Source organism: Ochotona princeps, chromosome 1 (assembly GCF_030435755.1).
Source record: "Ochotona princeps isolate mOchPri1 chromosome 1, mOchPri1.hap1, whole genome shotgun sequence".
In the NCBI taxonomy this organism is placed as follows: Eukaryota; Metazoa; Chordata; class Mammalia; order Lagomorpha; family Ochotonidae; genus Ochotona; species Ochotona princeps.
This window is the reverse complement of record NC_080832.1, coordinates 7,509,509-7,787,567: the sequence shown is the minus strand read 5'-3', so window position 1 is coordinate 7,787,567 and position 278,059 is coordinate 7,509,509. Positions and strand designations below refer to the sequence as shown.

The 278,059-nt window shown below is 47.3% G+C and overlaps 1 protein-coding gene and 1 pseudogene across 1 annotated transcript; both read left to right on the top strand.

The window, feature by feature from the left end:
* The first annotated feature begins 70,435 nt into the window (after window positions 1-70,435).
* On the top strand, window positions 70,436-71,103 carry LOC101529565 (small ribosomal subunit protein uS7-like; annotated as a pseudogene).
* A 15,997-nt stretch (window positions 71,104-87,100) lies between these two features.
* On the top strand, window positions 87,101-240,889 carry TULP4 (TUB like protein 4). Its single transcript, XM_004595454.2, has 14 exons — window positions 87,101-88,428; window positions 165,243-165,371; window positions 177,361-177,522; window positions 197,919-198,099; window positions 200,236-200,370; window positions 202,632-202,798; window positions 222,237-222,461; window positions 223,365-223,599; window positions 228,617-228,761; window positions 231,462-231,606; window positions 232,606-232,699; window positions 234,460-234,603; window positions 236,590-239,075; window positions 240,365-240,889. Exons 1-14 carry the CDS (start codon window positions 88,177-88,179, stop codon window positions 240,479-240,481), a joined length of 4,617 nt encoding a protein of 1,538 aa, XP_004595511.2. The 5' UTR covers window positions 87,101-88,176; the 3' UTR covers window positions 240,482-240,889.
* The last annotated feature ends 37,170 nt before the right edge of the window (window positions 240,890-278,059 follow it).

The window sequence follows — 278,059 nt, the reverse complement described above, 5'->3', positions numbered from 1 at the left end:
AAGGGTTCTGCCCAGGTGGATATGATAGTTCTGAAATGCTGTTGATCTCACCATCTATAGATGAGGAAACCTTTCCAATGTCCATTGGCTGACACAGTCAACCTTAGAGTCTCCATTCTTGAAGATGTTTGCTATTATCTTTGGACTGGAGTATTTGTCCATATGTTCTGTTCTCCATTCTCTGCTGTGGTACCAGATGTCCTCTGCATGCCCCAGTGGGCTACCATGTCCCCTGTGTGCACCATGGTTTGCCTTCCAGCACTCTACCCTGAGAAGGACCAGTTCTCGTAGGTGGGCATATGGACCCGGGTCAGGTGACCTGGGCCAAGCCAGACTCCCAACCCTGGGGCTCACAGACACTGCACCCTCCCACAGGTGGGTGCAAGAACCCAGGCCAGGTGACTTGAGCTCTACCGGACCCCTATCCCTGGGGCTCTCAGAACCAGGACCCACCATGGGCAGGCCCAAGGACCTGGGCCAGTGACTCAGGCTCCTCCAGATTGTCGCCACCCAGCAGCGACACTAAAAAGATGAGGCACGCTCTTGAGGGTCTGGGAAAAGCCGGAACCACAGCCGGCCCCCTCACTGCCAAAAGCGGCTGCGTTTAAATCCTTCTCTCCGCTGCTCCTGTCCCCCTTGGTCTTAGCTTTCCTCTGCCGCTTCTCCAGCCCTCTTTCCGCCACCCTTCTTCCCACATTTCTTCCCGTACTTTGTGCTGCATTTCTCTGTTCTTGTCCCCGTCTCTCCGTACTGCTTTCACTGCTTCTGTCTGTAGCCCTCTTCTCCAGCCCTGTTTCCGCCACCCTTCTTCCCGCCCGACTTCTTCTCCCTTGTCCCGTGTCTGTCTGTCGTCCGTCTGTCTGTCGTCCCCGCCTAGTTTTTACTGGCTACATTTATATCGTTCTCCACCAATCACTTCTCCCCATGGACCACTTGGCGCTACGTGATAGGCCAATAATCACAGCGAGGGCATTAGCCTATCCCTGTGACTACCTGCTGGCAAGACCAACTCCGCCTCCTGGCCCTAGGCCGGCCGCCATCTTGCGATGGCCCCTCTCAATCCCAGAGCAGCTTTAGCACCCCGCTCCCCACACCAGACCCTCCTGCTCAGGCAGTCACAAGGACTTGGGCCAGACAGCCTGAGCTCTGCTGGACCCCCACCCCTAGAGCTCACAGACCTGGTATCTACCATGCAGGCAGGCCCAGTGACCTGCACCAGGAGACCCAGGCCCTTCCAGACCCCCCATCCCTGGGGCTCACAGATCCAGGACCCATCACTCAGGTGGACACAAGGACTCATGCCAGATGACCTGGGCCTCGCTGGACCCCCAGCCCCTGGGGCTCATGGACCTGACATCCACCACGCATGTGGGCTCTAGGACCTGGACCAGGTGAACCAAGCTCCACCAGACCCCCCACCCCTGGGGCTAATGAATCCAGCACCCACCTTGCTGGTGGGCCCAAAGGCCCCTCTGTCCCTGGGGCTCACAGACCTGACATCCACCCCCCCGAGACTGGCATGGCTCATCTCACCTCAGGATCCACCAGCAGGTGCTTCAGCCTAGTTCGATCCAACCTGCCCCCAGTTCCAGCTTAAGCTGGTTGGTGCTGCAGCCTAGCCTTGTCCAGTCAGTGCCCCATCCCAGCTCCAGTGTGAACTGACTGGTGTTACAGCCCAACCCAGCCCCTCCTACACTCCGTGCTGGTTCTTGGATATGCCAGTTGGATGTTAGGAACTGGCCTGGCCTGGCTCACCCTCAGACCTGACCCACATGTATGCCAGCAGGTACTATAATCTGACCTGGTTTGGGCTGCTCCATGCCTTGGTTCTTGCACTTACCTGCAGGGACTGCAACCTGACCCAGGAGCTCACCAAGCTCCTCTATCTGGTCTCCCAGTGGCAGGTCTTGTGCACACCAGTGGGTCCTTGGCCCAGGTTGACTTTGTCCACCTCTTGTCCTGGCAGGAACAGTGTCCTGCCCGTTCAGACTATACCCTTTCCAGTTACTGTTGAGTGTCACAACCCAGCAACACCTGGTCTGTGCCCAAACACAGCTTTCACATGGTTCAGCAGGAGCCAAGATCTAGCCCAGCCTGTTCAACACCCACCCACCCTGACTCTCACGAGTACCAGTTGGTGTTGGCGTCTAACCCAGTCTGGCACTCCCCAGGCTCAGCCAACACCTGTGCCAAAAGAGATTGCAGCCATGTGCAGCCCAGCCCAATGCCCCAATTCTGGCTCTCGTACTCACCAGTGGGAATTCCAGCCTAGCTGGAGTGTCCTCTTAGTTCCCCAACAAGCCCTGTTTCCAGCCACAGATCTTGCATGTGCCAACAGAGATGGCTGTTCCACAGGGGTGAGACCACTTGCTCCCCACATATTCTACCCCCAGACATGATTCACACATGTGTTTGTTGGCTTCATAACCCAGCCTCACATTACCCATTCACTTTTCTGACACTCACTGGTGGATTCCATGTTCCAGCCCTTCAAGTAGAGTGGGCTTGTCCGTGGAAGTTCCAGAAAAGTCATTTCTCACCTGGATATGAACCCTAAGTTCCCAGCTCATCCCTACCTGTGCCATCTCCCAGACTCCCTGTAACCCCACACCACCAGGTTCCCTGAGGACACTGCTGGACAGCCAAGTCCGAGTTCCCCCGGCTGCAGTCACACAGCCGGGGAGCAAAGCACCCAAGCCTCCAGCCCAGACTTAAGATCCACTCATCAGGTTTTATCTTTCTTCTTCATGTGTCCACAGAGGGGGAATGGGGAGGGGCCCACTCCTTGCTGTCAGACTGCATCAGCACCCAAGGATGAGGAACAGACATTTGATGATGCTTTAACAAGCTCAGTATGGGGAAGAGTGTTCCAAGGGTGTTACTTGAGTTGGGCTCATAGTTCAGAGACATCATCAGCTTCATGGGCTGAGAAAATCCAAGGTGCGTGGGCTGACCAGGTCCACCTTAATGCATCCACACACCCAGATACTTGCTGCAAAACTTGGCCAGGAGAGCGGTCCAGCCTTCTCTACTTTCCATCTTTTGATGAGGCACTCTGTATGCTCTGCTGGCCTAGATGAACTGGCTGTCATGTCTATTTTTATTTTTGATGATTTTTACATAGTTGACTGAAATGATAAGGGTCAAGGGCTATAGGAAGGTGGGTGAGATCCCCATTTCCACATTCTCTTCTTTCCTTCCTGCATCCAGGGAAAGGATGGAGATAAGGGGAGAAGCCCCACCCAGCCTCCCAACCACCCTAGGGTTCCCGATGTGGGGCATGCTCTAAGGATCCTGCTCAAGAGATTTCACTAGTTCAACAGTTCTGAATTACTCTCAATCTTGCTACTCCAAACACGATGAAATCTCTCCAGAATCCACTGGTTGACATAGTCCACCTTAGAGTCTCCATTTGCCCAGATATTCACTGTCAACATGTGGCTGGGGTAGTTGATTGATTTGTTCTGTTCTCCATCCTCTGTTGTGGTACCAGGTGTCCTCTGCAGATTCCAATGTGCTGCCATATCCTCCATGTGCACCTGGATATGCTGTCCACTGCTTCATCTAAACTGCTGAGGAGGTTCAGCTCTGACACATGCACTCTACAATCAGACCATGGAACCTGCAACTCTCTTCATAGGTGGGGTTCTGAGTCCAGCAGTTCAGTTGCGGAGATCCAAAGAAACTTCATCTGAGATGGTCCCGGACCTGATTGTTGTGTGTGGTTGCCAATACGGGGTCCAGCATAGTCTGTCACCTCAGTCAGCTTCTGCACATGCTGGTGGTTGCAATTGCTGGGTCAGTTCTTCCCCCAGCCCTATATTCTACGCAAACCAATAGCTGTTGCAGCCCAACCCAATCTTGCACACCACACACTTGGCCTTCATGTACACCAGTGGGAACTGCCACCTAGTCAGAGCACCCCACAATAACCCCCACCAGGCCCACCTCCTGCCCTGGTTCCCATATTTGCCAGTATGTACAGCAGGCTGATCCAGTCTGTCCCACATCTCATTCAGCTCTCATACATGTCAATGGGCATTGGAGCCCAGTTCAACCCAACCAGCCCCACTATCTAGCCCACGCATGTGCCGGTGGGTGCCACTCTCTGTCTAGCCATGCCTGCCCCAGTCCTGGTTCTCATGCTCACTAGTCGGAGTGGCAACCCAACAGAGAGGTGCCCACTGTTTCCCTAATGGACGCCCTCCCACTCCTGGATCCTTCACTCTGCAGGTGATTCTGCAGTTTAACTTGACAGAATTTGCCCTCCGTGCCAGCATCTGCCAGTTGATGCTGTGACAAAGCCCAACTAACCCACACCCACTATGGCTTGTGCACCCACCAGTAGGAACAGTCAACCCAGCCTGGCTTGTCACTGATCCAGCTCAAATGAGGCCAACATGTTGTCATAGTCCCAACCCTGCCCAGCCTGATCTGCCCCAATCCCAATTTTCACACTCACCAGTGGGAGTGGTGGTCCAGTGGGGAGCCCCATGCAGCTCCCCCTACCGGCTTCATCCCCTTCCCATCTGGGTCTTCCGTGTGCTGGTTGGGTGCTGCGGCCTAGTGTGGAATGGCCTCCTGCCCTCGGCATTTGCCAGTGGATGCTGTAGCCTGGCCTTACCTGGCCCACCCCCAATTCCACCTCATGCTCATGGGGGTTACAGCCTAACCCATCCCAGCTAACCCTCAGTCCTGGCCCTCATGTGAACTGGCTTGTGTTGCAACCCGATCTGACCCAACCCACACTCCATTCTGGCACTTGGATTCACCAGTGGATGATGTGAACTGGCCCTGCCTGGTTTGCCTTCGGCTTGTGCCAAATGTACACCCATGGGTACTATTCCCTGGCCTGGTCTGGGCTGCTCCCTACCGTAGTTCTTGCGCTCACCTGCAGGGACTGTGTCCTGACAGAGTTCCCCAAGCTCCTCCATCAGAATCTGTCCCAAATGCCAGATCTCATGCACACAGGTGGGTCCATGGGCCAGCCCTACTTAGTCCACCTCCTGTCCTAGCAGGAACAGTGGTCTTTCCTGACTGGCCTTCAACCCATTCTGGTTTTTACTGTTGGCTGTTACAGCCCAGCCAAGCCTGGTCCGCACCCAGACAAAGCTCACACATAGCTCAGCAGGGGCAGAGACCTGGTCTAGTGCATCCTACACCTACCCCAGTTTCCATGAACACCAGTGGGTGCAGGAGTCTAGCCCAGTCTGGCACACCCCAGACCCCGTCCATACTTATGCCGAGGGACACTGCAGCCATGTCCAGACCAGACAGCAGCCCCACTCTGGCCTTCGCACTCACCAGTGGAACCACAACCCAGCCAGGGCATCCCCTTAGCTCCCCAACCAGGCCTGTTCCCAGCCGTAGATCTTGCACGTGCCAGTGGTTGCTCTGACCCAGCTTGGCATAGTCCTTCATCGTGTTGGCCTTTGCCTTTGGCCTGGCCTGGCCTGCCCCCAGTCCCAACTCTCACAAGTGGGTGCTGGAACCTGGCCCTGCTCAGTCTGCTCCCATCCCTGGCTCATGCAGACTGGTAGGTGTGACAGCCTAGCCTGGCATGACCTGCGCTGAAAGGGTCAATTGTAAAGGTGACTATACTCCTGCAAGTCTGGAATCTCCAAAGAGACACCTGCATCCTGTTACGAGAAAAAGCTCCTGCTTCCTGGAATACCAGGAGGCAGACAGGAGATAAGGAGAATCTTGGAGTGTTTAGATTTACAGGAAAGACACTACCTTCGAAGCATGCTGTTTTATTACCGTCTGCATTGAAGCGATATGATCAGGACCCCAAGCCTATATGTTGTAAATTCCTGTCTCATGCTTTCCATTTTGTGTCACTGTAAGCCCCTAATCATGTGCTTGCTCACTGTCACATAGCTTTTGATTTCTGGTAGATACTAAAAAAAAACTCCACACTTATTTCGTTTGGGGTACTTCCTGCTTATGGCAAGAGGTCGCCCCTGGACTAGAAATTAAAATCATTTCACTTGCCTTGGAGTCTTGCTCAGATTCATTGAACCCCAACACTGCTCTCCAGCCTGGTCTCTACACTTGCTGGTGAGCTAAGGTTTGCTCGACTCTGCCTGGTCTGCCCCCTTCCAAAACCAACCCACACATTTGCCAACAGATGGTGCTGCGTTGCCCAGCTTGCCTGACCCCCATGCCTGGATCATGTGCTCACCAGCAGGAGCTATGACCCACTAGGGGAGTTTCCCATGTTCCCCCACTTGGCCTACTCCCAGACCAAGATCTCATGCATGCTAGCGGGTGCTAAGCCCTTGCCTGGCATAGCCTATCCCTCCATCTTGGCCTGGTATGAGCTGGTGAACATTGCAGCCCAGCCCACCCCCCACCCTGTTTTAGGATGCACATGCAGGTGTTGCTGCCTTGACCTGCTCAGACTGTTCTCGGTCCCTGTACCCGTGAGTGTTGGCAGGTTCCATGGTCACACCTCACTCATCCCATCCCCACCCCAACTCTTAAGCTAACCAGCAGAACTTGTATTTTGGTAGGGTTTGGCCACAGAATCTACCCCTGGACCTGGTTCTCTCATGTGCTGGTTAGTGTCATGGCCATGCCTAATGTGACCCATCCCCCTGCTCCGACATTCAGTCAGGTAACTGGAATCTAGCCCTTCTAGCAGGTCCCCAGCCCTAGCTTTCACATGGACTGGCTGGCGTGTGGTGATTAGCAATGTTCCATGCTAACAAGCCCTACTCAGGACTCCCATGTGGGCTGGTGTATCATTCTGACCCATATGGAACTTCTGGTTTCTTCTCTCCAAACCACCAGGTCTCAGTCCCCTCACTTATCTACAAGTACAGTGGCCATGTCACTGGGAGACCCTCAGGATTCATTCCTCACCGACATGTACAGTGGCCTTATCCATGGAATTCCCTAGGCAGTAATTCCACACCCCCAAGATTCCATAGCTCACCACTGGGTGGCCAGTGAGCAAAGCCCGACACTATTGGCACTCTGCCCACTGGCAGGCCCAGGTTTTTTTTTTTTTTTTTTTAAAGATTTATTCATTTTATTACAGCCAGATATACAGAGAGGAGGAGAGACAGAGAGGAAGATCTTCCGTCCGATGATTCACTCCCCAAGTGAGCTGCAATGGGCCGGTGCGTGCCAATCTGATGCCGGGAACCTGGAACCTCTTCCGGGTCTCCCACACGGGTGCAGGGTCCCAAGGCTTTGGGCCGTCCTCCACTGCTTTCCCAGGCCATAAGCAGGGAGCTGGATGGGAAGTGGAGCTGCTGGGATTAGAACCGGCGCCCATATGGGATCCCAGGGAGTTCAAGATGAGGACTTTAGCCGCTAGGCCACGCCGCCACAGGCCCAGGTTTTGCTCACCACTTGGCAACAGTGTCTGGGGCTAGGGCCCCAAGCATTGAATATGATCTAACTCAGGTACCCACTGCAGCTGCCATGCTGTGGGGAGCTCCAGCCACCCATGGCCTGAGGTCGAACTCACCTTGGCCCCCTCCCCACAAGAAACTCCTATTTCGGTGTCTGAAGATGGGAGTTAGGGGATAAAGGACTTGGACCATCCTCTGCTGCCTTCCCAGGCACACAAGCAGAACACCGGGTTAGAACCAGAGCAGCCGGGACTCCAACCTGCACTCCATTGTAGTGGCAGCTCAACCTACTGAGTAGCGCATCAGGAGCCTAACATGTTTCAGTGACTGAGCACCATAACATCCATTTTGGTCCCAATTTTGCCACATTTTGGAGGGCCAGTGACTAAATTTTCTATTTCTTGGCTCATCTGTGAAATATAATTAACAATCATAATGTCCACCAACTAGGGCTGTTGTACAGGATTAAACAAAATAAAACACAAACACACATTGTTACGGTGCGTAGGCAAAACCACAACAACTTTGATAGTTACTTGCACGTTAGATTAGACTCTCTTAGTTGTAATGGACAAAAAGATGCTTCAGTTGAATTAAGCAAAAATGGAGTTCATGGAGTGGGCATTGTGGCTGCAGTTTAAGCCGCTACTGGAGACACCACATCACATATCAGAACATGTAGAATTCACTCTTCCGTAGCTGCTTCTGATCCGGCTTCCTGCTGACACGCCTCGGAGGCAGCACAGGATGGCTCAAGTGCCTGGGTCACTGTCCCCCACAGCCAGATCCAGTCCTCGCTTTTGCGGGCCTTGGAAGAGTGGGCCGACAGGGAAGCTCTCACTGTCTTACTCTCTGTCACTTTGTCTTTCTAATAAATTAATAAACCATTAAGGAAAGAAAAGCAACTGATGTGTCAGATTATGCATTTAGTACAGATGGGCCTCAACTTGCTGAGGGGTTATGCCCTGATAAAACCTTTGTAAGCTGGGCCTGGCACAGTAGTCTAGTAGCTAAAGTCCTCGCTTTGTATGCACCAGGAGCTCATATGGGAACCGGTTCGTGTCCCGGCAGCTCTGCTTCCCATCCCTCTCCCTGCTTGTGGCCTGGGAAAGCAGTCAAGAACGGCCCAAGTCCTTCGGACCCTGCACCCGCGCGGGAGACCCACAGGAGATTCCTGGCTTTGGACTGGCTTAGCTCCAGCCGTTTTGGACACTTGGCGAGTGAATCAGAGGATGGAAGAGCTTCCTCGCTGACTCTCCTCTCTGTATACCTGACTTTCCAATAAAATAATAATAATAATAAAATCTTTAAAAAATTGCAAACTGAGTGAAGTGCCAGCACTGGTCTGCTCATGTGTTCAGTGATCGGACCCTGCATGCCGCCGGGACAAGGCCCATTCCCCAGCCGAGCCCCACCCCTCCGTCTGCTGTGCATCGTTGTGTGAAGTCATGGAAACTGTGCGTCAGTGAAGCCATCGTCAGTTGGGAATTGCCTACACTGGAAATTCTAAATTAAGGATAAAAGATGCACAGATGCCCAAAAGAAACTTTATTCAATTATAATGAAAGCAGTATAGCTAAAGATACATTAACATGGCAAGAGAAGCTGGCATAGGATTCTATCTGAAATTTATGTTTTTTGTACATTGTGTCTTTAGATGGGATTAACACTCAGGATACCATGAAGAAGGAGTAATATTTTAAAAAGCTTGATTCTTTTGTAATAGATCTTTAATGATTTTTCTCAAAACTGACATTAGGCCCAATTAGGTACTTAAACCGAAGTTTATAGGAGGGCATTCTGTTGGGCGATTCTTTATCTCTCCACTCCACAACAATATAGTGTGTTATTTGCTTGTAAATGCTTCTATTTGTGAAGAATAAATCGAGTTGAACGCATTACCTCTTCACAAAAGTTTCTTAAAAATCTTAGTTTTAGACACACTGTGGTATAACAGGTTAAGCTCCCACCTGTAGCACCGGCATCTTATATGGGCACAGAGTCCTGGCTCCACTTCTGCTCCAGCTCCCTGCTTATGGCCTGGGAAAACAGCGGGGTGGGGGGTGGCCCCAGTGCTTGGGCCCCTACACCCCCGTGGGAGCCTGGAAGAAGCTCCTGGCTCCCAGCCTCCCATCAGCCCTGCGTCGACCACTGTGGTTGTTTGGAGAATGAACCAGCAGATAGAAGCTCTCTCTCCCTCTGTAACTGTCTTTCACAAAAATAAACCTCTAAAATACAAAGCAAAAACACGAGCCACTGCCCCCACAGCTCAATTGGGGAACGGGGTGCTCATCCCTGAACCCCGAAACTCAGTGATCTTGCGCTAATGTGTTCCTGCTTCGAGAGGTAGTGCTCTCTGTGTGAGAGGCGCCTCTTCCCCCAGCAACCCGCCGGGGAGCCCCCACGTCCTGTCTACCTCTGCCATGGGGGTCTGGAGGCCCCAGAGCCCTCATAAGGCATGGTGGCGCCCAGCCCAGCAGCCACACGCCTTCATTCCAAAGACCCCGGGTCAGAACCTGCCCTGAAGGGAGCCGCCTAGACCAGTGTCTACGTGCTCACTTACTTTTTTAAAGACCTCCTTTTTTACTTGAAAGGCAGAGAGAGAGAGAGAGATATTGATTCCATCTGCTGGTTTACTCCCCAGCTGGCCACAACAGTCAGGGCTGGGCCAGGCCGAAGCCTGGAGTCAGCAGCCTCATTCGGGCCCCACGGGGGCTGCAGGGCTTGAATCACTCGGGCTGCCTTCCGCCGCGGCTCTCCCAGGTGCATCAGCAGGGAGCTGGAGCACAAGCAGCGCAGCTGGGACTCGAACCAGTGCTTGGGTTCTGGCGTCACAGGTGGCAACTTAACCCTGTGTGCCACTCACGGTGCCAACCCCACTGCCAGATGAGTCTTACGCACTTCAGTGTTGGAGAAGAACTGCCCTGAAGGAGGTCAGGGCAAGGGAGAGGCTTTGCAAGCTGGCACGAGGAACCGCAGGAATGGCAAATCCAGGGGCCAACAAAGGGGTCACCCCATCTGGCTGTTAAATAACCTAGTGCCTTCCAAACATGTAAACTGAAACCCATACTGCCACCCCAATTCTGGGGGTGAAACCCAGAGATGAAAAGCAAGTGCTAAGGGCATGAGGTCAACGAAGAAGCTTTATACCATCACCCTGTCCAGAGAGAGGACGGACGCCTTCCCCCAAGGAAGCCAGTCATTCACCTATGAGCAACAGCACCCCTGTTGTGCTAGCCAAAGAAATAAATCTCAAGGTTTACCAAAGTGTGTTGGGGGTTGGTACTGTGGTATAGTAGAATAAGCCTCTACCTGTGACACCAGCAAGATGCCAGTTCAAGTCCTGGATGCTCCACTTCCAACATAACTCCCTGCTTAAGTGCCTGGGAAAGCAGCAGTGGATGGCTCAAGTCCTTGGGCCCCTGCACCCACATGGGAGACCTGGAAGAAGCTCCTGGCTCCTGGCTTCTGATCAGCCTAGCTCTGGATGTTATGGTCATTTGGGTGCAAGCTCTCTCAGGTTCTCTCTCTGTATAAAAATAAGGGTCCAGCGCGGTGGCCTAGCGGCTAAAGTCATCGCCTTGAACGTGCCAGGATCCCATATGGGCACCGGTTCTAATCCCAGTGGCCCCACTTCCCATCCAACTCCCTGCTTGTGGCCTGGGAAAGCAGTCAAGGATGGCCCAAAGCCTTGGGACCCTGCATGCATGTGGGAGACCTGGAAGAGGATCTGGGCTCCTGGCTTCTGATCGGCTCAGCACGGGCCGTTGTAGTCACTTGGGGAGTGAATCATCGGACAGAAGATACTTCTCTGTCTCTCCCCATCTCTGTATATATCTTACTACGCAATAAAAATAAACAAATCTTTAAAAATAATTGATAAACTAAGCACAAAACTGCCAGTTGGTTCACTCAATAGATACACTGTGAAAAGATCAGTAAACAAGTCACAGAATTGGAGAACATATATGCAAATATGCTTATTTGAGAAGGTAATGAATCACCTTCACAGATGAACAACAAAGAAAACCCAAATTTTAAAATGCTGCAGCAGAAAACAGAGGCAGTAGTTGAAATGGGACAGGTGCATCCCCCAGAGAGCAGTTTCCTACTCCGAGAGGGAGGCGGTGATAGCGCCAGCGCCATCAGGTGGTTGAAGTGAAGATTAACATACTCTTGGGCTGCCACAGGGTACAGCAGCAGGAACCTCCCCCGGGGAAGCTCACATCCCAGGTCACACTGTCTGGGCTGAATCCAGGCTCTGCTTCTGGTCCGGCCTCCTGCTATTGTGCACTGCTGGGAGACAGTGGTGGTGGCTCGAGTACTTGGGCTTTTACCTGCTCAGAAAGCGTTCTCAGCTCCTGGCTTCGTCCTGGCCTAGCTCTGGGTATTGTGATCATTTGGGGTGTGAACGAGAAGTTGGAAAAACTTCTCTCTCTCCCTCTGCCTTTCAAATAGACAATGAAAATATATAAATAAAAATTCAAAAATAAATACTTAACACAGTTCAAGGCAGGTCAATGATGAGACAATTTTTTTTAAAATCGCTTAATGTGACAATTTTTTTCTCTGCAACCAAAAAAAAAAAAAAGAAGAAGAAGAAGAAATCTAGTTCATTGAATATGCAACACATGCGTTAAAATTCTGGCTCCTGATTGTCACTGTGACGTGGTACTTCGCATTTTGTTCCAGCAGGGGGAGCTCTGACCAAGGGTTTGAAAAGTACAGCCACACCCTAAGGTGCCTGCTTGGAGCATCCAGACTTTTTATATCCTTGTCTGTCCTCTGCTGCCTATGTCATGGTCAGGAGTTTTTTTTGAAGGTATGATTTATTTCTTTATTTTTAAAAGATTTATTTATTTTTATTGCCAAGTCAGATATACAGAGAGGAGGAGAGACAGAGAGGAAAAGTTCTTCCGTCCGAAGATTCATTCCCCAAGTGAGCGCAACAGCTGAAGCCGAGCCGATCTAAAGCCAGGAACCCGGAGCCTCTTCTGGGTCTCCCGCATAGGGCGCAGGGTCCCAAGGCTTTGGGCCGTCCCTGACTGCTTTCCCAAGCCACAAGCAGGGAGCTGGATGGGAAGTGGAGCCGGCGGGATTAGAACTGGTGCCCATATGGGATCCTGGTACGTTCAAGGTGAGGACTTCACCCACTAGGCCACCATGCCGTGTTAAATTCAGCCAACATCGGGGTGCAGTGGGTTAAGCTGCTACCGGTCATGCCAGCATCCCACACAGGCACTGGTATGTATCCTGGTTGCTCCACTTTGGATCCAGCTCTCTGCTCAGGTGCCTGGGAAAGCAGAAGATGGCCCCTGTTCCTTTCCCAGGTGGGATAGCAGGAAGCATTCTAAAGTCAAATGAATACAGGTGTTCTCTGCCTAGACAGGAATGCGTTCTGAGACACACACCGTTAGGCAAGCGCAACATCACAGTGTGTCAGTCTTTTGTAGTAACTTTTCGCTGGAAACACAACCACGTTGCACAGCTTCCTCTAGATCCTTGTCTCATAAACCTTTTCTGTAGAAGTTTTTGTTAAATAACAGATACAAACACAACCCAGACTCCAGCTTGGTCCCCGCGCGACTGGTGTGGTCTCCTATCCGCACAGAGCGCCATTTCAGGACACCCCCAGAGGGCTTGCCTGAGGCTGTTCCGCAGTTCACTGTGCTTTCTTGGTTTGTACATTAAGATGAGAAACTCTGAATTAATGATGGCTCACGTAGGATGGCCAGCCCTGGCCCAGTAGCACCTTGTGATGGCAACGACCTCATGAGGCAGCACAAAATGCTCCGGCCAGGTGGGATCTTACGGAACCGCGGTGGAATAGATGGTCTGACATTGACCGACTCGTCCCTAAGCGGCACGGGACTAGATTTTCCAACTCACCACGTCCCGGCAGGTGAAGCACATACGTCGCTCTGCTCCACGCCAAATCTGTCATTTCTCTCACCATTGCCCTTGAAAAGGCTGATTTAAAATCAAGTCCATGAAAGCGGACGCATCTCACTAATTTCAGGTTGCTAAGCAACCCATCACCTCCACTGCCTCTCCCCTGTTGCTTGAGGGATGGGGGAAGCTGAGGGGGAAAGGGCGTACCTTTTCAGTCAGATACCTCGACATTTCTGTAGAACAGAATAAGGGTTGGAGAACTGTTAGCCCGTCGGTGGACTTCATGTGGACTTTTTTTCTCCAGACCAACCTCCTAGTGCAGCTTTTCAGTTTTATTTCTATAAATAAACTAGTTAGAATTTCAAAGAATGCCAGTGGATGTCCCTTTCCAATGGAAATGTCTCCTGTAAGAGTTAAGGTTTTCTTCACAGTAGCATCAAAGGCCTGCTCCTCTCAGAGATGTTGGCATGCGTTCCTGCCGTGGTGGCAAGGCCCCGGCTGTGGTCCTTTGCCCGTGCTGCCATGTGCTCCAATCACAGTGGCTGCTGCAGAAAGCATATTGAGAGATGCAGTATTCATCTCAGATTTCTACTATTAAGATGATAATTGAAAAGAAGAGATATTACACTGATTAAAGCAGCCAAAGGTGGGATCGTTAACTAAGAGAGCGAATCTCTCTTCCAGTGATGAAAGGCCAGCAAAGCTGACCTGATGCAGCTGCTGCCAGAGGCATGACCTGTGCCGCCTCACCGTCCTGCCGGGCAGCACGCCTGGTCTGTTCTCACACCTCTAAAAACCTCTCTGCCTCTCGAGGCAACTTTCCTAGCTCTTTTCTTTACTTAAAATAAGCAGGAATAAAGCCCGACACGATGGCTCAGTGGCTACATCTCCAGTGGCTAAATCTTGCATCGCGCCAGGATCTTATGGGTGCCAGTTCCTGTCCCAGCTGCTCCGCTTCCCATCCAGCTCCCTGCTTGTGGCCTGGAAAGGCAGCTGAGGACGGCCCAAAGCCTTGGGACCCTGTACCGGTGTGGGAGCTCTGGAAGAAGCTCCTGGCTTCAGATGGGCTCAGTTCTGGCTGTTGTGGATACTTGGGGAGTGAACTAGCTGATGGAATATCTTTCACTCTTTCTCTCCTCTCTGTAAATATGATCTGCCTTTCCGATAAAAATAAGTAAATGTAAGAAAAAGTGCAGAAGTAATTCAGTCCTGGGTACTCTATAGAACCCTTCCCACAAACGCTCAGTTTCTGTCCTGTGTGATCATAGACGTCAGAAGCACTCAGTCTCTCCCTCCATCCACCCACCCATTCCTGATTTGTGGACTCATCTTTGCAAGAATTCATCCATCTATTTAATATACTACACACTGCAGATGGGGTGACTGGGTGAATCAGAGATTTGCTGATCTTTTTCCTAAGTCAAACACTTTTTTCTATTCTTAAAAAGGTGTGTGTGTGTTTGTGTTTGTGTGTGTTCAAAGATTTATTTATTTTTATTGCAAAGTTAGATATACAGAGAGGAAGAGAGACATAGAGGAAGATCTTCCTTTCGATGATTCACTCCCAAAGTGACCACAACGGTCGGAGTTGAGCCGATCTAAAGCTAGGAGCCAGGAACTTCCTCCAGATCTCCCACATGGGTGTAGGATTCCAAGGCTTTGGGCCGTCCTTGACTGCTGTCCCAGGCCACAGGCAGGGAGCTGAAATGGAAGAGAGGTTGCCAGGATTAGAACTGGCACCCATATGGGATCCTGGCGCTTTCAAGGTGAGAACTTTAGCCGCTAGGCCACTGCGCTGGGCCCAAAAAGGTGTATTTATTTATTTGAAAGGTAGAATGACAGAGAAACACGGAAAGAGAGGGCGATATCCTTCATCCACTGGTTCATTCTTCAAATGTCTGCTACAGTTAGGGCTGGGCCAGGCTGAAGCCAGGAGCACCAGAAATGCCAGCTGGGCCTCTCCCATGGGTGTCTTGGACCCAAGCACTTGGGTCTTCATCCGCTGCTTTCGTAAGTGCATTAGCAGGGAGCTAGATCTGAAGCAGAGGGGTGAGGACTCGAACTGACACTCCAACAAGGGGCAGCTCCACCATGCAGGCCCCTCAACACTCTTCCTGGTGCCTGCTTGCATCTTCGGCACTTCGGATCAGCTTGCTCAGCATCGGTGTTAACATCAGTGGCAGTTTTCAAGGTCTCAACAAAGTCAAATCCATTTTGTGTTATGGTCACCGTCCCTGGGAGAGGCTTCCCAGCTGTGAGCTGTCCACCTCCTGTGGTTCAGGAGGCCAGGCTCTTGCTGGCTGGTAGCTTTTCTTCCTTGGGCCTTAAGGTCTGTGCATGACATAGGTTACTGACACAGAACAGGGTACCAGCGTTTCCTTACGCCCTGGCCAGGTTGGGTCAGCTCCCTTGCTCCTGCATCCCCGGCAGACATCGGTTGATTCTGTCCAGGAGGAGTGCTGGGAAACAGATATCCTTGTTACAACCCCATGGTGTGGGAGGGCTCCTGGGGGCCAGCGGGCCAGCTCTGCTCCAACAGCCAAGACTGAGGCATGATTTTCTGCTGTAAGGTTACCTCGGTGTAGGTAAATCATTGGTGGGATTGCTCACCTCTGATGTCTGGAAAGTAAATTGCACTAAAACACTGAAGACTTCCAGAGGTTCGCTTCCCATCTCGCTTTATTCTAGAACAAAAATTGCTTATAGCATGTCAACCCAGAAGCTATGCTTAATAAGCTGAGTATGACTTCATATTTACAACAATTAGTCCCCATTAGCAAACATCCCTTTCTGAAATAAAGCTTACAATTCCAAACCCAGGCTTTTGACTGAGTGAAACTGAAAATGGTTAGTATCTATACAGATAGGAACAATTTTATGCATTCGACATTGTAATGGTTTGAGTATAGCCTTAATCAGAAGGCTTATTTTCCTAAGTGTCTGTGAGATGGAACGCATTTTTACTGTTTTGTCTGTTCTCAACATCTGCTTTTCAGAGCTTGCTACTGATCTTTGTTAACTCCAGCAACGACACCTTTTCAAATGAAAACTGCTTCATTTGAAAGGCTGAGAGAGGGAGAGAGAGAGAGAGAGAAAGAGTATCTTCCAGGTGCCATCTCTCTCTCCGAACGCCTGCAACAGCCAGCGCTGGGTCAGGCCAAGGCCAGAGGGTCTCCCACATGTGGGGCAGGTGTCCTAGGGTTGCAGTATCGCCCGCTGCCTCCCAGGTGGCACCAGAAAGTGGAGCCGAGATTCCAACCCAGGCACTCTTGGCATGTTGGCATCCTCAGCAGCAATGATGTCTTAACTGCTGTGTCAAATGCCCGCTTCTCTATGTTTTTTTTTTTTTTAAATTATGCATGTTTTTATTTTATTTGGGAGACAGAAAAAGGCGACATGGCAGGCTGACAGAGCTCCCAGCTGCTGGTTTGCTTCCTAAATGCCCACTGTAGCCATGGCTGGCCCAGGTGAAGACAAGAGGCACAAACTACATCCTGATACAGCGCTGTTGCAGCCGCTTGGAGTGAACCAGTGGTCGGAAGCTCTTTCTGTCTCTCCTGTTCTCTGTCAATCTGCCTTTCCAATAAAAGTAAATAAACATTAAAAAAAAATGCCTTTCCATAGGCCGAGGCAGAGCTAGTTACCAGAGTTAATGATGGACAGTGAGAGGCGTGGCTTCTAAAGGAATGGCTCTTCAGCAGTTACAGTGGATTGGTTTCGATTTCTCTAAGTGTGTTGCTTAAATCTCTACGACTTAGAGCAAGGAAATGAGAAATCACTGGGCCAGGAGGATTTCAAAGGCCAGGGCAAGAGAAGTCCCTAGGGCCAAATCTTCCCAATGGCCTCAGATTTCTACAGAGGAGGAGACTCCTTCCATTTCTTAATTAGAATCTCAAAAGGAATTCATGAGGGCAGGCGAGTAGCCTAGTGGTTAAGCTACCTAGATAAGGCACTGGTGTTGTGGTGCAGTCAGTTAAGACCTCCCACCCCCTCCAAGATGCCAGCAACCCATTTGAGTGCATGTTTCAGTCTTGGCTACATCACTTTCAATCCAGCTGCCTGCTAATGCGCCTGGGAAAACATCCCAAGACGTCAAGTATTTGGTCCCCTGCCAGCCCCTGTCATAGACTCAGATGGAGTGCCAAGCTCCTGGGGTTGGCCAAGGGCCAACCGTTGTAGCCATTTGGAGACTGAATCAGCGAACAGAACATTTCTCTCTAACTCTGCCTTTCAAATAAATAAATATTAAAAAACAAACAACTTCCATCTGCCTGTTGACTCCCCAACAGCTGTAACAGCCAGGACTGGACCAGGTCAAAGCCAGGGGTTTCTCCATGATCTCCCGGCTTGGTGGCAGGGGCCCAGGCACATGGGCCATCCTCTGCTGCTCTCCCAGGTGCATTAGCAGGGCTGGATCAGAAGCGGAGCAGCTGGGCCGTTGCCATCACAGGTAGTGGCTTAAGTGACTACACCACAATGTCAGCCTTTCAAATAAATAAATCTTAAAACAAAAAAAAAAAAAAAAAAAAAAGGAAAGGCCGGGTCTGGCACGGTAGCCTAGTAGCTAAAGTCCTCGCCTTGGAAGCATTGAGATCCTATATGGGCACTGGTTCGTGTCCTAGATTCCCGGCTTCCCATCCAGCTCCCTGCTTGTGGCCTGGGAAAGCAGTCGAGGACGGCCCAAAGACCCTGCACCTGTGTGGGAGATCCAGAAGAAGCTCCTGACTCCTGGCTTTGCATCAGCTGAGCTCCAGCTGTTGCAGCCACTTGGGGAGTGAATCAGTGGAGAGAAAATCTTTTCCTCTGACTCTCCTACTTGTAAATCTGACTTTCCAATTTATTATTCCAGTGCAGTTTATTAACATTATATATCTTTTTTCTGATAAAATTTACAGAAGTAGGAATTCATAAACATGGAATTGAGTTGAAAACTCTGGCCAACTAGACAACAGTGCTGGTGGCTGCAGGTGGGACGGGGGTGGGGGAGCAGGGCGGTGCGCCCCCAACTGACAGGGTGAAGGACTCCAGAGTGAGTGCGTCCAACATACAGAGCCGGATTACACCGACCCTCCTCCCCTAAGGAGGAGCCAGGTTCTGGGCACTGGGCCCCAGGAAAAGTGGAAACCAATTTGCAAGAAGTTAAACTGTGCCTATGGAATTGCCCTAGGCTCCAACCTGCTTATTGTAGCTTCTGCACCCTTGCTTGTGTGTCAGCCCACAGGCCACCAGTGGTGTGTGTGGGTGTGTGTGTGTGGGTGTGTGTGTGTGTTCCCTTTAAAAGCTCACCGCCCCACAGCTCGGAGCTGTCTCCTTCAGTCTTGTTCTGAGTGGCGGAAGGTGCCAGCTGGCTAATAAAGACTCCCCAGTTCTAAACTGGCTTCAGTGGTCTTTTATACGGTGCGCCCCGCAACACAATCCAGCAAACAGTGCTGAGGTGGCCTGGAACAAATCGCTCAAACACGACACGGATGCTGAAGAGTCACAGAAGCAACAATGCAATTTCTTTGCACAGGAGTGGGGCGGCCACCGAAGGAGACAAGCAAGAAAGTTTCTGTGGCAATGCTGGGCATCAGTTTAACCCGGGCCACGTAAGGACTGCGGGTGAGTTGCAACGAGGCGGGGTGTGTGTGTGTGTGTGAGATCCTTTCTCGGTGAGGCCTCCCCATAAAGGGATCCTCTTCCCCCAAAGAGAAGGCCACTAGCGAGTGTCAGCACCACAGCGGGGCCCCCGGTTCAAGTCCAGGGCCGGACCCCCAGGAGGCTGGTCCCGGGTGGCGCCGTCGCCGTGCGCGCGGAGCGGGACGCACACCCGGGCTGCGGGGGCGCGCCGCCAGCCCGGGCCCCGAGGGCTTCGAGGAGGCCGAGGGGCGCCGGGCAGCGCCTGACGGACGGGCGGCCAGCGCCCAGGGCCCGGCGCGCGCGGCCCGGGCGGCCTGGCCGGGGAGGCGCTCTGGGCGCGCCGCGGTCACGTGGCGCGGTCACGTGGCGCGCGGCCCGGCCGGCGGCGGCGGCGGCTGAGGGGAGGCGGAGACTCGGCCGAGACGTGTGTGTGAGGGGGGCGGGAGGCGGCGGCGGCGGCGGCGGCGCGGGGCTGCTGGAGGCGGAGGCGGAGAGGCGCGGGGGAGCGGCGGGGGCCGCCGCCACGGCCGCCCGCGAGGTGAGGCGCGCCGGGGGCCGCGGCGGCGGAGTGGCCGGCGCGCCGGCCCGCGGCGCCCTCCGAGCGGCGCCGGGCATGGTGGGCGCGGCGGGGCGGCTGGGCCGCGGCGGGGGGCTTCGGAGCTGAGGCCGCGTCCGATCTGGGGTTCCGGGCGGCTCCCTCAGCCTTTGTTTCGGCGTGGGAGAAGAGGGGGCGAAAGAGGAGTCTGTGTGCGCGCGCGCGCGTGTGTGTGTGGAAATCAAGGAGGCGTCTGGCTTGAAGCCATTTTTTCCCTTAATTGTAGAGACAGATCCCACCCCCCGCACCCCCAGCACGGGTTCCCCAGGGAGACGGGCGTGCTCCTCCTCTTCCTCCGCGCCGTCTGGGCACTGGGCTGCCCTCCCCGCTGCCCACCTCGCGGGCCTCGTTCCCCGGCCGCCTGTCTGTGCGGGGTGGCCCGGTCACCTGTCGTGGCAGCTGCCTGCAAATGCCGGCGCCTCGGCCGCTCCGGAGCCTGCCGCGGACACTTGGCCTCCTGACCAGCGCTGGCCCCCTTGGCCCTCCCTGCGCAGTCCGGCCGGGCGGGATGCAAAGTTGGACTCGCTTGCGACCCTTGGGCTCCCGTCACGCTGCCCCTTCCCGGTGGGAGGAAGTGGGGCTGATGTCACCCGGGGACCTGTTCGCTGCGGCCCAGGTGATGGGAAAAGTCTTGGGAGACTTGTCGCCTGGAGGGGTGGGGGTGCTGAGGGGCGTCGGCTCCCTCGGCCAGGGCACTGAACCCCGGACTTGGCTGTTGGGGGGCCCTCTTGATGTTTGCAACAGTTCATTACCGGGTGGGTATATGCATGATGCCCATGGCAGATTACCGCTAAGGGTTGAAAGGAGGAGAATGGAAACCGTCGCTGTGTTCTCTTTGTGCCTCTCCCGCCTGTGTCCGGCGTCTCAGCTTCCTCTCCGCTTCCTCTGGGCCAGAGTTTGGTTTTGGGGGGCGAGGATCGAGGGTGCCTGCTGGGAATGGTGTGGGGCTGCCGGCTGGGCCATTTGAAGCCCGTTGCAAAAGTGATAGCCAAATTTAGAATGGGACAGCCCCACGTGTCCTCCCCTCCCTCGTGATCACCGTTCACTGTCGTGGAAACGATCCTGTGAAGAAGTTATGAATAGCCAAGCCTGGTGTGGAGCTTCCCAAATGTAGGGAATAGTGTTCGTCTGTAGGAGAGAGCGAAACGGGCATTTCTGGCTTTCCTTTTAAGAATTTAAGCGCTCTATTTTAGTAAGGGCTAGGAAAGAAGGTGGCATTTTTTTCCCCCTGTGTGATTGGAAGGGATTGGCCTCTAGACTTGGAAGTAGGTAGGAATGAGGTGGTGGAAGAAGAAATGGTTTTTATCCAGGATTTTTGAGCAAGCTGATGGTTCCTCCAGTGCCTGGGAAATAGTACCATCCCGTGTTTACTGCTGTGTAGCCTAAGGGAAGGTCCTTGCCATTGGCAGAGGATGCGTGTGTCAGGTTAAACTTGCTTGCTTTCATGTGGAACTGTGAGAGTGACTGCTGGGTGGTTCACACTGTTCCCCTTAGGAACACTGTATAGGACTTTTCATTTTAACCCACGAAAGGTGGTGGCGGAAGCCTGTTTAGCTGGGCCATTGGCGCTGATGCTGCGACCCCACATCGCACGTGCTGGAGCACACCTTTGCTTCAGGCCACAGGTCACCGCTGTGACCGGCTGGTTGGCAGGCTTGCTGCTGGTTCTTGAAGTATCTGAATTCTGGAAGTTTCATTACAGTCTCGCTGGTGTTTTGGGAGTAGATTCAAGTGGCCCTACCACAGCCATGATTTCATTGCTGCCTAGGATCCTGATTGGGATTCTGTGTTTTCAGTGTTACCAAAGCCTTACGAAAACTGCACATTTGGCCTAGGCTATAGGGACTGTGTTGTGGAAATATTAGAGTTCATTTAGGTTATGAGAGTGTTAATTTGGCTACTAAAATTGAGCATAGTAAACATACTTTTTTTTTTTTTTGGTTGTAAAACATACATGACATAAAGTTACCAATTTAGCCTTTGTATAAAGCAGTTGGTTTGTAAGACAGGGGGAAACGCCGAGGGAGGCTGCAGGTGGCACTCAGGTACTTGCCTGCCACCTCTGTGGCAGATGTGGTTTGAATTCCTGCCTCCTGGTTCTGGCTGGCCAGCCCTGGCTCTCGTGGGTATTTGGGAAGTAAACCAGTGGATGGGGGATTGTTCTCTGTCCGTCTCTGGGTCTGTCAAATAAATAATTACAAATTGAAATACAATGATCTTACCTTAAAACAAAAATTTTTAGTAGTATTACGAACCCCATAAATATGTTGCATAACAAATAGGGTTTTAAAGATGGAGAGCCTGGCGAAATGGCTCAGTGGCTAAATCCTCAGCTTGCACGTGCCAGGATCCCATATGGGTACTGGTTTGGGTCCCAGCTCCTCCACTTTCCATCCAGCTCCCTGCTTGGGGCCTGGGAAAGCGGTAGAGAATGACAGCCCAAAGCCTTGGGACCCTGCGCCCTCAAGGGAGACCTGGAAGAAGCTCCTGGTTCCTGACTTCGGATCCGCTCAGCTCCAGCTATTGCTGTCGCTTGGGGAGTGAACCAGTGACCGGAAGATCTTTCTGTGTTTCCTTCTCTCTGTAAATCTGCCTTTCCAATAATAAATAAATCTTTTTTAAAAAAGTACATTGAAAATAGGTGTTACTGTGGAACTGTGTGGATTTCAAGTTTTTTTTTTTTGGTAGCAAAGTACATTTACCTTTAGAAAAAAGTTTTTAAAAACTTTTTGCTGATTTGAAATGCAGAGAGATGCCAGCAGACGTCTCTCATCAGCTTGTTCCTGCTCCTGATGTCCCCCTCAGGCGGGAGTTGGCTGGAGGCAGGGGCTGGGCCTGTGTCTCCCCTGGGTGCCGGGAGCCCCGCCTCCTGATGCATCAGCCAGGGTGCCCAGCAGTGAGAAGCTGGAATCCAGGCGTGCTGCAGGCTGGCGGTATAAGCCTCCCTCGAAGTGCTGCACCAAGGCCTTGCCCCTAAGCTCTTTGAATTCCTTTTTCCTAGATTTCCTGAAATTGCTGTCTTTTTGTGAGTTAAGGGTAGGAGCAGATCAAAAAAACCTTTAAATTTCAACTTTCTAGCCTGGAATCATATATACAAGTTGTTGTAGATGTCTGACTTTGTTGATTGAATGACTGAAGTATTAAGCACTTTTATTTCCTGTTTCCTATACATTGTTTGCTTGATCTAGAATCAGAATGGAGACCTGTGTGTGTGTGTGTATGTGTGTGCGCGCACACAGCATTGTTTCTGTTGGGTGCTTCTAGCTCTTTTTGTGATGTATTGGCAACAATTCTCGACTGTCCCAGGGGTTACCAAGTGGTTTCATTCGAGTTGCCTTCTTCTCCAGTTACCTGAAGAAATACTTAGTGGAAACCAGCCTTTATCAGTGGTTTGCTTACCTTGATTGAGGTGGACGCTGCAGGAAGGATGTGGGAAGTGCCTGCTTGTGTCTGTGCTTTGTCAGTTATTATTGTCCTGGGGTCTCTCCTCCATTGGTGTGTGGGTGAGGGACTTCCCCCATGATCGGTGTGTGGGTGAGGGTCTCCACCCCCATTGATGTGTGGGTAAGAGTCTCCCCCCGCCATCAGTGTGTGGGTAAGGGTCTCCATCCCTATCAGTGAGTGACTAAGGGTCTCCACCCCCATTGGTGTGTGCGTGAGGGTCTGCTTCCCTTTGATGTGTGGGTAAGGGTCTCTCCCCCCATCGGTGTGTGACTGAGGGTCTCTCCCCCGCCATCAGTGTGTGGGTAAGGGTCTCTATCCCTATCATGAGTGACTAAGGGTCTCCACCCCCATTGGTGTGTGAGTGAGGGTATCCACCCCCATTGGTGTGTGGGAGGGGTCTCCCCCTCATTGGTGTGTGAGTGAGGGTTTCCATCCTCATCGGTGTGTGGGTGAGGGAATCCCCCCCCATTGCTGTGTGGGTGAATTCTGGTTTAGTACTTAGGCTAGGTTTTGGTCCTTGAAGTTTCTTTTTTTTTCCTGATTTTTTATTTTTTTATTTGAAAGGTGGAGAGAGGGAGGGTTGAGAGAGAGACAGAGAGAGATGGATTCAGAGATTGCTCACTGCTGATTTGCTCGCCAGATGCAACAAACGCTGAAGCCAGAACCTGCTCTCCCACCTGGGGACGGGCCCAGCCACTTGAGCCGTCACCTGTTCTCTCCCACGGTGCATCTTGGTAGGCAGCTGGTCCTGGGTACAAACCCAGGCACTCTGATACAGGGTCCTGGTCCTGTGGTCCTTCTGGGGTGCCAGTTGTTCTCTCTGGAAGAGGAGGCTCCTTCCGGGCAGCCCCTGAACCCGGACAGGCCCCAAGGACTCCCATAGCTTCCTTGCTTTGGGACAGCAGTGTTCCAGACTCACCCTTTGCACTTGGTGTTTCAAGCCTTGAAGGCAGAGCAGAGCTTTTTTAAAAGGAAAAATAATTAACTAGTAAACATTAAAATATTTAATGTACCAGTCAGTAAAGAAATGAACTTAAAAGCAAAGAACAAGGGGAGCAGAAAAAAAAGCAAAAAATAAGAAATCATTCATGTGGGCTGAATGTTTACGTGTCTCCCGTAGGCTGATGGCTAATCCTCAGGTGTGGTGGTGTGTGGAGCTGGGCCTGGGGAGGTGATGAGGTCATGCTTGAGGACAGCCTGGGGTGGAAGGTACCTCCGTAGCCCTTGACCTTAGGCTTCTAGCCTCTAGGGCTGGGAGACTTTTCTGTTGTTGATTTCTGTTTTATTGTATCTGTGGTACAGGCAGCTGTTCAGTATCTGCAGGTTCCACATGTATGGAGTGAACAAAGTGTGAAGTGAACTTATGTGAAGGGCTAGTGCCGTGGCTCAACAAGCTGACTCTCTGCCTGCAGTGCCGACATCCTGTGTAGATGCCAGTTCGTGTCCTGGCTCCTGGCTTTGGATCAGCTCAGCTCCAGCTGTTGTGGTAATTTGGGGAGTGAACCAGTGGAAGGAGGATCTCTCTGTCTCTCCTTCTCTCTGTGAATAAAATAAAAATAAATAAATCTTAAAAAAATAGGGTTGGAATGTATGATTGTGGAACATCACAGAGTGTAGAGCGCAGGCTTTACAGTGTGGAGAGTTATTCTGTAGATGTTCTCTAGGTGTGAAGAGGTGGCATACGAATCAGACACTTATATTTAAATATCTCACTGTGATTTTTTTTAATCCAAAAGCACAACTAGGGTTAAGTTGGATATGAAAAATAGGTAACGCAAAGTTAGATGCTAACTTTTAACTTTTTAAAAATTTTTTTTTATTTTTTTAGATATTTACATAATTGAGAGGGATGCATGTCCGTAGGGTGGGGAGGATCAAGCGTGGAGGAAGGGAGGAAGGTGGGTGGGGCATGTTTTATTTATTTATCTATTTCTCCTGTGTCTGCAGGGAAGAGGGGAAGAGACTGCTGCTTGTCAAACTGTATCAGTACCTGGGGGTGGGGGACAATCATTTGATAACGTCTTAGGGAAGAGTGTTGGCGAGGGTGTTACTTGATAGTTCTGAGATGATGTCAATTTTGTTGCTCCAGGGTTGAAAAAGTCCTTCCAAGGTCTGCTGGTTGACAAGTCCACCTTAGTGTTTCACAGATCCAGGAACTTGTTGCAGAGCTCGGCCAGGAGAATTGTCCAGCCTGATCTGCTTTCCTTCCTCTGATGAGGCTGTGACGTCCCCTGCTGGCCTGGATGAGCTGGCCATCATGTCCTTCCTATTAAGAACCACATTCTGTCAAGCATTATGTGGTCAGTTATTTCTACTGCTCCTTCTTTCAATACATATGTATCTTAAGAATGATTTCTTTATTTGAAAGGCAGAGTTACAGAGAAAGGGAGAAACAGATCTGTCACCCTCTGGTTCATTCCAAATGGCCACAACAAGCAGAGCTATGGCCGGCCCACAGCCAGGAACATCTTCCCTGTCTCCCGCAGGGGTGCAGGGGCCCAAACGCTTGAGCCTTCCCCCACTGCTTTCCCAAGCACATTGACAAGGAGCTGGATTGAAAGTGGAGCAGCTGGGACACAAACTAGTACCCATATGGAATGTTGGCACTGCAGGCAGCAGCTTCACCCACACATGACTGCCCCTCTTTGATATTCTTTAAAAAAATATGTAATTTTATTTTTATTTGGAAGAATTACAGAGAGAAAAAGAAACAGAGGGAAGTATTCATTCATTGGTTTAAAATAGCTGCAGTTGAGCTGACCTGAAGCCAGGGGCCTCCTCTGGTCTCTGTGGGTGCAGGGGTCCAAGGACTTGAGCCGTCCTCTGCTGTTTTTTCAGGCAGTAAGCAGGGAGCTGGCTCAGAAGTGGAACAGTCAGGGCTTGAACTAGCAGCTGTTTTGGCTACAAACACCAAAGGCAGAAGCTTAGCCTGATATGCCACAGCGCTGTGGATGGTCTTCATATGTGCTAGGATATCTTCTCCTACTTTGAAGTTTTTGTGGTTACCGGATATGTTAATAGGTGGTTAAGGCTGAGAATATGGTCTTTTTAGTGAATAATTTTATGAAAGGTGTAGCCTTTATTTTTAATCTATTAATCCATGTAGTTATGAGTTGGAACGCTGGGTTCGGAAAACTTCTGTGTCTGCTTTCAGAGTCTGTGGCTCAGTGCTTCCCAGTTCCTTTTAAATGTTATGGACATATGGCGCTGGGCTCCACATTTTTTCACCCTCCTGGAATATTTCTTTCGCCAATTTGTTGCCAATAGCAGAAATTAAACTTCCTGAGGCAGTGATTACTCCTCTGATTTTTGTGTGTATGATTTTCACTCCTCTTTATGGAGATCAAGTCTTGTGCAGAAAACCCTTTAGGTGCCATATTTTTCCTCCCTGCTACTCTACCTTTGTGCCATGTTTGGCTGTTGAAAATGCATGTTGTGACCCTGGGGAACTAGAGCGTTGTTACCATGGTTAGAATAGCGTCAGTGCTCCAGGACAGAAAGGGCTGAGCTGAGTGCTGGGAAGGGTGTAACACCAGTGAAAGGTGCCATATGCCGAAGATCATCTTCACACCTAATCAGTTTCTTTAGCTGAGACAAGCCTCCTGGTCATGGAACCAGATGGACCAATTCAGCTCCAGCGGTTAGAATAGCAAAACCTGCCTCATAGAAGTTAGGCTTACACTGTGTATGGAAAACTCTGGTCAGCCAAAGCCGACATTTTTGGCAGCCAGAGTTAATGTTTAGAATTGTTAAATAACCAGAAAGTTTAACTGTGTGTTAACATTGTCAGGTTGGAGAATCTGCGTATGCAAGTGCTGCCTGGCTCTTATTTGGCTGAGAGAGCCGATTACGGAGGCTGGGGCCTGCCGCAGCCCAGGGATGAGTGAACTTGGCATTCAGGGCACATCTTTCAGCCTTTGCAAGTAATTTGAACCTTTGCTATTTTTGTTCTTGTCATCTTTTCCCGTGAAATGAGAAACCAGCCTAGTGTTTCATAGGTAGGAGAATTTTCTTCTCTGAATTAATTTTTCTGATATTGGGATAATGGAATAAATCGTGTAATATTTGAAAGGTTCAGAGTAAAACACAGCCACTCCTAATAAAAGATAGAAAGCCACAGTTTGCTTATCTTATTCCATGGGTGATAACTTTGTATATTGTGACAGAAGTGAGAATGAAAATGGCATGACGAGTGTTGTGTCTCCTCCGCCAGCTTTGATTCTGAGACTGGAGAATGCAGTAAGTAGCATGGGGTTGGGGCGCTACCCAGGATCTCCGCCAAAGCTCACTTGAGCATCATCTCTCAGCCCTTTTGAATTTATGGTTCCTGTTTGTTTGATTCCACACCTTTCTTCTCACAACTTCTTTAACAGCTGCAACAGCCAGGTTTGGGTTATCAGTGATGAGCCGAGTGCTGATGTCAGAAGTCCACAAGTTAACACCATCATTCAGTTTCATTTAATTACATCAACCTTTAATTTTAATCAATGACTCTCGGACTTTTTCTGAACCATTAGTAAGCTTTATGATTGTTATTATATGGACTGTATGTAACATTGTTTACTTAAAATTAATGTTTTAAAACATTTTGTGGGGGCCCGGCGGCGTGGCCTAGCGGCTAAAGTCCTCGCCTTGAAAGCCCTGGGATCCCATATGGGCGCTGGTTCTAATCCCGGCAGCTCCACTTCCCATCCAGCTCCCTGCCTGTGGCCTGGGAAAGCAGTCGAGGACGGCCCAAAGCTTTGGGACCCTGCACCCGCGTGGGAGACCCGGAAGAGGTTCCTGGTTCCCGGCATTGGATCGGCACGTACCGGCCCTTTGCGGCTCACTTGGGGAGTGATTCATCGGATGGAAGATCTTCCTCTCTGTCTCTCCTCCTCTCTGTATATCCGGCTTTCCAATAATAATAAAAATCTTTAAAAAAAAAAAAAAAACATTTTGTGGGACCCGGCACACTAGCATAGTGGTTAAGGTTCTTGCTTTGGACACGCCGGGATCCCATATGGGCAGCGGTTCTAATCCCGGCAGCTCCACTTCCCATCCAGCTCCCTGCTTGTGGTCTGGGAAAACAGTTGAGGACGGCCCAAAGCGTTGGGACGCTGCACCCACGTGGGAGACTCAGAAAGAAGTTCCTGGCTCCTGGCTTTGGATCAGCACAGCACCGGTTGTTGCGGCCACTTGGGGAGTGAATCATCGGATGGAAGATCTTCCTCTCTGTCTCTCCTCCTCTCTGTACATCTGCCTTTCCAATAAAATAAATAAATCTTTAAAAAACATTTTGTGGTGTTGGATTAAACGTAATCAGTCATAATGAAATTTGTGTCTTATGTGGATTTGTGTACAAGGAATATGATACAGAAATATGTAGCTACCTCCTGAACTCCAAGTGCTTGTCTTTACAGAAGTATACAAATGACAGTTTTATGAGGTGCTTTGAAATCAACTTTTGGAAATCTGATACAGTAGGTGTGTTGAAATAGAAACAGAAATCACAGTGAGCCATATTGGTGTGTTGTTTTCAATTCGGAGACCCTTGAGCTAGCCTGTGTTTTCTCCTTTGGTGGCTGTCTGAGTGTGTCCGCTGCATGTGACCTCGGTGGCTGGCCGATGGGACGTGCCGATGACTGCTCTTCGTCTGGGTTCAGTGGGTGAGGTTCTTTGACTTTTACCCAACACAGGAAGGGGACACGTGCTTGCCTTACAGGGGGACAGATCCATTTCTCTGGCGTGCACAGAATGGCTAAGATTTATGGGAAGTAAGCAGGCACTGTCAGGTGAGTAGTACCAGTAATTTCTGGAGGTCTCTGTAAGCCAGTTTGTCTGATATAAAACCTTTGGTTGGGTTGATAATGACTGGTAAAGTTGTGCTGGACTTCCCTTGGAGCCGACAAACCGTGAAGTGGACTTCAAGGCGAGAGATCTGAAGACAAAACTTTGCTGGATTAGGTTAGGAAGGCGCTTCTACAAGTTAGGTTTTGGTTTATTTCCTTTTTTCTCATTTTATGTTACCTTGTCCTTTTTGTTTTTAATTTATTTTTATTTGAAAGGCTGATTTCCAGAGAAAGAAAGGACAGAGAGAACTGCTTCATTCACTGGTTAAGTTCCCAAATGGCTGCAACAATGGGGCAGGATCTGTCTGCAAGCCAGGAGCCTGAGGCGTTTTCTGGTCTCCCATGTGGCCACATGGACATTAGGACTTGGGCCATCTTCTGCTTTCTTGGAACATTAGCAGGGAGCTGGACTGGAAGTGGAGCAGTTGGGACTTGAACCGGCACTACAAGCTCAGATCCAACTCACTGCTCCTTGGTTCTGGTCTTGTCTTCTCCTTAAACACTGTCCGTTGCCACTTACGTTTATTTTGAGATACGAGCTGGTATGTTATCACGCTTTAAAAAAATGTTATTTTTGGTGATGTTTACATTGCTGATCAGGGTAGGAAGGGTCAAGGATTAAGGGAAAGTGGGGGAGACCATTTATTTATTTGTTCATGATTTTTTTTGATTGTTGGAAAGGCAGATACACACAGAGGAGGAGAGACAGCAAAGACGATCTTCCGTCTGTTGATTTACTCCCCAAATAGCTTCAGTTGCCAGAGCTGTGTCGATCTGAAGCCAGGAGTCCGGAGCTTCTTCTGAGTCTCCCATGTGGGTGCAGGGTCCTAAGGCTGTCCTGGACTGCTTTCCCAGGCCACAAGCAGGGAGCTGGTTGGGAAGTGGGGCTGCTGGGATTAGAACTGACACCCATATGGGATCCAAGGAGAGGACTTTAACTGCTGGGCTACCATGCCGGGCCCAAGGGTCAGACCATTATTTCCAACCTTTTTCTTCCTGTATGGTTGGAAGGAAGGATTCAAGGGGAGAAGCCACACCCAGCCTCCCAATTGCCCCAGCACCCAGGGATGGGAAACAGCCACCCGATGTCATCCCAGGGTACCGAATGTTGAGCTTGTTCTGAGGGTTCTGTGAGTGTTTCGATAGTTCTGAAATGTTGTCGATCTTGCAGATCAAGGATTAGACAATCCTTCTAAGGTCCATTGGCTGACATAGTCTAACCTAGAGCCTCCATTTGCCTAGAAATTTGCTGTCAAGCTTCGCTGGGGTAGTTGACCAACTTGTTCTGTCCTCCTTCCTTTCCTATGGCATCAAATATTGTTATCAGGCTTTTGTTTAATGTTACTGGAACAATGTAATCAATTGGTATAAAAATATTCAGATACTGAATTTTAGTTTATGTGTTAATCATGGTCACACTATGTGAAAAATATTTTGTTACTTGAAATTATTTTGTCTGTTGAACTAGTGTTACATGAAATGTACAATCTTCTTAATTCTTAACGTGAATAGGGGTAGTATTCTCTTTTAAAGAAATTTATTTATTTAGAAAGGCAGAGTTACAAAGAGGAAGAGAGAGAAAGGTTCCATTCTCTGGTTCACTCCCAAAGCAGGAAGTAAATGCCGAATCCAGAAGCCAGGAGCTGTGTCTAGGCTTCCCACGTGGGTGTCAGAGGTTCAAGCACTTGAGCTGTCTTTGCTGCTTTCCCAAGTGCATTAGCACGGAGGTGGGTGTGGGACTGGAATAGATACTCTGGCCTCACAGGTAGCAGGACTAGTATTGTTAATGTAATTCTCTGATTTAAGGTAAATTGTATATGAGGATGTCTCGAAAAAAGCTAATTTTCCTAATTTTCTGCTCCTCTTCTAAGGTAGTTCTAACTAGCCAAAACTTACCAAGATAGTTGACTATAATATAAATGCATGTGAATTAGGAGGTAGCACTTTTTATTTTGTTGAATGTATGAGTCTTATTGGAAATACAAATAAATGAAGCTCTAGAGAGGAAGCAGCTGCTTTTCTGGAAGTTTCCCTTTTTATCCTAGTTGATTGGCCCGGTGCTGAGATTTGAGTCTAGTTTTTATAGTGTGGGTCTTCAAAGCTGTTAGTCATTGCCCATTTATGGTGTGACCAAATTACTGTTAAAGGCACCACATAGTGGGTCTTGATGTATTGTGGGCTCCAGGAAGAAAAGCTGTGGATTCTAGAGGGAGACTTGTGTGAGGAATGACCCAAAAGAACAGTTATTGGGCAGTGATGCAGCATTGAAGCTCTGTGTTCTGTAGCAGAACTTGTGGGCTGTGGGGAAATCTGAATGCTGGGTGGGCTGGAGAGAAAGGTGTGGCTAGAGGATGCGGGCTGTGAGTGTGGATGTATCTTGATTTAAAATCTGTAAAAACGGTTGAAGCACAACTCCTGGCTATATGTTTTTTTCCTTAAATAAGTGCTATATTACTGCATTAACCTCTCTTTTTTATGTGTTTATTATAAATGTTTTTCATAGAAATGTGTACCTTTCAACTCTGTGTCCTTGACAATTAATTTTTAAAGTTTTATTTTGAAAGGTAGCGTTACAGGAGAGAGAGTCTGCTCCATGCATGGGTTTAGTCCCCTGGTGGCTGCAATGGCTGAATTGGAGCTAGGCCAAAGCCAGCAGCTGGCATGTTCTTCCAGGTCTTCCATGTTGGTGCAGAGGCCCAAGCACATGGGTTATTCTCTGCTACTTCACAGGTGCATCAGCAGGGAGCTGGATATGGAAGTGGAGCAACCGGGACACGAACTGGTGCCCATATGGGATCCCAGTGAATGCAAGGTGAGGTTTAGGCACCGAGCCATTGTTCTGGGCTCATACCTAATGATTTATCAGAAACTCTTCTCATGGAGAATTTTTCTTTTTTCCCTTTGGGCAGATCTCATTGCTTTACATTTTTTAAAACTGGATTTTTGTTTTAAAATGGTTTTGAATTTATATTCTGTGAAGATTAGCATTGCACAATGCCCGTATACCCTTCTCTTGGCTTCTTCTATAGATGACATCTTACATAATCATAGACTTTTTGTCAAAATTAAGAAATTAGCAATATACTGTTATGAACTAAACTTTAGTCTTTTTTTTAAAAGATTTATTTATTTATGTATTTATTTTTTATTGCAAAGTCGGATATACAGAGAAGAAGAGAGACAGAGAGGAAAATCTTCCATCCGATGTTTCACTCTCCAAGTGACCGCAATGGCTGGTGCTGTGCCGATCTGAAGACAGGAGCCTGAAACTTTTTCTCCAGGTCTCCCACACAGGTGCAGGGTCCCAAGGCTTTTGGGCCGTCCTCAACTGCTTCCCAGGCCACAAGCAGGGAGCTGGATGGGAAGCGGGGCTGCCGGGATTAGAACCGGCACCCATGTGGGATTCTGGCGTGTTCAAGGTGAGGACTTTAGCCACTAGGCCATGGTGCCAGGCCCTAAACTTTAGTTTTAATTCAGATTTCACCAGTTTTTCCACTAATGTCCTTTTCCAGGGTACCACATTACATTTAGGTGGTAGATGTGATAAATTTTATTTATTTTTATATTCATTTATATATTTCAAAGATTTATTTTTATTGAAAAGACAGAGAAAGCTCTCCCATCTGCTGGCTCACTCCCCAAGTGGCTGCAACAGCTGGAGCTGAGCTGATCCAAAGCCAGGAGCCAAGCCCTTCTTCCAGGTCTCTTATGAACCGGTGCCCAAGTGGGATATTGGGTTTGCAAGGCAAAGATTTAGCCACTAGGGCACCGTGCTGGGCCTGTTTAATATCTTTTAAGACACATAAAAAGAAAATTTGTGGCAAAAATGAGGTGGAAAGATGTTTATTTTGGTGCATACGTTTTGGACTCCATGCCTGTTTTTTGAGTCCCTTGATGTCTGTGACTGGCTGGAGCATCAGCCCTTGGTCTGTTGACTCCCTGTGTCTGTGAGGTACACGCCCTGCGCCTGGTCTAGGTGGGGCCGCAGGAACTTGGGTGTAGACAAGCCTTGCAGGTGCTGTGAAATCATCGTAACCCAAAGTGTTTTTGCCTTCACTCCAACACTGTGTCCTTCTGACACCTTGACCGTAGTGGACAACTAGGATGTGTTGCTGCTGACTTATAGCTAGCGGAGTCGCATTCACTGAGAGGAAGCTTTTTGCTATTGCTGTCCATCGAAGAACGCGGTGTGCCGTGCCTCCTCTCCGGAATCTGGCTGCTAGGTGTGGTCAGCCTTCTGACTGCTTGCCTGGATGAAGCGTGTTGCGCAAATGTGTCTGATTGTTTAGATAGTTTTGTAGATGTCTCAGGCCTGCTTGCCTATCCCTGTCCTTGCTGATAAACAGAGTTAAGGAAGTGAGGAGGGGACTGGAGCCGTGGCATGCAGGCTAAGCGTCTGCCTGTGTTGCCAGTATCCTTTATGGGCACTGGTCCTAGTCCTGGCTGCTCCACGTCCAGTCCAGCTGCCTGCCAGTGTGCCTGGGAAAGCAATGGAGGATGGTCCAAGTGCTCTGATTCCTGGTCACATGTGGGAGACCCACAGGAAACCCTGGGCTCCTGGCTTGGGTCTGGCCCCCCCGCTCTGGCCGTTAAGGCCATCTGAGGAGTGAGCCAGCAGATGGGAGGTTCTCCCTCTGTTTCCCCTCTCTTAATGCTACCTTTCAATTAATAATAAAAAAAATAAATCTTTTACCACACAGTTTTCTCATGTTCGACCTTCTCTCCCATCTTTTTAGTGCAAGTGAAATCATGCAATATTTTTCTTTGTCTTGTTTCATTTAATATGATGCTTTTCTGGTCTGTTGCTGTTGGGACAGACAGCAGGATTTGCTCCCCTGCTTAAGGGTGAATCACTGCGTTGTTTCTGCAGGATGGCTGCTGTGAGCAGTGCGAGGCTGTACCTCTGCTGTGCGGGGAGCGCCCGCACCGTTTACTTGTCCCCTCTGCTGTGCGGTGAGCGCCTGCACCGTTTGCTTGTCCCCTCTGCTGTGCGGTGAGCGCCCGCACCGTTTGCTTGTCCCCTCTGTTGTGCGGTGAGCGCCCGCACCGTTTACTTGTCCTGGCTGCAGGAAGTGGCGGAGGTGCAGCAGTCCTTGCAGGTAGTGCTTCCATGTCCTTTGGATACATCCTTGGCAGAGGGATTTGACCCAGTTTTTAATTTTCTTCGCCTTAAAATAAACTGCTTATTTTCATTTTATTTGAAAGAGAGAAAATGAGACCAATAGGAGGAGATCTTCCATCCGCTGGTTCACTGTTCTTCACTTAGGACAGCTCTGGCTGGGTCAAGCCCAAGCCAGGGGAGTGTGGAAGTCCAAGCAGGCGCCTCCTGGGGGCTGTGCCCCAATTTTCTTAACTACTGTTTTTCATTTCCACTTAGAAACAGTGAGAATATGATTGTTCTGTGTGGCTGAGCAGATGTCAATGAAAGAGCAGAGAAGGGGGATCCTGGGTTGGGCCTTCTGTGAGCCTTTAAGACAGTTTCTGTAGGATTGTTTTGTTACATCCCAGCTGTTAGGATCAGGGCGTCTTGCTGGGCAGCTTGTAACCGAGTTACCCAAGTCCAGAGAAGGGACGTGTAGGAAGCCGGAACCTTCAGTTGGTTGTGCACCCTTGAGTCTGGCGATTGGGCTTATTCCCAGGTTTTAACTCGGTATTTGTGACATTGGTGTATACCTGTGCAACAGTTTATGAGGTGTGTCTACATATGCCATTTTGTTTGATTCTTCGCAACAACCTTTTGTGTTATGTGAAGTCTGCATATTTTTATATGTGAAAAGCAAGGCTGAGAGATTTGTCTGTGGTAACAAGCTGTTAGTAAGTCTTGGGACTTGGTACCATATGCCTCACTTAGGCTGTGACGTCCCCTGCCTTTCTTACAGATCCACCTGCGGGTAAAGCCTTTGGAATTCTCTCTGGCAGCTGTAGACGGTGTTGGGGATCAGAGCAGATGTGACAGGTTGATAATTAGTAGAATTGATTTTGTTTAGATTCCTGCCTCTTCCCAAGGCTTTGAGCCATCTTCCATGCCCTCCCATGCCACCAGTAAGGAGCTGGAATGGAAGTAGAGTAGCCAGGACAAGATCTGGGGCACAAATGGGATCCTGGCAGATGCAAGGTAAGGATTTAGCCACTAGGCTACTGTGCTGGGCCTATGAAATAAACTACTTTATAGTTTAAGCCAATTTGAGTTGGGATGCTCTGTTCCTTGTTGGTGCTAATTGGTGTCATAACATTAATTTATACAGTGAAGGAGAAGCCAAGGGCATAAAAACAACACTTGATCTAATCAGAACAGTAGAGCTGTGTCCCTGCATGGTGGGATCGATCGAACCCTTGTCAGGAAGGGCCTGCTGTGCCACGTTGAAGGATCTGGGTCTTTATTGCCGGAACAAGTCTTCTCAAGTTTTAAAATACGGAGGCCTGTCATGAATATCATTACTTTCATCTGTCCCCCACTCCTCCCACCCCCAAAATTTGGTTTAACATTCAAGAGTCAAGTTGGATCTGCTGAGCAGGCCAGGCGCAGCTGGTGGGTAAGGCCCTTGTGGTTGGCAGGTGTGTCAGGCAAGCACAGAGGAACATCTCTGGGACATCCTGAAGAAAGGGGTCAGATTAACTACTCCCTCCTTGCCGTGGAGTGTGTGTGTGGAGACGCAACTTCCTTGTTTTATCTTCTAGATAATTTATGAGCAGTTTGGCATTCTCTTAGCCTTTGATTATTTAGGTTAAAAAGTTGTAGCCAAGAAATCTACCTTGAGGTTACAGACAGGACAGCTATGACAGTTGGTGGGTGCAGGATGGCCACACCGTTCCATGTCTGAGACCTTGGGTTAGACTTCTGGCTCTACTTTTGGTTCCATTGCCTGCTCGTGTGCAGTCCGGAAGGCAGCAGACTAAGTCTCCAGTACTTGGCTTCCTGCTGTCCACGTGAGAGACCTGCTGGAGACCCAGGCACCTGACCTCCGCCTGACTCAGCCCTGATGGGCCGGCATTCGGGAAGCAAGCCAGAGGATGAAGTATCTCTTGTTTCTGTCTGTGTCCTCGCTTCCCTTCAAATAAAATGAAAATAAATAAAATAAGTTTGTTTCTTTTTGAAAGGTTTATTTATTTCTGTTGGAAAGTCAGATACACAGAGAGAAGCAGAGACAGAGTGGACAGATCTTTCATCTGATGATTCATCCCCCCAAACAGCCGCAACACCTGGAGCTGTGCAGATTCGAAGCCAGAAGCTAGGAGCTTGTTCTGAGTCTCCTACGTGGGTGCAGGGGCCCAAGGCTTTGGACCGTCCTTGGCTGCTTTCCCAGGCCACAGCAGGGAGCTGGATGGGAAGTGGGGCCACCAGGATTAGGACAAGTGTCCATATGGGATCATGGTGCATGGAAGGTGATTTAGCCGCTAGGCTAATATGCTGGGCCCAATAAACAAAAATTTTTAAGAAAACAAAAAGTAGGATAGATGGTTCCATTGTAAATAAAAGTTTAATTATGCATTATTGTGTCTGGAATTGAACTTTTAGCATCTTCAAGGTTTTCTTCGTTGATAAAATGAGATGTGCTCTGTTTCTTATGCACATGGATATATTAGCAAAGCTGGATTATATCCCAGTGTAATCAGGCAGGGAACCTGTCTGACCCATATAGTGGAGCTGCAATGAAAAGCTACAGTATTTCTGTAATCATATTAGGATGCGATGTGGTCCCTCCCCATGTTTATTAATTAGCGGAGTTGTAATGAGACTTCCCCCGCTTTGCCTCAAGGATGCTGCTCGGTTGGCGTCCAGGCAGGGTTTTAGTTGTGTTTGGGAGCCTTCTGTGTAGAGGTGGGAGGGATTGGTGTTTCAGGTGGTGGCAGGTGAGCCTCCTGCCAAGTTGGCGTAATGGGAACAGAACTCTCCTGAGTTGCCATCTGTTTACAGCCGATAGGAAGCCAGCAGTGATTTCTGAGGCATGAGGAACTTCTGTTTATGTTGAAATATTTAGGAGTTGGTAATGCTAAGACTGCACTGAAAAGGTATTAATAGGTTGGGGGAAATAGACTAGGGTGTGGAGTGAGTTTTTGTTATTACAGAATTCAGGCTGTCTGCTTGGTTTAAACCACTCTCCTTTCCCTCAGTTTTCAAAAGCACACAATTTTTGCTTTTCTGTACACCTTGAACTAACCACTCTGTCAGCTACAGTTCTGTGCTGAGCTGCTGCGGACATGTGTTGTTGTCTTTCAAAACAGTCAGCAGGAAAGAAACTAGTTAATTAGTTAGTTAGGAAACTTGGTTACTGATAAAAAAGGACTAATTGAGCCACCTTACCTCCCAAAAAGAGTTGTGGACAGTTCCCTATTCTGTCTGAGTGGTCACAGTTGATATGTCATGTGACCCAGGCCAGTGAAACACTGCTTTTTGTTGTTCTGTTTCCTATTCTTTGATCGTTTTCTTCTTTTTCTTTTGCTCTTTTTTTTTAAGATTAATTTTTATTGAAAATGCAGATTTTACAGTGAGGAGGGACAGAGAGGTCTTCCCTCAACGGCCAAAGCTGAGTCAGTGTGAAGCTGGAAGGCAGGAACTTCTCCCACCTGAATGCAGGGCCCCCCAGCCGTGGTCTTCCTCTTCTGTTTTCCCAGGCCATAAGCAGGAATCTAGATCCACAGGCGGAGCCTTGAACTGGCACCCATATGGTTAGCTTGCCATGCCACTGTGCTGGTCCTGCCTTCTTCCTCTTCTCTCCTCCCCCATTTTTCTTCCTTTTCTTCTCCGTCTTCTCCTCCTCTTCTCCCTCCTCCCCTGGCTGTTGGGGCCATTTGGGGAATGAATCAGCAGATGGAAGACCTCTCTCTGTCCCTCCTGCCACTGTAAAATCTCTCGTCTGCTCTTTCTCTGTAACTCTGCCTTTCAAATAAATAAAGCTTAAAAAAAAAATCACACACACAGAACAATAAAATAAACTTTAAAAAGAAAATACCACAACACTACCTCTATAACTGCTAAGGACAATTTTGGAAGTTAAGATGAACATGCAAAACAAATTCTGCATTTTATATAAACTTGAATTCCATTTTTTAAAAGAATGTTTAAAAAAGATTTATTTATTTTTATTACAAACTCAGATATACCGAGAGTAGGAGCGATAGAGAGGAAGATCTTCCATCCAATGATTCACTCCCCAAGTGAGTCGCAACGGCCGGTGCTGTGCCAGTTCGAAGCCAGTAGCCAGGAACCTCCTCCAGGTGTCCCACACGGGCACAGGATCCGAAAGCATTGGGCTGTCCTTGACTACTTTCCCAGGCCACAAGCAGGGAGCTGGATGGGAATTGGAGCTGCCGGGATTAGAACCAGCACCCATATGGGATCCCGGTGCGTTCAAGTCGAGGACTTTAGCCGCTAGGCCATGCTGCCGGGCCCTTGAATTCCATTTTTTTAAGATTTATTTTATTTTTATTGCAAAGTTATATATATACAGAGAGGAGGAGAGACAGAGAGAAAAATCTTCCATTCGATGATTCACTCCCCAGGTGACTGCAATGGCTGGAGCTGCACTGATCCACAGCCAGGAGCCTCTTCCGGGTCTCCCCTGTGGGTGCAGGATCCCAAGGCTTTGGACCGTCCTCGACTACTTTCCCAGGCCACAAGCAGGGAGCTGGATGGGAAGTGGGGCTGTTGGATTAGAAGTGCCCACATGGGGTCCCGGCGCATGCAAGGTGAAGACTTAAGCCGCTAGTTACCATGCTGGGCCCGAATTCCATTTTTTTTTTTTCTGATTTAGGTAACTTGGCATTACTAGACATAGGATATGTTTTTTTTTTTTATTACATTGCATTATGTGACAGTTTTATAGGTACAGGAGTTCCCCCCACACCTTCCCAAACCCTCCCCCCATGGTGGATTCCTCCACCTTGCTGCATTGCCACAGTTCAAGTTCAGTTGAGATTCTTTCATCGCAAGCATATACCAAGCATAGAGTCCAGCATCTTATTGTCCAGATAAGTTCAACGGCTTCTTGGGGAGACCATCTCTGGTCTGAAGGTACAGCTGGTAGAGTGTCATCCTGATCAAATAAAAGCCCCAACATAGCATCAGCAACAATTTATAACGTTATGGAATTAGTGGACATAGTATTGAATAGCCAATATGTTAAAAAAAATGAAAATTCTTAACCACATGAGGTTGAGATAATATTACATTTTACAGGTACTATTTTTCATATTGATATCATTTCATCTTAAATTAAGGCAAACATGTGGTATCTAACCTTTTGCGATTGGCTCATTTCCCTTAGCATTATGGTTTCCAGTTTGGCCCATTTGGCCACAAAGAACTGCATTTTGTTTTTTTTAATAGCTGAGTAGTATTCCATGGAGTAGATGAACCATAGCTTTCTTACCCCATCTTCTGCTAATGGGCATTTTGGTTGCTTCCGTATTTTTGTAATTACTGATTGTGCTGCTATGAACATAGGGGTGCATGTTGGTTTCTCGTGAAACAGGTGTTTTGGATATATTCCTACGAGTGCTATTGTTGGATCATATGGTGTGCAGATTTTGAGTTGTTGAGTGTTCTCCATACTGCTTTCTATAGAGGCTGTACCAACCTGCAGCCCCACCATCAGTGGAGTAGGGTTCCCTTTTCCCTGCAACCTCGCCAACAAGTGTTGTTGGTGTTGTTTTTTTATGTGGGCCAATCTTACTGGCGTTAGGTGGTACCTCATCGATGTCTTAATTTGGATTTCCCTTATTGCTAGGGAACTTGGAGCATTTTTTCATATGTTTGCCATTTGGGTTTGTTCTTTTGTGAAATGTCTGCCCATTTCTTGTGCCAATTTCTTGAGTGACTTGTTTGTTTTGGGATTTTGGTTGTTTTGTAGTTGTTTGTATATTCTGGAGATTAGCCCTGTATTACCTACGTAGTGTGTGAAGATCTTTTCCCATTCTGTGGGTTGCTTTTTTACTTTGTTGATTGTTTCTCTAGCTGTACAGAAGCTTCTTAGTTTGATGAGGTCCCATTTGTTTATTCTGGTCTTGATTGCTATTGCTTTTGATGTCCTTTTTAGGAAGTCAGGACCTACCCCTAGATCTTACAGGGTATTTCCAACATTTTCTTCCAAAAGTTTGAAGGTTTCTGGATGTAGGTTTAGGTCTTTTATCCATGTAGATTTGATCTTAGTGTATGGTGAGAGATGTGGGTCTTTTTGTTTCTGCAGGCTATTAACCAGTTGTCCCAACAGCATTTATTGAAGAGACCTTCCCATTTGCCTGGATTGTCGTTTGTCTTTTTGTCAAAGATTATTTGGCTGTATCTGTGTGGGTTCCCTTCTGGTGTTTCTATTCTGCTCCATTGATCTTCCTCTCTATCTTTGTGCCAGTACCAGGCAGTTTTGATAACCACTGCCCTATATTATGTCCAGAGGTCCGGAACTGTGATTCCCCCTGCTAACTTCCTGTTCTTCAGGATGGTTCTAGCTATTCGTGATTTTTGTGTTTCCAGATGAACCTTTGAATCATTGTTTCTAGTTCCATGAAGAATGTTTTGGGCAATTTGATTGGGATTGCATTGAATGTATCTATTGCTTTTGGCAGTATAGACATTTTGATGATATTGATTTTACCTATCCAGGAGCATGGGATGTTACTCCATCTTTTGAGGTCTTGTTCAATTTCTTTTTTAGGCAGTTTGTAGTTTTCTTCAAATACGTCTCCTACATTTTTGGTTAGATTTATTCCCAGATACTTCATAGTTTTCTCTGTTAGTTTGAATGGTATCTTGCTGGTTAGATCTTTTTCCAACTTGGGGCTGTTTGCATACACTATGACTATTGATTTTTATTCATTAATTTTTTTAAAGATTTATTCATTTTATTACAAAGTCAGATATACAGAGAGGAGGAGAGACAGAGAGGAAGATCTTCCATTCGATGATTTACGCCGCAAGTGAGCACCACGGCTGGTGCTGTGTCGATCTGAAGCCGGGAACCTGGAACCTCTTCCAGGTCTCCCACCGGGTGCAGGGTCCCAAAGCACTGGGCCATTCTTGACTGCTTTCCCAGGCCACAAGCAGGGAGCTGGATGGGAAGTGGAGCTGCCAGGATTAGAACCTGCACCCTTATGGGATCCCAGCACGTTCAAGGCGAGGACTCCAGCCACTACGCCATGCTGCCGGGCCCCTGTTCATTAATTTTGTACCCTGCCACTCTACCAAACTCTCATATAAGTTCTAGTAGTCTCTGTATTGAGTCTCTTGGCTCTTCTATATAATGAATCATGTCATCTGCATATAGTGAGAGTTTGACTTCTTTGTTTCCAATTTGGATTCCTTTGATTTCTTTTTCTTGTCTTATGGCCTCAGCAAGTACCTCTAGGACTATGTTGAATAGCAGTGGAGATAGCGAAATCCTTGTCTTGTTCCAGTTCTCAGTGGGAAGGGTTCCAGTTTTTCTCCATTCAGTATGATGCTGGCGTTGGGTTTTTCCTATGTTGCTTTGATTATGTTGTGGATTTTTCCATCTATGCCTACCTTGGTTAGGGTTTTTAGCATGAAATGGTGTTGGATTTTGTCGAAAGCTTTTTCTGCATCTATTGGTACTATCATGTCATTCTTGTTTTTCAGTTTTTGGATGTGGTGTATCACATTTATGGGTTTCCGAGTGTTGAACCATTCCTGCATTCCAGGGATGAATCCTACTTGATCCGGATGAATGATCTGTCTGATGTTTTTTTGAATTCTATTGGCTAGGATTTTGTTGAGAATCTTAGCATCAATGTTCATCAGAGAGATAGGTCTGTAGTTTTCCTTCTCTGTTGGTTCTCTATCCGGTTTTGGGATTAAGGTAATGTTGGCTCCATAGAATGAGTTTGGAAGGGTTGCTTCCTTTTCTATTGTTTTGAAGAGTTTGTAGAGGATTGGGGTTAGTTCTGATCAGAATGTTTTGTAGAATTCTGTAGTGAAACCGTCTAGGCCTGGACTTTTCTTTGCTGGGAGATCTTTAATCACTGATTCAATCTCTGCTTTGGTTATGAGTTTGTTCAGGTCGTTTGTTGCCTCTGGGCTAAGTTTTGGCAAGTGGTGGAAGTCTAAGAACTTTTCCATTTCTTGGTGGTCTTCTGATTTATTGGAGTATAGTTCTTTGTAGTAATTTCTAATTATGTTCTTAATGGTTGCAGTGTCTGTTGTTATGTTGCCTTTTTCATCTTTGATGCTGTTAATTCTCACTTTCTCTTGTTTTTTTCTTTGTCAGTCGGGCCAGTGGGGTGTCTGTTTTGTTTATCTTCTCAAAAAACCAGCTTTTTGATTCATTGATTTTGTGTATAGTTTTTTGATTTCTGTTTCGTTTATTTCCTCCCTTGTTTTGATGATTTCTTGTTTCCTATTGTGAGTGGGGCTCTTCTGCTGCTGTTTTTCCAATTCCTGGAGGTGTGTGTTTAGTTCCTGTATTTGGCGCCTTTCTTGGGCCTTGACATGAGCTCCAGTTGTGATGAGTTTACCCCATAGCACTGCTTTGGCGGTGTCCCACAAGTTTTGGAGTGTTGTATCAGAGTTTTCATTGGTTTGCATAAATTTTTTGATCTCGTTTTCAATTTCTTCTCTGACCCATTGTTCGTTTAATAGCATATTGTTCAACCTCCAAGAGTGTCTATATATCTTTGGGCATTTTGAGTTGTTGATTTCCAGTTTCATTCCATGGTGGTCTGAGAGGTTACATGGTATGATTCCAATCTTTTTGAAGTTACTTAGATTTGCTTTGTGTCCTATCAAATGGTCAATCCTGGATAAGGTGCCGTGCACTGCTGAAAAAAATGTATAATCTGTGGCCTTAGAATAAAAAGTTCTATAAATTTCTACCAAGTCCAGTTGTTCTATTGTTTGTGTGAGCTCTGTTGTTTCTTTGTTGAGTTTTTGTTTCGTTGATCTGTCTATTGGTGTTAATGGGGTGTTGAGGTCACCTACAATTATTGTATGTGTATCTATGTCTCCCCTTAAGTCTGTAAGTAATTGCTTCACGTAGCTAGGTGCGTTTTAATTCGGTGCATAGATGTTAACGATGGTAATTACTTCCTGATGGATCATTCCTTTCACCAATATCAAATGTCCTTCCCTGTCCCTCTTGATGTTTGTCACATTGAAGTCTATATCGTCTGAAATTAGGACAGCTACCCCAGCCTTTTTTTCTTGTCCATTGGTATGAAATATCTTTTTCCATCCCTTCACTTTCAGTTTCCTAGCGTCTTTTCTGGTTAGATCTGTCTCCTGTAGGCAACAGATAATTGCATCCTGTTTGATGATCCATTCCGTTAATCTATGTCTTTTGATTGGTGAGTTTAGACCATGTGTGTAAAGAGTTAATATTGAGAGGTTGCAAGTTTGCCCTGCCATGTGAGTGTGTTTTTGTGGGTGTTGGTATCTGTGCAATTGCCCCTCCTTGTGTGGGCTTTAGTGGGGAGATCTTCCGGTTTGCCATCTTTGTTCATGGTTTGCCTCCCATTTTTATGGATTTAGCACATTTCTAAGGAGATTTTGTAGAGCTGCTTTTGTGCTGGCATATTCTTCTAATTTCTCTTTGCTATGGGAGTATCTGATTTCGTTTTCAAATACAAATGAGATCTTTGCTGGGTACATTATTCTTGATTGACAGTTGTTCTGATTCAGGATTTGGAAGATCTTTGTCCATTCTCTCCTTGCTTGTAGGGTCTCTTCAGAGAAGTCAGCAGTGATTCTGATTGGTTTTCCCCTGTATGTGATCTTTTCTCTGCTTCATACTTGTCTCAGGATTCTTTTTTTGTCTTCACTGGAGTGGAACTTGAGTACCATGTGTCTGGATGATGATCTCCTTAGATCGTGTCTGTTGGGAGTTCTCTGTCCGTCCTGGATTTGGGCTGGAATCATGTTCCAAGTGTTTTGGAAGTTTTCATGTATAATTTCGTCAAACACCATTTGCATTCCTGACTCTCTTTCCACTCCTTCGGGAAGGCCTATAATCCTGATATTCAATTTTCTTAGGTTGTCTTTCATTTCCTGTATGGTCTTGTTGGCTTTTCTCAGACTTGTCTCCAGCTGTTTAAGGAGCTGGATGCTTTGATTCTGCGTATCTTCAGTTTTAGAGATCCTCTCTTCTGCTGTATTTATTCTGTTGGTTAGACTGTCAACTTTGTGTTCTAAGTCAAGAATTTTGCTTTTGATTTGTTGTATTTCTGTGACTATGGTTCTTGAATTCCTTGAAGTCTTCCCAGTTCTTCTCATTGTCTCTGTCAAATTTTATCATTATCTTTTTAAAATTGCTTGTCTGGTAGAACTTCCATGTCTTCATGTTGCATCTCTGAAATAGATATTGTCTTTTGGTCTTTTTTTGGTGGGGAGCTGGCTCTCTCATCTGGATCATTACTTTTTCTGATACCTCTTCTCATTGTGTTATTGTTTCCTGTTGATGTGGGGCCTTTATTCTCTGATTTGTTTGTTTACCGTTTCTGGTCTTGGTGCAGTAGTCTGGAGTAGGTGTGAATCTGCTACTGTTATTTGGTTTGTATACGGAAGAGAATTTTCCTGAGTACTACTGGGTGTGTTTGGCAAGGGTGGGGGTAGGGTATCTTTGTTAACCCCTGGATGTATATAACCCTCTGTAGCTGGGATTCTCTAAAGCCTGTTGGCTACGGCGTCATCCTGTGTATGTCTTCAGGGGTAGGGCGTTGTAGCAGCACTTTGTAGCTTTAAGACTCCGTGTCTCTGGTCTTGGCGCATTTGGGAGACCCCCAGCGTCCCTCAGGCCTGTGAGGGAGTACAACTCAGGCCGCCAGGATCTCTGTCTCTAGGCATCGGGACCACAGCCCATTAAAGCCTCTGCCCCACCCCCCACTACTGTTTTTCTCTACAGCCTCTGTTGGGGATTCTTTTCCCTGGTGCTCCCTGCAGTCCTGATAGAAAAGGCGTACTCCGCCCCGCCCCTATGCTGTCTGGGGCCCTTGGGCTCCTGCACGTTACTGATGCTCTTGCAGCTGCAATTTCAAGATGCTCTGCCCAGCCCCTGTGATTGCCAGCGCCCTGGGCGCCTACCCATTGCACATGCAGGTGCCTCCAAGAGGTTCCTGTCACGGTCTGATTGTCCCCTATGCTAATGGAGACTTCAGGTGCCGGAACTACTTAGGAGTTTTCAGGGCCGGTTCCGCACTGCCTTGCCCTGATGCAAAATCCAGGTGCCAGTGCGCTGAGGAGCCTCCCAGAACAATCCTGCTATTGCGCACCACCGGCCTGTGCCGCCTCAGAACGTGCAGGTGCGGAGCAGTGCTGCCCTGACCTGATGCAAAACCCAGGTGTTGGGGCGCTGAAGGGCCTGCAGGTGCTATCCTGCAGAGAGCCTGAGCCAAGCCACACCCCAGGTGCCATGCTGCTGGGGGACCTGTAGGTGGGTTCTGCTAATTGGAGTGTCAGGTTCTCACACAGTTTCAGTTTCGGAGAATTCCACTTGGGGAGGTGGAGCACGAGCTGGATCAGGCTCTGTGTGACTCTCTCAGGAAGCAAGATCTGCGGGGGCCCTTTACCTGAGTTGTCCCTGCCTCGCTGGAGTCTTATGAGTCTCCGAGTCTCCAACACTAGTGCAAAGGGGCTTCCAAGGGAGGTCCTGCCCGAGGCCTGTTCCGCCTGGAGCCTGGGGCAGACTCGCCACTCCAGTTGCTGGAAACTCCCCGGCGGTAGGGGGGGAGGGGTACGAGCAGGATTGGGCTCCATGTGGCACGCGTTTGGGAGTGAGCCCCTAGTTCACCCTCCACTGAAGCCTCGGTCCCTCCTGCAGACAATCGCTGTTGCTGGTGGGGATATTCACGAAAGGCAAACTGTCCAGCTCTTTCTTCCTCCTCTGGGTCGGCTGGTTTTCCTGCTTGCGCTTCCCCTGCCTGGGGCGGCTCACCACGTTTGGAGCTGGTTGCTGTGTTCCCTGCTTTCTTTCTCTGGATTCCTTCCAAGTTACATGATTCTTCTTGGTTGCTCGATGTTCAGGAAGCTTCAAGCAGTCTTCCCTGCAGTTTTCTGATCTGCTGCACTCCCCTCAGCTATTCCCCGTCCCTCCTTTACCGGAACCTCCTCTGTGCCTGCCCTCCCTAGTCGGGCATCTTAACTTTCCTCCCGAATTCCATTTTTTTAAAGAAAGGTTTAATTATTTGAAAGAATAAGAGAGGGCCCGGCGGCATGGCCTAGTGGCTAAAGTCCTCTCCTTGAATCCGCCCCGGGATCCCATATGGGTGCCAGTTCTAATCCCGGCAGCTCCACTTCCCATCCAGCTCACTGCTTGTGGCCTGGGAAAGTAGTCAGGGACATCCCAAAGCTTTGGGACCCTGCACCCGCGTATGAGACCTGGAAGAGGTTCCTGGTTCCCGGCTTCAAATCAGCGCAGCACTGAGCGTTGCGCTCACTTAGGGAGTGAATCATCGGATGGAAGATTTTCCTGTCTCTTCTCTCTGTATATCTGATTTTGTAATAAAAATAAATAAATCTTTAAAAAAAAAAGAATAAGAGAAATAATGTCTGCTGGTTTATTCCTCAGATGGCTGTAGTAGCTGGGACTGGGCCAAGCCAAAGCCAGCACCAGTAATTGGAATCTCCTAAGTGGGTACCAGGGCCCATGTGCTTGGGCTGTCATCCACTGTTTTCTTCGGTGCGTTAGCAGGGAGCTAGATTTGGAGCAGAGCAGCTGGGATGCGATGTCAGCATCCGCAAGTGATATTTTGGATCTATACTAGAACTTTGGCCCCAAATGAGAGACACATTATAGTGTATTTTCTTTTTTTTTTTTTTTTAGTATAGTGTATTTTCATATCCATACTCTTTTATGGTAAAAAGCCAAGAGTGTCCCTGCTATGCTCTAGGATTGGGGGGACCCTTTTACTGCCTAGGGCTATATGTATGTATCTATAACAGCATTTATAACACCCATACTGAATAATCAACTTAAAAAATTTAGCTTGTTGTGGCTTTATTGAATGTTAAGTCCTGTCTGTAGTTAACTTAATAGGGTGCTGGAGGGAATGCAACCCCCACCCTGCTGACTAGTGTTCAGTGCAGTGTAGACTCAGAAGTCTGAGAGAAGGACGGAGGAAAGAGGGCATGTGGTGTTGGTGGGGGCACATGCAGGGGTCCCAGACTGCCACGGCAGGGAGAGCAGTTGGTTAGAGCCCTGTGATATCAACTTGCCTTGGGGGCTGTGACCAAACGTGGCATTGTGCAGTTGCTTGGCTTAGGGAATGGTGTGGAGGCAGGCGTCCTTCTAGGCCTTTGGTTCTGTGTCTGCCTAGTCACAGCACTCAGCCAGCTGGCTTCTCTGTGGCGAGGGAGCTGCCACGTCCACGCAGGCTGGTATTAGTTTGTGCTAGTGAGTGTGTTGCTTGGAATTGTCATCATTAATCATAACAGTGTTTATAGAGGTTGGAAGCAAAGAAGTAAAGAAAAATGTATTTATCTGTGTAGTTATGAATGAATCACATGCCAGGTTGGGCCTTCCCAAGGCTAGTTATATCTAAATTACCTGTGAGACTTTAGAAAGTTGCTGCTGGTTTGTGGTAGAGTTATTTTTAGGTTGACACGAGGTGTTTTGTTTAGCATTTCAGCAGTGAGGGCACTGGACCGTTAGCATTCTTAAATGTAATGGGCAGGGCTTGAACTGTACCCATGACCCTCATCCCGACTGCTACACTGGGCAGTTATTTGTAGCTTGGCTGTTCTGCTGGGAGGGGGGGGCTGACAGGAGTGAAGGCAGGCACTAGAGAAGCAGCCCGAGGGGAGTTACTTTCTTCTGCTTCATTTATAAGCAGTAATTCTCCTGAACTGCTAGGCTGTTTCTGTGTGAGAAGTGCTCTATAGAGAAGAAAGGCAATATTGATAGAAGTAAAAATTCTGAGCAAGTGAGTTCTTAGTAAAAAACTAGAGATCTCCGCTAATTAAAATAATAGACACTGAATTTGGTAGTGCCTCGGGTCTGTAATGCCAGTGAATCAGAAAGAAAAATTTTGTAGCAATTTGCTTGTAAAACAGAAAGACAAAACTTGAGTGCACTTTGAATGGCTTGGAGTGTTGGGAACACCATGATGACTGTTGCAGGGTGCGAGCGAGATCGCACCAGACATGTCTAAGGTTTATTAAGGAGTCTTTATTAACCAAGCTTGGTGATAATAGAGCACACTAGAAATAACAATTCACAAGTCCATATGGTAGTCCAGTCAATTGTCATAACCCTAAGAGGAACAAATGATCATTACCCTGAAGATCATCCATTAAGCTTCCCCAGCAATATAAGTTACCCTGAGAGACATGCAGTGAATAACCTGGACACACTTCCAAAGCTGCAGACATTCACCTTTCCCTGGCTTCTCTGCTCACACTCCATCACTGCTAGGCCTCACCTCTCTTGGAACTCTCCATAGTACACAAATTAGAAATACAAAGTATCTTAGCATTGCTGTCTTTACTGCCCTTCCAAGCAGTGTACAGAGGGTGAGGACTACAGACACACAAGGACCTTGCTCATGCAGTGCTTGTCCTTAGAGGTACTGGGGAGGCCAAGAGTCAGAGTGCCAGAGCGATGGAAGCACAGGACCAAGAGAGCAAGCCCCTCCTTATCATGGCCTTTATAGGGGCTTGTAGGGGCGTGGTTACAGAACAGTGCAATACTGCCCCCTCTCAGGTAATAGGTGAGAGTCACAGGTGGGCAGGTGGGAACACCGAGGTGGTGGTGGGGAAGAGACTTCCAACCTCCTGACCCTGAACTAGCTGCCTTCCTCACCACAGTGATATCCAGGACCATGTGCCGACTTTTGTGAAATGGCTGGTGGTTAAAGCAGTGGTGACCACGGAATTGTGCTTTGATGGGGGCAAAGATTGGTCTGGCAGTTCTGGGAGTTCGTGTGGGATGGAGGCTGAGGATTTTGAATGCTGAAGTTTTGTTATCTCACCATGTGTCCAGGCTGTAACCTATGTGTACACTGTTCAAAGTGGTGGTTTATTACATATTTAAAATGAAAGCTTAAACCGTTCTGCTTCCACAGGAAGCCTGTGTGGTATGATGTCTTTAGAGTTGTTGAGGCAGGGGGCGCGGTTGGCATCTGAATAAACATTGTTCAGTGCAAGGCACTCCAGAAGGTAACACAGACATGCCTATTACACTACTGAATATCCTACCATGGTCTATGGCCATTCCACCCTGAACGCGCCCACTCTCGTCTGAATATCCTACCGTCAAAGGACTGAGGGCATTCACAGCTTGGAAGTATTTACAAAGCAAATGGCCTTCCAGAATAGTGCTGTTGAGTGAGAATGGGAATCCTCCCATTCTCCCATTGAATCCTGTCCTCTGTACACCTTTGTGCAGACCACCTGGGAAATGTCAGGTCCTATATAGAATGCCTGGGACCCTAACCATTGTTGGGAACAAGGAGTCCAAGGAGCTCTGAGGCCGGGGGTCTCGGTGCCTTCAAAATGCCAGGTGAAGAGTGACCCTGTGACAGCAGCAGTGAGGCCGCTGAGCTCACGGGGCCTTGTGACAACACAGAAGGAGCCTGCTGGTCCTGCACGTTTGACAAGGCACCAGCCCTCATCTGAAAGCATTTCTTCTGGACATCTGACTCCTTGATGAAGTACAGAGCAGATAATCCCTCCATTTGCAGATGGAGAAGCTGACTTTTGGAGAAGCTGTTCGCAGGCCAGGGCTCCCCAGCCACGCACGTCGGGGTGGTGAGAACTGGTCTTCTGATTGTGGGTTTGGTTATTTCCTATTTCACTTTCTGTCCTTTTTTTTTTTTTTTTTTGATTTAGTTTTGTTGATTTGAGAGAGAGATAATAAGAGAGCTTCCATTGGCTGGTTCTCTCCCCTGGTGCCTGCAGTGTGCCATGCTGGACTGAAGCTGAAGCCTGGAGCCAGGAATTCCATTTGGGTCTCCCAGATGAGAGGTAGGGACCCAGTTACTTGCGCAGTTGGGAAATTCTGGCCCAAGCACCAGCGTTGTGGGTAGATAAAGCTGCTGCCTATGACGCCGGCATCCCATATTGACACCTCTTTGTGTCCTGGTACTTCTAATCCAGCTTTTTGCTAATGTGCCTGGGAGAAGGCTCCTGGTTTCAGCCTAGGCCAGCACTGGCCTTAAATTTTTTTTAATTTTAATATTTATTACAAAGGTGAGGCGATTGCAGATGCATGTGGGCCTTTGATTAGGGCTGAAAGGGTTGGGGTGGGAGGCGCTGGGGGCACAGGTGCTTCCTTTTTTCCCTCCTGTGTCCGCGGCGGGGGGAGAAAATGCTGCTTGCTGTCAGACTGAATCAGTGCCAGGCGACAGACGGTTTTTTGGTGTCGCTTTAGAGACCCTCATATGGGGATGAACGTTCCAAGGGTATTAGTTCAGTGGTCTTGATTGTTCTGAGAAGTGGTTGGCTTCATTGCACTGGAGGTGACACACTATCTAAGGCCAGTTGGCTGACTGTGTCCACCTCCGTGTATCCACAGACCTGGGCGCTGGTCAAGCCTGGCCTGCCTTCCGTCTTTTGGTGAGCTACTTGAAGTCTTCTGTTGGCCTAGATGAGCTACTTGTCTTGTGTTTTGTGTACATTTGGGTATGCTCTCTGTTTTTGCTTGAGGGTCAGCCACTGAGGTGGCCCAGGCCTGCAACATGTGTTTCAGAGTTGGACCACATGTCTAGGATTTTCTGTGACGTTGGGGATTGGGCATAATGGTCTTGGTAAGCCCCCTAAGGGAGCGCCTTAGACCTGGCTCTTGTATGCACTGGCTAGTGCATGGCCAGGTTCAATCTACTCTCTGTACCAACCGTATATAAGGAGAGGAGACTCTTGGGCATCAGCCTGGCCAGTCCTACCCCCAGCCCTGGTTCAGCTGTGGCCTAGTTGGGGCAACCCCAAAGAGCCCCTACCAGGTTCTCATGCGTGCTGGCAGGTGCTGTGGTTTAGCCCAGTGTGGCCCACTGTGAGCCTTGACACATGTGTGTGCCAGCCGGTGCTACAGCCTATCCTTGCCTGGCCTGCCCCCCAGCACTGGCCGTTGTAGCATCTGGGGAATGAACCAGTGAAAGGAAAGCACCTGATGCTCTCTCTTCTCCCGCTGTGATCCTCTCAGATAAATAATGCTTTAACCTTTGTGTTTCACCCCAAAGCTAGGGATGTGTGAATGGAGAAAGGAGTGACAAGTGAGGAATCCAGTTACCTTAGCTTTGCTGTTTTATAATTTATTTTCATTTTCATTGGTTATATGTCAAAATTTGCAAAATATTATAGTACATTTAAAAGATGGGGAGATTTCACCATGGTCTTATTATAACTCAGAAAAAACATCTCTTCAGTTTTTTTCTTTTGTGCATTTTTTCAAGTCTGAAACTTCCTTTGTATGATTTTAAAATTTAAAATAATGTAAGCATTTTTTATATTTCTGTATGATTTTCATTATATATTTTCTTGTAAAATTTGTTGTGGTAAAATATTCATAAAGTTTATCACTTTTAACGTAAGAGCCCAATCCACTGCTGTGAAGGACATTCATATTGCTGCTTAGCCACTGCCACTGTTGAGCTCGAGATGCTTCCATCTTCCAGACGGAAATCCAGACCCATGAAGAGACTGGGCATCAGCCCTCCCTCAGCTCCTGACTGAAGGAACTTTCTGCTCTGCACACTACACATTAGAGTGCTTGGTCACTCCCCTTGCGTGTTCTCCGGTTTCATCCCTGTTGTACCGTGTGTCAAAATGCCCTTCCTTTTCAAGGTTGAGTAATATTCCACTGCGTGCATGAGTACATACTACTTTTTGCTTAACTGTTCATCTGTGGATGGAACACTTGGTTAATTATGCCTTTTGAAAACTATAATATTTCACAGTATAGGTAGTTCTTAATATGCTTAGACAATCCAACTTTTTAAAATTAAATTTATTTTATTTTATTGGATGGTGATTGCAGGATTGACTGGGGCGGGAAGGATTGACGATCAGGGAAAGGTGAGTAAAATCATTGTTTCCTAATTCACCATTTCTTCTTATCTCTGGGAGAAGTGGAGAGATAAAGGGGAAGCCACACCTAGCCTCCCGTGTCCCAGCACCCAGGGATAGGGAGCCATCACCCATTATCTTTGAAAAATTATTTTATTTTCTTAAAGTGCAACTCATTTTTTTTTTTAATTTATTTTTGTTGGAAAGTCAGATATACAGAGGAGGAGAGACAGAGAAGATCTTCTGCCGATGATTGACTCCCCAAGTGACTGCAATGGCCAGAGCTGCTCTGATCCGAAGCCAGGAGCCAGGAGCTTCTGGGTCTCCCATGCGGGTACAGGGTCCCAAGGCTTTGGGTCATCCCTGACTGCTTTCCCAGGCCACAAGCAGGGAGTTGGATGGGAAGCAGGGCTGCCAGGATTAGAACTGTCACCCATATGGGATCCTGGGTGTGCAAGGAGAAGACTTCAGCCTCTAGGCTACTGTGCTGGGCACCCGCCACCCAATAAAACCCAGAGTTACCATTATAGTAATGTTCTGAGAGTTCTGATCAAGTGACAATCCAATTCTTGATCTCAGGTATCTCTATTTCTGACATGGTGTGCCAGCATGTCAAGCCTAGTTAGAAACCCAAAGCAACTCAGTGGCAAGAGAAGCCAGAGCAGGTTCATGCAGTCTTCACAGGCAGGCTCTCTTCTCCTCTACACAGTTGTTGCCCTGAGGGTGGCAGCTGCTAGCAGTATTTCACAGGTCCAGAGTTGGCCTCTGCCCTCCGACTCCACACTGGCACTGTTGTCAGGTCCCTGTGTGGCATGAGCCTGCATCTCACAGGGAGCCTTCCACATCCCTGCTCCCTGAAGCAGTCTACTCTGCATTCCGGTCACCTCATTGTGTGCAGGCCAATATCCCGAGGGCTGCTCCCTGTTGCTCTGTGCTGCACTTCTGATGCAGGCAGCACAAGAAGGCCTGCTGAGGTCAGACTCCTGCTTTCTGGTTGGCTGGTGTGGACACTTTCTGGCCAGCTCTTGCCTACCGGGTTGAGGCTGGTCTGCATGTTTTTGCATGGTGGGATTAAGACTCTAGGACTTTTGTATCCTTCCAACCACATCCGCTTCCTGTCGTTTAGGGCTCGGCAGTGGTGCCTTCCTGCGTTACCTGCAGATTGTTTTTGTACTTTTCTATATGATCATTTTCATGGGACTTTGGAGAGAGTGAGTACGGGTAAACTCTTGGCTCATTCATCATTGTGAGTTTATACTTTTGTGTTACTGACTCAGTCTGTTTGGCTGCTGCAACAAAGTATTTTAGACTAGATAATTAATAATCCACAGTAGACATGGTTTACATCCATAATAATCCACAGTAGACATTGCTTACAATTCTGGAGGCTGCAAGACCAAGAGCAAGTCCTAGCAGAGGTGGTGTCTGGTGGTGGCTTGTTCTGTTTCAGAGCGGGTGCCTTGTTGTTGCATCTTTGCGTGGCAGCAGGGAGCCCTGGGAGCTCCGGACCTCAGCCACAGGGTGTGGATCCCGTCTGGGTAGCACTGCCCGGAGGCATCACCTTTCAGCACTGCCATTGAGGATGCAGTTCCAACATCTGAACCTTGGGCAGACTCCAGCATTCGAACAATGGCCGTTTTGTCATTTCCTCAAACTTTCTCTTTTTAAAAAGGATTTATTTATTTATTGGAAAGTTGGAGTTAGAGAGGGAGGGAGAGATCGAGAGATCTTCTATCCGTTGATTCACTCCTCGAGTGGCTGTGATAGCCAGGGCTGAGCCAGACTGAAACCAGGTTTGCTGTGTGGGTGACAGGGTCCAAGTCCTTGGGCCCTCTCCTGCTGACCTTCTCAGGCTATGAGCAGGGAATTTTAACAGCTGGGACTCCAACTGGCACTGATATGGTTGCTGGTAGTGGCTACATGGCAACATCAGTTGTGGGAAATAAGCCCGTCTGAGATCACTTGTCCTCCAAAAGATGGACTCAGAAGCATGAGGGAAGCAGAAAGTAAGGAGTTTGTTTCTACCTGGCTACACCAGTGGTGACTAGGAGGTGGAGGCAGACACCTCCCTCAGAGACTCCACCCCTTTTATCTCTGCCTCAGGGTCCCTTCCCCCAGTTCCTCACTGGTGGAGAACTGTGCAGGGTGTCTGAGGAGCATGGTACTGGGGATGAGTGTTGTTGGGCAGACTTGGACAGGTGAGGCCATGAGGCTTCCAGGACCTGAGATGTGAAAGCACTGTGTAGCAGACATCAGGTGTTGCAGATTATAGACCTGCTCCAGGTTGCAGAGAGAACAAGTGGTGCCTGGTTTGTGACATGAGCTCAGCAGTTGACTGGGATTTTTGAAGCCCTTCTACCCTCATGCTTGATTGCACTAAGACTAAGTTGGATCTCTTCTCTTTTTTTTTTTTTTTAAAGATTTATTCATTTTATTACAGCCAGATATACACAGAAGAGGAGAGACAGAGAGGAAGATCTTCCGTCCGATGATTCACTCCCCAAGTGAGCCGCAACGGCCGGTGTGCGCCAATCCGAAGCCGGGAACCTGGAACCTCTTCCGGGTCTCCCACGCGGGTGCAGGGTCCCAAGGCTTTGGGCCGTCCTCAACTGCTTTCCCAGGCCACAAGCAGGGAGCTGGATGGGAAGTGGAGCCGCCGGGATTAGAACCGGCGCCCATATGGGATCTCGGGGCTTTCAAGGCGAGGACTTTAGCCGCTAGGCCACGCCGCCGGGCCCTGGATCTCTTCTGAAAGTACACTATAGGGTTGTTTCTCACCACTGGCCCCACATGAAACTCTTTTTCATCCTGATTTTGTTAAATTCCATTGGGTTTTCCAGATAATTACATGTATTAATATGGAAAGGTGTGATTTTTTTAAAAGCTCACCCCCCCTTTTAATAAAGTCTTTTAAAAAAATATTAATTTATTTTTATTGGAAAATGAGACATACAGAGAGGAAGATCTTCCATCCTATGGTTTCCTCTCCAAGTGGCCACAAGGGCTGGAGATGAGCCAGTTCGAAGCTAGGAGCCAGGAACCTCCTCCAGGTCTGCCCCATGGGTGCAGGATCCCAAGGCTTTGGGCCGTCCTCGACTGCCTTCCCAGGCCACAAGCAGGGAGCTGGATGGGAAGTGGGGCCACTGGGATTAGAACTGGCACCTATATGGGATCCTGGCGCATTCAAGGCGAGGACTTTAGCCGCTATGCTATCACGCCAGGCCAGCTTTTTCCCTTTTTTTATGTGAGTCTTTTTGTCATACTGCCTAGAGTTTCTAGAACAGTGCTGAATAATATTTAAGGTGGGTGTCTTTGGCTTCATCCTCACTTTAGTCTTTTAGTCACTTTCTGCACGTTGCCACATTATTCTCCTGAAAGGGAGAGTTTTTGTCACTGTACCCGTGCTGAGTGACTACAGTATTGCCACAGTTCTTCCAAATGTATGTCTCTGTCATTTTAAAATTAAATTTGAACTTGATCATTTATTATTTCGTTTAGAAACTGTAGAGTCTGAGAACACTCAGGGCTGGCCTAGATTCATACGTCATTTTGTTCTCATCAAACAACGCAGCTTTCCCTCCCCATTGTGGGGCAACAGGGATGTGGAGTGGAGATGACTGTTGTTAATTTTGGCAGGCCAGTTTGTTGGGAAAAGTGTTGGTCTTGGAGTCAGATAAGGAATGTTAGTTGTGTTGGTAGTAACCTGGTAAGTTTTTAAATAAACTTAAACTCTTGGAGCCTTGGTTTGAGCGTTTGGAAAACGAGGGTTTTGCTGCTTTGCGTATGTGGATGCATGGTGAGCCTTTCCGTATGGATGTAGAAATTGGAGTTCTGGACCAGCCTCTCCTTTCCGCAGGATTCATTAACCTTCCTTGGCTGTTCAGCAGGAGTTGTGGGTGTTTGAAGCTTTTGAGAGATTCTGATCGCATATCTTGCCTCCTCCCCTCTCTGATTCTTTATTTCTAATTTTCAGGTGGAGTTAGAGTGAATGACAATGGGATTTGCAGATTTCTTTTTTTTTTTTGTAAGATTTATTTATTTTTATTGCAAGTCAGATATACAGAGAGGAGGAGAGACAGAGAGGAAGATTTTCCATCCATTGATTCACTCCGTAGGTGGTTGCAATGGCCGATCTGAAGCCAGGATCCAGGAGCCTCTCCCAGGTTTCCCACACTTCCCAAGGCTTTGGGCTTCCCTTGACTGCTTTCCCAGGACACAGGCAGGGAGCTGGATATGGAGGTTGAGCAGCTGGGACAGGAATTGACGCCCATATGGGATCCCAGTGCATGCAAGGTGAGGGTTTTAGCTGCTAGGTGCTCAACATTCCTGCTTTATAGAGAACTGAGGCACAGAAAGGCCACCCAGTGAAAGAACCTGGGCGCCATCTGTACACCCAGGCTGTCCGACTGCAGAGCCGTGCTGCAGCTGCTGTGGGGGTGCTGTCGCAGTGCTACCTTGAGAGTACAGAAGATTCTTCCCCTTGTTCCATGTTCTGTAAGCCCATTTTGTTACTTGGTAGATAAAGATGTCTTAAAATAAATAGTTATTTTTGGGCCCGGTGGCGTGGCCTAGTGGCTAAAGTCTTCGCCTTGAACGCCCGGGATCCCATATGGGCTCCGGTTCTAATCCCTGCAGCTCCGCTTCCCATCCAGCTCCCTGCTTGTGGCCTGGGAAAGCAGTCAAGGACGGCCCAAAGCTTTGGGACCCTGCACCCGCGTGGGAGACCTGGAAGAGGTTCCAGGTTCCCAGCTTCGGATTGGCGCAGCACCGGCCGTTGCGGCTCACTTGGGGAGTGAAACATCGGATGGAAGATCTTCCTCTCTGTCTCTCTTCCTCTCTGTATATCCGGCTTTCCAATAAAATGAATAAATCTTAAAAAAAGAAATAGTTATTTTTAAATTAAAATTAAAGAGGCAGAAGGACAAAAAGAGGGAGAGATAGTTTCCATTTGCTGGGTCATTTCCCAAGTGGTTATAGCTGTGCCAGGCTGAAACCAGGACCTTGAAACTCTGTGAAGGTTTCCTCCATGAATGACAGGAACCCATCTCTGGTGGTCACCTCTGCTGCTGTCCTCGGCGTTAGCAGGGAGCTCAATGAGCAGAACCGCAGGGACTTGAACCAGCACGACACTGCAAGAGGTGACTTAACTCACTATGCTGTTACACCAATCCCAAGACCAAGTTTTTGAAGAAGCTAGTTATTAAAAGTTAGATAGCAAGTATCAAATATGAAACATTTTTTTCTATTAAAAATGTTAATTGTAAGGTGTAGGTGTTTAATTATCTGGATAGTCTAATTTGAAATTGCCACCCAGGTTTGGATTGTCTGCTGCATCCCGAGAGCTCTAGTGTTTCCTGGTCTCCTGGATTGCATTGACGTTTTCCATGGTGGGACATCCTTGTCCGTAAGAGAATTCTTGCTTTGATGTGCTTTTAATCTCTGTTTCTCTGACTTGCTCTGTATAAGATCCCGTGTTGGCTTTCTTCTGCTGAGGACCAGCCGTTCCGTCAAGATCAGCTTGGCTCAGCCTGGAGCACTTTTTAGGTCATTGGTTACAGCATTTATTTTGTTGAGGTTCATCAGTTTTTCCTGCCTTCTCCTGCGGAGCTGGGTGCTGCCTGGGGCTACTTGATTAACTGTATTGCTAGTGCCTGGGCCTGTGGTGCAAGTGTGGGACCATTGCTTGAGTGTCCCTTGGCTGCTTTCCTAATTTCACAATTCTCTTTGGACCTGAAATTAAAATGGGGACACATCATCTATTGATTTGAGGTTTGACTTTTTTTCAGCCTTTCCTAACCTTTCTAAATTTGTTCCTGAAATCCTGGATACTCTGCAACTCACTCCTAAACAGAGGTAATCCACTCTAGCCTCCATCAGGCTAAGGACTGCCTGTGCTTTGGTGCCAGTGGCGTAGCATGAGGCTGGCAGTGTGGCACAGTGGATTGAACTGTGTGGGTACTGGTTGGTGTTGCAGAGCCCTGCTCCTGCTGGCCCAGCTCTGGCCGTGAGAGCCATCTGGGGAGTGAGCCAGTGCATGCAGCTCACCCTCACCTTCACTTTCTTCTTCCTCCTCTGCCTCTCCTGCTTTCTCCTCTCCCCCAACTCTTAACTCTGCCTTTCAAGTAAATCTTTAAAAATGTCACATAGCAGCCTAGTAAAAAATAGAGTGTAACTAGATTAATGTAATCAGTTTCACGGGTGTCTCAACTCTGTCCTGTTGTGTTTAGTGCCGATTGTTGTCTGTCGTGTGGTGATCAGGAAAGCCTTTAGTCAGGTGGGAAGCTGTTTTTGGCCCAGCTGCCTGTTGCTATGTCCTGACTCATTGATGAGCAGGGCAAGGGCCAAGTGGCTTTCGTTCACATGGTGTTCTCTCTTGCAGTTCAGAGAGGGGTTTCTCCCCCTAGCTTTTTGAGAAGGTAGCTTTGATAGTGTCACTGTCCTCTTGAAGTACAAGGATGTGATGGAAAGTAGGATTTTAAAGTCAGAAAACACTTAGGATGGATCTCTGTGACAGAATGCATTTGCAGATGTGTAGAGATGCTTGAGGGGAGGCACAGAGTATGGGCCAAGGCTGGTGTGGCTGTGTCTTTGCAGGGGTACCTGGGGAGCGGGGGGAGGGAAAAGTTATAGTATTCAATGTCTTTTTCTAAAAAATTTATTTATTTTTATTGCAAAGTCAGATATACAAAGGGGAGGAGAGGCAGAGAGGAAGATCTTCCATTCGATGGTTCACTCCCCAAGCGGTTGCAGTGGCCAGAGCTGTGTCGATCTGAAGCCAGAAGCCAGAAGCCTCTTCCAGGTGTCCCATGTGGGTGCAGGGTCCCAAGGCTTTGGGCTGTCCCCCACTGCTTTCCCAGGCCAGAAACAGAGAGCTGGATGGGAAGTGGGGCTACCAGGATTAGAACCAACGCCCATATGGGGACTGGTGCATTCAAGTCGAGGACTTTAGCCACTATGCTAACGCATCGGGCCTCTTTCTTTTTTGAAAGGCAGAATTAGAGAGACAGAAAGAGAGAGAGAGAGAGAGGGAGAAGCAGGCTAGATTGGAAGTGTTGGAAGTGGAGCAGCTGAGCATAGAAGTGGCACCCTTGTAGGCTGCTGGCACTGCAGGCAGTGGCTTAATGTGCTCTGTCACATTACCGGTCGTGACAGGTCTTATTCTAACACTAGACACATTACAGGCTGCTTTCTTCTGCCTCTTAGTTTACCCTGCCCCAGCTCACCACTGGATGTTGCCAGCAGTCTCCTGGCTCTGTCTGCCTTCTACTACCTGCCAGATTTCTCTGTGTGGCAGTAATACTGGCTTTCAAATGAAAATGGAAACATTTCAGTTCACTGCTTTTAACACTCCAGTGCACTTAAACCTTCAAACTATCCTACATGCAAAATAAAATAGATGCTCCTTTTTGTAACTGTAAGTTCCCTTCAGCCCCCAGTCTTTGTGCACATTCTCAAATGTACCCAGGTCTTCCCTGCATTTGAACATTTTGTCTCTTCCCTGAAGTGATTTTCCCCAGCTCCTTGAGTGTGAGTTCAGTAAGTATTGAAACAAGTGTAGGTTAAGTTTCAGAAACTTTGGTTTATTCCTGCTAGTAACTGTGAAGTCTGGGTGCAGACCCACACTGAGCTGGGGATGCAGTACAGCTTGGGTGCTTTCTGAGGAGTCCCAGGACTTTTGCAGCTGTGTTTTGTTGGCATTCTACTCTTGGCCAACCATTGTCCCACATGCCACAATGTTTGACTGTCCCAAACCGTGGCACCTGCTGTGGTTATATGATGGGGAGAGGGAACTGGGTAGTTAGTGTGTGTGTGAAGTAGCTGAGCTGGCCATGCGCCTGCCAGTGAAAGACTGATGTGTTGGCTAGACCCTCCAGGCCTCTGTTTTAAGTTCCCGATGGACAGCATAAAAACGATATTCTTTTTCCTGTTGATACTTGCCCCAATCCACTGAAGGCAGCTCTGTCCCTTGCAATTCTGAAGCCACCATGATGTACAGTTACTTAGTGAAGAGTTCCTTTTCTTTCTCCAGCAACCAGGCCACACTAGGTGAAAGTGTTGCTTACAGGAATTTGTGTAGTAAGCAAAGAGATAGAACTTAGACTGTTTATAGATAAGCAATAACTTAGCAAATTAATTCTGATATTGCTTATAGTTGCATTGTGGAGAACAGTAAGTCATCTGCTTATATAAGATCCCATGATATCTAAAGGATTGGCTTTCTGTGCCAGTATTGAGTGCAGGTGGGCCTCTGCTCTGAGGTGCAGGGGTGTCCAGTCAGTGTAGCCTTTCTGTACCTGGAGCACATTTACAAGCACTTGCAGTTGATCAGTTGAGGACAGAGACAGAAAAACACACGGGCTTCCTTCTCCAACTAGTTCACATGCCAAGTGCCTGCAGCATCCAGGGCTGGGCCCAGCCAAGGTCTTGACGTGGGTAGTAAGGACCACAGCACTTGAACCATCACTGCTGCCTCCTAAGTTTATGTTGGTCGGAGACTGCAATCAGGAGCTGGAGCTAGACGTTGAAACCAGATGCTCTGATGTGGGACGCAGGCATTTGAATGCTAGGCTAGATGCCCATTTCCACACTGGAGCTTCCTGAGTGGTGGTCATGACTGTGTACACCAGGAAGGGCGCATCATGAACACTGCAAGGGTGATGGAATGACTGTCTTCAATGATATGCAGGGAATCAGAGCAAGTGTTGAGGGTGTTGCAGCCATAAATATTGTGAATTAAGACAACTTTTCTGTAGTAGCCTCTGCAGCAGTGAGATGCTTAGAATATTCTTCTTAGAAATATTTTTCAGGGGCAGGTGTCATGGTGCCGCATATTAAGCTGTCATCTGTGATGTCGACATTGCATTCGAATACCAGTTCAGGTCCTGGCTGCTGCCCTGCTAACTGGCACTCCCTGCTAATGTGCCTGGGAATGCAGCAGAAGGTGGGCCACGTCTGTAAGTCCCTGGCATCCACAAGGAAGACCTGGATGGAATTTCAGGTTCCCGGCTTCGTCCTGGTTCATCCCGGGTTGTTGTGGTCGTTTTGGAATTGAACCAGTGGATGGAAGAACTTCTGTCTCTTTTCATGCTGTCCTGTTCCTGCTCATGTCTGTTGCTCAGTGGCACTCCTCTCCCTCCCCTGCTCCTCCCTGCCTCCTCTCCACCTCAGATACCTTACCAGCTGTGGGTTGTATTGGCATGTAGCTTGCCTCCAACTGTCACCCTGGGCTTGGTAACTGTGACTCAGCTGGCTTGCAGCATGATTTTTGGCTTTTGTGTACAAACTGTTGTCCTGCATTCAGAAACATATCTTTCTCATCTTCTACCCTGGAATTCTCCCCATTTGTTACCCTGGCCATCTGTGCCAGGACCCGCCTCTAGTGTGTGTTGCTCGCCCACGCCACAGCAGCAAGGGGACGTGGGTGGCCTCCCTCTTGGGATGAATTCATGGTCACAGGCGCAGAGTGACAGAGCTTTATGGAATCTTTAAGCTGTTTCTTGTCAGCCAGGTGGACTTACCTCTGGCTTGATGGAGCAGGGAGGCGGCGGGGAGGTGCAGCTCCCCTGGGATTGCCGAAGGGGCGTGCTCTGTTCTGGGAAGCAGAGTGAGTATTTGGGCCAGTGCAGCTGCAGAGAGGAAGAGCCAGCCTGCAGTGTCTTTCCAGTGGTTTTGATGTGGTACATGTGGGAGCATTCAGATGAAAAGATTTTTTTGACCATATGCTTAAAAGGTAGAACAATCTAGCACTTTCAAGTGATTTCTTTATTATTAGAACTAGAAGATTATATTTATGCTTGTGTTGATTAAATTGAGTAGAATAATTAATTTTAAATGTATATATTTAGTTCTTTCCTGGAAAAAATATGCAAGGTTATTTTGATAACTTTTTTTGTCTAATTTAGCTTTAAAATGTTTTTGTTTTATTGGTTTAGAAGAATACTTGTAACAGTTATGAGATTTCTTTTTCTTGATCCTTTTTACCTGTTGCTTTATTTTGATTTTTAATAGGTTCCACCAAGTATTCTTTTGGAGGGCCTGTTGCATACACAGCATTTGTGGTAGGAATGTGAAAGAGGAGACTTGGTGTGGAAGTGCAGAGAGGTTGGCTGAGTCAGGTCGGAATGCCTTCACACAGGCTGCTGAGGAGCCAGAATACTGGCCAAGATGTTTTGATGATGCAGCATAATTATCCTACCTCAATAATTAGATCATGTAGAGTACTTGTTAGGACTTTGGGTTTAATGTGCTTTTCTGCTATCTGTTTAAAAATCCTTTTGGGGGCTGGCATTTGGCACAGTAGGTAAGACACTGCGTGGAGCCACCTGTGTTGGAGTGCTTTGTTGGAGTCTGAGCTCCTCTGTTTGGAGTCAGCTTTCTGTTGAGACACACCCTGGGAAGTAGCAGCTGCCTGTTTACCTGGGGGAGACCTGCATTGGATTCTGGGCTCCTGCCTTTAGCTTGACCCAATCCCGGCTGTCGTGGATATTTGGAGGTTGAACCAGTTCCTTTAAGGCCACTCTGCCAAATGCCCACACACGTATCCTGTCGTTAATGTCATGGGATGATGACGTTCTATTTAATGGTAACATATTTAGATGACAGTCTTCAGCCTAAGTCCCATTTATGTGTATACAGCCATCTGCACATTGGCTGCAAGTTACTTCATCTGCATTTAACTTCAGATAATTTTGTTAACAAAAGAAAATGGAGAATATGTCTTTGCTCTGTGTCTCTGTTTCTATCCGCTTCGTTATTTGACACTAATGTAACTGTAGCCATATTCCTAGCTCATCCCCTGCCTCCCTCCTTGGTGTAGGTGCCCCTTCTATTCTGAGATGGACAGACGCATTCGTTCTCTTCCAAGAAATTCTTGAAGCAGTAGAGAGCTGTTCATACTTGACCTTGGCTTGGCTTGGAACCCAGCATGGGAATCTTTGCCTGGAAGATCATTCCCCAGACCAGAGAGGGCTGTTATTTCTGAGTTCTGTCCCTGTATTAAATGTGAGGCATAGCTGTACACACAGTAAGTAGATGGATGGATCATGGTTGAGGTGGAGGCTGACTTTCTTGGTCTCTTGAGCACCAAAATAGATAATTCAGTAGACCCAAAGACTGCATATTTTCACTATTGTACCTCCATTTCATTTACTTACCAAGTTATATGTTTCTGAGAGTTGTACATTTTAATTGGAATTAGTTGTACATTTTAATTAGGACTATAGTCTAGCATGAATCTTACTAGGTAACAAAACCAGTGTGAGGTGAATGCTTGTAAAGAAAGGAAATCTTGGGCCCGGCGGCATGGCCTAGCGGCTAAAGTCCTCGCCTTGAAAGCCCCGGGATCCCATATGGGCGCTGGTTCTAATCCCGGCAGCTCCGCTTCCCATCCAGCCCCCTGCTTGTGGCCTGGGAAAGCAGTCGAGGATGGCCCAAAGCTTTGGGACCCTGCACCCGCGTGGGAGACCCGGAAGAGGTTCCAGGTTCCCGGCATCAGATTGGCACGCACCGGCCCATTGCAGCTCACTTGGGGAGTGAAACATCGGATGGAAGATCTTCCTCTCTGTCTCTCCTCCTCTCTTTATGAATCAATAAACAAAAAAATCTTCCTTTCTGTCTCTTCTGCTTTTTGTATATCTGACTTTCCAATAAAAATAAAATCTGAAAAAAAAGAAAGGAAATCTTATACATTATAAATTGAGTAATTGAAGCTGTTGGATGTCTCTTAAATTGCTTTTTTTCTTTTTGACATTTTCAACTGGTCATTTATTGCTTTTACCCCCCCCCCCCCCAATTATTTAAAGTCATCTTTTCCTCAATTTTCTTTAGGAATCCATTTCATAGCTGTCTTGAAATGATAGGCTGTCTGAATTAAGATTTTATTTTTGTTAGGAAGATCAGTTTATTAGAGGCATTCTTCAATGAAATTCACAAACATCTCCATGCCCAAGGAGAAGGCTAGCTAGACGGTGTCCTTGTGGGCCCAGTATGATTGCTCAGTTGGCTAAATCTTTCCCTTGCAAGTCCCAGGATCCCAGATGAGCACCAGTTTGTGTATTGGCAGTTCTGCTTCCCATCTAGCTCCCTGCTTGTGGCCTGGGAAGGCAGTGGAGGATGACCCAAGTCCTTGAGAACCTGTACCCATGTTAGAGACCCAGAAGCTCCTGGCTCCTGACCTTGGATCGGCCCAGTTCTGGCCGTTTCAGCTACTTAGAGAGTGATGTGCCCTTTTAGGAGACCTTGGAGCGTCTGTGGCTGTGAAACCCCCTGGCTTCAGGGACAGTGTCGAAAGCCTGGCTTTCCTTCAGGTGGTCAAAGTAGTATGATTAAATGAAGATGTGATTTTTATATTTTGGACCCTAAACCATCATGAGGTTTGCAGGAGACAATCCTACATTTTAATGGTATTTGAAATGTACACTCTTATCTTGCAGCACACAATTTAACTGTCTAAATTGAGGGAGAGAAATGTTGTCATTTGTCATCTAAATTAAAAAGTCAAAGCTGTATTTTATTTCTGGTTTTCTCAATGCTTAGCACAGGGCCTGGGATGTTAAGGCCCTCAGATGTTTGTGTAGTGAATTAATGGACGTATAGGTGGATAGGTAAAGCCATTCAGTGGCTTTTTATTTTAATTAACTTTTTATTTATTTGGCAAGCACACATCTATCTCCTGGTTTGCTTCCTAAATGCCCATAATAGCTGGAGCTGGGCCTGGCTGTATGTGGAAGGCAGGAACTCAGTTGAAGTCTCTTGTGGGTAGCAGGGACCCAGCTTCTGCTGCCTCCCAACGGGCACGTAAGCAGGAAGCGTGGCTTGGGGTTGGAGTGAGCACGAGAATCTAGACATTCTGATAGGGAATGCAGAAATCTCAACTAGTGTTTTAACCACTAGGCCAAATGTCTGTCCCAGGCTTTATTTATTTTTTAATATTAAGAAAGCACGGCAGATATTTATATTTAAGTCTGAGGGAAAATACCCACTTAGGAGGTGGTGTGCTCCTGAGTTTTGGTGCATGAAACAGGATGAAGCACAAGGGGTTATTGGGTAGGGTCAGGTTGACGTGCTTGGCTTTGTGTTCTAGGAAGGATGAGTGAAGGAGGAACAGCATCTTTTTGTATTTGTGTTTCTTGAGGGAGGTGAAAAGAGGGAGGTAATTTAGACCCTGGGCTCCCAAGCTGAAGTCTTAAGTATTTACAGAACTGGCCTAAAAAGATTGTGGTGTGTCTCTTCCCCTTCTGGTGTTTGTCCTTTGGTGAGTCTGAGAGGATGGCAGGCATGAGTGGCAGCATTGCCTGCAGGTATGCAGGCTGGCAGGAGATGCAGCCTTTAGCTGGTTCATTAACCGGCCTGGCTGAGTCGTAACTTTCAGGAATAGTGGACAGGGTGCCGTCTCTTGTCTGGTGTATCCATAGCATGTGTTGGATCACATTGTCTTAATCCTCAAAAAATTGCTTGTACTGGGTGGGTATTATGGCTCAGCAGGTTAAGCCACTGGTAGAAAAACCCACTTTTCATTATAGGGGTGTGTTGAGTCCCAACTACTCTGCTTTTGATCTAACTGCCTGCTAATGCATCCTTGATTTTAGCGAATGATGGCTCAGGTAGGTACCCTGCTACCCACATGGAAAACTCAGATGGGGTTCTGAGCTCCTGGCTTTGTCCTTACCCAGCCTTTGCCTTCAGTGGACGTTTGAGGATGACCCAAAAGATGGATGATCACAGTGTCTGTCTTTCAAATAGATGGAAATAAATTAACATTCAAAAATTGCTTATATTGAGTTACCCATTAATATTGAGTTTGTATCCATGCTTGCTGCAGGGAGTAATTTTAATTCCAGAGTCTTTGTATGAGATTGTTGTGGGCACTGACCTTCCACTGTCTGGTAGCTGATCTGGAGTGCCTCATTTCCTGGGTAATTAGATAAGTTTCCTAATTTCTAATACTAAGATTTATGTAAGCCCTCTTGACTCTCTTTACCCTCATTGGAAACAGTTAAGACCAATTGAAAACATTGGGGAGAAATAGATCCTGATAGTTGTGGATCCTCCTGTCTGTGGGCTCACTCTGAGAATGCCTTCAGGAGCCGGAGGTGGCCCCGCAGGAGCCGGAAGCCAGCAGCTCAGCCCACGTCACTCAGTGTAAGTGGTGGGAGCACACTGCTTCCCCTGAGCATCGGCACTGTCAGGTGGCTGGGACTGGGAGCAGAGCCGGTGTCCAGTTCAGGTTCTCTGCTAGGGCATGTAGGCATGCCAGCTGCCATCTGAACCTCCAGGGGGCATGCCTGTCCCGGCACCAAGATTTTATGCTGTTAACATTTTTGCCGTCTGCTTTTTTAAAAAAAAAAAAAAATTTATTTTTTTATTTTATTTTTTTATTTTTTTTTATTGGAAAGGCAGATATAGAGAGGAGGAGAGACAGGGAGGAAGAGCTTCCATCCGATGGTTCACCCCCCAAGTGGCCACAATGGCTGGAGCTGAGTCAGTCTGAAGCCAGGAGCCAGGAGCATCTTCCAGGTCTCCCAAGCAGGTGCAGGGTCCCAAGGTTTTGGGCCATCCCTGACTGCTTTCCCAGGCTACAACAGGGAGCTGGGTGGGAAGTGGAGCTGCCGGGATTAGAACCGGTGCCCATATGGGATCCTGACATGTTCAGGGCGAGGACTTTAACCACTAGGCCGTGCCATCGGGCCCTATACTGCATAATTCTATTTTTTGTATGTTTGATAAAATGCTTTCAATTATTCTTGGAAAGAGTTTTAAAATTTCTTGGAAGATTATTTGAAAGAGTGACAAAGAGAGGGAAAGACAGAGACATCTTGGATATATTGGGTCACTCCCCAGGTGGCTGCACAGCTGGGCAGGAACCAGGAGCTCCAGCTGGTTCTTCCTCATGACTGACAGTTTGTTGGACATGGAGCCTATTCTCGTATTTTCCAAAATGCACTAGCAGGGAGCAGGATCAGAAGTGGAACAGCTGAAACTTGAGTTGTGATCCTGTGTGGGATGCCGGTGTGATCAGCCGGAGCTTCGCTGACCTGTTCGCAATACTGGTCTTGGCTGATGACTCGTTACTCATATAGCTCTTGCTCTGCATTTGTGCGTGTTACTGCTCTAACCTTCTTACCAGCTCTGGTTGACTTTTCCTCATTGTTTAGTCCTGGGCCCAACTGAGTACATCCAGATTTATGTGTACAAATACGGTTTTATTTATAGTCTTAAGATTGTAATGTAAGAACTTGAAGACATAGAACAGATTTACTCATGCTAAAAATCTTAAGATTTTGTTAAATGAGTATGAATCCAACCTGAGAACCTCATTGATACAAATCATTGCCTGGATCCCAAACTCAAATTTGTTATCTACAGTCACAAATTTTTAAAAATCATGTGTATATGTATTTGAAAGGCAGAGTTATAGGGAGAGAGAGCTTTCATCTGCAGGTTCACCCTCCCAGTGACTGCAGTAACCAGGATTGTGCCAGGCTCAAGCCAGGAGCTTCATCCAGATCTCCCACATAGGGAAGGGATCCAAGCACTTGGACCAGTTTCTACTGCTTTCCCAGGTGTGTTGGCAGAAAGCTGGGTTGGAATTGGAGCAGCTGGCACTCAAGCTGGTACCTGTATCGAGTACCGGCATTGCAGGCAGTAGCTTAGTCTTCTATGCCGCACAGCGGCCCCTCTGGCTATGATTATAGCCCTTAAAAGAAATTGATGTAAGGCAAGATTTTTTTGCTGCTTTTCCCTGCTACCTGTTGTTTTATTTTATTTTTTTGTAAAGATTTATTTTATTTTAACTGGAAAGGCAGATTTATATGTAGTGAGACAGAGAGAAGGATCTTCTGTCTACTGGTTCACTCCCCAAGTGGGTGCAACAGCCAGAGCTGAGCTGATGTGAAGCTGGGATCCAGGAGCTTCTTTTGAGTTTCTCATGCAGGTCAGGGTTCCAAGTTTTGGGCCTCCTCCTAATGCTTTCCCAGGCCACAGCAGGGAGCTGGATGGAAATTGGAGTAGCCAGGATAGGAACCAGTGCGAATGCAAGGCAAGGACTCTAGCCCCTTGAGCCATTGTGTTGGCCCCTTGATACTTTTTTTTTTTTTTAAGATTTATTTTTTTTTTAGAAATATTTACAGAGAGAAGGAGAGACAGGGAGAAAGATCTTTCATCTGCTGGTTTACTTCTCAAGTGGCTGCAATGACTGAAGCTGAGCCGATCTGAAGTCAGGAACCTCCCTCAGGTCTCCCACACAGGCGCACGGTCCCAAGGCCTTGGGCCATGCTCTACTGCTTTCCCAGGCCAGAAGCAAGAAGCTGGAAGGGAAGTGGAGCATCTGGAATAAGAACTAGTGCCTATATGGTACATGCAAGGCAAGGACTTTAGCCACTAGGCTACCGTGTCAGGCCTCAGTAACAACATTTTTAAGATAAGAATGGCTATGAGATTTAAATTGTGCAGTGAAATTTTTCATATTGTGTTTAAATGCTTATCTAGGGCGCAACGATAGTCATGGATCAATGAATTTCTTCGTTAGTGCTATCTTACTAACAGCTGAGTGAGGCAGGCCCGTGGCTCCTGTAGGAACACAGGATTTACTCAGAGAAGGAGATTACTGTGCATCATCTCGTGTCAACCTGTTATCTGTGTAGAATCTTGTTAAGGAGTGTCTATGCAGAGCATTCAAGAGCTGTGTTCTGGCTCTCGACTTGAGCATTCTGATGACACCGGCCCTGGGAGGAAGGAGCAGTGAGGGCTTCTGCAGTTAGATTGCTTTCATCCACCCGGGAGACCTGAATTGAGTTCCTGAATCCTGGCTTCAGCCTGGCCCACTCAGCCAAGCCCTGAGTGACTGTCCGCTTGGTCTTGATCTGGCTTGTGCCCTTGGTCTTGGGACTTTGTGGTAGCACAGCTGATCCACTTGTTTTTCTGGCTGCAGGGTTTCCTTGTGCTTTCCTCTGCTTGAATTTGCTTCACCTCTCCGTCTCTGTGCTTGTTGTCTTTTTGGGGGGTAGGGGCAGGGTCTGGGGAGAGAGTGAATTGTGTATGTTTCTGAAACTGTCTTTTTTATCGATGGAAACAGCAGTACAGACAATATGTTCATTTACCTGTGAGTTCTCCTTTAGAACTAACTTCTGAAGTGTATGGTGGCCTTCCAGTTCTTAACAAGCAAACTCCCCTGCATTTTGTTTTCTGCTCCCTGCAGATCTTCATCCACAGGACCCTCTTCTCCGCCAGTCCTGGCCCTGCCTTGGATTGGCTCCTGGGGTGTCCCCTCATCCACTTTGTGTAGCTCTTTGAGCAGCCATACCTTCTTCGCTTATTTGGTTTCAGGCTCTTACTTAATTCGGTATGGTTTCGAAACCACATCTGATGCTAAATTTGGTAGAATATGGAATGGAATGAGGCCAACCAAATATCTTGAAACACCCAGTTATCTAAGTGCTGTTAACACTTAGAAACACCAGAAAATATATAGTAGATGTCCTTAAACAGTTGGAGGGAGGAAGAGCGAGAGGAGGAGTATGTTCTGAGACCTTGTGATCATAGTGAGAAGCCGTAAGCACCAAAGACCAGGACTGGTCAGGCCTGCCGGACAGAAAGCAAAATCTGTCCATTAGCAAAAGGGAGCGAGATGCTTCTTAGTTTAAAAGAATCTCTTTTGGGGCCAGTACTGTGTTTATGTCTTTGCTGCCCCATTTCCAGTGCAGCTCCCTGCTAATGTGCCTGGGAAAACAATGAAAGATTGCACAAGTGCTTGGTCCCCTGCACCCATGTGGGAACCCCCCGAGTGCCAAGTTAGCTGTGGTCATTGGGCCGTTTGGACGTGAACCAGTGGTGGAAGACCGACCTCTCTCTCTGCCCCTGCCTCAGCCTCTCTGTAACTCTGCCCTTCAAATAATTAAAAAAAATTTTTTTGAGACCACTGGGTTTAAAATTTGAAATTGTGGTATTTGTGTGGTTTGGAAAATCTTCAGCTGAAAACTGATTATTTTAGTTTATGGCCTTTTTAAAAATTAATTTATTTTTATTGAAAAGACAGATTTATAGAGAGAAGATCTGGGGCGGGTGCCAGAAACAGATATTTACCAAGACGTGGCCGAGTACTCAGAGGCCAGGGAGGTCCCAGGCGTGAAGGTCTTCGGCTCCTCGGCCACCCTGTTCTTTGCCAATGCTGAGTTCTGTGGTGATGCACTGAAGCAGCGGTGCGGCGTGGATGTCGACTACCTCTTCTCCCAGAAGAAGAAGCTGCTGAAGAAGCGAGAGATGCAGCTGAAGCGACTCAAGAAGAAAAGCAAAACCCAGCCTCAGACACAGGCTGATCCTTCCAAGGTCACCTCTGTTTCCGTCTATGTCAACCCCAGCCAGGGGGACATCAAGAGCGATGACATGGAAGACTCAAGGGAAAAGGTGAAGCCCGGAGATTACCTGGATGGTGTGGCGGCCAGCAGTCAGGAAGATGCCAAGGCACCGAGTGGGTCCATGCTGAGGATGCTGGGCCTGCCCCAGCCCGACTGCCATAGCCTTGTCCTGGATCTAGGCACGCTCTCCTTCGTGGACGCTGTGTGCATCAAAAGCCTGAAGAACATTTTTCGTGAGTTCCGGGAGATCGAGGTGGAGGTGTACATCGCAGCCTGTCACAGCCCTGTCGTTGCCCAGCTCGAGGCTGGAAACTTCTTTGACACATCTATCACCAAACGCCATGTCTTTGCCTCTGTCCGCGACGCTGTCACCTTCGCCCTTCAGCACCCTTCAGCGAGCGAACGAGTGGTCGAGCCGCCGGCTGCAGCCCCAGGATGACCGAGTGGGAGACGGCTGCACCTGCGGTGGCAGAAACCCCGGACATCAAGCTCTTCGGGAAGTGGAGCACGGACGACGTGCAGATAAATATTTCCCTGCAGGATTACATTGCAGTGAAGGAGAAGTATGCCAAGTATCTGCCACACAGCGCAGGGCGCTGTGCTGCCAAGCGCTTCCGCAAAGCCCAGTGCCCCATCGTGGAGCGCCTCACCAACTCCATGATGATGCACGGCCGCAACAATGGCAAGAAGCTCATGACCGTGCGCATCATCAAGCACGCCTTTGAGATCATTCACCTGCTGACTGGGGAGAACCCTCTGCAGGTCTTGGTGAACGCCATCATCAATAGTGGACCCTGAGAGGACTCCACGCCCATCGGGCCAGCTGGAACTGAGGCGGCAGGCTGTGGACGTGTCCCCGCTGCGCCGTGTTAATCAGGCCATCTGCTGTGCACACGTGCTCGCGAAGCTGCCTTCCGAAACATCAAAACCATTGCTGAGTGCCTGGCGGACGAGCTCATCAGTGCAGCTAAGGGTTCCTCCAATTCGTATGCCATCAAGAAGAAGGACGAGCTGGAGCGTGTGGCCAAGTCCAACCGCTGATTTCCCAGGCACTGCCCAATAACAGAGTGTGTCTATGTTTTTTTTTTTTTTTTTTGAGCCAATCAATCTTTATTCCTGAGGCTAAAAACAGGCAGCGGCTCCGTCCCTGCGCCTAGCCAAGGCCAGCCTGACTACGGCGCCCCAGCCCCTGCCTGGAGCACTGAACTGGGAGTCCCAGACCTCCATCCCTGAGTTGTATGTGCTTGGAGGGGACTCCAGGGCAGCACCAGGAGTGGATCGGGGGCAGAGAGGGGTTCCTGGAGCACCCCATGTCGACTTGCAGAGGTGCTGGCGGTTTTAGGCAGCTTGGTGGCACAGTCACAGTTTTGTGGCCAAAGCAGAGCTGCCGGGCTCTTGCCTTGGTTTACTCTGCCTGCTGGTTTACTCCCCAGGTTGCCACAATGGCCAGAGGGGAGCTGATTCAGAGCTAGGAGCTAGGAGCTTCTTCTGGGTCTCTCACGTGTGGGTGCAGAGTCCCGAGGCTTTGGGATGTTCTTTGCTGTTTTCCCAGGCCACAAGCAGGGAGCTGTATGGGAAGTAGAGCAGCCATGAACCAGCGTCCATATGGGATCCTGGCATGAGCAAGGCGAGGATTCAGCTGGTGAACCGTTGCACCGGGCCTAATTTATGACCCTTAAGATGCAAGCACCCTTCAGTGACTAGGAGAAACAGAATAGGGCAATCAAGGTTTTATTACTTAGAGGTTGTAGGGGTTCCACAAGCACCCCCTGGAGCCTCACTTGTCCCTATGAAGTTCTAAGAGAGTGAGAGAAAGAACGGAGAACTGTGGGCCAGTACCTGCCTTGGGTCCCACCATTCTCCATACAGGTGTGCAGTGGGTTTTTTGAACTGGTGGCTTGAACCCAGCAGGCCTGAATTCCAGGAGGTCATGAGTCACTGAGGGTTCCCTGAGCCCGGCTGCTTGGGCAGCAGAGCCGGCAGGGCAGTCAGAGAGGCGGTATGTAGCTGTCTCCGAGGGGTTGTGTGCGGCAGAAATCCTGATGGTGGACCTGGAAGCTGTCCAGGGTATAAGAGCCCTCGCTGCTTCTGGCGTGGGGAGGTTAAACTATTGAAGGAGCATGCTGAATACCACACTGAATGCTTCCAAGTTAGAAGCACCCAGAGGTGCTGGCTGGAAGAATACCAGCCTTCTCCCACTACTGTTGAGACCCAACATGTGAGCTTACAGCGGATGATTACTGGTGGAGAACTAGGAAATGAGCTCCTGTGAATGAGCCCACTGAAAGCCAGCTGGGCCATTTCATTCATTTCTCTAGTTTCTATAATTTCTTGTTGATACTAGGTATTATTCGCAGTGCTGGGGTTATAATGGCACACCATTCGGGGGAGGGTGGGCACTGGTCTGTTGACCAGGGAATTCGGTATATTGTATTGTGGAACCCTGCCCACTTCAAGGGCTCTGAGTCATTGCCAGGAAACTGGTATTTGTCGGTCACAGTTTGAAAACGGCTGATTTGTATCAGTCCCTTTGTTTTACAAATGATGAAAGTTTAAGATGTGAACCTCAGTCTTCCTCTCTGTAGAATGGAAATGATGAGTGCTTCATGGGAGTGCAGTGATTATGAGAGGTGAATTATCGTGTTGTGTGTCTCTTCTGCCATCTGATAGTCACTGAGCATCCAGGGGCTAAGCTCTCCTACTCCTGGCTAAATGCTTTCCTGCTGCAGGCACCATTGTTTGAGGCCTTTGCTTGTGTAGGGCCTTACAAGACTTCCCATTCTCACTCTGTAATTATTTAATGCATGTGAGTTTGGCTTTCATTACAGCTTATAAGCTGTTCAAGTTCAGGAACCAGTTCTCGTGTTAGCTCTCTGCTAGTCTTGTACTAGTCACTTGCTAAGTGTTTTATTTGTACATTGTTACTTGGTGTAGGACCAGTAGTGCCACTTCATAAGAAAGTAAAAATATTTCTGCCTCCAAGTTATTATTTGAGTGTTTGCGTTTTGACAGCTGTTGTGATACAGACATGTATGTTTGCCTTGTTCTCACAGTGCCTGATGCACACTTCTCCCCAGGTGTCCAGCTGCAGTGTCCGTCACAGCCCGTGTCAGTGCCCCCCGTAAGGCTGCTCACCACTGGGACTCTGTGTGTCTGAGGCTGGAGATAGGGCCGTTTGGTCCCTCAGTGAGATGTATCTTGCTGCCCTGCCCTGTGACTTGGAGGGACAGTCTGGGTATGATATTTGTGTCTACCCTGACCTCCTGTTGGCCACGGGTCAGGCACCTCTCACCACTGGAACCAGCAAGGCATGCTTAGAACTGACTCATCCTCCTGAAGCCTAGTGTGGCTGAGCAGTTGCTAGCACCCTGTTCAGCTGCGGGCTCGGTTCTGCCATCCATTTGAGCGCTTTCTATATGAAGAACATGAAAGTGCCAGGGGATTATTTTGCAAGTGAAAAAGATTGCAGCAGATGTGAGAACAGATTTACTCATTATGATGTAAATTGATGTTTTGTTCCATTATAGTTTACCAATATAAAGGTATTCATGAAAATATTTGGCTCTGAAAAATTAGGAAAATTATAAACTGCCATTGTCTGTTAGAATTCATTCAATTGACTTTCTTTGGGAAGAACTTCAAATTGTAAGTTAAAAATATTTGCTGAGAGGTTCAGCGCAGTGGCCTAGCGGCTAAGGTCCTCACCTTGAACACGCCAGGATCCCATATGGGCGCTGGTTCTAATCCCAGTAGCTCCACTTCCCATCCAGCCCCCTGCTTGTGGCCTGGGAAAGCAGTCGAGGACGGCCCAAGCTTTGGAACCCTGCACCCATGTGGGAGACCTGGAGGAGGTTCCAGGCTTCGGATTGGCTCAGCAATGGCTGTTGTGGTCACTTGGGGAGTGAATGATCAGACAGAAGATCTTCCTCTCTGTCTCTCCTCCTCTCTGTATATCTGACTTTGTAATGAAAATAAATAAATCTTTAAAAAAAAAAATCTTCATGTCTATGATTTTAAACTTTAAAATTTTAACAACCCAATTTCAGCAAAATTTTTTTAAAGATTTATTTTACTTTTATTGCAAAGGCAGATATACAGAGAGGAGGAGAGACAGAGTGGAAGATCTTCCGTCCGATGATTCACTCCCCAAGTGAGCCGCAACGGGCCGATGCGCGCAGATCCGATGCTGGGAACCAGGAACCTCTTCCGGGTCTCCCACACGGGTGCAGTGTCCCAAAGCTTTGGGCCGTCCTCGACTGCTTTCCCAGGCCACAAGCAGGGGGCTGGATGGGAAGTGGAGCTGCCGGGACTAGAACCGGCGCCCATATGGGATCCCGGGGCGTTCAAGGCGAGGACTTTAGCCACTAGACCACGCTGCCGGGCCCGAAGATTTTTTTTGAAAAAAAGATTTGTTTATTTTTATTGGAAAGTAAGATTTATAGAGAGGAGAGACAGAGAATGATCTCTATCCACTTGTTTACTCTCCAAGTGGCTGCAACAACTGGAGCTGAACCCATTTGGAGCCAGGAGCCAGGAACTTCCTCCAGGTCTTCCAAGTGGATGCAGAATCCCAAGGCTTTGGGCTGTCTTCTCTGCTGCTTTCCCAGGCCACAAACAGGGAGCTGGGTGGAACGGGGGCAGCTGGGACCTGAACCTGCGCCCACATGGGATTCTAGTATGTACAAGATAAGGATTTCAGGCATTTAGCCATTGCACTGGTCTCAGAAGATTTTTTTTTAAGATTTATTTTTATTACAAAGTCAGATACACAGAGAGGAGGAGAGACAGAGAGGAAGATCTTCCGTCCGATGATTCACTCCCTAAGTGACCGCAATAGCTGATGCTGTGCCAATCCGAAGCTGGGAACCAGGAACCTCTTCTGGGTCTCTCACGCGGGTGCAGGGTCCCAAAGCTTTGGGCCGTCCCTGACTGTTTTCCCAGGCCACAAGCAGGGAGCTGGAGGGGAAGTGAAGCTGCTGGTGTTAGAACCAGCGCCCATATGGGATGCTGGTGCGTTCAAGGACGAGGACTCCCGCCGCTAGGCCACTGCGCCGCCGGGCCCTGAAGATTTTTTTTTTTAAGATTTATTTATATTTTTCTTTATTGGAAAGTCAGATACACAGAGAGAGGAACAGAGACAGAGAGGAAGATCTTTGGTCTGATGATTTACTCGCCAAGCAGCCGCAACACCTGGAGCTGAGCCAGTCCGAAGCCAGGAGCCAGGAACTTCTTGGGACCCACTTGGATCCCAAGGCTTTGCGCTGTCCTTGACTGGTTTCCCAGGCCACAAGCAGGGAGCTGGATGGGAAATGGGGCTGCTGGGATTAGAACCAGCGCCCGTATGGGATCCTGGCGTGTTCAAGCGAGGACTTTAGTCTCTAGGCTACTGTGCCAGGCCCAGAAGTTATTTTTTAAAGTTAAGATTTACTGTAATGGTTGTGTTTTTCTTCAGGCAGATGCATGGGTTGAGTGTTATTGCTCCGAAGTTCTTGGGACCAGAAGTGTTTCAGAATTTTCTCAAAAATTTTTTCTTTTTTGGAGAGGGATTTTCGAATATTTTCACCTGGTTGTACATAACAAAAAATATCTCAGGAATGCGAGCCAGTCTAAACTTGAAATTAATTTGTATTTTGTATATATCTAATGAGTATTGCTGAAAGGTAGTTTTATACAACATTATAAGTAATTTGCGCATTAAACAAAATTTCATGGTGTGGAATTTTCTGTGTGTGATGCATGTTAGTCAGAAGGTTTCAGAGTTTGTATCTTTGCATTAGCGATGCTCAGTCTAATGATTTCAGAAACATAATGTAGTGAAAGTAATACAGTGCTATTCTGCCACTTTCTTTATAGTCTCTGGTAGTTTTTTCTATGTTTTAAAAATATATTTACTTACTTGAAGAGTTGATATGGAGAGAGAGAGAGAGAGACACAGAAAGATAGCAGGTCCACCAAGGGGTTCACTCTGCAGAAGCCTGCAAGAGGCCGAGCTGGGGGGTGCTTTGTGTGGATGCCCTTGGGGTAGCAGGGACTGGGTACTTGGTCGTCTTGGGATGCCTCTGGGACATTTGCAGGAAGCTGCTCCTGGGCCTGAGGAGTTGCAGCTCACATGGGACCCTGACCCGGGGTGCCGGTGTCCTTAGCAGCAGCTGCTCGTGTGTTTCTCCTGTACTTCCTTATTGTTAAGTGTGTCCCAGTTTGTCGATTAGTCTGAATCTCCTGTTCCCATGTCCTTGTGAAAGGATCCTCTGTTGCTAGTGTCCTGGTTCAGCTCAGGATGGTGGCACACCTAAAAACAGGCGTATGGGACACAGGCCAGAGCCACCTGAAACTTTATTATAGTGATATTTATTGGTATTTTAATCCAGGTTTTGTTGTGTAATTTGAGGCAGTGGACCAGGATTCACTGTCATTTAGAGCTGTGGTGTTGTAGATGAGCAGAATATAGCCTTTTCTTTTTTAAAAAAAAAAAAGAAGAATTATTTGTAGTTATTAGAAAGGCAGATTTACAGAGAAAAGGAGAGAGAGAGAGAGAAAGATCTTCCATCTGCTGGTTCACTCCCCAAGTGACTACAACGGCCGGAGCTGAGCTGATCCGAAGCCAGGAACAGGAGCTGCTTCTGGATGTCCCACGCATGTGCAGGGTCTCACGGCTTTGGGCCGTCCTCGACTGCTTTCCCAGGCCACAAGCAGGGAGCTGGATGGGAAGTGAAGCATTTGGATACCAATGAGGGCCCAGCAGGTGCAAGGTGAGGGCTTTATGCAAGGCAGGGACTTTAGCCACTAGGCTACTGCCCCGGGCCCAGAACATAGCTTTTTAAGAGTCCTCAGCAATTACTTCTGCCCTTTCAATGAAGATTTTTCAGAAACATGCAATTGCTTTTAAAACTGGGAGATAGTGAATGTAACAGAACCTGTAATTAATAATCTAGGGTCATCTCTGTTCCTTTTTTTGGGATACACTGGTGCTTTTGCAGAGGGCTAGCATGTTGAGCTTCTGCCTGCATGTGGTGGCCCTCCGCTCAGCGAATCCTTACCGAGTTCATCCCTGGCAAGCAGACTGGGGCATGAAGGTATGTCTGTGCTGTCACTGGTCACAGTGTGGGGAAGGTCACAGAGCAGCTAGTGAGGTCTTAGGAGAAGCTACTGTGTTGTGGACTGCCTGAGGCAAGCGGTTTCCCCTTAGCCAAGCTCCCTTACAGTCCCCTCACGGATCCCATTCCTAGCCTAAGAACATGCTCCTCAACCTAACATTAGGCCGTAAGGGAATGACCCCTCACCTACCCTTGTTACCTCAATGTCCACTTCTCTCCAGGGTAAAAAACATGTTTATTTCATTATTGCTTTCGCCAAGCCCCAAGCTAGACTCCTTTGTTACAGCATGCATCCTAAATTCCCATAATTTAAGCTTTTTTTCAGTGTTGTGTCTTTTTCCATATGTTCCTGGGGGCTTTTCTCTACTAGTTGATTTTTAATCACATAAGCAACTTTTGTCGTCTCTTAGTTGCTCCCTCAGTTGTCCGCTGTCGCAGAGGCCCCTGAGTGCCTACTTGGGAGGTGCATCTGTTAGGCAGTCATACAATGTTTTTCCCTAGGCATGAGTGGCCCTGTGTAGGAATGAAAATGCTCTCCTAGTGCCGTTGTAAATTGTAATCGTTCGGGTCCACGGGCAGCAGTGTGCATCGCACAGGAGCTGACCAGGGCCGCACGCGTGCCATTCACCCATGGTTGGCATCTGTCCTGGCTGCATGTGAAGCTGTGACATCTGTACCCGCCTCGCCCACTCACCCTCTTGGCAGAATAGGTGAGCGATTAGAGCCCTTAAACTGTCTGTTGGTTTGGATTCTGGCTTCAGACTTTAACTTTAGCAAAATTGTTTAAAACCTTTCTGAACTCTGTTTTCTCATAGAAAATATGGAAATCCTCATTTCTTCTTTTACATAAGTTTCTTAAATGTTACAACATTTGTGAAATTACCCTTCAGAATTTGTGTGTGCTTTTGTTTTGAATTTCACTCCAGGGTGTTTTTGTGTTCTTCCTGTTTTGTCCTTGTCTTGCTGTGCTGGCTTGGAGCTCTAGTGAAGTGTGATGGGAAGGCTCACCTCCTTCCCTGGTGGGGATTTCTAGTGAAGGCACCCATAACCTGTTTCACTGTTAAATGGGATGTTTGCTATAAAGATATTATATATATTTGTAAATATCCTAAAGAACTACTCTTAACTGGGAATTTGTGAAAAATGTGTTGAATTTTACCAGATACCTTTTGTGCTTAAATGAGAGTACCTCAGAAAGTTTGTAGAAAAATAGAAGATAATTTGTTTGGGCACAAAAGGTTTTTAAAAACACATTCATTTTTTTATAACATGTATTTTTCATGAACTTTTTCAAGTATCCTTGTACCGCAATGATCTTTTCAATCTTAATGTTTTAGTATTATGTATGCTGGCTAATACATTATGATTCTGATTGACCTTCAAGTGTTAAGTTACTCTACATTTCTGGGATGAACCCAGTTTGGTCAAGGTGCAGTATTTTCTTTATATACTCCTGGATTAACTAGTATTTCTTTAGGATTTTTACCTTTTTTGTAATTGGTATTGCCTGGAGTTTTTAATTTCTGTATTTTCCACATCTGCTTTGGTAGCAAGGTAGAGCAGCCTCCTAGCACTAGCTGTGAACGTCGGCACGTGTTCTTCCCTGTGAACAAGGCTATGCGGGCCTGCCTGGGTTTGTCTGTAAAATGAACAGTTGAGTGTTTTCTTTGTAGTATGATTTTAAATTACTGAGTCTTTTCTTCTTAATGGTTGTGAAATGATTTAGACTGTTTTTCTTGAGTTAGTTTTGTTAAGAGAGAAAGCAGGCAAGCACTTCCCCATTTGCTGGTTCCCACCCAAAGTGCTCCCAGAGACCCAGGTCTTTGCTGTACTGAAGCTGGGACCTGGGGACTTGTCTCATGTGGGTGGCAGGATCCCAGTCCCTGAGCCTGTGCTGCTGCTTCCAAGACCGTGCTAGTAGCTGGAACCCTTGATCCAACCCACAGAACTGTGATGTGGCCTACCCAGCATCTTCATTGTAAGACTGAATGCCTACCTCACACCCCCAACCCCTGCCTTTATGAAATTCTGATCCTCTTAACTGGAAACTATGTATATTTCAATTACTAATATGTTATAATTCATTTACACTTACATCCTCTTGTTTTCTTTTAAAGTTAATTTTGATGTTGCTTACATAGTTGACAAGGATGCACAACCGTGAGGTCCACTGATTAGTGTAGGGAGAGTCGAGGTATGGGAGAAGGTGGGTGGGACAAATCAAATGCTTCCAATTTTCGTTTTCTTCTGTGTCTGGGGTTGAGAGAGAGGAAGGGAGAGGGAGCTGTTCCCAGCTGCCAAACAACGTGAGTACCCACAGATGGGGATGTCCATTTGATGTCATCTTAGAGGCCCTGATGTGGAGAAGAATGAGCGTATTGGTTGAGTGGTTGCTACGATCTGTCCTGGCATGACCACCCCCATCTTGGTCCTTGCCTTGGGATGCTGCAGCCTGGTCTGGCCCAGTAAGCCCTCAGCCCCAACTCTGGCTGGTGGTCACTTCAGCCTAGGCCTGTACAGCCTATCTCCATCGCTGGCTCTCATGCAAACTGGTGGGTGTGATAGTACCTGTATTTTCTTTTTAGGTTCTTCTGAATTCTGTGTGTTCGTGTGTGTGTGTGTGTGTGTGTGTGTGTGTGTGTGTGTGTTTAAATATTTTTTTATTGGAAAGGCAGATGTACAGAGAGAAGAAGAGAGAGAGAGAGAGAAAGATCTTGCATCAGGGGTTCACTCCCCAAATGACCGGAAGGACTGGAGCTGAGCCAATCTGAACCAGGAGCTTCTGGTTCTCCAACATAGGTGCAGGTCCCAAGGCTTTGGGCCATTCTCCACTGCTTTCCCAGGCCACAAGCAGATTGCTGGAAGGGAAATGAAGCAGCTGGGACACAAACTGGCGGCCATATGGGATCCGGTGCTTACAGGTGAAGGATTAGTCTGTTCAACCATTGTGCTGGGCCTAGGATTTCCTGCATTTAGATTCTTAAATTATGTGACCAAATTACTGTCTTGTTTTCCTGTACTCTGTCACACTGGGTATTTTTTCTAGTCTGTGACCTTGATAAATGAATTGCTCTCCCGTTATAATTCAGGCATATGATTTAATATAGTGAGCCCTATAGATGGCACCTTAATATTTTAGCATCTGAAGTTTCAGGGGTAGCATCACTCTTAAGTATTGAATATCTACACACACACACACACACACACAACCCTTTCCCCCTGCTCTAGTTTTTCAGCTTTTATTATTTATTTGGGAGATAGAGTGTGCTGTTAAATGCTATGGATGGTTAGGGGCTGGTTTGGGGGGTCACATCTCCCATGTTGAATGCAGAAACTCAGTTACTAGAGCCATCAGTGCTGGCTCCTAAGGGCAGTGTTGGCAGGAAACTGGAGTCAGGAGCCAGAGCTGGAAATAAGCCTCTGTGTTCCAATGTGAGATACAGAGTCTTACCTAAAAGGCTACACAATCGCACCTCTTAAACTAGTAATCAAGCTGTTTGGTAAGCTATACTCTCTCCTGTCACTGTACAGATAATTAGATGTTCTTGGGTTGGCTGTTAAAATCAGGCAGGAAAGCAAGTGAGATTACCCGCTGAAAGCAGACCTCCTCATGGTTCTGTGAGCATCGTCTTCCTGCCTGAGGCCATTAATGCCCTAGGCTCTGAAGCCCAGTGGCTTCCAGACTGCAGGAGACCGGGCCCTGAGCGGTGGGTGGTGCCCTGGTTTTCTCTATGCCCCTGTTTACTGCATCACTGAAGTTCATAATGCAGGCCCTTGGGACTGGTTGGATACCAGTGCAGGCTGTAATCAGAGAGGGTCTCTGTGCTAGGGTAGGATCTCGCAGCAGGTGTTCAGAAGGAAGAGGCACAGGGATCATGTGGTAGTGGTAGACGCAGAAAGTCTTTGTAGTGGCGATGTAGTTTTCCACCAGTGTTGGTAAAGTAACTAGGAAACAAGTGGTAGAGGATACCCTTTGCCTTAAAGCTTAGTATTAAAAGGCAAATTGTAACCAGCCCCCTAGGCAGCTATTGAAACTAATTAGGAACCAGTTAGATCTGCTTTGAGCTCAGTGGGTATTTGTGGGTTCTGGAAAATTCCCAAAAGAAAGGAGTTACTGTAATTAGAAGAAGGTCATTGTAGTTACTTAGAAATGCATAGGCTAAAGCCTGTTGCCATCTGTAGAGATGGACGCTGGAGGGAGCCCTGGGCTGGCACGGGAGGCAGCATCATCCCTTTTCCCTGGGCAGAGCTGCCAAGAGGACTGTCTTACCTAGGGCACTCCAGCAGGCAGCTGCAACAAAAATCATTCTCCCTAGAGGTGAAGCTGGGGTGTTTAGTATAAATCACCACTCAGGAAAACTCACTTGTATTCCCTTTCTTTTCCCCAACTCCCCAAAAAAGTGTGTAGGCATACATTAAACTGCAGGGTATTTGGGTGTTTCATTGAAAACTTCCTGCTTTGCATTCATCTAACAATATCTATATATTTTTCTCCGAATCTGCCTTAGTCCTTTTGTTTCTTTCAATCTTGTGTTCTACCACTGACATTTTTAATCTATTGAAATAAATAGGACTTTATTTTGAAATTCTTATCTCTGCATTACTATTCATATACATTTTCTTTTTCTAAAATAAAACATTTATTTGGTAGTGGTTGGGGGAGAGTGAGAGAAAGCACTGTTATTTGCTGGTTCACTCCCCAATTGCTTGCAACATCGAGGGCTGAGCCAAGCTGAAGCAAGGAGCCAGGAACTCTGTCTTGCACATGGATGGCTGCGACCCAGCTACTGGAACCATCACAGCTGCACTCCAGGGTCTGAGCAGGAAGCTGAAATGGGGGCCAGAATACCATTAAAATGTTTTGTTGTTTTGAATCTTTATTTGAGGGCCTGGCGCCATGGCCTAGTGGCTAAAGTCCTCGCCTGGAACATACCAGGATCCCATATGGGCGCCAGTTCTGGTCCCGGCAGCTCCACTTCCCATCCAGCTCCCAGCCTGTGGCCTGAAAAAGCAGTCGAGGATGGGCCAAAGCCTTGGGACCCTGTACCTGCGTGGGAGACCTGGAAGAGCTCCTGGCTCCTGGCTTCGGATTGGCGCAGCACCGGCCATTGTAGTCACTTGGGAAGTGAACCATCAGATGGAAGATATTTCTGTCTGTCTCTCTCCTCTATATATATCTGACTTTGCAGTAAAAATAAATCTTAGAAAAAATCTTTATTTGAAAGGCAATGTGACAGGTAGGTGAGGCGAGGGAGGGGGACAAACACAGACTCAGAGTGAGAGGTAGTGAGGAGAGGGAGAGAGGGAATATGAATGTGACTAAATAAAGCAGTACGAGTTCCTGCTGGCTCGCTCAGCCAATGGCTGCAGTAGTCAGGTCTGGGCAGGGCCAGAGCCAGGAGCCAGGATCTTCAGCCTGGTCTCTCACATGGGCAGCAGGAGCTTCCACTGCTTTCCTGGGCAATGAGCCAGAACTGCACTGGCAGAGGAGCAGCTGGCATTCCTGTCAGAGTGCCAGGCTCAAAAAGGGACAGCTGAACTTGCTGCGCCACAGCTCTGGCTCCTGAATCTTTCTTACTGTTCTGTTATTTGTTTTCTAAAACTTGTTGTTGTTGTTGTTGTTGTTGCTGTTGTTTTTTCACTCGGGAGTAGCCTTTTAAATATTTTGTAAGTCCACTGGGGTTGATTTGATAATATTCTCATCATCTCACAGAAACTACTCAGTCGGTTACCATCTTATTTTCCCATGCTCATGAGAAAATCAGGCAGTACAAAAGAGAATGAAATAATGTTCATTGTCCATTTTTGTTAGTGGTGCCACTAAATTGGTGCCAGGCTTTCAATGATTTGGATGCTATTTAAAAAAAAAAAGATTTATTCTTCTTGGAAAGGCATATTTGGACAGAGAGAAGAAGGCACAGAGAGAGAAAGATCTTCCATTTGGTGGTTCACTCTCCAAATGGCTGGACGGGCTGGAGCTGATCTGATCTGATCTGAAACCAGGAGCCAGGAACCTCTTCCTGGTCAACCATGTGGGTGCAGGGTAGCAGGATCCCTCCCATATGGGCACTGGTTCATGTCCTAGCTGCTCCACAGCCTCTAGAAATATGCCTTTCCTGTGGTGCTGGCATCCTGTATGGGTCCTGTGGTGCTGGCATCCTGTATCGAGTCCAGGTGGCATCCTGTATCGAGTCCAGGTGTTCCATTTCCTGTCCAGCTCCCTGCTGTGGCCTGGGAAAGCAGTGGAGGACGGCCCAAAGCCCTGGAACGCTGCACCTGCGTGGGAGACCCGGAAGAGGCTCCTGCTTCCAGCTCTGGATCAGGTCACTCCCGTGGTTGCAGCCGTTTAGAGAGTGAACCAATGGATGGAAGATCTCTGTCTCTTTTTCTCCCTCTCACTCTGTAACTCTTTCAAGTAATAATAAATACGTTATCTTAAAGAAAACAATAAATCCAATAAATATTTTATATTTTAAGAAAAATTAACCTTTCCATGAAACCGAAGCAGTTAATAGCAAGTGTATTTTACATGTCGGCAGTTGTTTTTAGTGTTTTACTTACTAAATGACGGCTATCTTCTCAGTATTGCTTCTGCATTGAAGCTCTTGTGATGTTTTTATTGAAGTGTGTAGAGATGCACAATTGGAAAAGAAATGGAATATTTTGATAGTCTTTTTCTTACAGTCATAATTTTTTCTTTACTGTTATATCAGTTCAACAAAGGTCAGTTACTTAAGGGTTAGTTGAAATATAGAATTTAAAATGGCATCAGTTGGGCCCAGCGCAGTGGCCTAGCGGCTAAAGTCCTCGCCTTGAAAGCCCCGGGATCCCATGTGGGCGCCGGTTCTAGTCCCAGCAGCTCCACTTCCCATCCAGCTCCCTGCTTGTGGCCTAGGAGGGCAGTCGAGGACGGCTCAGTGCATTGGGACACTGCACCTGCGTGGGAGACCTGGAAGAGGTTCCAGGTTCCCGGCATTGGATTGGCGCGCACCGGCCCGTTGCGGCTCACTTGGGGAGTGAATCATCGGACGGAAGATCTTCCTCTCTCTCTCTCCTCCTCTCTGTATGTCTGGCTGTAATAAAATGAATAAATCTTATACTTGGTTGGTCTTGCATGTTGAATAGATCTCAATTTTAATCTAAGCTTGTTAAGTATTGCTGAAACATAATTCCCATGTTTGGGGACTTTATGAAGTAAATAAATGTGTTCAGCTGACAATTTATAGGATGAAAGTTTAAGTTAACCTCTTGGAGGTCTTTGTGGCAGATGGTGTTGCAGTGGCTTGTGTGAAGAAAACTGTTCATTGAGGCAGGAAGCCAGAACATGCAAGGCCAGCTCCCCTCGCACTGCACCAATGAGAGGCCTATCACCCTTAGAAACCTACAGCATTCCAGGAGTCCCTGACAGTCCCTCTGACTAGGCCCCAGTTCTTGAAGGTTCACCGCCTTTCAGCACTGCCATCCTGTGGACCAGGCTTCCAGGGCAGGAGCCTTGTGGGGACAAGCTCCGCACATAGCATAGCTGTGCTCAGGCAAGTGTGAAAGAGACAGTTCAGAACTGCATAATGGTGTGTGTTGCTCTCATTGCGTAAGAAACGAGTTTGAGAGCGTTGGGAGCAGTCACACTCAGATTGATGATGCTGACTTGCTCTAAATCCTAATATTTGGCTGGAAAGCTCATCTTTTATCATTGGCAATAAATGCTGTCAATTGTTTCCCTTACAATAGCAGATTTACTTTGTGCAAGGACATGTCTGCCAAATACCCAAGCCGGAATAACCCTAATTTGTTATTCATTCTTTCCGGTAACCATGGTATACCATGAGAAAAAGCAGCTAGGTCAGCTTGCAAGTTAAAGTACAGCACACAACGCTTTTCCTTAGGATGAGCATGATGCTTCGTTGGTTTACAGGCAGACTTGATGGGGACTTGATATTTTGGAGCACAGATTAAGATATTTTCCACATTGATAATTTGTCCTACTGCATCAAGGGCACTTCCAAAGTAAACTGGTACCAGTGACAGCCATGCCTTTACCCGTTGAAAGAGAATAGTGTGACCCACTGCTGCTGTCACATCATTGACCCAAGGAAGAGGCAGGTGATGTCCTGGTACTGTGAAGGTGGCTTTAATCATGGGATGTTGCTGGGTCTTGATCCCCACAGGCCAGTGATTCTCACAGCCTTGTTTCCTGGCCTGTAGCTCTGTCCTACCCCTTCAGTGGTCAGGTCCTTAAAGCTTCCTTGGGAGGTGGGAGGTGGGGCAATTAGGGACAGAGTCTGCTAGTGTTGGTGGAAGATGTGCTTCAGATTTAGGCAGGCAGGTTAAGAGAAGAAGGGGGATTTGCTGGGGAATGATGCTCTAGCATTTTATTGCTAGGAGACTGCAGAAGCTGCGGCTAGAGCTGTGGCCCATTAGCAGTGGGATGGGATGCCTTTGGTGTTTTGTGGCCCTGGGGTGTGTCTATTGATAGTAAGAACATCAGTTTCAGGCCTGAGCCCTTTAAATCTTTTTCTTCTTTTGGACATTTATTTCTGAGTCAGAGAGCTCCGTCTGCTGGTTCAGTGCCACAGTGCTTGGGGTGTGTGTGTGGGGCGGAGGGTTGTGGTGTAGTGTGAAGCTGTGGAAATTGGAACACAGTCCAGGTCACACTCACAGTGTGTGAGTGGCAGGAGCCCATTGCCTTGGCCATGCCTGCGTCCTTCTGGAATGTGCGTGAACAGAAAGTTAGATCTGAGCAAAGCTGAGCTGCAAACCCAGGTCCTTTAATGTGGACTATGGAATTGCTAGCCAGCATGCTAAATGCCACCCCTCATCTCCTCTGGAGAGGGTCTTGTGTCGTGAACAACCCTGGCCTTGGAGGGTGAAATCACACATGCGGAACTCAGAGGTTCAGAAAGGACTGTGTGGTAGGCAAGAAGTGCAATACAATGTAAACAGTAGTGAAATCACTTAAATCATTCGGTCTGAAAATCAAGGGGGAGTATCTTTTGCTACTTACATTTTACCAATCATTAGCTCCATGCAATTGATGTAAGGGTAAGATGGGTCTCCAATTCCAGTTATGCCAACTGTTCTGCTAGAAACCGTATACTTTAGTGTTGTAAGATTCTTCTATTTTTATATCCTTTTTTGTTTTACAGATTTGTAAGGCTCCAGAGCCTTCAAGCTGTGATTAATCTGATGGTTCCTGAAGTTGCTTGGAGAATAGTCGCCTCGTGTGCCATTTGAAGAGTGTGTATCCATGTATGCTTAAGACCTTCTGTACAAGTGTGTGTACTGAAGAAGACCGTCTCATCTTGTGCACACTTGAGTTTCACAACTTAGAAAAATTAAGAAGTAGATGGAGCAACTTGACACCACGAGGCTCCAGAGCTCTGGAAGAAAAATACATCACTAATGGCCAGTTTTCCTCATGGTCTTCACGGGTAAAGAAAGTTTGCAAAAAGAAGAAAAAAAATTGTACAGATTAAGCCTCGAAAATACCTCTCTAAAGACAGAGCTCAGTGGGAAGGTGACAGGGAGGAGTGTGATGCAGACACTGCATATGGGATTGCGAAGTGTCTCCTGCACTTTATTTTTTAGTAGGTTTGGTCATTCAGTTAGACTTTAGAATTCTGGACTGGAAAGTGACTGTTACTGGTTATGGCTGGAACAGAGCAAGTTTAGGTGTGATGGGACAGGTCTGAACAGTGAATTAACTGATTCCTGTGCTTTTTTAGTTAATTGTATTTGAGGAATTTTAATTTATTATTTCCCCTTTCCTTTCTTGCATCTATATGATATTATCTTAGAAGAGCAATTGAAACGTGTAAGTACAAGAAAATCTCCAGGAAAATCCTAGCAAAGCTTCCTTTTCCTTACAGTCGTGTCATTTGGCAGCAGCAGTCTCTGAAGGTGAAGGGAAAGTGGCTGTCAGCATTGCTCGGGCCCTGCCGCTGGCCTGTGTGGTTGAAGGCCTTCCCTCCCCGGTGGAGTCCAAGCAAGCTTGCGCATGAGGCAAAGACTTCTTGATGGACTGACCTCTGAGATTTGTTATTTTAGGAAGACGGAAAAATACGTGTTCTTTAGGAGCAGAGAAGGGGAGAGGTAACCGGGGAGGGAGAAAGAACTCTTTAAAAGAAACGAAGTCGTGTGTAGTGTGTTCCTGTTTGGTCGGCAAGTGGATATACGACTTGCCCTTGGCAAACCTTCGTGCCACTTCCTAGCTTTGGTACCTCGACTCTGGCCAGCAAAGGGGCTTTTTCCAGGCTCCATGGCACCCAGGGGTGCCCTGGCCGGCAGAGTTGTCCGAGAGAACCTGCAATACTTGGGAATACAGGGCCAGAAAGGGTCTGGTTTTGAGCAGTGAGGAAAGAATGCTTTTTTCCTGAACTTAGGATTGCTGTCTGCATGAATTCTGGTCTGTTTTGCACAGTTTGTGTGCCTTTTTTTCCCTTTATGCAATCTTTTTCAGCTTTAGCAGCAGAAATTTGTCCAGTCCAGAAAACATGCCAGAGGCTGGCTTCAGAAGGAAGTTGATGAGCCCATGCGCTCTGTCTCTGCTTCCAAACTTTGGAACAGAGAATTCCAGCTAGAGGGATTCTTAAAGCCTTAAGTTACTTGAAATCTATGTATTTGCAACCTGTTGTCTCTGGAATCATATACTAAACTGGAATCTCAGGCTGAGTGAGAATAACCCAAGTTGAGTAAAAAGAGGAAAACTGTTCCTTGATCACCAGTGACTGATGATGCTGTTTCTCCAAAGGATCAGTGTGTTCTTCCCTTAAGGACTTGAACCTAAAAACGGACCACACTTTTTTTAAGCATTACCTTTTCTTAGCAGACTGCCATCATCTTTTATAGAGGAATTTTTTCACTATGCATTTGGTGGATCTTTATAAAATGCTAACCTTGTAACTAGATCCAGGTCAGTGTCAAGTAAAGGGGACAAAGGCAGCGGAAGCCAGGCACACAAGTAAAAGTCAACAAGCCCATGAAAGACATTGGTTTGAATTCTCCAGCATTAAGCATTATTTTAAAACTAAAACAGTACATTGGGCAAAAGTATGTATGCAGCGGTGGAACATGGGCCTGTGCTCTGCAGCGACTCCAACATCCTCTGCCTGTCCTGGAAGGGACGCGTCCCCAAGAGCGAGAAGGAGAAGCCGGTATGCAGGAGGCGCTACTATGAGGAGGGCTGGCTGGCCACTGGCAACGGGCGGGGCGTGGTAGGCGTGACCTTCACCTCCAGCCACTGCCGCAGGGACCGGAGTACGCCACAGAGGATAAACTTCAACCTGCGGGGCCACAACAGTGAGGTGAGCTGTGGTTTTGTGTCGTGGGGTGGCTTGTCATGCCCACATTCTGGGGCCTTGACACCAGGCTGCTTTGGTGTCTTAGACCTGATGCTGGTGAGACCTCAGCCTAGGACTTGTGTGTCCTGTGCTGTAACAGGATGCTCGAGGCCAGGCCCTGCCCGTGTGAGTCTTTTGTCTCTGCCCCCTTCCCTCCTGTCTATGACAGTTGCACAGTGGTGGAGTCACCAGCAGGTAGTGGCTGGTGCTTTTTGAGTTAGGTGGTCTCAGCCAGATTTTCATGCTCCAAGGGAGTCTCCCTGGTATACAGCTAACCCACGGGATGGAGAGAAAACAGTGCTGCCCTCGCCTTGCCCACTAAGCACCCATGTGTCTTTGATGATAACTAAACCCTTGGCTTGTATTTCTATAGGGTATTATATATTTGTACATATGATTTCTCTGGTTTTCTAAAACATAAATAGCAGCATTATCTGTGAAACTTATTCAGTCAACATTTAGTGAGCAAAACATTAGCAGCTGTGTTGAAAAGAAGAGCATGATTGATAATTTCTCTCAAACATTTATTTGTTAAGAGCACCCTGCTGGCATTCACATTTCATTCCTCGCTAGCTGTTGTGTATTTTCTTATGAGGAAATGATGACTATTGCAGGCATCTTAAAAATGGCACTTGATGGTTATTAACTATTATAAAGGAGCAAGAATATGTTTGAATCTTGTCTTAGCTCATTTGGGTGACCATAACTACGTGGGTGGTTTATAAACGTTACGAATTCGTTTCTCATGGTTGGGGAGTCTGTAAGTCAGTGAGCCAGGGAGTCAGTATGCTGGGGTTCTGCTGAACACCTCTTGGGGCTGCACACTCGTGATTTCTTGGGAAGAAGGCGAGGGTGTCTTTGAAACCACTTCTATGAGGGTGGCACCTATCCCATCCATGAGGGTCCTGGTCTAAAGACCCCTACCTCCTAACACCATCACCTTGGAGGGGGTTAAGATTTTAATGCCTGGATTTTGACAACAGCAATGTAACTCCAGTTCTAAGTGCAGTTGCTATTGACGTTCCAACTAAATCGAGGTGCAGAATATTTCCAACACCCACCAAGTACAGCAGTACTCCTTCCCAGACTGGACACCTTGGGTCCATTCTTGCTGTGATAATGAAATTCCTTAGACAACTTAAGTTTCTCGTTCACAGTTCAAGGCCCTGACCCATTTGGTGTCTGGCAAGTCCTCTGTGCTGCACGTAGCACTTTGTTGCTGCATTGTCATTTGGCAGAGGGGTGGAGAGCTCGCTCAGGACTTCGTAGGGGACTGATTGCTTGCATGAAGGCAGAGCCTTCACAGTCTAGTCCCCTCCAAAGGCCTCCCTTTAAATACCACCACAGTCAGGTATAGGATGTGTACTAGTGAGTGGGCTTCTTGTTACTAACCCAACAAAGGCTACTTAGGAAGGAAAGAGATTGTTTGTTTGTTTAAATTTTTTTTTTCTTTTGCAAAGTTAGATATACAGAGAGGAAGAGAGACAGAAAGGAAGATCTTCCATCCGATGATTCACTCCCCAAGTGACCACAATGGCTGGAGCTGTGCCGATCTGAAGCCAGGAGCCAGGAGCCAATTCTGGGTCTCCCACACAGGTGCAGAGTCCCAATGCTTTAGGCCATTCTTAACTGCTTTCCTAGGCCACAAGCAAGAAGCTGGATGGGAAATGGAGCAGCCAGGATTGAACCAGCGCCCATATGGGATCTCAGTACGTGCATGGCAAGGACTTTAGTTGCTAAGCTACCACGCCAAGCCCAAAAGAGATTTTATTTGGCTCACAGTTTTGGAGGCCAGAAGTTCAGATGGCTTGATATAGGCTGTGGTGAGGGCCCTAGGGCGCTGGCAGGGCATGTGCTGAGAAGGGTCATAGGACAAGACGAGAACCAGAGAGAAGCTATGTTTTTTTTTTTTTTTTTATCATAATTTTCTTAAGAACCTATGGTTGCATCCCCCTCAATGACTCTTGGATCTCGTCTCTAGACCCCACCTCTAAACACCCGTCATTGGATTAAATTCCCCCCTCCCGAAATCCTGTATTATTAGGTCAGGGGCCAAATCAGGTTCAAAGCATAGCAGTTTCCAACAGTTGGAAGGAAGATAAATCATTTCACACGCCCATCTGAGAGGTCACCGTCTTCTGAACTCTGTCCTTCCTTTGTGTGCTCTCTGTGCCTTGCTTCCCCTCAGCACAGTGTCCGTGACATCCATCCAGGTGCTGTGTGATGTATAGGCTTTTAACTTGATGTTAATTTTCCGCTGCAGGAAGGTGACATGGTTTTTCCATTCTCCCGTTGAAGGGCATTTGGATTGCTTCCTGTTCTTGGCTGGTCTGAGGAACTCTGTTATAAACTTTATGGGCGGGTCTCCTTGTAGACCATGTGCTCAAAAGATGAAAATCTTGAGTCATAGTGTCAGTGTGTTGGCATGCATTTAGATTTAGTAGAAATGACTGAGCAGGTTTGCAAAGTGACTGGACCACTTTACATGCCACCACCAGTGTTGAAAGTGTTCTGTGTGAAGCCAGATATATTGGGGGATTCTTTTTTCCAGAATAAGTTTAATATATTAGGTACTTCTTTTAAATTTAGATTTGTCCTGTTAAAAGTTTTATTCAAGGAATTATGTTTTGTGATAGCTATATGCTTTCTTTTTTTCTCTTTTAAAAAAATATTTACTTGAAAGGGTTAGAAGGAAAGAAAGAGAGACAAAGATATCTTGCATCTGGTTCACTCCCTGGATGTCTGCTATAGCTAGCACTACACCAGGCTCAAGCCAAGAGCCAGGAGCTTAGTCCAGGTCTTCCACATGGGTGGGTGGTAGGTACCCAAGCATTTGACCCACCTTCCATTACTGTCCTGGGTGCATTAGCAGGGATCCGGAGCAGCTGGAACATGGACTGGTGCCCCATATGGGATGCTGGTGTTATAGGCGGCAGCTTTGTCCACCATGCTGCGATGTGGGCCACACTTCTGCATTTATTGCAGTGGCTTACACACACATACACACACACACTTTTTAAGTGGATAATGTCTTAAAAGATGTATTTTTCTGTGAGTATGTAACAAGTGATCACAACTTAAAGTAGTCCCCTGGTCTCTGGGTGCTGGAGGTCTGAAGTCCTGGCATGGTGTTGCTGGGCACCAGGATGCTGGCTCTACTTGAGGGCCATCCAGGCTCCTGGGCCAGCTTCTCACCTCAGACAGCTGCTTGCAGTTGTAACCTGTGGCCTTTGGGCTGTCTACCTCTGGGTCAGTCCCTGCTATGTGTTCTCTCCACAGCCTTTTCACCCCTCCTCTCTGAAAAATGGCTCCTGTGGGGAGGCTGTGGCCTGGGGTGGGGCAGGAGGATGGCACCCAGGGATGTGACGTGACAGGTCTGCCTGTCACAAAGGAGAGGATCATAATTCGTGGTGGTCTGGGTACTTCACTGTTGAATTACTTTATGGAAGTTTTTCTCTTTTTATTTTTAATTCATTTCTCTTCATCATCCTAGAATATGTCTCATTCATTGAGTGCCTGCCAAGTAATGTAGGAACTTGTCCAGGGTTTGCAGGCCTGTCAGAGCCAGAAGCAGGGAAGTTCCAAGCACATGGAGGTGGTTGTCACCCCCCTGCCTAGTGCAGGGCTTGGTACAAGACCTTTCTACCTTGTGGCCTCGTGTGGCTCTGAGCTGGTTCAAGGTCAACCCACTATTTGTGTGTTACTGTCAGAATACTCAGGCTCCTAAATGTCGAATACCTGGCCTGCACTGTGTAGTTCACATGGAGGGGAGCTGGAGCTCGAACACACGGTCTGTCATTCTTCTTGCTCTGTCTTTATCTTCTGAGAACTTGTGGTAGATGTGGGCCTAGAGTTGCTTGTCCACAGTTGTGACATCTAAAGATCCGAGCATGGCAGGTATTTGTGGAATCAAATGGCAGGACTCGGTCTGAGCCCCTGTTGGGCAGTTTACTGTCGTCGTCCTAGTGTTTCAGCTGTAAAGTGCATTTGTTTATTGTGAATGCTACCCCCCAGACTGCCAGAGAGAGAGAGAGTGAGTGAGTGAGACAGATTGAGAGAGAAAGAGAGAGAGAGAGAGAGAGAGTGAGTCTTGAGCCGCTGCAGGGCAGATTACTGTCTAGGTGTGTCAGCTATAAGCATGTTAGTTTTATTAGGGACACTACGCAGAATGCTGGCGGGGGTGGGGGAGTGGTGTCCGTGTCCGTGTCCGTGTCCTTCCAGAGGGAGAGTGAGAAACGTCTGTGAGATGCTTCTCCTCCGTCCCCTCATTCCGCTCTTCCCTACTCTCACTTCCCACGTCATCCATCCTGCAAACTGAACAGTGCTAATGCTTTGTTGCAATTATCTCCTTGCATTGTTTGGCAAAACTTGATGGAAGGTTTGTTGTTTAATCGTTTTTTTTTTGACATTTGATTGATGAGTTTAAGCCATTTACATTCAGTGTTAATATGAATAGGTAGTAATTTGGTCCTGTCATTTTAGCAATGGGTTGTTCATTGATTTAGTCTTCTGTTGTTATTTTACTGGGATGTTCTTCACATTTGCCTTTTCTCTATGGAGAACATCTTGAAGTATCATTTGTAGGGCAGGTTTGGAAGAGGCATATTCTTTTAACTTTTGTTTACTGTGGAAGAATTTTATTTCATTTTCAAAGATAAAGGAAAGTTTTGCTGGTTATCTTATCCTGAGCCGACAATTTTTTTTCTTTTAGAATCTGGAATATATCACTCCATTCTCTTCTTGCCTGTAGAGTTTCCTGTGAGATCTCCTGTGAGTTTAATTGACATTCCTTTATATGTCAGTTGATTTTTTTCCCATGCACATTTAAGGATCTTTTCCTTATGTTCGATTGAAGAGAGCTTGGTTATAATATGTCTTTTTTTAAAAAGATTTTTAATTTTATTCTTATTACAAAGTCAGATATACAGAGAGGAAGATCTTCCGTCCGATGATTCACTCCCCAGGTGAGCCGCAACGGGCCGGTGCTGCGCACCGATCTGATGCCGGGTACCAGGAACGTCTTTCCAGGTCTCCCATGTGGGTGCAGGATCCCAAAGCTTTGGGCCGTCCTCGACTGCTTTCCCAGGCCACAAGCAGGGAGCTGGATGGGAAGTGGAGCTGCTGGGATTAGAACCAGCGCCCATATGGGATCCGGGTGCGTTCAAAGCGAGGACTTTAACCACTAGACCACACTGCTGGGCTCCTGGTTATAATGTGTCTTGGTGAATATCACTTTTGGTCAACCCTGTTGGGAATTCTGTGCCCCTCCTAGATGTTGTTTCCCAATTCTTTCTTCAGAGTATGGAAATTTTTCCTTATTATTTCATTGAATACACCCTTAATCCCAGTTTCTCTTTCTGCGCCTTCTGGGACTCCCATAACTCTTGTATTTGGCCTTTTATAGTGTCTTTCGATTCTTGAATACTTTTTTTGGCCTGATCCAGTTCTGCTTCCAGCTTTTTGTTTTTTTCCCCCCCTGGTGACAGGAAATATCTTCTAATTTTGAGATTCTTTCTTCTGCTTGCTTCATTCCCTTTTGGAGACTCCCCACTGTACTTTTATTTTGTTCCACAGTATTCTTCATTTCTGATATATCAGCTTTCATTTGCTTCACTGCTGTTACTTGCTGTGTAACATACTCCTTGAATTTCTTGAATGCCTGCTTCTTGTGCTTCTCATTGTTGAGAAGGTTTATAACAAGTGTTTTGAATTCTGTATCCCCCATTTTCTCGATGTCTTCCTCAATGAACTCTGAGGTTGGCAAAGGGTTTTGCTGCTTTGCAGGGGAGTCTTCAGTAATATTCGTTTTGCCACTGTCTCTTTTGCTCTTGGTCATTGTACTTCAGGCTATCAAATTCTTCTCCTTGGGGCAGGCTTCTAAGCTCTGTCTACAGTTCAATTTTACTTATTGCAGTTGGTACCTGGTACTTTCTTTGCAGTCACTTGTGCCACTCCCTACAGCAAGTTCCAGGTCTGAGTTCTTTTGTTAGATTTCCACCATGATCTCCGCAGCCCCAACTACCGACTCACACCGCTCCACCTCCTGATATCGTGCTGAGGCTGCACCTTTGTCTGTACAGCCTTTCTCCTACTTTCTGGTTGGAGCAGGTCCCAGGATTAGGGAGACACCAGGTATCTTATGCAGCTAAGTTGTTGTTGGTACAGATCTTGCTGGAGCCTGTTGGCTGTTAGGTCTGAGGGCCACACGGACCTATTTTGACGTGTACAATGCCAAAGCCAGTATTATTTCCCTGTAGGACCATTGCAATGCGCTGAGCTCAGCGTGTTCGCTCCCAGCTCAGCACATGTGTAGCTCACTGTTGTCTCCGCAGTCTTAGTTTTTCACACCATACAAAATGGCACCCAATTCAGCTGTAGGGGGTGGACCAGGTTGTTAAATTGACCCTTTTCCCCGCACTGCCCGTCTGGGACCTGCTGCTCTGTCTCTGCTCTTGGTCAAATCAAACAGACCAGCGAGACGGGCAGTTCTTTGAGTTGAGCTCCTGAGCTCCCGGTAAGCATCCCTTCCCACCTTGCTTCTGGTGGAGTCCCAGCTGCTGGTGGAGTTTGGATCGTGGCTTGCTGAGTGCCGCTGGGGTATCAGTCATGGCAACACCACACTGTTGCGTCTGCTGCTTTCCTGGGTCTGTCAGTTAGTGAATGTGTTCAAAGATACAGGATCGTAAGGATGTGTTTATGGTCATCCTAGGATGCTACTCAAAGTCAGCCAGGAGCTTTCGTGAGCCAAAACACCAGATGCAACGAGGTATCTTAGGAGGTTTATTCCAACGGCGCAGGAATGGGGTGGAGGTGGTGGGAGATCAGCAGGGAAAAAAGAGAAGGATGAGGTAGTGGGGAGGCCGGAAGAAGAGTTGTTGTTAAATCTTAAGCTTTTCATCCCCTATTGTTATTTCTTATTTCTTATTTCCTATTTATTTACTAGAGAGAGATGGAGAAGGGCAGGGGGAGAGGGAGGGGAGAGGCCATTCCTGTTCCTCAAGGCCCCCAACAGCCGTGTTTGGGCCAGATATTCGGTCTGCTTGTTCCCATGGTCTGCTATAGCAGGAAGCCGGAATCGGCATTAAAGTGGAACCTGGAACACAGGTAGTCCGTCCTGGGACGTGAATGTCTCAGTCCCTAAGCCAGGCACCTACACTTACCTCACTTTAAACCTTACAGCTCCCCGTGTCCCCAGGCAGGCTTTTTTTTGTTTGTTTTAGGTTGTCTCTAAGTTGACTTTTTAAAACCTACCTTCATAATGATGGCTCCAAGTTTATGTTTTTGTCTGTTGACTCTCTGAAGATCCAACTCTGCTTTCTGACTTGGTATATGAGATGCAAAGTTGGACAATCAGCAGGTTCCCAGATAGAATGTGTCTTCTCACTGGCCCTAAACCAGTTCCCCAGTGTGTCTTCCTCATCTTGGCGCATGAGCCCATGATCAGCCGTTCAGTTGAGCTTTCAGCTCTGTGCTTTCCTTGTACCAAATCTGATGAGCAGGGCAGCCTTCCTCTGTTTCTGCCCTCAGTCATGGCTGAAACAGGCCCCTTTTCCTCCTCCCTCACTGCCTTGCCACCTGGGACTGCAAACAGCGTCACATGTGCTTGAACCTTAACTTTAACATTGTATTAGGACTCCATTTACAGTGTCTATGCTGAGCTTTTAAAGTGTTAAACTTTTTAAAAGTGTATTTCTGAGGAATTTTAATTTTCTGTTTTCTTTCCTAAAATTCAAGAAAGATTGGGTGTTTTCAGGTGACAAGCATGATTTTCCTGAGCCCAGCATGATGGCTCAGTGGCTAAATCCTCACCTTGTAAACACTGGGATCCTATGTGGTGGTCAGTTGCTCTACTTCCCATCTAGCTCCCTGCTTGTGGCCTGGGAAAGCAGCAGAGGATGGACCCTGTACCTGCGTGGAAGATCTGGAAGAAGCTCCTGGCTCCTGGCTTTGGATTAGTTCAGCTCCAGCCATTGAGGCCATTTGTGTAGTGAACCAGTGGATGGAAGATTTTTTTCTTTTTAAGATTTATTTGTTTTGTATTGGAAAGGAAGATTTTACAGAGAGAAGAAGAGACAAAAAGATATTCTGTGTGCTGATTCACCCACAAGTGGCCACACTGCCCGAAATTTAGCCAATCCAAAGCAAGGAGCCAGGAGCTTCTTCCACATCTCCCATGAGGCCTTGGGCCATCCTTGACTCTTTTCCCAGGCTATAGGCAGGGAGCTGAATGGGAAGTGGGGCTGCCGGGACACGAATGGCACCCATATGGGATCCCAGTGCATACAAGGGGAAAACTTCAGCCACTAGGCTACTGCACTGGGCCCTGTGTGAAAGATCTTTCTGTCTCTCCTTCTCTCCATAAATCTAATCTGCTTTTCTAGCAAAAATAAGTGAATCTAAAAAAAGAAGGATCTCCTTTGCATTGAATCTTGTTCTGTTTGGCTTTGTAATAAGGGTTGTTCATCATCCTTCTAGAAGATTAGAAGCCACTGTTGACTCTTGTTCCTGCTGATGACCCGCTTTCCTAAACCTAGGAGAGATGAGAAAAACTAGTATAAAAAGCTGTTTTTTATTTGTTCGAAATGTAGCGAGACACCTTTCATGTGTTGTTCATTCCCCAAAAGTCTGCAGAGTTGCACCGAGTTGAAACCGAAAACTATGAGTTCAAGTCCTCCACGTAGGTGGAGGGACCCAACTCTGTGAGCTATTTCCTGTACCTTCCTCGGGTGTATGTTGGCAGCAGGGAAGTTAGAAGTAGAGTAGTGGGGATTTGAACTAGCTGCTGTAATAGGAGGCTAGACTGTCCCAAGTGACATCTTAAATGCTGTACCACACTTCCACCTGATAAACCATTTTTTATTTGAAAAATATTTGCACAGGACTTAACATTTAAGAATGTGCTTGCCTTGTTAGAGCAGGTTCCCACAGACACCGGAAGAGGCCCTGGAGATTCACAGAGACAGGACCGGCCTGTGCACCTCCACCAGCTCGGAGGTGATGTTCTTTTTGACTGTACTTTTTGAATGTACTAGCAAATGCTTATTCCTTGAAATGTGGATTTTATCCATTTCAGCATTCTGTGCACTAATTGTAATGGTGGGAATTTAACTAGAATGCTGTCTAATTAATTTGGTTTCATACAAATGTGTTTATTCCACATGTGGATGCAATCAAATTTGAAACATTACAGAATCACATAGTCATTACTGAGGTGACTTTGCCTTAATGGCTCACTTTATGTAAAGGTTTATTTACTTAAAAGGCAGATTTTTAGAGAGAGAGAGAGAGAAGGAAAGACATAGAGAGATCTTCCATCTGCTGGTTCACTCCCCAAACGGCCGTGATGGCCAGAATTGGACTAGCCTGCAGCTGGGAGCCAGGAACTTGCCCTGAGTCTCCTGCATGGGTACAGGGTCCAAATGCCTTGGGCAATCCTCTTCTGCTTTCCCAGGCCATAGGCAAGAGAGTTGGATCAGAAGTGGGGCAGCTGGGACTTGAACCAGTGCCTATCTGGGATGCCAGCTAGAAAGGGGGAGGATTAACTTGTTGTGCCATGCTGCTGGCCCCACTGTCATACCTTTAGAATTTTGGTTATGGTACTCACATCCTCACTTAGTGAGGACTGTGGATGCAAGGGAGGGTGCAGTTGGTGGAGGAAAGCTCTTGTTAGGATACCACCCTGCAGGTGGAGGTGATAGAGATATGAGAAGTTCAATGTGGGAAACTGCATCCATTCAGACTTTTACTATATTTTTGTAGACAAACTTCCTTTATTGAATGAAACTGAAAATTATTGAGGACCTAGTGTTGTGGTGTGGGTTAAGTTGCTACTTGTGTGGCCTGTATTCTGTATGGGCTCTAGTTTGAATCCCAGCTGCTCCAGTTTCAATCCCCAAATGTCTGCTAATGAGCCTGAGAAAGCAGCAAAGACCCCACGATCAGCCATTCACTTAATTTAATCCACTAAAATATCTCTATTGTAATTTGGTTGGGTGTGGGCCGGTTGGGCAAAGCCACTGTTCTTGTGAGGATAGGAAGTGGACTGAGTCAATCTGGGCCAAGGACCCACTGGGGTTGGTGAGATCTGCCACTGGGAGGTGATCTGATGGAGAAACTTGGGTAACTCTTTGTCAGGACATAGTCCCTGCAGTGAGCCCAAGAAACAAGGCTGGGAGCAGCCCAGACCAGACCAGGTTATGGTACCTGCCAGCATATGTGTGGGTCAGGTCTAAGGGCAGGCCAGGCTGGGCTGGTTCATAACACCCAGTGGCAGATCTGAGAACCAGGATGGGGTGCAAGACAGGCCAGGTCAGGCCGCAACACCAGCTAGTTCATGTCAGGGTTTGGATGGGGGCTGTCTGGGTTGGGCTAGGTTGCAGCACCCACCAGTATGAGCTGGAAGTGGGAGCAGACCGGGCCAGGCCAGGCTGTAGTACCAACTAGCAAATGTTGAGGTGAGGTGGGCCATGCCATACTGGGCCACAGCACCCACCAGCATATATGAGGCACAGGTGTGGGGAGGTGGTGCTAGCAAGGTAGGACTGCGGAGGACTTTGCTGCTGGGCCATTGCTCCCATTGGTGGGCATGAGAACTGGGACTGGGAGCAGACCAGGCCGGGCAGGACCACAGCACCTGTTGGTATGCATGTGAACTGGGTAAGGAGGAAAGCCAGGCTGGGCTAACTGACAGTATCCACTGGTGCAGGCATGAACCAGTTAAGTGCAGGTTGGTTGGGCCTTATCACAGCATCAGCTAGCAAGTGCTGGGACTGGAGGCAAATTCTGTTGAGCTAGACTGCAGAACCATCTGGGGAGTGCAAGATTTGGGGCTGGGAGTGGGTCTAGTAGGGAAATAATGGGCACCTCTCTGATGGGCTGCGACTCCTACTGGTGAGTATGAGAACCAGGGTGGGTGGTGGGCCTGACTTAGACAGGCAGCAAGTGGAGTCAGTTGAGTTAAGCTAGGCTTCAGTGCTCATTGATGTGTAGGAGAGCTGGATGGGATATGGGACAGGCTGGACCTGTTTGCTGCACATACTGGCAAGCACAGGTCTGGGGGCAGGCCTCATGGAGGTTATTGGGGGCCGCTCTGACTAGGCTGCGGGTCCCAGTGGTGTATGTAAGGACTGAGTGTGCAGTGGCAGGGTTGGGCTGGGTCACAGCATCCATTGGTTTATGTGAGAAATGGGGCTGAAGATAGAACTGACCCAGTCATTTCAGCTACCAGTATGTGCATAGGCTGATGTGGTGATGGACTGAGCAGGACCCTGTACTGGCAAGCACATGTAAGAGTTAAACCTGGGATCACTTCAGACCAGGTTTCTTTGGGGATTCCCTCCAGTTGGACCTCTGGTAGAAGTTAAGTTTCAGTCTTCCTCAGCACCAAGAGATGGTCTTTTGAGAAGGGTGCCCTTCTCAAAGATCACTGGATGGTAGATGCGTAATTATCTTCTGGAATCTCTCTTCTAGTTCCCTAGTCTCTGCATCTGATTTTACCCCAGTACAATGCTGTTTTGGTTTCAGTAGTTCCGTTATATGTCTCAAAATCTGGTGTAATGGTGCCTCAGTTTTTTTGCTTTTTGGTACCGGATTGCTTTGGTTATCTGAGGTGAGAAACAACTCTTTAAGACAATCTCTTAATTAGAACAAGAAATGTTTCTATCAGAGGCAGGAATTGGACTGTTGCTTCATCTTTAGATAAAAATTTTGTTTCACCTAAAATGTTTATCTACTTTTATACCAAAGCTCAAAAGTAGGAGCTAAATTTAATTTTTATCATAGTAATGCTTACACAGGGGTGAATGCTAAATTCAGAAATACAGCAGCACTGTACTTCTTGTCTCTTGCTGAGCTGTCTCTTGTCCTGGCTACTTACCAACTGCTTTTAGTATTATTATTTTAATGATTCCATTTTAGGATATTGCTGATTGTTATGATCCCGTCTTGCTAGGTGGAAATTTAGCTTTCTCTTTCGTAGCTGACTCAATGTATGCCTAGGATTGTCCTGTTTCAGTCATTGGGTAGCTTATTATTTAGTGTGTATATTATTTGCATGGTGGCCCTCTTGTACCCAGATGGCAGTTTCATGATGGTGGACCTCAGTAAATGTTTTTTTTTTCACCTGAAGTGGTAGGTACATTTGGTAGAGAGAGTGTCCTTCAATTTCAAATTTCTTTTTCCATTATTTCTCCGATAATCACTCCCTACATGCCTCCTAGCTGTTTTCTCATTTATTGTCCTCAGTTTATACTTTTATTACTGTTATTTTAAAGGTTTGTTTTATTTTTATTTAAAAGGCAGAGTTAGAGAAGGAGAGAGAGAGAGATCTTCCATCCACTAATTCATTCTTAAATGGCTGAACTGATCCAAAGCCAGGAGCCAGGAGCCTCCTCCAGGTGTCCTACATGGGTGCATGGGCCAAAGGACTTGAGCCATCCTCTGCTATTTTCACAGGCCATGAGCAGGGAGCAGCATCATAAGTGGAGCAGCATCATAAGTGGAGCAGCATCATAAGTGGAGCAGCTGGTGCCAAAGGTGGACGCTTAGCCTACTATGCCACGGCATTAGCCCTGTGATATCGGACTTATTAGAAGTACTTCATAATTGGGCCCGGCGGCATGGCCTAGCGGCTAAAGTCCTCGCCTTGAACGCCCCCGGATCCCATATGGGCGCCGGTTCTAATCCCGGCAGCTCCACTTCCCATCCAGCTCCCTGCTTGTGGCCTGGGAAAGCAGTCGAGGACGGCCCAATGCATTGGGACACTGCATCCGCGTGGGAGACCTGGAAGAGGTTCCAGGTTCCCGGCTTCGGATCGGCGCGCACCGGCCCGTTGCGGTCACTTGGGGAGTGAAACATCGGATGGAGGATCTTCCTCTCTGTCTCTCCTCCTCTCTGTATATCTGACTTTGTAATAAAATAAATAAATCTTTTTTTTAAAAAAAGAAGTACTTCATAATTAAAAATTTTCCTTTTTGTCATGCTGCACAGCTCTGCTTCCTCCTCACCTCCCACCCCCATGTGCGCGAACACTCCACAGTTGACCACAACATCTTATGTTGGACCAAGCTGAAGCCTGGAATCTGGAACTCCATACAGGTCTTCTCTGTGTGTGGCAGGGGCGCTCATACTTGGGTTATGTTCTGCTGCCTTCCCACGCGCATTAGCAGGGAGTTGAATTGTAACTGGATTAGCTGGAACTCAAACTGGTATTCCTGTGGTACGCCAGCATCACAGGCAGCAGGCTAACCCATCGCTTCACAGCCGCAGCTCCCTCACGTGGCTTTTTAAGCCTGTATAGGGCGTGATTCTGAGGACTGTGTTCTTATTACTTCTAACTGCTTAGTTCTGTCCCCTGCTGCAGTTTGTCATTGTTGCTGATACTATATTTTCTCATGTATCTGTAAGGATATGAATTATGCTTTAAACAAGCTTTTCTACGAGATGTGCTTTTTCTGAGGTTCCCTTTTAAGTCGTAAGTACGGCTGTGTAGGGATGATTTTATTTGAATCTCCTATTTTCATGCTTGAGGGCTTTTAAAGATAGTAATTCTGTCATGTAAAACTTTCATCAGCGGCAAATCCGTAGACTTAGAAAACCTTCACATAATTTTTGGCGACTGGAGAGAGGGAATTGAGAAGAGCGTTTGCTGAAGGGGTGTGGTTCCCTTGCGCGCCGTGGAAGTGTCTTGGAAGTAGACAGAGGTGGTGGCCGTGCGACAGTGTGTGTGTACTGAAGTGTCTTGGAAGTAGACAGAGGTGGTGGCCGTGCGACAGTGTGTGTGTACTGAAGTGTCTTGGAAGTAGACAGAGGTGGTGGCCGTGCGACAGTGTGTGTGTACTGAAGTGTCTTGGAAGTAGACAGAGGTGGTGGCCGTGCGACAGTGTGTGTGTACTGAAGTGTCTTGGAAGTAGATAGAGGTGGTGGCCGTGCGACAGTGTGTGTACTGACAGCCAGTGACGTGTACCCTGTAAAATGGTTAATTTTACATTACATGAGTTTCACTAAAAAACAAAGTGGTAAGCAACAACAGTCAGTAGCTCTGCTTTCTTACTCTTTCAATTCTACTCTTCAAAGACAATCTTCCTTTTCAGAGGAGGCCTTTGTAAAATTCACTTGAATTTACTCCACTGCCAGGATCCTGGGAGCCGGTGTATGTGTGTGTAAACACGTTCATCTGTGTGTGTGCATCTGCGTGCACTTGGACTGGGTAAGAGGTAAAGGCAGAAATCAAAGGGACAGGAGTGAGAGGAGGGGCTCACACTGACTGCTGACTTGCTGTGCTGGGCACCTCCCTAAGTTCTCGTACTCACTAATGCCCGCTCATTAGTTCTGCAGCTTTGCAACTGTTCCTGTCATTTTAGAGATGAGCAAATTGGGGTGTAGATGTTAGGAACGGGGTTAATTAACAGCTGGGTGTGAACCCATTAACTTTCCAGATTCTACCTCTTCACAGTGCAGTCAGGGTTCTAAGAACATCACTTCTGTTTTTAAACATGGCCCCTATCCCCAATATTAGTTTGTAGCTTTGTTTGTTTGTTTGTTTGCCTAGAGAATTCCCTGGTCACATGTCTCAATGGCTCTGAGGAAGAGATGTCAGGCTGCATGGGTAGGGTTGTGTCCTTAAGGGCCCGAACTGTTCCGTGTGCAGCTTTGCTGGCCAGCCTCACCTGGCGCCCTCTAGGCCCAGGCCTTCCCCGTTTCCTTCCTGGGTACTCTGTTTGACCCTCCTGACCCTCTGCCCAGAATCCTTTTTATTTTAAAATGTTAAATCAAAAATCCCCTTTTAAAGTGTTTTTTGAGAAATGTAAATTTATTTCACCTATGTAAAAAAGCAAAACAAAACACAATGAAATTAAAACCAGACTACAATTGACTTATATTTTATTGATAAAATGGATTTGATAAAATAATGGTATCATTTATTTTTCCCCTTAGTGGGTTATTCTGTTTAATTTTTTCTATTAATAAAAATAAATGATCATGTCCAAATTTAATGGAGGTTTGCTGTCTCCTGAGTGTATTTATGCTGGAGAGAATGAGAGTGATGCGGGTACAGGCAACAGCCTCCTGGGAAGCAGCTTCAGGCTGTGTGATGTTGCAGTGCGAATGACTGACATTATTACTCAAGTCCTAGGCAAATAAATCTCACCTTAACTATATAATCTGTGCTCATGATTTATTAGTACCCAAACCCCTATGGTTCTTGAACCAGCCTACCTGAGTGGGAACTGAGCCTTCTGGGATTCGGATGGATCACTTACTTTCAGTGTGTCTTGGTTGTATGATCTGTACCGGGGTGCAAACATCTGCCTCCAGAGGCCATGGTGGCTGCAGGATGTGGCCCGTAGACCATGGGTGTTACTGCCCCGATGCACTGTCATCCCCAGGTTTTTATTTTGTGCATTTCGTTCCTTCCTGATGAGCCCTCTGTTGAGAAGTAGTCTCATGATTGTTAAGTATAGGCATGGGATGTGGGCAGGAGGTAGGCGAGGGGTGAGGAGCAGGGTGGCTGATGTCCCAGCTGCGAGGGAGGCTGGGTTGTGCAGGTTTGGGATTCCATGGTACTGGGTGCCTACTATGTGTTGGTTCCTTATCTACCTCCATTCACAATTGCGTCTTCTGTGGAGTTCGTGCATCTGCTTACCTGATCCGCTCGTCACCTCACCTGTTGGTCCTTAAGCAAGTAGGCTTTTAGGCACAGACCATCCTTGGCACACTTGGCAGAGGGTATCCTATTGTAATTGGGGATTTTTTTTTCTAGCTGTCAACGTCATTTTTGGGAGGGAAGAGATACACAGGAACTGATCAGTGCCACACTCCACTGTTTCCATTTGGGTCTGCCCACGTACTTGACTCTAAAACAAACATAACTGCGCTTTTGCCCAGGATTCTACTGCTGGGTGGTGGTTTTTTTTTTTTTAAAGATTTATTTTATTTTATTGGAAAGTCAGACATACGGAGAGGAGAGAGACAGAGAGGAAGATATTCCATCTGATGATTCACTCCCCAAGTGACCACAACGGCCAGTGCTGTGCCGATCCGAAGCCAGGAGCCAGGAACTTCCTCTAGGTCTCCCACATGGGTGCAGAGTCCCAAGGCTTTGGGTCGTCCTCTACTTCTTTCCCAGGCACAAGCAGGGGAGCTGGATGGGAAGTGGAGCTGCTGGGATTAGAACCAGCACCCATATGGGATCCCTCCACTAGGCCACCATGCCGGGCCCTGAAAGAAGTATTCCATGACTTTAAGATACAGTAAATTAATGTTTATGATGTGGGAAATTGATTTTATTCATACAGAAAGCAGGAGTGAACAAATATTCTATTGTTTGTTCATTTAATATTTTCATGGTTTTTCCTCTTTTCAGAAAATTCATTATACATAGCATGTGGGGTAATTAGGAGATTACTTAAACAACATGGCCAAAAAGAGTTTTCTTGTCAACAAGGGCCTAACATTTCCCCCTTAATTATGCTTTAAAAAATCGAATCATCTGTCTACTTCAGAGATTGAAATCATTTGAGGGAAGCCAGGACTTATAACATAAATTAATATTTTCTGCTACTTAAGAAGTACTTGCTTAAGAGTAATGCCTCTTTGAAAGAAAAAAAATTGTATTTTACAACAGCTTGTGCAATGGAAATTTATGAGCCACATATGTAATACTAAGTTTCAAATAGTCACATTGAAAAACCAGTCGAAACAGATGAAATGGGGCCCTGTGTAGTGGCCTAGTGGCTAAAGTCCTTGCCTTGAATGCGCCAGGATCGCATATGGATGATGGTTCTAATCCCGACGGCCCTGCTTTCCATCCAGCTCCTTGCTTGTGGCCTGGGAAAGCAGTAGAGGACGGCCCAAAATCTTGGGACCCTGCACCTGTGTAGGAGACCGGAAGGAGGTCCCTGGCTACTGGCTTCGGATCGGCACAGCACTGGCTGTTATGGCCACTTGGGGAGTGAATCATGGGACAGAAGATCTTCCTCTCTGTCTCTCCTCTCTGTATATCTGACTTTCCAATAAAAATAAAATAAATCTTAAAAAAAACAGATGAAATGAATTTTAATGCTGTACTCTGTTGTGGAGTATGAGAGAGATCACACTCGACCTAACTGTAGGATGTTAGGAGGAGTCTGTTTCCCAAGCTTGGTGGCAGCTTTCACTACACTCTAGGAGCCACTACACTGAGCGACAAAGTCAGGGGCTTTGAAGCTCTCATCCTCCAATCAGATTGAGAGCCATGTAGTATGTACAAAGTTTCCACGTGCAAGAGACAGAAAGGGAGCTACCAAAGCCTAAAATTACAGTTACCTAACCTAAGGTAGCTCAACAGGAGCGGGAGGGGCTGGGTGCGTGGAGCCTGCGGAGTACTTACCATGCTGTCAGTTGTTCTGAATGGTGTGGAAGGCAGGAGCAGGGTGCACTTTTCATGCCTTGAATGACAGGAGGGGATATAAGAAGAGCGAGGTGGGGAAACTGCATTTCCATGCCCTGTCTGCTGTGGCGCTCTCGGATGGAATTGGTAGTCGCCAGCATGCTTTTTCATTGTTTCTGCACAAAAAGGATGTTGCCATCTCCTAGCCAGAGAGGGACTTCACCAGAGCCCAGCCATGCTGGTCCCAGTCTGACTCCAGACTTCCTGTGGCTCATTAGCTGCAGTCTGTTACTTTGTTAAAGCAGCAAAGGAAGCCTTCTGACTCTTCCCTGTGGGGTTTTTCTCGCTTTATCTGTTGAGATAGTTTTCTTCTTATACTTCTTCTGAAATAAGCCTGAACAATAGAATAACACTTATGACTTTCAGTGAGTTGGAAGTCCTTATTTTGTTGTACTGCAAAGGTAATCAATATTAATAATGTGACCCTAGGCATTGCAATATCTTCTGAATCATTAAAGGAAGATTATCTAAAACATAGGTTTTAAATTGATTATATTTTTCATTATTGAAAATCTACATATTCAAAACAAATGAAAACTTAAAAATAGATCATGGTCCATTAATACATGTAAAGAAAATGTAAATCTAGAAATATAAAGTATAGGAGCTGGCATTGTGGTACAGCATGCTACGACAACACCAGTACCCACACGGGTGCTGGTTCAAGTCCTGGTTTCTCTGCTTTCAAATCAGCTTCCTGCTGATGCACCTGGGAAAACAGCAGTAGGATCCAAGTGCTTGGGCCTCTGCCACCCACGTAGGAAGGTTAAGTGGAGTTTCAGGTTCCTGGTTTTCATACTGTCTGGTGCTGGCCACTGGGGAGTGAGTCAGCTGGTGAGAGAATTCTCTCCCACTCTGTCCCTATCTCTCTGTTACTGCACCTTTCAAATAAATAAGTAAATCATTTACTTAAAGGATTGTAAACTATTTAGAGCTGGCTTTTCTCATCATTTATGACTACTCTGCTGTGGCCTATGATCGAGTTCATGCGCACTTTCCTAGGTCATCCTTCCATTCGTTCATATGAGGAGCAGGACAGTCAGGCTTCCGGAGATCTCATCCCTTTGACTCGACTAGCCCTCCAGAATCTCATGGCCACCAGGACTTGCTGCTGGCTGTGTTTCTGACTTCATCTATTTTCTGTACCTCTCTTTGATCTGGGTCTTCCTGCTCACTTATCTTCCTGAAGTGAGATGAGCTTGTTCATGCCTTGGGACCCAGGGCATAAGCAAGGAGCTGGATCACAAATGGAGCTGTTGGGATGCTGGCACTGCAGGTGGAGGCTTAGCTTGCTATACCCTGGTGCTGGCCCCATGATGGTTCTTAAAGTCCTCACAAGCACTGTTGTTTCTTTGTTTCTGGAGATCCAAAGTGAGTCCTAGTAATAAAAATCTCTGAAGTGAAGCCTTTGATTTGGTGTATGTAAGTAGAAGTAATTGAGATCCTCTAATGTGGGCATTTGTTAAAAAAAGTTGGAGAGTTCTCTGAATTACTGCAGCAGTTGCTGTGTTGCTAAGTCTGGGAGTCTGTTGTGGAGCCAGGAGGTGCCCTCCTCCACGGTGTCCTCCTCCAGGGTGCCCTCCTCCAGAGTGCCCTCCTCTAGGGTGTCCTCCTCCAGGGTGCCCTTCTGCAGGGTGTCCTCCTCCAGGGTGCCCTCCCGAAGGCTCTCAGGGATATCAGCAAGCTCTGCTTCCCGAGGAGGTTAGGAGCACCTTTTGGCTTGAGAAGATGCAGTCTGAACACAGCACTGTAGTGGATTTTGCAGAGAATTGTGTGTTTTCCCCAGTATTTATGCTTCATGGTGAAAAGTCCTTTACAAGTGGACAGAACCATCAAGTATTGGGGAATAGAGCCCAGAATGTGAGAAGCTTTTGTGTGTTTTGATTTTTCTGGGTTTGTCTTTTAGGCATCTGGAGAATGTTGAATTATGTGACATCATTACTGAGCATGTGTAGCCACAGGAGGTAGTTTCTGTTGTATGTGTAGGCTGGCGTTTCTATTTTATGGTAAAACAAATGCAGAAGATTTCTCTGTCTAATGTTAGACTTGAAATCTCTTGAGTAGACGTACTTGGCAGAGTGTCCATTTTCTCTTATTTCAAGACTTTGAAATAGAAAATATGTTGCGGTGGCTTGTTGGTAGGTGTGATAAAAGGATAAAACATTTATCTTTAAGATGTTTGTTGTCAGAACCTGCATTATAGCGTAGTCAGTAAGAGCTGCTGCCTGCAGTGTATAGGTGTCAGCTCAACTCCTGGCTGCTCCAATTCTTTTTTTTTTACATTTTATTATTATTATTATCATTTTATGATACAGTTCCATAGGCTCCTGGCATTTCTCTTATCCTCTCCCCAGTTCCCTCCCCCCCAGTTCCTCTATATCATTACTAAAGTATACTTCTTCACACACGGTCATATGTCCATCATTGCGGGCATGGACAATGGCAGAGTCCAGCATCCTATTGTCAAGATATAGTGAACAGTTTCATTGTAAGTCCTTCTTTGTCTGGAAGTAGAAATGCACACTACATTGTATCCTCACATCCGGATGTTAGTCTCCATTTTACAGCTACTGTACATCCCCTTAAATGAAAAGCCATAATACAAAATCAACAATAGAAAGAAAAAATAGAAATTTACAATGCTCTGAAGTTAAATGACATGTTGCTAGATATGACAGTCTCCATTACACAGCTACTATACATCCCCTTAAATGAAAAGCCACAAAACAAAATCAACATCAGGGAGAAAAAAGAAATTAACAACACCATGAAGTTAAATAACATGCTACTAAATGACTAATGTGTAGCTGAAGAAATCAAAGTCAAGAACCTTCTTGAAGAAAATGATGTTACTGTATGATTTTAGAGTCATTGAATGATTTAGTCAGAAGAAAATGTTTTGAAGAGATGAAACTAACAGAAAACAACAAAATCCATGTGAAATAGTTTCTGCTGATCTTTGTTGGTGAAGTGTGTCTCTTCTAGACAATAAATAGATGTTGTTTTGCTTTTTAATCCAGTCTACTACTCTATGACGTTTGATTGAGCTTAAGCCATTTACATTCAGGGTTAATATGTATGGATGGTACTTTGGTCCTGTCATTTTTAGCAATGGGTTGTTCATTGGTTTAGTCTTCTGTTGTCATTTTACTGGGATGTTCTTCCCATTTGCTTTTGGTTTTGGTAGGTGCTATTCCTCTTCTCTGTCAAGAGAATATCTTTAAGTATCAATTGTAGGGCAGGTTTGGAAGAAGCAAATTCTTTTACCTTTTCTTTACTGTGGAAGAATTTTATTTCATTTTCAAAGACAAAAGAAAGCTTTGCTGGATATGTTATCCTGGGCCAACAATTTTTTTCTTTTAGAATCTGGAGTATGTCACTCCATTCTCTTCTTGCCTGTAGAGTTTCCTGTGGGAGATCTCCTGTGAGTTTAATTGACATTCCTTTATATGTCAATTGATTTTTTTCACGTGCACATTTAAGGATCTTTTCCTCATGTTCAATTGAAGAGAGCTTGATAATCATGTGTCATGGTGAAGATTGCTTTTGATCAAGCCTGCTGGGAGTTCTGTGCTCCTTCTAGATGTTGTTTCCCAATTCTTTCTCTAGGTTAGGGAAATTTTCCTTTATTATTTCATTAAAGACATTTGCAAACTCAGCTTCTCCTTCTGCACCTTCTGGGACTCCCATAACTCTTATATTTGGTTTCTTAATAGTGTCTTTCAATTCTTGAAGACTTTTTTTGGCCTGATCCAGCTTTGCTTCCAGCTATCTGTTTGATTCCCCCCTGATGACAGGAAATATCTTCCAATTCTGAGATTCTTGCTTCTGCTTGCTTCATTCTCTTTTGGAGACTCTCCATTGTACTTTTAATTTGCTCTACTGTGTACTTAATTTCTGATATATCAGCCTTGATTTGCTTTATTGCTTCCTTAAATTCTTTGAACTCTTGTATGTGCTTCTCATTGTTGATCAGAATCTTTAAAATGAGTTTTATGAATTCTGTATGCCCCATTTTCTCGATGTCTTCCTCAGTGAACTCTGAGGTTGGCATAGGGTTTTACTCCTTTGCAGGCAAGTTTTCAGTAATATTCATTGTGCCTTTGTCTCTTCTTTTGCTCTTGGTCATTGTACTTCTGGTTAGCACAGTCTTCTCCTTGGGACAGGTTTCTAAGCTGTGTCACCCACAGGTCTACACTGCGATTTTACTTATTGCGGTTAGTACACAACTTTTTGCTTGCAGCCATTTGTGCCACAACCTCCAGCGAGTTCCAGGTCTGGGTTCTTATGTTAGATTTACGCCGTGGTCTCCACAGCCCCGGCTCCTGGCTCACCACTTTCCACCTCCTGTGATTCTGTGCTGAGGCTGCACCATTGTCTCTGCAACCTTTCTCCCACTTCCGGTTGGAGCAGGTCCCAGGATTATAGAGACACCAGGTATCCTATAAAGCTAGGTTATTGGTGACACTGATCTTGCCGGAACCTATTGGACATTAGGTCTGGGTGCCACATGGACCTATTTTGACCCGCATGATGCCACAGTCGATATTATTTTCCTGCGGGACCAGTGCAATCCACGGACCTCAGTGAGTTCTCGCGAGCTCAGCACATGCACAGTTCACTGTTGTCCCCTGCAGTTCTAAAGCTATTGCCACAGTGTACAAAATGGCGCCTGATGTACCACTACTAGAGTTCTTGATCTGCTGGCCCTCAGGTCTGAGGGCTACCCAGACCTGTCTTGGGTGGAACCTGTAGAATGCCACGTTGATGCAGTTCACTGAGTCAGAAATGAGTTCACTCCCAGCTCAGCGTAGGCTCAGTCCTTTCCCTTGCCTCTGCCTCCTTATGTAAAATGGTGCCCAATTCGGCTCTAGGGGGCTGACTGGGCTGTGAAATCCACCCTGTTCTCACACTGCCCGTCTGTGATCTGCTGCTCTGTCTCTACTCCTGATCAAATCAAACGGACCAGCAGGACGGACAGTTCTTTGTCTGGGTTCACCTCCCAAGCTCCCAGTGAAAGTCCCTTCCCACCTGGTTGCTGGTGGAGTTCTGGCTGCTGGTGGAGTTCAGATCACCGTTTGTTGAATGCCACTGGGGTATCAGTCACTGAAACACCACACCGTGTGTCAGCTGCTTTCCTATGTCTGTCAGTCTCCAGGTACCCCTCTGCTGTTGTTCTGTCTTCTCCTATTTCCTGGAATGTGTCCTCTCTGCTTCATCCTGATTAAATGTTTTTCCGTCCATTTAAACGTGTCCTTACCCTATTCTGCCATCTTGATTCTGGCTGCTCCACTTCTGGTTCAGCACCCTGCTAATAGCATGGGAAAGCAGCAGAGTATTGTCCAAGTGCTTTGACCCCTGCAGCTCTGTGGGAGACCCAGAAGAAGCTCCTGGCTCAAGTCTGCCCCTGCTCTATGTTTCAGGCACCTAGGGAGTGGACTAGTGAGTGGAAGGTCTCTTTTGTTCTGACTTTCAAATAAATAAATAAATCTATGGGGGGAAAAAGATGTTCATTGTCAATTATCAATAATTGCCATTCTGATGGTGGTGTGTGGGAGAGTGTGAGGAACTCTTCAGGGGAAGGGCCAGACTAGCCGAGTTGCCAATTTGAGGAGCAAATAAACATTTGTGAGAAGAGTTTTGCAACTGGAAAAGGAGATGGAACCTTGAGTACCAAGTGAAGGTTGATGTTGGATGGGAAGCATAAAAGCAGAACCTGACCTGTTTTTAGTTGCTTTTACCAAGGCTCTGCTGATGCTAGTGTGTGTTCCAACTGAAGGAGTCTTGAGCCTGGTAGAAGGGTCCTTGATCAAAAGATGCTGCAGTAATCTGGGAAAAGAAGGATATGCTCAGCCAGTGATACCATAGAGGGCAAATTTGAAAGATAGACACAACGAATTCCTTTGTCATGGCATGGTCCCTGCAGTGAGCCCAAGAAACAAGGCTGGGAGCAGCCCAGACCAGACCAGATTATGGTACCTGCCAGCATATGTGTGGGTCAGGTCTGGGGGTGGGCCAGGCTGGGCCAGTTTATAACACCCAGTGGCAGATCTGAGAACCAGGATGGGGTGCAGGACAGGCCAGGTCAGGCCGCGGCACCAGTCAGTTCATGTCAGGGAACTGTCTTTGGAACCCACCAGTATGAGCTGGAAGTGGGAGCAGACCGGGCCAGGCCAGGCTGTAGTACCAACTAGCAAATGTTGAGGTGAGGTGGGCCATGCCATACTGGGCCACAGCACCCACCAGCACATGTGAGCCTGTTGAACTATATGAATAACAGACTTCAGTTGGGGCCATGTTGCATTGGAGAATCAAACAATTTAAAATGTAGTAAAAATTCAAGTTTAAGTTTATACATGCAACATCATGCCTGACTCTGTTGAGTGAAAAGATGATTACATATAATGTTTGACTCCATTTATGCAAGACAAAGGACAGAAAACAGCTCAACAATTGCATGAGAAAGCTCAGTAGGTAGGGAAACAAGAGGATTTGAGGGTTGTTTGGATTCTGGGTTGTGGTGATCATAAAAGCGGGCAGATTGCAGATCTAGATAGTTCTTAGCCAAGGACCCATGGCACAAGCGGAGAGGAGAGATGTAAGAATGCAGATGTGGGGCCCGGCAGCATGGCCTAGTGGCTAAAGTCCTTGCCTTAAACGCCCCGGGATCCCATATGGGCACCAGTTCTAGTCCCAGCAGCTCCACCTCCCATCCAGCTCCCTGCTTGTGACCTGGGAAAGCAGTCGAGGATGGCCCAAAGCCTTGGGACTCTGCACCCGCATGGGAGACCTGGAAGAAGTTCCTGGTTCCCGGCTTCGGCTTGGTGCAGCACCGGCTGTTGTGGCCACTTGGGGAGTGAATCATGGGACAGAAGATCTTCCTCTCTCTCTCCTCCTCTCTGATATCTGACTTTGTAACAACAAAAAAAAAGGACTGCAGATGTGACTTGCTTGTGTGAGGACAGGAGGGAGGGCTGGGTAAGGAAGCTGGTTAAGCAGTGTTGTTAGGCTTTCAAGAATAGCTCCTAGGAGAGGGGGAACCGATCTGACTAAGGGTCGCACAGTGTGCTTCTAATTGGAGAGTCTACGCCCAGCATCTTGAGGATAGACACTTCCGTTTCTGAAAAGCAGGTGACTGTCATCCGTATGCTGAATAATCAAGGTTCACATATCTTCCGTCTGGTCACTGAGGAGCTTGGAGTGGGCGTCATGGCCTCCTACCCCTCCCACCGGGATGAGCCTTCGCTGAAGACGTGGCTGCCATGAGCTGTGTCTGCAGTGGACTTCGGGACTTGAGTGGAGGCAGTATTTGTCTGGAAGGGGGCGTTTTGCCTGAGGAGAATGTGCCTTAGATGAAATGGGTGAGCATTTAAAGCTGCTGCTGCCAGTTGGGCTGGGTAGAGACCCAGGAAGGCTTGAATCTGAGTGACCAGGCCCAAGTTGCTTGTTGTTTGTGGTTTGTCTTCTAACAGGCATTTTGAGATGGAAATTTTTGCTTCTGGGCAGGGACCACTCCGGCAAAATTCTCTTTCCCAAGAATCAGTATTGCCTTGTAATATGTGTCTGAGATCCTGCTTAAAAGTGGCCAACTGCAGTAAGCCAACAGGACCACGAATGCCAATGGTTCCTAGATGAGTCGAGGAACAGCTGCCCTCCGTTCTTGTGGTTTTACTGGTCAGTGACCTATGCTATTGAGATGGACTTGTGTCCAGGAGAGAAATTGTCTTGGGAACCCAAAAGGTTTCCTGTGCTAAGGACTAGCCCTGCCCTGCAGTGTCACTCCACGGACCCCACTGCCTGACACTCCCCACTGTGGCTCTTTGCAGCCACCTGGGGTCTGCTAGGCAAAACCAAAGCCAGGCACAGAGCTTTCACTTCCATCTGTCCTGCTCGCTTCATTCTGTGACTTCTTCATTGTTTTCCTTGTAACTTCAGGGCCACAATTACACACTGCATTCAGAAAGCACACATTTCTGAAGATCTGTTGAAGTTGCAGTGTGAGCTATGAACTTAGAAAGACCTCTGACATTACTTTAGTGAGCTAAGTGAGTCTGCAGCGCCATACAGGAGTGCTCACAGGATGAAGTGAGACTGACCACACTGTTGTGTGATGCTGCTGCTAATCAGAGCAGCCTCTGACTTTCAGCTTTTCGACTTTCTTCCACCACGTAATGGCTGATTTCTCAGAATCTTTTCTGTAAAAACTGTATGGAAGGTTGGAGAGGGAAAGAGAGGGTACGTCCCTGGGATCCTGTAATTAAAGTTTTTATTTTTAACTTGGAGTGAGCATATGTAAGCAGCAGCCTGTGAGTACACTGCTGTTGGCCGGGGCTGGCCCACAGCTGGGGGCTGGGCCTCAGTCATTTGAGCCATCACTCCCAGAGTGTGCGCTGGTGAGAAGCTGGAGTCAGGAACCACAGGAGGCACTGAACCCTGGGACTCCAGTGTGGAATGCAGGCAGCTTAGACAGCTAAGTGCCTGCGCCCCTTTGATATGTTTTTTTTTTTTTAACCTAAAAACTTCACTAAGTAAGAATGATACAGGCCTGTGAGCACTTATTAGAGGCAAATGTGGTCCTATGTGTACATAAATAAATTGATTTTTGTATTTGAGAAAGAGTTCCTGTCTACTGTCTCATTTCACAAATGCCCACAAAGGCTAGGCTGAAGCTGGGAGCCAGGAACTCAACCCAAATATTCTGTTACAGCACACAAGTGTCTTAACCGCTAAGCAAAATGCTGCTCTGGGATGTGTCAGTTGCAAGCAAGTATTGTCTTCTGATTCCTCTACCCTCACCTCAATGAAGTATCTTGTTTATTTAAATGAACTCATGAGTCCTTATATACACACAGTGCTTTATTTAATTAAATTTGCCCATATGATTGAAAAATGTGGATTTATGTCTTGCTTAGGTCAGTTATTACCAGTGTTGCAAAAAGAACTTAAGTGTCATTTCTTGGTGCAGTTTTGGGTTACAAAAGATAAAAGTAAGTTTGTTGGTTCTTATAGTAAAACAAGTGTCCTCTAAAGACTAGCTAGTTATATCTCAGGTTTGTTTAGCATTGTATATATTAAAAAAAACACAAACTATGAGAAGTGGGCTATTTCTCAAATGTACACATCATGGGAAATTCCAGAGAGAATGTCTGATTAACACATTGTGGTAATTTAGAGGCACATTTCTTAGTTTGATGTTAGAACTCTTTTCAACCAGGAGTAGGTCTTGTGGCACAGTGGTGTAAGGTTTGACTTAAGATTTGACTTTAAGGTTTGGCTTGAGGTACATGCCTTCTAAATTGGAGTGTCAGTTCAAGTCCTGGCACCTCTACTTCGGGTCTATTTTTCTAATGTGTCATGGGAGGCAGCAGATACTGGCTCAGGTATTGGGTTCTTGCCCTACCCAGTGGAAGAACTGGCTGGAGTTCTGGGCTCCTGGCTTCAGCTTGGCCCAGCCCTGGCTGTTGTGGGCATAGGTGGGGTCTCCCCCACAGATTCCTTTAGTACTCCGTTGCCAGAGGGGGTGAGTCTGCTGCCCGCCACCCAGCCTCCCGGCGCGCAGGAGACAAACAGATGAGGCAGGGGTTCTGTCTAAGCAGTCCTGGCTTATTTGGGAAATACAAATTTTTATATAGAGCAGCACACAGCCTCAGGCCAGGAATTCCAGGAGGGGAGAACTAGTAGCCAGTTGTCATCAGCACGACTAGGGAAGCCACTTCCCATAGGCCAGGGGCAGGTGAGCGAAATGGTCCTGGCCAATCAGTCTTTCTTTGAAACAACTTGACCCCGTTCACACCCAGGGCTCTGCCCTTGGCCGTCATCTTGTTAGCCACAGTGACCTTAGCTGTTAGTTGCCATCTTGTTGAATTAGTGACCTGTTTGCCCTTTGAGCCCCACAGGCATTTAGGAAGTAAATCAGCAGATGGAAGATCTTTCTCCTAATTCCTCTGTTTTTCCAATGTACATGCATACTACAAACAATAGAGTTTCTGACTGAAGCCCACCCAGGGCATTTGTAAGGGACGTGAGAAGAGAAACAGTCCTGGGTGAGGGCTTGGGAGGAATGAGGTTGGGGGATGTGGGTCTCTGGGGAGCACATGCTAACCTAAGAGGATGGAGCTCTCTTCCTGGGCAGTGGTCAGCTGCGTTCATTCCATGCATCCTTCCCTTTTAACTATAAATGGTTTCATATTGAATAAAAAATAGATGTGATGTGTTCAGATACTCAGAGGATTCTGCTACCCACTAATTTTGTTTGTGTGGATTTCTAAGCCATTCACTTTCCCCTCCCTGAGGTCCTTAGGAGAAAGGATGTGGTGGCGTCTCAGTGTTGACAGTGCTGGGTACTGATGGGACTTTGGGCAAGCACTTCCTCCTTTTATGTAAGAGAAGGAGAGAAACAAAAAAGAAAAAAAAATATTGCTCTGTTCTTTCCAGGAACTCCAGTTTGGGGTGTGGGTGTTTAGGCAGCAGCTTGACCATTGGGCCAAATGGCCTGCACGATGGTTTTTGTTCTAAATTAGTGAATGTGAATGCTAAATGTCACTGAATCCAATGTGAATCTTCAATGTGTTTATAATGTTTGCTCTTCAAATCGTTTAGCATTGTAAGTATTTTCCTTGTTCAGTGATACAAGTTACTTGCTTTTTTAAAATTAACACCTGCCTGGGCGAGTTTGGGAGGGGTTTGGGCCTTGGGGTTGGGGGCAACTGCAGCTCCCAGCAGTGTGGCGGCTGTCGGGGGTGCCCCTGCCGGGTAGGACCCAATGCTGGGAACTCAGGCCAAAGACACTGCCAGAAGGCAGTGAACGAGTCCTCGGCCTCCCCTAGGACTCAAGAGAGCTCTTCCCTCAGGTTAAGTCCGCATGAGGGAACTTGGGAACTGGGTTAAAATTCCTAGCTCCGCCCTGCCGCTAAAATCTTGCAGCTGGGAGAGTTTGGGAGGGGTTCGGGCCTTGGGGTTGGGGGCAACTGCAGCTTCCTGCAGTGTGGCGGCTGTGGGGGGTGTCCCTGCCAGGTCGGACCCAGTGCTAGGGACTCAGGCCAAAGACACTGACGCAAGGCAGTGAACAAGTCCTCGGCCTCCCCCAAGGCGGCCAGTGCACCAAGTGGTGCCAGTCTTTGCCTGCTGGCCACCCAGCAGCGAACTCTGTGGTTTTTAAGATATCTAGTTGCTGCCTTGGGTCACCTATGACTAAGGCCAGTTTTAGTGTAGGTGCGTAATGAATTTTGGGTGATTCCAAGTGACAGGGTCATGAAAGTTTCAGGCATGCATGGGGACTGAGACCTGGTGGTTTGGAGGGAAGTATCCAGAAGATAATTTGGGTTAGACAGACTCACCATCCCAATTAGGAATCCAGAGATGGGCTGGTAGCATAGAACATCCCTGATCGCTATACACCAGCCCACACCAAAGCTATGAATGGGGACCTCTGTGGCAGTGTTGGGTACCATTACCTGACTGGGTGGTGGAGTAGTGGAGTGGTCACATTAGTCAGGGTCAAGACACTATCCAGCACGTGAGAGAACTTGGTCTGGGGGTAGACTCTGTGGGGTTGTGTGGGCCCAACTCTGTGGAAATACAAGTCCCCCTGGTTAGCTTGCAAGCTGGGGTTGCGATGGACTAAGCTAGGTGTGACTATGACACCTGCCATCACTCACGGGTAAAGAAACCCACAACAGTCAGGGCAGGTCAAGGCAGCAGTACCTGAATGTGCATCCTAAAACAGGATGTGGGGTGGGCCGGGCTGCCACTGGAAGGGGGCAGAATGGGCAGGGCCGAACAAACCTTAACTCACAAGAAAGAACAAAAATCAGGTTGGAGCACAGGTCATGCCAATTAGGTCCTTGCACCTACTGATCTGCGTGAGACAGGGACACTAAGCCACAACATCTAAGGGGCCAGGACAAGTGAGGGGCTCTGCCAAGCTGTGTCAGAGCAACCACTGGCCTTCACGTGATCTAGGGCTGGGAATAGGCCCGGTAGGGGAGTTAAGGGGACAACCTAGCTGGGTTGAGTTTCCCACCAAGGAGTGCATGGACTGGAATGGGGACTGCGTTCTGATCAGGATACAATTATAATCTCACTTGGCACCAAGCCGGGCCAGACTCCAACACAATTTGGTGCTCTAGAGGACCAGGGGAGATGTGTGACAGACTAGGCTAGGTCTCAGCCCTTACTGAACCATGTGTAAGCTGTATGGGGGCATGGAAGAGCTGAGGGTGGGCTGTAACATCCAACAGTAAGAACCAGATTAGGTTGAAGGCCAGTCAGGAAAAGCCACTGTTCCTGCTAGGACAGGAGGTGAACTGAGTAGTGCTGGCTCATGGACCCACTGGTATGTGCAAAATCTGGCACTGGGAGAGTTTCTGATGGAGGATCCTGGACAACTTCTCTGGCAGGACACAGTCCCTGCAGGTAAGCACAAGAAGCATGATAGCAAACAGCCCAGAACAGGCAATGGAAATTATCCCACAGGCATACACATGGCATGGGTTGGGGATAGACCATGCTGAACCAGTTCATATCACCCGCTGGCAAATCCGAGCACCAGAACAGAGTGTGGGTCGAGCCAGGTTTGGTTGCGACAAAAAACAGTACACATTAAGGAATGCCAAGATGAGATGAGCCGTACCAGATGTGGTTGCAGTGCCCTAACAGCACATGTGATAATCAGAGGGAGGAGGCAGAGCCAACAGGGGAATGTGGGCTCCCCTGCTGGACAACTACTTCCATTGGAAAGTGTGGGTCGGGATGGGAGTAGATCAGACTAGGCAGGGCTGTAACACCTGTGGGCCTCATGTGAGCTAGATAAGGGAAGGACCACAGTGGGCTGACTGTTCTGACTGGTGCAAGGAAAAATTAGAGTGGGTGAGGGTTGTTTGGGCTTAGCTGCAGCATTAGCTGGCAGAGGCTGGCACTGGGAACTAATTCTGTCAAGTCAAATTCCAGAACCACCTGGAGAGTGCACAATCTGGGAGTGGGTGTAGCCTAGAAGGGAAATAGTGGGCACCTCCCTCTTCGGTTACCACGCTATCTGGACAGCACAAAAACCAGGAAGGGGCAGGGGTGGCTAGACAGAAAGGCACCTGCCAGTAGGTGTATGGGCTGGATAGTAGGTTGGTTGGGTTGAATTAGGCTTCAGTGCCCGTTGACATGTGCGAGAGCTAAATGGGATGTGGGACAGACTGGACAAGCCTGCACTACATACTGGCAAGCATGGCAACCAGGGTAGGGGGCAGAACTGGTAGGGGTTGTGGGGACTCACCCCGACTAGGCTGCAGCTCCAAATGGTTTGCCTGAGGACCGAGTAGGAAGTGGGCAGGATTGAGCTGGGCTACAACACCCATTGGTCCAAGAGGAAGACAGGGCTAGAAACAGAACTGACCCGGCGATTACAACTACCAGCATGTGCATAAGTTGATTGGTGTGACGGATGGTGTAGGAGTCTGTACTAGCAAACTCACACAAGAACCAGGTCTGGGATCATCTCAGGTGAAGTTTCTTTGGAGATTCCTCCAACTGAACTGCTGATCTTAGAACCCCAACCATGAAGAGACTGTCAGCCAGTGGACTCTGAATAGGTTTCATTGCGATTGGAACTGAGGGATTGGCAGCAATCCAGAACTGATGGACTGTCAAAACTGTTTGAGCAGGACCCTCGGAGCGTGCCTCCCGTTGGGGATCTGGGATGGGTGGGAGGTTGGGTGGGGCTTTTCCCTTTGTTTCTCCCCTAGCCCCAGATACAGGGAAAAATGATAATATTAGTGTGGAAACAATGGTATTACCCACTTTCACCCTGTGGCCCTTGACCCTTTGTACCCTAATCAACTAAGTAAGATGATTAAAAATTAATCTAAAACAATAAAAATTAAAATTAAAAAAATAAAAAAAATCAACACCTGCCATTTCTCATTATAAAAGAGCTGAGCTGTATAGGAATTCTGGAGTAAATATCTTTGTTTTCCTTCTGGAGGGAAATGTGTTCGGAAGTCTCTTGGCCTCTGAGGAGCTGATGGTCCGTCATCACCTCTACTTTATGGCTTATTTTCCTTTGCAAAGAGAGTCTCCCCTCCAAATTATATCAGTTTAGCTCAGAACATGTCCCAGCCATCCTCATTAAAATTTTAGGTTCCTTATTCATTTTGCCTCCAGAATTCATCGCAGCACTTCAGCTTTGGAACTTTTTCTAGTGGTTGAAAGGCTCATTAGACATTACTGTTATTGAAGTCTACGCAGAGCGACTGACGGTGTCATTGAGATAGCTCTATTGCATAACTGTCCCATGTCTAAAAATACACAGATGAGTAGCATCAGTTCTTGCTTGGGGTATGAACCCACATTTTGGGTTATTTGCACTGCTCTTGCAAAAGCTGTCTTTAGTATGTCCAGAAAGCCACCAGGCTGATTGTAGTGAAGCTTGGTAGTGTTGTAATTGCTAACAGCTGGACACACGTCCTGTGTTTGGTGCTTGTCCAGGTTCATTCGGCCCACATGGGAGCTCTTGCAATTATGTTTTTACGTCCCTGTGTGTTTGGTGCCTGGGGTTACAGTGGACTCGGTCCTCTTTGCACTTAGCCCAGACACAAAAAGTGTGGTGAAATGAATCAGACTTGGCACTGCCTGCATGGTTGCAGTATTCATGTTAGGATCTGTTGTAGCTTAACTAGGATAGAGCTCCCAAACTTACGCAAGCGTGTTTACAAAAGTCTTAAGTTAGTGGTGCTAAGAGGTTTAAAACTTAATCTAAAAAAGAAAAGAAAAAGAAAAAAAGAAAGGAAATCTAGTTATGGCGTTTGTGGGGGATAGGGGTTGGCATAGTGCAAAGTTTTCATGTCATTGGAGACATGCCCTTGGAAGATAGTTTTCCAGAGATAGTTTGTTCTGAAAACCTGACTGGGGCCCAGACATTCTCTGCTTCCAGAATAATCATGTGGTCACTTCTCCATGTATGTTCTGCTGTTGTCATCCTCTAGCCCTACCAGGTGGCCATGCCAAGGGCTTTGCCTGATCATGGACTGTGGACCCCCAAACCATGAACTGGAACAAACCTTCCTTCATGGGTGTCTGATGCAGAGTTGGAGAGTGTTGTCTAGCTATGTATTGTTTAGGATTCATGATCCATTTATTGCCTATTCTATCACATGAAAAATGTTAGAGTCTCCTGTTCTTGGCTGTGAAGTCATATAATTTTTGGAGCCTGAAAGTAAAATAGTTAAATAATTGCTCTGGGATCCAGGTGTGAAGGTTTGATGACGATTTTATTGAGAAATGTGTTAACCTCTCACTGGATGCACAAAGGAATTAACAGTTATAAGTGAATCACTATTTTATCTGGATATGTAAGACACTTGTTTTTTTTATTCACAGAGTATCAGCTAGATGTTCATTGTGATTTCTTTTTTTCCCTTTTTTTTTAAAAAAAAATTAATGTTCATTGTAGAGGTGGCAGGATGGAGATTGCAGACCTATGCGGGCCACTGGAAGAGACAGAGGAAAGGGAGAGAGATGTGTCCGCAATGGGGGAAGTGGGGATGGTGAGAGAGTACACCGCTCTTTGTGGTCAGACTACATTAGTGCTGGGGAATGCAGATGATCTCTTGATACCACCTTACGGACCTTAGTAGGCAGAAGAATGTCCTGGGGGAGTTAGTTGAGTGGTCATAGTATCAGAGGTGACATAGTCCATCTGTCCTCACAGGGGCTCTTCATTGTTCTCTCTGAGTAAATTCTAGGACCCAAAGGTTGTCCATGTTTGCCTGAGCATATCCACAGCTTAGGCAGTTTCTGTAAAACTTGGCCTGAAGTATTGTGCCACTTACTTTGTTTCCCACCCTTTGAAGAGGAACTTGAGGTCGTTGTTGGGTTAGTGGAGCCAGTTGCCTTGTTTCATGTGAATTTGGGTATGTTCTTCATCCATTATCTGGCTTCAGTAATGGAGGTGGCCTGTTCTTTCAACATGTGCTCTGTGGTCAGACCACATGTCTGGAATCACCCCGAGATTGGGGATCCAGTCAATCTAATTCAAAGGACTACTCCTGACCAGCTAACCCTACCTGACCCACATCCAGGACTGGTTTTAACTCCATATTTGTAGGTAAATTGGCCTGGTTGAATGGGAAGAGGGTGAGAGGGTGGGGAAGGGAGTGCTATCAGGCTGGCCCTTAGCCACAGTTCTCTTGGGCACCAGCAGAAGCAGTGGTATAACCTGGCTCATTCCCAGGCCCAGCTCTCAAGTCCAGCAGTGGGTTCAGTGGCCAATCGGAAAGACCCTTTGAACCCTACTAGGCTGTTCCCTAGACCTGGTTCTCATGTGTGCTAATGGATGCAATGGCCCGGCCTGGACCACTCCTTAGTCCCAACTGTTGTGTGCAACAGTGGGTGGAATGATCCAAACTGGCCCTCCTAGACTTGACTCTTGTACCCACTGGCAAATGTCTTGACCTGGTTGAGGTGACCCTCCAAAATCTCTTCCAAGTTGTTCTGCTGACCTAGTTCTTTGCATTAGTGAGTACTGTGACCTGACCCAGCTTGCCCCTAGACTTGGTTTTTGTATATGCCATCAAGTGCTATGGCCTAGTCCAGCTGTTGCATATACCAGTGGATGCAGCTACCTAATAGGAAGAACCCTACTGACTCCTACCAGGCTTTTTCCCAGACCTGGCTCTCATATGTGGCAACGGTTGCAGCCGTGACCCAGCCTGCCTCCTCTTCACCTTTCCTGCCCACATGCCTACTACCAGGTACGGTGGCCTGACCCGTTCCAACCCCAGATCTGGCTGTTGCACTTGCTGACGGTTTTTTTTTTTTTTTTTTTTAGCCCTGGTAAGGGTAACTCTAGAATCCCTACAATGCTGGTCCCTTGACCTGGCGCTCAAGTGCACTGGTGGGTGCTGCAGCCTGGCCAAGCCTGCCACCATTCCCCAACTCATGTGCACTGGCAGGTGCAATGGCCTGGCCCCAGGAGATCCTCTATACACGCTCACCTAGCTGGTCCCCAGTCCTAGCTCTCCTTTGTGTTGGCAGGAATAGTAGTCCAGCTATGGGAAACCCTCCCGGTCTCCCCATCCACTCCATCATCTGTACCTGCTCTCTTGCTCACATGCAGGCACAGTGGCCTCTTCTGTGGAAGATCTTAGCAACTGTGTTACATTCCTTAAATAGCCATCAATGGTCTGTTTCTAGTTTGGTGAGCAACTGGTTCAGTATGTAGTTCCATCCAGGTTAACATGTGTTTTACTTTTGTTAACTCACTGTACACATAATTGCTATTTGCAGATTCTTATCTTAATAAATGCCCGTTAAAATAATGAAATAGTGTAACATTAAAAGAAAAAACTAGTGTTTGCCTAAAGGTGTACTAACAGAATCTCTACATCTATGGGCAGATTGTCAAGATTTCTGTATAAGTAGGTGAAAAATAATTATGTTTGTGTTAAATATAGAGGATATAAAAAAATTGCCATAGCCTGGTAATTTAATCAAGGAAATCCACAGATGAGATGATTAATAAATGACTTCTCATGGAGTTGTTGTTGTTTCTAATCACACTCTAGGGATCTTGTAAAATGAAGGAATGAAAATGAATATTCTGATAAATATTTAGAAGCTGTCAGCCTATGGACAACTTACATCTTAACTAGAAGTTCATATGTAAAAAATGGAATACTGAAAGATTAAAGAGAGGGCAAATAGTACTATATTGGTGATTGGTAGGTAATCTCCGCCCCTTTTGTCTCAGCTATTATTTACTTGTGAAACTTAAAACAAGTGCTGTAGTTTTCTCTCAGCTCTTACTTTTTAAAATGGGCTTTTAGCTGTTTTTATGGAGGTTATGTTTATGTGGTTTTCTGGGATGTGTCCTTCTTGGAGTCATTCCTGGTGATACCTTTCCTTAAGAGGCTTTTGACGTTGCTCTTTGTCCTCATGTTTTGCAGGTCACTTCAGTCTGCGCAGGAAGGGATTTATTTCTATCCAGTCTCTGCTTGGTATTGATTCATTGTAAGCTTTTAGTATCAAGGTTCATCTCTTCACTCCTGCAAAATTTCTCACATTCTTTCTAATATTGCTTCCCTGCCATTCCTTAGAGCTTCATTTCTGGAAACTCTGTTAGATGTGAATTTCTTCTCAGTCTACCTGTTATTTGCTTTTTCTTGTGTATTTCATCCTTTTTTGGTACCAAGAGTTTCTTCCATCCATTGAACTTCGAATTGGTGACCACACTTTTTGGTTCCAGGATTTCAAGTAGGTTTCTATTTTCAGATCTTTTCTAGATTCATTATCTTTCTGATGTTTCCAAATGATTCCTCTTTGCTTTTTGTTATCTTAACTTTCACATCTCTTGAAGGCTTTAACAATTTAAAATTTTCAGTCTGCCATGTTTTCATTTCACCGACTGTGAGTTTTGGCCAGTCTTGAAGTTGCGTTCCCTTGTCAGTTTGAGCAGGCTTGTCCTTAGAGGGAACCCTTCCCCAACCTCATTTGTCTGTGCAGTATTTTGACTGTTGCTTCAACCCTTTTTCAGGTCCCTGGTTCTGAGCCAGATCTTACTGAGGATGTTTAGGTGTCTGCCCTGACTCTAAACTGGCTGTGTTGCTTCTTGCTACCCACATATGTGACTGCTCCTCAAACCAGCACCCTGGACAGTGCTCGTAGGTATCTCACACCTGTGATACAGCCCTAACCCTGGTGTGGGCTTTTAGCAGCTGGTTCCACTGCAGGCCTCGTCCTCTCCCAGCCTCTCTTCTCTCCCACCTCTCTACTATCTTTCCTGCTCCTCTTTTCTCCTCAAGATTTATTTATTTACTTGAAAGATTGAGCCATGTGAGGGCTGGGGAGAGAGGGAGAGAGAGGAGAGATCTTCACTCCCCAAATGGCCACAGTCTCCGTGTGGGTGGCAGGGCCCCATACTTGGTCATCCTCTCCTGATTATCACACATATCAGCGAAGAGCAGGCTCAGGAACAGAGTAGAACTGGGATGCTGACATTGCAGGGGGCAGCTTAGCTCCCCGTGCCACAATGCCACTGTCACCCCTCCTCTGTGTCTGGGCAGCACAGCTGTGCATGTGGCCTTTATGCCAGCCTCTAAGATTTGTTTGCTTTTGCTGTCATCTGGGGTAGTGAGTAACATTTAAAACCTGAACACCCAGGGCATCTTGCCCAGAAATTCTTTGCCTTGGTCTCTTCATCTTTACCAAGTGGTCTTTGAGGGTCCTTTTCAGCTCCTGAGTCCTAACTCTCCAGGTTTAACAGATGCACCGTGCAGCAAGAGACGGTATCTGTGCAGTGGGATGTCCGCTGTATTATTATTAATCCATAATTGTTGGCTTTCACAATTGTTCTTCTGGACCTGGGCCGGATAATGTGTGAATTGCTGACTTGAAAGATTCCCAAAGGGTTAGAGCCCCTGCAGAAGTTTTTCCAGTTCATTTGTGTTCTAAGTTATTCTCTTCCAAGCTGCACTTGGATTTTGGCGGCGGAGAGGGGGAACTCATAGAAATGATGCTTTGGTCCTGTTGACCCAAAGTCTACATATGTGGACCTGGAGCTGGTCATGGTCTTCCTCTCTGTCACCCAGCATCCATGTTCTCTTCTGCGTATAACCTTAGACATCAGAGGACCCAAGCAGCTTTGGAGGAACAGGAATTATTGTAGGTTCTTCGGCAGGCTGCGTGTCTTAGCACAGCCAAAAGCAGACCCAGAAGGCAGGAGAGGGGTGACTTTCACTTGGAAGGAGTTAGACTTGACTGTTTTATAAGCTCTGTTATCTCTTTGTGGACGATAACCTGTACCATTTCTTTTTGTTTTATAAATAATGTCAGAATTACAGTTACCTTTTTTTTTTTTGAAATAACTTATTAAGGAGGTGGCCATGTTGTAGGGTATTTTATTGTTGATCTTGGAGATATATGGCTCCCATATTTGGGGAACTAAGTGTTGTTAGAAGCTGGGGTTGGGGAAGGAAGGACAGGGTAGGAGAGAGAGTAGCACAGGGGCTGATGTGTGGCCCAAGTGGCTCTGGCACACACAGGCACTGCTGTTGGTGCTGACATAATGAACTACAAGTGCAAGTTTGAATTATCCATGATTTTCTTTCTATGATTCTGATTTGATATAAAATAAACGATTGTTAGAATGTTTGGATACAAATTGGTTAGATTTTTTGCATTAAAAAGTACCAGATAAGGGTATAAGCCAAGTGGCTGTGACTCTTGCATCCCACCCCACAGTGCCTGGGTTTGGTTCCTGGTTGTGTCTCCTGATGCCAGCTCCCTGCTGAGACAGGCCCAGCACAGCCTTGATGGCTTAAGAGTGGATCCCTGCCACTCACCTGGGTGACCTGTGTTACTGACTCCCAGCTGGGTACTAGCTCAGTCCCTGCCATTATAGAGAAGTGGACCAGTGGATGGAAACTCTCTCCCTTTCTCTGATGGGATTAAAACTTAAAAATATTGTGATCATCAGTGCTGAAGTGCTGTCTTTGTTTTGAAGTATTTTGTAACAGAATTGGGTTGTCCTCTTCCATTTCACTCTGCTTGATTTTGTATACAGTATGTTGTATGATAAGCCTTTTGTCTTGGGTATAAACCATACTCAGAATACATCTTGAATAATGTTTGATGGTATTTGTGAGTTGGTCCCAAGTTCAGTTGGTTAAAACACTGTTGGCACTCTGGCCTTTGGGTCAACCATACAGTTCAGTTTCTGAACACAGTGCCTTAGTGCCAAAAGAGAAATACATCTGCACAATTCTATCCCTGTTACAGAAACTCAACTTAGGTATGAAGTACGAGCAGGAATATTTTCACCTATATACATATGCATACTGGTTTTTTTAAGCACATATAAATTGTGTGGTTTTCCATTGTGAAACAAATACTTAAATATTTTATATGCTTTTATTTTTGCAATATTTTTGCAATGTTTAGTAGATTATTTGTTCATTTGTCAGAGCACAGAAAATCTTTTTCATGTGATTCTAGGTTTCTGTGTCATCATAACCTTGCAGAAAATGTGCTGTGAAGCAGCTTTGCCTGTTTTAAAGGCACCTTGCTGGAATTATTTTAGAATCCCAAGAAGCCATTGTAAGAAATTTGGTGCCAAAAAATAAATAAAAAGAAATTGGGTGCCAAATTGCAAAGAGTGGTTCTTTATAAACTGATTTAAAAGATGAAGATTTTCACATGAATGTCATGATTTCAGAAGAACATTTGTTTTTTTTTTTTTTAAAAGATTTATTCAGTTTATTACAAAGTCAGATATACAGAGAGGAGGAGAGACAGAGAGGAAGATCTTCCGTCCGATGATTCACTCCCCAAGTGAGCCACAATGGCCGGTGCTGTGCCAATCCGAAGCCGGGAACCTGGAACCTCTTCCAGGTCTCCCACACGGGTACAGTGTCCCAATGCATTGGGCCGTCCTCAACTGCTTTCCCAGGCCACAAGCAGGGAGCTGGATGGAAGTGGAGCTGCCGGGATTAGAACCGGCACCCATATGAGATCCCGGGGCATTCAGGGCGAGAACTTTAGCCACTAGGCCACGCCGCCGGGCCCAGAACATTTGTTTTTAAAAAAGTTTTGTTACTATTTGTTTTTATTTTTTTCAAATTAATCTCTGAGAGACTGAGTTTTTTTTCTTAGATTTATTTATTTGTTTGAGAAGCAGAACTACAGAGAGGGAGAGGAAGAGAGAGATCTGCTATGCACTGGTTCACTTTCCAGATTGGCCTCAATGGCAGGGCCAAGCCAATGCTAGGAGCCTAGAATCCAGCCTAGTCTTCCATGTAGATTCAAGAACCCAAGACTCAGGCCGTCTTTTGCTGCTTGTAACTGGAGCACTGAGGACTTGAACTATCACCGATATGGGATGCTGGCATTGCATGCTATAACTTAACCTGCTGCACCAAAATGCTGGCCCCTGTAGTGTAGTTTAGCTTTTTTTTTTGTAAGTCTGTTTGTGAGACCAGCTGCTGTGTACTGACTTACTCTCCAGCAATCAGGGCAGGATGTGGCAACTTGTAACTTCAAACCTTCCACGTGAGTGCCAGAGACCCAACTAGTTGAACCATAACCTGCTGTCTCACAGAATCTACATTGGTAGGAAGCTGGAGCTGTTTATCGAACCCACACACTGCGCTATCAAACATGGGCATCTTAAGTCAATCAGCAACTGACGTGGAAGGAGCCTGGGGCTGGAATTGAAATTCTGAGACTCAGAGTATCCCTCTGGATAGATAGCTTTGTTGGATCCTGCATCAAAGGTGGAAGCTGAGTGACTCTCATGTTGCAGAGCAGATGATGCTGTCACTGCTTTTAGAAATTCTGTGGACGTGTGTTTCCACATGCATGGAATGTCACCAGGGAGATATGCAAGAAACTGACTGCTTCTGGGCAGGATGACGTGGTGTGGAGACAAGTGGGAGGGAGATTTCATTTCTGTGCACCCCTCTTTCACCTTTGAACTTGGTACTGTGCACACTGGACACATTCACAGAGCACACATGTCTTCAGGATGAGTTTAATTCTCGATAGAAGGCAGTCTGTTTATATTTCTCCTATTTTATTCAAGAAAGATAAAGATATTAAAGGACTTCATCAGAGAATTGATTACTAGCAATGCATTTTGCCAGGTCTGGGGGATGACTGGGCTGGGCTAAGCTGTAACCCCCACAAGCGTGAGCTGGAATTGGGGGTTGGCTGGGCCCAGCCAGGCTACAACACCCACTGGCAAATGCTGAGGTGAGGCAGGCCATGCTAGTCTGGGCCACAGCACCCAACTAGCACACTTGAGACCTGGGGACAGGGTAGGGGTGAACCTGGCTTTGGGGCTGCATGGGGCTCCCCTGTTGGACCACCACTCCCACTGGAGAACGTGAGAGTTGGGATGGGGGCAGACCAGGCCAGGCAGGGCCGTAACACCTGTTTGCTTGCATGTGAACTGGGTCAGGGGAAAGCCAGGCTGGGTTGACTGTTCCTTCTGGTGCATACACAAGTCAGAGTGAGTATGGGTTGGTTGGGCTTTGCCACAGCATCAGCTAGCAGAGGCTGGCACGAGGGGCAAATTTTGTTAAGTTAAACTGCAGAACCACCTAGATAGTGCAAGGTCCAGGAGTGGGAGTGGGCACATTAGGGATACAGTGGGCACCTCTCTGTTGTGTTGCCACTCCGACTGGTAAGCATGAGAACCAGGACTGGGGCAGGCATGCCTAGACAGAGTGGCACCTACTGGCATGTATGTGGGCTGGATAGTGGGGCTGGTTGGGTTGACTTGGGCTTCAGTACTCATTGACATGTGTGAGAGTTTTATAGGATGTAAGACAGACTGGGAAAGTCTCCTGTACATACTGGAAAGTGCAGGAACCAGGGTAGGGGGCAGACCTGGTGGGAGTTATTGCAGGCCTCTCCGACTAGGCTGCAGCTTCCATTGGTTTGCGTGAGGTTCGAGTGTGTGGTATACTGGATCGGGCTGGGCTCCAACACTCATTGGTTTGGATAGAGGACAGGGCTGGAGTCAGAACTGACCCAGCAATTGCAGCCACCAGAGTGTGCAACAGACTATGCCTGACCCTGTATTGGCAAGCACACACAGGAATCAGGTCTGGGATCACCTCAGATGAAGTTTTTGTGGGGATCCCCTCAACTGAATCACTGGACTCAGAACCCCAACCATGGAGGATATTACAGATTCCCTGGTCTGACGGTGGAGTGCATGTGTCAGAGCTGGGCCTCCTCAGTGGCTTAGATGGAGCAGTGTACAGTATATCCAAGTGCACTTGGAGGTCATGGCAGTACATTGGAGCCGCCAGAAGACACCCAGTACAACAGAGGACGGAGATCAGAACAAATTGGTCAAATAGCCCGGCCATGTGTTGGCAGTGAATACTTGGGCAAGTAGAGACTCTAAGGTGGGCTGTCAACCAGTGGATTTTGGAGAGATTTCATTGTGCTTGGAATGGCGAGATTGGCATTATTTCAGAACTGTTGAACTGTCAAAAGCTCTTCAGTAGGACCCTTGGAGCTCGCCTCACATCGGGATCCTGGGATGGCATCAGGTGGCTGTCCTCTATCCCAGGATATGGAGGCAGTTAGGAGGCTAGTTGTGGCTTCTTCCCTTTTCTTCCCCTTTCCCCCCAGGTACAAGAAGGAAAACAAAATTGTAGAAATGATGGTCTCACCCACTTTCCTGTAGCCTTTGACCCTTTGCACCTAAATCTACTATGTAAAAATCATCAAAAAGAAAAATTTTGAAAAGACACATTATAACCCAGTAAGCCAAAGACCAAAAAAAATGTTGAAAGCAACAAAATTAAATTTATAGTTTACCTTGTTCAAAGAAGGATGTTTTAATAAACAAACAAAAAAACAAACAAGTAAAGTATTGGAACAGACAATCAAGGTTTGAAGTTGAAGAGTTGGTTCTCTTACTGTTTTACTGTGGGAACTTATGTAGAGTAACAAGGTGTTGCTGGAGTTAGATGGTTACTCTGACTTCAGACAGTTGTAGTTAAAATTGAGGATGGGGAACCCTTTTCCTGCCAAGGGTCATTTGGATGTTATAACATTTATGTGTATAAAATTACTAGCTTAGGAAGTGTCCTGCTGTAAGTTTATTACATTTTGAGTTCTGCTATAGTTGCGTTGGCAGGAACAAGCCAAATAATATCATGGGTCTTCTGTGGCCCATGTGCTGGATGTTCCCCACTCCTGAGTTAAAGTTTCATGTTTTTTCTAGAAAATGGTAGTCTGGTTGACACTTGTTTTTGACATTCAACATCCATGTAGCCTTTCTGTCAGTCTTATGCTTCCCTGCTGGAGTTCATTCCAGTGTGTAGGTTAGTTGATGCCCTAAACCTTGGCTTTGAAATGTTTCCTGGCAGTAATGAGCCGGGATCATAAGATGGGATTGTGGTTGGTCAGAGCAGTGATCAACATCAAGGAAAAAAGAATTTTGATCTTTCTCCTTGCTCTTGAAGAGAATGTGAGGTTTGAGTGGCAGTTATTCTTGCTCCTGCCGTGTGAATTGGAGAAAGAGCTTGCAGCGTGAAGCCGTGTCGGGTCCAGCGATGGATGCTCGTTGGGTCTGGCCTAGGCATAGGCAACAGCTACAGTTTACCCTGGCCTGGCCCTGCTTGTCACAGCCATTAATGCTCAGCAGCCAGAATACGATGCAAACAGTGCCACTAGTTTTGGGGTTATGAGATGATTCAGGATGTGTTTGGCCCATCAGAACCTCTCAGTGGTCATTTTTAGAATATTTTGAGTCTACTTCACATTTTACTAGTGGCTAATTCTGAGGTGGGATTGTAGTAGAAACTGAAAGGCAGACAGTAACCAAATGTTTAATTCCCTGGCCCGACACTAATGTCCTGCTTCTGTATAAGCCTGGTGCTTTAAGATGGGAGTACCTTGAGAACATTTCAGGAGGAACTGGCTCTACTAGCTCAGAGTAGGTGCCCTGTGAAAGTAGATTGGAATTCTGGTTTTTCTTATATATAAACGTGTGTGTGTGTGTGTGTGTGTGAGAGAGAGAGAGAGAGAGAGAGAGAGAGAGAGAGAGAGAGAGAGAAATTTCATTTGCTGTTTGGGAAAAATAGAAAATTGCTAGATGACTTTAAAAGATAGCATGAGCTCAGTAATAGCAAGACAGGCAAGGACAGATCAGGCGCTCAGAAGATGGCGCGCTATGATGGCAATAAGATTTTGACCTCCTGACCTTCTTCTCTAGGAAAATCACAACAAGCAACTATAGAGATGAAAATGCATTTTTTTTTGCAGGGAAAGCTGTTAACATTGAACCACAGGACCCCATTGGATTACATAATAGCAGTAATAGTATTGTTGATCTGGTGACATCTCAACACTTCGCTTAAAGCACAGTGTGGCATGTTTTTTCTATTGTAAGAATTTGAGTAGTGTGAGGTAGTAGGAAAGGCCCTGAAGTGTACCAGTGACAGTTGAGCTAGTTGGTCTTAGAGATAGAAATGAACTCTTAAATGACAATATCTTACATACTCCAACCAACCTGATTTTCTTAACTAAAAATGTTACTAGTACATATGGAGCTCATGACCTCCAACTTCAGTAATCTTTATTTTTTCCCTTGATGCTTTAAAAAAATGATAATCTCATCTAAAACACTGTGTTTCTGGAGTATTTTCTGTTTTTAAAAAGGTTTATTTATTTTTATTGCAGTCAGATATACAGAGAGGAGGAGAAATAGTGAGGAAGATCTTCCGTCCGATGATTCTGGAGTATTGTCTTTTCAATAAAACGAATAGAATGTACAATATCTGTTTTTTGTTTTGTTTTGTTTTTGCTGCTTCAGTATTTTATGTTTCTGAAATAAAAACAGAAAGTTAGTAAAAAAAAATAGCCATTTGGCATAAATGTAAAACTTAGGTGATCAAGTTGCTATTTAGATTATTTTAATGCAGTCATAACAGATACCATTGAGAGCATTCTGGATCAGCATGTACTAGTGATGTTGAACAAGGTGTGACCAGCTTGGTGCTGCCCTGACAGAACCTGAAAATTAAAGTTGAAAATGAGTAGAGTCAGGTGGACCATAATTCTAATGACTTGCTGTCAGATTCAGTATAAGTGGGAGTGGAGAGTCTAATCGCAGTAACAGGAATTATGTCCTGTCTTAGTCTATACCAGAACACCCTTCCATTGGTCTAGGCTGTGTTCTATGCACTTTGCATGCGGTAAAATCTTGTTAAATTCTCCTGCGGCCCTCTGTGGATATCAAGAAGGGGTGCAGGGTGGCTCCGTGGCTTGTTCCGTCTAGCATGCAGCTGGAAATTGGTGCAGCCTACATTCTCCCAACTTAATGTCACATCTGATAGTGGAGATGACTGCTTTGCTCTACCACAGGATACCAGGCTAAGGTGACTGTTGCTGTAGGTACTGATTAAATGGCAACAGAGTCCAAATGTGTGCTGGTTGAGTTTAAGCATCTTCATCATCCTAGATGACTTTACACTTGGAGCAGGCTGGGAAAGCAGTGTGTTCAGTTCTGCTTAGTGTTACTATGATAACACTGTCTTAATAGCAATAATTTTCCAGGAAGAGACACTTGGATCAAACAGGCTGTGGCAATCTTAGTGTCCTAGAGGTTGACGCCTACAGGAAGTTGCTATTTTAACCTCCTTTAGCTTTAGTCATAGCTTTAGCTTTAGTCATAGTACTCATTTAACAACTGCCTTGTAAACCAGTGTGTTTTGAAACAGTTTCTTTTTGTGTTGTTGAGTCTTTACTGTGTGCCAGAGCTCGAAGGGGCAGATTTGGAACCACACTGGTCTTTGAGGTCTAAAGCAGATGATACGAAGAGCAGTAGAGTATGCAACCATTATGCAGTGAGTGGGAGACTTTTTTTCCTTTCTTTTGTAAAATAAGCTAAGAAACTATGTTTTCAGTTGACATGTCATGCTATTTTTGCACCTTGACTGCACACAGTGTTTCTTGACTTCTTTTAACAATGCCATTGGGATACTTCTAATAACCACACAGTGCAGAGGTCTACCTGGATACAAAGACTGATCCAAAGTAAACAGCAGCCATTTTCCAGGGACAAATTGGAAGTGCAGGTGTATTGCAATAAAGGTAGTTATTTTATTGGTTTACTGTGATTTTCCTAAAATAGAATTAAGTCAGGGAAGAGTCATGAATTTCAAAGAAGATAATTAGTCTGTTGATCTGCTGTGATTAGCTCCTGTTTGGGGTGCTGCCCTCAGAGAGCTGCCATGTGGAGGAACTGCGTGTGGAAGAAGGCTATAAGGATGTTGCCTCCCGGACTGCTGTTGATGTGGGCAACACAGTTTACCCATTCTCTGAGTAATTAGGAGAACCCACTATTGTTTTAGTTCCTTAGAAGTAGCCAAAGTGATTTATTAGAGTTGCCTTTTGTCCTGCAAAAACACCACAGTGTTCTCTGGCCCAGAAGCATTCTCTAATAAGAATTCCTGGTTTCAGCATCTTATCCATGAACGTATGAATGAGTGGCACTTCCCAGGATTTGAGGCAGTTTTGTTTTAAACAGGTCTGAGAAGTGAGTTTTCCTCAGTGGTCATTTTTGATATTTTGTACTCTTAATCTGATATTATTTCCCGCTTAGAATTGTGATCTTGTTCTGTATACAATAAACAAGTTCTCAAATGTAAAACAAAACAATGAAATGGGTGTTTTAAATGTGTGTGGTTTTTTTTTTTTAGTTGACAGTTGTGTCAGGATGAATAGGGTGATGGCCTGTCCCTCAGTCCAAAATGGTTTGTTGAGGAGACTGCATATGGTGCTGAGGTCAGGAGACAGATGTCGAGAGAGAAGCGTGTGTTAGTTCAGTGAGTGTGCAAGGATCAGAGACATTTCCTCTGGGGCTGGGAGAATTACAGAGAAAGCTACATATGATCTGAGTTTTTACAGGAATTTTTTTTGTTTGTTTTTAAAGATTTATTTATTTTCATTACAAAGTCAGATATACAGAGAGGAGGAGAGACAGAGAGGAAGATCTTCCGTCCGATGATTCACTCCCCAAGTGAGCCGCAACGGCCGGTGTGCGCCAATCCGATGCCGGGAACCAGGAACCTCTTCCGGGTCTCCCATGCGGGTGCAGGGTCCCAAAGCTTTGGGCCATCCTCGACTGCTTTCCCAGGCCACAAGCAGGGAGCTGGATGGAAGTGGAGCTGCCGGGATTAGAACCGGCGCCCACATGGGATCCCGAGGCTTTCAAGGCAAGGACTTTAGCCGCTAGGCCACGCCGCCGGGCCCAGGAATTTTTTTTTTTAAATTAAAGAAAGCACATTCTCCCATCTGCTGGTTCACTCCTCGTTTACCTACAGTGGCTGGGACTGAATGGGGCTGAAGCTGGGAGGTGGGAACTCAATTCAGGTCTCCTGCATGGGTGTCGGTAGCTCATCAGTCTGCATTGAGAGAGAGTAAAGAGCCAGAGCTGGAAATTAAACCCAGGTGCTCTGAACCTGCATCTTAAAGGCTAAGTTGAATGTTTGTTCCTGTACTGAGTTTTGAAAAGAAAAAGACATGGAATCATTAAATGGTAAGGGTAAGAGAACTCTGAGTGGACAAAGCTACAAAGTGTAAAATACCAGATGTGTAAGCTCATCCAGAAAGTATTGCTAAATGTCTACATTCTACCTAGCACAGTGCTTGGAATGTGGGCACATAGGAAATCTGCTGAGATCTCCACGAGCAGGAACTCGGCTGGACATTTTTGTTTACTTCGGAAGGATGGAGGAGAGAGGGGAAGTAGAAAGACCGAGAGTTACGTCTGCTGATTCACTCCCCAGGAGCCTGAAATTCTTGGGACTTGATCAAGTTGAAGCTAGGAGCTGGGGACTCAGTCCAGGTTTTTCATGTGTATGGTGGGGACTGAACAACTTGAGCCATTGCCTGCTGCTTCCTAAGGATACATGTTAGAACACTGGAATCTGAAAGGGAGCTGGGATTCAAACCCAGGCACTCCAATATGTAATCCATGCATCTTAACCACTAACTTTCTGCCTTTCAAATGTAAGCAACCAGAATGATGGGGAGGAAGAATAAGTGGCAGCATATACTTAGCCATGTCTGTCCTGGGCAGAAATAAAGGTGATCATCTTTGTGACAAGACTGGGCCATTATCTGGAGAATACATCTGCTTTGTTAGCTAGGCTTGGGACTCCAGGAAGGGAACAGCAGTGATACAAGACCTGGAACAGTAGAGGATATCAGGATAGTGAGCACAGCCACGGGTGGACAGATATGGGTGACCAGGGCTGTTAATGCTCGTCTGGTTCCTATTCTCACAACCTCGCTATTTTGCCTTTCTCCACTGTTACTGTGGTTACCTGTTGCTTCATAGCAAATTATCCCAGAGCTTAGTGGTCTAACACAGCTATAATTGTAGCCTCTCATGATTTCTTCAAGGTTTGTCATTGAGGCCAAGTAAGGGGATGGTTGGGTCTTCTCAAAGGCTTTTTACTACCATGCTGGTCCCTGAGCTGAGCAGGCCACCCTTAAGCACCCAGCCTGTCTCCATGTGGTATGCCGCAGGTCTCCTTGGGACAGCCATGCTCCTCACATGGCACTGCAGGGCCTGAGAGGTGGTTAGTCCAAGTGAGAGGGAAATACGGGGAATATGTCACTTCTTCTAGACTTACACAGCATCACCTCCACTGTTGTCAGAACGGCTCTTCGACCCCCAACCCTCCTTGTATGTGCGTAAGAAGAGCATGCAAGGGGAGAGATGCTAGTGCGGTCAGTTTTGGGGTCCAACCAGTCAGTGGATAGAATGTCAATGAAATCAGGAGAAGTTGGCTAGTAGCTCTGGGAAAGCTTTTGTTTTCTGTATAGCAGAGAAGACAAATGATGATCACCGCTTCACTCTTACTCCATTGGACACAGCTGCTATGTCAGGAGCTGTGGTCACCATCTTGTGGAACCAAGGGTGAGGCCAAGGAAATGCCTGCCTCTAAACTTTTTGTTTTGTGAAGAAATGAAACTCTTTCTCAGTTTCCTGTTGCTTGTGTCTGGACAGCTCTCTAAAAGATGCAGTGTATGGTACTACATTAGAGGGGTTAGTTAAGGTGATCTTTTGGTTAGAAGTGCTTGAAAATAGTTGGGTTTAGAGGGCAGTGGGAAGCCACTGGAGCTTCTTGTTCAGAGTGTGCAGTCTGCAATGAAGAAGTTAACACCTGTCCACTGTGTACCGGGCTTAACATGATGCTCAAGGAACTCGAGAGGCAGACACTCCACAGTATTGCACGAGAAAGGTACTCTTGTCTCCAGTGTTCCTGTACTTGAGGAAACTGATGTTAGAAAAGTTTTAGATGTGAAAGGAGCTTGCCCTCAAAAGGCAGGTTTTTTAATTTCACAACCACTGAGCACATGCATTGTGCCTCTGTGCTAGTGCTGGGCAGTGTCTCGGTGCAGGGAAAATGGAGATGAACATGACGGCATCCCTGCTCCTAAAGAGCTAAGTCTAGTGGGGAGACCAGCTTCTGCAGAACCATGTTTGGACATAGAGCACCTGAAGTCACACTGGTGTCTAACCGGATGCCAGTGTCACAACTGGAAGCTTAACCTGCAACACCTGCCCCAGCCCTGCCTCTTGCTGGGAGGAGCTGTAGTGAAGAAGATGAATTGTGGCCATTTTTACAGTCTGCCCCAAATTTTATAATAGTAGCACCTACCAAGCACATTGAAGCTGAAAAGGAAGGAAGAATGTTAGGCTTCTATCTTGAGAATGTGGCAACACCATGTGTAAAAACTGAGCGAGTAGCATCGGGGAGCCAGTTAAGGAGTGAAGATGAGTTCAACTTAGAAATGTTGAGATGGAGATGATACTGGGTTATCCAAGTAGAAGTGAACTTGGATTTATTTTGAAATTGGGCCTGGAGAAGTTGGAGATCAAGAAAGAGCTAGTAAGAATTTTCTTCAGGGTTGGAGGATGTTTTAGAAAAAAGCAGAAATCTTGGAGCTGTATGAGCAGCAGATTGGCATTAACATGGGCCAGGGAATGTGAGAACAGGCAGGAGGCTGCTGGAGTTACCTGAGAGCGAGTCCAGGCTCGTGGTGTAGGTAGGTGGTGCTGAGGCCAGCTGGCTCTGGCTGTTCTGAAGGTAGAGTTGGAGAATTAGCCAGACTTACATTTGAGGAGCAGGTGAAAGACGCAGAGCTTCCTGAGTTGGCCCCTTGGGAGGAGGAGTTGCTGTTTTCTAGCATGTTTGTCCAGACCTGTTTGCTGATGTGTCCTCAGAACTGGTCTCATGGAAGGTTCTGCCATGGACTTCCCCTAATTGTCCAGAGATGAAGCCAATATTTACAAGGAAAGTAGCACTAAACATCAGGGTTGTTATTCCGAAGCATTCATTTAGGAAACTTCACTTGCGAAGAGCCACAATGGTCAGCAAGAGAGAAGAGTTTTTGCACTGAGGCAAAACCGCAGCAAATGCATTAGGGTGTGTGGGTTATATGGGTTTGAGGTATGTGGCTCAGGGCCAGGTGGCTTCCTACATATTTAGTAACAGGTGTTTTGTTTTGTTTTGAGCAACAACCTGGACAACTTTAATAGTACTTGGAAACGTCCAACCTGCAGAGAGAAGAATGCAACTGCTGTGCACATGCAGAAAGGTGAAGAGTTGTGAAGGTCACAGGGGTGACAAAGAGGTTGGGGGCAACTGGCAAACCCTATACATTTAGGGGCAGGCGTTTGAGAGCTGTGCTTGGAACTTAGGTGGGAGGTGCCTGTTTTCCATCAGGTGGGCGTGGGGAAGTCTGGAGTACAAGGAGGAGATGCTGGCTGGAGATGAACACTGGGTAGCCATCTGTGTGTCACTGCCATTCTGACCACAGTATCAGGAGCGCTGAGCTGGGCGAGGCCATCTCAGGGCTGCTCTGCAGATGAGGTGAGGGGCTGGAGTAGGTGCTAGCAGTTAAAGTTGACAACGAGAATGTCAAGGATCGTTTCAGAGCATGGGAAGGGCTTAGTGACAGATGCTGTAAAATTTGAGGGACAGGACAAAGAATGCATTAAAACTGGAGTCAGTTGGAATCTGCATATGTTTAAAGGCCCTCCACAAAGATTCGCAAGGACTCTGACCAGCCCTTTGCCAGTGTCCATTCAATGGTGATGCTGTAACAGTGTCACTTAGCCTGTCACTGGTCTTTCTATGTTTAGCAGCCCTGTCTTTAATACCTCAGTTGGTTCTGTGTCACAACACTTTGAAGGAAAACAGAATGCTGGAAACCTGTCCCAGGTTTCATGTGCACTCTTGCCCTGAGAAGCAAGGCAACGCAGTGAGGGTCATTTGTATCTAAGTTGGCATGGCTGACTGGAACTCAGGGACAACCCAGGTGATTTTTTTGTGTGACAAGAACCCAGATGCTATGCCAAGTTCCATAGAAACATAAAACAGCTGCCCTTGCCCCAGGGCTCTTGTTCTGTGCCCAGGATAGATATGGTATGGCCAGGTGTGCCAGGTGGAGGGCCCAGCAGTGGCCTGTGTAGGCATGAGGGAATCGGGAGGCAGAGAAGGCCCCATGAGGGTGTAGGAACTCACCGGAATGTGGTGCTGCGTTCACGGCCACTGCGGGAAGATGACTGCAGGCCAGGTGCTTCGTTTGTAAACTTGACATTTTCTTCTTTTAAGGTCGTGTTTCTTTATTTTCTGAATTCCTAGGCGTCTCTTCATCATACACAGTTCCTTAATTTTATCAAGACTGTTCTTGAATTCTGAGTGTGTTGAGTTCTGATTTTAGAAAGTATGTGATGCCCATTCCACAAAGCATGACAGGCACACCTGTGCCAGCAGGGCTGGGCTGTTTTTCAGCAGAGGCAAAGCTCACTGCCTGGGAAGGGTGGAGGGTTTCCAGAGCCGTGTGTTCAGGACAGGTTTTGCAGACAAGTAAGTTACCTTAGGTTTTGCTAGAAATAAAGTGTTCGATGTCTCAGAGATTTTTAAAATGCGAAAGTCTGGATGATTGATTATAGACCCATAGTCTGAACATAGGATCCAGCTTTTCCCTCCTTCCCCTTTATAGATGATGTTCACTAAAACTGTGGGTTATATTTTAGAATGCGAAGGAGAAATGAATAGTTTGTGACTTGTTGTATGGGCTGCATTCTGTGCTCTAGAAGCAGAAAGTAGGTAGTAAAGAGGTCAGGTGTATTCTTGGGGAATGGCAGAAGTGTGATAATTTCATGCATCTTTCTGGAAGTTCAGCTTTTGAGTATTTCTCTTAGTGGCACCACAAGCAGCATTAATCCTGTGTTGATAATTTGTGTTTGCTTGGCTTTGCCAACATCAAGCTTGGCTATATGCAGCATAATTATTTACACATATATGTGTACCTTAAAAAATTTATGGAAAACTTGAATGAAAAAGAAATTTCATGTGATGGAAAACAGTTCCGGGCTGGTATCTGAGGCCCCGTGTGCCTCCCGTCCCTCTCCCATTCCCTGGATGGGTAAAGTGCAAGGGTTGGTTTCCGTGCCCTGTAAGTTGTGAGGACTTTTTCTCCTCGTTTGAATTGCTGCTTTAATGCTGAGATGGAGGAGAACAACTTTCCAATGCTGTGGCTTTCTTCCTACATGCCTGCAATCCACCTTTCCTTCCTTCGCTGTTTAATAACATAGTAAGCTTTGGAATCCAGCGGAATTACTAGGGTGACATTCACTGTGAATTTCATTTGGGTGAAATTACATTAAACCTCTGAGCCAAGTTCTCATCTCTGAAATTCTGGTGATGAGCTGGTAAGAGCCACCTCACAAGCGTGCAGTAGGATGGAAAGAGATGCTTTAAATAACACGTGAAGGACCCCCGCAGACCACTGATGAGCCTGTTGGAAGCACAAGACCGAAGGAGAGTAACTCTGGAAATCTAAGAAGCTTGATGTCATCACAGGAAGGTTGACATTAATTTGAACAATGTCCTTTTCACATAATGGGTCAGAAATATAACAAATTTCATTAAACATGGAAGTTCAAAAAGAAATGAAACTGCCAAAAATGGAAAGTGAACTTGGGTCCAAGGATCAAGATCACAGGTAACTTAGTTACCAGTGGGGTCCTCAGAAGCAGTTGCTGAAACAGTCTGATTTAGTTCATCCTGCCTTAGAGCATATTGCCCCCAGCTTGCACTCCCAAATCCCCTGCTATTAAGGTATGGGACCTAAACTCAGACTAAGTCCTGTGACTGCAAACCTGGAGTGCTTCTCCCTCCCTGTGCCACCTTCCTCTTGTTAAAAATCATCCCTTAGGGCCTGGCTTGGTAGCCTAGTAGCTAAAGTCTTCAACTTGTATGCCCTAGGATTCCATATAGGCATTGGTTCTAATCCTACAGCCCCGCTTCCCGTCCAGCTCCCTACTAGTGGCCTGGGAAAGCAGTCGAGGACAGCCCAAAGCCTTGCCCAAAGACCCTGCCGTGTGGGAGACCCGGAAGAGGCTCTAGCGGTCTCCTAGCTTTGAATCAATGCAGCTTTGGCCATTGCAGCCATTTGGGGAGTGAAACAGCAGATGGAAGGTCTTCCTCTCTGTCTTGCCTCTCTGTATATCTGACTTTGTAATAAAAATAAATAAATCTTAAAAAGAAAGAGAGAGAGAGTATTAGTATTGGGTGGGGGCGGTGGGGAGATTTTCTATCCACTGATTTACTTCTCCAAATGGTGGCAATGGCCATGCTAAAGCAGGAGCCAGAGCTTCACCCTGGTCCCCCACATGGGTGCAGAGAGGCCCGAGTGCTTGCCCCATCGAGTGCTGCTTTACCAGGTCCAAAAGCAGAGAGCTAGATTGGAACCCGGCACCCATGTGGAATACCGGCGTGAGAGGCAGTGAGTGGGTAACCCTCTGTGCCACAGTACTAGCCCCAGTTCTGTGAAATCTTATGTAGTTTCCTGTTGTAGCATGGAGATGATTGTATCTACTTTTGTGATACTGTTGATAAATAATAAAAATGAAAATGACATACATAACAACATTATACATACTTGAACGGTCATGAGGGGCTGGATTTACATGTTACCCATTGTTTTTCTTTTTTTTTTTTTAAGGTTTATGTAGTTTTTATTGGAAAGTCAGATTTACAGAGAGAAGGCGAGACAGAGAAAAAGACTTCCCATCTGCTGACTCACTTCCCAAGTGCCTGTAACGGCTGAAGCTGAGCAAATCCAGAGCCAGGAGCCAGGAGCTTCTTCCCAGTCTCCCACATGGGTCTAGGGACCCAAGACTTTTGGCCATCCTCCACTGCTTTCCCAGGCTGCAAGCAGGGAGCTGGATGGGAAGTAGAATAGCCAGGGCATGAACTGGCACCCATATGGGATCCTGGGAACGTGCTAGGTGAGGATTTAGCCACTGAGCCATTGCATCAGACCCCAGGTTACCTATTTTTAAAGTCATGAATAACTTTAAGGAAATGAACCTTATGAGAGAGAATAGAAATGTACCGTTAGGATTCCAAAATCGACAGAAAAGTGACTTGTCCCAGGATGGAGCTGACTGGTGATTGCTCAGCAGTCGGGAGCTGGCCTTGAACTTGAGGACATGTAGGCTGCAGAAGAGCAAGGCAAGTTCTGAGTGGGAAGGCAGAACCTGCTCAAGAACCAGGAAGGCCTTCTTGGGGCGTGTTCTCTGGAGTTCTTGATTGTTACCTGATCTCAGGGCGGTAATTGCAGACTGCCAAAAGGAGTTTTCGTTTGACATTCACCACTGGATTATGACGTTCTGCAGGGCTGGTTAGCTACAGGGGACACACTTGGTAAACAGCTTTGTCAAAGCTTTCAAAGGAGGGACTGTCTTCTAGCAGTAGAATGTGGTTTGGGTAAGGCTTTGGAAGAAAATAAAAAGCAAGGCTTCTGGATATGGCAAGGAATAAACTGTTGAACTTCATACTGGAAACCAGCATTGGCTCAAACTGGGTGGAGGAGATGGGTCTGTGTCGAGTGCTGAGTCGCTTGTGGGGTAGAGGTAGACTTGAGTGAACTTCTATAAAGCTGTGTTACCTTTGTGAATTATGGGCATTCTCATATATTCCAAACATGGTTTTTCTAAAATGCAAGCCAATTCTCTTGTCCTCTTTTAATTCTCATAATATAAATATTTGCTGATACTTCAGGAAGTTCTTACGAAACTTATGTTACAAATAGACCTAGATTTTCTTTTTTTACATCAAAATAAACATTTTGACTATTTTTCTATGAATTTTTGAAGTAACCTCATCGTACGGGGCTGAGAAGAGAAACCACTTGCATAGTTGACATGTAGTTTTCTATCCTTTAAAGTTGGTTGCCAGAGGCGGGCCTTTTCTTTGGGCCAGTCATTTAAATTGTTTGACAGGTTATTCACCAGCTGGCTCACTTGGGTTGAGGCGACACTGTAACGTCAGTGAGGAATGAGCAGTGACTCCATCTTCTGTGAAGCCTCCGAGCTGACCGTGCCCTATGGGCTGGGGCTGGACTCTGGGAACACAGTATTCTGGAGTGTGTGAGACAAGGAGATGCTGGTTCAAAGGATAGCAAAGGCTTATCTCATAAGCAGTTAACACAGAATGACTGCCGAGAAGTGATCTGCTTGGACAACTTCCAGTGGTAGCTCTAGAAAGTTTGAAATTGATGCCATAGAGTATCTCTCCCAGCTGCAAAGCTAGGCTTTTAACCAAATTAAGAATTATTTGAGCAAAATAAACAGATGCAGGCCTGGTGCAATGGCCTAGTGGCTAAATCCTTGCCCTGTATCCATCGAGATCCCATAAGGGCTCCAGTTCATGTCCCAGCTGTTCCACATGTCACCCAGCTCCCTGCTTGTGGCCTGGGAAAGCATTTGAGGATGGCTCAAAGCCTTGGGACCCTGCACCTGTGTGGGAGACCTGGAAAACGCTCCTGACTTTGGATTGGCTCAACTGTGGCGGTTGCAGCCACTTGGGGAGTGAACCAGCGAATGGAAGATCTTTCTCTCTGTCTCCATTCTCTCTGTAAATCTGTGTTTAAATAAAAATAAATCTTAATTAGTACATAAACAAATGAACTAAACAGATGCTTTAATCTGGAATGCAGTTACTCTCACAATCTCAGTTTGTTGCCCTTGTGAATGTGTGTCCTGGAGGCAGGGCCCTTTGTGACTGTCAACCTTTGCAGTCAGGGTGTCCAGCCTGCTGTCTCACGAGTAGCTGGTGCCATATATAGACGATTTCCCACGGGAAGATACTTTTGGTCAAAATAGGAAACATTGTGCCAGAAAGAATGTGAGTTCTGGAGTCTGCAAACTTCTGGTTCTAAGCCTTGACATTCACACTAATAATTGCATTGTTTTGGGCCAACTGCTTCATAGAGCCTGTATTTATTGTTGGGTCAAATGGCAACACCATGTTATTGCATTGTATAGGTATACATTTCAATATCTGTGGTAAAGTATGCATGTGAATGTATCCTTTGTGTAAGTGCATGCTATATTAAGTTCTTTTTAAAATGTTCTTTATTCAGTGTCCTTAAATTATTTTGAAGTGATTCAGAAACATTTTACCTATGATGGCACTTCAGAAAGTTTGTAGAAGTGGAGTTAAGATGTAAATTGAGGAGGCAGACATTGTGGTACATCAGATCAAGCTGTGGCCTGGGGTGTCTACATTCTGCAGTGGAGTCCTGGTTCCCCCCTTCCCGTCCAGCTTCCTGCTAATGCACCTGGGGAGGCAGCAGATGATGACCCAGGTACTGGGTCTCTGGCACTTCCCTGAGAGACTCAGGTGGAGTTCCAGGCCCCTGGCTCCTGGCTGTTGCCTGCTCTGCTCTGACAGGTGTGGGTATTTGGGGAGTGATCCAAAGGATGGACAGTCTTTGCCTATCTTTTATCTGTCACTCTGTCTTTCAAGTAAGTACATCTTTTTTCCCTTAAAAAAGATTGATTAGGTCATAAAATAATTGAAATCCATAAGGGTTTTTAAAAGTTCATGAAAAAATGCATATTATGAAAAAGCTATCCATGAATTGTGAAGTTTTTTTTTTTTTTGGTACCATAAGAAGTTTTGTGGCAAAACTTATCTTTACTTAGGTTTTTCCCCCCCATGAACTTTCTGAAGTACCTTTGTGTTTGTAGAACCATGTGGTGATTCAGTACATGTGTATATTGTGTAATATTCAAGGTGGTAATCAAACCTATCTCATGTTTATCATTGCTTTATGGTAGAAGTATTTAAAGTCCTTTCTTAAGCTTTTAAGAAATATGTGTAGTCCACTCTTTGTAGCCACCTGCTCCCACCTGCTGCTTCACTGGAGCGAGTGCTGAGAGCACAGTGCAGGCCTGCTGTGTGTGCGGCAGCGGCTCAGCACGCCAGTCCTTCCCTGCTGTCAGGAGCACCTGCTCCGCTGATTTTTAATTGAATTGTTTTTACTAATTCACTGTTGAGTTATTTAAGTTCCTTATATATTCTGGATACTTTGTTTTTTGTGCTTTAAAGATGTTATACAAAAAAATCCTTGGCCATTCCAGTGCCCAAAATGTTTCCCTGTTTTCTTCTAGATATGAAAAAAAATGTCATATCTTGCATTTAAGTCTTTAATTCACTTTGAGTTGCTATTTTTATGTAAGTCATTAACTTTTAGGCTCCCTTCTTCTCCAAATTAGTTTTCCATCAAATTTGGTAGCATATTCCCAAACATATGCCAGGAAAAGCCCACAAGTGCATTGAAGAATGTCTTGATTATTAAGATTGCAGTTGGTTAGCTAAAATAGTCACCCCAAAAACACTTTTTAAAAAATTCACCACAGCTGCAAGGTTTAGCACAGTGGTTAAGAGGTTGCTTGGAACATGTGCATGTATCAGAGTCCCTGGGTTCGAATTCTGGCTCTCCCCACTTCCAGCTTCTTGGTGATGTGTCTCCTGGGAAGCTGCATGTGACAGGTGCAGTAGGAGACTCAACTTGAGTTTCCCGTTCCGGGCCTCAGTGTGGCCCAGCTCCAGCCCTTGTACACATGGGGGGATGGAACAGTGGATAGAACAGATGTTGTTAGTCTGTCTCTGTCTCTTTCTTCCTTTCAAATAACTAAGTAAAATATTAATATACATCCTGGGAGCAGTGGCAGATGACTCAAGTACATGGGGAGTCTAGCTGGACTTCAGGCTCCTGGTTCTCTGGAGCCCAGAAATGGCTTTTAAAGGCATTGGGGAATTAATCAGCAGATAAACGAGATCTCTCTCCTTTTTCAAATGAAATTAAAATAAATTTTGAAAGTTTTATTCATCTAACCATTTGTTAGTTTAGTAATTTTGGGAAAGTTGCCAAACCTGTATAATCCTGTATTCTTATCTGTTAAGTGGGGCCAATAGAAGTGTTACTGTGAGTGCTAAATGCATTCATACCTGGAAATTCCTTACAGACCTATCTAATGTACAGTATTAGCTTCAAAATGTAGGGACTTATTTTCTGTTCACTTATCAAAATTATTTGCAGCAAAAAACAGATGAGGAAAATTTGGGGGACATTAGTCAAAATGGAAACATACTTAAAGTTAGAAGGAAGATTAGTTAAAAGCCTATAAGCAGTGAAGCTGGGAACATAGAGGATGTAGGGCTGAAAGGGAGAAGGAAGTGGCTGCCCGAGCAGACACAGACACCTGCTGGTTCTGGTAAAGGGAAGACCTTGAAACAGAGACAGTAGTTGCCTGTGGTGGCTATTTCATAGTTCTGTCAATTAAAGCTCCCAGTGCAAGGTCATGGAATTGACAGTGAAGTGCAGATCAAAATGTGGAGAGCTTTGCTGCCCAGGGATGTGTCCTGACCTCATGTGTGAAACAACTCATAGACGTGTCTTCAAGCTTCTGGAGCTCCCCGCTCAGGGTAGCTGTCATCCATACCCCCTTTTTTGAAGAAATTGAGACTTGAAGGTGATTGATTTATTAAAAGAGCAGTCTTTTTTTTTAAAGATTTATTCATTTTTTATAGATTTATTTATTTTTATTACAAGGTCAGATATACAGAGAGGAGGAGAGACAGAGAGGAAGATCTCCCATCCGATGATTCACTCCCCAAGTGAGCCGCAACGGCCGGTGCTGTGCCGATCCGATGCCGGGAACCAGGAACCTCTTCCGGGTCTCCCACGCGGGTGCAGGGTCCCAAAGCTTTGGGCTGTCCTCGACTGCTTTCCCAGGCCACAAGCAGGGAGCTGGATGGGAAGTGGAGCTGCCGGGATTAGAACCAGCGCCCATATGGGATCCCGGGACTTTCAAGGCAAGGACTTTAGCTGCTAGGCCACGCCGCCGGGCCCGAGCAGTCATTTTAAAATGAAGCATAAATACTTTATTAAATATTTAATCTCAACTGAAGCATGACTTCTGAATAGCAATTCCATCTGTAAATAGCCTTCCATATGTTCACTACATGGATGTGGGCTGCAAGATGTTACCGGGATTATTTTGAGAATGGGGCTTCAGGTGTTCATCTTTCCACATATGCGTATATACACATCGCTCCTACGGAAAATGGTTTCCTTTTTTCCTTAAGTCTTACCCGAGATATAGCTCACAAACAGTTCAACTGTTTCAGGGTTCTGTCTACAATTTGGTCATTATGAATTTATTATTTTGCAAGATTCCAAAGCTGCCTCACAATGAAAGCTACAGTGTGCCTCATTCCATTTGTGAATATGCATGTGAATAATTCCCACTCCCTCAGCAATGGAATTCTATAGCTAATCACTTTGTCTTATTTAATATTTATATGGACTTTCCAAAAAATTTATGGAAAATGTGACCTAGGAGAAATCTTTACTCCGATTAAAAAAAATATTGCCCCAAATAACACAGCTTTAAACTTTATTTTCCATGGACTTTTTTAAAAAAGATTTATTTGTTTTTATTGCAAAGTCAGATATATAGAGAGAGGAGGAGGAGAGAGGAAGACCTTCTGCCCTGTGATCCACTCCCCAAGTGACCACAATGGCTGGAGTTGCTCCGATACGAAGGCAGGAGCCAGGAGCTCAAGCAGCCAGAGCCTGGGCTGAGCCAAAGCCAGGAGCCAGAGCTCCATCCTGCTTCCACATGAGAAGCAGAGGCTCGGGCCCTGGAGGCATCAGCTGCTGCTTCCCAGAGGGATTGGCAACGAGTGGAGCATCCGGGACTCCAACTGGCACCCTGCTAGGATGTGGGCATCTCAAGCAGGAACTTATCTTGCTATACCACAAACCCAATCCAAAACTGATTTTAACCTCCCTACAAGAAACATACACTTTTTTCTTAAGCAGAAGCACTGGGACTTCTGAGCAGCTGGCCAAGCCTGCTCTCCATGATGAGTGCCCAGCTGCAGGTGGCCTGTCTGTGGGCCACGCTGGATGGAAGAGTGTGGATCCTGACAGGATTAAATGGCTCAGCAGGAGAGATTGCAGCAATGAGATGACATTCAGGTGGAAACTTCACAGCCCAGTGTGGAGCACCTAGGGGACCCGTAAGAAATGACCCTGTCTCTCTGGCAGCTGTATAGAGAGGTACAGGGTTAGTTAGGCCAGGGGTGGAGTGCAGAAGGGACTCTGCTATGGGAATGAGGTCACTTGTACTGTTACTCTGACTTGTCCAGTTCTGTTCTGTCCAGGGACAGGTACAGTCACCTTTCCTTCAGGCTAGATCTAGGTCTTTGCATTAACTGTCCTTATTTAGTGAAAAGTGCATAGACTTTGAAAAGCTCTGCCGGTTCTTTCACACTCCCTCCTCCTTGGTGCTTCAGTTGGCCATGGTACAGGGTCTGAAAGCTGCACCAGTAATGACTGGCATAGAACCTCACTGCCTCACGGAGGGAAGAAGCATGGGCCAGGTGTAAAGCTCTGTGGGCCGTGCATCTGGTGTAGTGCTTGGTAGGTGGCCCCTGTCTTAGAGACTTGGTTGCAGCTCCTGATTCTGGCTTGCTGCTGATTTTCACTCTGGTGGCAGCAGGTGATCGCCTAAGTGGTTCTTTCCCTCCCCACCCCACCCCCACCACGCATGAGACTCAAAATGAGTTCCTGGTTCCTAGCTCATTCTGCTTGGGAGGTAAGGCAGCAGATGGGAGAGCTCTGCCTGTCCTTCTCTCTAGTAATTTATCATCATCATCATTTTATGATACAGTTCCATAGGCCCTGGGATTTCCCTTATCCCTTCCCCAATTCCCTCCCTCCACTGAGTTCCCCTATGTCATTACTATAGTATAGTTCCTCATACACAGTCATATGTCCATCATTGTGGGAATGGACAATGGCAGAGAGTCCAGCATCCTATTGTCAAGATATAGTAAACAATTTCATTGGGACTCCATCTTTGATCTGGAAGTAGAGATGTCTACTGCATTGTATCCTCACATCTGGATGATAGTCTCCATTACAGTTACTGGCTGCTTTTCTTTTTTTTTTTTTAGAAAGATTTATTCATTTTATTACAGCCAGATATACACAGAGGAGGAGAGACAGAGAGGAAGATCTTCCATCCGATGATTCACTCCCCAAGTGAGCCGCAACGGGCCGGTGCGCGCCGATCCGAAGCCGGGAACCAGGAACCTCTTCCGGGTCTCCCACGCGGGTGCAGGGTCCCAATGCATTGGGCCGTCCTCTACTGCTTTCCCAGGCCACAGGCAGGGAGCTGGATGGAAGTGGAGCTGCCGGGATTAGAACCGGCGCCCATATGGGATCCCAGGGCCTTCAAGGCGAGGACTTTTAGCCGCTAGGCCACGCCGCCGGGCCCCTTGCTGCTTTTCTTAAACAAAAAAAAAAAGAGAGATTTATTTATTTTTATTGGAAAGGCAGATATACAGATAGGAGGACAGAGGAAGATCTTCCATTCGATGATTCGCTCCACAAATGGCTGCAATGGCCAGAGCTGTACTGATCTAAAGCCAGGAGCCAAGAGCTCTTCCGGGTCTCCCACACTGGTCTAGGGTCCCAGGGCTTTGGGCCCTCCCTGACTGCTTTCCCAGGCCACAAGCAGGGAGCTGGATGGGAAGCGGAGCTGCCGGGATTCGAACTGGTGCCTATATGGGATTGCAGCACATACAAGGTGAGGACCTTAGCCACTAAGCCTCCACGTCAGGCCATGTTTGCTGCTTTTTAAGCAGTCGGGGCATACCGCGCCCCCTGCCCATCAGCCAAAAGCGGTCGATGAAGCAAAGGTTCCACTCTGCATGCCTGGCCTGCCGCTCTAGTAATTTAAAAAAACACAGAAATAATCCTTTAATCCAGTGATGTTTGGGGCATTGTCACTGCAGCAAAGTGTACCCCCATCTAGTCCTCAACCCTACAGCACCAGTGCACTGTTCCTAGAGCTGGTGTGTGTTAAACCCGAGTTAAACCAAGGTCAAATTATCATATTCCTCTTCTCGCCATCTTATTCTGTAACCCATTGAAAATGATCTATTTATTTAGTATACAATGACCTTCTACTTTTACTTATTTCAATTTTCGTTTAATTTGAAAGGCAAAGGGCAGAGAGAGAGATTTTCACGTGCTGATTCACTCCCCAAATGGCAACAGCCAGGGCCGTGCCAGACTAAGGCCAAGAGCTGGGTACTTAACCCAGGTCTGCCATGTGGGCGGCCAGGACATAGTTGCTTGCATCAGCACCTGCTGCCTCCTGGGGTTGATCAGTAGCCAGAAGGTAAAATCAGAAGCAGAAAGCGAACTTGAACCCAGACTCTCCAGTAACATATGGGCATCTCAGGCCGCATGTGCATATTTGCTCCATGGCCTCCTAATTCTTCATGTCTTTAAATTTGAAAAGAAAAAGACTAAAAGGCCAGAGGGTAGGTCTAGATGTTCTGTAGTACATTGAAGTCTGTCCAGACCCAGCAAACTGTAAAATAACAGGCATGTTCTGGGCCTACCTTCTATAGATCTAGGCAGTTCAGTGAAAGGTGCCCCCAGCACTAGCCAAAGGCCTCTTGCCTCCTTTGACAAATACTACGGCTGATACTTTTGGATCTGTAGTCTTCAATTTGCCTGTACATAGTCAACAAATTACCCTGATTTATACAGTGTTTGGGAAAAGAGCGCAGCAGTTCTTTAAAACAGGCTCAAAAGAAGCAGGCTGCTCCTGGAAGGGTTCACAGGCACCCCTTGCCCAGATGTCCCACGTGGCCTCCAGAGTGGGCACAGGAGGGGAGGCTTGGGCACAGGCCAAGAGAGGCTCAGTTAGCACTGAGTAACCTGGAGCTGCATCGCTGCAGATGCCTGCTTCTGTTTTTATTTTTATTTTTATTTTTATTTTTATTTTAAAAAACGACAAAAGAAGACTTTCCCTGGGGATAGTTGTAGGAGGGAGCACCTTTATATGGTTAGGCAATTGATTTTGCCATTCCTTCTCCTGCCTCTGAAAACAAAACTAAGTAGTTTGGCTTAAAAAATGCTATTTGCAGTGCCCATATAAAATTTAAGTGGAAAGGCAATTTGTTCAACATCTGCAAGTGAAGGACCACCAACATAGACTGTAAAGCTATTTTCTTTCTGTGGACATACACTGTTGTCTTTTTCTTGTTAATATATTTGTCTGAGCTGGAGAGAGAGAGTGTGACTGAGTGAGCACACACTGTTCATTCACTCCCTATGGTCAGGGCCAGGATTGAAGCTGGGAGTTGAAGATTCAGTAAGTCTCCCATGAGGGTGATAAGAATTCAGTTACTCTCAGGTTCCATCTTAGCAGAACTAAGAACTGGCGTCAAGAACTGGAGCGAGGTGCTGACTTCTGGCACACTGATGTGGTGTGTTGGTGTTTTAACTGCTAAGCCAAGTGTCACTCCTGGCTCTCTTTTATAGGCTGACAAAATTTAAAATTTTTTTGATCTCTTAGTATGGTATTTGCTTTCTTTTGGCAATGATATGCTATGAATTTTGCCACTCCTGAAGTGGCAATCCAGTATATCAGTGTTAGGCTCAGGTTATTTTTGCTGTTCATTTTCTGAGATATTTTCTAAGTTAAAAGACATTCGGTGTGCATGCATTTCTAGAAGGATCTTCAAAAAATCTAGGGTGGTGCCAGGGCTGTGGTGCGACGGGTTTAGTCTCTGCCTCTTGTTTCCCCTCTCCCAGTAACTGCCATTCCACTGAATAAATAAATCTTAATTAATGAAAAATGTGTACTGCACCTCCTATACCTGAGGGCCTGAGTTCAAATCCCAACTCTGCTTCCCACTCAACTTCCTGCTGGTGTGTAACCTGGGAAACAGCAGATTATGATTCAAGTACTTGGGCCTTTGCTGTGCATGAGGGAAACTCAAGTGGGCTACCCAGCACCTGACTTCACCCTGGTGGGCACTTGGTATTAGGTTTTACCGCATTTAAAGCTTTTAAAGTTCTTAAACAGCCAATTCCCACAGCCAGGTCCTTTTACCTTAATCCCAAAAACACCAGACGCCACGAGTACTTTATTCCAGCAGGGTAGGAACTGGTTGGGGTTGGTGGAGAGCAAAGAGGAACGGGAGAGAGGGACACACCTGGGGACCCCTTTATGTCGTTCAGGTGAACCCACAAGGTGTGGGGAGGATTTGGGAGGGAGTGAGTGCAGGCCCCAGGGGATTGGGGCCTGAAATTGTCACAGGTGATTGGTAAGTGGGCACGGGTTGGGGAAGGGCCCTTGATGGATTGGGAGGGCAAGTAGGATGCTCAGGCAAGATGCGAGGAAGTGACATCTGACTGGTGGACAGCTGGACCTGCAGGAATTTCATGAGCTGTGAGGAGGAGGAGGAAGTGGCACCGGGTCCAGGATGGTCAGTCTCAGTCTCCGTGACGATATTTGAACCGCTCCTCACGCTCAGAGAGTGAAACCAGCAGATAGATGGTGTCTCTTTGCCTCTCTTTTCCCTCTCTCTTGCTCCACCTTTCAAATAAATAAAAAAGAAGCTTTAAAATCATTTCTGTGTTTTTTAAAAAAAGATTTTTTTTTGTTGGAAAGTCAAATATACAGAGAGGAAGATCTTTTGTCCAATTATTCACTCCCCAAGTGACCACAACCTAGAGTTGAGCTGATCTAAAGCCAGGAACCCAGAACCTCTTCCAGGTCTCCCACGTGGGTGCAGGGTCCCAGGCTTTGGGCCGTCCTCAACTGCTTTCCCAGGCCACAGGCAGGGAGGTGGATGGGAAGTGGGGCTTCCGGGTTTAACACCGGTGCCCACATGGCATCCTGGAGCACACAAGGCGAGGACTTTAGCCACTCGGCTGTTGTACCGGTTCCTAAAATAACTTATAAATATATGCTTTCCTCTAACCCAGTTTTAGAGTTATATGTGTTAAACGCTATTTTAGGAAAATAACAGAAAGTAAGAAGGGTTTATGCTAAGCAGTGAGTGACCCTGTGGGCTCACCTTGCTCTGCACTCATAGTTTACCTCTCTGGATTGCAGTGACCCAATAAAGGAAGCACTGCCTTTTGTCCTCACCTGAGCTTTGTTTTAGCTTGATGTTGCAGCAGCCGTTGGGCACTGAGTTCTCCTTGAGTATACAGTCTTGAAAACTCCAACATGCATGTGAGATTGCTATCAGCATGTCTTGATTCACTGGGGTGGGGTAAGGCCTGGTCCATTCTAACAAGTGTGCTTTGGATGCTGCTGGTCCAAGGGTCAGACCACAAAGCACTCTGCTGACTGGCCTGCTAAATGCTGTCTTCATAGCAGGTGCCTTAAGGATGGCTTGCTATAAGGCAAATGTGGAGAAAATCCCACTGAAAGGCTAATAGAAGACTCAATCATAGAACAACACATCGCTAAAATGACAGGACCAAACTGCACCTTGTCCATAATAACTCTGAATGTAAATGGCTTAAACTCATCAGCCAAACACCATAGGTTATAGGACTGAATCAAGAATGGCTTGTTACACGTCTGCCTTTTGGGAGGGCAGGTGCTTCATAAAGATAGCCTTAAGTAGAGAGAATCAAATACGTGAATTCTTAAAATTCCCTGTGCCAAGTACTCTGATTTGGCTTTAGTTTGTTCGTCAGAGGTTCTCTGTGAATGATAAATGCCTCAGAGCCTGCAGTCAGTATGTTCTATAGCCAGGGTTCATGCAAGTCCACCTGACATGAGAAGCCAGCCTTGATGCTACTGTACTATATATTCAGAGCTCTTGAGCATTCTTGTCTAGATTAGTAGGACACTTTAAAAGAAATGGAGAGTTTTTGAAGCCATTTTTTAAAGAAATTTAATTATTTGCAAGGTAGTGTCAGAGAGAGGAATAGATAAAGCGAGATCATCATTTGCTGTTCTACTCACCAAATGGCTGCAATTACCAGATTGTAGCCAGGAGACTGAAACTCCTTCTGGGTGTCACATGGGGGAGGGACCAAAGTACTTGGACCATCTTCCTCTGCTGTTGGAGCCACATTAGCAGAGAACTGGGTGGGAAGTGGAATAGGAGGGACTCCTCTCATCTTCCGTGACCTGTAGCAAGGTCATGATGCCGAGTTGTAGCCCATTGCCTGGCCAGAAGCGTTTGGGAAGTACCAGCTGTGGACACACCAAGTGTTTCATTGCCTTCCCTTCTCCAGAGCTGCAGAGCTGAGGTTGGGATTTTGTTTCCACAGGGCACTGAAGGAGGCTGCCTCTTCAAAGAGGCAGTGGGTTGCATGGACCAGCCTCATAGCTGATCTCTCCTGCTCCTGAAGTGGCAGAGGGTGAGCACCGGCCTGCCACTTTCCCTGGAGGTCCCCATGTCCCTGGTACTTGAGTCCATTGGGAATCTCCTCAGCAGCTGATCAGTGAGGGTGAAAGTGAGCTTGATTTCCCAAGGGATGTGCCTCCTTCATGACTGAGAGCAAAGCAGGCAGGAGGGCAGTGGCACTGCAGTGTGGTGGGAGGAGAAGTGGGGCATGGCACATCTGGCAGCCTGGTTGACAGTATTTCAGGACCATCCAGAAAACCATAAGCTGCTTAACAATATGGTTACTCAAATGGGCACTGTTTCTGGAGACTTACCTTGTACTTGCCAGGTACTGACTTAGGACAGTTGTTAAAGAATGGAGAGTGGTTTTGAATAAAGGCTTTAGGGTTCAGTCAATCTAGACTGCATTGCCAGATACTGAAGGTTGGGACAAGTTGGCAAGCACCTGTAAGTGCGTTTGTAAAATTAATACAATGACTCCTGTCTTTCCTCTGAAAAGCGGATTATTGCGTCGAAGGGAAATTGTCTGCTTCTGTAGGGAATTATAGATAATCGTGTGTGTGCGTGTGTGTGTGTGTGTGTGTGAGGCCGTGCACACGTGCGCGTGCGTGTTCATAGGGATGCTAAAGTTCTTGCTGCTGGGGTTGGAGACATCTGCAAGTGCTTTTTGTTGCAGAGATGAGGCACTAAGCAAGTTCGCTTTGTTGGCTTTGCTTGTATCTAGCGTTGTGCTCAGCTCATGGTCGTGCAGTTATTTACCTGCCTGTCTCTCCTGTGCGGAGCACTTCCCCAGCGTGTGAGCCAAAGGCCCTGTTCAGCTGTCTCTGGCTCCAGTGTGCCCATATAGGATCCCAGTATGTACAAGGATTTATCCAGTTAGCCATCTCACTGGACATGATTGATTTTTGTAGAAGCTTGTCAGTCTATAATCTCAGTGTGGTTGAAATTGATCAGTGGAAAGCAGTCAAATATTCTGAATTGCTAATTAGGAGTTCAACCATTTATCCTAGTTCTACAAGTTAGGGATAGGTCCTATGTTTTCTTATATGCAAAATACTCCTGGGCCTGGCGTGGTAGCCTAGCAGCTAAAGTCCTTGGCCTTCACGTGCAAGGATCCCATATGGCCGCCGGTTCTAATCCCAGTGCCCCGCTTCCCATGCAGCTCCCTGCTTATGGCCTGGGAAAGCAGTAGAGGACGGACCAAAGCCTTGGGATGCTGCAACTGAATGGGAAACCCGGGAAGAAGCTACTGGCTCCTGGCTTTGGATTGGCTTGGCTTTGTCCCTTGGGGCTGTTAGGGGAGTGAATCCACAGGTGGAAGATCTTCCTCTTTGTCTCTGCTCCTCTCTGTATATCTGACTTTCCAATAAAAATAAAATAAATCTTTATTAAAAAAATACTCCTTGGTTTCAGGGAAAGTTAGGAAGGTTGCCATGGATATTATGAAAACATGTAAAATAGAAGTCCTTAGAGTTTCAAAGGTTAAGAGGAAACTACCTCACATCCCCTTAAACCCATTGAGTTTACTGTCCATAGCCTTTCTCCCTCCTATACCCTCAGTTCTGTCCTCTTGCCAGCATGGTGACCTGTTTCCAGTGCCCTACGCACTCCCACCCCTAGATCAGTGCTCTGCTACTCTTTTAATTAAGCTGGAAAAGATAGGGTAAGAATGGAGGTGTTGGTTGATATTTTCTCTTTAATTCATTGGAAGATTGTGTTGACTGCTCTATTTTATTATTTGTGTCATAGAACTTGAGAAAGTAAAGAATGAATGTGAGAAAATGATATAATGCTGTGCAGAACGTCAACTCTAATAAAAGTAACTCCTCTCCCAGTGGTGTGAGACTTCAGCAATTTTTATAATTTAATGTACTTGGAAGGCAGAAAGAGAGGGAGGGAGGGAGGGAAGGAGAGAGAGAGAGAGAGAGAGAGAGAGAGAACTGATATTCCCCAATGCACTGGTTCAGTAGCAGTGGGGATGGGCCAGGCCAAAGCTAGAGTTCCCAAGTCAGTTCAGGGACCTAACTCCTGAGCCATTGCTTGCCTCTGAGTGCACGTTAAGAGGAAGCCGGAATAAGGATTGGGACTCGGATTTGAACTCAGGTAGCCTAATCTGGGAAATGGGTGTCCAAATAGTATCCTAGCTGCTTTGCTACACACCTGCCTCTACACATAGCATTCCAAAAGTTATCATTGAAGTATCCTTAATAGCCTAAAAATGTTGTATATTTGATTATGTTTTGATTTTTCAATGACATGAATATTAGGAAGATAAAATTATATTGAAAATCTGAGCTAAACTGTTAGGTTTCCTTCCAGATTTTTGCTTAGAAAGTGTATGGTATTAAAAACTTCAACAGCCTGTTGGCTGCCGGTAGGTTCCAGGCCAGGTCCATCCTCCTGCTCGGAGCCCTGATTCCAGCCACCGTGTACATGTGGTGAGCTATCCCTGGGCCTGCCCAAGCTCCAGAGGCTGCTCCCTTTCTGATGAGTATACTGAAAGGGGAAATATGGAGAACAGGGTGGGAGGGGGCGACCTTGGGGTCTGGGGGTTAAAACTTCCTGCAGCCTGTTGGCTGCTGGTAGGTTCCAGGCCAGATCTGTCCTCATGCTTAGAGCCCTGATTCCAGCCACTGCGAACATGTGGTGAGCTGTCCCCACCTGTTGGCCACCCAGTGGTGAGCTCTGGGGTTCTGGGGCTATGAACTGCTTAGGCACCTCCATGTTGAGGCCACTGTGCTTCTGGGTTGCAAATCAATCCTGAAGACAGAATAACTTTTCCTTTGAAGGTAGGCAAGGGTACTGAGACCTGGTAGGTTGGAAGAGAGGGACCAGATGACCTTTATTGGTAAGATTGATATACTAGCCTCCCTTGAGTCCTGTGTAGAACTTGTTACCACCGAACAGTGCTGACCACTGTACATGCAAAAGCTAAGACTGGGGGTTTGTCTAGCAGGACCATATCCTAGTACCTGACATAATGATGGATCAGGAGACGGGTCACATTAGGCAGGGCCAAGACACTGACTAGCACATAAGAGAACCATATCCGGGGGGTAGATTCTGTGGGGGATGTGTGGGCTAAACCCTGTGGAAATACTAGTCCTACTGGTTAGCTCAAGAGTTGGGGTGGTGATGTACTAAGCTAGGTGTGACCAAGGAGCCTGCCATCACTCACGGGTAAAGGAACCACAACAGTTGGGGCTGGTCAAGACAGCAGCACCCGAATGTGCATCCTGAATAGGGTGTGGGGTGGGCCGGGCTACAATGTTCACCAGCTCATGGAAGGCCAGACTGTGCTGGACACCCACTGGCATGTATGAGAACTGGGTCTGGGAGTGAGTCAAGAGGTAGAACTTGGGAAACTCCCCTGGTGGGTCATAGCTTCCTCTGGTGAACACATGGTCCAGACCTGGGGGTTGGACAAGTTGGGCAAAGTAGCTCCAATGGCTGGCTAATGTGTGGGTTGGTGATGAAACCAGGTGGACTGGGCAGGATTGAGCAAACCTTAGCTCATAAGCAAAAATAGAAATCAGGCTGGAGCACAGGTCATGCCAAGTTAGGCCCTTATACCTACTGGTCTGCATGAGCCAGGGACGCTAAGCCACAGCATCTAAGGCAAAGGCCAAGACAGGTGAGGAGCTATGCCAAGCTGAGTCAGAGCAACCACTGGCATGCACGTGATCTAGGGCTGGGAACAGGCCCGGTTGGGGAGCTAAGGGGATACCCTAAATGGGTTGAGGTTCCCACTGAGGAACGCGGGGCTGGAGTGAAGGCCTCGTTCTAGTCTGGATATGGCTGTAGTCTCCCTTGGCACAAGTGTGGACTGGGACTGGATGCACCAAGCTGGGCTAGAGGCCAACACCATCTGGTGTCCTGGAGGACCAGGGTAGATGTGGGACAGACTAGGCTAGGTCTCTGCCCCTACTGAGCCATGTGTGAGCTGTTTGGGTATGGACAAGCCTTGGCTGGGCTGAAACATCCAATGGTAAGAACCAGATAGGGTTGAAGGCCAGTCAGGAAAGGCCACTGTTCCTGCTAGGACAGGAGGTGAACGGAGTAGGGCTGGCTCATGGACCCACCAGTATGTGCATGAGATCTGGCATTGGGAAAGGTTCTGATGGAGGGGCCTGGGCAACTCCTCTGGCAGGACACAGTCCCTGCAGGTAAGCGCAAGAAGCATGATAGGAAACAGCCCAGAACAGGCCATGGAAAGTTACCCATGGGCATACATCTGACATAGGTCAGAGGCAGACCAGGCTGAACCAGTTCGTATCACCCGCTGGCAAATCTGAGCACCAGAACAGAGTGTGGGTCAGGCCAGATTCGGTCACGACAAAAACCAATGCACATTATGGAATGCCAAGGTGAGATGAGCCGTACCAGATGTGGCTGCAGTGCCCAAAGAGCACACGTGAGAACCAGGGAGGGAGGGCATGGAGCCGGCAGGGGGAATGTGGGCTCCCCTGCTGGACAACCACTCCCACTGGAGAGTGTGGGTTGGGATGGGGGCAGACCAGACCAGGCAGGGCTACAACACCTGTGGGCCTCATGTGAACTAGATCAGGGAAAAGCCAGGTTGGACTGATTGTTCTGACTGGTGCAAGCAAAAATTAGAGTGGGTGAGGGTTGTTTGGGGTTTGCTGCAGCATCAGCTGGCATTGTCTGGCACTGACTGCTAAATCTGTCAAGTTAAATTCCAGAATCACCTGGAGAGTGCATAGTCCTGGAGTGGGAGTGGCCTAGAAGGGAAATAGTGGGCTCCTCCCTCTTGGGTTAACCACTTCCACTGGAGAGCATGAAAACCAGGGCAGGGGCAAGGGTAGCTAGACAGAAAGGCACCCAACAGCATGTGTGTGGGCTGGATAGTGGAGCTGGCTAGGCTGAACTAGGTTTCAATGCCCATTGACATGTGTGAGAGCTGAATGGGATGTGGGACAGACTGGACTAGTCTGCTGCACATACTGGCAAGCACAGGAACCAGGGCAGGAGGCAGGCCTGGTGGGGGTTATTGTGGGTTGCTCCAACTAGGCTGCAGCTCCCACTGGTTTATGCGAGGGCCGAGAATGTGCTGGGCAGAACCAGGCTGGACTGCAACACCCATTGGTTCCAGTGGAAGACAGGGCTGGAAACAGAACTGACCCAGCAATTGCAACCACCAGCTGATTGGGGTGATGGACTGTCGGGCCCTGTACTTGCAGGTACATATAAGAACCTGGTCTGGGTTCACCTCAGACAGAGTTTCTTTAGGGATTCCCTCAATCGAACTGTCGGACTCAGATCCCTAACCATGAAAAGACAGAGGACAGAACAAATCAATCAACTACCCCAGCCATATGTTGGCAGTAAAGAACAGGGCAAATGGAGACTCTATGATGGACTGTCAACCAGTAGATTCTGCAGCGACTTCATCGTGCTTGGAGTGGCGAGATTGGCAGTGATTCATAACTGTTGAACTATCAAAACCACTTGAGCAAGACCCTCGGAGCATGCCCCGTATTGGGGACTAGGATGAGTGGTAGACTGGGTGGGGCTGTCCCTTTATCTCCCCCTTTACCCCAGATACAGGAAAAAAACAAAGTGGAAATAATAGTCTTACCCACTTTCCTGTAGCCCTTGAACCTTTGTGCCCTAATTAACTAAGTAAAGACTGTAAAAAATAAACAAAAAAATGGGAAAAAAGAAAGTATATGATATTATACTTTAAAAAAGGACTTGCTTTCTTAAGGTCTTCATGTTACTTTTTTAGCTATCTGAGAAAATAACTGATGAATATAAATCATTAGAAAGCCAGTTATCTCTGTGCCAAAATTCTGGTTTTGGGAATTTTTGCCAGCTTGTATTAATAGAAAACAGCAAATATCACTCTGCACTATAAATATACTAATGATTTTTCCAGTGTTTACTGAAAGCATGTTTATACTTTTACGCTATTGTTCTCAGATAGTGGAAAGTGACTTGACAGACTTGCGGGATCAAACCTGTGGCCCCCAGGGCAATTGGTGGTTAACTCAAATGCTGGGTCATCTTACCAGTGGCTTGTGACAGATTAGTTGAGCTAACCTAACAGTGGAGCCCACCCCACCTGGAGCTGCGAATATGTGCTCTGAAGGTGAGCGGTTTGTTATGTGCCTTACCTTCTGATATGAGACATTGTACTCATCTTATCTTCAATCCTGTTAATATATTTTTTTTATGTCAGAAGCAGTTTACCTACCCCAGTAGCAATGAGTGTACCTATTATCTTCTTTTGGTTTCTCTTTTATTATTTATTTATTTGAAAGAGTGACAGAGCTCTCCTTTCTGCTAGTTCACTCCCCAAATGTCTGTAGCAGGTAGGTCTGGGTCAGGTCAAACCAGGAGGTTGGAACTCAGTTCAATCTCCCACAAGAGTGGCCAGGACACAACCCTGTAAGCCATCACCTGCTACCTCCCCAAGTATGTGATAGCACGAAGTCGGAGTTGGGATCAGAGGTGGGACTTGAACTCGAGCAGTGATAGAGGATGCAGCATCCCAAGCTGCGTCTTACTGCAGTGCCAACGCCTGTGTCTGATCCTGATTTCTAATACCAATCCTTAACAAGTGGAACCAGAACTCCATAGAGAAATGTCTAATTTAAGACCTGGGGCAAGAAATTTACATGATGAACCTAGACTATCTTTTAGGGTCAGGAAGTAACATTCAAAGTATAGGCACATGTCTAAACATACACAGACCCATACAGTAATGGGGAAGATTAGATGGAAGGTGACTGGTATGTCAAAGGGACACGAGAGCCAACTTAGAAGAACTCCATTAGCCACAACTGGAGCTGCTGGAGCAGCAAAATCAATGTCAAAGTCATTGGCTCAAAACCCAAAGTATAAATATTCAGAAATGTTGTATACATTTGATTAAATAGATAACAGAACAGGCGAATCTCCTCAAAAAAGGAGTTACAGCTTTTTGTAGATATTTCATCCTCCAAGAGATGGGACACAGATTATCACATCTTATTGGTTTTGACAATAATGTCATGTTGATAGTTGGTAATTTCACTAGGACCTTCTTCCTTAAAATCTGTGAGAAAACAAGTAAGCATATCCCAATTCTGCAACATGCTTCCTAAGTCCTCACAACTGTCAAAGTCACCAAAAATGAAGGAAGTCTGAAGAGTCTAGAGACATGATGACCAGCTGTAACGAGGTGTCCTGGCTGGGATCCTTGGACATTACAAAAAGGGTTGGGTAAACACTAAGAACAACAGCATTAAGAAAGGAATGTGGTTATCAGTAATGTATTAATACTGGCTCATGAATTTTAGGAGACATGCCGTACTAATGTGAGATGTCAATAATAGGGGAAACTGGCTAGCGTCAGTCAGATAGGTAGGTAGGTCCTCTACTCCCTCACAGTTTTTCCTTTGTAAATCTTAAACTGTTATAAAATTTGAAAGTTTTTAAGGAATGCCTAAAAGGGTATTTACCCTTTGGCCATGACTCCAGTATTCTTATTGTGTGTTGATGTGTTCACATTCACAAATCCTTTCTTTGAGTAGTTAGGCAAAGGAGTTATCAGCTAAGCTCATACCATAAAATGAGTAACAGGGCCAAGTTGTGGTATAGTCGCTAGTGCTGCCACCTGCAATGTCAGCATCCCAAAGGGGTGCCAGTTTGTGTCCCAGCTGCTCCACCGTCAGTCCATTTCCCCACCACTGCTCTGGGAAGGCTGTGGAAGATGGCCCACGTGTCTCGAGTCTCGCTACCCTGCACAGAGACCCCACTGAAACTGTGGCTCTTGATTTCAGCCTGGCCCAGCCCTGGTCATTGTGGTCATTTGGGGAGCGAGTCAGCAATGCAAGATCTGTGTCTGTGTCTCTCGCTGTTTGTAAATCTTTCAAATTAGTAAATAAATCTCTCCCTCTTTTTTTAATGGTAAAAGCTACTCTAAGGATGCCTGAAGTCTTGCCTTGAAATGGGAGTTTTGCCAGGTCTCTGCCCAGCCGGCTTCCATTGCCCTCATCCCAGCTGGTGGGCCTAAGAGCAGGAGTGCAGTCCTGGGAACTCTGAACACACAGAGCAGGGGCTGAGGAAGGAGCAGCCTTAGGAAAAAAAATCAAGAGAAAGCTCAAGGATGTGCAAGTTGTCTGTCAGACATACTGAGATACTGAGTTAGTTGGCTTTGCATTTAATGTATGTGATGGTAGGAAGTTGGAAGTTTTCGATGTTTATTAGGTGGTTGAATTTTGGATTTAAAGATGAGACTAGAAAATCAGTGTCGACTGAAGAGAGGAGGATCATACCTGAGACCTGGAGCTCTCCACCTTCAGAGGGCTGGGAGAGGAAGACCTGGGAGAGAGAAGGTGGAGAGGTATGTTGGAAGGCTAGTGCAGTAGACACTGTACTACCCTCAGTGTCTGTGTCTCACTGGTAAGGCTCACAGCTGCCACCTGTTCCCTTTCCTACCACTTCAGCCCACCAAGGAATTGCCAAGAACTGCCCACCAAGGAACTGTTGGCTCTTTCATGCAACCAAGTCCTCTTTTCGAGATAAGTTTGCTGCAATAAACCAAGATACCAGTCGCAGAAGGGCTCTTAGAAAGTCCTTTGTTCTAACCTGAGACTAGTGAGTGAGTCATCCCCTAACACATTCAAGTTCAGAACCAGCACTTAGAGGTTCCTGGTCTTTATAGACAATGTTTTCTGAATGCCTTTATTGCCTCTGGGCTATTTCAAGTAACAAAGTAAATGAATGAGGACTGAGAGAAATTGGAGTAACAAGTAATGAAATCTCAAGTTTTTCTCGAAGGCAGTCAGTGTTTCAGAGGGCTAAAGAAGAGAAACCCCTGCAACTCCGTGACGAAAGAGCATGGGACGTGCACATAGCAGGTCAGCAGTATGATGCTGCTTCTCCATGCTTCCAGCCCAGCATCGTGCTAGTTCACCTGGAAACAGCAATGATGGCCACTCATGTGGGAGACCCAGATGGAGTTCCTAGTGCCTGGCTTCAGCCTAACTGAGCCGTGGTGATTTTAGGCATTTGGAGAATGATTCAGCAGACAGATCTCTGTCACTCTGCCTTTCATAGATAGATAGATAGATAGATAGATAGATAGATAGATAGATAGATAGATAGATAGATAAAGTACCTCACATGATGACTCAGTGACTAGATCCACATCTTGTAAGTGCTGTTTCATGTCCTGGCTGCTCCGCTTCCTATCAAGCTGCTTGCTTATGGCCTGGGAAAGCAATAGAGGATGGCCCAAAGCTTTGGGACCCTATACCCATGTGGAAGACCCAGAAGATACTCCTGGCTCCTAGCTTCAGATCAGCTCAGCTCCAACCATTGCAGCCACTTGGTGTTTCCTTCTGTTATAATGCCTTTGGGAGTGGAAAGCAAGCTGCTTGAAACAGTTTTCACTACTTTGAGTAGGTCAAAGGATTATAACTTCTAATGCTGTAGGTTCATTTGGCTCAATATAGTCACGACTACGCCAGCATTTGAAGATAATCCCACCTCTCTCTCTGTCCTCAGATCCGTGAGGGGTGGCAGTCACATGCTGCCTATGTGGAGCTGGGCCAGAGGAGGGAGCAAGGACAGAGCTCAGGGCCACAGCTGGAGTTGGCACCTGCATCTCTGCAAGCCGAGGTCAGCGTGGGGAGCCACCAAGCAGACTAGAATAAAATAGTGCTCACCTAGTCCCACCGCTCCGCTTCCCTTGACTTTTGCAGTTTTTTTTTAAGAGCTATAGTTTTCTTCACAAATTCTTTTAGAATTTAAAAGTTTATTATATATCTTAGAAGTGCTGAAAACAAGTATGGTGAACCAAGGCTTGCTGAAGGAGAAAACTGAAACAAATTTCTTAGGGTTCTCTGCGAGCTGTCTGCTGCCCATAATGAGGTGTGCCCACTGCCTAACTCGGAGAGGCGAGGGGCGTCGTGAGCTGTCTGCAGCAGGCAATGGGCTTTGGCCGAGGCTGGGACTCGGATGTAGACACCAAGCAGGCCATGACCAGCAGGCAATGGGCTTTGGCCGAGGCTGGGACTCGGCTGTAGACACCAAGCAGGCCATGACCAGCAGACAATGGGCTTTGGCCGAGGCTGGGACTCGGATGTAGACACCAAGCAGGCCATGACCAGCAGGCAATGGGCTTTGGCCGAGGCTGGGACTCGGCTGTAGACACCAAGCAGGCCATGACCAGCAGGCCTTGGACTAACTTAGGTTAGTCCAGCATTTGGAAACCAGTTATGCAGCGGCACAGGTTCCCCATGGATATAATTAATTTACCAGGCACAAAAGTATGGGAAGGAGACAGGGACTCATGGTTTCCTTTCTGTGTAGCAGGAGCACTCCTGCCAGTAACCGTCCTCGTTTAATCTGTGGGTGTTCTGATGTTCTTACCTTACCCGAGGGGCATTTCACATTCTGCAACTCAACATTAGTCACAGAACACAAGCATAATAAATATGTACAGAGGTGTCAACTGAATTAACTCGCCACGATCACCAGGAAAGACCAGGCAGGGGTGTGCCGGGGACGTTGACCTCGGCGAGCCATGACGTATTGGTTTTTGTGGCTTCTGCTTTCCTGGAGCCACTCCAGAACCCTTGTCCCCGTACAGATCCTCCTGGGCCCCTGAGAGCTCATTTCAGACCTGCTGGGTGTTGACATTATCAAAGGAAACATAGTTAAAACAAGTGAATGCAGTTTGTCTGGATTTGGGGTTATTAAAATTTTAACATTTAGTTCTTGTCCTCGTAAGTTTTGACACTTAGGATTTCTTCTTCTGTGACAAATCTTCAGCAACTTAGATCCTCTGGCTATGTGCTTTTTTTGAAGTACATTTCCAAAAGCATATTCCCAAAGTATATTTCCATGTGGAAATAAGCAGTGTGAGAGGAGAGACAAAATGTTTCATTTTGAGAGGAAAACTGAAATAAATAATAGTTTGATCCAGACACATCAGCAGTTTTGTGGGGCTGGTTTGCCCTCAGCACAGGAGCTGGAGGTGAGGGACCACAGCAGACCTGGCCCAGGTAGGGCTGGGGACACGCGGGTCCTCCTCGTGACCTGCATGGCAGCAGGATGTTTGTGCTGTGCGGCAATGTTTGCTCAGATTACTGCTGGGGTCTGGCTCCCCCTGAGACTGGCAAGTGCGGACTCACCTGAGCCCCTCCACTGTTCCTCCCGTTCTCCAGTCTTTGTATGTGCTTAACTTGATTCTATTTCATTCTCAAGTGTGATGATTTCAGAGAAGTAACCCGATGAATATCTTCTTGGCACTCTCCTAGGTTGTACTGGTGAGATGGAACGAGCCATACCAGAAACTGGCCACGTGCGACGCAGACGGAGGAATATTTGTGTGGATTCAGTACGAAGGCAGGTGGTCCGTGGAACTGGTCAACGACCGAGGGGCTCAGGTGAGTGAGTAGCAAACATTCTGTCCAGACGGCTGGACAAAGAGCACGAAACCAGCCGTGCTGGAGCAGAGGTGTAGCGCCGCACAGCCCTGGGAAACCCTTTCCTGCACAGAGTGGGGCAGTGATACCTGAAGTCAGAGCCTTGCTTCCATTGCCCTTAAATGTGTCACTGTGCAAGAAGCAGGGGTGTGAGGTCAGACCTTTTCCTCCCCGGCCGCACTGCCAGCCGCCGGAGCTCTGCGGGTTTCCCGCAGTCTGGAATTTAGAGCTTGCCTTCAGGTGCTGTGATTGCAGGGGTGGTTTGGAGCCTCTGAAGTGCTCCTGACCCAGCACTTTCTGCTGGCTTTTGAAAGGTATTTCCCTGTGTTGTGATCTTTTTCTTTCTCTCACAGAGCTCACTGTGTGACTATTTCTCACAGCCTGCTCAGCGGAGTTTCTCACACTCTGTCCTGTCAGGCTTCAATTAACAAGGCCACCTGTTGTCATTGCTCAGCTCTTTCTGATACACTTTGTCACTGATGTGAGGAAAACAGTGGCTCCAAGGATGCCCTGCTGAGTTGCGCTGTTTTGAGAACTGATCTGGGTTTTTTTCTGGTTTAGGGTACAGCATGCCTTCCATGGAGAGGCTGGACTATAAGGTACTCTTCCTGCCTGACAAAACAGTGACCCGGCAGCCCAAATCCTCAGGGGACATTTGATGAGGGATTCCTTGAACTGCTTTTAACTCACCCTTAATGACTTCCCTGTGACTGTCTTTCTGTACGTTTCTAAGAGACTAAATTCTTGTCCTCACCTCTCCCAACTATTGCTTAAATAAGCTAAGAGCTTACCAAGTTTGAACAGAGTGCAGAGTAGTCTTCAGGGAACAAAGGTGTTCTCTTGGAGGCTGGTTAGCAAGCCGAGGATCTCCACACGGAAACAGCCCACCTAGGGTGAAAGCAGCAGGCTCTTCTGACTTGATGTGTTTCACAAGGGGACCGTAAGAATATTGTCTGACTGATGAGGCCTCATCTGTGTCCCGAATCCCTCCTTGGAGTGGGAAGAGAGAGGAGTACTCCCATGACCACCAGCTGGCCTTTCTGAAGTAGAGCTGTCATTGCAGAAGCTGTGACCTGGAGAGGCTCATGCTTTCCTGAGCCCAGCCGTCCCACTGTGGAGCACCAGCTCCGAGCTAGGCAGCTCGGGCAGGAGCGTCACTCTGTGGCACTGGCTTCAGGTTGGAGGCGTGTGTGCCCCACCCACCCGCCTCACCCCAGTTTCGTTGCCTGTAACACAGACGGCAGGGATCCCAGCCTCAGATGACGTGAACACTAGAAATACTTGGACTCTGTCAGCAGGCAGCAGTTTCCGCTGATGTATTTTACAGCACTGCCCCCTTGTGGCACCCAGCCCCCAGCTGAGCCGCCCCACCTTTCATGCTAGCTGAACATCCTCACCAAAGTCGAGTTTCAGGCTTTCAGGTAGCAGTGACTTCCTTAAGATGCTGGGATCCCCTTTACCAAAGCAGGGCTTGCTCCATGAGAAAGGCTGCAGGGTGGGGTGAGACCAAGGCTGCTAGAGCACTTTGAGTCATTGCTCAGAAAGGGACCTAATGCCTATGCCGAGTAAATGCTGCGTTTCTTCATGGGTGAGTCCTCTCAGTCTGCTGGGAACTTGCCCTGGAAATGTCCTTCCTGCTAACAGAACAGAAAGGCTTATGGCAGGGTGGCTCAGTAAACTACGGATGGGACAGCCAGAAAACTCAAACCCTGCTTTGAGTCCAGATTGTTCCACCACACAGTCGCATTCTCAGACAAGAAACTGTTCTTTGTTTTGGTAAAAAATGCATGAGTTCATAGTATTTCCAGAAGAGTTCAGATTTTGTTATCATCTGAGAGGCTCACACCGCCAGCCAGCAGTGCCACAGCCACATGGTTTCTTCCTGGCAGCACAGCACCTGTTTCCGTTGCTGTGGCAGCGATGTAGTCACCACCAGCACCAGCACATCTCTCATGCTGCTTTCCAGTGAGATTTTGGAACAGAAAATCATGCTCAAAACAAGACAGAGGATGAACTCAGGCCAGCAGGTGAGCGTGCTCAGTGAGCCTCAGCAAATCTGGAAGCACCCAGAATCTCAAACACTCTTGCCTACTAAATTTAACTAAAGTTACCTCTGTCTTGTGAAGAGATTCCAAATTGCATGTAGTGCTGCTGCGTCTACAAATCTAAAAGCCCAAAGAGCAGCTGTTGTTCAGAAATGCTGGCATTTTGCAGAGGTTTGGTTGTTTTTAACAGTGTTGGAGCCAGCTCCTACCTGAGTGAGAAGATGCCACACACTGTGCTGCTGAATCGCTGGTCCAGCAGTGGTGGTTGCTGGTCCAGGCAGTGTTGGTCAGTGGTCCAGGCAGTGTTGGTAGTCCAGGCAGTGTTGGTCACTGGTCCGGCAGTGTTGGTCACTGGTCCAGGCCGTGGTGGTCCTTGGTCCAGGCAGTGTTGGTCACTGGTCCAGCAGTGGTGGTCGCTGGTCCAGCAGTGGTGGTCATTGGTCCAGGCAGTATTGGTCACTGGTCCAGCAATGGTGGTTGCTGGTCCAGCAGTGGTGATTGCTGGTCCAGGCAGTGGTGACCGCTGATCCAGCAGTGGTAGTCACTGGTCCAGCAGTGGTGGTCCGGTGCACCTGCAGGAGCATTGGCAAAGGGACAGTTCTGAGAGTTCAGCGGGAGGATCTGTGAAACCAATTACCAATTCAGAGAAAAATTCTTTTCAGAAGAAACGTCAGGTGTTGCTTGTTACATTGTTTGCCTTTTGTTGTCATAAATTCACAAAACATTTGGCCAAAGCCCAGTGATGCTTTAACAATTTCCTATCCAGGAAATGATTTTGAGTCCTTCATTTCAAGAATGGTTCTGCAACAGTGCATGTAGTATAGCACCGAGGATGGCCGTGCCACCCTTACCCACTGTGATGAGAAGCTGCTTTAGGTGGTGCTGTGCTTGGGGTGCTGAGAGCTGAGTTTAGTAGAGCAACACCACCTCCACTGTCGGCCTTGGTTAGGCAGCCAGAGGAAGGGGAATTAGCGCTGTTTGTCAGCAGCTGATGCTTGGATCCCCTGGATTGTGATCTGTTCTTATCACCTGGTGTGACACAGAGCATCCAGTTAATTCACAAAACATCCAGTTCCATCTACTTTTTTATGGTTGCCATTGTCATAGAGAAACTTTTTTTTTTTTTACTGGATGGCTGTTTTAGCCCTCTATTAAGAAAATATATATTTCCTTTATTACAGGTACTTTCCAAGTTACATAGTTAAAATAAATATAAATAAGTAGCTTTATCTTTGCAAAACGAGCAAACTTGTAAAGATTATCATGGAGTGTAATGAATGCGTCGTATCTGCAAAGTTAGACTGTATGATTGATTGGGCCATTAATGTTGGGACAAGAAGGTTCTGAGTGTCCCTAAGGGAACAGCTTTCTTCAGTCACCTTGAGCAGCTACTCAAGCACTGCTCCTCAGGTAGATGCATCATCATGAGAGACACTGCTGATTGCTCAACATAAAACCTATCACCCCTATTAGGAGAACAGCCAAATGTTCATGTCCCTTGGTGTCTGTTCATTTATTTTCTTGTTGCCTGAAATCTGACAAAACCACTAATGTCACAAATTTTAAAGAAAGTTCAACATTTCTAACTATGAGCATATGTATGATTCTTTAGATTCTTTTTTTAGTTAGAAAAGACTGAAACAAAATGTGCAATCAACTGAAAAAGTGTATTAAAGGGACAGAAACAGAATCAAATACAACACTAAGGTGATTAAATGTAAATGGACTAAATTCATCAATGAAAAGGTAAAGCTTGACATTATTTTATCATTTATAAAGCCCAGATACATTTTATTAAAAGTGCACATAAAACCTAAAGAGATGCAGGTAAACTCAAAGGATGAAAAGGATGCCTTTGGTAAATGCCAAGAAATAAAGTTTATATACCTGTATTTTAGTAGCTAAAAGTGTTATTCAGTTTATTGGAGAATTAGTAATGCTGATAATAGCTGTAGTTTATCAACATATTCAAAATTTGTGAGGGAAATTGATAGACTAGATCAGTAAATCGATTGACAGCCGGTGTTTCAGCAGCAGCAATTAACAGATATAGAATATCTGATCAGCATTAACAAACTCGACTTAATAGACATTTATAGATTCTGAGCCATCAGTTAGAGAAAATGTGTTGTCTCAAACCTACAGAGATTAATCATGTTTTAGGACAAGGCTCTTCAACCCTTTTCTGTAAAGGGACAGATAGGTTTTTGTTTTTATTTTATTTTGGTAAACTAGGAGCCACAATCAAGGATATTTTGTATATGTTATGTAACAAGAAAGTCTAAAATTTTCAAATGTGAAGACACAATGCAACATGCATCCCTACTTCCAAATAAAAAATAGACTCCCAGTGAAAGTGTTGAACATATCCAGACAATGGGAGGATGGACTGTCTGACATTGTCTGTACCAGCAATATCAGGGTACACTTAAATAGCAGACTGACGGAATTGTAACTCTTTATGAAGGAATGTACTGTTGTGACAATACGGGGAAAATCAGTCGGGCGGGGGGGTGTGGAGAATTGGGGAGGAGAATCCCAGACTATATAGAATTGTACAAAATTCAAAATTTAAAATAAAAATTAAAAAAATTTAAACTTATGGAGTTATAGAAATAATCAGATATTCTCCTGCTTATTGCTTTTAGGCATTTAAAAGCATGCTTTTGTGGACCCAACAGAAATAGAAGAGAGGCTGGATCCATCCTGCAGGCCATAACTTGCTAGTGCCTGTTTAGGGCATAATTTTTTTTTATTAATTATTTTGCATTATGTGACAGTTTCATAGGCTCTGGTAATCCCCCCACCCCTCCCCCTCCCCTCCCCCCTGGTGGATTCCTCCACCTTGATGCAGTATTACAGTTCAAATTCAATCAAGATTCTTTCCTTGCAAACATATACCAAGCATAAAGTCCAGCTACTTATTGTCCAGATGGGTTGAACAGTTTCTTGGGGAGACCATTTCTGGTCTGAAGTTAGAGCTGGTAGAATATCATCCCAGTCAATTAAGAGTCCCAATAAAACATCAACAGCCATTTGCAATATTATGGAATTGACATGGTTTTGAGTAACCAGTATGTTAAAAAAAATAGAAAAGCATAATTAAAAGCTTCAGTAGAGTGCAGGTGGTGAGTCTGTTATAGACTGTGATGTCTGGACACAGTATAGCTGTGCTAGAAGTTGGGTAAGGATACATTTGGGAAATGCTTGTATATCTGGGGATTGTAAGTGGATTATTAGGTATTTCAAGTGTTAAAGATTACATTTAATGGATTAATGTTTATAAAAACATAGCTGGAAATCATGATGAGAATGTTACATATCAAGATTTTGCAAGGTGTGACCAAAGATATTGGAGAGGGGTATCCCCTTAACTGTTCATAGAAGCATTTCCTTGTGTTGGACAACCCCTTGCTATGTGATGTTTCTAGATTGTAAGTTTATGTTCAAAAAGTCTGTGCCATTTTTGTTGGAGCAGGTTGTCACACTGTGTCACGTTTAGCTTTGAATCTGTCATGGTTGTCTGTGCTCGGTGATCTTTGGTGTTCCCATTGTTTTTGTTTTGAAGAGCCATGAGCTACTCCTACACTGATGTCAAAGTTAACCGTACACCATTAACCATTCTTACTGCCCCTCCAACTCTCTTTTCCTGTCTGTCCCTCCACTCAGTCCTCTCCAGTCCCTGAAACACAATATTAAAAGCATTAACATGCCTACAGTGGCCTCTAAGTGTTCATGTGAAAGAAAGACTCATTCGCCTTTCACTTTAAATCAAAAGCTAGAAATGATTACATTTAGTGAGGAAGGCATTTAGAAAGCTGAAAGAAGCACCCGCCCCCAACCCTCTTGGATCACCTAGTCAAGAATAGCTCATGAAGGAATTCTAAGGAACATAATGAGTGATAAGAAAACACATGGCCTTATTGCCGATTAAGAGAAAAATTTAGTGGTCTGGATTAAAAATCAGCCCAGCTACAGTATTCCTTAAAACAAAGTCTAATCAAAAACAAAGCCCTAGCAGTGTTCAAAGCCCCGACTCTCTTCAGTTCTGTAAAAGGGTGAGCCACAGAGGGAAGTCTGAAGCCTGCAGAGTTGTGGTCCATGAGCCTTAAGGAAAGAATCTGTATTAGGAAAGCCCAAGGCGAGGCAACAAGCACTGATGGGGAAGCTGTGGCAAAGCAATTAGAAGAGCAAGCAGATTTCCACTGTCAGTGAAGTAGCCTTCTACAGCAAAGATGTCTCCAGAGCTTGAATGGTTGCAGAGGAGAATCAGTGCCTTGCTCGAAGGACACGCTGACTCTTCAAGCTAATTCAGCTGTTGCCTCCAAGTTGAAGCCAGTGCTCATTTGTTCTCCTGAAAATCCTAGGACCCATATGAGGTACACCAAAGTGACCCTCCCTGTCTTTCATAAAGGGAATGAAGCCTGAATGATGGCACACATTTGTACAAAATTTTTACTAATGAGAACTGCTCAGAATTGAAGGTTCTTTTTCAAAATGTTACTGCTTGATTGTTGTACTTGTGGCTGTTGCTGGAGGACTATACCATTGTAATAATATGGGTGGAAATAGTGGAGGAGGAGAATGGTTTGAGGAAGGAGGGGGGAGGAGGGGGAATCCCTATGCCTACAAAACCACATCATAGGAAAAAAAGTTACAGCACACTAGCCATGCACCATGATCCAAGAGCTCTGATGGAGATCTACAAGGTGGTGGTTGTTTTTGAGCCTACTAACACAGCACCCCTTCTGCAGCCCGTGGATCAAGGAGTACTTTCAAGTGTTGTCATAAAAGGAATACATTTCACAGGGCTACAGGTGTCATAGAGAATTATTCCTCTGGTGGATTTGGGCAGAGTACATTGAAAACCTTCTGAAGATTCAGCATTCTAGATGCCAGTAAGGACATTCCATGAAGGGGGAGGTCAAATACCATCGGGTAGGCACCGTGGTGCAGGTTGTTACACCACTTATGGGGACCCCTGCATACCACTTCACAGTGCTGCCGTTCAGTCCCATCTCTGTTTCCAGTCCTTAGGAAGCCATCTGATGACTCAAGTACTGGGTTCTTACCACTACGTGGGAGACTCTAGCTGTAAGCCTTGGCTGTTTTGAACCAGCAGTTGGCAGGGAGTGCACTCACTCATTTTCCTTCATTCATTATCATTTCTGTTGTTTCTCTTTCTCTACTTTTGCCTATCCTTCCCTCTCCTCATTCTGCCTTTCAGATAATACTTTTTGAAAGTCATTGTTAACAGAAGTTTATAAAATGTTGATTCCAGCTCTGTGGACAGTGTTGGGGAGTTCACAATTTTAGTGGGGGATAACTGCAGGTGTGATGTGAAGAACAAGAGAAAGTGGAGTGTGGTGATGTGGCTGAATTGATGCGGTTTCGGATACAGTTTAAACTGACAGGGAATTACTTCTTATGGATCAACAAAGAAGGTCGTTTCTTGAGATGGCATCTTCTCCTGGGGAAGATGCTATGAACGTTGCTGAAATGACAGCAGTGTGTTTAGAATGTGACATGAATTTAGTTGATAAATCAGCCACAGAGTTTCAGGGGATTGACTCCAGTTTTGAAAAACGTGCTGTAAATAAAATGCTATTGAGAGCATCACATGCCTTAGAAGAACATTTCCTCCAGAATCAGTCAGTGGATCAACCTTTACTGATGTCTTGCTCTAAGACATTGTCATGGCCACCGACCCTGCAGCAGCCACCACTGGACCCAACAGTAACTACTTGATGAGTGCTCAGGTGATTGCTAGCATTCTTTAACATGGTACTTTTATAATTAAAGTGTATACATCTTTTTCTTAGACATAATGCTAATGCATACCTAGCAGACTTATTGTGTAGTTAGAAACTAACCTTTATACACACTGAGAAACCAAAAAGCTCATATGACTGATTAATTGTACTATCATATTTGTTTTATTGTGGTGGTCTGGAATCAAACCATCAGGACTTCCAAACTGTTTCTGTTTTTGAAACAGTTTTTGGTCAGAAAAGTATCTCTCAGAAAGTGCTACCAAATGAGCAACAGAACAAACCAGGTGAAGACAGAAAAGAGATAAAAACAAAAGAGGAAAGCTGTACAGTAGGAGGAAATGATATAGTAGAAATCAACAAATCTAAAGATTGTACTTTGGAAACAAATCAACAAAGTAGACAAATTGTTGGCAATGCTTATCAAGAGAATAAAGCAGAAACAAGAGAATAAAACAGAAACCGTGGATGATGAATGGTTAATCAAAAGCAACTAGAAGATGTATAGATGATTTACTGAGGGAAAAGATCATCTTTCTGCCAGTGGCGCCAAAACAGCTGAATATCCATGTTTAAAAAGTGAATCTTGCTTCTTTCCTCACACACTGAGTGAGTCAGGCATAAACGGGAAAGATGAATGTCTCTGAATGTCCGCAAGCCTGTATCAGGTGAAGGTTCTCTGCCCGGGGCACCGGAAACATGAACCATGAAAGGAAAAAAGCAGTGTTGGATTTAGTTTCAAACTTCTGGAAAGATACCATTAGGGAAAGGAAAAGGCAAGATGCAGACTGGGAGAACAATATTTTTTAAATTGCTTTTATTAGAAAGGCAGAGTTCCAGAGAGGAGGGGAGAGAATGAGATCTTCAATTTGCTGGTTCACTCCTCAAATAGTTGCAGTGGCCAGAGTTGGGCCACTCCAAAGCCAGGAGCTTCTTTCTGGTCTCCCACATGGTTGTAGGAGCTCTTGGACTTTGGCCAGCCTCTGCTGCCTTCCAGGCCAGTAGCAGGGAGTCACATCAGAAGTGCAGCAGCCAGAACTTGAACCAGCACCTGAATGGTATGTCAGCACTTCAGGCAGAGGCTTTAGCCTGCTGCCTCACCGTGCTGGCCCGGCAGGGGGAAGCATTTGCATTGCATGCTTCTGGCAAAGGATTGTGTTTAGAATTTATACAAAAATATTGCAGCACAATAAGAATTTGAACAATACATATGTGGCAATGTATTTGGACATATGCATCCTCTTGAAAAAGAAGTGCAAATAATCAGTAAGCACATGAAATGTTGCTCAACATTATAAGTCATTAGGGAAACACAAATTGGAACGGTATCTTGCCACCACATTCTATTAAGTTAGCTAAAATTATAATTTAAAAACACCAACTATTTGTTTTGTTATTTATTTTTTCTTTTTTATTGTATTTTGATGATCTTTACATAGTTAATTAGGGTAAAAAGGTTCAAGGGCTATAGGAAAGTGGGTAAGACTATTATTTCCATATTGTTTCCTTCATGTTTAAAGGGGAATATTGAGGGAGAAGGCCCACCCAGTTTCCCACCCACCCCAGGTCCCGGATGTGGGGCATGATCCGAGATTCTTGCTCAAGTGGTTTTGATGGTTCACCAGTTCTGAATTGCTGCCACTCTCACCACTCCAAGCACGATGAGATCTTTCACGAATCCACTAATTGACATAGTCCATCATAGAGCCTCCATTTGCCCAGTATTTTGCTGCCAACATATGGCTGAGGTGGTTGATTGACCTGTTCTGTCTTCTGTCTTTTCTTGGTTAGGGTTCTGAGTCCGGCATTTTGATTGGGGGGATCCCCAAAGAAACTTTGTCTGAGGTGTTCTCAGACCAGATTCTTGTATGTACTAGCAAGTACAGGGCCCGGTACAGTCCATCACCCCAATCAGCTGGTGGTTGCAGTTGCTGGGTCAGTTCCGTTTCCATCCCTGTCTTCCACTGGAACCAATGGGTGTTGCAGTCCAGCCTGGTTCTGCCCAGCACATTCTCGGCCCTCGCATAACCAGTGGGAGCTGCAGCCTAGTCAGAGCGATCCACAATAACCCCCACCAGGCCCACCCCCTACCCTGGTTTGCCAGTATGTGAAAACGTCAACTATTTGTAAAGATATAGAACTCTGCCAATACTTTGGTCACTTCTAAATGAACATTCACCATATGACCCAGTCATCAATTTTACTCCTAGATATTCAAGAGAAATTAAACTGTATGTTGCACAAATGTTTGTAGTGATTTTATAACAAATACCGGGCACAGCCCACATGCCCAACAGTGTGGATAAATAAGCAGATTGTGGAATAGCTGTCCAGAGAAATAGCACGAATCCATGGGAAGAAGTGAATGGCTTAGGCAACCCTTGTATACACCAGGATCCCATATGGGAACCAGTTCTAATCCCAGTAGCCCTACTTCTCATGCAGTTCCCTGCTTGTAGCCTGGGGAGGCAGTCAAGGATGGCCCAAAGCTTTTGGACCCTGCATGCTCATGGGAGACCTAGAAGCTTCTGGCTCCTGGCTGCTGGCTCCTGGCTTTGGATCAGTTCAGCTCTGGCTGTTGCAGCCACTTAGGGAGTGAATCAGCAGACAGATTTTCCGCCTTGTCTCTCCTCATCTCTCTATAAAATCTGACTTTCCAATAAATCTTTCAAAAAATGGCATGAAGAATATAGCTTTTTTAAAATGCTTGACATTTAGTTTAGTGTTAATAAAGTGCAGTGGGTTTTCAATGCATGAGTACACTGCAGTGATTGCAGCACAGAGTATGTGCTTTACTTTATTTCAACGATCTTGAGGTGGTATTGCTTTTTGGTGGTCTGTCATGTAGTAAGGATATGCTAGACATACTCTGTAGGTCCAACACTCTAGGCCAGTGGCTGGCACAACAAAATGTATGTTGAACTATAGTGAGAGTCACTTGGGTCTTGCATTCTCAATGGTTTACAAGCATGTTCTACCAAACTTGCAAGTAGAAAAGCTTCCTGGTTTATGCAGATTCTTCTAGGCAGTGGCCAAAGAGGGACCCCTCTCCAGCTTGTCAAAGTTCAGCACTATGCTGACAGATCCAGAGAAAGACATCACCAAAATTAAGTGCTCTGTTTTGCTCATGAATGCAAATGTGAAGATTCAGAACATGTTATTAGCAATCAACTCAACTGTGTTTATCAAAGATAATGTTTCACTTCCATGTTGGGCTCTTGTAGATGTGTGCGGATAGTGATATATTGGAAAACCAACATAAGTATTCTACCACAATCAGTTGAAAAAGAACATAGTCATTTGAACAGATGCAATACATGCCTTGAAAACTAAATACCAAAATGTAAGCTGTTTTCCAGTTAGACTTTTTCCCTGTCGTTTTAACTGACAATGTAATTAGAAACCTAGAACTTTTCTGCTTGGGTAAGAGACCAAGAGCCACAAAGGATCTGTTACTGATCTGAAATGAGAGACAGTTTAACTGTGGTTGTAAGAAAGGCCCCGGAGCCACATATTCTTTGTATCCTTCACCCGCTGGGCCTGACTGAGGAGAAGTCATTCATCTTTCCTGGGCCTCAGTTTACCCTGTACACATTTGATATGAGTCTCAATGGGTTAATGTATAGGAAGCTTGCATGACAGCTCTGGTCTGTGTACTATATTTTGTTTCAGTCATTTTTATCACAGCTTTTCAGATGTCTCTCAAATTATTTTGGTTTTCAAAATATGTGTTTATTTGTTTGAAAGCCAGAGAAAGTGACTGAGAAGCACATCTCCACCTGCTAATTCACTCCCTAGATAATTCCCAGCAGCCAGTGCTGGTCTGGGTCAATGCTGGGAGCTGTGACTGTGATCCGGGGCTCCCGTGTGGCCAGCTAGGGCTTCACCTGCTGCTTCTCAGAACGTGCAGTAGCAGGAGGCCAGGGGTGGGAGCTGCTCTGGGCCTGCAGCCTCGGCACTCCAGCGCGAGCTGCTGGGTGCTCAGGCAGCGGCTTACCTGCTGTGCCCAAGGCCAGCCCTACAGACTGTTTTCTAAGTTAATGCTGAATGCTGAGAGAACTGCAATGAAAGTGCTTGAAAGTGCTTTTCCTTTGTCATTGCCATTGACCCTGCTTGTCTGTGTGTATCCCCAAGGTGAGTGATTTCACATGGAGCCATGATGGGACTCAGGCGCTGATATCATATCGTGATGGCTTTGTTCTGGTCGGTTCTGTCAGTGGACAAAGACACTGGTCATCTGAGATCAACTTGGAAAGTCAGATTACTTGTGGCATATGGACTCCTGATGACCAACAGGTGAGCCTCTGGGATGGGTAAGTGATGCTAGTGCCAGGGGAGCTGAGGAGGAAGACGGGGTGGGGGAGACAGAGCTGACGTGTAGTGTGTCTTAAAGAATCACTAAGACAAAGAAGAATAAAAATGTCCAGGTAAAATATTTTGTAAAAATTTAGATGAGCCATAGCTTGGAGAAATAACAATTTCCACCAATGTTGTAAACATTGAATTAGCATATTAAATAAAATTTTTATATAAATTTATTTTATTTTTTTTATTTTTTTATTTTTTTTATTTAATTATTTATTATTTAACTTCATTAATTACACTGTATTATGTGACACAGTTACATAGATACTTGGGTTCTCCCCACCCCTCCCCAAACCCTCCCACCATGGTGGATTCCTCCACCTTGTTGCATAACCACAGCTCAAGTTCAGTTGAGATTCCCCCATTGCAAGCGTATACCAAACACAGAGTCCAGCATCTTATTGTCCAGTCAAGTTCAACGGCTTCTTAGGTATACCCTCTCTGGTCTGAAGACAGAGCCAACAGAGTATCATCCCAGTCAATTGAAAGCTCCAACATACCATCAGCAAAAATTTACATCATTATGGAATTAATTGACATAGTAATGAGTAACCAATATGTTAAAAGTAAATGCGAGTTCCCAGCCACCTTCTGTGACCACCTCACCTACACTTCAATTTTAGTTTATACACAACATATAACATTCATAACATAACATGTTATACATAACATCATATTATCTTAAATTAAGGCAAACATGTGGTATTTAACCTTTTGGGATTGGCTCATTTCCCTTAGCATTATGGTTTCCAGTTTGGCCCATTTGGCCACAAAGAACTGCATTTTGTTTTTTTTAATAGCTGAGTAGTATTCCATGGAGTAGATGAACCATAGCTTTCTTATCCAATCCTCTGTTGATGGGCATTTTGGTTGCTTCCATGTTTTTGCAGTTACTGATTGTGCTGCTATGAGCATAGGAGTGCATGTTGGTTTCTCATAAAACAATTGTTCTGGATATATTCCTAGGAGTGCTATTGCTGGATCATACGGTATGTTGAATTTGAGTTGTTTGAATATTCTCCATACTGATTTCCATAGAGGCTGTACCAGCCTGCAGCCCCACCAGCAGTGGAGTAGGGTTCCCTTTTCCCCGCAACCTCGCCAACAAGTGTTGTTGGTGCTTTTATTCATGTGGGCCAGTCTTACTGGCGTTAGGTGGTACCTCATTGATGTTTTAATTTGGATTTCCCTTATTGCCAGGGAACTTGAGCATTATTTCATATGTTTATTTGCCATTTGGGTTTGTTCCTTTGTGAAGTGTTTGCCCATTTCCCGTGCCCATTTGTTGAGTGGCTTGTTTGTTTTGACATTTTGGTTGTTTTGTAGCTCTTTGTATATTCTGGAGATCAGCCCTCTATCACCTATGTCGTGTGCGAAGATCTTCTCCCATTCTGTGGGTTGCCTTTTTACTTTGTTGATTGTTTCTCTAGCTGTACAGAAGCTTCTTAGTTTGATGAGGTCCCAATTGTTTATTTTGGTCTTGATTTCTACTGCATTTGGAGTCTTTTTTAGGAAGTGAGGGCCTACCCCTAAGTGTTGCAGTGTGTTTCCAACATTTTCTTCCAAAAGTTTGAAGGTTTCTGGATGTAGGTTTAGATCTGTTATCCATTTAGATCTGATCTTAGTGTATGGTGAGAGATGTGGATCTATTTTTTTGTTTCTGCAGGCTATTAACCAGTTGTCGCAACAGCATTTATTGAACAGACCTTCCCATTTGCCTGGATTGTCGTTTGTCTTTTTGTCAAAGATTACTTGGCTGTATCTGTGTGGTTTCCCTTCTGGTGTTTCTATTCTGCTCCATTGATCTTCCTCTCTATCTTTGTGCCAGTACCACGCTGTTTTGATAACCACTGCCCTATAGTATGTCCAGAGGTCCGGAACTGTGATTCCCCCTGCTAACTTCCTGTTCTTCAGGATGGTTCTAGCTATCCGTGGTTTTTTGTGCTTCCAGATGAACCTTTGGATCATTGTTTCCAGTTCCATGAAGAATGTTTTGGGCAATTTGATTGGGATTGCGTTGAATGTATCTATTGCTTTTGGCAGTATAGACATTTTAATGATATTGATTTTACCTATCCAGGAGCATGGGATGTTACTCCATCTTTTGAGGTCTTGTTCAATTTCTTTTTTAAGTAGTTTGTAGTTTTCTTCAAATAAGTCTGCTACATTTTTGGTTAGATTTATTCCCAGATATTTCATACTTTTCTCTGTTATTTTGAATGGTATCTTGCTGGTTAAGTCTTTTTCCATCTTGGGGCTGTTCGCATACACTATGGCTGTTGATTTTTGTTCATTAATTTTGTACCCTTCCACTCTACCAAACTCTCGTACAAGTTCTAGCAGTCTCTGTATTGAGTCTCTTGGCTCTTCTACATAAAGAATCATATCATCTGCATATAGTGAGAGTTTGACTTCTTCGTTTCCCATTTGGATTCCTCTGATTTCTTTTTCTTGTCTTATGGCCTCAGCAAGTACCTCTAGGACTATGTTGAATAGTAGTGGAGAAAGTGGACATCCCTGTCTTGTTCCAGATCTCAGTGGGAAGGGTTCCAGCTTTTCTCCATTCAGTATGATGCTGGCGTTGGGTTTTTCATATATGGCTTTAATTATGTTGTGGATTTTTCCATCTATGCCTACCTTGGTTAGGGTTTTTAGTAGGAAGTGGTGTTGGATTTTGTCGAAAGCTTTTTCTGCATCTATTGATACTATCATGTGATTCTTGTTTTTCAGTTTTTGGATGTGGTGTATCACATTTATGGATTTGCGAATGTTGAACCATCCCTGCATTCCAGGGATGAATCCTACTTGATCTGGGTGAACGATCTGTCTGATGTGTTTTTGAATTCTGTTGGCTAGGATTTTGTTGAGAATCTTAGCATCAATGTTCATCAGAGAGATAGGTCTGTAGTTTTCCTTCTCTGTTAGTTCTCTGTCTGGTTTTGGGATTAAGGTAATGTTGGCTTCATAGAATGAGTTTGGAAGGGTTGCCTCTTTTTCTATTGTTTTGAAGAGTTTGTAGAGGATTGGGGTCAGTTCTGTTCGGAATGTTTTGTAGAATTCTGGAGTGAAGCCGTCTGGGCCTGGGCTTTTCTTTGTTGGGAGGTCTTTAATCACTGATTCAATCTCTACTTCAGTTATGGGTTTGTTCAGGTCGTTTGTTGCCTCTGGGCTAAGTTTTGGCAGGTGGTAGAAGTCTAAGAACTTTTCCATTTCTTGGTGATCTTCTGATTTGTTGGAGTACAGTGCTTTGTAGTAATTTCTAATTATGGCCTTAATGGATGCGGTGTCTGTTGTTATGTTGCCTTTTTCATCTTTGATGCTGTTAATTCTTGCCTTCTCTTGTTTTTTCTTTGTCAGTCGGCCAGTGGGGTGTCTATCTTGTTTATCTTCTCAGAAAACCAGCTTTTTGATTCATTGATTTTGTGTATGGTTTTTTTTATTTCTATCTGGTTGATTTCCTCCCTTGTTTTGATGATTTCTTGTTTCCTATTGTGTGTGGGGCTCTTCTGCTGTTGTTTTGCCAATTCCTGGAGGTGTGTGTTTAGTTCTTGTATTTGGCGGCTCTCTTGGGCCTTGACATGAGCTCCAATTGTGATGAGTTTACCCCGTAGCACTGCTTTGGCAGTGTCCCACAAATTTTGGAATGTTGTGTCAGAGCTTTCATTGGTTTCCATAAATTTTTTGATCTCATCTTTAATTTCTTCTCTGATCCATTGTTCGTTTAATAGCATATTGTTCAGCCTCCAAGAGTTTCTGTATTTCCTGGGGCATTTTGAATTGCTGATTTCCAGCTTCATTCCATGGTGGTCTGAGAGGGTACATGGTATGATTCCTATCTTTTTGAAGTTATTTAGGTTTGCTTTGTGTCCTATCATGTGGTCGATCCTGGAGAAGGTGCCATGCACTGCTGAAAAAAATGTATAATTTGTGGCCTTAGGGTAAAAAATTCTATAAATGTCAACCAAGTCCAGTTGTTCTATTGTTTGTATGAGCTCTGTTGTTTCTTTGTTGAGTTTTTGTTTTGTTGATCTGTCTATTGTTATTAGTGGGGTGTTAAGATCACCCACTATTATTGTGTGCATATCTATGTCTCCCCTTAAGTCCGTGAGTAATTGCTTCACGTAGCTAGGTGCGTTTGAATTTGGTGCATATATGTTCACAATGGTAATTACTTCCTGATGGATCAGTCCCTTCACCAATATATAATGTCCTTCCCTGTCCTTTTTGATGTGTGTCAGATTGAAGTCCACATCATCTGAAATTAAGACAGCTACCCCAGCCTTTTTTTCTCGTCCATTGGCATGAAATATCTGTTTCCAACCTTTCACTTTCAGCATCTTTGAATCTCTTCTGGTTAGATGTGTCTCTTGTAGGCAACAGATAGTTGGGTGCTGTTTGATAATCCATTCTGTTAATCTATGCCTTTTGATTGGTGAGTTCAGGCCATTTGTGTTAAGAGTTAAAATTGAGAGGTTGTGATTTTGCCCTGCCATACTTGTTTTTGTGGGTGTTGATATGTGTGTAATTGCCCTTTCTTGTGTGGACTTTAGTGGGGAGATCTTCCTGTTTGCCATCTTTGCTTATGATTCACCTCCCTTTTTTCTGGATTTAGTGCATTTCTAAGGAGATTTTGTAGAGCTGGTTTTGTGCTGGCATAGTCTTCTAATTTCTCTTTGCTGTGAAAGTATTTGATTTCGTTCTCAAATACGAATGAGATCTTTGCTGGGTACAATATTCTTGGTTGACAGTTGTTCTGATTCAGGATTTGGAAGATCTTTGTCCATTCTCTTCTTGCTTGTAAAGTCTCTTCAGAGAAGTCAGCAGTGATTCTGATTGGTTTTCCCCGGTATGTGATCTTTTCTCTGCTTCATACCTGTCTTAGGATTCTTTCTTTGTCTTCATTGGAGTGGAACTTGAGCACCATATGTCTGGGTGAAGATCGCTTTGGGTCATAGCTGCTGGGCGTCCTCTGACCGTCCTGGATTTGGGCTGGGTTCATGTTCCAAGTGTTTTGGAAGTTTTCCTGTATAATTTCGTCGAGCACCATTTGCATTCCTGACTCTTTTTCCGCTCCTTCAGGAAGGCCAATAATCCTAATATTTGATTTTCTGAGGTTGTCTTTCATTTCTTGTATGGTCTTATTGGCTTTGTTCAGACTTGTCTCCAGCTGTTTAATGAACTGGGTATGTTCGTTTTGTGTGTCTTCCGTTTCAGAGATCCTCTCTTCTGCTGTATTTGTTCTGTTGGTTAGGCTCTCAATTTTGTGCTCTAAGTCAAGGATTTTACTTTTCATTTGTTGTATTTCTGAGGCTATGTGGTTCTTGAATTCCTTGAAGTCCTCCCAATTCTTCTCATTGTCTCTGACATATTTTAACATTATTTTTTTGAATTCCTTGTCTAGTAGATCTTCTATGTCTTCATCTCGCATCTCCGAAATAGACATTGGCTTTTGATCCTTTATTGGTAGGGTGTTGGCACTCTCATCTGGATCATTACCTTTTCTGGTATTTCTTCCCATTGTGTTCGTGTTTCTTTTTTGAGAGACCTAGGCACCAGTGTGCTGAGGGGTCTCCAAGCACTATCCTGTAGAGATCGGAGTCTGCAGGCGTGGAGTAGCAGGGTGTGGGAATTTTCAAGGCACTTTTGGTGTGTCTCCAGAACACTGGACCTCAGGGCGCCACTCCCAGGGCCCAGCGGATTCAAAGCGCACTCTCAGCTCGTCCCCTACAGGTATGCTACCACAGGGCGTGGGGGAGTGAAGGCACTCTCTGTGTGCGCCCCCTGTGCGTGCGATCACAGGGCTCAGAGGATTCTAGGTGCTTTCTCGGTGTGTCCCCAGTGCCAGGAACTGCAGGGCATGGAGGTTCCAGGTGCTCTCTGGGAACGCCTCCTGCACATGGGTCCGCAGTGCTCTCCTGGTTCGTCTCCCAAGCACGGGACTATAGGGCGTGGGGTGTTCCAGGTGCTCTCTGGAAGCGCCTCCTGCGCAGGCCCGCCCACCCCAGCGCTTGCAGGGGACCGACCGCCCCAGCGCTAGCACGGGACTGCCCAGCCCAGAGGCGTGCTTGGGTTCCTGTGGGATAGCACCGCCCAGCTGAGTGCCAGACTGCAAAGGCACAGGGGAGTATTCAGTGTGCCTTTTGCCTTTCTCCCAGACACAGCTTTGGCAGTTTCAAGGCACTCTCCCGGTGTCTCTAGACGCTGGAGTCTGGGGGGGGGAGGGGCGGGGAGACGAGCACCAATTGTGTTCAGGCTCTGTGCATGCCCCTGGGGGGCCAACTCCCGAAGCCTCCAACCCACCACTGTCCCCACCCAACTCACTCAAACCTCAGGTTCTTGCAGTTTGCCTCTTCCTCTGGTGGGAACCCTCGCCGCTGGTGCGTCTCCCGGCTACTGCGTCCGTTGCTGGTCCCGGCGGGTGTAGGCGGATGGAACCTGGAGGCTGCAGCTGGTGCAGGTCCCGGCAGGGCTTGGCGACCAGGGTGGGCAGATGCTGGCTGGTCCCGATGACTCAGGGTCCTGGTGTCCGGTCTTGGCGCAGGTCCTGGCGGGTCCTGGTGACCAGGGTGAGCAGATGCCAGCAGGTCCCAATCACCGCTGGTCCTCATGGCCACAGCATCTTCGGGTCGGTCGGTGGCTTTCAGCGTCTGCGGGTCGACTGCGGCTTTCAGCTTCTGCACTCAAAGGTGACTCAGCAGGTCAGGAGCGGAAAGTCATCTTCCCTGCCCTTTGTTTTGTTTTTCCCTGGTTGCTCTTCCGAGTTGTGTGGATTTTTTTGGTTCCACACTGTCCAGGGAACTTCACGTTCTTCTCCCTGTAGTTCTATGCTGCTCCACTTACGCCTTTGTCGCGTTCTAGCCCTCTCTGTGAGCTCTCTCACAGTCTTCCTCCTATGTCGGCCATCTTGCGAGTCTCCGATATATATAAATTTATTTTAAATCCATGTAAATAACTAATCAGTAAATGTGGCTCCAGGAGCGTGTTCCACTGTGTCTCGGGAGAGATTCATGGATCACTAAGTGTGACGCCCATGTGAGGATTTAGCACAGGGAAAAGACTTGGGGGTCCCCTGTCTACCTGCTTGACCTGTGACATGAAAAAGCAGTGCATACATCTCCTGCTTGGTTGGAGAATTATTCGTGGCAGTGTGAAGCTGCTGAGGGTACCTACCTGATGTCAGCGGCACCATGTCCTGGTGGTGGGTATGGACATGGGGAGTAGCGCCCCCTTGTAGAGGATCAGGGAAAGCTGAGGCCGTTCCCTGAGAACCTCCTATCCTCAGGGTGGGGTCGCCACCGCTTCCGGGAGGAAACTGCTGGATAGTCTGGGGGAGGAACTATCAGCATGTAATAGTACAAGCATCCGGATCTTGCTAGCATATAGTTTTAAGTCTAGCTATTTTCCTATTTGTCAGCCCCATTTATATACCCTCTGGGGGCTTGTAGTTTGATTTGAATGAATGTCTCATGGAAGCTATGAATCCTTTCCTGGAAAATGTACATGAATGACATATAATTATGTATTTCTTCTCCCCTCAGATATTGGTCCAGGTAGATTGGAGGTTATCTTCCATGAACTGTTTAAAACACCCTTGTATGTTCAAACAGACAGTCAAGGTCAATGAATTTACCCCCTATAAAAATTCAGCAGCCGACGTTTTGTCAGTTTGCTGGGTTCTCTTCTTCCTCCCCCGCTTACTGCTACATACGCACATCTTTGTAGTATTACCTTTGAAAGGAAGTTGTGACGATGGCCTGTCAGTCTTAAACACTTGAAGATGTGTGTCCCAGAAGAGTAAGGCCTTTAACCTGCACCAGCACACCTAAGAAATTTCCAGTGATAGTTCCCTAATTGTTAGAAAGATGTGATTTGTGTAAGACTTTCCTCTCTTGCACCGCACCTTTTAATGTTCTGGGACCAGTGTCCAGTTTCATGCAGTGGTTGGTGGTTCTGGCCCCTCAGTCTTTGGTTTGGGGCAGTATGGTCTTTTCTTCTGCTCGGCCGGGTTACCCTGTGGACTGCTGACCTGTGGAGCTGTTGATTGTTTACCCTTAGTCTCATGGAACTCCTATCAACCTTGCATCTCCTGCAAACTGGAAGCTAAATCCAGAGTGATGTTGGATTGAACATTTTGCTAAGAATATTCCATTGGCGGTAGCATTCCCTTTACATGGACTACCCTGAACGGTGTATGATGTCACAACTGTCCACTATATGGGCTCCTGATGGGGCCTTTGTGGAAAGAAAACTGTTTCCCATTCTTTATCTTTTTATACAATATGTTTCACTTCAGGCTGAAATTCATCTTCCATCAAATCTTTTTCTTAAAGATTTATTTTACTTTTATTAGGAAGGCAGATTTACAGAGAAGGAGAGACGGAGAGAAAGATCATCCGCTGGTTCACTCTCCAAGTGGCCTCAATGGCTGGAGTCCATCTGATCCAAAGCCAGGAGCCAGGAGCCTCCTATAGGTCTCCTCCACAGGCATAGGGGCCCAAGACTTTGAACCATCCTTGACTGCTTTACCAGGCCATAAGCAGAGAACTGGAAGGGAAGTAGAGCAACTGGGACATGAACCTGTGCCCATATGGGATCCTGGCATGTCCAAGGCGAGGATTTAGCCAGTACACTATTGTGCTAAGCCCATATTCCATTAACTCTTAGGCAGAGTGTCTCATCTTCACAGAGTTTGTACAATGGCTGAGGGGCTTGCACAGTCAATGTTTGCTCCTCGCAGTTCCGGGTGTTGGAAGTCCCGGATCAGGGTACAAGTTACTGAGTCTGTCCTGCAGCCTGCAAACTGCTGGCAGCCCTCTCCCGTGTCTTCTCTATGTCCTCCCTGCATGGATGCCATCCTCTTTGCGTCCTCCCTGGGCCTTCTCTGCTGGACATTCTGCTAGCCCTTCCTCATCTGGCAAGGGCAGTGCTCGAGTTAATAGAGTCCCTCCTGTCAAACCTCAGTTAACCTTCCTTGCCCCTTTGCAGGCTTTGTTTCTAGATAGAATCACATTGGGGACCCAAAGCCAGGAGCCAGGCCTCACTTCATCCTGTCTCACATGGGGCCCAAGCATTTGGGCCTTCAGCTGCTGCTTTCACAGGTGCATCAGCCGAGATCAGAAGTGGAGCACTGGGATTTGAGCTGGAGCTCACATGAGATGCCAGTATTGCAGGCCGTGGCCCAGCCCACTATATCACAATGCTGGTACCCCACATATGATTTTTGGGGTGTTCATAATTCATCCCTTAACAGATATATTGTAAAAAATATTTTGGAGACTAGAAAATACACAGGAGAAACTGGTATGAACCCTGTTGATAAGCTTAGAATATTTTTACAAATGAAATTACATGTCAAGCATGAGCAAAAAATAAATGTAAATAGAAACTGTTGAAGAAATACATATGTGTCTGAAGAACCTATGGGTGCTGAGCTTGTCCAGAGTTCCACAGCAGTGTGGAGCTTTGTAGTGCCATACCGAGAGAGTGCTCCCAGCCCTCTCTGCTCTCCAGAACCCAGTGTTACCCAGTGACATTGAGCCCAATGATTCATGGAGGGCTTGAACACAGAGACATTCAAAAGTCCTTCCTAAGACCTGGCTTGGGTCTAGGGGTAGGCTGATGGTTCACTTGGAGAGTGTGAGAATCTGTTGAGAGCTGGAGATGTGCTCTATTAATAAAGTCAGTGTGCTTTCAGACATGGGTAGGACTCTGTTCAAAGGCCAGTGACCAGCTGGAGTGTCTGTCCATATAAAAATAAAGGACTTGGGCCCGGCTCCGTGGCCTAGCGGCTAAAGTCCTCACCTTGAACACGCCCCGGGATCCCATATGGGCGCCAGTTCTAATCCCGGCAGCTCCACTGTCCATCCAGCTCCCTGCTTGTAGCCTGGGAAAGCAGTTGAGGACGGCCCAAAGCCTTGGGGACCCTACAACCATGTGGGAGACCTGGAAGAGGTTCCTGGTTCCTGGCTTCGGATTGGCACAGCACCGACCGTTGCGGCTCACTTGGGGAGTGAATCATTGGATGGAGGATCTTCCTCTCTGTTTCTCCTCATCTCTGTATATCTGACTTTGTAATAAAAAATAAATAAATCTTAGAAAAATAAATAAAGGACTTACATACTTTATTAAATTTACTTTCATATCCATTTCATATTTTTGCTGTACTCATTTTTCAGTTATTTATTTATTGGGGCCATATTTTGATGCAGTGGATAAGCTGTTATTTGCCACACCACAATCTCATATCTGAGTGCCAGTTCAAGTCCCTGTTCCTCTTTCAGTTCAGCTTCCTACTAATGTGTTGGGGAAGACATCGCACGCTGCTCAGTGATGATGAGGCTGATGATGGCCCAAGTGCATGGGTCCCAGCCACCCATGAGGGAGACCCAGATGAAGTTTCTGGCTTCTGGTTTTCCCCTGACCCAACCGCTGGCTGTTGGTTTCTATCTGGGGCATGAAAACATGGAAGATTCTCTCTCTCTCCCTGCCCCTCCCTTTCTCTCTCCCTCACACTTCCCTGCCCTTCTTTCCTCCTGCTCACTGTCTCCCCCTTCATACAAACATTCTCTGCCTTTTGCGTGAAGTTTTGTTGTATTCTGTGTTTGAATTGATTGATTTTTATGCAGAGTTACAGTGAGCAAGGGAGAGATGAGAGAGATCCTGTGTCCACTTGTTCACTGCCTAGATGTCTGCAAAGCCCAAGGCCGGGACTGTCTGAAACCAAGAGCTTCATCCAGGTCTCTTAGGTGACTCAGGGATCCAAGTTCTTTGCCATCTTCCTCTGTTTTTCCCAGGCCATTTGCAGGGAGATGAATAGGAAGGGGAGCAGCTGGAACAGGAGGCAGCGCCCTGTGAGTTGCCAGCATCATAGGCAGCAGCTTTTACCTGTTATGCTGCAACATTAGCCTCAATGTGTCTTTAATTTAAAAATCATTTGAGAGGGAGAGGAAGTGTGAGTGTTCAATGGCTAGGGCTAGGCCAGATCACAGCCATGAACCTGAGTGACAGGGACCCTTGCACTTTGGCCATTGTCCTCTGCCTGAGGGCGCATGTAAGGTAGAAGTTAGAGCTAGCACTCAAACCCAAGCGTTTCAGTATGGGATGTGGGTGTCTCAGCAGGTGGCTTACCTGAGAGGGCAAACACCCACCTTCTTTGTTGCGTTAAAGCTAATCCTGGGTCCTGGCATGGTAGCCTAGTAGATAGGTCCTCACCTTGCACCTGTTGGGGTTCCACATGGGCACCAGTTCATGTCCTGGCTACTTCACTTCCCATCCAGCTCCCTACTTGTGGCCTGGGAGGGCAGCAGAGGATGGGACCCAGGGCCTTGAGACCCTGCATTGTTTTGGGAGACCTGGAAGAAGGTCCTGGCTTATGGCTTCAGATCAGCTCAGTTCCAGCCATTGGGGAGTCAACCAGAGGACAGAAGATCTTCCTTTCCATCTCTGCTTCTCTCTGTGGATCTGCCTTTCCAATAAAAATAAATAAATCCTTAAAAAAAAAAAGCTAATCTTGGACAACATATCACAATATCTGTGCATATTAATCTCTTTCAAATATGGCATTCTTTCTATAACTGTGACTCCATTGTCACACCTCCTCTAGTCTCAGTGCCAAGAAGGCTCTTGAAGTACGTGTGGCTTTACCTGGGCTCTCAGGAGCACGGCTGGCAGTGTCGGAGGCAGCCAGGCATTCCTGCAGGAGGCTTGCATCAAGGAAACTTCAAGAAGGATCACTATCCTTTGATTTCTCAGCTGCAACACCTCAGCCTCACAGATGAAAAGTAATTCATTGATATTTGACCTTCAAGTAATGATAGACATATACAAGAGGCCCATTCTTTGACAGAAAAAGTTCAAACTTGGCAAAACCAAACTAAAAAGAATCGTAAGTCATTCTTTGCAAGGAGTTATTTTCTCACTGTGGAGAACATTACCCTCCACTGGCCCTGAAGGCTGTGCAACCCAGAGAGCACTCAGCCTTCTAGCCTGTGGTTTGGGAATCCTGATGTACCCCCTCCTGTGTGTTTACATTCATAGATACCTTGTGGATTTTACTGTCCTTGAAAAGAACATCCGAATCTGTCTCACACAGGCTGTTGTAGTAGATGCTTTTTTCATGTATTAAAAAATAAATCGGGAGAGCTGCTGAAGTAAGCCCCCAGTAATTGTTGGCACCCCGTAGACGCTGCCTGGTGGCCTGTGAGTGATACAGTAGGGGGAGGGCTGAAGGGCTGAGGGGGCATGGCTCTGAAATTGGATCTAAACCAGTGCCAACAGTAATTTCCATCCCCCTTCCCTCCTTGTAGATCTACTGGTGACTTTTTAGTAGGGCATACACTGCAGAAGGGAGACCTGCCTGTTTTTAACCCTGCACTGAATGTATTTAGGGCTAGTTTTTGCCAAAACAGGCAGGGAGCACATGACTCACAATCAAGGAAAATAATAGAGACCACTCAGGAATGAAGGTGGGGGACTGGCCTGCTACACCCTCTTGGCTATCTTTAGCCAACTGTTAATACTGTTTTATTGTCAGTTATTTATTTTTTAGCTTCTGCTTTTGTCCTTCATTTTTCTTTTTTTGTGCTGTTTTGCTTGACGGTGTAATTGAGATGTTTATACATCAGCTTGTTCTTTGTTTTCTTTGAACTCAGATTATTGATGAGTCAGCCACTGTGTTCAGTATAGATGAATTACAGAATGAGCTAAGTGAACATCTTTGCATTGAACCAAGCAGGAATGTCAAATGGGAGGGCATTCCATGCTTTTGGCTGCTAACCACATACACCTTCTGAAAGTCAGTCATTTATCTGGCAGTAGATTTTCTTCATATGACTGTTTAGTGCCCTAGCAGCCTGAATTTGATATTCGTCCAGATGAGTAACCTACAGAATTAATCTTTGAAGGATTTCATGTAGCATTGTAAACATCCTTGATGTGCACTCTGGCATTGGTGCCCACCACCAGGACACAAGCTCTGTCCTTGACCATACTCTGCTCAAACTCCTCTGAGCAGTCTCATCAGCTCCAGCTCCCGTCTTGGCCTGTGAAGAGCACAGACCCTCAGGCTGATGGTGTCACCCTTGCCCACCTCTGTGCGCGCGAAGAGCCAGGAACAAAGCTGGCACGGTTTCTGGCAGTTCAAGACTGACAGTAGGGTGAAGACTCCTGCCCCTAAAGTGCCTACCTCACAGAATTCCAGGTAGCCAAGAGAACTGACTTTTGCAACCAGCATCTGAGAGCAGACCCCCATCTCCCTGTCTCCTGAGAGAGCAGGGGCCTAATTTTCATTAATCCCAGGTAGCCAATCTAGAGGGCCAGATCAGTTTGCAGCATGGCCCTTGCTTCCTTCCTTTTGTTCATTCCCATTCTCTGTCACTGCTCAAGACCCCACAGTGGCTATCTGCCTCTCCCTTTACTTGGTGACCTCTGCAAGCAAGTCGAAGTTCAGTGCACTTTGGACTCTTGACCCTGCTATATTGTCACCAGTCAAAACATGTGCTTCCCACTTGAGTGTGGGTCTGACCTGGGCAATTGTTGACACTTGCCACAAGCACTGTGGGCTCTGTACCTGACCACCACAGGCAGTGCAAAACTGCAAAGCCCCTCCCACAAGTCTTATTGAAAAAGCTTATTAGGGGCCCGGCACCGTGGCCTAGCCGGTAAAGTCTTCGCCTTGAATGCGCCAGGGTCCCATATGGGCGCTGGTTCTAATCCCGGCAGCTCCACTTCCCATCCAGCTCCCTGCTTGTGGCCTGGGAAAGCAGTTGAGAACGGCCCAAGGCTTTGAACCCTGCACCCGCGTGGGAGACCTGGAAGAGGTTCCTGGTTCCTGGCTTCAGATCAGTGCAGCACCGACCGTTGAGGTCTCTTGGGGAGTGAATTATCGGATGGAAGATCTTCCTCTCTGTCTCTCCTCTCTGTATATCTGACTTTGTAATAAAAAAATAAATAAATCTTTAAAAAGGAAAGAAAAAGCTTATTAGGAGCCAGTGGGAAGAAACAGTTGTTTGCATCATATTTAGAGATGTATGAAAGAGTTACAGCCTTTTGAAACAAAGCGATTTTAGAGTCAGCAGAGGAAATTTGGCATTCAGGAAGGGAGGGTGATCAAAATTGGAAGTGAACATGGGAGTAGACCACCCACCAGGTGATCTTGGCCCCCAAGTCCTTTGTAAACAGAGTTTCTCCAATGGGCGTGCCCTGTCTACAGCAGACTGGTGAACATGCTGTATCACATGGCATCTCCTTCTCACCCAAAAGTGGGCGCTCAGTCCATAGGCTCATTGGTGCATGGGGAATTTGTACCTAATATCAAAGACCTGATGTAGGGCTGTTCCTGAAGTGTTTCTCCCTTCTTCATTTAGAGTCTATTTAAATGTATTTTTATGATGGAACACTCCTTTAATGTACCCTAGCTGGCCACTTCAGTCCCCTATGTTTACATGTGTCCAGGTCTTTCTGTATCCTTCTGGAAAATCTCTAGCTAACTTAATTTTTTAAAGATTTATTTGTTTTTATTGCAAAGTCAGATATACAGAGAAGAGAAGAGACAGAGGCGAATATCTTCCATCCATTGATTCACTCCCGAAGTGACCCCAAAGTCCAGAGTTCCACCGATCCGAAGCCAGGAGCCAGGAGCTGTTCTGGGTCTTTTACGTGCATGCAGGGTCCCAAGGCTTTGGGCTGTCCTTGACTGTTTTCCCAGACCACAAGCAGGGAGCTGGATGGGAAGCGGGACTTCCAGGATTAGAACCGGCACCCATATGAGATCCCAGCATGTTCAAGGCGAGCATTTTAGCCACTAGGCTACTGCACCAGGTAAATTAATTCTATATTGGTCCTGTGCTCAACCTTTTGTCTTTTCACCCACTGAAATTCTTAGGAGGGTGAATATACTTCAAAAAGTAACATGGAAGATCTGGGGAAGAAAATTTTAGTAATGGGAATTATTTAACATTAGATCCAAGGCCTGTGACAGTTAGACTGTCTCCTTCTCAGAAGATGGGTACACATAGGACAGCCCCTAATTTTTATGAGTTTGTTTGTAAGTGGTCTTTTCTGTAGTGAAGAGATGAAATGACTTCAAAATTACACATTTAGCCCAAAGATGTAGTTTTAAAGGAAATTATTGCAATTAACTATGAAATTGCATTTCGTCTCTCTTTTTCAAAGAAGTAAGGCAGAGGGTGCTCGCAGGAAGGATTCTGTAGGTGAGTGAAGCAGTTCCGGCATTTGCAAGGCTCTGCTGTCCGTGACTGGTCTTTGAAGGGAGACGTGCTCAGACCCGGCCTTGGCAGCATGCATGCACACTTGAGGGCCCGTGTTCCACACCCCACAGAGAGGTCTTTGTTTTCTTTTTTAAGACAGAAAGGGAAGTGGTGGCTCTCCTTTTATTTCCCAATCCCCAATGGCCCGTGTAGGTATTTGCCACAGTAGTGCTGGTGACCAGTAGGAATTTGTGAGGGATTTCTATCTTTCCCCTCAGCTTTAAATTGTAAAAACTTGAAAAAGTCACCTTCTTTGACTCTTCCACTGCGAAAGGGGTGAACGTTCACGGCAGCACGTGTTTTACATACTGAAAGTTCTGGTATTTTTGCAGGCACAGCGCTGAGTCCTGCTACCCAGGCAGAGCACTCCCAAAGCAGCCGTCTTAGCATTGGCCTTGTGTCATTTCCATCCTTCCTTGTGGTTTGGTTCATGTTATGCTACTCACAAAAATTTTGTTTTTGCTTAAACATAATTGCATCTGAAGATAGTCTAGAATGGAATACAGTAAAATTAAGACATTATATTGCATTGCTATTTAAAAAAAAAAAAACCCTGTGGGACCCACGAAGCTTAGCAGAGAAAACTGCCGCCCAAGATGTCAGTATTCCAAATGGGCATTGGTTCATGCACCAGCTGCTCCACTTTTGATCCAGCTTCCTGATAATGATGTGGAAGATCAGTGCAAGATGGCTCAAGTGTTTGGGTCCCTGCCACTCATGAGAGAGACCTAGATAGAGCTCCTGGCTTTGGCCAGCCCCAACCCTGGCTGTTAGAGCCATCTGGGGAGTGAGCCAGTGGATAAAGGATCTTCCTTCCTCCCCTCAACTTCTTCCTTCTTTCCCTATAATTCTTTTAAGTAAATAAATACATAAAGTCAAAACAAAGCAACAACAAAACACAACCTTTAACTAACTGTATTCAAGGCTGGAAAGTAAACTGATGAACCCAAAGAAGCAGTCCCTAATCTGGTGTGACTTGACTCACAGTCTCTGTGGTCCTGATGTACATGTTCTGGCCCTTGCATGAAGCATGTACAACTATTGTTGAAAGTGCTTAGAGGGTTCGTTTTCTAAGCATCACTTTCTGTTTTGAAGAAGAAAGAAGTTTTGCTCCTAAGAGCTGGTGTTGTAGCACAGAGGGTTAATCTCATAATGCATGCATCCCATGTGAGTGCTGGTTTAAGTCCCAGGTGCTCTAGTTGCTATCCATGTCCCCACTCATGCACCTAGAAAAGCAGTATCTGCCACCGATATGGGAGACCTGGACAGAGTTTCAGGTTCCTGGCTTCAGCCTGGTCCAGCTGTGGACACTGTGGCCATTTGGAAAGTTAAGTGATAAATGAAGGATTTGCTCTCTCTTCTTCCTTCCCTCCCTCCCTCTCCCCCACTATCACTCTGCCTTTCAAATAAATAAACCTTAGGAAAAAAAATTAAAACTTTGTCTCCTTAAATTGCAGGAAAACTTGGAGAAAGATCAAAGATAGGCAAAGTTCAGTTATTGCCAGTCACTGAGAAGCCACTCACGAACAGTCGTGAGCACCCTTGAGTGCAGACCTGCCCTTGACACTGTTTACTGGAAGACAGGCATGCAGAACCATAGCCTAGCCCCCAGCACTGTGGGCACCATTCTTAGACCCAGCTTGTTTCTATGTGGTGAGTCCTGAAGGCCTCAGGTGACATCCGAGCACTTGTTATAGGCAACTTGCAGTGCTGTCTGTTGGAGCCCAAGCACAGGCAGTCTTTGCTGGAAGAATCTGGTTGGTTATGTTTTTCAGTGGAATAATATGATTGGGTATTTGACCTTGTTCTATTGACTTTGAAGGGCCTATGGCAGAGCTGGGGTAGATGGTGGGAGGGCAGTTGATGTGTGTGAGTTGGGGGCTCAGGAATGAGGCTGGCAGGCTGGCAGGCTGGAAGTGTGGAAGCGGTCCCCAAGGCCACATGCCAGGCCCGAGGAGCAGGGTAGGAAGGCACCTCGAGGGGACTGGTGTCTGGGAAGGAGCAGCCTGTGTCAGCCAGCGAGGAGCAGCTCAGTTCTTGACCACGGTTTGGGAGTAGAGGCAGCAGACTGGTGTCTGCCAGGGGTGTGTTCATTGCTTTGTTCTCCTGAAGACCTTGGCTCCCCGAGCTTTATCTCATTGGAAGTGATTAATATGGAAAGAACTTGGGATGGCGACGAGCTTTTAAAATCTGATTCTGGGTTGTAGCAGGACACAGTCGTCTCTGACGTACTTGTTTCAAAACAGAGCAACCTCTGTATCGTGTTTAACAGCCTGTTAGTGCCTTCTGTGGCCTGTACTCCGTCTTAATGGTGGATTAGAGTCTTCCCAGGAGCTGCAGTTGGAAAGGATTAATGGTGGAAGATATGGGAATGGTTCTCCCCTCTCTTCTGCTTTAATGTAATACAGAATGCCTGTTAACTCATTGTAGCACCCATTCTTTGTTCTTTTGTCTCATCTCTTCATTCTTAAAAATGCAAAATGTGAATGACACACAAATGCTGTCTCCATGCAAAGATGCAGAGACATGTCTTTCCTTCAGCTCTTCCTCCTCCTTGCTTCCTTCAGGCACTTTCTGCTGTTGGTCAGACACTGTGTCAGATCCTGAGGAGGAACTGGTGAGCTGCTAGAGCCTGAGTCCCTACTCGGGCTTACCTGATGCAACACGCAGTTGGACGGCTATAGCGACAGACTGACTTACGGCGCCAGGTGAAGGGGCTGGCCAGTTCAGTCCTGGGCAGGGCTCCCCCTGGCCTGCAGCAGCTGCCTTTCTCACCCTGTGCTCCTACACTGTTCCTCAGTGCTTGTGGGTCGAGCGTGTATCCGCTTAGGTCTGAGCCTCCTTTTACAAGGACACACATCTCATCCTGGGGCCTATCCTCATCACCTTGGAGACACCGAATCAGCTTCCAGACACCCCACTTTTGAGATACCATCAATGTATGAACTTGGGGAGCATGTAACCATTCAGTCTGTAACAGCCCACACCTTCAAAGCTTAGTTTAGCTTGGGAGTCAGAAAACAGGGATCCACATAGGAAAGCTATCTGAATCCTGAGTGCCCTAGAGCGTGCTTTTCATGACATCCTTGATTAAATGAGTAAACACGAGGCCGGGGTAGAGAGAAGCCTGGGGTCCTAGAGGGCTTCGGCAGTTGCCCGGGCCCAGCACTCCTCCCTGTGTCCATCACAGCCTGGTCTATTCTTGCTTTCACCAGTGTACACTAAGGAATCCATCACTGCCTGTTTGGGAAAATTGGTTCTGGCTTTTCGTAGGATTCATTCATTACAGTGTAGATCATGTTTAGGGAAATATGTGATAGATACATGATTTGTTCTTAAAATCTCTGCCTTACTACTTCACGAAATACATTTTTGCAGACATATCTGTGTACAGCAAATCTATCCCAGTTGTCAAAATTTATTCCGTATAATTACCTCGTGATTGTCACTGAGTTCAGTTTGTTCATTAGCGATAAATACTGATGGAGTGCCCTCTGTGTCCCAGAGGAGAGGAGCGGCATGGTCAGCTCACAAGGAGCTTCACTTCCGAATCTCTAAAGCAAACCAAAGCAAGGAAAGAACACCCTGCAGAAATTTCCCTTTGTGTAAGCTACAGCCTCATTCATCAGCCAACCTGGTGTGAGCTCACCTGAGCCCACAGCTGCAGTGCCAGTACCCAGCTCACCTGAGCCCACAGCTGCAGTGCCAGTACCAGCTCACCTGAGCCCACAGCTACAGTGCTAGTACCCAGCTCACCTGAGCCCACAGCTGCAGTGCTAGTACCCATGTTAACCTGAACCCACAGCTGCAGTGTCAGTACCAGCTCACCTGAACCCACAGCTGCAGTGTCAGTACCCATGTTAACCTGAGCCCACAGCTGCAGTGCCAGTACCTAACTAACCTGAGCCCACAGCTGCAGTGCCAGTACCCAGCTCACCTGAGCCCACAGCTGCAGTGCCAGTACCTAACTAACCTGAGCCCACAGCTGCAGTGTCAGTGCCCAGCTCACCTGAGCCCACAGCTGCAGTGCTAGTACCCAGCTCACCTGAGCCCACAGCTGCAGTGCTAGTACCCAGCTCACCTGAGCCCACAGCTGCAGTGGCAGTACCCATGTTAACCTGAGCCCACAGCTGCAGTGCCAGTACCCAGTTAACCTGAGCCCACAGCTGCAGTGTCAGTACCAGCTCACCTGAACCCATAGCTGCAGTGCCAGTACCCAGCTCACCTGAGCCCACAGCTGCAGTGCCAGTACCGAGCTCACCTGAGCCCACAGCTGCAGTGTCAGTACCCAGCTCACCTGAGCCCACAGCTGCGGTGTCAGTACCCAGCTCACCTGAGCCCACAGCTGCAGTGCCAGTACCAGCTCACCTGAGCCCACAGCTGCAGTGTTTAGATCCAGCTCCTCCCTGAGACACCAGTGGTACTAGTACCAGTGTTCTCAAGTTTTACCCAACATCACTAGGTGCTGTTAGCTAATGTTTTGACAGTTAAATACGTTGATCTTTTAGCATTTTGCTTATTTTGGATTTAGCTGGTATATGTGTTTGTGTTTACTTTAGTTAGTGATAGATACTATTCTCATGGAATAAGGCATTAGACCCCAAACACTACAGTGTCTCTTTAGAAGCATCAGCATTTCCAGGTATTATCCAGTAATATTCGACTGTAGCTCTGTGTACCAGTGCAGACAAACAGAAACTTATGTCTCAGTTTTAGAAAACCATAGCAGTGAATCTCTGTTACTTCTTTTCCAGAAAAGTAAATGGCTATTTCCTGTCTTAATCCCTCTACTCCACCCTCAAAAAGTGAGGCAGTGGTTTTCCACTCCTGTTTGGAAAGGTCCGTCCAGCATCTGCTATTGGTCATGTTTGTGTTGAGGTCTGCTTTGCTTGCCATGGTCACCAGCTGTTCTGCTGTTGGTGTGTCACTGCTCAGTTCCTGAGCTGCTTTCTGTTTCAAGTTCTATGTAAATTTTGTCCTCTTCCTACTAGTGGAGACCACAAGGGTTGCTGAGACACCAGCACTCATTGGCACTTGGTCATAGGTCTGGTCTTATTACAGGTGCTGTTTGGCACGGCTGACGGGCAGGTGATCGTCATGGACTGCCATGGCAGGATGCTGGCCCATGTCCTCCTGCACGAATCAGATGGCATCCTCAGCATGTCCTGGAACTACCCCATCTTCCTGGTGGAAGACAGCAGCGAGAGCGACACAGACTCAGACGACTACTCCCCACCCCAAGGTAGCCGACTCTTGGCCCTCACGTTCCTTGTCACTGAATAGAAGGGGACAAAAGAGTTTCAAAAGAGAACCAGCTGGCTCAGAGAAGGAAGAGTGAAGATCCATTCCAGGCCTGGCATGTTGACTTGCTGGGAAGGATTCTGCAACTGCAATGCAGGCAGCACTGGCCTCATCTCTGTTTCCTGTGCCACTGCTTCTCCAGCACTGTTACCCACTGGTTGAGGCATTCTTATATGCACAGCAAGATAGGGCTCTTCCTGTGTCCCTGAGGGAGAATTAAGCGAAATGAGGATGAAAAATCCTAGCTATTAATGTAGCCAAGTCCCTAATGGTATTAAAGCATGTAACATGAGCTGCAAGAGGAGAGGATTGGTTCAGCTGTAATGAAGGCCAGCTGTTAGGCTGCCCCTGCACACCCATGTGCTCCTTATCTCAGGCAGACTCGCTCTCACTCCTCAGTTCACGGGTACCAACTGCACCTCTGTGATGGTCGGTGCTCTTCCTAGATCCTTCACCCCAGTGTGTGTTACCCACAAATGAATAGGAGATGGTAACAAAAGCATAGGGCCCCTTGGCTCTTGACACTGGTCATCTCCACAGCTGAGGCTCTCCAGTGGCTGCTGTGTGGGCCCACCACCCACATGCTCTTCCCCTACACTGCCTCTTGTTCATTTGTTCTTTCTTTTTTTACAGTAAACTGTGTTATCGACTGATGGAAGGGAATAGCTCTTTGGTCAGAAGTAATGACACTACAGTAGGCTTCTGTCTGTGACCAGCATGGCCATGTTCCCAGTGTGGCGTGGCCTTAACAGTGGCAGGCCACTCCCTGGGGGGTCCTCATGTTCCTGTCACCAAGCCCCATGTTGTCCTGTCCTATGAAGGGCAGGCCCAGGGAAAAGTGAAAACGTTCCCCGCCCTGCCCCCCCCAGCAGTAGCTATCTCCAACAAGAGCCCCTCTGTTAGAGAGAGACAGTGTGTTATGTTGCCCATGTGTGTGTGTGTGTGTGTGTGTGTGTGTGTGTGTGTTGCCCAGGTGTGTGTGTGTGTTATGTTGCCGAGGTATGTGTGTATGTTACATTGCCCAGGTGTATGTGTGTTATGTTGCTCAGGTGTGTGTTTGTTATGTTGCTCAGGTGTGTGGTTGTGTGTATTTTGTTGCCCAGGTGTTTGTGTGTGTTGTGTTGCCCAGGTGTGTGCCTCTTTATGTTTGTATGTTATGTTGCCCAAGTGTGTGCCTCTGTGTGTCTGTGTGTGTGTTGCATTGCCCACGTGTGCATCTCTGTGTGTAGAGGTGTTGCTTACTGTGAAAAAGAGACCAAGATTGATGTAGCATTGCAGACCCAGAGGATCTTAGGAGGGAGCATTCCTGCCATCGGCGAATTCTTCTGGGAGGAAATTTCCCCTTAAATAGGGCAGCAGCCTTGAGTGAGCTGATGGTGTTTCCACAGCCATGTCGTAATGAAGTCTGTGTCTTTACAGCACAGATTCGGTAGGCTTGTAAAATGGAACTCCTCTTAAGTACTTTGAATTCAGGTAGAATCATCCCTGTTTTAGGACAGGAAGAGAAAGTTGTGGAGATAAATAATAAAGCAAGTCCAGATTAGGTCTCAGAACAGATCTCCATCCTCTTCTCGGCAGCCATGGGGTAATTCAGAGGATGCTAGGCCTCTCCTATTCGGAAGTAATGGGTTATTGGTTGATGGCCTGGGTAATTTGAGCATGGAGGTTGGTATAGAACAGTACTGTAGTATGAAGCAGTGGAGAGCAATCCTGCAGTTTCTGTGCAGGCAAGTGTCAGGGCCACCCCAGTGGCCACTGCAGAGGGGCTCAGCGTGGGCTGAAAACCCTGGCTCACCAGGACATGGAAGAATTACTCACTGTTTGAGACTATACATGCAAAAACCGTTCCACAGTCCTTCCTGGCCACTTCCATAACATCTGGGCAAGTATTAGAAAGCAAGAAGTTTCCTTCCACTGGCTTGAATTAGTTGCCATGCCACACACTGCTTTTATGAGCCATGCCCAATTTTAGCCTTTACTCTAAAGTTGGAGTCTTACAGAGATTGCCCCATTGGAACTTGGACCTGAGTGGGTGCTGGTTGCCTCTTTTTCACTTGGCACTTGTTTGTGTTCACAGATGGCCCCGCAGCATACCCCATCCCAGTACAGAACATCAAACCTCTGCTTACTGTCAGCTTCAGCTCGGGGGACATCAGCTTGATGAACAACTACGATGACTTGTCTCCTACTGTCATCCGCTCAGGGCTGAAAGGTACGAAATGTCGCCCATGACCCAGGCTGGTATTGCACACCCAGCGCTGAATGGTGTCTGTCTGCAGCAGTGACTTCCTCTGCACCTCATGGAGGCTGTTTGAAGAACACGCTTCAGCTCCCCTGATTATCTGGTCTGATACCATAGAGGATTTCCTGACATTGTCTTTGTCTTAGCTTCTTTTCCTCACTGTGGCATAAATGGTACCAGGTGATCAGGTATGCAGGTGTTTGCAGCTGGCTTGTCTTGTGTCAGCACACCAAGCAAACAGCAGCAACTGCCACTCCTGAGGCAGCAGGTGGTGCACAGGACATTCCCACAGCAGCCTGTTGTCTTGAAGAGTCTGGCAGGCTCATTAAGGAGCAGTCCTCATGAGTACAGCTGCCTCGAAAGGCTTGTGCAGGTGCAGAGGAACTGGCGTGGAGGCAGCCGTCAGGGCCGCCATCTTCCCAGTAGATGTTTTGAAGTGTCACCTTAAGAGGCAATGGTGGACTCAGGTGTTCGGAGTCAACTCTGCCATGTGAGACGGCTATTGATGTTATGACCCTGGGTGAGTTCTTTGGAAGACAGTCTGTCTCTTCAGGGTTGACTGGTGCTATATTAGAAGATGTTAAAATTCAGTGTCCTCAGCTGCTTCTGGTCCTTGATGTTAGAGGGGACCTACATATATGAATGCAGAGCTGAGTAGCTAGCCAGACCTGCTCAGTAGAACCAACTACTGTCGCTGAGGACTGGCCATCCATCTACAGGCACTGACATGGTCTGCTGCTCTGGCTGAGTGGCTCAGGACTACACTGAGCTGTCAGTCACTTGGCCACCATCTGTCACACTTGCCTGCAGCCCGGCCCTAGCACAGACTCACTCTGAGAGGAGCAAATCCTACCCTTTGTGCTGTTTCAAATGTGTTTGTAGGGAATTATGTGGCTTCTTGTTTCAGCTTCCTGGAGCCTCCAATGCTGCTGTGTGTTAGTGTTGGGTGAGGGTTGGGATTGGGGTCAGAGAATGACAGCCTCACGTTCTCGAGCAGGGTGGCAGCGACAGGGATCCAGGCGTTGGCACCACAGAACACCTGCTAAGATCCGCGCAAGTCCTCCAGCTTCTCCTCCCGTCCTCTGAGAAATCATGTTCTCCAGGGTGTTTACTTGAGTCTTTCCTGTTATTTTTCATTCCTTGGCTTATACATAACTTCATTCATGTCTTTTTATTAGAACTTCATCCATATCCTTTGTTTAAAAATTGACAAAGCCCCCTGTATGGATGCTGCCACTTGTTTGGATAGCTAGAAGATTTTTTTTCACTTTGTGTCTCACTGCTTTTCTCAGCCCTCCCTACGACTGCTCTGTGGCTAATGTAAAGGGAAGCTCGGGGCGCAGACAGGTCCCAGGGAATGTCATTGCGGCAGGAGGCCCGTGTGTTTAGTGTCTCAGTCATTACTGGCTGTGAGTAGGAGGGGTGGAGTGATGAATGCGACCTGGGGGAGCCCTGAAGCGGCTTTGTGGCAGGATCCCTTTTGGTCATGGCTAGCTGTGCTGCAGAGTGAGCCACCTGGTTCTAGGTGTCACACTTTTTGTATTATCTAAGCAGGGCCATGAGTTTAGGGCCTTTAAGATTGGATAGCTGGATAGGTGGGTAGGTAGATAGAGTGTGTGTGTGTTCTAAAACTTGGAAGTACCAATAATTTTGATTATTTGGAAAAAAAGGAAATAATTGCTCACATAGGAGTACAACAAACCATTTAAAACTCCCTGTTACAGGCATTGAATGGTTTGTGGGTAGGTATTGCATGTCTAGTGTGAAAATTTCTCTGACAATACTACCTCCAAGTGGGAATGTTTATCAGGCATAAATATGAGCTTTGCCATTGGTTCACTTGCATACTTTGAGCCTTTGTAAACTCTGGGAGTCATCTCCAGAAGCAGAGGACACAGCACTAGGAGAGCACCTAGGTGGTACACAGGTCTGCTGATTATTCCCTTACTCGCCTTAGAGAAAGTGTTCTGTAAGTCTCATTATGGAAATGTTGGTACCAGAGAGATACTTAACATTCTGCTTTGTTACGCCTGAGTTGCTGCCTGACTTTGACCCAAACAAACACTTGTTTTTAACAGAGCCTGTATGCAGAAATAGCCTTGGTTATCTCCATGAGTTAACAGAGAGAGCCGCATCTGGGTTTACTTGGGCATCTCTGTTCTTGAACACTTGCAGATGAGTGATGGTGCTGCTGAGTGGCCTCACACTGACGGTGTCTTCTGTACTTTCAGAGGTGGTGGCCCAGTGGTGCACACAGGGAGACTTGCTGGCAGTCGCTGGGATGGAGCGGCAGCCCCAGCTTGGCGAGCTCCCCAATGGGCCGCTTCTGAAGAGTGCCATGGTCAAGTTCTACAATGTACGTGGGGAGCACATCTTCACACTGGACACGCTTGTGCAGGTAAGGGCCTTCAGTCTCTGGCGTGCATTCCATCACTGACCGCTTTAAAATGACATGGACAACCTCTATTACATAATGAGTAAGTTGGTTATATTCATGACAATTGTTTTTGGCAAACATTTATTTAATCCCTTAAACCACATTAATTGAATTGTAGTGTAGAAGAAGCCAGGAAAGATAAGGGACAGAGCAATTTTTTCTTTTAATCAGAATGCTTTATTCCAAATCCCAGACAGGATGGGAAGTAAAGTAAGTCTGTGTTTTTATGTCTGAAGTAGAAATCAGAAACTTTCAGACATAAATGCTGAGGCTTCATTTATTTACTTGTATGGAGGGAGAATAATTTGCTCTTCCATTTTTCCAGAGCCCTTGCCTAGGCCTTCTGACAAACATTCATAAAAGAAAATCAAATTTAAATTTAGCAACCTGTATCTTTCCTAAATACATGCAAAATAACTAAGAACACTGAGAACATCTCTACAGAGGATCTTGAAGGGGTAGGAGTGTCTTAGAGCTGAGCTCTAAAAACGTCCCCAAAGGGCCAGCATTGTGGCATTACAGCTAAAACCACCGCCTGCAATGCTGGCATCCTGTATGGGCATCAGTTCAGGTTCCAGCTGCTCTGCTACTGATCCAGCTCATTGTTGAAGGCCTGGGAGAAGCCTTCCATTAGAAGGTTAGCCAGGTGGATTACTAAGGGGACGCAGCCAAGGTGTGAGATTGAAACTCTGTCAAGGGACTGGGTTGAAGAGCTTTCAGGTCATGTGCATTGAAGCCACAGTTGAGAAAATGAAGCTAATAAATGCAAAGAGAATGAAGAGACAGTGAATGAGGAGAGAGCCAGTCACAGAACTTGGATGGCGGAGTAGTAGCCTTTCTTTAGCAAGTGGAAAAAGGAAGAGATGGTAGAGGAATGTGGTAAAAAGCCATTAAAGGAAAATGCCAAGCAAGAAGATAGCAGTTGAGTGTAGACATGAGCAAATTGGATCTGGAGGTTTTAAGGTCAGCGAATGTCCTCAGTAGAGCAATAGTGATGGAAGTCACATTGGGAAAGACGTGTTCAGTCATCATTCAGTCTCTGTTGAGTCAGCTGTGTACTACACACTTGTTTTTAGGGGCTGGAGATAAGAGCTACAAGAGCTGATTTGGCAGAGAAGCAAAGAATGATAGCTTGAAATGGAGAGCATGACCGTGCTTTTATAAGCAAGTAATCAGGCTTTGGGACAAAAACTAGGAAGCAGAAGGTTAACATGAGGCAAGGACAGGTTGGAAGATGGGGTTTGAGAACAGTAGGAAGGTCAGTTTGGAAGAGGTGATGTGGAACAGAGAGATTGTGGCAAGAGCCAGAGCACATATTGTAGAATGACATCTGTCTCAGTAAAGCAAACGGATTGAAGAAAGCAGTGAGGATTTGGCATTGGTGCTGTGGGGTCCAAGAGGCTTGGCTGGATCAAAGCCCCAGCAAAGCTGGGTAACGTGACCTGCAGAGTCCATGCTGCCCACACCTCTTCCACCCTCCTGGAGTCACAAGTGATGGAGCTTGCCTACAACTAGCAATTGGCTAAATCATTGTGCAGAAAACTAAAACAAGAAAAAGAAGCAGTGCTATAAGGAATCCAGGGAACTGCTAAAGATGTGACTGAACCAGGCAGCCTCTGAGTAGGTGTGGAAGGAAACTTTGTGACCTGATCCTGGGAGCCCATGGTTTGGAGGAAGTAATACGACAGAATGAGAAGTTGTGGTTGGGTAGCAATTTCTAATTCCTAGTTTAGAAGGGAAGTAGTTCTAAGTGACAAAGTGAACTGAAGTGAAATATACTTGACTGTTACTAGCCGTCTGTGATACAGGGGAAAATAAACATAGATATTGGACTCTCTGAGGAGTTGATATTGAAGAAGAGGTGACCCTAATTACAATTGTAAACTCACTGTCAGATCACTACCTAGAAGATAAGACGTGCTCCGTAAATATTTGCCCATTGGATTAATGAGGTGAGGCTTGGGGTGACTGATGTCAACATAGGCATTCTTCAGTCTCCCTGTTTATTGTTGAAAGCACTGGTCTAAACGCACCCTTTATTTATAGTTTACACTAACTTTTACCTCTAGCCCAACCAAAAAGCAGTGTATTATTAAACTATTATCTGATGCTACAACAAGAAGCCAGATAACAGGTAGTTTATAATGGACTGAAAGTTTTTTTTTTAATTATTTATTATTTTACTTCATTAATTACATTGTATTATGTGACACAGTTACATAGGTACTTGGCTTCTCCCCACCCCCCCCAAACCCTCCCACCATGGTGGATTCCTCCACCTTGTTGCATAACCACAGCTCAAGTTCAGTTGAGATTCCCCCATTGCAAGCGTATACCAAACATAGAGTCCAGCATCTTATTGTCCAGTCAAGTTCAACGGCTTCTTAGGTATACCCTCTCTGGTCTGAAGACAGAGCCAGCAGAGTATCATCCCAGTCAATTGAAAGCTCCAACATACCATCAGCAAAAATTTACATCATTATGGAATTAATTGACATAGTAATGAGTAACCAATATGTTAAAAGTAAATGCGAGTTCCCAGCCACCTTCTGTGACCACCTCACCTACACTTCAATTTTAGTTTATACACAACATATAACATTCATAACATAACATGTTATACATAACATCATATTATCTTAAATTAAGGCAAACATGTGGTATTTAACCTTTTGTGATTGGCTCATTTCCCTTAGCATTATGGTTTCCAGTTTGGCCCATTTGGCCACAAAGAACTGCATTTTGTTTTTTTTAATAGCTGAGTAGTATTCCATGGAGTAGATGAACCATAGCTTTCTTATCCAATCCTCTGTTGATGGGCATTTTGGTTGCTTCCATGTTTTTGCAGTTACTGATTGTGCTGCTATGAGCATAGGAGTGCATGTTGGTTTCTCATAAAACAATTGTTCTGGATATATTCCTAGGAGTGCTATTGCTGGATCATACGGTATGTTGAATTTGAGTTGTTTGAATATTCTCCATACTGATTTCCATAGAGGCTGTACCAGCCTGCAGCCCCACCAGCAGTGGAGTAGGGATCCCTTTTCCCCGCAACCTCGCCAACAAGTGTTGTTGGTGCTTTTATTCATGTGGGCCAGTCTTACTGGCGTTAGGTGGTACCTCATTGATGTTTTAATTTGGATTTCCCTTATTGCCAGGGAACTTGAGCATTTTTTCATATGTTTATTTGCCATTTGGGTTTGTTCCTTTGTGAAGTGTTTGCCCATTTCCCATGCCCATTTGTTGAGTGGCTTGTTTGTTTTGACATTTTGGTTGTTTTGTAACTCTTTGTATATTCTGGAGATCAGCCCTCTATCACCTATGTCGTGTGCGAAGATCTTCTCCCATTCTGTGGGTTGCCTTTTTACTTTGTTGATTGTTTCTCTAGCTGTACAGAAGCTTCTTAGTTTGATGAGGTCCCAATTGTTTATTTTGGTCTTGATTTCTACTGTATTTGGAGTCTTTTTTAGGAAGTGAGGGCCTACCCCTAAGTGTTGCAGTGTGTTTCCAACATTTTCTTCCAAAAGTTTGAAGGTTTCTGGATGTAGGTTTAGATCTGTTATCCATTTAGATCTGATCTTAGTGTATGGTGAGAGATGTGGATCTATTTTTTTGTTTCTGCAGGCTATTAACCAGTTGTCACAACAGCATTTATTGAACAGACCTTCCCATTTGCCTGGATTGTCGTTTGTCTTTTTGTCAAAGATTACTTGGCTGTATCTGTGTGGTTCCCTTCTGGTGTTTCTATTCTGCTCCATTGATCTTCCTCTCTATCTTTGTGCCAGTACCACGCTGTTTTGATAACCACTGCCCTATAGTATGTCCAGAGGTCCGGAACTGTGATTCCCCCTGCTAACTTCCTGTTCTTCAGGATGGTTCTAGCTATCCGTGGTTTTTTGTGTTTCCAGATGAACCTTTGGATCATTGTTTCCAGTTCCATGAAGAATGTTTTGGGCAATTTGATTGGGATTGCGTTGAATGTATCTATTGCTTTTGGCAGTATAGACATTTTAATGATATTGATTTTACCTATCCAGGAGCATGGGATGTTACTCCTCTTTTGAGGTCTTGTTCAATTTCTTTTTTAAGTAGTTTGTAGTTTTCTTCAAATAAGTCTGCTACATTTTTGGTTAGATTTATTCCCAGATATTTCATACTTTTCTCTGTTATTTTGAATGGTATCTTGCTGGTTAAGTCTTTTTCCATCTTGGGGCTGTTCGCATACACTATGGCTGTTGATTTTTGTTCACTAATTTTGTACCCTGCCACTCTACCAAACTCTCGTATAAGTTCTAGCAGTCTCTGTATTGAGTCTCTTGGCTCTTCTACATAAAGAATCATATCATCTGCATATAGTGAGAGTTTGACTTCTTCGTTTCCCATTTGGATTCCTCTGATTTCTTTTTCTTGTCTTATGGCCTCAGCAAGTACCTCTAGGACTATGTTGAATAGTAGTGGAGAAAGTGGACATCCCTGTCTTGTTCCAGATCTCAGTGGGAAGGGTTCCAGCTTTTCTCCATTCAGTATGATGCTGGCGTTGGGTTTTTCATATATGGCTTTAATTATGTTGTGGATTTTTCCATCTATGCCTACCTTGGTTAGGGTTTTTAGTAGGAAGTGGTGTTGGATTTTGTCGAAAGTTTTTTCTGCATCTATTGATACTATCATGTGATTCTTGTTTTTCAGTTTTTGGATGTGGTGTATCACATTTATGGATTTGCGAATGTTGAACCATCCCTGCATTCCAGGGATGAATCCTACTTGATCTGGGTGAACGATCTGTCTGATGTGTTTTTGAATTCTGTTGGCTAGGATTTTGTTGAGAATCTTAGCATCAATGTTCATCAGAGAGATAGGTCTGTAGTTTTCCTTCTCTGTTAGTTCTCTGTCTGGTTTTGGGATTAAGGTAATGTTGGCTTCATAGAATGAGTTTGGAAGGGTTGCCTCTTTTTCTATTGTTTTGAAGAGTTTGTAGAGGATTGGGGTCAGTTCTGTTCGGAATGTTTTGTAGAATTCTGGAGTGAAGCCGTCTGGGCCTGGGCTTTTCTTTGTTGGGAGGTCTTTAATCACTGATTCAATCTCTACTTCAGTTATGGGTTTGTTCAGGTCGTTTGTTGCCTCTGGGCTAAGTTTTGGCAGGTGGTAGAAGTCTAAGAACTTTTCCATTTCTTGGTGATCTTCTGATTTGTTGGAGTACAGTGCTTTGTAGTAATTTCTAATTATGGCCTTAATGGATGCGGTGTCTGTTGTTATGTTGCCTTTTTCATCTTTGATGCTGTTAATTCTTGCCTTCTCTTGTTTTTTCTTTGTCAGTCGGCCAGTGGGGTGTCTATCTTGTTTATCTTCTCAGAAAACCAGCTTTTTGATTCATTGATTTTGTGTATGGTTTTTTTTATTTCTATCTGGTTGATTTCCTCCCTTGTTTTGATGATTTCTTGTTTCCTATTGTGTGTGGGGCTCTTCTGCTGTTGTTTTGCCAATTCCTGGAGGTGTGTGTTTAGTTCTTGTATTTGGCGGCTCTCTTGGGCCTTGACATGAGCTCCAATTGTGATGAGTTTACCCCGTAGCACTGCTTTGGCAGTGTCCCACAAATTTTGGAATGTTGTGTCAGAGCTTTCATTGGTTTCCATAAATTTTTTGATCTCATCTTTAATTTCTTCTCTGATCCATTGTTCGTTTAATAGCATATTGTTCAGCCTCCAAGAGTTTCTGTATTTCCTGGGGCATTTTGAATTGCTGATTTCCAGTTTCATTCCGTGGTGGTCTGAGAGGGTACATGGTATGATTCCTATCTTTTTGAAGTTATTTAGGTTTGCTTTGTGTCCTATCATGTGGTCGATCCTGGAGAAGGTGCCATGCACTGCTGAAAAAAATGTATGATCTGGGCTCGGCAGCGTGGCCTAGTGGCTAAGGTCCTCGCCTTGATCCCATATGGCTGCTGGTTCTAATCCCGGCAGCTCCACTTCCTCTCTATCTCTCCTCCTCTCAGTATATCTGACTTTGTAATAAAATAAAATAAAATAAATCTAAAAAAAAAATGTATAATCTGTGGCCTTAGGGTAAAAAATTCTATAAATGTAGACCAAGTCCAGTTGTTCTATTGTTTGTATGAGCTCTGTTGTTTCTTTGTTGAGTTTTTGTTTTGTTGATCTGTTTATTGTTGTTAGTGGGGTGTTAAGATCACCCACTATTATTGTGTGCATATCTATGTCTCCCCTTAAGTCCGTGAGTAATTGCTTCACGTAGCTAGGTGCGTTTGAATTTGGTGCATATATGTTCACAATGGTAATTACTTCCTGATGGATCAGTCCCTTCACCAATATATAATGTCCTTCCCTGTCCTTTTTGATGTGTGTCAGATTGAAGTCCACATCATCTGAAATTAAGACAGCTACTCCAGCCTTTTTTTCTCGTCCATTGGCATGAAATATCTGTTTCCAACCTTTCACTTTCAGCTTCTTCGAATCTCTTCTGGTTAGATGTGTCTCTTGTAGGCAACAGATAGTTGGGTGCTGTTTGATAATCCATTCTGTTAATCTATGCCTTTTGATTGGTGAGTTCAGGCCATTTGTGTTAAGAGTTAAAATTGAGAGGTTGTGATTTTGCCCTGCCATACTTGTTTTTGTGGGTGTTGATATGTGTGTAATTGCCCTTTCTTGTGTGGACTTTAGTGGGGAGATCTTCCTGTTTGCCATCTTTGCTTATGATTCACCTCCTTTTTTTCTGGATTTAGTGCATTTCTAAGGAGATTTTGTAGAGCTGGTTTTGTGCTGGCATAGTCTTCTAATTTCTCTTTGCTGTGAAAGTATTTGATTTCGTTCTCAAATACGAATGAGATCTTTGCTGGGTACAATATTCTTGGTTGACAGTTGTTCTGATTCAGGATTTGGAAGATCTTTGTCCATTCTCTCCTTGCTTGTAGGGTCTCTTCAGAGAAGTCAGCAGTGATTCTGATTGGTTTTCCCCGGTATGTGATCTTTTCTCTGCTTCATGCTTGTCTCAGGATTCTTTTTTGTCTTCACTGGAGTGGAACTTGAGTACCATGTGTCTGGATGATGATCTCCTTAGATCGTGTCTGTTGGGAGTTCTCTGTCCGTCCTGGATTTGGGCTGGAATCATGTTCCAAGTGTTTTGGAAGTTTTCCTGTATAATTTCGTCGGGCACCATTTGCATTCCTGACTCTCTTTCTGCTCCTTCAGGAAGGCCAATAATCCTAATATTTGATTTTCTGAGGTTGTCTTTCATTTCTTGTATGGTCTTATTGGCTTTGTTCAGACTTGTCTCCAGCTGTTTAATGAACTGGGTATGTTCGTTTTGTGTGTCTTCCGTTTCAGAGATCCTCTCTTCTGCTGTATTTGTTCTGTTGGTTAGGCTCTCAATTTTGTGCTCTAAGTCAAGGATTTTACTTTTCGTTTGTTGTATTTCTGAGGCTATGTGGTTCTTGAATTCCTTGAAGTCCTCCCAATTCTTCTCATTGTCTCTGACATATTTTAACATTATTTTTTTGAATTCCTTGTCTAGTAGATCTTCTATGTCTTCATCTCGCATCTCCGAAATAGACATTGGCTTTTGATCCTTTATTGGTAGGGTGTTGGCACTCTCATCTGGATCATTACCTTTTCTGGTATTTCTTCCCATTGTGTTAGTGTTTCTTTTTTGAGAGACCTAGGCACCAGTGTGCTGAGGGGTCTCCAAGCACTATCCTGTAGAGATCGGAGTCTGCAGGCGTGGAGTAGCAGGGTGTGGGAATTTTCAAGGCACTTTTGGTGCGTCTCCAGAACACTGGACCTCAGGGCGCCACTCCCAGGGCCCAGCGGATTCAAAGCGCACTCTCAGCTCGTCCCCTACAGGTATGCTACCACAGGGCGTGGGGGAGTGAAGGCACTCTCTGTGTGCGCCCCCTGTGCGCGGGATCACAGGGCTCGGAGGATTCTAGGTGCTTTCTCGGTGTGTCCCCAGTGCCAGGAACTGCAGAGCGTGGAGGTTTTAGGTGCTCTCTGGGAACGCCTCCTGCACGCGGGTCCGCAGTGCTCTCCTGGTTCGTCTCCCAAGCACGGGACTATAGGGCGTGGGGTGTTCCAGGTGCTCTCTGGAAGCGCCTCCTGCGCAGGCCCGCCCACCCCAGCGCTAGCACGGGACTGCCAGAGGCGTGCTTGGGTTCCTGTGGGATAGCACCACCCAGCTGAGTGCCAGACCGCAAAGGCACAGGGGAGTATTCAGTGTGCCTTTTGCCTTTCTCCTCAGCACACAGGACCACTGTGCGTCACCTCCCAGACATAGTTTTGGCAGTTTCGAGGCACTCGCCCGGTGTCCCTAGGCACTGGAATCTCGGCGGGGGGGGAGGCGGGGAGACGAGCAACAAGGGTGTTCAGGCTCTGTGCATGCCCCTGGGGGGCCAACTCCCGGAGCCTCCAACCCACCACTGTCCCCACCCAACTCACTCAAACCTCAGGTTCTTGCAGTTTGCCTCTTCCTCTGGTGGGAACCCTCGCCGCTGGTGCGTCTCCCGGCTACTGCGTCCGTTGCAGGTCCCAGCAGGTGCAGGCGGATGGAACCTGGAGGCTGCAGCTGGTGTAGGTCCCGGCAGGGCTTGGTGACCAGGGTGGGCAGATGCTGGCTGGTCCCGATGACTCAGGGTCCTGGTGTCCGCAATGGGCGCAGGTCCTGGCGGGTCCTGGTGACCAGGGTGAGCAAGTGCCAGCGGGTCCCAATCACCGCTGGTCCTCACGGCCACAGCATCTGTGGGTCGGTCTGCGGGTCGACTGCGGCTTTCAGCTTCTGCACTCAAAGGTGACTCAGCAGGTCAGGAGCGGAAAGTCGTCTTCCCTGCCCTTTGTTTTGTTTTTCCCTGGTTGCTCTTCCGAGTTGTGTGGATTTTTTTGGCTCCACACTGTCCAGGGAACTTCACGTTCTTCTCCCTGTAGTTCTATGCTACTCCACTTACGCTTTTGTCGCGTTCTAGCCCTCTCTGTCTGTGAGCTCCCTCACAGTCTTCCTCCTATGTCGGCCATCTTGCGAGTCTCCTCTGGACTGAAAGTTAATGGGGTGCCCAGCGGCGTGGTCTAGCGGTTAAAAAAATCCTCGCCTTGAATGCCCCGGGATCCCATATGGGCACCGGTTCTAATCCCTGCAGCTCCACTTCCCATCGAGCTCCCTGCTTGTGGCCTGGGAAAGCAGTCGAGGACGGCCCAATGCATTGGGACCCTGCACCCGCATCGGAGACCTGGAAGAGGTTCCTGCTTCCCGGCATTGGATCGGCGAGCACCGGTCCGTTGTGGCTCACTTGGGGAGTGAAACATCGGACGGAAGATCTTCCTCTCTGTGTCTCTCCTCTTCTCTGTATATCTGACTTTGTAATAAAAATAAATCTTTAAAAAATAATAAAATAAAAAATTTAAAAAAAAGAAAGTTAATGGGCTCCCATTCAAATCCTAAAAGGTGAGCAGGAAGGGGTGGGAATTTTCAGCTCTGAGTTTATAAAGCTTTTGTATTTACAAGAACATCTGTGAGTTCACATGCTGAAACACACTCTCCCCACATTGAACATCATCACCACGTTGTCTGCATTAGGATGCTCTTCCTGCTGCCCTAGCTTCTCAGCAGGAGGAAGTCTGTCATCCGTACCCCCTCCCAAGTGCTGCCTCGGGCAATTTATTTATTTATTTATTTATTTATTTATTTATTTATTTATTTAATGATTTTACATAGTTGATGGGGTGGGAAGGATCAAGGATTAGGGAAAAGTAGGTGTGATTGTTTCCAGATTTTCTGTTTCTTCTTCATGTTTCAGGGGAAGGGAAGAGGGAAGAGGAGGAGCCTCACCCAGGGTGGAGAACAGCCACCCAGTTTGAACTCAGGGTCCTGATGTGGCACACACACCAAGGATTCTGCGCAAGTGGTTTGGGTAGTTCTTAAATGTTCTCGATCTTGCCAATCCAAAAATGAGGAATCTCCTCCAATATCTGTTGGCTGACGCAGTCAACCTTGCAGTCTCCATTAGATTACATTTTTGCTGTCATTATTTGGCTAGGGTAGTTGTCCAACTTGTTCTTTTCTCCTTTCTCTGCTATGCTACCAGATGTCCTCTGCAGGCCCCAAGACCTGCCATATCCTCCATGCAGGCACATTCTCTTAAATCTGCCTAGCAGGGTAGTCTCATTATTCCTCCAGGTACCTAATAACTTGGGCATGGATTGCACTTTCCTGCCTGATAGTTTTATTTGTTCACGTCAGCGACCCTGTCCTCTTCATTTCTCTGAACTTCACTGTGCCTAGAAAATAGCAGAGGTGCAACTGCCTTAACCGTTGCGGAAATTCTCATTAACTGTTACGGGAAACCAACAGGGATCTTGAGTTTGAACTATCTGCACCAGGGACAAAAGAAATAGAGCTTGACTGATCTTCCTGCTAGAAAAAATATTCCTCTAGCATTTTGGTGTTTTAGAAAAAATTCATTTTTTCATTTGAGAAAACTTGATCAGTAACAGAAAGGTAAAGAAACAGCCCAACATGATATGATAGCCTAGGGGCTAAAACCTCGCCTTGCACATTCCAGTATCCCATATGGGTGCCAGTTCATGTCCTGGCTGCTGCACTGCTATTCTCAGATTTTGAGATCTCCAGAAAATCATCAGGAGTCTGAAGTCGATGCAAACGCATAAGGACGGTTTATTCAGGCTAGCCTAGGCTCCCAGCCATCACCCAGCCCAGCAGGATGGGTAGCATCAGCAACCCCTTTGGTGGCAGCCGCAGCAGTAGCAGAAGGGCAGGGAAAAAAAAGGACTGAGGTTGGACAGCACAGGGTTTTTATACATTTCAGGCCAATTCCATAGTCATAATTGATCAGTTTAACTGTCAACTTTTTTTTTTTTTAAGATTTATTTACCTTATTACAAAGTCAGGTATACAGAGAGGAGGAGAGACAGAGAGGAAGATCTTCCATCCAATGTTTCACTCCCCATCTGTTAACTTTTAAAAAGAGCAGGTTGGCAGGCTTCTATTGGTGCGTTTGAAGCAAGCAACTTTCAAAAAGTACAAACTGGTGGGCTATAGGGTAGTGAGCAACTCTTATCTAAAAAGCATATCAGGGGCCTCCTTCCTGAGGAGTGCTCTGCTTGCGTGACCTGCCAGGTGTCACGTGGACTGTCAGGCCTGGAGTTCACACAGCTCCTCAGCCAAGCAGGCAAGGCAGAAATCACAAAAGCAGAAAACACTAAGGTTCTTCACCACTTCCCATCCAGTTCCCTGCTTATGGCCTTGGAAAGCAGTAGAGGATGACGCAAAGCTTTGGTAGCCTGAACCTGCAGAGGAGACCCAAAAGAAGCTCCTGCCTCCTGGCTTCAAATTGGTTTAGTTCTGTCTATTGCAACCACTTGAAGGATGAATTAGCGAATGCGGTCTTTCTCTTTTTATCTTCTGTCTATAGATCTGCATTTACAATAAAATCAAATCTTTCCATAAAAGGGTAAAGAGCATTAAAAATCAAGTTGAATATTAGTCATGTAGCAAGAACTTAGCTCTTGTCTATAATGAATCTTCACAGTATATATACTCTGTGCTCTTCAAGGGGTCTAAACTCAGATGCATTTTTATAGCAGGAAGGAAGTTAGGAAATTCATTGGATAGCTTATGAAAATAACTAAGTGCAAGTTAGATTGAATAATTTATTTCCAACTTAATTTGATTATAGGTTATTGGGTACAAAGTGTGATAGCATCAGTTTTAAAATTTGGTCTCAACTGACTTACAACAGCAGTGCCTGTGGCTGTAGCTCTTACAAGGAAATATACTGTAGTTTGTTTTGCTTTCTGTCCTGTGTTGTAATTCAAAATCCTGAGACTAATCTTATTGGGTGCTTTCTATGACACTTCTGTGTACATGCATATCTGGCAATCTGATGGAACACAATGTTAAGGTTAGCGTTACTGGGTGACATTTGTAGGCTAAAATGAGTTATATCTGGAGTTTTGTTTTGTTTTATAAACTGCCCTTAAAGGCAGACTAGGGAGGGTCACCCTATGCTAGTCATCCATAGGAAGATATTTGGATAAAACATTACAAAAGGAATACGAACAATAAGATTGGGGTGGGAACAGGAAGACCAAGGAGCTTCACTGATGGCCAGATGCTGCATGGCTCTTGGAGGAGCTTGTTCTCCTGATACTAGCAGGATGTGTTCTTCCTGTAGGTTGCTGTGACTAAAGGAGAAAGTCTTTTGAGGGCTTTGAGCTTAGAAAATACAAGAGTGGTTGTGATCTTTAAGACCTGAGATTGGGAACTCATTTCTGACTCAGTGAACTGCAACAATGTCGCATCCTATAGGTTCCACCCAAGATAGGTCTGAGTAGCCCTCAGACCTGATGACGACCAGATCAAGAACTCTAGTAGTGGCACATCAGGCGCCATTTCTTACAGTGTGGCCAAGAATTTAAGACTACAGGGACAGTAGTGAGCTGCACATATGCTGAGCTGGATGAGAACTCACTGAGCTCAGTGCATTGCACTGGTCCCACAGGAAAATAATACCAACTACAGCATTGTACAGGTCGAAATAGGTCTATGTGGCTCTCAGACCTAATGGCCAACAGTTCCCGGCAAGATCAGCACCACCAACAACCTAATATAGGACACCTGGTGTCTCCCTAATCCTGGGACCTGCTTGAACTGGAAGTGGGAGAAAGGTTATACAAATAATGGCGCAGCCTCAGCACGGTATCATAGGAGGTGGAGACTGGTGAGCCAGGAGCTAGGGCTACAGAGACCATGGTGGAAATCTAACATAAGAACCCAGACCTGCTACCATATCCAGCTGTAGGGGTACAATGCAACATGCATTCCTGCTTCCAAACAAAAGATGGACTCCTAGTGAAACTGTTGGAAATGTGTAGACAGTGGGATGCTGGACTGTTTGGCATTGTCTGTACCAGCAATGTCAGGGGACACTTAAATAAGAGACTGATGGAATTATGACTCCTTATGAAGGACTATACTATTGTAATGACATGGGGAAAATCTGTCAGGGGTGGGAGTTTGGGGGGAATCCCAGTATATACAAAATTGTACCACAAAATTCAAAAATTCAAAACAAAATAAGGAAAAGAAAGAAAAAAAAAGAAAAAACCCAGACCTGGAACTCGCTGGAGAGAGTGGCACAATTGGCTGTAAACAAAGAGTCATGTACCAACTGCAATAAGTAAAATTGAACTGTAGACCTGTGGGTGACAGAGCTTAGAAACCTGCCCCAAGGAGAAGAATCTGATAACCAGAAATACAATGACCAAGAGCGAAAGAGACAAAGGCACAATGAATATTACTGAAGACTGCCCTGCAAAGGAGCAAAACCCTTTGCCAACCTCAGAGTTCGCTGAGGAAGACATCGAGAAAATGGGGGAGACAGAATTCAAAACACTTGTTATAAAACCTCTTATCAACAATGAGAAGCACGTAAAGCAGGCATCCAAGGAATTCAAGGAATATCTCACACTGGAAATGAATCAAACGGAAGCTGATAATCCGAAATGAAGAATACAGCAAAATAAAAGTACAGTGGAGAGTCTCCAAAAGAGAATGAATGAGGCAGAAGAAAGAATCTCAGAATTAGAAGATATTTCCTGTCATGAGGGGGAAACAAACAAAAAGCTGGAAGCAGAGCTGTGTCAGGCTAAAAAATGTATCCAAGAATTGAAAGACACCATTAAAAGGCCAAATATAAGAGTTATGGGAGTCCCAGAAGGTGCAGAAAGAGAAGCTGGGCTTACAAATGTATTTAATGAAATAATACAGGAAAATTTCCCTAATCTGAAGAAAGAATTGGGAACATCATCCAGGAGGGGCACAGAACTCCCAACAGGGTTGATCAAAAGCGGTCTTCACCACGACACATTATAACCAAGCTCTCTTCAGTCAAACATAAGGAAAAGATCCTTAAATGTGCACGTGAAAAAAATCAACTGACATATAAAGGAATGTCAATTAAACTCACAGGAGACCTCTCAAAGGCAACTACAGGCCAGAAGAGAATGGAATGACATATTCCAGATTCTAAAAGCAAAAAAAAAAAATGTCGGCCCAGGATAATGTACCCAGCAAAACTTTCCTTTGTCTTGGAAAATGAAATAAAATTCTTCCACAGTAAAGAAAAGCTAAAAGAATTTGCCTTTTCCAAACCTGCCCTACAAATGATACTGAAAGATGTTCTCTTGACAGAGAAAAAGAATGGCGCCCACCAAAACCAAAGGCAAATGTGAAGAACAACCCAGTAGAATAATAGAAGATTAATCAATGAACAACCCATTGCTAAAATGACAGGACCAAATTAGCACCCATTCATATTAACCCTGAATATAAATGACTTAAAACATCAATCAAACATCGATTAGTAGACTGGATTAAAAAATAAAACCCATCTAATTGTTGCTTACAGGAGACACATTTCACCAACAAAGATCAGCAGAAGCTGTGTCGTATGGATTTCGATTTTTTTCTGTTAGTTTAATCTCTTCAAAACACTTCTCATTGAATTGTTCAATGACTCATAGCTCATGCAGTAGCATAATTTTCTTCAAGAAGGTTCTTGATTTTCTTTCTCATTTCTTCAGTGACTCATTAGTCATTCAGTAGCATGTTATTTAACTTCATAGTGTTGTTAATTTCTTTTTTTTTTCTTCCTATTTTGGATTTTGTTTTGTGGCTTTTCACTTAAGGGGATGTATAGTAACTGTGTAATGAAGACTGTTATATCTAGCAGCATGTTATTTAACTTTGTGGCATTGTAAATTTCTATTTTTGTTCCTGTTGTTGATTTTGTATTGTGGCTTTTTAAGTGGATGTATAATAACTGTGTAATGGAGACTATCATCCAGATGTGAGGATACAATGCAGTAGACATTTCTGCTTCCAGATCAAAGATGGAGTCCCAATGAAACTGTTTACTATATCTTGACAGTAGGATGCTGGACTCTCTGCCATTGTCCATGCCTGCAATGATGGACATATGACTGTGTATGAAGAACTATACTGTAGTAATGATATATGGGAACTCAGTGGGGGGAGGGGAGGTGTAAGGGAGGGTTAAGGAAAATCCCAGGACCTATGGAACTGTGTCATAGATGATAATAATAAAAAGAAGTAAAATAAAAAGTAAATTAAAAATTAAATTAATAAAAAAGAACTGAGATTTGATTCCCTGAGCTGGCTGTTATTATTACTCCTTAGTTGGAGGCTGCATCAATGTAACTTCGTGTTCAAAACTCTTTAGGTATGACATCTGGAAGATGACTGCTTTTGGTGTGAGCTGTGCAATTATGAGACATCCTTCCCCCAGGCACGCATCCTCTGGGAAGCACACACATGCTTATACTCACACACTCCCTGTTCTGCACACACAGACACACAGTGTGGAAAAGGGAGGCTTCAGAGTCCTGGCTGCAGGTTGCTTGTGTCCGCCCAGGACCTAGGGCAGCCCAGACCTTACTGTCTTGTTCCCCCAACACTTTTGTCACGTGTTTACCTTAGTCTGCATATACGGCTTTCCTTTCACAGGTAAAGAACAATCCCACATTTTGTTCATCTGTCCTTTTTAGAGTCTGTCCAGCTCACTGCTACATGCAAAAATCCCATCGAGTGAGGTTGCTGTCTGTGCCAACTGAATAGACAGCTTCCTGCTCCTCCTCGCAGCAGCCTTCCTCCCTACTCTCATCTCTCTGAAAGCAGTCCCTGTCTGTAGGCCTTCCCCACTGTGTTTCTGCTCCATGCCAGTTGCTTTCCCCCTCAGTGAGACCTTTCACTGTCTCTGCCACCCCGGAATGGAAGCTCCTTGAGGGCAGGGGACTGATTTTATTCAGCATAGAATGTATCCGGTCCATTGTAAACACTGAACACCTTTCACAAGCTGGCTGGTGAGTAGCTCAGCAGGTGCGTAAGTGATTGGGTGATGCACAGCAGGTGTGCATGGCAGGAGAGGAGGTGACATAGTAGCAAGTTATTACTGCACTGGAGAAGAGAGATGTGGCTGCTGCAATGCCTAGCCTCCTGGGAGGAGAGCAGCTGGCTTCTGTGAGCGCCGCGTCTCCTGGGAGCTACCACTGCCCTGCGTGAGTGTCAGGAGCTCTGGATTGCCAGCTGCTGCTCCTTGGAAGGCAGCACGTTCTCATGCCTTCTTGCTTCAGACTGAGATGTACCAAAACAATGACCCCGTACACAGAATTTGTGTTGTTAAAGGCATGGCTAGTGGTTCTAAATAGTCACTTTGAGTGATCTGAGAAAGAAATGAGATCGACAACTTAGAGCAGCTGTTTACATAAAGAGGGGCCCACGGAAGCCGCGTCTTCATGGACCCTTCCGAATCCCAAGGTCTCATCCCATAGGTGGGTGTTGCTGAGGAGAAAGGCTGCCATGTGGTTGGGTGTAGGGGTGAGTGCTGCTGAGCCTGGGGCAGGTCACAGGGACCACAGCAAGCCTCAGCCCTCCGAGGACCCCACGACTCCGGCACGTGTGGTCACTCCCAGACTCTTCTCCTCCCAATACTGTGCAACTTCCGCAGTAAATACGTTACAGGCTGGAATACCAGTAAATGACCCAGGAAGAATAGCATCACCAGGAGAGAAGAGACTTGTGAAAAGAAGATGATCCCTTATAAAGAAACCTTCTGTGGATTGACGGTGATCCTGGAGGCCATTGTTCTGTCCCCTGACCACTAATTCAGTGACAGTTACAGTAATTAGTTTTCCTCTGTTTACTCATACAGCTTTATGAATTGTGGCAAAGGTACCAGTATTTGTTTTACTGCTTTATCATCTTACATGGCAAAAATGCTGTAAAGCTAAAATAACATGTATCTCCCACCCCTGGTTGAAATAAACTGTCACTAACTTGGGCAAGTGGCTGCTGTCCCCAAAGTAGTTTAGTCTCAGTTCCTGTTGGTATCCTTGCCCTATTCTTACTGCTGCAGATAGTAATGAACTGCTTTGAGACCCTGTGGTGTCACTTCTCCAGGCCAGAAAACTGACAGCTCTTTTCTCCTGGGTGCTCGATTTCAGTGCTTCAATCTTGCAAGTCCTCTAACTCCTAGCAGCCTGAAAATTCTGAGATCATGCAGTACCCAGGTTGGAGAAACACGGTCTTCCCTCCATTCCCGGATCTGCTGTCCAGCTGCTGTGTCATGGGCACCTCCATTCATGGCTGTCATGGGCCCATGTGGCCTAGGGCTTCTTTTCTGCCAAAATGACTCAGGTGGTACCTTAGCTGTCGCTGACACATAAGTAAGGCACCACTTTCTGGCGGTGGCTATGAAGTTGGAGCTCTCCCAGTTACTGTAAGTTGTGTAGCCCCTTACGGTTTCATATGTGTTAATACGTTGCTAATGTGATGGAGCCAAGATGACTCCGTTAGTGTGCTGCTAGAATGTAGTGGTGGTTCTGATGTGATGGATGATAATTACACAAGGGAAGGTAACATGGGCTTTTAAGGTGTGCGTTTTATTAGGAGGGAAACCAAACTTATTAATAGTTTAATGATGACAGAATAAAGACAAGCTTTTGGATCTTCTATCCTCTGGTTTAGTTCCCAAATGGTCCGGACTGGGCAGGCTTAAGCAGGAACCCAAAGCTCCTTTCAGGTCTCCCACATGGTGGCAGGGGCCATTGTTAGGTTCCTTGGCAGGCTGCTTAGCAGGGAGCTGAATCAGAAGCAGCTGATACTAGAACATACACTCCATTGTGGGATGCCACCTTGGCAAGCAGAAGTTGAACCTGCGGCCGCACAGTGCTGGTATTGGCAGGGTTTTCATCCATTCTGAGTCTCTGTAAGTAGCTGAAGTTCTTGGTACAAAGGTGTCTGATACATATTTATCACAGTGTTAATTATATATAAAGCATGTAATTGGTGATTGCACAGAGCTAGCTATTATGACAAGCAGAAGTAAGGAGGGGACAGAGGAATAAAGATAAGTAGTCCCTGCCATATGACCATTGTCACCTCAGGGACATCAGCAAAAGTGAGATGGGATTTTGGAGGAAAGAATTCTTGAATTGCTGCCACCAGCCCCAGTCAGTCTTGCAGTGACAGCTGGCTTTCATGACTTGAACTCTATGTCAATAATACTGTCTTGAGGGGGCTCCAAGATGAAGGGGAAGCAGTAGATTTTGTAAGATCCAGCATCATTGGTACTAACTAATAGGACCCCTGTTGCAACCTGAACATTCATTGTCAGTCTCCCCTGGCTTCAGCAGCAACTGTGCTTTTCCTGGCACGAACAGCTCCTCCTGTGGAGTCTGTGCTCTGGGTGAGCCATGTCCTTGGCCTGAAATCCGGATTGACGGTGGGCAAGCACACTGAGCTGCTCAGGCTTTGCAGCCCTAGGCTGCCCTTGGGCCTCCTGCTTCGTGCAGTGGAGCCGGAAGTCTTCAGCCTTTCATTTTGCTTTGAAGCTGAATGTGGGATCAGCTGACCCTAAGGGCTATTTTAAGGAAATATCTTCACATATTCTTTTTACCTTGATGTTTGTCACTAATGTGTTGTGAAAATTCTGTTCCTGCCTGTCACTCATATCAAAGGGCTGCTATTCCCAAGGCTGATGTTTGAAATCCCTTGGGACCTCGTTAAATGAGGGCTCCATCTGCCTGAATGGGAAGGAGTTAGTCTCGCTTCTCCAGCCTTCACCTGTCTGTTCCGTGCTTGAGCCCTGCAGACAGTAGCCCCAAGCTCAGGGGATTGGCAGTTTTGCTGGCGTTTTTGGATTTCTGCCTCTGCAGTGAGGCCATACAGGGACTGTTTCCCTCATGGTCCTTGTCCTCCCCTGCCCTGTTTGGGCAGGGGTGGCTGGGCAGTAACCTTTGGTGGGTCCCAGAAGCACCACAACCCCACCATCTCCTATGGCCGTTGGTGCTCCTGTTGGCCCAGGAGAAAGGTTGGGAGGCTTCCAGCATTCTGTAGCAGCCCCCAGGTCACCCTGCTAGTGACACCACAGCTGTTGGTCTGACATGAAGTGCTACCCCCTGAGACAGAAGGGAAGGGCCATGGAAACCACTGTGGGTAATTGGGGGATCCAGATACCTGGTATTTGAGTGAGGAGCACAGGTGACTGTACCCATTGTAACTGCCCCCTGAGTGGAAGCAGCGCTTTGCAGAGCAGAGCCACACTGGCTTTATGGTCCCAAATTCAGGGAGTCAGACCCTGGAGAGAATTACAGACTATTGTTGGTGCGTTGTTTTTGCTCCAGTGTAAGAATCTAACTACTTTAAAAAAAAAAACTAAATTTTTGTCATACACTCTTGAAACTTTTCCTGTTGTGCTTGAGTACTCGAAACTATCTGCATTTCATTTTCTTAGGGCAAGCTGTATTATCTTCCGTTGTTTACCCCCAGAGCAAAAACTCATCTTCCTTCTCTCCCCTTGCGGCAGCGCCCCATCATTTCCATCTGCTGGGGCCACCGAGACTCCCGGTTGCTGATGGCTTCCGGCCCAGCCCTGTACGTGGTCCGTGTGGAGCACCGGGTGTCCAGCCTTCAGCTGCTGTGCCAGCAGGCCATTGCCAGTGCCCTCCGGGAGGACAAGGACGCCAGCAAGCTGACCCTGCCCCCTCGCCTTTGCTCCTACCTCTCCACGGCCTTCATCCCCACTATCAAGGTAAAGCTTTCCACTCTCCCTCTTCTCTTCTGCTGCTTGCCCAGCAGGAGGGCGAGGGCGAAGGGTCAGAGCAAGTGCATGGGGTCTTGTCCGCTTCCCGACAGGAATGCCTAAGCAGTGGCCACCCACAGCCTGGCAGGATCCCACCAGGCTCCTCCATGCCTGCAGTCCACCCCCAGCACCTCTGGGGGCGTCCTCGCAGGGCTCACCCTGTGCAGGAGATGCTGTCTCCTGGCTCGCATGGGGATCACAGGACTGAACCTTTACTTAGCACATGTCCCCTTCAGTCCTTTCTCGAGGACTGACCTCGCCTGAAGAAGCAGGAAACAAGTTTGGAGAAGTTAAGTTGGCCCATGGCTGGTAGGGGAGCTGTCAGGCCGGCATCTTGGACTGGTTCTCCCCCAGCTTGGGCGCAGCTGCCTGTCTCACTGACTGAAAATTCCAGAAGCCAGTCTGTGCAGGAGGCCTGCCTGCCACCTGCTGTTGCACAATGGATCCTGTCCCCAACACCCTGGCTTCTTTTTTGCATTTGATCTTTACTCCTAACTCTTAGGTTGACTCGTTGGTTTCCTTTTGCCTTGAAGCATAAGGATTTTCGAATTTTGGGGGGATTTCTTCTCCCAAGCTGTCTTACGCTGTTGTATTAGGACATGCAGATGTCCAGGCCCACCCCTCGATTCAGCTGACTTAAGCCAGGATGCTGGCACAGGTGTTTCAGAGCTCCCAGGGATTCTGTTGGCTAGCAGCATGGTTAGGCATCCCAGCTTCATGCCCGGCCCTCTCCCTGGCTGCCTGTGCCCTGTGGGAGTTACAGGGACTGAGCCCACGTGTCTCTCACGTGCTCCCTCTTTCCCTCTCTCATAATCTCAGCACTTGCTTTTCCTCCCATGCCGTTCATTCTAGCCCCCAATTCCAGACCCCAACAATATGCGAGACTTTGTCAGCTACCCCTCCGCTGGCAACGAGCGGCTGCACTGCACCATGAAGCGCACGGAGGACGACCCAGAAGTGGGCGGTCCGTGTTACACACTCTACCTGGAGTACCTGGGCGGGCTCGTGCCCATCCTCAAGGGGCGCCGTGTCAGCAAGCTGCGGCCCGAGTTCGTCATCATGGACCCACGCACAGACACGAAGTCAGGTGAGTTGGGTGGACGAGGCCTTGCTCCTGCATGTTGTGGACTGTCTCTGTACAGGGGGACCACCTGAGCATCCCCGAAGCTCCGTGTTGCCTCAGTCCTACTCAGGCAAGTGGTTGTGTCCGTGTGCCTTCTTGCAGGCTGTGACACTGTTCTGGGAGGCCTCAGGTAGCTGTGGGTGGAAGCGGCTCTGACTCTCAGTCCAGGAGGAGCAGGTTCGGGCCTTCTAGGAATGAGAGCTCCTGCTGGGTTATTTTGCAGGTATCCATTGAATTCATTAATGTAATAGTGAGGCAATTTGAAAAGAATGAAATGCAGTCTCTCCCAACTCAAGAACAGATGAAATAATTAAAATTTTCAAACCTTCAGCCTCCTGCCTTTGCCCTCACTAAGCTATGATTAACTGCTTTTTACCTGAATGCCAATGAGATGTCTTGCTCCACTCATAAAGATTTTGACACCGTGAATCACCTGGTCTCCCTGAAATCTCTGCCCAGTGCTGATCATGACTCAGTTGATGTGTTTGAGGTGCTTGCTGCACGCCTCCCTGGGCCGCGACGCCATCAGGAGAAGGGGCTCTGTTTCTTCTGCTGTGCTGCTTAGTGCCTGCCTGGTTTCTGCACCTGTCAACACGTGCAGTTCACACAGTCTGCCACCTGCCTGGGCGACTTCCCCCACCACCTGCTACAGAGCTAGCAGCACCCTGTCCATGCCTCTCAGCACCCTGGAGCCTTCCTCTGCCTGCCACTCTGACTCCTGAGGGCCTACAGGGGACCAGGTCATCTTTGTACCCTGTTAAGCAGTACAATGTAGCTACTTTCAAAGGGTTTGCAAAGCCTTAGTACAATAAGTACTTGGAAAGTTCAGTTAAAAAGTCAAGATTTAAATACCAAGGACACAAATAGAAAAAGTGCCACAAGGCATGATGTGACTAATTGCCAACTGAATGGTGTATGCATAAACTTCGAGAAGCCAAGAATTTCTTATCATGAGAACCAGATTGACTCAAGCCTCCACATCAGAGCTTCCCAAAATAGGGTGTATGGGCCACTCCCATGGCAGTCCCTGGGTGCGTGCTTGTGCAGATCCCAGGGTCCACCCCTCAATTATGAGTCCCTGAGTCTGGAATGGGACTTAGAAATCTGATTTGACAGGTTTCCCAGCTGGCATATTTTATATATATATATATATATCTTTTCTTTCTTGGAAAGGTAGATTTACAGAGAGAAGGAGAGATAGGGAGAGATCTTCTGTCTGCTGGTTCACTCCCCGAGCAGCCACAGTGGTCGGAGCCAAGCCTATCTGAATCCAGGGAAACCTTCTTTGGGGTCTCCCACACAGATGCAAAGTCTCAAGGTTTGGGGCCATCTCTACTGCTTTCCCAGACCACAAGCAGAGAGTTGGGTGGAAAGTGAGGCAGCTGGGACACGAACCAATGCCCACACAGGATCCTGGCGCATGCAAAGCGAGGGCTTTAGCCATTAGGCTACCATACCAGGCTTACCTAGCTGGCTTTTATTCTGTCAAGTTTGTGATCCACTTTGCAAATGTTCAAGTAGCTTGACAAATATATTCCTCAAGATCACTGATAATGTATTTTTTATTCTAGATAACAGTCCTTTTTTTTTTTTTAGTGAAAAAAATCCAGACATTTTCAAACATAGTGTTCAGTCAGAACTTGCTGTGGACTGAAGTCCATTCTCCCAAATTTGTCTGTTTACATCTATCCTACTGTGGAATACTTTTGGGGGCTAAGGCTTCTAGGGGTAGTTAAGGTTAAGTGAATACTACATGTGTGTAGCAGAGAGGCCATATGGCACATGAATGAGAAGATGGCCATGTACAAGCCACGACAAAAGTCCTCACCAGAATCCAAACCTGCCAGCGATATGAGCTTGGATTCAAAGATACAGAACTCTGAGAAAGTTCACTTCTGTTACCCCAAGTCCACAGCATTTCCCTATGGCAACCTGAGAAAACTTGGGGCTTTATTTAGAAGTCATTCAAATTGCTTTTTAAGATTTTTGTGTGGGCCCGGTGTGGTAGTCTAGTGGCTAAATTCCTCGCCTTGCATGCACTGGGATCCCATGTGGCTCCGGTTCTAATCCCAACAGCCCTGCTTCTCATTCAGCTCCCTGCTTGTGGCCTGAGAAAGCAGTCAAGGACGGCCCAGGGCCTTGGGACCCTGCACCCACATGGGAGACCCAGAAGAAGCTCCAAGCTCCTGGCGCCTGGCTTCGGATTGGCTCAGCTCCGGCCATTATGGCCACTTGGGGAATGAATCAGCAGATGGAAGATCCTCCTCTTTGTTTCTCCTCTTCTCTGTATCTCTGACTTTCCAATAAAAATAAATAAATTTTTAAAAAATAAAAATTAAAGATTTTTATTCACTTATATTTGAAAAACAGAGACAGTTTACTACCCAAATACCTATGGTACCTGGGACTGGGCCAGCCAAAGCCAGGAACTCAGTCCACATCTTGCCTGTGGGTGTCAGAAACCCGCATGCTCAATTCCTCACCTGTTACCGCCCAGCATATGCATGAGCAGGAAATCAGAATTAGATGCAAAGTCAGGACTCAGACCTCACGTGGCATGCAGGAACAGCAGGCAACATCATTTATTCACAGCAGCACCAACTCTTGTCCCCAGACAACTTTTAAAGGTTGTTAGTATTTATTTGAGAAACAAGAAAGGGAGCTTCCCTGAATATTGGTTCTTTCCCCAAATGCCTCCAATGCCCTGGCCAGGAACTGGATTCTAGTCTTCCACATTGAGAACAGAGACCCAACCACTTGAGTCATCATCCACCCCCTCAACCCCCGCATGTGCATTTCCAGGAAGTGGGCTCAAGAAAGGAGCTGGGACTCCCACTTAGAAGCCTGCCTCCCAAACCAGCTTCCCAGCTGAGAAGCCAAGTGCTGTCCTCTTAAACACTAGCTTCCAAAACTTGAAGATGTTACTCAAGTCAGGTTGCATATTCAGAAAGCCTTCAATCCAGAAAAAATGAACATGTTTATGAAATTTGACAAAATTGGGGTTTAAAACCCAAAGATCCATGGTTAAGGCTTTGTTTCCCAGTGACTGATGCCAACTTCAGATTCTCTAAGTACGAGGTACACACATCTACCACCCTAGCTCCACCAATGCAATGCAGAGATTTTTTCTGCTTGTGGTGATGGCAGATGGCAGAGCGGGGGCCCTTCCTAGGCGTGATTACAACTCTGAGCAGCAGCCCACCAGATGCACACTCGGAAAGCACCTCTTCTGCCTGCCACCGCTCAGCTCATTTGTTCTTTCTGGAAGTATTATCGAGTCCCTGAAAATGTCCTAGTTTCTGCGAGTACCAAATGGCAGGCAAAGTTCCTTCCCTTAACTTCACCCACTAGTTGGGAATACTGACAATCTGGTAGAGTGAACAGTTAACCTAACCTTTAAGTTGCCCACATCAGATTGCCCAAGTTCAATGTCTGGCTTTATCACCTGACTCCAGCTTCCTGCCAGTGCAGACCCTAGGAGACAGCAGTGATGAATTTAGTAACTGAATCACTGCCAGCCATGTTGGTGGCCCTGTGTTGAGTCCCCAGCTTCAGCACTGGCCCAGTTCCAGGGCCAAGCATTTGGGAAGTGAAGCAGCAGATGGCGCTCTCACTGTGTCTGTCCCTCTGAATGAACAATGTTTTGGTTACTGTTTACAAAGCAGTTATGAGTGTAAGAAAAGGGGCAACGGGTATGGCACCTCACATTGAGGGATCTTCCATCGAGGAGGATCCTGGTGGTTGGGTGGATGGTGCATAATTGGATTTCCTCAGTTCATGTACACACAGAGGCTTTCACGTTTGAGTCATGGCTGGGCTTCCCTTGGTCCAGAGACCCTTCAGTCAAACAATACAACAGTGCCCTGTTGCTCTGGGGCGTGGGAAGTTGGCCTTTTGTTTGAGGTAATTCAAATGCATATCACTGTCACTTGCTGGATGTGTGAGTTGTGCCATTTGAATTCCATCAGTAGTTTTGGAACAGGGTGATGTAGGTGGCACAGACAGGGCACTGGCCTCCTGCCCAAGTAGTGTGTCAGCTTCTCTGCTCCAGAAAGTTCCTGTTCATAGATGTGACCTCCACATGCTCAGGTACTTACAGAGAGCTTTGGAGTGACAAACTCCTCCTGTAAAAGGAAGGATGGAAAACTCATTCTCACACTGAAGTGTTTCATTGTACCGAGATGATTCCACTTTCTGATTATCTGTCAGGGCTTTTGGGGTCTTCTGGGAATGAGATCTTAGTTGGCAAAACAATTGTTGGAGAACTGGATTCTCATTGAAGGCAGACCTGGGATGTGCTGGTGGGGGACTTGGGGTGCAGGGTTGAGAAGCCCGAACAAGGCAGGTGACAGGAGCAGCAGTGGATGGAGTTTGAGAAGGATGAACCTGGTCTGCTACACAGATCTTTTCTTGAAGATTTATCTTTTTTACTTAAAAGGCAGAATCGCATAGATAAGGAGAGACAAGAGGAGCAGGCCTTCTTTCTGTTCATTCACTCCCCAAATGCCTGCCTGCCATTCCACATATGGCTTTCTCGGAGACCTGGGGACAGGGACAGCTCAGGCAGCACCGCTGTGCAAGTGGGCCTCACTCAGCAAGGGCCTTCCTTGGCCTGAGCCACGTTCCAGGGCAGTCTAAGTCGGCAGCTCTGTTCTGAGGCCCCTGAAAGTCCACAGGGGCCCAGCTGACCGCCGCAGCGTGAGGGACAGCAGCATAGCCATCTTGGTTTCTGCTTTCAGCATAGTGCCAGACTATTTTTGTACATTCCTCCAGGCATTAAAATGCCAGGCTCATTTTGACAGCAGTAGAAGTAATTGCCTACTTTTGCCTAAAAAGAAATAATAACCTCGAAATGTAAAAAGAAACAATGGCCACACTGCTACCTCAACCACTGGACCTGAGTCCTGGCCTGATAGCAGTGACTGTCCTTGGGCCCTCATTGGCATCATTCCCCTCACGTTGCTGGGTGTTGTCTTAACAGATGAAATCTATGGAAACAGCTTGATTTCTACTGTGATCGACAGCTGCAACTGCTCAGACTCCAGTGACATCGAACTGAGCGATGACTGGGCTGCCAAGAAGTCGCCCAAAATCTCCAGGGCTAGCAAGTCACCCAAACTCCCAAGGTAATCTTGGCCTCCAGGGGCACTCTCCCTTTCCTGTGCCACCAGACATGTCCGGGTTTGTGCCTGCAGAAGAATCCCATCAAAACCGGCACCAGCAGGACATTCCAACCCATTTTTGGTACAGAATGCTGCCCAGTTACAGAACTTAGTCTGCCAGAAGTGAACTTTGTTAAGATATTTTACAAAGAAACTAACAATAAAAGAGGGCAGTTACAGAAACAGCCGCTTTCTCTTCTCATTGCCTTTTCTTAAAGATTCTTCCTAGAATAATAGCTTTTCTTTGTGTTTTCTTTTGGAATATAAGACAACAGCAAATCAGAAGTTTGACGACCCCTGGAGCTTCTCTGAGGGGGGACCAGAGGGGTGAGCAGCACAGGGGCCATGGCTGCCTGGCTTCTTTTTCCTTCTAGTTTGAGAAGAAGAAAAAAGTTCTCCAATGGTTGTGTGTTGGAGAGAATGTCTCTGCTGCTGTCTTCGAGATGAGATTAGTAAATGAAAATAAAACCAGGTCCCAGTAGCAGGAAGCTAGGTGGAAGGGCGTGTGATGGTGCAGACGGGAGAGCCTCCTACCCTCTCTGTGCTGGCTCTGAGAAACCCTAACTACGTGGCCTTGGATATAAATGGGCGTCTCTCATCTGTGGAAGTTGTGGTGGACTTAGCTTTAAAGTTCCTCGCTGTGTGACTTACATGCAGATGCACACAGGCTCACTTTGTAGACAGCTCTCACTGTGCGCGCAGTGCGAGGGAAGTTCACAGAACGCAGCGTGTGCTTCCCTCCTGTTGGCGAGAATCACTCTGCTTCCATCACCAGGTGTGAGCCTTGCTTATTCTTAAACTTCCAGACAGTATGTACTTGTATTATCAACTGTCATGTTCATTGTAAGGATGTTTTGAGATTTATCCACACTTCTGGAAGGTATTTCAATGTGATAACTGTGCTATAATGTGTTTATTCTCTTTTCCAAACAAAGAGTATTTGATAGTTTCCAGCTTGGGCCTATTAGGAATAAATCCATTGCAAACCTTCTATGTCTGCAGTAGCCGTATTCACTCCTCCCTCTTGGGTATGTGAAGGGAGCCATGTCATGGCTTAGATCTGTGTTACACTCCCCTGGAAACTGCCAAACACGATTCTATTGTGGCTGTGCCAACTTAAATTGCCATCAACAATTTTTGAGTGTCCAGCCGCTTCTATTCTCCCTCACAGCTGCAGTGTCATTTTTAAAAAAGAATCCGCCGATTCCAGTGGACATGTATGGTATTTCTTTGTGGGTTAGTTCTGACTCGTGCACATTCTCACACGTCAGTCGATCATTTGGCTGTCTCCTTTGGTGAAGTGTGGGTTTAAGCCTTTTACTATTTTTTATGGATGGTGTTTCTCTTACTGAGTTTAAGAGTTCTCTATGTGTTTGAGATATGAGTTCTTTGTAGATATGTATACTATCACATATTCACGTATCTAATGTGTGGCGTTTGGTCATGTTTAATGCTTTTGATGTTCTGTTTAGGAAATCTTTGTCTGCCCTGGGGCCATGAGGAGGTTCAGCTCTCTTTGAGCAACTCTATAGTTTGAGCTTTCACTCTTAAATCTCAGGTTGACTTTATAATCAGATGAGTTTGTACATGCAGTGAATTAAAGATATTGTATCCATTGTGTCCATTTAGAGAGTGAACCAGTGAATGAAAAAATCTCTCTGGCTTGCATATTTTCTTCTCTCTCTCTCTCTCTCATGTACACACATATTCTTTCACTCTGCATCTGTGGCTCTGCCTTTAAAATAAATATTTTAAAATAATACTTAAAATGATAAACTTTCTTACCCTTCCATTGTTTCATGATTTCCGAGTACTTGAGTGGAGAAGGCAGTCAGCAGACAGACAATGGAACCTTCTGCCTTGTGCTCAGGCCCTTTCAGGGCTGCCATGTGGCCATGCCCGGGGTCCCTTGCTGCCCGTCTTCCCTGCTGCGGGTCTCCTTGCGCACAGCAGGCAGAGTAGTAGTCCTAGCTCCTTCCTTTGGTAAACTCAGTCCCCTGTCCTCCTTTGGAGCTCCGAGTTTCCCATCAGGCTCACCAGCAGTATAATGTGAGGCTTCATGCATTTTTTTCATAAAATGTTTTAAAGCTTAACAGTGTTCATTTTTATCATACTGTAATTTGGGGTTGACCAGCATTGAGTGTTTGTCTCTATGTTGTAAATAAAGGAATTGAGGCACAGAAAGAAAACATAGGATCAAGAGGCAGAAGAACATTCAATTTGCTGATTTGATGTATAAAGTACTGCAGGTGGTAAAATGCCAACCAAGTCTGTTGAAATCGAGAATGCCACCATGGTCTCAGAGAGAAGTGCCCTTCCTGCCTGCCGTGTTCTCAGTGATAAGCCCTGGCAGAAGTGTGGATGCTTCCAAACCTACTGGCATTAGTAGAAAATGAAAGACAGTTAATCCTGTCCAGTTCCTAACACAAAGATCGTTTGATCTAAAGTCAGTATACTTTCAGAATTCATACATAATTCAGTTGTATTGATTCTTTCCTCGTGCTCATAAAACAGAAGCAGGCGGTGATGGGTGCTTTGTGAAATGAGGACACTGGCCACCGAGGACCCCGTGCTCACAGACAGGGACGAGGGCTGCCGTAGGGTCAGGGCTGCAGTCGTGCTTCCCTCTGTGGGTGCCTGATTCTCATAACTTTGTCTTTGTAGGATCAGCATTGAGGCCCGGAAATCTCCCAAGCTGCCCCGGGCTGCCCAGGAGATCTCGCGGTCTCCACGGTTGCCCATGCGCAAGCCGTCCATCGGCTCACCCAGCCTGACACGGAGAGAGTTTCCTTTTGAAGACATAACTCAGGTAGTAGCACGTGCCGACAGCACAAGCGCATGCCTCGGAGCCATCCTGAACCCACCTTCCTCCCAGCCTTTCAGCCCAGCTGCAGCCACTGCGCATGCACACTGGACCCTGGCTCTGCCCCACCTGCTCAGGCTGCCCCTCTGCTGCAGGAAGCTTGCCCAAGCTCACGCCTGACTGAGATGTGTTCACCCATCTCTGCCCACAGTGGTGCCTAGTGTCTGTGCGAGAACTCCTGGTCCGTGCTGCCAGTCATGCTCCGCCTTCCCTTCCCCCGGCCCGGCGACACCTCCCCACCCTGCAGCTGCTACAGCCACACCTGCCTCTCTCCACTTTGTGCTCATGTTCTTCCTGCATCACCTTTCTCTTCATCCTTATTTTTGTTCTCCTGCTTCCAGACCAACCCTAGGACCAAGTTGGTTGTGAAGGCTTGCTCTACAGGCTCAGGCACATGGTATATAACTCAGTTCTGATGTTTGCCTGTGGCTCTGTGTATGAAGCCACCCCAAGCCCTGACTCCTACATTGGGTTCTGAGCCCCTGGAAGACTCAAGTGTTTTCATTCCACTGGTGACCCTTGCCATCGTACCTTAGGTGCATGGTCACTTTTGAAATGTTAATTGGATAGAGTGAGAAAATCGATCTTTAGGCTATTTTAGGATGTAGTGATATGAATGTAACTGACATTGGCAGGGCAGATATCAAGGACAGAAGCAATTCAGTGAGATGCCCTCTCTAGCGCAGTGACACAGCAGGTCACAGGAAAGGTGAAAGTTGATGTACCTGTGTCACTTGAAGGTCCTTTTCAGCAACACATGGGCATGCAGGAACAGCTGGATCCCACCGGTAAGAAACAGGTGTCCAGCATGCTCCAGTGAGTTTCTGGTCTAAAAATAGCAAGATGGGGTACTGCTGGTCGTGTACTCAATGTTAACGTTTTTCCTATGTAACCAGTAAGAAATCAAACAAATTGTAATTCTTCCTTTGTCTTTTTGGCCCACAGCACAACTACCTTGCTCAGGTCACGTCCAACATCTGGGGAACCAAATTTAAGATTGTGGGCTTGGCTGCTTTCCTGCCAACCAACCTCGGTGCAGGTAAAAAAAAAAAAAAAAACCACATCTTAATCTCATTAACTGAATTGGAACTCGTAATTAAACATCCCTTCTTGGATGGCTTAAAGTAGAAAATGAGCCCTCAAAACAGTAAAATATTGGTGTGTATTTCACCCTTGAACTATAACTCCAGCTACTTGAGTCCTGCAAAAATTAGAACTACCACCAAAAGTGTTTTTTTCCCCTGTAAGTCCTGACTTGTAACAACAATAGAAATATAGAAATGGTAGAAATACCTCAGACGTCCTTCAGAGCACTCTTAGGTTTCTAGATGTTTCAACTTCTAGACCTTGCAAGTGGGTAGATTTTGGTACCAATAGCTAGGGTGTTAAAACAGAAGAAGCTTGTTCTGAAGAGAGTGGGGAAGAAGCATTAGAAACTGTGAAAAGTTGGCCAGTTATTAATACCATCCTCGGTGGTAAATATCAATAAAGTTCATGTTCTAATACCTGATCCATTTCCTGCCCCTGGCAAGTTTGAGACATGGGGAAAACGGAGCCAAGGGAGCGTCCAGCTGGGCTGTAACCCAGATTTGGGCTCTCCTCTGCCCTCCCACCCAAATAAGAGGGAATGGCTTGGTGTGTGCACCTCTGGTTCAATGAAGAAGTGGAAACAGCAGATCCTTCTCAGAGTGGCTCCTTTCTGCCAGGTGGGTCTGTTGGCAACAAGGAGCTGTGGGCTCCCGTCCTCAGTTTTCTTACCCTGGAGGCAACTGGGCTGTTGTAATCTTCCTGAAAGGTTTTTGTTTTGTTTTGTTTTGTTTTGTTTTGCTGTCAATATGGACAACAAAGATCAAAACTTAGTGCATTAATTCTTAAATGATGTGGAGCCATATAGAGCCATACAGAAGTTTTTTCTGCCAGAATTCTTATTTCTTTTGAGTACAGGTAGCAAAAGTCATCTCAGCCTGCCCCAGTCCAGTTTTGCGGTGCAGCCTCGATAAGGGTGGTGATTGAGAGAACAGCTTGGGGACAACGAGGGGCTTCTCAACAGAAAGTAGGAAGACCCTCTCTGTCTACCTGTGTCAGATGAAAGCTTCTCATACAGAACTAACCAGGCAGTTTTATCCAGCTTGTAACCTACTGTCAAACTTATATGCAAATTCATTTTTACATGTATTTGATGAAATGAATGCAGATATTTCAGTTGCCATCCATGCCTTCCCTTAAATGCCCCTACTAGTCAACTTGAATCTTAAGGTTAAAACCACGTGGAAGTCCCCTTGGACTGTCTCACCGCAGTGAGAGTGAGAGTCCCTGCAGATCCCCACATCACCCCTGTCCTCCCTCACAGCACCCTGTCCTCTCAGGGCCTCTCTCACGGCACCCCTGTCCTCTCAGGGCCTCCCTCATGGCACTCCTGGACTCCCTGAGCTTGGCACTTTAGTTCTCACAACTCTTCACTGAATTGTTTTTCTGGTGGCAAGTGAAGATTTTGAAAGATGAATTTTTTTAATACCACAACCCAGTCTTAAGATTTATTTCTGACATTCACGTGCGTGTGTAGTTCTACTGACATGCCTCTGGCCCACGGGCTGAGTTGGACCAAGCTTTGCTGTGACTGAGTCCAGAGCGGCTGCTGGTATGGCCGCACGTGTGTCTGGAGAGACGAGCAGCCCCTCTTGGGCTCCTGGTGCCCGCGCTGCTCCCTCCCGGAGCCCTTGTTGCTATGCTCGTGGCTCATTTGGCACTCAGCACTCCCCAGCATGTGTCTATTAATTGTGCCTCTCTTGCTCCCGCCAGTAATCTATAAAACCAGCCTGCTGCATCTCCAGCCACGGCAGATGACCATTTATCTCCCAGAAGTCCGGAAGATTTCCATGGACTATATTAATTTACCTGTCTTCAACCCAAATGTTTTCAGTGAGGATGAAGATGATTTACCAGGTGCGTTCACATATGTTGCCCTGTTTGTCACAGTCCTTTCCTAGCGGCCCATGGCAGGGGAACAGAGTGGGACATCACTGAACATTACAGGCTGCTATACCACCCTTGTTTTGGAAAAGGCCACCATTAACCGTTAACTGTTAAGGTTACCATTAACCGTTAAGGTTGGTGGCTGAGGTCGCCATGTCCCCCAGAGACACAGATGGACATTGCTTGTGGAAGGAGAGGAGTGCCTGAGGTTTGCACAGGTTGAGGTGGCAGTGGAGTTCGTGCTCATAGGGCGTGTCTCCCATCTCCCATTATCCTCACAGTAACTCTCGTGGGGTGCATAAATACAGAGAAGCAAGCAGGACCCAAGACAATCAGAGTGACCGAGACAGCCCTTGTCCTTAGAGTCCCCACCAGGAGTATGCCCCCACTCTCACCAAGGCTCAAGGCCTGCCCTTGTCCTTAGAGTCCCACCAGGAGTATGCCCCCACTCTCGCCAAGGCTCAAGGCCTGCCCCTCCTCCAGGACACCTGTCTTCTACCCTGCACTGCAGGGCTCAATGTGCAGAGATCCAACCTGGGTTCAAGGTAACATCTGTTTCAGGTGTTTACCGTTGCGGTTTGCACATTATACTGCTGAGATGGAAAACCACAGCTTGGTGAGGCCTTCCACACCTGTGCTTTCCAACAGACCCTTATGTTTAGAGATATGCTCTGATACCTTCCCTTGAATACCTGTTCAGCTGCGGATGCTGTTTGTGGTTCCCAACAAGAGGGGCAGCTTACATTCAGTGACAGCGACTCAGCCAGGAGACCCTTCTCTTCTGTGCTCCCTGCAGATGAGAGGGCTTCTATAGGAAATGTGATCCAGGACACAGATGTGTGCCAAGGCCAGCTAAGTGTTGCAGAAGCACCCCAGGAGACAGGAGGGAGGCAGTTTCAGTACCAAGTGTGGCCTTAGCTTTGGATGACCTGGAGGGTTTTGCTGTGTACTGCAAACTTGTCCCTGGATCTTTGCTCACATGCACACGCCATTGCATTCTCCCATGTCTGCCTGGGTTGTATTCACACGATACTGCTACTTGTGTCCCTACTTTGCACACTGTTTGAAGTGTATTTTAGCAGGTAAGCTGGGACAAAACATATTGGTTTTCTATTACAGTTTATTCTAGTTACAGAGATTTGATTTGCACATGTAAACTTTTAGATACACACCGGTTGCATGAGACTTTCCATAGCCATCAGTAAATCCTGGATAAACCTACTCAGGTGCTCTGGGATTGTGAATCCTCATTGCATCCTTCTTGCATAAAAGGGTGGGCACTTTATGAATATTTAAGAACTTCTTTAAAATATGAAAGGTGGGGCCCTGTGGCGTGGCCTAGCAGCTAAAGTCCTCGCCTTGAACACCCCGGGATCCCATATGGGTGCCAGTTCTAATCCCGCCGGCTCCACTTCCCATCCAGCTCCCTGCTTGTGGCCTGGGAAAGCAGTCGAGGATGGCCCAAAGCTTTGGGACCCTGCACCCGTGTGGGAGACCCGGAAGAGGTTCCTGGTTCCCGGCTTCGGATCGACACAGCACTGGCTGTTGCGGTCACTTGGGGAGTGAATCATCGGACGGAAGATCTTCCTCTCTGTCTCTCCTCCTCTCTGTATATCTGACTTTGCAATAAAATAAATAAACCTTTAAAAAATATGAAGGGTGATGGTACAGCTCAGGGACATGATGCTCAATTCAGAAGGTACGAACTCGGAAGTCATGATAATGCCCTGGCTCATGGACTGCGGGCAGAACCGCTGGATGCCTATATGCTTCCAGAAAAAAAAAGAAAAAGGAAGCTTTAGGAACAGCCTAGATTTCCCCAAGCAAACACATCTGTTTCTTGGAATTGCATCACATATTACAAAAGGACTGTGTGCATCCAGATATGTTGCTTATTCTGACCCAATTTCATGACAGTGCTTTACAAGCAGTTCTTTTTTGTTAATTTCCTTGCAGTGACAGGAGCGTCTGGTGTCCCCGAGAACAACCCGCCTTGTACCGTGAACATCCCTATAGCACCGATCCACAGCTCAGCTCAAGCTATGTCACCTACCCAGAGCATAGGTCTGGTGCAGTCCCTGCTGGCCAATCAGAATGTGCAGCTGGATGTCCTGACCAATCAGACAACGGCTGTGGGAGCAGCAGACCATGCAGGTGACAATGCCAGCCAGTATCCCATCTCCAACCGGTATTCCAGCCCTGGACAGGTGATTTTTGGAGGTGTAGAGATGGGCCGTATTGTTCAGAACCCCCCTCAGTTGTCCCTGCCGCCACCGCCACAGGGGGCACTGCAGTTATCAGTGGTGGACCACGGAGAGCGAGACCAGGAGCACCTGCAGAAGCCAGCTAAGTCCCTGCGGCCAGTGCCCCAGCTGGCTGCCGAGGGGGATGCCGTGGTCTTCAGTGCCCCGCAGGAGATCCAGGTGGCAAAGATGAACCCTCCGCCCCCATACCCAGGAACCATCCCCGCTGCTCCCACTACTGCGGCACCCCCACCCCCTCTGCCACCACCTCAGCCTCCCGTGGACATGTGCTTGAAGAAAGGTGATTTCTCCCTGTACCCCACATCTGTGCATTACCAGACCCCATTGGGCTACGAGAGGATCACCACCTTTGACAGCAGCGGCAACGTGGAGGAGGTATGTCGGCCTCGCACGCGGATGCTCTGCTCCCAGAACACCTACACCCTCCCAGGCCCGGGCAGCTCGGCAACCTTGAGGCTCACGGCCACCGAGAAGAAGGTCCCCCAGCCCTGCACCAGTGCCACCCTCAACCGCCTCACCATCCCGCGTTACTCCATCCCCACGGGGGACCCACCTCCATACCCCGAGATTGCCAGCCAGCTGGCCCAAGGGCGAAGTGCTGTCCAGAGGCTGGATGGCAGCCTCATCCATGCCACCCTGCGGAGGAACAACCGTGAGGCCACACTCAAGATGGCCCAGGTGGCCGACAGCCCTCGAGCTCCCCTGCAGCCACCGCCAGCCAAGCCCAAGGGCGGCCCTGCCGGGGCACAGCTCCCTGCACGCCCCCCACCTGCCCTGTACACCTGCAGCCAGTGCAGCCCGCAGCCGGGTGCCGTGCTGGCGCACACAGTCAGCACCTCCCCACTGGCCTCCCAGTCCTCTTACAGTCTCCTGAGCCCCCCGGACAGCTCCCGTGACCGCACCGACTACGTCAACTCGGCCTTCACAGAGGATGAGGCCCTGTCCCAGCACTGTCAGCCTGAGAAGCCACTGAGGCACCCCCCGCTGCCCGAAGCTGCTGTCCCTGTGAAGCGGCCACCCCCTTACCAGTGGGACCCTGTGCTGGGTGAGGACATTTGGGTACCTCAGGAAAGGACAGCACACACTGCAGCACCCAACCCTTTAAAACTGCCCCCTCTGATGCTTGGTCAGGGCCAGCACCTGGAAGTATCCCGAGTACCCTTCGTCTCCCCCAAGTCTCCAGCCAGCCCTACTGCCACTTTCCAGACAGGCTATGGGATGGGAGTACCGTACCCAGGAAGCTACAACAACCCTCCTTTGCCCGGAGTGCCAGCTCCCTGTGCCCCCAAAGACGCCCTGGCACCAGCCCAGTTTGCACAACCAGAGTCTGCTGTGGTCCTTCAGCCCACGTATCCGCCTGGCCTCTCCCCGTATTGCACCTTGCCCCCCATGTACCCCGGAGGCAGCACGTGCTCCAGTTTACAGCTGCCAGCTATCGCCTTGCACCCCTGGAGTTCCTATAGCACCTGCCCCCCCATGCAGAACCCCCAGGGTACTCTCCCTCCAAAGCCCCACCTGGTGGTGGAGAAGCCCCTTGTGTCCCCACCACCCACTGACCTCCAAAGCCACATGGGCACAGAGGTGATGGTGGAGACAGCAGACAACTTCCAGGAAGTCCTCTCCCTGACGGAAAGCCCCGTCCCCCAGCGGACAGAAAAGTTTGGCAAGAAGAACCGTAAGCGCCTGGACAGCCGAGCAGAGGAGGGAAGCGTCCAGGCCATCACTGAGGGCAAAGTGAAGAAGGAGGCCAGGGCTCTGGGTGACTTCAACTCCCTCATTTCCAGCCCCCGCCTCGGGAGGGAGAAGAAGAAAGTCAAGAGTCAGAAAGACCAGCTGAAGTCAAAGAAGTTGAATAAGACAAACGAGTTCCAGGACAGCTCCGAGAGCGAACCTGAGCTGTTCATCAGTGGGGACGAGCTGATGAACCAGAGCCAGGGCGGCCGGAAGGGCTGGAAGAGCAAGAGGAACCTGCGCACAGCCAGCGAGCTGGAGGAGGCCAAGTGCCGCAAGGCCAGCGAGAAGGAGGACGGGCGACTGGGCAGCCAGGGCTTCGTGTACGTGATGGCCAACAAGCAGCCCCTGTGGAATGAGGCCACACAGGTCTACCAGCTGGACTTCGGAGGACGGGTGACCCAGGAGTCTGCCAAGAACTTCCAGATTGAGTTGGAGGGACGGCAGGTAAGGCAGCCCAGTGTGTTCTGGCTCGGGGCATCTTTCCTTGGGCTTTTGGGAGCATTTTTGGTGGGGCAGTGCCAGCGGGGGAGCTCTCCTGGGTTCACCTCTCACTGATGAGATTGTGTGCACTGAGTGGTGCTCGGATGGTCTGGGAGACCCAGCAGGTGCTCCCAGCCCATTGTGTTTTTTGGGCATTAGCCATCCTGTTGGTAAGGAGCTGTGCTTTCTGCTTATGTTCACTGATTTTTCTGTTTCTTGGTATTGTATGTTGGCTTCTTCCTGAGGAACCTGAGGACTTGTTTTCTGCACCCACCCTTCCCCATGTACACAGGAACTTTCCCTCGCCCACCTCTTTTCCCACTGGAATCATTAGCCACTGGCTTCCCCGTTGTTCGTGGCAGAGCCGCTTCTGATGGAGCTGGGTTAGTGAGTTTTCCCTTGACCTGCACTGAGTCCCTGCATCTGCTCACTGTGTTTCTGTGTTTCCTGTTCTGTCCTCCTGGTGTAGTCTAGCAGTGGCTGTTAGGACAGTCCTCCAGGCTGGGGTGGCTGCCCTCCTCTTGCCGTGTTATCTCCGTCACCGTCTGGGATTTCCTTCCCCTCTGGTATTTAGTTTTGTGTTCTCACTGGTAGACTCCATACACATCCATCTAGGGCCTGCCAGCTGCCTGGCGGTTCTCAGCCAGGGTCAGCATGCTGGGCTCCCAGCTGCCTCTGCGCACCACGTTCAGGAAGCGGGCAGGTCTGAAGTCTGGCCCACTGCTGCATTTTCCTGAGCGCACAGAATGGAGGAACTGTGGCCCAGACCATCCACCCTCCGTAGCCTGAGTTGCCTGCTGCTCTCCCCTCACGGGGATGTGCCCCCTGCTCTAAGTGGGAGATGGACAGTAGAGAGAAACCCTGCCTTCACGACCACAGGCAGCCTAGCATTCAGGCCTGAGTGGGGTCTGCTAAGCTCCTGTGAGGTGGGCACAGAGGTAGTGAGGAGGGGAGAGGCCGCATGGCGTGGCAGGAAGGTGCCGGATCTCCTGCGGCCATGAAGGTTGCCAGCCACAGTTGTCCTTCTCCACTGTGTTCTCCTGGGCTGTGGAAGCAAGACTGAGTTCTGCTGATGTCTGCCCTCACACTGGAAGGTGTTGCTGGGTCCCCATTCTTGCAGAAACAGGAACTCCAGAAGCCTGTCGGACCCAGCGCTGCTGGGCTGGGCCAGGCCAAGCCTGGAACCCTCTAAGGTGGCCTGCACAGCTCCCTCTGCACCTGGTTCTCACTGACGTCTTTGCCCCTCCCCCCAGGTGATGCAGTTTGGTCGGATTGATGGCAACGCCTACATCCTGGACTTCCAGTACCCCTTCTCAGCTGTGCAGGCCTTCGCCGTAGCCCTGGCCAATGTGACTCAGCGGCTCAAGTGAAGAGGTTGGCGTGGGCCCCTGAGAAGGAGCCTGCATGGCCCGGCAGTGGGGCACCAGGAGACCTCGGCACCACTGGGATTGGTCCTGGCTGAGACAGGGCCTGACCTGCAGTCACTGTCATTCGTTTGGGCTTTGGCTCTCGTTCACTGCGTTCCTTTCTTTTTGTTGGGAGGGTGGCGTGGGAAGGTGCAGGGTGCTGGTGCTCCTTCATTCCTTCAGGAGGTGGATGGGGCTGGTGGAGTTTGGCTGGCCTGGGGCCCTCGGGGTGAAGACGGACTGCCTTCTCGCCTGCTGTTCTAGACACAGGGAGGATGCATTCCTGCTCACCCTCCACGATGTCTAGCTTTGTCACTCCTGCAGTATCACCACTAGTGGACACAAAAATCTTAAAAAAAAAAAAGAAAAAGGCAACAACACAGCCAAAAATCTTGAAGATGCAGATTGTTTTGGGGAGGGGGTATTTAATTCACACCTGCTCTGTTCCCCCTAAGAGGGAAACTTGATACACAGAGGCTATTTGGGCAAGTGCACTGTATTTGATGAATAAAAGTAGGTGCTTTCCAGGGTGCTGTCACCAAGCGTTAGTGTGCTCAGCTCACAGTGACATCAGGGAGCGACTGCTGGCTGAGGGGTTGTACATGCAGACTGGTGCACCATGCCCTGCGCACCTAGCATGGAGGAGGGCCACCTTGCACTCTGAGACCCCACTGGTTCCCCCCCGGGTTGGCAGAGCAGAAGGCCTGTGAGGAGCTCCTGGTAGGGACAGCTGACTTAGGAGTCAGTGAAAAACTGAAAAGGCCGTGGCTGCAGCAGTGGCCCAATGGTGAGTCACCACATCCCACCTGGAGAAACCACCTCTGCCCTCTGGTCCACTCCTAGTGGCTACTCTGGAGGGTCTGTGCAGTGGGTCCCCGCTGCTCTCTGCTGTCCTCTTGTGCCAGTGTGGGTGAGACTTGACTTAAACCCACTCCTCTCCCACCTCTTGGCTACCTGAAGATTTCAGTTTTCCAGAAATGTTTTCTGACACCAAACAGAACCCAGAGCATTTGCCAGATCATTGCAAGGTAGGAGTGTGGCCAAGGTTTGACAGGAGTTCTATCATCTTCCCTATGCCAAAACCCAAGAGAGGGTCTTCATTAACTGGGCAGACTGCTTACTAAGGAGAAATGCCACTCAGAAAGCGTGAACGTCGTAGTACTTAAAGTAGATGGTTGTTGACTCTTTGTTAGTTGGAAAAACTCCACGCATCATATTTTTCCTACCTCCCCTCATCTTGGGCAAGATTTCATAACTTAGTAACAAGACCTGGGATTGCTTTTCAGCTCTTCACACTTGTGATGTTTAAGCACAGGTTATGTTTGAAAACAGACCAATGGAAGATGCGAAAGGCTTTTTTAGTTCCCTATTTTGGTTTAAAAACTGAGGGGAAGTGAAGTGGTCCGTCGTTTCCCAGGGTAAGATGACATCACCACCCTCTGTCCCATGCTCCAGCAGCCCTGGCGAGGCTTTCACGTGTGATGGGTGTCTGGCGATGAGTGCCAAACATCCTGTTTCACATGTAAACCATGGGAGCTGATTTTGGCGGGTGAATTTTTTTCAGAAAGAACTGGTTAGTCTTTTCAGGAGTATCTAATTCTTTATATGAGTTTCTGTAGCTTGGTAGAATGTTTCAATGCTTATTATTAATGGTGCAATAATTGTTGTAGCCTGTTTTCTAAAATAATTTAAAAGCAGTTCCCCTGTTGTTTTGTCCAAGAGGTAATTATTTATCTTTTTTTTCATAGTATTAGGAATTATTTTGTTACTATGTATTGGTGAGTTACACCGTCTTATTATTTATTTAGAAAACTAGTATCTTTGTAACAGCTTACTTGGTAGAAGTATATTTTACTGCGAGAAATAAAGAGGATATGATAGAAAGGGGTTTTTGGCTGGACAATTTGTAAGCTTTTCTAAATGGGAAAAAAATCCCTATTAGTCATTTAAAAATAAATTTCCTTTAATGTTTTATGATATTGATTATGAGCAAAACTATTTATTTCAGATAGCATATTCTAAAATAATATTTTCCCTTCGTTTGAAGATTTTATTTTTGATGAAAAGTGAAAGGGGATGTGAAAGGGGAAGATCCATTAGAATGTGAGAGTAGCAAAGGAAGGAGCTGTCACAAACTGTGCCTCTGGTTTGTGCGTTCTCATTGAGACAAAGGAGGAGACATTTTAGGGCTTTAGTAAGTGCAGACAGAGGGCCAGAGCCTTGTTGAGAAAGCTCATGCAATCAAGCGACTGATTGCACCTCTAAGTTCTTAGCTTGCTCCCCAAAAAGGCAATTTCCATTATAGAGACACAGGCTACCTGTCTTGGAAGTGCCTGTCCCTGGGGTCTGTCTGGGGAGGGGACAGACCCTTGTGCCCTGCCCCAGGCCAGAAGAGCAGCAAATCAGACCATGTCTGTGGCTCAGGGTGGTGGTTCCACACACTAGGATGATGTCCATCCAGTCTCTACGGAGACCACTGAAGTTAGTGCTATAAGTTGCAGAATCCTAGGTACTTAACGTTTAGTAGTAGCCACTTAGGAATCACAAGATACCTCGTGGAATCGCTAGTCCAGTCCAAAGTCAACTACACAAGTCCCTGGCTTTTCAAGAGAAGCAGTATGTTAACAAACAGATGACCCCATCTTCAACTAGGCATTAGCTCTAGCCTCATCCAAGCAGAAGTCTGGGTCTGGGGAGGCTCTGCCTGCTGGGTGCATGTTCCAGTAGAAGCTGGGACCAGAGGAGCAGGGCTCCAACCGCTGCAGCAGACGCAGGCCCCGCAGCCTGGTGTCCACAGCTGTGGCTCCCCCATCAGGTGACCCACAAGTGCACGCAGAGATGTGCCGGTACCCAGGAGAGTCCAGGGCTGAGCTAATCCTCCCGCAGAGTAGGAAAGTGATCCTGGGCAGGTCCCCTGCGCTGGCCAGGCCACCGTGGGACCATCTGTAAGATGAAATATAGGCCTGAACTATGTTCTAAACTCCCCGACCTGCAAAATTCAGTTTGCCTTTGTGTAGAGAGCGCATCTTTCCCTGTGGTAACCACCTGCCTACTGCTTAGAAACCAGTGCATTGAAAAGAGTTTCTGGAAGTTGAGTCCCCAGAATGCATCTGGACAGGTACTTACTCTCCTACAGTGACACACAAGCTCCGACTCTAAGCTGGATGGGGTGTGTGTCCAAATGAATGTGCCCCGCATAGCTCAAGGCCTTGAGAACAGCCGTGAAGGAAGTCACCCCTTGCCCCCAGAACTGTACAGACAGGTTCAGGAGAAAACAGAGCTGTGCCTGTGCCTGCAGGGGCTGGCGGGGACTCTGCTGTGTGCCGCTGGGTCACTCGCTGGCAGCTGTGTGGCCCGGCCGGTGTGGCCCTGGGCCCTGTCAGTAGTGGCAAGCACAGTTCACTGAGACAAATGTATTTAAACTGTTCTGAGTTCCTGGGATCTTGTCAGAGGCTGGAACTCCAGACTGTTCTCTGCATATTTCATTTTCTCCAGCTGGTGAAACGACGAGCTCACAACTTACTTTGTTTTTGTTTTCTTTGACTTTGTGCAATTTTTCTGTAACTTTACTTGTATTTTCTGTTTACAAGTTCTTTTAAGAGGAAGGGTAGGCTTCTAAGATCTCATTGTTTATTGTAGATAAAACAATTTTTTTCTGTGTCCTAGACAAGCATGGATTATGCGTTTGACTGAAAAAAAAGGCACTGTGTTATTTACCAAAGGGGTATTGTTTTTGCATTTGTTTATAAATGCATTATTTTGGTACTGTAAATTTGGGCATAACTTCTGAATTTATTACTACTGGCTTTTTTTGTTTAAACTTCTAAGTGCGTGCTGCAGCTCCTTAGGTCCTGGACAGACACGACCACCAGCATGTTGTCGTCCAGACCTGTGGGTGGTGTGCATTGCTGTGCACCTCAATTCCTGTAATATTGGTTTATTGGGGGGTTATTATTATTTTCTTATTAAGCATCCTGCTTTGTTTTTACTTTCTAAGCAAGTTCTGTTGAAAATCCCGGTTGCATTGTAATGAGCTCATCCTTATCTGCCTCTTACGTATTTTTGTGTATTAGACTGTGTGGGAGGTATTCTAGAAGGCATCAATGGTTTGCATTCAAAATGATGTGGTTTGTCTATTATTGAGATGGATTAATCTCATTTTTTCTTAATAATTTAAACTTGTAAGAGTTGTCCAGCTATTGCTTATTAAAATTTTGCAGACCAAAAAAAAAAAAAAAAGAGAGAGAAAACACACAAAAACCAAAAATCAATGACTTGTGTGCAGATTTCAGATGTGAGTCTCGAATCCTTTGAGACGCATCTCCCTTGGCCTCCAGGGTCTAGTCCCTGCCAGCTGTGACCCAGGACCCTGAGTGTCTGGGCAGCTTGCTGTCCGTTCTGAGAAGTCAGGGGCCACCCTTGTGTTGTCTTAGTGTGAGTTAATTTGGGTGTTTCTTTTTCTTGCTTTTTGAGAAGATGTGAAGAATGCATCTGAGTAGCACCTGAAGGATCAGAGATGCTAAATAGATGACACCTTACTTGTTACTTTGGGGAAAAGGTAACAGAGCCAGGTTTTAAGCAGTTGACTGTAACTGCTAATGTAGCTGTGAATTGCTGCTACTGACAAGTATTCAGTGAATATCTCTGCCCACTCCCCCGCCTTCTCAGACTCAGCTGTGGCCACAGGACAGGGAGGACACTAACTGAGTGCCAGGTCTGTGGGCGTGCACAGAACTGCCCCAGTCTGCTCACCCAAACCTCTGTCAACTCTTAATACAATCAGAAATCAGAATTATAATTTTTTAAATTATAAATTCTGAAATAACCCTAGAACTCTATTCTATGCTTTAGGTAGCAGTAGCAATTATAGATAGCTAAGTGATCAGAATGTTTTGAAAAAATCAAAATAGACCTCATTTGATTGTCAAATGTAATATTCATTGTAGCTTGATCACTTAAGTAATAAGGAAGACAGGATCAAAAACAGAACCAATTCAAGATTCCAAAACCCTGACACCAGTGCCTGAGGGGCTGTGGGAAGGGTTGGCCCACTGTCCACTCTGAGGCCATTCAGGGCACATCGGGCTCCTGGAGGGACCCGCGGTTAAAGCGCGGGGGTGGGACAAAGCTTAGCACCTCACTTTCCTTCCTTACATTTGCTGTGGAAAGGATGTGTTCTATTTTTACTTGTAATTTTCAGTAGCCTTCAAAGAATAGGAAATTACAGAGCCCTCCTGTCCCAGCCCCAAAGACCCTATAGAAGAGACCCCAGGGGAAAGGGACAGCAGCTTCCCAGGAGCGCACTGCTTCAATCCATCATGGCCCTAGCACCGCTGCCTGCCTGCCTTTCAACAGAAGTTGGAGCGTTGAAATGCCTTAGTGATTTTTAGGTTCTGTAGACAAAATCTAGTCCAGAAATAGAACCCATAATTTCTGGGTCATGTTAGTGAATAGGCCTAGTTTCTTCCCAGCTTCTTACTCTGATGTCCAATGATAATTTGGTTGTAATGGGCTGCAAGCTGTTTACATTTTGTCATCTCCTGCCCCCCCCACACACACACAGAGCAAGGTCTCGTGGTGTGTCTCCCATTCCCTCCCAAGTGAGTTCACCTGCACCAAAGAATGAGACTTGAGTACTCAGGTCTGAATTTTTCAAAGTTTGGCCATTGCACCAGTGGGCTGAGCTGCTGGCCCAGGCCTCACCCAGCAGAAGGTCTGTGTGGATTTCTTTGTGTGTCTTAGAACAGTCTCTCCATCCCTACAGAGGGTGAAAGCAGCAGGGAGAGCTGGCTGCCTCCTCAAACCCACTTCATGTCCTGTCAGAATGGTATCCCCAGAGAAAGATGCCCAGTATGCCCAGGCCCCAGCAGGGGATGGAAACACCACCTCGCCCCTTCTGTGCCCCAGGTTGCATCTCCACGGGCGGGACTGTGTTAAAGCCACCCTCCGCTCCTCTGGAGGAATGAAGCCTCTGACGATGCTTTTTTGCTTATTTGTTTTTGAAACTTGCCACTGAAACAGGTGGCCTTTCTCTCTGGGTAGGTAGAAAAGTCTACATGAAATCATTGTTTCTTCCAAGGCTGAGGGAGCCAGCATGCTTGCGGAGCTGCAGCCACCTCACCGTGGGGAGCATTTTTCTCCAGAGCCTTTTCCCAGCTGTATTAGGAGCCTTGTGGTCCCTTGGCTCCATTCCAGGAGCCACTTTATTTTTTCTTTCTTTTTTTTTTTAGGGTTTATTTTATTTTTTTTAAAAGATTTGTTTATTTAATTACAAAGTCAGATATACAGAGAGGAGGAGAGACAGAGAGGAAGATCTTCCATCCGATGACTCACTCCCCAAGTGAGCCGCAACGACCGGTGCTGCGCCAATCCGAAGCCGGGAACCAGGAACCTCTTCCGGGTCTCCCACACAGGTGCAGGGTCCCATGGCTTTGGGCCGTTCTCAACTGCTTTCCCAGGCCACAAGCAGGGAGCTGGATGGGAAGTGGAACTGCCAGGGTTAGAGCCGGTGCCCATATGGGATCCCGGCGCATTCAAGGCGAGGACTAGCCGCTAGGCCACAACGCCGGGCCCAGGATTATTTTATTTTTTATTGGAAAGTCATATACAGAGAGGAGGAGAGACAGAGGAAGATCTTCCATCTGCTGATTCACTCCCCAAGTAGCCACCATGGCTGGAGCTGAGCTAATCCAAAGCCAGGAGCTTGGAGCTTCTTCCAGGTCTCCCACATGGGCGCAGGGTCCCAAGGCTTTGGGCCATCCTCGACTGCTTTCTCAGGCTACAAGCAGGGAGCAGGATGGGAAGGGGGGCCGCTGGGATATGAACCAGCACCCATATGGGATCCCAGTGCATGCAAGGCAAGGACTTTAGCCACTAGGCTACCATGCTGGCCCCAAGAGCCACTTCCCAAGCCTCGAGATTTGGGGATGTTTTCCTTGCAGATACAACTGCATCTCTCCCTGCTAGACCCCCCAAGAAGGTGGAAGGAACTTGTTTGACCAAGCATGACTGCCATCTCCAACTGGTCACCCGGGCATCCAATTGAACAGATTGGACCTCCTTTTGGTCTGTCCCCCAGCTCAGGCAGTCTGTGCTCCTTGGTTCCCTGACTCGGCTGTGTGCAGGTGTCACCTGCCTACCAGGTGTCACCCTGAGGGTCTTGTCTTTGACCCTGCAGCCAGCACAGTTTCTTTTCTTGTAATTCCACTGGGACTCTGCCATTATGCTGTGGTTTCCCTCCCTTCTTGGTAGAAAGCAGGCTGCACAAACCCGAGAGCATGGGTCTTCAGCAGGGACCCTGACCACAGGATAGCCCCAAACCCACAGGTTCATGTTGTCCTCTTCATGCTTCTCTCGTGGACTGCTGCTCATGGTTGGAGGCTTTTGGATTCTTGAATGACCAGAATTAGACTGGAACCAGGCAAGGCGGAAGAGAACTTTGTGTAAAGGCTGTGAAGCTTACATTGATTGGATCCCCAGGGTCCCTAGCACATCTTGGTCCTCTTGCCTTTGGCCCTGAATTCCCCTGGTTCATCTGTGCTTAGTGGGACATCCGGATTCATGTCCCATCACCTGTCCAACATCCACACTTCCCAGCAGAGGTTACAGCCTGAAGCTCACCAGAACTGCAGGAAAGCTGGCAGGAAGGCCACAGTGTCCAGCCATATTCCTCCACCAACAGCTCTCAGGTAAGACCTGACCATGCTGGCCTCTTGGGGTTGTCACTTGGTACCTGCTCTGTCCCCAGCCCACTGCTCACTGACCAGACCTTGCAGCGGCCCAGCCCTCCACCGCCGTCTGTGGACGCTAACCAATCCTGTCTGGCTTCTTTGTGTTTTTCATGATGGTGTAGAAAAGGTAAGGAACAAGAGAAAGAGAAACAAATGGAAGAATGTGCATGGAGCCTCACAAAACAGGAAACTCAAGAGATGCCACGTGCTGGGGTTGGATGCCCTCTGCATGGGGAGGGCACGCTGGGGCTCTTGATAGCTTTGGGGAGGGGCAGCACTGAGAGGTAACGAAGGCCTGAAGGCAGTCAATGGCCTTGGACATTTGCTTTTCCATCTCCCATGGCCTACTCCTTGGCTAAGGTGATTCTGTAAGACTTGTGCTCCTTTTGAGAAGGGAGCTTCCCCAAGGTGGATAGGGAATTGTGCTTGGAAAGATTTCTCTGCCAACAATGAAGGACTCGAAGCTCATATTTGAAAACATTTTAAAAAAAGCAACTGTGGGGTGGGGGAGGGAATTGAGGCAGGGATAAAGGAAATTTCAGGACCTATGGAACTGCATCATAAAATGATAGTAATAATAAAGTAAAATTTAAAATATAATAATAAAGTAACCAAGCATGGGTCCGGGTAGGTCTGAGCAGCAGCAGGTGGGTGTCTGGATCTCCCAGTCACAGTCATGTGGCTGTGGCTGGGGGAGCCTGTGCTGGGCCAGGCTTTGTGCTGTGGATCCTGGCTCCTAGCCACCACTGCTTGAGTGGGAGTCCAAGAATTTCCTCCATCCACAGCAACCATGCTGGAGGTGGTTCTCAGATGGCTCTGGGCATGCTCAGAACCGTGGCTCCGCCCACTGCCATTGTGTTGGTGGGTGCAATCCAGGTAAGTCTGAGCAACAGTGCAGATATCTGGATCCCCTGGCCATATGGCTGTGGTTGGGGAAAACCCATGCCAGGCCAGGCTTCCTGCTGGGAATCACAGCACCCCATCCACTGCTGCTAGGGAGGGTCCTGGGCTTGTGGGCAGCCAGAACACCAATCAGTGCTGGACTTCACCCACTGGCCACCCAGCAGTGAGCTCTGGGATCTTGGGGGAATGGAATTACTGCCTGGTGACATCCATGGATAAGGGCATTGTGCGTGTAGGTGAGGAATGAAGCCTGAAAGCACACCCAATGACAAGGCCACTGTACATGCAGGTAAGCAAGGAGACTGAGGCCTAGGTGGTTTGAGGGGGCGAAACCTGAAGATTGTTACGGGTCAGACTGATGCACCAGCCCACATGGGAGTCCTTGGTTGGACTTGTTAGCATAGAACATGGCTGACCACCACACACCACTGTTCTTGCAAGCTGTGGCTGGGGGCCTGTCTGGCAGGGCTGGATCCCATTACCTGTCAGTGAGTGTCCGATTAGGGGGTGGGTCACATTAGACTGTGCCATGACACCAACCATACAAGAGAACCAAGTCCAAGATTGGATTCTGTGGTGGATATGTGGGCCTAACCCTATGGAACTACAAGTCCTGCTGGTTAGCTTGAGGATTGGAATGGTGATGGGCTGAGCTAGGCGTGACCGTGGAACTCACTGATGCTCACCGGTACTGGGGCTGGGAACAAGCGGGAGAGGTCCAGGCTGCAGCACCTGCATGATCACCTTAAAACAGGGTGTATAGGATCCTGTATCAGCACCGGTTCTAATCCTGGTGGCCCCGCTTCCCATCCAGCTCCCTGCTTGTAGCCTGGGAAAGCAGTCAAGAGTAGCCCAAAGTCTTGGGACCCTGCACCCGTGTGGGATATGTAGACAAAGCTCCTGACTCCTGGATTCGGAACAGCACAGCTCTGGCCATTGCAGTCACTTGAGTGACCATCGGATAGAAGATCATCATCTCTGTCTCTCCTCCTCTCTGTGTATCTGACTTTGCAATAAAAATAAATATTTTAAAATATGTAAAAAAAAAAAAACAAAAAAACAGGGTGTAAGGCAGACCGGGCCACAACAGCTCATACAAAGGCTGGGACAGATGGAGCAGGCCATGCCAGGTAAGGGCCAAGCACCTGCTGGCATATGTGAAATCTGGGTCTGGAAGTGGCCCAAGTGGGAGAACCTGGGAAACCTGTAGTGGATCATAACTCCCGCTAATGAGAGGTCCAGGCCTAGGTGTTGGGCAGGCTGGGCAGAGTAGCTCCGTCTGTCAGCAAGTGTAGGATTGGTTTTGGAAGGGTGTGAACTGGACAGAGCTGAGCAAACTAGCCCACTGACAAGTGCAGAAACCAGGATGGAGTGCAGGTCATGCCGGGATAGACTGCCAAACCTACTAGTTTGCATGAACCAGGGATGAGAGTAGACTGAGCAGGGCCAGGTTGCAGCACCTTCCAGTAAGAGTTAGGACTAGGGGCCAGCTGAGCCAGGCCAGGCTGCAGCATCCAAAGGCAAAGGCCAAAACAAGTGAGGGACTAGGTCAGAACAACTATTGGCACTGGGATCAGGCCTGGTTGGGGAGCTAAGGGGACACCCTGGCTGGGTTGGGGTTCCCACTGGTGGGCATGGGAGCTGTAGTTGGGGCTACTGTCTGATCTGAACATGGCTGCAATATTCTTAGGCATGGATGTGTGCCAGATTGGGCTAGATTCCAGCACTCACAGGTGATCATGAGAACCAGGGTGGATGTAGAATGGGCTAGGCTAGGTCTCTGCCCCTGCAGAGCCATGTGTGAGCTGTGTCTGGGTATGGACTAGGCTTGGCTGGGCTCTAGCACCCAACAGTAAGAACTGGAATGAGTGAGGGCCAGTCAGGAAAGGCTACTGTTCCTGCTAGGACAGGAGGTGGACTAAGTAGGACTGGCCCATGGACCCACTAGTGTGTGCAAGATCTGGCATTGGAAGAGGTCCTGATGTAGGGGCTTGGGGAACTGCTCTGTTGGGACACAGTCCCTGCCCAGACCAGGCCAGATTACGGTTCCTGTAGGCTTAACTTTGGCTCAGGACTGGGGCGAGCCAGGCTGGGTCAGTTCATATACCTACTGGCAAATCCGAAAGCTAGAATGGAGTGTGGGTTATGCCAGGTCAGGCCACAGTACTAGCCAGTTCACATTAGGGCCAGGACTGGGGGCTGACTGGACTGGGCTAGGCTGTAGTACCCACCAGCATGAGCTGGAACTGGAGTTGGGCCGGGCCAGGCGAGGCCAGGCTGGGCCAGGCCAGGCTACAGCACCCACTAGGAAATGCCGAGGTGAGGTGTGCCATGCCAGACTGGGCTGCAGTGCCCACCCAGCACATGTGAGACACAGAAGAGTGGACAAACCTGGTAGAGGGGCTGCAGGGAACTTCCCTGCTGGGCCTCTATTCCTACTGGTGAGCAGACCAGGCTGGGCAGGGCTACAACATCTACTGGCCTGCATGTAAGCTGGATTGGAAACAAGCCAAGCTGGGCGGACTGTACCTGCTGGTACATGCATGAGCCAGAGTGGGTGAGGATTGGTTAGGCTTTGCTGTAGCTTCAGCTAGCAGATGCTGGCCTGGTGGTGGAGAGTGAGGAGTGGGAAGCTCTGTTGAGCTAAACCACATTACCACCTGGAGAAAGCAAGATCCGGGAGTGGGAGTGAGCCCATGAAGGAAATAATGGGCACCCCCCTGTTGGGTTGTCACTCCAACTGGTGAGCGTGAGAATCAGGACTGGGACAGGCATGGCCAGACAGAGGTTGGCACCCACCAGCACATATGTGGGCTGGATAGTGGGGCTGGTTGGGTTAAACTAAGTTTCAATGCCCATTGATAAGTATGAGAGCTGAATGGGATGTGCCAGAGACAGGACCAACTGGCTGTACATACTGGCAAGCACGGGAACCAGGGTTGGGGGGGCAGGCTTGGTGGGGGTTATTGCAGGTTGCTCCAACTAGGCTACAACTCTCACTGGTTTGTGTTGTGACCAAATGTGTGGTGGGCAGGATTAGCCTGGACTGAAACACCCGTTAGTTTGTGTAGAAGACAGGACTGGAGGCAGAACTGACCCAGCAATTGCAACTAACAGTGTGCGCCTAGGCCAATTTGGGTGATGACTGTCCCAGACCATGTATTGGCAAGCACACATAAGAATCAGGTCTGGGATCACTTCAGATGAAGTTTCTTTGGGAATTCCCCCAACTGGACTGTTGGACTCAGAACTCCAACCATGGAGAGAATTGCAGGTTCCATGGTCTGACCTGGAATGCATGTGTCAGAGCTGGGCCTCCTCAGTGACTTAGAGCAGTGGACAGCATATCCGGATGCACATGGAGGATATGGTAGTATACTGGAGCCTGCAGAGGACACCTGGTACCATAACAGAGGTCGGAGGTCAGAACAAATTGATCAACTACCCAAGCCAAGAGTTGGCAGTAAATACATGGGCAAATGGAGACTAAGGTGGACTATGTCAGCCAGTGGATTCTGGAGAGATTTCATCATGATTGAAGTGGCAAGATTGGTAGCAATACAGAGCTGTAGAATTATCAAAACCACTTGAGCAGGACCCTCGGAGCATGCCACACATCGGGGACCGTGGGATGATTGGGAGTCTGAGTGTGGTTTCTCCTCTCCCCTTAGCTCTCCCCTCCTCCCAGATACAGGAAGGAAAAAAGAATGTGAAAACAGTGGTCTCACCCACTGTCCTCTAGCCCTTTACCCTTCACACCCTAACAAATATGTAAACATTATCAAAAATAAACTTTATACAATTAATAATAGTAAAGCAAGCAGGGATGAGTGCACCTATAATAAGGAACTGTTACTGGAGCCTGGTGTTTTCTGACTTCATTGTTTTATTTTATTTTACTTTTTATTACAATTATTTAATGATATAGTTCCATAGGCCCTGGGATTTCCCTTCACCCCTGCACAAGTTCCCTGCCCCGCCCCGTGTTCCTCGGTATTATTACAGCAATATAGTTCTTCATACACAGTCATATGTCCATCATTGCGGGCATGGACAGTGGCAGAGAGTCCAGCATCCTATTGTCAGGAAATACTTAACAGTTTTCTTGGGAGTCCATCTTTGTCTGGAAGTGGAGATGCATCTGCATTGTATCCTCACATCTGGATATGACAGTCTCCATTACAGTTACCATACATCCCCTTAAACGAAAACCACAATACAAAATCAGCAACAGGAAGAGAAATAGAAATAACATGCTACTGAATGACTAATGTGTCGCTGAAGAAATGAAAAGGAAAATCAAGAATCTTCTTGAGGAAAGTGATGCTGCTGTATGATTTTAATCCTCAGTACGTGTTAGACTGAAGACCATGTCATTGCACTGAGAACGGTTTTCTCCCGTTTAAGTGGCAGGACACCAGTGTGTAGAGTTGTGTGTGTAATCCAGAAAAAGGGTAAGGGCGACACCAGCAACCCAGCCCACAGTAACGGTGCATTTGCCACACACTGCCAGAGGATACTCCACGCTGGGGCTGGCAGTCAGGCCCTTGGGGGAAGGTGACAGTGTTCAGGACACATCCCCAAAACTTGGCACTGGACAGGTAAGGAAACTACATGAGCAAGTGGGTCACTGTCCCCTTCCCTAGGCCCTCCGGCAGAATTAAGCAAAAGGCACCAGAGGCTGGACTTGAGTGGGGGACAGGCCCAAGAGCAGGCCCCTGTGAAAGGCCTGCAAAGCTACAGTCTGAATGAAGCTCAAGTCTGGACAGCACTGCATCAGTGCAAAACGAGGGCTCTGTGTTGGCAAGGGGCTGGTGCGGGTCTGCCACCCGCTTCGGGGAATCTTAGCTCAGATTAAATAAAGCCTCGCATGCTTTGTTTCGCTCAACTGAAAAATGGGGAAGCTGAACAATATCAGTATTCTGCAGTGCGTCGCCTGCTTCCCCAGGAGTCATCTGCACTGCTTAGCTTCCTGCATAGTTCTGCAGAAACTTCCATATGTAAGTGCGCTGTGCTCAGTGGATTACCAAAGGAAAGGGCCCCTGGCACAGTCCCCAAAACTACTGCAAAGGAGCATCTGGCCCTCCTCTCTCCAGAGTCCATCTGTGCCTCAGGATGGCATGACTGCCCAGCACCCAGCACCACAGTCCACAGCCCGCCTGTGCCAGGGGAGCAGCACAGTCCTGAGCTAGTCTCCCAAGCAGAGAGGAACAAGGTCCCTGCCCTGCTCCCTGGTACAGGCGGGGCGCTGGTGGGGAGAGTGTTTCTTGCTGCTTGGGCAAGTGAAAGCCAGGTGTGACTGCACAGGTGCCCACAGACTGCCACGGCTGTCCTGCTGTCATTCCTGATGCACTCCCCACTGTGTTCGCTCTAACAGCATTTCTCAGCCTAAAGTCATGTGCTTAAGGCTGAACCAGGAGCTGGAGCGTGACCTTGCCTCTCTGGACGGCACTTGTAGCTTCCTCTGTTATCAAACTAGAACCGCGCAGTCCCAGGTAATTGATTCATGTTGGTGTACTGCTGTTCAGGGGTGGTACACTTGTCTCACTCTTCTTAGTGAAATTCTGGAAAATTGGGAGTGCGCTTATTTGAACTGAATATCTGAACGGACAGTGGCAGAATCCTACGTATAAAAGCAGAAGTCTGGCACACTGTCAGAGCAGTGAGCTCTGAGTAAGGCAGGCATTCTCTCCCTCAGCCTGCTGGCAGGTAACCTAGTATCAGTCTCACTCTAGGGCATGCTGTCTCTGCCAGCAATCCACGCAGCCGTAGAGATGGCCCCGAATGACTAGATGTAAGAGAACTGACAACTTCCCCCAACACTCGTCCCCCACCTCCATCTCTGGTGCAGCCACAGAAAGCCAGATAGGCACCTAAGCAGTACCCAGGGATGCCTGGCTTCTAGCAGCCGCCTCCAGCTTTCTGGAGCAGCTGGCTTCAAGCAGGGCACACCTGGACCTGTCTCCCAGTCCCCCCTGCAGTTTTCCTCTTCCAGTCTGCCCCTCAGTCCCCTGGAGAGGTTGGCTGACTGACTGGATGGCTGCAGCGAGTCTCATTAGCTCACTTTTTTCTTTCAGTTTCGCAGCCTCAGCCCCCCAGGCTGCCCTCCCAGAGCCAACATGGCCAGCACTGGGTCTCCCCCAGGAGAGTTTCCCCAGGGGTTGGGAAACCTGGGGCAGCTCAGTGGTGGACCATGCCCCGGCCACGTGAGCAGGTCCCCAGTGGGCAGCAGCTGCTGTCCTGCCCGGCCCAGCCGCCTACAGGGACATTATCTGCTACCCAGCTTTCCAGTGTCAGCTCTTTACTTCTGGCAGCTCAAATGAGAAAGGGGCTTGTGCACGAGCTTGGAAGAAACGCTTGTGTGTGTAAGTCTCCAAACCAGCCCATTGGAGTGGCAAGGAGCTGGATCAGAAGTGGAACAACTGGGACTTGAACCGAACCCACATGGGATACCAGCATCATAGGTGGAGGTTTAGCTTGCTATGCCACAGCACCAGCCCCTTACTCAGCATGCTTAACAGTTGATGAGGAAGCCATTACTGTTATCAGAGTCTTATTTGCATTGGAAATGCAGATTTACAGAGAGGAGAGAGACCACACTCCGGATGTCCACTCCAGTGCCTGGGCAGGGCCTCAGTTTACAGGACTACATGGCTCACCCCAGGTGGTTCGGCTTGCCTCAGTCCAGTGGAAGCAGCCACCTAGAGCCTGCAGCTGGGTGGGCGGCAGAAGCCTTGATGGCGAGTGAGTCAGCCTGCTCTGGTTCGGGTCAGGAGAACTCTTTGCATGCATTAGAATTCTACACTAAAGCAGGTGGATTGTAAAAAGGGCCGGAGCTTGTCTGTTTCAGGCAGCTCAGGCCTGAGGGGATTCACAATTGTTGCCACCAAAATACACTTTTCATCCCACTTTTCTACAAATGTTGAAATCCCCTTATACATGTCATAAAGAACAGTAGTCAGGAGACAGAACCATGTGGCGTACGCACAGATCTCAACGGGGGCCATGGCTCCCCACTGCTGCCTTGCTGCAGTGCTCACAGCCCACGTCACTATCATCCCCAGTGTCGGGCACAGCATTCTCCGCTCCCCAAGCCAGAGCACTGAGTCTCCAGCTTGGCTCTTTTCCCACCCTCTCTTCCATGCCTATAAATTCCACTTTGTCACCCTCTACATTCCACTGTGGTGCTTGGAACGCTGCTTCTGCCCTTGGCACCACTTTTCTGGATGAGATCACAGCCTCCTGAGTCACTCACTCACCTCCATGGGAGGTGAACACAGTCTCTCTCCCACGGGCTCTCTCAGTGGAGGGTGGAGAAGGGCCACCCAGACACATGTGGGTAGAAGGGCTTTTCCTGTTTCTTGCAAGACTATGTGTGTTCTGATCAGCTCCTCAAGCCCTACAAGCTACAACTGTGTCAAGACTGCAGCATGAAGTCCCCATGTGGTAGCCTAGTGACTAAATCCTCGCCTTGCATGCACTGGGATCCCAAATGGGCACCAGGTGCGTATCCCAGCTGCTCCATTTTCCATCCAGCTCCTTGTTTGTGGCCTGGAAAAGCAGTCAAGGATGGCCCAGGGCCTCGGGACCCTATAGCTGTGTGGGAGATCCAAAAGGAGCTTTAGACTTCAGATCAGACCAGCTCCAGGCATTGTGCCTACTTGGGGAGTGAACCAGCAGATAGAAGCTCTTTCTCTGTCTCTCCTCTGTAAATCTGCATTTCCAATGCAAATAAGACTATGATAACAGTAATGGCTTCCTCATCAACTGTTAAGCATGCTGAGGGGCCCGGTGACCTAGCGGCTAAAAGTCCTCACCTTGAAGGCCCCGGGATCCCATATGGGCGCCGGTTCTAATCCCGGCAGCTCCACTTCCCATCCAGCTCCCTGCTTGTGGCCTGGGAAAGCAGTCGAGGACGGTCCAATGCATTGGGACCCTGCACCCATGTGGGAGACCTGGAGGATGTTCCAGGTTCCTAGCAGCACCGGCCCGTTGTGGCTCACTTGGGGAGTGAGTCATCGGACGGAAGATCTTCCTCTCTGTCTCTCCTCTGTGTATATCTGACTTTGTAATAAAATGAATAAATCTTTAAAAAAAAAAAAAAAGAATGCTGAGTAAGGGGCTGGTGCTGTGGCATAGCAAGCTAAACCTCCACCTATGATGCTGGTATCTCATGTGGGTGTTGGTTTAAGTCCCAGCTGCTCCATTTTCAATCCAGCTCCCTGCTAATGTGCCTAGGAAAGTAGCAGGAGTCGGCCCAAGTCCTTAGGCCCTGTCACCCACATGGAAGAATTAGAAGAAGCTCCCAGCTTTGCCTGGCCCAACCTGACCTTTGTAGCCCTTAAGGGGAGTCAGTTAATGGGAGCTTCCATTGGATCTTCCATGTGGGTACAGAAGCTCAAGACCTTGGGTCATTCTCTGCTGCTTTCCCAACACATTAGCAGGGAGCTGGATCAGAAGTGGAGCAGCTGGAATTCGAACCTGGGGTGTCGGTATTGGAGGCAGCAGCTTTACTTGCATCCTAAGTGAGAGGCAGAATCAGCACCATGTCAAGGGTCAGGCTGGTGACATCTGCATATACTACAAGGCGACTGAGCAGAGTGAGATGACGGATTGTTCGAGTGCTGCACAGCAATGAAAACCCCACAAACCAAGACACACAACCTCACATAAGATTCTGTGAACAAGGCTCACGGCTCTTCTATAAGGGAGCATTGTCACTTTGGCAGGGCTTACATGGGTAGATAAGCACATTGAATGTGAGTGATCCATGTGTTTTGTGTGTTCTATCTCCCCAGCACCTCCCATCCCTCTGCCTCCAATCCACAGCTAGAACATCAGCTGCCACAGCTTCATCCTCCAGGGAGATGTGAGTGCCACCCCCTGCAGAGCTGGACCACCTGCCTTGCGTACTGTACCAGAAGACTAACCTAACCCTAACTGTCCCAGACTCTGCTTGAAACATAAGCAATAAATACCACGATAGGTCGCTGGCGTGGGTGGGCATTCATTCTCTCCCCTCGTTCTCTGTTGGTGCCACTCCCTGTGGCCCCTTCAGCCGAGGGCAAGGTTGGGGCTGGGATGCTTACTTAGGATGGCGGGCTGGCATGTCCAGTGGTTGGCCTGGCAGCTGCCTGCACCCACCTCGAGTCTTCACCCAGCCTCTTGTCCTCCAGCGTCGGGCGAGAGCTCCTAAGGAAAATCCACCTTTCCTCCCCCAGAGGCCGACTTTCAGGCGTCTGCAAGCACAAGGTGCAGTGCTTTGGAAGCCTGGGCCCAGAGGATGCAGGGTATGGCTCCCAGCTCCTCCCACGTGACCTGTGAGTTCCAGAACCTGCCCAGGTTCAAGATCCCATCCACTGCTAGGCGGGATGGCGGTTACACAGCTAGCAGGGTGCCCTATGCACACCAGGGGAAAATGTAACAGTGTTAGTATCAGGGTACCCCAAGGAACTAGTCCAGTTTGTACAACAAAAGCATTGTCATTCCCCCACCCCCCAGACACATTCAGAGTTTCCAAGCTTTTCAGAACTGAACTCATAAAAAGAAGCATCCACCCAAATTACTGGCTCTGTGAGAACTCACATAGAAGGACATAGGCAGCATTGGGAGGTCTGCATCGTGGCCTAGTATGTTAAACCTCCACCTGTAACACCAGCATCGCCACGCCCCTTCTGATCCAGCTCTCTGTTAACGCACCTGTGAAGGCCAGGAAGATGGACCACGTGCGTGGGTCCCTGTACCTACGTGGGAGACCCGGAAGAAGCTCCTGGCTTTGGTCTGGCACAGCTCTAGGTGTTTCAGCCATTTGAGCAATGAACCAGCAGCTGGAAGACCTTTCTCCATCAATCCTTCTTTCTCTGTAACTCTGCATTTCAAATAAAAAGGACGAACTTTTAAAAGAAATCAAGCTGGAAGATCCCAAATAGCAAAGCGGTCTGGAGCAAAAATGAACAAAGCGGTCCTGATGGACTAGCCTATGGGCTGAAGTCCTCGCCTTGCATGAGCCTGGATTTCATATGGGTGATGGTTTCTGTCCTGGCTGCTTCATCCCTTCCAGCTCCCTATTTGTGGCCTGGGAAAGCAGGAGAGGACAGCCTAAAGCCTTGGGACGCTGCACCCACATGGGAGACCTAGAAGAAGCTCCTGGCTCCTGATGGTTTTGGATTGGTTCAAATCTGGCTGTTGAGGCCACTTGTAGAGTGAACCAGTGGATGGAAGATCTTTCTGTCCTTCTCTCTGTAAATCTGACTTTTCAATAAAAATAAATATTATAAAAATGAACAAAGCAGTAGGCATTATACTACTTGACTTTAAATATATGGAAAAGCTATAATAAGTAAACTACACATCCCTAGCATAGTAGAGCCTTGGACCAAGGGAACAGAGACCCTGGAAGTAAATCACACTTGTACAGCTGATTGATCTTTGGCAAAGGGGCTCACAGCATTCATTGGAGAAAGGACAGTCTTTGTAGTAAATGGTGCTGAGGAAATTGGATTTCTATGTGAGCAGGAATGAAATGACCCCTGTCTTTCACCATGGATGAAAATCAACCCAAAATGGATTAAGGATTTAAAATATTAAGATCTGAAACTTCAAACTGACTAGAAGAAAACACAGGGCAACCATATCAGGACATTGGTACCAGCAAGAACATTCTAGAACAGGCCCCCGAAGCACAGGAAATAAATACAAATGGACGATTGGGATGAATGCACCAACTGGAGTTTCTGCATTGCAAAGAAAACCATCCACGAGAGCACAGAGCGTGGCCAGAAATACCTGCAAGCCGCCTCTCTGCATGAGCTTAATATCCAGGAAACAGAAGCAATTCAAACAACTCAGTGGCCAAAAACATTTTTTTTTCCAGTTGAAAAAAATGGGCTCTATTCAAGCCCTTGGATATAGGTTGCTGGCATCCCATGCCATGGCTGAACCAGCTGCACCATAGCGCCTGTCCCTGCATGTAAAATTCGATTTGGCATTTTTAGTTCTTTGGCAAAGAGATAACCAAGGAGATCAGTAGCTCCACGATGCTGGAGCTGGAGACTTGGATGACCTCTGGAGGCTACTGTACTTCCACAGGAGAAAACAGGCCTGGGCTGAAGAAGCCTGCCAATGTTCTTGCTGAAGTTGGTTAGTGTTCGCTTAATGATAAGCTGTCTGCAGACACTTGTAAGAGATTGGAAATGCAGCACACGCTGGACTCACAGTCTCATTACAGAAAATGAAAGTGCAGGGGGAGCCGTTCCCAGCATGCCTCTTTCTGCACCGTAGTCAACATGGTATCACATCTGAGCTCCATTTCATGTCATCTTGAGATGGTTAAAACAAGCACTCATTGTGAGCCGGGGCAAAACCTGACTGTGTGCAGTGTGGGATAATGAGACATTTCCGGAAGATTTGCAAGGTCTGATAGAAAAGGCTGCCTAGCAGACAGAGTTGCTACAAAGTGTCAGGGCAAGCCCTTCACTGTGGCTCAATGGGCGATGCCGCTGTTGGAGATACAGGCATCTCATACCGGAGCACAGTTTTGAGTCTTAGCTGCTCTTCCTGTTCGGCTGTCTGCCAGTGCACCTGCTGCCACATGGGAGGCCAGGACAGAGTTCCAAGCTCCAAGCTTTAGCCTGGCCCAGATATTGCTATTGTGGGCATTTGGGGAGTGAACCAGCAGATGGAAGGGCTGTGTGTGTATTCTCTGCCACTCTGCTTTTCAAGTCAATGAATATCTTTTTTAAAAGGTAAAGGGAGGAAAAAATAAATGTGATGATAAAAGACGCAAGGAATGTGGAGGAAGGGAGGGCGAAGTTGGAGCATGGGACAGGTGGAAGGAAACATGGGTATTCTGGGAACAACCTAAGTGGGCCATGTAGACTCCAGAATTCAGGTTCAGCCTCCGTGGTGCGGGGAGACCTGTCCTGGACCCAGGTGGAAACGCACCAACAGCATGCCGGTAACAAAGGGGCGCACAGCACCCTCAGGAGAGGTGATCCCCGGCAAGATGTGTTCGGCAAGATCCCCGGCAAGATGTCTCTGTTCTGCGCATGGCATTAGCAGAAGTTCGTAGGCCTAGGCGTGACTGCTGGCGGTGAATGGACGGGAAAATAGGCCTCTTGCCCGGCGCCCTCCATAGTCCCGGTGGGCGAGCAGAGCCCACAGACTGCGGGAACCCCGGGGCTCTGTCCGCGGTGCTGAACGCAGCCGCTGCTCCCGCCAGACCTGGCCGGTCAGAAGTCACCCTGCCCTCCCACCCTCACCTCCAACTTCCGCAGAGTTGCGCCCCCCGGCTTTCTGCCACACCCCACTCCACCCCCGCGCTTCTGTCTCCCCTATCCCCGGGTTAGCCAGCAGCTGGCGCAGCATCCTTCGTTTTCAGTGCCCCGGGTGGGCGGCGGGGACCGGGATCCCTAGTTCCAAAGGCCGGGCTCTCAGTTCCCCGCGCGCGTTCGCGGCGGAACCCAGAGCGCGCTCCGCGCCTTGTTCCTGCGCGCCCCTTCCCCAGCTGCCGCACCTACTGCTGTTGCTCTTCCTTCTCCTCTTCCTCCTCCTCCCAGTCCCTCGCGCCCGCCCAACGCACCGGCAGTCGGGTCCCCCGGGCCCGGGAGGAGAAAGGGGCGAGTGAAGTGGCACAAAGGCCGGCGCGGCGCGACAGGCGGAGGTGAGGCGTGGGCGCGAAGCCAGCATGGACGCCGAATACCCGGCCCTGGAACCCCCGCTCTGCAGTGAGCTCAAGCGCCTGTGCAAGCGGCTGCAGGAGGCGCTCCGCGAGCTCAGGGAAGACCTCGCGCCCTTCCGAGATGACCGCTACTACCGGTAGGCGCCGCGCGACCCACGGGCCGCGTGGGCTCCCGGCCCGGCGACAGTTCCTGCAAGCACCGGCGCGCCGGGGGAGGGGCGGGATGGGGCAGCGGCCCGCGCGCGCTCCAGGGCTCTGGGATAGACCCTGGGGAGAAAGGTCCCTGCATCCCTAGAACCCGGAGCCCAGATTCCGACTTCCAAGAAGGAGATCCGCGGGTTGTGGTGCCCTCCCGCTCCTCCCTCCGAGGGGGCCTCTGCCCGCTCTGCCTGCCTGAACGGCAGACGGGGAGCCCGGAAGGTCTTGCCTTGGCCTGGACTCCCGGAACCTCGGCCGCGCCATTTGCGGGAGATCTGCAGGGCCGGGCTTTGCCCAGGGGTCCCCGGACTCGGTGAATGCCCCCCGGCGAGCTGAGGCCTGGAGCCGGGCGGGGCTCGTTTCTGTCTACCGCTCCTGCAGAAAGCCGAGAGCTGGGCGGTGGCAGATCTGCGCCGGCTCAGCTACCCCTTCCTCCCGTTCGCAGGGGAGGCTGGGTGCCGGGCCTTGGCGATGTTAGGGGGGCGAAGTCGGGATCTTCGGGGCTGCCTTCGGGAACGTTGGAATGGTTGGGAAACACCTTCCTCTCAGCATCAAACCTTTCCCCAGCTGGCTGGCTTCCCAGGAAGCTGACCATAGTCATGAATGCTGAGTGCAAAAGCTGGGGCATATGATGCAGCTTCTTTAAAAGATTTATGTAGTTTATTACTTGAAAGGCAAATTTACAGAGAGAGAGAAGCAGAGACAGGTACACACACACACACACACAGAATATGTTCTTTCTGTTGGGTCACTCCCCAAATAGCTGCAGCACCTGGGAAGTCTCACAAATGGGTTCCAAGGGGCCCAAGCACCCAAGGCCATTCTCCGCTGCTTTCCCAGGCACGTTAGAGGGAACTGGATGGGAAGTGGAGCAGACAGGATTCAAGCAGGCGTTGGGGACACAGCAGTGAGCAGGACAGACAGGGAACCTGCTTTCTCCTGGTTTGCAGGCAGCAAGGCAATGGACGTGGGCCAAGGGCGCGTGACATTAGAGTGGCTGGGTGCGGTGTCACGGAGATCATATTTGAGAACAGAGGAATGGTGTACTTATAGACCAGGAGCTGGAGGGGAAAGTTGGGAAAGACAAAGCAGTGCTGGCTGTCCCCCGGGCCATAAACACGGCAAGCTGAGAGTCTGGTCAGAGGCCCGGCAGCTCCAGTGTGTCCTGGTCCGAGAAGCCAGGTGGGTGGAGCTTTGAAGGCTGGCTGAAGGAGGAGCGTGGATTGCAGTGGAAGCACAGTGTGTCTCCCCGGCAGGTCTTGAGCCTGGGATGGGATGAGGCTGCTGTCGCAGAGCAAGTAGCTACATTTGTGCTACCTCGCTAGCTGGATTCATCCTGAAGACCAAGTGACCGTGGAAGGGAAGAGTTGGTTGGTAATAGATTGCCTATGGTGAGAGCCAGTTGAGTGCCAAGGGCTCTACTGTGTTCTGGGCAGACAGAGCAGCTGGGCTGACCTGCACTGTGTGTTTCTTAAAGATTTTTTTTCTTTCATATTTGAAAGACAGAATTATAGAAAGAGAAGGAGAGAGAGAGATCTTCCATCTGCTGGTTCACTCCCCAAATAGCTACAACAGCCAGAACTGGGCTAGTCCGAAGCTAAGAACTAGAAGCTTCTTCCGGGTCTCCCACATGGTTGCAGGGGCCCAAGGACTTCAGCCATCCTCTGCTGCTTTCCCAGGTGCATTAGCAGGGAGCTGGATGGGAAGTGGAGCAGTTGGGACTTGAACTGGTGGCCATAAGGGATGCTGGTGTGGCAGGCAGCAGCTCTACACCCATTTTACAGTCAGGGCCTGTTTTGGGTCTCTGCATAGTCTTCGCATGCGCCATGGAGTATCAGTTTCAGTGGGCTGATGCTTCACACAAGGAGGTGAGGTGCTCTTGGGATTCTTTTTTTTTTTTTTTTTTTTCCCAGTGGAAAGGCAGATTTACAGAGAAAAGTAGACAGAAAAGTTTCTGTCTGCTGATTCACTCCCAGATCGGCTGAGCCGATCTGAAGCCAGGAGCTTCTTCTGGGTCTCCCCTGCAGGTGCAGGCTCCCAAAGCTTTGTTCTGTCCTTGATTGCTTTCCCAGGCCACAAGCAGGAAGCTGGAAGGGAAGTGGAGCAGCTGGGATATGAACTGATGCCCATATGAGATGCCAGCACTTGGAGGTGGAGGATTAGCCAGTGAGCCAGTTGGACCGGCCCCTACTCTTAGGATTCTTAGTCAGCAGACTGTTAACTCCAGCTCCTGTGTTGGCCATCTGGAAGGCCCACAGGCTATGGTGGTTGTGTTCATTTCCTCATCAGTGATTCATGCTGAAACTCCCCCTCCCAACCTCCCAGACCCTGCCTTCACCCTGCCCTCCAACCCTTTCTTCCCCACAGGGTCAGGGGCCCTGCTTCTCACAGTGGACACTTATCACAGGGAGTAAAGGTGCCCAGGCCCCTCCGTTAGTTGGCGCAGCCATTGACTTGGGAGCCCGTGTCATTTGGCACCCCTGAAAGCTATGGCCGTGGGAGCATAGAAGTTATGGTTGCCTCCACGGAGTAAGAACTGCTGGTCACCCCATCTGCCAGGGACAGCACATTGGAAAGCAGTCCCTGGGGGCACTGGTACCCTGGGCTCCTTTCTCCACTCCACCCTTTGCTAACCCCCAGCACGTCACTGATTTCCAGTTACCAATGTCCATATCCACCGAGGCCCGCAGCTCAAGGGACTCTTGGGAATCTGGCTAAAGATGCTCTTGACAAACACTGAAGCAAATGCTCTGAACGGTGGGGTGGCCCTTTGGCTCCCCAGCAGCTCTGTGAGGTCCCTGGCACAACTGGGTGCTGATGCCCTGTGGGGCGCTGCTTAGCTTCTCTGCAACATTCATGGGGAAGAACTCATTCTGCAGCTCCCTCCACACGGAAAAGAACAACCTGGATCTCCCCTCTGCCCTTGCTGACAGTAATTAACAGCAAGAAAAACAAATGTGTTGACGGGAGTGGGGAGCCCTCACACTGGCAGGTGGCAGGTGGCTAATGGGTGCTCTGGCCCGGTGCCTCTTCTCGGGCCTTCACCCTGCAGAAATGCACATGCCTGTCAAGCCGGGCACTGCCATGCTCACAGCGGCATGGGTTATAATGCTCCCACTGGCCTGGCTTCCGCGTAAAAGCAATGGTAGAAAGCGTTGTTGCATTTGATTTGCTCTGTGCTGAACTATTAAATAGCACTCTGATGAATAATTTCTTAAATTATTTTGGTTTTATTGGAAAGGCAGATTTACAGAGAAAAAGAAAAACAGAAAGATCTTCCATCTGTTGGTTCACTCTCCAAGTGACTGCAACAGCCAGAGCTGAGCCGATCCAAAGCCAGGAGCCAGGAGCTTCTTGTGGGTCTGTCACGCAAGTGTAGGGTCCCAAGGCATTGGACCATCTGTTACTGCTTTCCCAGGCTACAAGCAGGGAGCTGGATGGGAACTAGAACAGGTAGAACACAAACTGGCGTCCACATGGGATCCCAGGGCTTGCAGGATGAGGATTAGCCAGTTGAACCCCAACGCCAGCCCCTCCAGTAAGTAATTTTCAGTGGTGCACAAGATGGTTTTCACACTGTGATAACATGGCAAAGAAGCCAGCTGATGTGTGCCACGAGATTGCACATTAAGTGTACGAAACAGGCACTGTAAGCAGTCACGGTGTGATTGTCCCTTTAGGGGACAGGGACTGGATGGTGGCTTTGTTGGTCCTAGCAGCATGCTTGGGTGGGTGCTGGCCATATTGGCTGTGAGCATTCCCCAGCTGGAGGTGCAATGTGTGCTGGAGACTTTAATTGAAACCCACCCTGGGTCTCATGGAAGGTTCACCTCACTCCCCCATCCCTGCCAGCCCATCCCATGGGCACTACTTGCTTTACCTTCTGGCATGTCCAGGCACAAGGCTCTGTGCCTGGGGCGGGGGGTGCCCTGAATGCCATGACCTGCTAATCTGTTTTTACCACATCTGGAATTCCCTCACAGCGGTGCACCTGTGGGGCCTGGGTGGTGGCTTGCAGCTAGCCTCGGGCCTGGGAGCTGCAGGCTGAGGAGCACTGCCAGCGAAGCACCACCGGTGGATGGCCTTGGAGATCACAAGCCCAAGCTCAAGGGGTCGCGGGGCTGGTTCCTCCTGCAGGCTGGGAGGCAGACCCATACCAGACCTTTGCCCTGAGCCACAGACACTCCCAGGCTTGCCTATGGCCACCTTCCCCTCCCTGAAGCCAGGAGCCATGTCTCCCACATGGTTCCAGGGGCCCATTTAGTTGAGCCATCTTCTGTTGCTTTCCCAGGTGCATTAGCAAAGAGCTGGATGTCAAGTGGAGCAGCTGGGACTTGAAAACCAGCACCTACATGGGATGCCGGCATTGCAGGTGGAAGTTCAACGTGCTATGTCATGTCATCAGCCCCTTGTTCTCTATTTTATTGGCCCAGCCTTGGCCTCCCCCCCACCCTCCTAACAGTTGCCACAGGCCAGTGGGGGCTTTAGGGCTGTAATTTGTGCCCCAGGTTCTTTCTGAAAAACGGCAATTACAGTGCCTCCTTCCTACTAGGCATCATCACAGTGTTCTAAACACACTCTGAAGATTCAAGGGCAGAAAATAACCTTGGATAAGACCCTGTCATGTCTTGCTGGGACCGCTAGAAGAAGAAAAAGACCTGGAAGAAGCCCCTGGCTCCTGACTTCACACCGGCTCAGCTCTGGCCGTTGTGTCCATTTGGGGAATGAACCAGCAGATGGAAGATCTTTCTCTCTGTCTCTCCTTCTCTCTGTAAATCTGCTTTTCCAATAAAAAGTAAATCTTTAAAAAAAATGCACTGCCCAGGCTCCCCAAAGATGCCATTCTGCTGCCCTGCTAGGTCCCCTCATGTCCCTGCAATCTGCACGGTCTCTGCTCAGGACACAGCCAGGTCCTTCGAGACGCATCCACAGCCCTATTCCTGCCCCGGCTCCTCCCTACACGGATAGATTTGAGTTGTACATGTTAGACAAGTCTTAGGAAATTAGGAAAGAAAAAAAATGTTCTTTCTGTTTTTTTTTTTTTAAGATTAAAAAAAGTTGTTTGAAAGGCAGCGTGACAGAGAGAGGAAGAAACAGAAGAGAGAGAGAGAGAGACAGAAGAAGAGAGAGTTCACTCCACAAATGGACGCATCAGCCGGGCCTGGGCCAGGAAGCCAGGAAGCTCCAACTCTCTGGGTCTCCCACACAGCTAACAGGGGTTCGAGCAGTTGGCCCGTCTTCTGCTGCTTTCCCAGGTGTGTTAGCAAGGAGCTGGATGGGAAGTGAAGCAGCTGGGACTCACAATGGTGTGCCTATGAGATGCCAGGGCTTCAGGCAGTACCTGTTCCACACCACTGGCACCCACATAAGGTTACTGGATGCAGTTTCTTTCAGCCAAAAGGGGCACACAGCTGAATCACAAAACCAGATGGCGAAGATGCAGCCGGCCCAAGGAAGTAGCCGTAGGCCCAGCACCTAGGCCTGCTGCTGCTCACTGGCCACACATGTACTCTCGCCTGTCTGGGGGCTTCTCAGAGCACAGCTGCCCAAGGATGGACTGGGTTCAGGGGCATCCTGGACACGGCTCTGTGGAGTCTCCCCAGATGGTTCTAACTGCAGCAGGGGCTGAGCTGCACTGTCCCACACTGATTGGCCCCTCTGCCCTTTTGTCGCTCTGCCGCAAGCCCTGGCTGCTAACCACCCTAAGCACTCCCTTTCCATGTCAGGCTACCCCTCCAGCAGAAGGGAGTCACCAGCAGGCAGATACTGACACCACAGCACAGGACTCCAGTTCCCAGCAGCCACCTGACCCATGTTCCTGTAACTGGCCTGTCCCCCGAGCTTCAGGGAAGCCCTGAAACCCTGCGGCTTTCCCCAGACACTCAGTTCTCTGCTGGGCTGTCCCGTTGAAGGTCCACGTGGCCCTGGTGTCTGCCCTTTGCTGGGCAGCAGGTGCACTGGCTCCACCTCTGGCTGCTCAGGGGTTCCTGCAGGCCAGTGACATCACCTGGATGTGGGAGACAGGTGACGGGACAGGGCCACCAGGTTCTCAGCGCAGTGGTTTCCGTGTTTCTCTCCAGTGCCATCCTGTGGGACTGAGCAGACGGTTGAAAGCCACGCCCCGGAGAAGGCTCCTTCCCGGACTTCCCGCCTGGTTCCTTCTCGCTCCTTCCTGGATCCGGGGGGGCGGGGTTTTGCTTCTAAGTGAAGATGATTAGTGTTTCCCAGTTATTCCCTAGTGGGGCTGCCAGTACAGTTAGCATGGACATGCTGGCCTCAGGGTCTGTTTCCAAAAAAAGAAGTGAAGGTGTACTTTAGACGGTCAAATATTTTGGAAAAGCATAGGCGAGAAGTGGGAGGCCAGCTGTGCTGGTTGGCCCGGGACTGAGGTGAGAACCCCTCCAGAGGTGAGGTTCTCGGGCTCATATGTGGACACACTCTGGCAAACCAGGACCCCCTGGCCAGCCAGGCAGATGGTGGGAGCACTTCTTCCTCCACCCCCGCCAGGGACGCCCATCCTGGCGTGCCACCCTCTTCCCTTGTCTTCTGGGGAAGGCCACCCCGGCTCTTGCAGAACACAGGCCAGTCTGTTGCAGGTCAGCCAGACAATCCCGATGAGCCACTTGTTCAGTGTGCTTATGTTGGATGTCTTTCTGTACCAGGCTGGGTGCCAGGAAAGAGGACACACAAGCTGGCACCATGAAGTCTCTGGAGATGGGAGAACGGCTTTGTCCAGACATTAAGAGTGAAACCGAACGTGGGCTTCCCTCCCAGCCTTGGGGATTAACGCTTCCAAACTCTGGGGTGCCAGGGGCAAGAGGCATGGCACAGGTCGGGCTGTCAGGGATGTTGGAGACAGAGACTTGAGACTTGCAGTGGAAGTAGCCTGGGGTGTGAGTGAGAGCCATGCAGGTGGGAGTCGAGGGAGAACAGGAGATGCGGCACAGCCTAGTCTTCTGGTTGCCAATGCCAGAAACCAACTGATGCCAAGGTGAAAGAAGCATTTGTTTTAATGGTTGCCAAGGAGATGACATGAGATGTGTGTGAAGTCTTTAGCACGGTACATAACCTTGAGAGTGACCTTGACTGAGTTCTGTGCATGACCACCTTTCCTTTGGAGCTGGCACAAAGAGAGGAAGGCAATGCTGAGCTTTCTTGGGGACTTCAAGACAGTGGTCCCCACCCACCCACACGCCTCGCTTGTTCTGGTCCTTCCCCCTGCTGGGCTACCCTGACTCTTCCTGCTGAAGGAAGGCAGTTCTGCTGACTGGCAGCCTTGTGGCTGCTGCTGTGGTGACGTGGAGAGATCAGCCTACCCAGTGAAAGCCTGCGTGCCCTGACACCCAGCCAGTCATGGGGAGGAGCCACGATGGTGAGCACCCCGTGGCTAGCCCCCAGCTCACCGGCCAGCCCAGCGCAGGCACTGACCTGCAAGTGACAACACCATTTTGAATGTCATGAAAGTTTTGGGGGGCAGCTATAGGAAACTTGGACAGCTGTTACCTTTTAGGTAGCTTGTTAAGCTGGTTAAATGGGAACAAGTACTAGGACAAGAGGGAAAACAGCAGCCTGCAGTGTTCGGTGGTGCTGAGGCTGGCTCGTGTTCCGGGCATTGCTCGTCCGGATGAGATCCATGGAGTCTCTGAACCAAGTGAGCTAGGCCCTGGCTCCTCTGAGCCGCCTCAGGCAGAAAGATGCCTGTGAGAAGCAGGATCCTGGGTCGGCTGCCTCGAGTGGGCCAGTGTGAGTGAGCCTCGCTTTAGTGATGGCCAGGTCTGGGCAAGTGATGGCCAGCAGTGGGCAAGCTGCAGACCAGCCCTGGCACTGCCGACCCAAGACAGGACAGTTCCACTGAAGATGGTGTCTGGGTGCTGTCTGCACCTCGGGCCCAGCTGTGTCTCCCCACTCCCCTGGTGTCAATAAGGCAGGGCTGAAGCGGAGGTCCGGGAGTGAAGACAAGACCCCGTAGCCCTGGCATTGCCATCTTTTCTGCTGTCTGCCAGGAATATGTAAGTCAGTTTCCCTGTTGAAGAAATCTGTAATGCGGGAGCGTTCTCCCAAAATTCATCCCTGGGAGGCTTAACCACTAGTGTGCACTGAGGAAATCAGTAAAATGAAATTATGGGTAGGTCCCTAATCTGATAGGGTTAGTGTCCTGATAGGGTGAGGCAGGAGGAACAGAGCCAGCAGGCTCCAATGCACATGCCAGCTGAGCAAAGGCCATATCAGCTCACAGAGAGAGGTGGCCGTCTGCAAGCTGTGAAGAGGCCCCCCCCGCCATGGACCCTCTGGCCAGAGCCTTGACTTTGGACTTTAAGCCTCTACAGTGTGAGAAATAAACTCTGTTTTAGGCGCCCAGTTGATGGTGGTGCCCGACCAACCAAGGTAGCAGGTCGGGGAGAACTAGGAAGCTCCATTCCTGCCACATTCCTGTTCAATTCAATGCCAGAAGCTGAGTAGCTATTATTGATGAGTCATCATTATTGATGACTGTGATTGGCATGTCAGAGTGACAAGAGCATAACAGTGTGTCTAGAGAATGCTAGGAAATGTTAAGTTGTTGAAGCAGGAAGAGGGTCCAGATGCTTCGGAGCACACGGTTGCCTTCCGAGGGCCCCGGGCTTGTCGCAGACGAGACTGTCATGTTGTCACCATCCACTGGTAAAAATAGCAAGTTGGAGTCAGCAAAGTCAACCGGTGGACTTGACTTCCATCCAAGCCTACAAGGAAATTACATTCTAATTTGGCCCCTTAGAAAGCGAGTTGAACATTTGGGTATATGCCAGAGGTTTTCTAAGAATTGGTGAGTCAGACCAGCCTGGTGGCTGTCAGCTTAGCGCTTTCTGGAATAAAGCTGACATGGATATCAGACACCCTAGTTAAGTTGTGTCCCTGGAGACACTGTGGCCATCAGATGTCTGAAATTCAGAAGGCATTTCACAAATACTATGACTTTAGGCATGCTTGGGAAGTCTGCATTGTAATTTTCATCAGTTTCGGGAAGCAGCCCCTGGGACACTCCCCGAATGCCTTGAGAGCCTTGCTGAAGCCAGGAGCCAGGCACTCTGTTGGGCACGGGGACCCAAGCTTTGAAACCACCGCCTGCTGCTTCCCAGGGTCTCTAAGAGTGCGAAGCTGGATCAGGAGCACCCTCTATCCACGTGCCCCAGCTGGCGTTGCAGCCACTGTGCCAAAAGCCGGGCCTGGAGCTGAGTTGCCAGACAGGAGCCAAATGACTATGCTTGGAGAGGCCCTAGTTCATTCACAGCCGGCTTCTGCCGGTTACTGCGGCTTATGGGGTGTGTTGGCCAGGGTGTGGGGCTGTGGGCCGGCTTGTCCCAGGCTCTCAGCAGTTTGGCCAAGTGGGCTTGGGGTTCCACTAAGGGCATCCAAGCCAGGATCAGCAGGTGGGGGGCAGCTATTTGGAGGAGGTGGTATGCACCCCAGGAAAGCAGCCCAGAGCTGGGATGTGATCGCCCCTCTCCAGGGCTGTCTTTGGAGAGTCAGGCACCTCGGGGAGTCCCATGCCAGGTGCCTGTGCACTGTGGAGGCTGCAGGCAGAGAGAACCTCTTAGAGCTGGCAAATGTGCCTGCTTGGTCTGCCCTCTGTTTAAAGCTCTTTCTTGAAGTTAGTTTGCAGCTTTTGAGGATCAGGAGATACTGTGTGAATGTTACCTTTGAGGCCACTCTGGGTCACGTCCTTCCGTGTGGGCAGACAACCCCAGCTCACGGCCCCACCTGTCCCGTCCCAGGTGTCACTGTGGCAATCTCTGCCAGCCAACACGGGGTTCACGCGCCCTCTCTGCCTGTGTTGTGCCGGTTTCTGAAATCCCCAGATAATCTTAAGTCTGAAGCCGGTGCTAAGGCATAAAAGTGGTTTATTGAAACTAACCTAGGTCTCCCAGCCACCTCCCCCAGCCCAGCATGGCCGGGCGGGGGAGGGGCAGCCGCTGCAGGATCCGCAGCGCTAGCAAGCCCGCAAGCCAGAGAGAGAGCCCGAGAGAAAAGACCCCGAGAGCCCAAGCTCCCCAGTTTTTATACATTTCAGGCTATTAATTATACAGTCATGATCTAGCAAGCTTCTATTGGTGGGTTTGAAACTAGCAACTTTCAAAAAGTATAGGGCGGTGGATCTTATCAAACACCAGGTACCTCCTTCCTGAGGAGTGGTCTGCCTACGTGACCTGCCAGGTGTCCTGCTGGGTGTCAGGCCTAGAATCCACACAGCCCCCAGCCAAGCCATCAAGGCGGGATCACAAAGGGCAGAAAACTTCCAGGCTCTTCATTCCCCCCTCTTTCTAGTAACTAATCAAATCTTTGATTCAATAACACACTTAGTAATACAGTTAACAATGTACAAGCATCGTTGAAAATACTAACATTTAAGAATTTTTTAGTGTTAAGATGTTACATGTACACAACACAGTTCTGTCAGGAACCGGAGACCCTAACTGCCTATCATCCCATCTGGCTCCTATATTTCCAGACAGAGGACTAGACCCCAACAGTTTAGGGAAAGGGGACGTCGTCGTCTGCTCTTGACTACTTCCTGCTGACATGGGGGCGCAGTTAAGTAACAGCAGCAGTTGGGGGGGAGTCCATCTAACGGTTCCTGATAGAAGGCAGAAGACATCAGGTGTTCTGGCACTTGAAAGGCCCTTCTTTGTTGAAGTCTAGATAACAAAACATAACATAATTATAATTTTTTCTAACTTAGTAGGTCGTGAGTTCAGCTAGAAACTTCAGTTTGAATACTTGAGCTCTAGAGCTTAGATGCAAAAGAATTGCTATGTTTTAACCTTTGTTTCAGCAAATATTTCAGTGGAACACATGAAACTCCCCTTGAGCTGCATAAATAGTTGACCTAGATCAATCAGAAGGCACAGTAACAATGCAAGGATTAGCATGCAGCATCAGGATATAAGCCCATCACAGAACAGGTAAATGCAAGCTGACTTCTTGGAAATTATTGCATTTGACATTTGAAATGTAGTGCTGGCGACCACGACAGGGTTTCTGGGTGGATACAGTTCCCGTGGGGCAGCCGGCAGGTGCCCGTATTCCTGGACCGCAGGCGGGCGGGGCCCGGACCGCAGAGTGGCCGAGGAGCAGCCGGCAAGCCCTGAGCCGCGGGCAGGCGGGGCTCGGACCGCAGAGCGGCCGACAGAGCTGCCAACAGATTGACCTTGGCCTGAGGCAGGTGGGCTTAGGCGGGGCTCCCTTCGGGCAGCGAACAGACGGAGGTGGGGCCGTCAGCTCTTTCGGTCGTAGTTGGTCACGACCTAGAACAGTGTTACAGCTCAGTGTTACTGGCCAATGACAGGCCGGTCCGCGTACAGCTCTACAGGCGCCTCCTCTTCGGACCTATGTTACAGCTCCACAGTCAGGGACAACCTAGGGCCGTCCCCGCCGCTGCTGTGGTCAAGGCCACGTTCCGCTGCTGCTTCCCTTCTTTGCGGTAGCTGGAATCGCCGTTTGGAGCCCCCTTCTGCTGCTACCACCTCCGCTGCTACCACCCTCTGGGTGCCACAGTCGCCCACCGCGGACGCAGTCAGCACCGAGGTGCCCCGGCTGCCGCTGCCGCCGCTCTTTCCCGAAGAATCACCAGGAGCCAGGAGTCATCAGGAGCGTTTATTCAACCACAGCCGGGTCTCCGAGGAACAAGACCCCGAGCCTCCAAATCTTAGGGTATTTATACAGAAATCAGCCAATCAGAGGGTTATTTTTTAGTATCCTTCATTTGTATAAGGGACCTTCACACTACTGGTTAGTTCAACGGGAGGTGGGGGCTTCCTATCCAGGTGATGGGATGAGTGTCACGTAGGCAGGTGGACCCCCGCAGAGTACCTGGGCAATTGCCCCTAAACCATCAGGCCTGGGGTCACATGGCCTTTTAGCAGAGCTAGTGAAGCAGGGTTACAGAGGCAGGAATACAGCACCGAGCAGGGGCAAATTAGATTTTTAACCATTCCACAGAAAATGCAACAGTAGTTTTATATCTAGGTAGGTGATGTCCAAAGTAATCAGAGGGAGGTGGAGTTTGCCTCCAATCAAACCTGGAATGCATGGCAGAACTCTGGTGGGGCCCCTCTCAGGTTGTGAGACCACCATAGCACTAATGAGGGGCACAAACCCACATCACTCCAAAGAAGGGTCGAGGTGACCCTCATTTCAGCTTCCATGCCAAGCAGAGTTCAAAAAGGCCTCTTCCTTATCTCCTCCATGCCCATTTTCCTCCGCAGCCTTTAACTCCAGGTCTGTCTGCTGCATGGGGAAGGGAAGCCCATGACCATGGCTCCCTGAGACAAAGGCCATTCAGATTCTCTTTATATATTTGGCAGAGTTCTTTCCCTGAAAATTGGCAAATCCAACAGTAGGGAACAGGCAAGTGTTAGATTTTTCTGAAACAATTATACTTTACCAATTGTTGCAAGCCCTAAGAGTTTCGGAATTACACGCACAGCCTAGAACATAAAGCACAGCATTGAAAGCATTCTGTTGCAAGACCTACTAGTCATGCTATTGATGGCAAAAGATTTAAACAGGCTTTCATTTACAATAACTCAGTAGTCTGTAGTATTCTGACAAGAGGTTACACAACTTTATACACTTTAAGGCAGAGGTAAGCAATATACTGGTTATAGTCTAACAAGCTATGTACTTGCAATTCAAGAATACAAGAATCTTAAGTAGGTGAACAAAGAGATCTCAAACAATTTGGCAAGTGAGGAAGGCATGAGCTCCGGCACTGGTTGAGCAGTCATAGGCCAACTAACTTACAGGCCACTGGTAGCCACTGTATTTCAAGCTCTTCTTGTTAATAAGGCTTTTTAGATCCACAAGACACTACTTAGAGAAATCTATGAATATTAATAATATATCTTTCTAGCATAACTCTGAAGTTACAGGTCCTGCATGGGAAGTCAGTACACAGTGACTCTAATGAATTTAATAAATTAGCACTCTTATGTGACGTCAGTGTCAGTGATCACCTGAGGCTCCTGACACACGATGCTTAGGCTGTGGAAACTTCTTGAATCCACAACAACCCCACGAGGCATTAGACAAGGCCACACACAAAGTGGAAGTTCTCTCCTCCACTGAGAGAAGAGCACAACCATCTTCGATGGCTGCTTCTTTGCACAGGGGTATGGACCACAGAGGTCCTTCATGGAGGGACACTCTTTGCAGCAGTGTCCTGGTATTCCACACCTGATATGTTTGTTCTCTTGCTGGCTCTTCTGTCAGACCAGAATGCCTTTGGGTTGATTCTGAGGCCACTGAGTGCTACTCAAGATAGTCTATGAGTCTGCTGTAAGAACCGTTTCCCATGTTGGAGCATTTTAACATTACCTGACATCTGAGTTATCATAGCCATACATTTTACCACCTAGTTCATGAGGATTTGGCATCCTATGGTGTTTTGAAACTGTGCCCTTAGCAGTAAGTCCATTTGAATGCATGCAGAATTATATAGCTGAACAGACTTCGTAGGTCCTGAGAAAACAGAAACAGACATGACTCTCCAAGAGCTTAATTGTTCATCCATACATTATTTTCAAAAGGATTTAGCTTAACAATTCTCATTCATGAGCATTTTTATCTATAAGCAAATTAAAATAGATGACATAGCTTGTCACATTTAGATAGCACTGTGAAACCAGCTGTGCACCTGTAGAATTTTGCACACTCTTGCACTTTTTAGACCTAGGGGCCTAACCACTATGACAGATAACACCACAACCAGATGGTCACTTGGACATCAGGAGGGAAGGTTTGAGGAATTTACATAATAACAAGAGGGAGTATACCAACAAACAATTTGTTTCTCTAGCAGATTTTTTTTTTTTTTAGTCTGTCAGTTCCCCTACTTGGGGGTGAAAGTACCTCTTTGATCTGTTATCTAAAACTTAGGATGAGGGAGTTCCTATCATGTAAATTTTCACACCAATCATTTCTGGAGCTTTCCTGGCAGGATTGCAACTAATTCTGGCTCCTTGTAGACAAGGCTTCTTAAAGTCATTTTTGTAACCAAATTTTTCTACACAATTATCTTTACCAACCAAAAGATGCAATCTTTGACAAATATTCTTATGATTTTGAGATTCCTAGGGGCCCATCTAGGAATTCCAAAAATCAGAAGAGTCAGGTTGATTCAAACAGTAATGGATCAGATTCATTCAAACAGTAGCAGATCAGATTTTTTTTTTATCACTTATAAAATGACCACACAAATATTTCTTGAAAAAAATGCAGCTCTTTTAAACCATGAGAATTTAACAAAGACAATTAAGTTACCTTTCTGAGACACGAAATGTGTATTTCTTTGGTCAGTCACTAAAGGCAGATATAACCTTAAACACAGGAATTAGTGCATAATATCATCACATTACTTCTAAGAATTTAACAAATTCAAAGGTTGGAATAACAACAGAGCTTATTGAACGAGGCTGGATAGACAATTGACAAAGTTATCAATTTGTTTCCATTAACAGTTCTCAAAACTTGAAACTTCCATGGTCAGATATTCAGGAGCACTTCCATAGATGTCCACTTCAAAGGCATTTTGCAACAAATTTAAATGTCAGCATACATTAGATATTAATGTGAAATACTTAAACAATGTTGTAGCAATCTTAAAAATTATAGCCAGATTCATTTCTGAAATTTCATGACTTTTTTTACCTCTTTCTTAACATGCTTAAACCTTTAAGTATTTTGCTTCACCTTTCCTTTTGCTTCTTATGGTAGCCATACTCCTGTAGGACAAAATATTTTAACAGCAATGTTCTTTTTCATAATTCTCCTTTTATAACCTTCTCACCAAGAACACATTCTCAGGCTTGCAACCATCCTTCATCTGCCAATTCTCTGTCTCTACATTTTCTAAATAAAAGCAGGTTAGATTTTAAACACAATTGTTTCAGGCAATCTTCAGTTATCTTTCAAATGTAGCCAATCCATGAAAACATTTTAAAATGCAAACCCACTTTAGAACCAGAAGCAGTTACCACCTTCCAGCAAACTTGGGAACCTCCTCTTTCTTGTATTAAGGCAGATAAGCAACACAATGGCAGGGACAAAGTCAAAGACCAGGCTCCAAGCACGCCCCTCCCTTTAGGGCCTGAAGCATCTTCTTATCTTCTGTTTCATTCAAGTCAGGGGAATGGAAGAACTCCAGTTCCGCTGCCAGAAGAATTTACTGAACCTAGTTAGCAGGGTTAGTCATCAATAAGATGAGAATAACTGAAAAGATGTTAAAACGCTGTTGTTCTCTGACTAGGCATCAAACAATTTCAGTTCTGTTGCTTTAAAGGTTAAACACTTAGAAAATTTACACAATATAGACAATTTCACCACACATTCTTTTAGGAATTTGTTGTCTTCCTGTAAGACAAAGTCTCAGAAACAATACTTTGTAAATAAGAACACAGATAACTTACATCCTGAATCAATTTCGTGATTAAAAAATATTTTGACTAATAAACATACACATCAATATGCATTCTCTGCAACCATGTAAATATCCATCACTTTAATAGAACGTAAGTAGCAACCAACTTGGCATAACTTCATAACATTGAGATAATCCAGATTATTTCAAATTACAATTAAATTATCCAAATTGTCTCTATCTTTGAGGATTCCATGGATCCTATGGAATTCCCAAAGTCAGGAGACTTGGTTCAGACTTTTGAACATTTAGAGATTCAAATAAGTTGGTTAAATGTACATTTAACTGAGCATGCTAACAAGTAGGCCAGATTTGATCAATGTTGGAACACTAGAAGCCACATTAAGTTTCAAAATTAAAAAGGAGCAGAAAGCATTACAAAACACCTAAAGTTTATTCCTGAAGTCAGTTGCTGTAACACAAAACACCTTGATTCAGCACAGGAACTCTAAAAAGAGGGGACTAAAGCCAGACTATAAAGAGTTAAATTATTCCAGGCCTTTCCCCAGCAGGGGGGTGGTTGGGTGGCGAAAGGCTGTCTCTGGGCAGGTCCTGCTACATATGCATATCAATGCCTA

What these genes read in the sequence shown, in the direction of transcription:
- TULP4 (XM_004595454.2), top strand. Translation starts at nt 88,177, where the DNA reads ATGTATGCAGCGGTGGAACATGGGCCTGTGCTCTGCAGCGACTCCAAC. An exon ending in CACTGGACACGCTTGTGCAG is followed by an intron (nt 202,799 to 222,236) that starts GTAAGGGCCTTC and finishes CCCTTGCGGCAG; the next exon opens with CGCCCCATCATTTCCATCTG. An exon ending in ACGCACAGACACGAAGTCAG is followed by an intron (nt 223,600 to 228,616) that starts GTGAGTTGGGTG and finishes TTGTCTTAACAG; the next exon opens with ATGAAATCTATGGAAACAGC.